Source organism: Bufo gargarizans, chromosome 1, assembly GCF_014858855.1.
Source record: "Bufo gargarizans isolate SCDJY-AF-19 chromosome 1, ASM1485885v1, whole genome shotgun sequence".
In the NCBI taxonomy this organism is placed as follows: Eukaryota; Metazoa; Chordata; class Amphibia; order Anura; family Bufonidae; genus Bufo; species Bufo gargarizans.
The window spans coordinates 263,986,470-264,273,418 of NC_058080.1; the positions used below are offsets into that span (position 1 = coordinate 263,986,470).

General features: G+C 43.8%; 2 protein-coding genes across 4 annotated transcripts; both read right to left on the reverse strand.

Moving 5' to 3' along the window:
* Positions 1–61,885: 61,885 nt before the first annotated feature.
* Positions 61,886–67,075, reverse strand: LOC122944465. Of its 3 annotated transcripts, XM_044302771.1 has the most exons (3): positions 66,492–67,075; positions 64,800–64,923; positions 61,886–63,846 (listed from the first exon to the last, which is right to left on the reverse strand). In XM_044302771.1, exon 3 carries the CDS (start codon positions 63,601–63,603, stop codon positions 62,656–62,658), a length of 948 nt encoding a protein of 315 aa, XP_044158706.1. In that variant the 5' UTR covers positions 63,604–63,846; positions 64,800–64,923; positions 66,492–67,075; the 3' UTR covers positions 61,886–62,655. The 3 variants fall into 3 exon arrangements, with proteins under 3 accessions (XP_044158706.1, XP_044158714.1, XP_044158695.1); XM_044302779.1 differs by lacking the exon at positions 64,800–64,923; XM_044302760.1 differs by having other exon boundaries at positions 61,886–64,923.
* Positions 67,076–97,874: 30,799 nt separating this feature from the next.
* MMRN1 (multimerin 1) lies at positions 97,875–241,667 on the reverse strand. Its single transcript, XM_044302791.1, is given in 9 exon segments — positions 97,875–98,804; positions 110,184–110,330; positions 111,017–112,091; positions 112,093–112,970; positions 117,140–117,316; positions 121,932–122,033; positions 124,048–124,154; positions 137,832–137,951; positions 241,025–241,667. Coding segments are annotated over 9 exon segments (3,513 nt in total). The 5' UTR covers positions 241,510–241,667; the 3' UTR covers positions 97,875–98,382.
* Positions 241,668–286,949: the final 45,282 nt, after the last annotated feature.

Consider the following 286,949-nt stretch of genomic DNA (forward strand, 5'->3'; position numbering starts at 1 on the left):
CCAGTCGAGCTTCTTGTCAATCGACTTTTATTCAAACCACAGGGTGGGGTGAAGGTATCTTGCTCTACGCGTTTCGAGGTATAAAGGACCCCTTCATCAGGAGCATAGGAGGATATGCTCCTGATGAAGGGGTCCTTTATACCCCGAAACGCGTAGAGCAAGATACCTTCACCCCACCCTGTGGTTTGAATAAAAGTCGATTGACAAGAAGCTCGACTGGACTGCTGTCATTCCGTGGGATCTTATAGGCGACCCAGGCGCAGGAGGTGTTCCGGTGGGTGTTTTGAGTTTATCCCATCCGGTACCTCCTGGGTGAAGTGAGTGAAAATTGTTTTTAATATATATAATATATCTAATATATTTTTTATAATATGACATCATAGCCACTATTTGAACCTGTGAGAATTATCTAAAAAAGCAAATCACTTTTATATATATATGTTTCTTTTTTTATATCGCTTATATAAGGGATGGTGGCGCCTTGTAAAGGGGTGAAAAACGTTTGTTTGCTCCATTTTCTGTGCTTCTACTGTCTGGGCATTGTAGAACCTCAGGAAACATGACAACATGACAGGTGCTCAGAAAGTCAAAGTGCGTAAATTCACATTTTTGCACCATAGTTTGTAAGCACAGACACACTAGTGAATACATGTAGATAAAATGGGTTGATGCTGCCATTGTCTTTAAGTCCATGGGGTATCCAACCCTCCGGTAGGCGTAAACAAAATGGATATAAGGATACTGACGATGAGGACGCCTGCACAACTTGGACACCTTGTGGAGCATTCACGACCAGACCGATGAGATGATTTAAATCGCTTTATTGGTAACCTTAGTGACAACGCGTTTCGGAATATTGATACTCCTTTTTCAAGTCAGCAATGTCCTCTATTTCTTTATTATTCCATGTGATATAGCTGGAGGTAACTAGATGGGTGGTGGGCTAAATCCAATGTCTTCAACAATCAGATAGAGGTCCTTCCAGAAAATGGCTCCACTAATAGATTCTCCTTGAAGCACTTTTAAGGTATGTTGAAGGCCAGGATGTTAAGAGAGCTCCAGCTATATCACAGGGAATAATGAAGAATTATAGGATTAGAGGACATTGGTGATTTGAGTTGCATTATATACTGGCACTATAGGGGGAGGTGGAAGAGCAGTATACACTACGTGCAGAATTATTAGGCAAATGAGTATATTGACCACATCATCCTCTTTATGCATGTTGTCTTACTCCAAGCTGTATAGGCTCGAAAGCCTACTACCAATTAAGCATATTAGTTGATGTGCATCTCTGTAATGAGAAGGGGTGTGGTCTAATGACATCAACACCCTATATCAGGTGTGCATAATTATTAGGCAACTTCCTTTCCTTTGGCAAAATGGGTCAAAAGAAGGACTTGACAGGCTCAGAAAAGTCAAAAATAGTGAGATATCTTGCAGAGGGATGCAGCACTCTTAAAATTGCAAAGTTTCTGAAGCGTGATCATCGAACAATCAAGCGTTTCATTCAAAATAGTCAACAGGGTCGCAAGAAGCATGTGGAAAAACCAAGGCGCAAAATAACTGCCCGTGAACTGAGAAAAGTCAAGCGTGCAGCTGCCAAGATGCCACTTGCCACCAGTTTGGCCATATTTCAGAGCTGCAACATCACTGGAGTGCCCAAAAGCACAAGGTGTGCAATACTCAGAGACATGGCCAAGGTAAGAAAGGCTGAAAGACGACCACCACTGAACAAGACACACAAGCTGAAACGTCAAGACTGGGCCAAGAAATATCTCAAGACTGATTTTTCTAAGGTTTTATGGACTGATGAAATGAGAGTGAGTCTTGATGGGCCAGATGGCTGGATTGGTAAAGGGCAGAGAGCTCCAGTCCGACTCAGACGCCAGCAAGGTGGAGGTGGAGTACTGGTTTGGGCTGGTATCATCAAAGATGAGCTTGTGGGGCCTTTTTGGGTTGAGGATGGATTCAAGCTCAACTCCCAGTCCTACTGCCAGTTTCTGGAAGACACCTTCTTCAAGCAGTGGTACAGGAAGAAGTCTGCAAGGTAAGAAAAACATGATTTTCATGCATGACAATGCTCCATCACACGCGTCCAAGTACTCCACAACGTGGCTGGCAAGAAAGGGTATAAAAGAACAAAATCTAATGACATGGCCTCCTTGTTTACCTGATCTTAACCCCATTGAGAACCTGTGGTCCATCATCAAATGTGAGATTTACAAGGAGGGAAAACAGTACACCTCTCTGAACAGTGTCTGGGAGGCTGTGGTTGCTGCTGCACGCAATGTTGATGGTGAACAGATCAAAACACTGACAGAATCCATGGATGGCAGGCTTTTGAGTGTCCTTGCAAAGAAAGGCGGCTATATTGGTCACTGATTTGTTTTTGTTTTGTTTTTGAATGTCAGAAATTTATATTTGTGAATGTTGAGATGTTATATTGGTTTCACTGGTAAAAATAAATAATTTAAATGGGTATATATTTGTTTTTTGTTAAGTTGCCTAATAATTATGTACAGTAATAGTCACCTGCACACACAGATATCCCCCTAAAATAGCTAAAACTAAAAACAAACTAAAAACTACTTCCAAAAATATTCAGCTTTGATATTAATGAGTTTTTTGGGTTCATTGAGAACATGGTTGTTGTTCAATAATAAAATTAATCCTCAAAAATACAACTTGCCTAATAATTCTGCACTCCCTGTATGTTAACTCTGTTGCATCTATATAAATATATATATATATATATATATATATATATTTATATATTCAGTATATATATATATATATATATATATACATATATATATATATATATATATATATATAAACTTATCCTCCGCAGCAGAGGTGACTCTTGGTCTTCCTTTCTGGGGGCGGTCCGCATGCGAGCCAGTTTCTTTGTAGCGCTTGATGGTTTTTGTGACTGTACTTGGGGACACTTTCAAAGTTTTCCCAATTTTTCAGACTGACTGACCTTCATTTCTTAAAGTAATGATGGCCACTCATTTTTCTTTACTTAGCTGCTTTTTTCTTGCCATAGTACAAATTCTAACAGTCTATTCAGTAGGACTATCAGCTGTGTATCCACCTGACTTCTCCACAATGCAACTGATGGTCCCAACCCCATTTATAAGGCAAGAAATCCCACTTATTAAACCTGACAGGGCACACCTGTGAAGTGAAAACCATTTCAGGTGACTACCTCTTGAAGCTCATCAAGAGAATGCCAAGAGTGTGCAAAGCAGTAATCAAAGCAAAAGGTGGCTACTTTGAAGAACCTAGAATATTACATATTTTCAGTTGTTTCACACTTTTTTGTTATGTATATAATTCCACATGTGTTAATTCATAGTTTTGATGCCTTCAGTGTGAATCTACAATTTTCATAGTCATGGAAATAAAGAAAACTCTTTGAGTGAGAAGGTGTGTCAGAACTTTTGGTCTGTACTGTATGTATATATATATATATATATATATATATATATATACACTGTATATAGGCACTACAGAGGCAGTATTGTATACTAGCATTACAGGGGAAACATTACAACTACAAGCTCTACAGGGAAGAGCATTATATATATAGAGTACTGGCACTACAGGGAGGGACAGAGGAGCATTATATACTAGCACTACAGAGGGGGAACATTACAACTACAAGCTCTACAGGGAAGAGCATTATATATAGAGTACTGGCACTGCAGGAGGGAGCTACACTGCAGGAAGACACTACAGGGGGAGCAATATACATACTCGCACTATATTGTAGAGCATTTTACATACTGGCACTACTGGGGGCATTATACATATTGGTATTACAGTGGACATTATAATACAGGGGGCCCTACAGGTGAGTTATAACTGTAGGGGCATTAGAACTACAGGAGGCACTGCAGGGGGCATTATAAATCCTGGAGTCACTATGGTGGCATTATCAGTACTGGGGGTACTCTGGGGGCATTGTTATTATTATTGGGCATATCATGGAGGGCATTGCTACTAATGGTGGCACTTTTAGGAAGCATTATCATTATTGCGGACACTTTATAATGAGAGCAGTCTGGGAGAACTATTACTATGTGGGGGACTATCCATTTCTGCAGTCTGTTATTTGGGGCATTGGGGAGCACAGCGGGCACAGTAGTTGGGGGAAGAAGTAGGATGACATTGTTGGGGCACCAGGAGGAGAAGACTGATCAAAAAGTAAGGAAGAATATGTCTGCGTGGCAAACTGCAGAGACAAGACATGGCCAAAATAAGTCGTCATGGCGGTCTGTACTCAGTGGATAAGATGAGGAAAAAGAGCATGAGCATCAGGAGAGGAGACTCACTGGCGGTAGGAGGTATGTGGTGCTGTGTTATCCTGTATGTTTGGTAGCACGGAATGTAAAGTCTATCCAAATATATCTTTAGCAGTGGGACTGGGGAGGGCACCATTTTAATTTAAGTCTTGTCTGCAGCAAGGCTTAATAGGAAGGCAGCAAAAATCCCATAAACTGTAATAGTATACCTTTGAAGTCTACAGTATAAGTGATTGAAAGATTGCATGTTTAAATGCCCTAGGGGGACTAAAAGTAAAAAATAGTCCACAGGACTAATAGGTTGGTTGGGGTCCTACCACTGGGACCCCCTCCTATCACAGGAATGAACACCAGGTTGGGCAAGCACACTGCTCAATCATCATTCAGGAAGTTAAAGAAAATGAAAATTTGATTTGGTCCTGAAGGGGTTAACCAGACTGCACCTTTTTTGTAATTCAATATAATTTGAAATCTTCCATTCATTGAAGTGGTCCTTGTCATGTATGTAATTGCCTTGGCAAACGATGTGGGTGTGACTGCAAGGTGTTAATATTTTCCACCCACTCAATATTACACTTTGCTACACACAAGCTGCAAATTGAGCATAAATCACACATCAACACTGTCAATGCACCTCAAAACACACTGCCACCACCTACTGAATTTAAATAGGTACCTCAACAATGCCCTGTACACAAGCAGGCACATGGTAACATAAGCAGCACTTATACATTACTCTGTAGAGAAGCCTGGATTTGTTTATGGCAACAAGGCAAACTATAAAAATGTTGGGCTTTAATGTACAAAAAGGGTACAGTACTTAATTACAAAAAGTAATTACTGTCCGTTGCAACTGGTTATCCCAACATGTTTTAATAATGTTCATGGTCACGTATTTTTATGTCCACTCAGTAGAAGGTGTGGGTCTGAAAGACAGCCTCATACATCCTGGTTCAGCCCTGGGGGATGGTGCTTCATTATTCATAATTCACCACCTCATCCAACTGGCAAATATGAAATATGAACAAAATGTGATTTCAAGCTTGTACGAAAGGGAGTACAGGCACCTGCATATTTACATAATGCATGTTTCATTATACAGATCATATAGACACTAGGGCTGTGATGGCTATCCTCCGGCACTCCAGCTGTGGTAAAACTATGACTTCCAAGATGCAAACTTGCTTGGCTGTTCTCAGAACTCCATAAAAATGAATGGAGCATGCTGAGAGTTTCACCACAGAAAGAAAATGATGAATGAGACAGGCCTGCAGACCCTTCCCCTTCCCTGCCCACTTTTTTAGACCTGATTTCAGCGGGGGAGAATTTGCTGATTCTGGTGCACCATGGCATGTGACAGAATCTGCACCAGATATACAAAAGTGTTGTATAACTGGTCATAAATTATCCCCTAAATATGAGCCATGTAGTGTCTACAGAAGATGAGATCCTTAGTAAGTGGGAACATATGCAGTAAGATATGGGGTGTTTGGACTTCCTGTGATGCCCACAATGTACTAAATGTGATTATGAAAATTATGAAAATTGTTAATGAAACTTATTAATATGTAGGTCGTAGCAGGAATGATTTACAGATCATTATATATTTACTCATATTCCTGCAGCCCCTAGACCACATGCTGGTGACGTAGTGTCTTAGTGGTTTTAGGAGCAGGGCATTTCTAATTAACAGTTCCAAAGAGCCAAGTTGACTCACCACCGGTTTCTAGACAGCATGACAGACTATTGCACACTTCTCAGAAATGTAAGGTCTCCATTATCATGTTTTTTGTATTTGTTTTTATTTTATGCACTTATATAGCACTACTAGATTCCACACTGCTTTACAGACATTAGCATCATGCTCTTCCCAATGGGGCTCACAATCTTAGTTCCCTATCAGTACGTCTTTGGAGTGTGGGAGGAAACCAGAGAAGCTGGAGGAAACCCACGCAAACAAGGGGACAACATACGAACTCCATGCAGATGTTATCCTTGGTCAGATTCAAACATAGGGCCCCAGAGCTGCAAGGCACCACTGAGCCACCATGCTGCCCGATACATAAGACTCAGTACCATATTATACAATGGGACATAATGACATACTCAAAAAATCACATAACAGATAATATATGCTTCAAGGTAGGCTGTCAATTTATCACAGTCCTCTGTATAGAAGTTTTGTCTATCTAATAAATAAAGCTGAGTGTATGTATTGTATGTCTATGCGTGTATGTATGTATGTCCGCTAAAGGAATCCACACAGTAGCATTTACAATCACAAACGTTTGCACAACCACCTCCTGTGACTCCGGGAACGTCATAGTCTATGTTTTGTGTGGAATTTTTCACCCCACGCTTTCCAATTATTTGCCAAAAAATACTCTTAGTAATCTAACCACCAAACTACTGTTGGCTGTTGTGGTAGTTAGCCTGAATATTCATCAGGTTGCATATAGCAACCAATCACAGCTCAGCTTCTATTTTGCTACAGGTCATTAATATGAGCTTTTATTGGTTGCTATAGGCAACTGTAGGGCAAAACCCCTACTTCTATGATCTGCTGGGGTCCAAATAAGATAAAAGTATGAGTATACTCGGGAGAGATAAATGACACAGGCTCAAGGTTGTATCAGAATGATCTCTCTCTCATCTTTATTGGGCGGATACAAAATATGTATACCCTTTTTCTAGAACTCAAGCCAAACACAGATATCGTCATTTTACGTAAGCATCCCATGATAATAATAATAATAATAACTTCTTTTTGATGCTTGCAAAAAAACTTATCTTAGCCTTCAGTTGTTCATCCTTGAAAAGTACCTAGTACCAGTTGTACTCACACATACTTCTGAGAACTAACAAACAATTAACTTTGTTTGTCTCAAATACACACGGCTCAGCATTTCTCAATTCTGACCTAAAATAAACCAGCAAAGTAAGATGGAACCCAGGATACAAAATGAAGGTGCAATCCCTCACAGCATCGAAGGACATTCTTAGTATAAGACAGCTTATGTGTGAGCTAATATGATTTCAATTGCGACGCGTAGCCAACGTTGTTGTAGAGTCTGATGTAACTCACATGACCTTAATTGTGTACTAATTCTATGGGGTTTTATATACTGTCATATGAAGACAATAATGCCCCGCTGTGGAGGTTTTTGTTAGGGGGGCGGGTGGGGCGTTGTGGAGGTCACTGTTAAACGGGCGGGCTGCTGTGAAGGTTAAAGTTAAGGGGGTGAGATGCTGTGGTGGTCACATTTTAAGGCGGGGCACTGTAGGGGTTAGTGTTAGTGTTAAGGGGTGGGGGGCTGTGGAGGTCACTGTTAAGGGGGTAGGGTGCTGTAGAGGACACGTTATAGGGGATACTGTGGATATCTTTTAGCGACACACACAAACATGAAATTAAATAGATGAAATATACCCGTGCAAAGCCGGGTCCTTCTGCTAGTATTCTATGGTTTTCTGTGAACTCTTTACTTTGGAAATTGGAAATGTTGAAACCACTTATCTTCTGACATCTTTTTATGTTAGGGGATGATTTTAGATAAATTTGTTGTTTCAAATAAGTGATAAAAAAACCAAAAAATGTCCAACATGACAGTACATAAAGATCAGTTCTAATTAATTACTGCAATTTTAAAGTATGCATGTGATAGCTTTAAGACCTCAATGTCCTAAATGTCTTTCCCACAAGCAGCAGAAGCTAATCAGCTTAAGCAGGTGTTTGCAATGATTACTACGGCATACATATTAGGACATCGTCAGACATCATCCACAACTCCATCCTCCGTCAGGCAAAACTCCATCAGCCCTCAGACATCAGACAAAACTCCGTCCTCCGTCACCCAAAACTCCATCAGACATCAGACAAAACTCCGTCCTCCGTCAGACAAAACTCCATCAGCCCTCAGACATCAGACAAAACTCCGTCCTCCGTCAGACAAAACTCCATCAGCCCTCAGACATCAGACAAAACTCCGTCCTCCGTCACACAAAACTCCATCAGACCTCAGACATCAGACAAAACTCCGTCCTCCGTCACCCAAAACTCCATCAGACCTCAGACATCAGACAAAACTCCGTCCTCCGTCACCCAAAACTCCATCAGACCTCAGACATCAGACAAAACTCCGTCCTCCGTCACCCAAAACTCCATCAGACCTCAGACATCAGACAAAACTCCGTCCTCCATCAGGCAAAACTCCATCAGACCTCAGACATCAGGCAAAACTCCGTCCTCCGTCACCCAAAACTCCATCAGACCTCAGACATCAGAAAAAACTCCGTCCTCCGTCACCCAAAACTCCATCAGACCTCAGACATCAGACAAAACTCCGTCCTCCGTCAGGCAAAACTCCATCAGACCTCAGACATCAGCTAAAACTCTGTCCTCCCTCAGACATCAGCCAAAACTCCGTCCTCCCTAACTCAAAATACGCCCTACTACACACACTCTTCACCTGACAGAGCTGCTAGCTGCTGGAGAAGCAAAGGACCTGTGATGACGTCATGACCATGTGACGAGTCACGTGTGTGGGAGGGGTCAGATGTGCACAGCAGCTGGTAGAGTGTACAGAACAGTAGCCATCAAATAGAGCTCTGCACTAGAGATGTGTGTGTAACCTGCATGTAGCAGAGCTGTGTACTGTGTTACAGAAATGTATGTGTAACCTGCATGTAGCAGAGCTGTGTACTGTGTTACAGAAATGTATGTGTAACCTGCAGGTAGCAGATCTGTATGTGTAACCTGCAGGTAGCAGAGCTGTGTACTGTGTAGCAGATCTGTATGTGTAACCTGCAGGTAGCAGAGCTGTGTACTGTGTTACAGAGATGTACGTGTAACCTGCAGGTAGCAGAGCTGTGTACTGTGTAGCAGATCTGTATGTGTAACCTGCATGTAGCAGAGCTGTGTACTGTGTAGCAGAGCTGTATGTGTAACCTGCATGTAGCAGAGCTGTGAACTGTGTAGCAGAGCTGTATGTGTAACCTGCATGTAGCAGAGCTGTGAACTGTGTAGCAGAGCTGTATGTGTAACCTGCATGTAGCAGAGCTGTGTACTGTGTTACAGGAATGTATGTGCAACCTGCAGGTAGCAGTGCTGTGTACAGTGTAGCAGAGCTGTACGTGTAACCTGCATGTAGCAGTGCTGTGTACTGTGTAGCAGAGCTGTATGTGTAACCTGCATGTAGCAGAGCTGTGTACTGTGTTACAGGGATGTATGTGCAACCTGCAGGTAGCAGTGCTGTGTACTGTGTAGCAGAGATGTGTACTGTGTTACAGAGATGTGTGTGTAACCTGCATGTAGCAGAGCTGTGTACTGTGTATATAGAGCAGTGTGTGTAACAGCATGTAGCAGAGCTGTGTACTGTGTTACAGAGATGTGTGTGTAACCTGCATGAAGAAGTGCTGTGTACTGTGTAGCAGAGCTGTATGTGCAACCTGCAGGTAGCAGAGCTGTGTACTGTGTTACAGAGATGTGTGTGTAACCTGGGAATTATCAAAAAGGGTAAAAAAAAAAACCATAAATATTCAGATCACCCCCCTTTTCCCAAAATTAAAATAAAAGACACATCATGGGTTTCGCAATGTGTAAAAACGCCCATTGTATAAAAATATATTCCCCATACGGCAAACAGCAAAACAGAAAAAAAAAAAGAGCCCAAATGTCCGATTCGCCATTTTTGGTCACTTCATTTGCTACAAAAATGTAAATAAAAAGTGATCAAAAAGTCTTAAACACCCCAGAATGGTATCAGTAAAAAGTTTAGATTGCCCCGCAAAAAATGAGCCCCGACCCAGCTCCGTACACATAATTACAAAAAAGTTATGGGGCTCAAAATATGGCGACAAAAAAAATCGGATATTTAAATTTTTTTATCACTATTAAAACGCAAGAAAAACTATACATATAAGGTATTGCCGGATTCGATCTGACCTGTAGAATAAAAGTAACCAGTCAGTTTTATCGCACATCGAATGTCGTAAATAAAAATCACGTAAAACTGTGGTGGAATTGCTTTTTTTTTTCCAACAGGAAGAATGGGCAGTTTTACCATCTGAGAAAATAAAGAGCCTTATCCACAACTACCACAAAAGACTTCAAGCTGTCATTGATGTTAAAGGGGGCAATACATGGTATTAAGAACTGGGGTGTGTAAACTTCTGACCAGGGTCATTTGGGGAGTTTGTGTTGTGATTATGATTTATAAAGAGTAAACACCATAAATGGCTTCAGCCGACCACTAACCATGAGCGAGAGAAAAGTGTCCGTGTTATCATTCATATTCTCTGAACAATGGTTAAAGGGGTATTCTCATCTTAATGATCACTGTTACATCTGTTAATGATTTGACAGTGATAATTTTTCTAAATACATTTTATTACCCAATTCCCATCCTTTTTTAGAAAATAAGTCCCCTCTTACCTGATGTTGTCTTTGGTCTCCCCTGGTCACGGCCACCTCTCCTGTCGATTCCAGCCAGGCCACACTTGCGCAGAAGACGGAAAATTCTCTCCCGGCTGGGCCGCGCAATGTCCTGAACGCGCATGCAGCCGCGCATGCGCCATGATGACTTCTTCCTGGCCAGTATAGTACAGAGGCGCGAATGCGCACGCCGACTCTGTACTATACAGGCCAGGAATAAGTCACCATGGCACATGCGCGGCGCTGTGCGCGTTCAGGACATTGCGCGGCCCGGCCGGGAGAGAATCTTTAGTCTTCTGCGCAAGCACGGCCCGGCCGGGAGAAAAATACAGGAAGTGAACGTCACGCTCAAGGAAGGCAAGTATGAAAAAGGCAAGATGAAAATACCCCTTTAAGAAATCATAAATTCTGCAAGGGTATGTAAACTTATCAGCACAACTGTAAGTAGCTCTGGGAAGCACAAGAGGATGTGCACCTTAAATCCCATCTTTGTAAGGCCTCTTGCACATGGCCGCTGTGTGACTGTGGTCGTATTGTGGACCACATACTGCGGTTCCGCAATACACAGGGCACCAGCCGTGTGCATCCCGCATCCGTGATGTCGACCCATTCACTTGAACGGAACAGAAACACGGATCGGATCCCCACAGAAGCACTACAGAGGGCTTCCGTGGTGTTTCTGGCCATGCCTCCGCACAGCAAAAAAGTAGAACATATTCACGGACCCATTCAAGTTGAATGGGTCTGGATCTGTCCCGGCCGCTGCACGCACGTTGCCCGTGCATTGGGGACTGCAAATTGCTGTCCCCAATGCACGGAATGGACCAACAACGTTCATGTGCAAGAGGCCTAACACTTGTGATCTGTGTGAAGCGGCATATATGCATTCATGTTGCATGTATTTATTAATTAGGGCTACCAATTCTGAGTAACTCGGAGTGACAGGAGATTTACAGAATCAGATTTTTTTTTTTGTCGTCATATTTTGAGCTCTATAACTTTTTGGGAATTATGTGTACAGAGCTGGATGGGGGCTCATTTTTTGCAGGGCAATCTAAACTTTTTACTGATACCATTCTGGGGTGTTTAAGACTTTTTGATCACTTTTTATTTACATTTTTGTAGCAAATGAAGCGACCAAAAACGGCGAATCGGACATTTGGACTCTTTTTTTTTCTTCTGTTTTGCCGTTTGCCGTATGGGGAATATATTTTTATGTCGTATTTTTACACATTGCGACACCCATGATGTGTATTTTTTTAGTTATTTTATTTTCATTTTGGGAAACGGGGGGTGATCTGAATTTTTATGTTTTATTTTACACTTTTTTATTGTTCCCAGGTTACACACACATCTCTGTTACACAGTAAAAAGCTCTGCTACATGCGGTTACACACACATCTCTGTAACACAGTACACAGCACTGCTACATGCAGGTTGCACATACATCCCTGTAACACAGTACACAGCCTGCTACATGCAGGTTACACATACAGCTCCGCTACACAGCACACAGCTCTGATACATGCAGATTACACATACAGCTCTGCTACACAGTACACAGCGCTGCTACATTCAGGTTACAAATACAGCTCTGCTACACAGTACACAGCACTGCTACATGCAGGTTACACATACAGCTCTGCTACACAGTACACAGCTCTGCTACATGCAGGTTACACATACAGCTCTGCTACACCGTACACAGCTCTGCTACATGCAGGTTACACATACAGCACTGCTACACAGTACACAGCTCTGCTACATGCAGGTTACACATACAGCTTTGCTACACAGTACACAGCTCTGCTACATGCAGGTTACACATACAGATCTGCTACACAGTACACAGCTCTGCTACCTGCAGGTTACACATACATCTCTGTAACACAGTACACAGCTCTGCTACATACAGGTTACACATACAGCTCTGCTACACAGTACACAGCTCTGCTACATGCAGGTTACACATACAGATCTGCTACACAGTACACAGCTCTGCTACCTGCAGGTTACACATACATCTCTGTAACACAGTACACAGCTCTTCTACATGCAGGTTACACATACAGCTCTGCTACACAGTACACAGCACTGCTACATGCAGGTTACACATACAGCTCTGCTACACAGTACACAGCACTGCTACATGCAGGTTACACATACAGCACTGCTACACAGTACACAGCTCTGCTACATGCAGGTTATACATACAGCTCTGCTACACAGTACACAGCTCTGCTACATGCAGGTTACACATACAGATCTGCTACACAGTACACAGCTCTGCTACCTGCAGGTTACACATACAGATCTGCTACACAGTACACAGCTCTGCTACCTGCAGGTTACACATACAGATCTGCTACACAGTACACAGCTATGCTACCTGCAGGTTACACATACAGATCTGCTACCTGCAGGTTACACATACATCTCTGTAACACAGTACACAGCTCTGCTACATGCAGGTTACACATACATCTCTGTAACACAGTACACAGCTCTGCTACATGCAGGTTACACATACATCTCTGTAACACAGTACACAGCTCTGCTACCTGCAGGTTACACATACAGATCTGCTACACAGTACACAGCTCTGCTACCTGCAGGTTACATATACAGATCTGCTACCTGCAGGTTACACATACATCTCTGTAACACAGTACACAGCTCTGCTACATTCAGGTTACACATACATCTCTGTAACACAGTACACAGCTCTGCTACATGCAGGTTACACATACATCTCTGTAACACAGTACACAGCTCTGCTACATGCAGGTTACACACACATCTCTAGTACAGAGCTCTATTTGATGGCTACTGTTCTGTACACTCTACCAGCTGCTGTGCACATCTGACCCCTCCCACACACGTGACTCGTCACATGGTCATGACGTCATCACAAGTCCTTTGCTTCTCCAGCAGCTAGCAGCTCTGTCAGGTGAAGAGTGTGTGTAGTAGGGCGTATTTTGAGTTGGGGAGGACGGAGTTTTGGCTGATGTCTGAGGGAGGACAGAGTTTTAGCTGATGTCTGAGGTCTGATGGAGTTTTGGGTGAGGGAGGACGGAGTTTTGTCTGATGTCTGAGGTCTGATGGAGTTTTGCCTGACGGAGGACGGAGTTTTGTCTGATGTCTGAGGTCTGATGGAGTTTTGGGTGACGGAGGACGGAGTTTTGTCTGATGTCTGAGGTCTGATGGAGTTTTGCCTGATGGAGGACGGAGTTTTGTCTGATGTCTGAGGTCTGATGGAGTTTTGGGTGACGGAGGACGGAGTTTTGTCTGATGTCTGAGGTCTGATGGAGTTTTGGGTGACGGAGGACGGAGTTTTGTCTGATGTCTGATGGAGTTTTGCCTGATGGAGGACGGAGTTTTGTCTGATGTCTGAGGTCTGATGGAGTTTTGCCTGATGGAGGACGGAGTTTTGTCTGATGTCTGAGGTCTGATGGAGTTTTGGGTGACGGAGGACGGAGTTTTGTCTGATGTCTGAGGTCTGATGGAGTTTTGGGTGACGGAGGACGGAGTTTTGTCTGATGTCTGAGGTCTGATGGAGTTTTGGGTGACGGAGGACGGAGTTTTGTCTGATGTCTGAGGTCTGATGGAGTTTTGCCTGATGGAGGACGGAGTTTTGTCTGATGTCTGAGGTCTGATGGAGTTTTGGGTGACGGAGGACGGAGTTTTGTCTGATGTCTGAGGGCTGATGGAGTTTTGTCTGACGGAGGACGGAGTTTTGTCTGATGTCTGATGGAGTTTTGCCTGACGGAGGACGGAGTTTTGTCTGATGTCTGAGGGCTGATGGAGTTTTGCCTGACCGAGGATGGAGTTGTGGATGATGTCTGACGATGTCCTAATATGTATGCCGTAGATTACATAACAGCGGATTATACAGTAAAGTTGTCAACAGTATAAAGCAAACTGGAAAAATGTACAAAGTGAGCTAGTAACTTTCCAAATATAGACACCCTTCATTTTGAAGAATGATTATACAAAACTGTAAAAAAAAATTAAATGGGCTCTCAAAAACTCAGTCCCATAATATGCCATCACTCTGCCACCTTAATGCCACTGTGTCTCCTGGATATGCCATTACTGCCCCCCCTGTGTCACCACTCTGCCCACTGTATGCCCGTTGTACAAAAAATACAATATGCTTTAGAAAATTCTTGTTGGTAATTTCTTTCATTTTCATGAAACATTGAAATATGAAATGCCAGCATGCCTCAAATGAATTCAGGGAGAGCAGATTCCAGATGCATACTGCATATACTGCACTAAAAAAAACAGCCTGTGGGAAAAATAGGTTTGTTAGGAGCACAAACTCAAAATGAAGGCAGCCACACCTCCGAATGCATAATGCAAAAACAAAACACAAAATTAGTCATCACATCATGTAAAATGAAGTGAACACACAGGTACGCGTCGCCATAGCTGAAAGTACAAAGCCAAACGCAATGCAGCCATACTCTGCAAACATTAAATATGAACTAAAGCTATATTCACTATATAAATAAATGTGAGGTACTTAACAAAATTATTTTGATCAAAATCATTTGTGCCCATCTACTACAATAAGCTGCTTTCTTTTAGATGGGACCCTAATGTATAATGACTCCTCTTTCTGCCAACAAGTGATACCCCCCATTATGGAAGCGTTCATTAGTACAGTAGGACCAGGAAGCAGTGAATGCAGCACTCCCTGTGTAGGCTCTGTACTCACCGCTTCCTGGTCTTCCTCTGCTGGCGCTGCACACTGTGCTGTGACCTGTGCACAGTGTGAGGCTGACGACATGCTCTGTGACCTTATGCTGTGTGACATCGGGTCACATCGCAGCACAGTAGGAAGAGTGCTGGATCTCAGGAGCACAGGCGGCATCCACAACAGGACAGCTGAGTTTATTTATTTATATTTTGTCTGACCTGAGGTCTGATTAACTTGGGGGTCTGATCTGAGGTCTGATTGGGGGTCTTATTAACATTTGGGGTCTTATTTGAGATCTGATTAACATTGGGGGTCTGATTGGGGCTCTGAGATGAGACCTGATTAATATTGGGGGTCTGATTGGGGCTATGAGGTGAGATTTGATTAACACTGGGGTTTCTGAGCTGAGACCTGATTAACATTGGGGGTCTTATTGGGGCTCTGAGCTGAGGTCTGATTAACATTGGGTGTCTAAACTTCGGACCAAATTCCGCTTCGAATGCTTTCATTGCAGTATATTGAGCAAGTGATCTAACAATTGCTTGTTAAAGTCCTCCAAAGGGACTTAAAATATGTTTTTTAAAAAGTAAAAAAAGTTTTTAAAATATAAAAAATATAAAAACTTTTATCCCCTCCTTTCTGTATAATAAAAAATAAAAATTAATACAAGAAAAACTATATACATGTGATATTGCTATAATTGTACTAGCCCAAAGAAGGTAACAGGTCAGTTTTTACTGCATAGGGAACGCCTTAAAAACAAATGGGATCATTTATCAAACTGGTGTAAAGTAGAGCTCATAGCAACCAATCAGATTCCTCATTTCATTTTCCAAAAGAGCTGTGAAAAATTAAAGGTGGAATCTGATTGGTTGCTATGGGCAACTAAGCCAGTTCTACTTTACACCAGTTTAATAAATGACCCCAAGAATCCATAAGACTATGACACAATTGCATTATTTTCCAATTCTACCGCATTTGGATTTTTTTTGTCCAGCTTCCCACTACATCCTATGAAATATTAAATAGTGCCGATAGCAAGTGCAAATTGTCCCACAAAACACAAGCCCTAATACCTCTATGTGAATAAAAAAAATAAAAAAGTTATGGATCCGGGAAAGCAGGGCATAAGAAACAAAAATAGAAAATTACCATTTCCTCAAGGGTTTAATCGGGTAAAACACAGCTATGTGTCTATAAAAAAACAGTTTAACAATACAGATTTCCTATAGGGCTCATGCATACAAACAAGTGCCGCCAGTTCAGTGCATTGCACGGGCACCATTTGTGTGGCTGCTGCAGACCCTGTGATCTGTCGAGACCGCAAAAAATAGATCATGTTCTATTTTTTTTGCAGTGCGGAGGCACAGACAGAAAACCACAAAGCATTCCGTGGGGTTCTGTGCCTCCATTCTGCACCATACCGCACCTTCCAGATTGCGGACCCATTCAAAGCCAACAGCGGTCGTGTGCATTGCATGAGGCCTTAATGAAGAATAAAGTTAAAGCTTTGGAATGCCCAAGTCATAGTCATGAACTGAATCCAATAGAAATGCTGTGGAAGGACCTGAAGTGAGAAGTTCTTGGGTGAAACTCACCAACATAACAAAGATGAAGCTGTTTGTAGTGATGGACGAACATCGGCAGGGATGATTCGCGAACGTGATTGCGCGAATGCAATCAAATGTTAGCAAACCGAAAGTTTGCGGCGGGCTCCATTCACTTTAATGGCAGGCGAACCTGAAAAACCTTTAGTTCATATTTTCAAATACTTACTAGAAGTGCACAAATCGTCTCACAACATGGACAGTGATATACCAGCGGGGGATCAATGGCAAAAATTCCCACAAAAAATATGTATTTTAATCAGGGGCTATTTTTATGCGTCTTAAAGGGAAACTCTCAAAAATGTGCCTTGCTGGAGCCTAGAAACATTTTATTTTAGGCCACGGGCGTACAGGCCCAAAAAATTTGGCATTCACCTGACAGAAAACATCAAGTGATTATGTGGCTGGAGGTATATTAGACGGTCATTGGATATAAATTTTATTGCAGGTCAGTGGACTACAGGCCCCAAAAATTATTCATTCACCGTACAGAAAAGAACAATTGATAATGTGGCTGGAGGTACATTAGGCGGTCATTGTATAACAATTTTACTGTTAGCCAGTTAGATTACAGGCCCCAAAAATTAGGCATTCACCGTACATAAAAGATCAAGTGATTATGTGGATGGAGGTATATTAGATGGTCAATGGATATCAATTTTACTGCAGGTCAGTGGACTACAGGCTCCAAAAATTATTCGTTCACTGGAAAGAAAACATCAACTGATTATGTGGCTGGAGGTATATTAGACGGTCATTGGATATCAATTTTACTGCAGGCCAGTACAAATACATGTCAAATACATATCTTTAAAAGAACTAAGAATATAAAATTGGATTAAAAGCATGGCTACCGAAATCCACCCTCTGGAATAAACCCCAAATGATAATAGGTGAAATTCGATAACACATGGTTGTCACAGATGTTGAATTCCTCCGACGCCCAAGTATTAGGCATTCGCCGTACAGAAAAGATCAAGTGATTATGTGGCTGGAGGTATATTAGAAGATCAATGAATATAGTTGTAAGGCAGCTCTCACCTATGTTTTTGCAATCACCCTCTGTGCACGGATGCGGTAAAGTCCAGGAGTTTGCAAAGAAATTATTCAGCTCAGTTCAGGTGAAGTATAGTTGACTTTATTCCAGCATCTAAAATCCGTACAACAAGTGTATATCTACGCGTTTCAGACCTCTAATATATATGGGTCCTTCCTGTCACGAGGGTGTCAAGAACCACGCCTGACTCCGTTATACCCGGGGTCAGGAAATCGCAGCGGTTGGCTGCGCGCTCTATGTAGAAAGATAGGGCTGTTTCTTTATGGTAGCTTTCTGGGTTTGCTTTGCAACCCTTTTTGGCTCACTCAGGGATCCGTAGCTCTTTCTCCTCAGCTGTTCCTTGTCCAGCACTCCCAACCTCCTTATATTCCCCTCTCCCACTTCTCTGGTTGCCAGATATAGAGCTTCCTGCCTGGACTTCTATACTGACCCATTGGAGCTGTGTTGCTGCGTTCCCTGGTTGTTGTTCCAGAACGTTACCCTCCGGATCCCTGTTGGGTCTTTGTGGTCTGCTGTTGTCGCCCACCTGGGATTATATGTTTGTCTGTATTGTCTGTCCTCTCCTTGGTGTTTTCCTCTTAGTGTCAGTGGTGCGGACTAGTGATCCCACCGCCGCGTTCACTACCTAGGGCTCATCTTAGGGAAAGCCAGGGTTTAGGCACGTGATCGGCGTACGGGTGAGGAACCCGTCTAGGGACGTCAGGGCAGTCAGGTGCCAGCCGCAAGGTGAGTCAGGGGTCACCACCTTTCCCTCTCCCTTGGGCAGGGCCTTCCCTTTTCCCTCCCTTTGCGTGACGCCGGTCATTACATTATATCTGGCCGGGCCTTCCCTGGTTGGTAGCGCACAATCCAGTGGTGGATTGGCAGGCCAGGGAGATATTGGAGTGGAGTGAGCATTGCAGAGAAAATTGCTTAAATAGCAATTGCTCAGTCGCCTCCATAGCTACCCTACCTACATTTGTTTCGGACTTTGGGGACGTTTTTTCTGAAAAAGGTTGTCAGAAGTTACCACCTCACCGTCCTTATGATTGCCCGGTTAACCTTATTCCCGGCGCAAAATTACCCAAGACCAGGTTATATAATCTTTTGGGTCCGGAGAGACAAGCTATGAAAGATTATATCTCCAAGAGCTTGGCTAAGGGACACATCAGACCCTCTTCTTCACTGGCTGCAAGGTTTTTCTTTGTTAAAAAGAAAAAAAGAAAGATGGGGGCCTGCGCCCGTGCCTAGATTTTCGCGAATTAAACTGGATAACCATCCGAGACCCATACCCTCTTCCTCTCATTCCTGACCTGTTTAATCAGATTGCGGGTGCTAGGTGGTTCTCCAAACTTGATCTTAGGGGGCCTACAATCTGATTCGTATCAAGGAGGGGGATGAGTGGAAGACAGCTTTTAACACCCCTGAGGGGCATTATGAAAATCTAGTCATGCCTTTCGGTCTGACCAATGCTCCTGCTGTCTTCCAACATTTCGTTAATGACATTTTTAGTCATCTTATCGGCAGGTTTGTGGTAATATACCTAGATGATATTTTAATTTTTTCGTCTGATCTGAAAACACATGAGGTGCATGTTAGACAAGTACTGCAGGTCCTACGGACGAATAAATTATATGCTAAAATTGAAAAGTGTGTCTTCGCCGTTCAGGAAATACAATTCCTAGGTTATTTATTATCTGCTTCAGGTTTCCGTATGGACCCTAGGAAGGTCCAGGCGATTTTAGATTGGGATCTTCCTGAGAACCTCAAAGCACTGCAACGGTTCTTGGGCTTTGCAAATTTCTATAGGAAATTCATTAAAAATTATTCAGTTATTGTAAAACCCCTTACTGACATGACTAGGAAGGGGACTGATTTTTCTAAATGGTCTGACGCCGCTAAAATTGCTTTTTCCTCTCTAAAAGAGAGGTTTACCTCGGCACCTGTACTAGTCCAACCTGATGTCTCCCAGCCTTTTATTGTTGAAGTCGATGCATCAGAGGTGGGAGTGGGGGCTGTGCTGTCTCAGGGTCCGTCTCCTGGCAAATGGCGTCCTTGTGCTTTCTTTTCTAAAAAACTGTCTGCATCAGAAAAGAACTATGATATTGGCAATAGGGAACTATTAGCTATTAAACTAGCGTTTGAAGAATGGCCTCACTTTTTAGAGGGGGCACTCCACCCCGTCACTGTGATTACAGACCACAAAAACCTTCTGTACCTCGAATCAGCTAAGCGTCTCACCCCTAGACAAGCTAGGTGGTCGCTATTTTGTACCAGGTTTAACTTTGTTATTACTTATCGTCCTGGGGCAAAAAATACCAAGGCTGATGCATTATCTCGTTGTTTCCCTGGAGGGGGTAATGTGAGTGATCCGGTACCCATTCTACAAAGAGGAGTGGTTGTCTCTGCAGTCCACTCTGCTCTGGAGGGGAAGGTGTTAGAGGCCCAGGGGGACGCCCTGGTCTCTTGCCCCTCAGAGAAATTGTTTGTACCGTTGAACCTGCGTCTCGAATTATTAAAGGAACATCATAATTCGGCACTTGCTGGGCACCCGGGTAGTAAAGCAACCTTGGAGCTATTGTCTCGTAATTTTTGGTGGCTAAGGTTGCGTCAGGATATAATGGATTTTGTGTCTTGTTCTACTTGTGCGCGCGCGAAAGTCTCTCATACACGTCCTGCAGGGTCTTTATTGCCACTTGTCATTCCCAATAGGCCATGGACACATCTGTCAATGGATTTTATCACTGACTTACCTTTGTCTGCGGGTAAAACGGTTATTTTGGTAGTAGTGGACAGGTTTAGCAAAATGGTACACTTCATTGCGTTACCCGCACTACCTAATGCTAAGACTCTTGCTCAGGTATTCATCAGTGAAATCGTGAAGCTTCACGGGGTCCCATCCGATGTTGTTTCGGATCGGGGTACCCAGTTTATTTCTAAATTTTGGAAAGCTTTTTGTTCCCGTTTGGGGGTACACTTGTCATTTTCCTCAGCTTTCCATCCTCAGTCGAATGAACAGACTGAGCGTACCAACCAAAACCTTGAAACATATCTAAGATGTTTTGTGTCTGAAAACCAAGAGTTGTGGTCATCATATTTACCGTTAGCTGAGTTTGCCATAAATAATCGTCGTCAGGAATCCACTGGCAAGTCACCATTTCTTGGTGCATATGGTTTTCATCCCCAATTCTGTACTTTCAAAGAGGGGGGGTCTTCTGGGGTTCCCGAAGAGGAACGGTTTTCGTCATCTCTTTCATTGGTATGGCAGAAGGTGCAAGCTAACTTGAAAAATATGGGAGGTAAATACAAATGCATGGCTGATAAGAGACGGTCGCCAGGTCCGGACCTAGGAGTGAATGACTATGTGTGGTTGTCTACTAGGAATATTAAATTAAAGGTTCTCTCTTGGAAACTGGGTCCTAGGTTCATTGGCCCTTACAAAATTGTAGCCATCATTAACCCCGTGGCTTTTCGCCTGGAGCTACCTCAGACTTTTAAAATCCATAACGTCTTTCATAAGTCGTTACTCAAGAAATATGTTCCACCTCTAGAACCGTCACCGCTGCCACCGCCTCCTGTTGTCGTGGATGGTAATCTAGAGTTTCAGATATCCAAAATTGTTAATTCTCGTCGGGTCCGCCGCTCTCTTCAATATCTGGTGCATTGGAGAGGTTACGGTCCCGAGGAAAGAATGTGGGTTCCTGCGTCTGAGGTAAACGCCGACAGCCTAGTTTGGGCTTTTCATGCCTCTCATCCTGAGAGACCTGGTCCTGAGTGTCCGGAGGCCCCTCGTAGAGAGGGGGGTACTGTCACAAGGGTGTCAAGAACCACGCCGGACTCCGTTATACCCGGGGTCAGGAAATCGCAGCGGTTGGCTGCGCGCTCTATGTAGAAAGATAGGGCTGTTTCTTTATGGTAGCTTTCTGGGTTTGCTTTGCAACCCTTTTTGGCTCACTCAGGGATCCGTAGCTCTTTCTCCTCAGCTGTTCCTTGTCCAGCACCCCCGACCTCCTTATATTCCCCTCTCCCACTTCTCTGGTTGCCAGATATAGAGCTTCCTGCCTGGACTTCTATACTGACCCACTGGAGCTGTGTTGCTGCGTTCCCTGGTTGTTGTTCCAGAACGTTACCCTCCGGATCCCTGTTGGGCCTTTGTGGTCTGCTGTTGTCGCCCACCTGGGATTATATGTTTGTCTGTATTGTCTGTCCTCTCCTTGGTGTTTTCCTCTTAGTGTCAGTGGTGCGGACTAGTGATCCCACCGCCGCGTTCACTACCTAGGGCTCATCTTAGGGAAAGCCAGGGTTTAGGCACGTGATCGGCGTACGGGTGAGGAACCCGTCTAGGGACGTCAGGGCAGTCAGGTGCCAGCCGCAAGGTGAGTCAGGGGTCACCACCTTTCCCTCTCCCTTGGGCAGGGCCTTCCCTTTTCCCTCCCTTTGCGTGACGCCGGTCATTACACTTCCTCATGACAAGCATGAATATGAAATGGGAGCACCTCCACATATATCCTAAAACTATCCTAAAACTAACCCCAGGTTAATAGATATCACCTTGGAGGAGGAGACATCCGGAGGCAGTCCCATACAAATTAAATGGATTAAAAAACCAACAGGCCAAACCATGAAAAAAATAGTGGAAAAATTCTAAAATTCTAACACTAAAAAAATAGTGATGAATGGAATTGAGTGTTCATAAATAATCAACATAGAAAGAAAAAACATATATATAGCATACAGTCAGTACTGCAAAATAAGATCATGGCGTTTGTTAAGTCCCTGTGGCTGGCGGGATCCCAGCTGGAAGATCCAGAAGGCTTCTCTGTTAAAGAGTTTCCTTCTGTGATCTCCCCCCCTAGGTGGCAGATGGACCCTTTCTATGCCTTTGACTTTTAAACAGGACACATCACCCGCATGTGCAATTGCAAAATGCAGGCTGGCTGCAGAGACATTACGGTCTCTGTAATGCGGCACGTCGGATATGTGTTTACGTATTCGATTCTTTAGTGGATTAACAGTGCAGCCTACATATTGCAAAGAGCACATTGTGCATGTGATAAGATAAACCACATGTCTAGTATTATAGTTAATGTAAGATTGTATTTTGTATTCTTTGTTACTTGCGGTGGACCGAAAGGTTTTCTCAGTGGTAGTATGCTCGCAACAAATGCATTTTTTGCGTCCACATTTAAAGCTACCTTTATAATGAAGCTATGTGGCTTGTGGTCTTTCCCTATCTGAGAAAAAGCTTGGGCTAATAATATTGCCCAGGGTGGGTGCTCCCCTGGCCACACATTTTATTCCATTAGACACAGTTCCTGTCCAATTATCATCAAAATTGAGGACATGAAAATATTTTTTCATAATCCGGCAAATAGCAGGGAATTCTTGGCTGAACTGTGTAATGAAATAGGTGGCTTGTTTATTTTTACCTGTATTACCAGATTGTCCGGGTTTTAGAGAGAATTCGGGGAAGACTAGGCACTGTCTATTCATGTCAGAAACCATTTTAGTAGCCCGCTCTATATTAGTGTGTAAATATTCCCTACGCAGGAGTCTATCACTAATATTGGAGGATTCCCTCTCAAAGCCCTCTTGGTCAGAACAATTGCGGCGGGCACGGATCAATTCCCCTTTGGGGATATTGCGGATGGTATGGGAGGGGTGACATTAATGGGCTAGTAATGTGGTGTTTCCAGCAAGCTGTTTCCTATAGGTGGACGTGCTGACTCTGTGGGTGGAAATATTCCCCCTCAGGCACAAATCCAAAAACTGGATTTAAGTGTCATTAGTTTGAAAAATAGATTGAAGAGTTGAAGTGCTTGATGAGCTATGGTATGGACGCCACATCACCAGACCATACCATCAGCAGGTCATCTATCCATACCAGAGTAAACGATCCAAAAAAGGAGAGGTGTCGATAAGGAGAAAGTGACCCTCCCACCATGCCATAAATATATTTGCAATAAAGGGACGCAATATCAGCTGTTATCCATGAATGTCCCTCCCTCCAATCAAAATCTGAAAAAACGTGTAACACAGATCTTGTATCTTTTAAAAAGCCAGGAATTAATAGAACTAGGGGTTGTAATAGAAAATCCACCCACTCAGAGAAACGCTCAGAATAAGAGCCTATTCCAGCAACTATGGGTCTGAGGGGTGGAGGGAATACATTTTTGTGGACTTTGGGTAGCGCATGGAAAATAGGGGCTATTGCATGTTCCACAAAAATGTATTCCTTTTCTTTGGTACTGAGACAACCAGATGATAACCCCAGCTCCAGAATGTTCCTCATTTCAGACTGAAATGCCATAAGTGGGTCACTGGATAATCGGGTGTAATCCGGGGTGTCACTAAGCATAGTGGTCACAAGACATTTGTATAATCCCATCTAAGACAACCACAGACCCACCCTTGTCTGCCTCCCTGATAATAATGTCGTCCCTCTTCCCTAGTACCCGGAGGGCAGTTCTTTCAGCTGGAGTCATATTAGATTGACCCCGTGTCCTGGTGGTGTCATATAAAAGACATAGATCCCTTTCCACCAGTTCTTGATATTTATCAAGAGCTGCCGACCGGGACTGTATGGGGTAGAAGTCCCTATTATGTGTTCTAAACTGTGGGGAAGAATTAATATGACCCCCCTCATTTTGTATGGCAGTCTGCAAAGAGTTACAATGTACCATTTCGACAAAGCTCATTGTATTGCTACACAATGTGGGTACAACATTAATATTCTCAAAATCATTGCGATGATTACATACAGGTATAGTTGGAGGAGCCGTGTTGTCAAGTCCCCGGATCAATGGCATCCGGTGTATCCTCCAGAGATTCCCCCTGGAAATGTTTCCTCAATGTAAGGTTCCGGGCAAACTTGTTAACATCCAAAATGGTGCGGTAGAGGTCGAAGTGATGTGTGGGTGAGAATGATAGTCCCTTTTGTAAGACCTTTACCTGCTGCAATGTGATAATGGATGCCGACATATTGAGGACTTGAATGTCCTCGGTTATCTCCTTTGCCTGGATGGATAGCGGTGATTTCTTCTTGTGCCGCCGGCCTGCCCTCTGTTTTTTGATTCCCTCTTATGCTAGGCCGTAGATGTAAATCGGGCTCTTTCTCCATGCTGTGAACAGGGAGATTGGTGGGCTCAGGTGAGGACTCCAGTGAATCCCGTTCAGTGGAGCTGAATGATACTTGGCTGGTTCTTTTTTGTCTTGAGCGAGATCTCCGTAAGATGGAACGTGGTGTATTCACACGAGCTTCAGCCCAGGTGTAGACTGTATTGTTGCTATAATCAAGTAAATCCCTGTTGAATTTATTTTGTTTGAACAACATGAGATCCTCTTCTACTTTCTCCAGATTGTTCTTTAGTTGGTTGTCCGCTTCAACAAAAGCCGGCATATTTGAATGAACCGATAGTGAGTCCTGTGCTTTTTTTATTTCTTCCCTCAAATTAGAGAGGGTATCTTGTTCATGTTGCACTATTAGTTCCATCAACTTTAACGAACAATCTGATAGAATGGTTTGCCATTGTATAATGAAAGAATCGGAATAAATGGTGGTTGGATTTTTCTTAATTCGCAGGATATCAATTTTACTGCAGACCCCAAACATTAGTCATTCACCGGACAGGAAACATCAAGTGATTATGTGGCTGGAGGTATATTAGATGGTCATTGGATATAAATTTTACTGCAGGCCAGTGGACTACAGGCCCCAAAAATTATTCATTCACTGTACAGAAAAGAACAAGTGATTATGTGGCTGGAGGTACATTAGGCGATGTGAGGATTTGCTCTGGTAGGAAGGGTAAGCGGAAGCAGTACAGAGGCAAAACAACATCGTAAATCCAAATGTCAGTGTTTATTTACACAAAAGGCAAAAGAAAAACAACTCATTACAGTCTTGGTGTTAATTCACACAATGAAAAATTCCAAAAAACAGACACGTCACCTTGCTAGCCGTTTTATCCCCGGCAGTCCACAGCAGGCTTTAGGGGGCCTGTTTCCCAGTGTGCAGCCCTCATACGGCTCTCAATCTTCCAGCACAGCACCATGCTTCAGATCACAAATCAGAGACTTAGCTGCTGAGCCCAGCTGCCTATTTAAAGGACAGCCAGGTGCTGCCAAAACCCGGACCGGCACTTAAACTCTGGTCCGGTACTTGATCTCACCTGGCTGGAAATCCGCCCAGCCGCACATGTTGGGAGGAAAATACCTGCCTTCCCAAACAAAACCCCTTGCTATGTCACAGCGGTCACTGTATAACATTTTACTGTTGGCCAGTTATATTACAGGCCCCCAAAATTATGCATTAAACGTACAGAAAAGCTCAAGTGATTATGTGGCTGGAGGTATATTAGACGGTCATTGTATATAAATTTTACTGTAGGCCAGTACAAATACATGTCAAATACATATGTTTAAAAAAAAACAAAAATATAAAATTGGATTAAATACATGGCTAGCGAAATCTCCCCTCTTGAATAAAATGCTAATGGTAATAGGTGAAATTCAATTAAACGTGGTTGTCATAGGTGTTGAATTCCTCTGAGATCCATGCCTCATTTATTTTTAGAAATGTGAGGTAGTCCATACTGTCATGAGCTAGACGAGTGTGCCTATCGGTCACGATCCCCCCTGCTGGGCTGAAGTCCTTTCAGACAGGACACTCGACGAGGAGCAAGCCTAGAGTTCCATGGCAAATTGTGCCAGGTCTGGCCACAGGTCAAGCCTGCACACCCAGTAGTCAAGAAGTTCCTTGCTTCTTAGAGCGTCCACATTGGCCTGTCGGTCTAGGCATTCCATTAAGCTGGATCCGGAGGGTGGCTGTCGATGGGTTGGCTGGAAAACAGCCCTCTGTGATGCTGGTAACATGTCCGCCATTTTGTGTTTGTAACGGGGGTCTAAGTACATTGCCACCCAGTAATGGTCCTTGCCCTTTATGCTTTTTATACGGGGTTCCTCTTCAAACACTGGAGCATGAAGGCCCTAATTTGCACTAAATTGGAAGCGATGAAGCGGCCTGGCTCTTGCTCATCGCCCAGGAGACTGTCATCCTCAGTCTCATCCCCCTAGCCACGGACAACACAAGGGATCCAAGAAAAGTTTAAAGCCTGCTCTTCTTGCTCCTCCTTCTCCTCCTCTCCCCAGGCACCAGCTTCCTCTGACTCCTCTTCAGACTCCTGCTGACTTGCCTCAGATGGAGTGGGCCCCCCTTGGAATTTATTCAGCATTGCAACTTCCTCATCTTCCTGCTCCTGCTCCTCGGCAGCTTGATCAATGACACAACGCAATGCACGCTGCAGAAAGAAGGCGGAAGGTACGACGTCACTGATGGTGCCCTGGCTGAGACTGACCAGTTTGCTAATCTCATCAAATGGCCGCAGGAGTCTGCATACGTCGCGCATGAGCAGCCACTGGCGTGGTGAAAAAAAAAACAAGCTCCCCAGAACCTGTCCTGCCTCAGATTTCGTACAGGTAGTCGTTAACGGCACGTTTCTGATGGAGCAGCCTATCAAGCATATACAAGGTGGAGTTCCAGCACGTCGGGCAGTCACAAATCAGACGTTTGATGGGCAAGTGGTGTTGCCGCTGAACGTCAGCAAGGCGAGCCACGGCCTTGTAAGTTCTTCTAAAATGGCCAGAGATTTTCCTGGCCTGCTGCAAGATATCCTGGCATTAGGCAACAAATCGCTGCACGACTAAGTTCAGGACGTGTGCCATGCACGGCACATGTGTCATTTTGCCCTGTTTCAGCGCCCTCAGCAGATTGGGACCGTTGTCACACACCACTTTACCAACTGTCAAATTGAGTGGGGTTAGCTACTGATCGGCCTGTGACCGCAGAGCTGAAAGGAGTGCAGGACCAGTGTGGCTCTTGGCTTCCAGGCACAGCAGCCGCAGCACAGAATGGCAACGTCTCACCTGGCACGTCGAAAAGCTCTAGGGAGCTGGGGGGTGCAGGGAAAGAGGCGGTAGCAGTGGAAAAGGAGGAGTCAGCCGAGGAGGAGAAGGAGGATGGGGTAGGAGGAGGAGAAGAAGAGGCAGGCCTGCATGCAATCCGTGGCGGTAACACCAAATCCACACGGGTGCCACGTGTTGCATGCTTGACAGCCGTCAGAAGGTTCACCCAGTTGGCAGTAAAAGTTGTGTACCTTCCCTGCCCGTGTTTGCTAGACTATGTGTCTGTGGTTAGATGTATCTTGGCACCAACACTGTGTGCCAGAGACACATTCACTTGCCGCAGAACATGGCCATATAGCTCTGGGATGCCCTTCTGGGAGAAATATTTCCTTCCCGGGACCTTCCATTGCGGTGTGCCAATGGCCACAAATTTTCAAAAGGCCTCCGAGTCCACCAGTTTATATGGCCGTAGTTGGCGGGCTAGCAGTTCCAACAAGCCTGCAGTCAGCCATTGGGCAAGAGGGTTATCCGGCATCATCAACTTTTTAAGCTTGAACATTTGGGCCACATAAGCCTGCCTTTTGCCAGATGACGGCATGGTGAAAGGTGGAGTGGAGTATAAATGGGAGGAGAGAGGATAAGGAGAAGGAGAAAAGGCAGGATGTGGAGCGCCAGGAGTGTGGCTTTGTGGGTTCGGTGTTGCTCCCACTGGGCTCGGTGATGGGAGGCCAGGTGCCTTCTTAAGTCGGTCGTCCTAGGTGAGTGTTGGGCTTACCGCGACTTATGCGTTGACAGCACAGGCTGCAGATAGCAGCACTATTGTCAGCATCTGACATGTTAAAAAAAAAAAGTGCATTTGCAGATACATTTGCAGTCTGCTTTTTGCCTCCTGTGCACTGCGAGTTCTACCTGCTTCTCCTACTTCTACCCCTATCTGCTGCTCTGTCTCTCCCTCTGAACTCCCCTCCTCTTCCTCTCTTGTGGGCACCCACGTGACATCCATCGACACGTCATCATCGTCACCTTCACCACCACTGACATTAGAGATCGCGGAGTAAGCAGCAACAGCAGGGACCTCCGTCTTTGGGCTGATCTGAGTACTGTCGTCAGACCGCTGGGTGGCGGCCGTTGCTACCTCCTCTTCCTCATCCGATGCCAAGAATGGCTAAGCATCGGTAAGGTCTGGGAATGGATGGGAAAATAATTCCTCTGACTTGAGTGGAGGTGCTATGGTGGTAGTGGTGGTGGTGGTGGTGATAGTGATGTCTTTGGGTGTGCACAGGGCCGTCTTGGGCCTCTTGAGCCCTGCTAGCCACTGCCCCGGGTGTCAGGCTGTAAGCTACACAGGGGGTGCTGCCATACTATGCCTGCCGGCACTCCAGGCAGCGTACTGTGAGAGCTGTGATTCTCTAGGACCTTAGATGACATCATCACCATGTGACCAGTAACCTAGCAATATTACTAGTCACATGGCTATGAGGTCATCAAAGGTTCTATCGGGAGTGTTGCTGTAAAGGTTTAGCTTAACTGTGGAGCTTTTTTAGTGAAGATTACATCAGAAAAAGGTGACAGGGGCTGTTATGGTAATATACTGTAAACTACTGTATAGTGGGGTGCTGTATAGTGTGGGGGGCTGTATACTGTGGGGGCCTGTATACTGTGGGGGGCTGTATACTGTATACTGTGGGTGCTGTATATTGTGGAGTGCTATACTGCTGTACTGTATAGTGTGGGGGGCCGTATAGTGTGGTGTGCTGTATCGTGTATAGTTTGGGGTGCTTATACGGTGAGGTGCTATACTGCTCTACTGCATACTGTGAGGTGTTGTATACGGTAGGGTGCTGTATACTGTGGGCTGCTATACTGCTCTACTATATACTGTGGGGTACTGTATAGTGTGGGGTGCTATACTGCATACTGTGGGTTGCTGAGGTGCACTGTAACACTAGGGTGAGCCGAGCCCCAGTCTCCTTCCTGCAGAGCGGTGCCCACTTCCAGCCTGAGCCCAGCTGCCCAGAGCACTGATCCTGAGCCGCTGGAGTCTTTAGAACTGGAAGTATTTACAGTCATTCACTGTACTCTACCAGATGTGTGGATTTTTTGTGTGTGTGTTGTGGTGGAGGGCGTGATTGCCTGCTAAGGTGTGGGAAGGCGGGATCCAGGGGGCCCAAGTAAATTTTTGCCCAGGGTCCAATCAATATTAAAGACAGCCGTGGGTGTGCACACAGCAGAGAGTAAGGACGGTGCTGATACAGAGGATGAGGAGGGTGCAGAAACGGAAGGCTGAGTGAGCCACTCAACCAACTCTGGTGTGTCCCTTGACGTAATCGCACACACCTTCTTCAAATTCCCACTTAGGCTCTGGCCTGGTGCACCAGCCCGACCCCTACCACCCCTGTGGAATGGCCTGCCTCTTCCTCTGCCTGTCATTTTCAAAATGACCCTGAGACAAAGTTCCTATAAAAGAGCAGTATTTGTGGAAGCAGGTATATAGAAACCCTTAAAGATTATTTGCTGGAAGCAGGTATATCAAACCCCGTAATAATATTTTTTGGGGGGGCAACTGGTATATCACACCAGTTGCAATTAGTTATTCCAATAGCATTTGTCCCTCTGTATAGCTGCGGTAGCGCAGCAGAACCACACACAACTGCTGCACAATACAAATGCTCTATATAGAAAGTATATTATAGGTATATCACACCCCTGCCTCAATCAGTTTTTTTGGGGGGCAACGGGTATATTACACCCGTTGCAATTAGTTGTTCCACTAGCGTTTGAACGACTGTATAGCTGCGGTATCGCAGCAGAACCACTCACATCTGCTACACAATACAAATGCAATATATAGAAAGTATATTATAGGTTTATCACACCCCTGCCTCAATCAGTTTTTTGGGGGGGCAACTGGTATATCACACCAGTTGCAATTAGTTGTTCCACTAGCGTTTGTCCCTCTGTATAGCTGCGGTAGCGCAGCAGAACCACTCACAAATGCTGCACAATACAAATGCACTATATAGAAAGTATATTATAGATATATCACACCCCTGCCTCAATCAGTTTTTTGGGGGAGCAACTGGTATATCACACTAGTTGCAATTAGTTGTTCCAATAGCGTTTGTCCCTCTGTATAGCTGCGGTAGCGAAGCAGAAACACTCACAAATGCTGCACAATACAAATGCACTATATAGAAAGTATATTATAGGCATATCACACCCCTGCCTCAATCAGTTTTTTTAAGGGGCAACTGGTATATCACAACAGTTGCAATTAGTTGTTCCAATAGCGTTTGTCCCTCTGTATAGCTGCGGTATCGCAGCAGAACCGCACACAACTGCAACACAATACTCTATATTCATCTGTATTGCCGTCCTTAGGACAGTGATACAGATGAATGGTGCAGCGGGGAAGGGAGAGGCGTCTCCCTTTCCCGTTCCTCTGATAGGCTGCGGCCTAGTGCCTGCAGCCTATCTGAGGCTAGTGCACGCAACGCGATGCCGTCTGAGCCGTACAGTGCGGTAACACAGGCCGGAAGAGGCCTGCATCGCATCGCTGAAAAAAGGATGGAGTTAAGTATAATTTTTTATCTGGCACACAGTGCATGAGAGGAGCACTATAGGGGCATCTATGGGGATACTTCTTACTGTCACATTATTGGGGGGCACTATGGGGGCATCTCTAGGGGCACTTCTTACTGGCACATTAGCGGGCATTTACCGGGGGCACTATATGGGGGTATTTGCACTTTATGGGGGCACTATGGGGAAGGGGGGAGAGGAGCACTATGGGGCATTGACTTGGGGGCATTATGTACGGGTATTTTATACTGACACACATTATGGGAGCACTATGGGAATATTAGCTTAACTTGGGGCATTAAAAGTGGGTATTTTTTTCACTGGAACACATTATAAGAGTGCATTTTTGTACTGGCACACATTAGGGGGCATTATTCTGCTGTCACATTATAAGGACAATTATTAATACTGGGGGGGGCATTGTGGTGGGCTTTCTCACTACTGAGGGACTATGGGGAACATCATTACTAGTGTGGGCACTATGGGATCATTATTACTTCTGGGGAACAGTGGGGACATGTTGAGGGCACTGAAGGAGCACTATTACTACCAAGTGTGCTCTAGCAAAGAATTATTACTATTGGTGGGATGTTAGGGAGAACTATTACTGTAGGGGCACCCTAGCACAGTATCAGCTTAGCACAGTTATTTTTGGGGGACATTATGTTTACACTATTAGTGTCAGGGGCACTATTTGCTGGGTGTAGTTATTTTAGGACACTGCGCGCCAATAGTTATTGAAGGGCACTATCTGTGTGGTACTAGAATTTTCAGGGTGTCTATCTGTTTTTGCAGTATAATATTGGGGAGCACAAAGGCACAGTATTGGGGATGGTAGGATGATTTGTCCAGAAAATTGGAGGATGATGGTAGTAAACTAAGATTTTCTTTTTTTTTTCAAACTGCAGAGACAAGAGATGGCTGAAAAATCTTCATGGCGGTCTGGTCTGAAAGTAGAAGATGAGGAAAGAGAACATCTACATCAGAGGAAACGTCACTGGATGTAAGAGGTACGTGGGGCTGTATTACCCTGTATGTTCTGTAGGGCTGGATGTAATGTTAGGAGGGAAGGGGTTAGGTTGAGAATTTGGTATGGGGGGGTGGTGCTGTTTAAATTTTCACCTCAGACAGCAGAAAGGCTAGGTGCACCCCTGGCCCAGAGGCTTCAGGAGGCCAACCATGAGTATTGAGTGTGCAGTATGTACGAGTGCTGAAACAGCTTTGTTCATTTTACAAAGAAAAGCTGGATCCTTTTCATGTAGCACTTTTGCCTTGGGTTACTGCTGACCTAATTTAAACCAATGAACTGTTGCATGGCTCTTATTGCTGAGACCACTCCATCTTTGTTATGTTTATTTGATGACATTTTATCTTCTAGGACTTAAAGGGAAGTTGTCACCACTAGGGTGGCCACTCAGACCTCAAAAGCCAGACTTTACAGCCCCGCCCCCGGCTCCACTAAACCACGCCCAATTTGTTAGGTCACACCCCTCACTCACTCACAGCCAACAGAGGTTTAAATCAAGAAACGCAGAAGAAACTTCAGGTCAGCTAGGAAGGAAGGGAGGGAGGGCTACTTTTTCCTTGCAGCTCCCTTTCAGACAGCACAGTGCTGCTTTCTGAGCGTGAGCTGTTAAAGCCTGACTGTCCGGCCTAAAACCGGACCTCTGGCCACCCTTGTCACCACATACCTTGTAATTAAACTCTGTACAAATATGCACTTCTCCTCTGACTCCAGTATATTTTGTGTCATCTTGATCTGTGGCCCCTATTAAGAGAAATAACCCCTTGGTTCAAAGAAGGCATTGCCATTGCAGCTTGTTGCACCCAGAATCTCCATTGCTTATCCCTGCCGGCGGTGTCCCCACCACTTTGACTAGTAGGGTCAGGTAGTGTAGATGTAATTGTGTCTGGCCCTGAAATCTTGCGGCCTCGTACTGTGAGTGCGCCGAATGCACTACTGTGAGATTTTAAGACCAGGTGCAATAAGGGCAGGGCTGGCAGGAAAAAGGAGCGGAGCCTCTGGGTGCAACAGCAATGCCCTAGTTGCACCATAAACTTAAAAGTGTTTTGTTTTGTTTTTTGAATAGAGGCCATGGATCAAGATGGCACAAAATATACTGGAATCAGCGGAGAAACAGACATTTATACTAGTAGAAGGTTCCGTTGAAGGTGTGTGCTAATAGACACTCTTTAAGTGTGACATATAAATAGGACCATTTTTAATGTCGAATTCTTATTGCACACGAACATGTGCGCTCCGTGGCCGTATTGCGGACCGCATTTGCGGATCAGCAATACATGGGCACCGTTTCTTGTGCATTCCGCATCACGGATGCGGACCCATTCACTTCAATGGGTCCGCAAATCCGGAGATGTGGAATGGTGTGGAACGGAAGCACGGAACGGAACCATACGGAAGCACTACGGAGTGCTTCCGTGGGGTTTTGTCCCGTACTTCCGTTCCGCAAAAAGATAGAACATGTCGTATCTTTTTGGGAACGGCCGGATCGCGGACCAATTAAAGTGAATGGAACAATTGAAAAATGAGCGGGCACTCATACACTTGGCAACCAAATTGACATATGCAGAAAATATTTATTATTAAATCCCCATAAAATTCAAGTAATAAAAATAATAAAAACAGTGTATTATAGCAATGACATACAAAAACTACAATCTCATAAACTATGGTAGATATTGATAATATATTCGATTTTGTATTGAATGATAAAATAATCGATAATAAAATGTTCGATACTATTCAATAATATATAGTCGATAAATTCACTGATATAAATCACACACCAAAAACTTCAAGTATTGTCCAGGTCTTATATATGCTGTTATTGTGAAGGGGGAGGTAATTCCTCTGTGACTCAATCCCAGATTGGGAAAATGAGTGTCACTTTAAATATTGTAGGTGTATTTCCCCTGGGAACGTAATGTATTCATAAAATGTCCACAGGAATCCTGATAATGTTGGAATAAAAAGTCTCTTATGGTATTTCCCTTTAAAGTCGAGGTAAACTTTAAATCAGTATTTGGCTTACCGTCTGGTGTCTGCGGTCTCCCTGTTGTGGAGCTTTAAATGTCTGCCGGCTTATTTAATCGCTCCTTCCAGCAAGCTGGTTCAAATTTCACGGGAGTTGTTACATTCACTTTTTAACAGAGGGTGGGGTGATTCCCTCTATATGAGCTTGCAGCACCACCCTGTAACTACTAAGGAGTGAGCCACTACTATTTTCTAAAGTGAATGGGTCCGTGATCCTCTGCGGCTGCCCCACGGTGGGTGTTTGCGCATTTCAGCCCGCAATTTGCAGGCCACAGCACGGCCACGGGGCGCACATGTCCGTGTGCAAGAGGTCTAAGGCTAGTTTGACTAGTGCTAGGGATCCAGCAGGCTGTTCTGGACAGAGACGTTCAAGCTTCCAGCAATGCCTGCCAGATGCCTGGCGTTAGTGTGAAACTAGCCTAAGCCATGTGATGTGATGTTATGTGCCTTTAAGCTGCTGTGAGAGGACAGCAAGGTAACCAGATATGAGAATGTACTGGGTACAAATGACCTGATCACAGAGGACTTGTATACAGTGTATACTCATACTTCCCAACTTCTGAAAATTGCAAAGAGCGACAACATGTGATTTTTCCATACTAGGCCACACCTCTAACACCGACCAAAGCATAATAGGCCACACCTCTAACTCTACCCACATGTACTCCATTTACAATAGTAATGCCCAAATGGTGCCCCCTTCACAGTAGTTATCACCAAATGTGTTCCCTATATAATAGCTATGGCCAGTTGTGCCCCCTTCATAGTTGCTATGCTCAGTTGTGCCCACTTCATAGTAGCTATGCCCAGATGTGCCCCCTTCATAGTAGCTATGCCCATATGTGTCTTCTTCATAGTAGCTATGCCCAGATGTGCCCAATTCATAGTAGTTACAGTATGCCCACGTGTGCCCCCTTCACAGTAGTTATACCCAGATGTACCCCCTTCATAGTAGTTATGCCCAAATGTGCTCCCTATATAGTAGCTATGCCCAGATGTACCCCCTTCATACTAGCTATGCTCAGGTGTGCCCCCTACAGAGTAGCTATGCCCAGATGTGCCCCGTTCATTGTAGTTACAGTATGTCTACATGTGACCCCTTCACAGTAGCCATGCCCAGATGTGCTCCATTTATAGTATCTATGCCCAGATGTGCTCCTTGACAGTAGTTATGCCCACATGTTCCCCCTTCACAGTAATGCCCAGATGTGCCTTCTTCATCGTAGTTATGCCCAGATGTGCCCCCTTCACAGTAGTTATCCCCAAATGTGCTCCCTATATAGTAGCTATGCCCAGATTTGCTCACTTCATAGTAGCTATGCTCAGGTGTGCCCCCTTCATAGTAGCTTTGCCCAGATGTGCCCTTTTCATAGTAGCTATGCCCAGGTGTTTTCTTCAAAGTAGCTATGCCCAGATGTGCCCGTTCATAGTAGTTACAGTATGTCCACATGTGACCCCTTCGCAGTAGCTATGTTTAGATATACCCCCTTCACAGTAGTTATGCCCAGATGTACCCCCTTCATAGTAGTTATGCCCACATGTTCCCCCTTCACAATTGCCATGCCCAGATGTGCTCCCTTTATAGTAGCTATGCCCACATGTGCTCCCTTTAAAGTAGTTATGCCCAGATATGCCCCCTTCACAGTAGTTATGCCTAGATGTGCCTTCTTTATAGTAATTATGCCCAGATGTGCCCCCTTCACAGGAGCTTTGCCCAAATATGCTCCCTTCACAGTAGTTATGCCCACATGTGCCCCCTTCATAGTAGCTATGACTAGATGTGCTTTCTATATAGTAGCTATGCCCAGATGGGCTCCCTTCATAGTAGCTATGCCCAGGTGGGCTCCCCTCATAGTAGCTAAGCCCACATGTGTCCCCTTCATTGCAGTTATGCCCACATGTGCCCCTTTCATAGTAGTAATGATCACATGTGCCCCCTTCATAGTAGCTAAAAAAAAACGTTAAATACTCACCTAGTTCCTTCGATGATCACAGCTCTCCATGCACTCCCCAGGAGCAGACAGGATACTGTCACACATTGTGCTTGCTGTGTAGGAGGAGCAGAGGCTGATTCCACCGCTCCTCCTATACAGTCCAGCAGTGAGATTTGTGACGGCCTATCGTGCTTGACGGGGAGCGCTGGCAGCTTAGTTGAATGGTAAAAGCGGGAGCAGACAGCATCCTGCTTCACCATTACGGGCAACACTCTCTGCATCCAATGGATGCAGAGACAACTAAGAGAGAGGCATAACTCAGCAATTCCAGGACTGCGGGACAGCCACTGAAATCCGGGACTGTCCTGCCGGATCTGGTGTTCTGTCAGAAAACCTTACCTCGTCTGATTCCCTTACCCCATGTGACTTCTGGAGGTGTGCCGGAGTGTGCACCTCCGTGCAAACGCAGTACCACGGCACGGCGCCTCTGCGCAAGCGCAGTACCAGGGCATGGGTAAGGTAAAATTACAGTGAGCGTTGACTCATGGACACCGTGTGTACGCCCACCCGAGCGTGCGCTTTCAGTGGTAAGGAGATCTGACGGTATTTTGTCTTGTTAAATCTCCTTACCCTAACACTGCGCACGCGGGGATTGTAAAATCTCCTTACCCTCACTACACAGTGCGCTTCAGATTCATTGAAGCGCGCTGTGTTGTGAGAGTAAGGAGATTTAACAATCCACGCGTTGGCAGTGTGAGGGTAAGTAGATTTAACAAGACAAAAGACCGTCAGATCTCCTTACCCCTAAGAGCGCACGCGTGGTTGGGAGCACGTGCGGTGTCCGTGCGCACGTCCACGAGTCAACGCTCACTGTAATTTTACCTTACCCATGCCCTGGTAGTGCACTTGCGTGGAGGCGCCGTGCCGTGGTACACCCCCGGCACACCCCTGGAAGTAACGTGGGGTAAGGGAATCTGACGAGGTAAGGTTTTCTGACAGAACACCGGGACAGTTGGGAGGTATGTATACTAAAGTCTGTTGATATCTCTACTGGGCTCCTTATCAGAGGAAATGCCTCTGGATGTTGATGGGCATTGAATATGTATATGTTGTAAAGAGCATTGTGGTTATGCTGCCACCTAGTGGTCAACAGTGTTATTGGATAATATCTTTTTATTCACACAGTACCTTTTTTATCCAGGTCATCAAGTCAAAAGGGGACCACAAGCCTGTGAATTCATTATTGACAGTGCCCTGTAGACCTTCTGTTATTAGCACATAGGCAGAGAGAAAGTGTATGCTGGGGAGACAGATCCAGCCATATTCCTGCATTTTAATCAGCTACTGTAGCAAGTGGAGTTGTAAGATACTAGTGATAAGGGTACACCACCTTCCCGCATAGATAGAGCCATAGAACAGCTAAGCACAGTAGAGAGGAAAAGTCAGAAGCCAAAGTAGCTGACTTGCACATCCTAGAGTCTAGACCAAGGATCAGCAACCTTCGACACTCCAGCTGTTGTGAAACTACAACCCCCAGCATGGTCCATTCACTTCTATGGGAGTTCTGAGAACAGCCAAGCAAGCACGCATGCTGGGAGTTGTAGTTCCACCACACCTGGAGTGCCAAAGGTTGCTGATCCCTGGTCTAGACCCTTCACTAAAGTAGCTAGTGCCTGCGCAAAAGCCAGGTCCGGACAACAAAAACCAGCCAGACTGCTGCAGTGTAAACCACAATTGTGTATGTATCAACAGGAGAAATATTTCTTCTGATGAGAGACAAGCAGAGAGATTTGGAGATAGAGTGCTATTCCCAAAAGGTGCCTTTACATGGGATGACAGAGCAGCAGATTGCCAGGAAGGAAATGTTCCTTCTTGGCAAGAGCCTGTTTGTCAGTGAAGGAAACCTTTGCATATACATACAGTAATCTCCTCCATGGTATGTGGAGGAGATATCGCTAATGGCATCACTCGTCTCCATATAGACTCTTTGTTTTCTGGCAATCTGCTGCTGGTCAACTATAATTTTTGTGAGCACACAAACGATTCAATTACCTGACGAACGAGCATTTCACTCATACATCGGTTAATCGGTGGCACATTTAGACCACCAGATGATCGCTAACGAATGTTCCTATGAACGTTCCCTAGTGATTATCTTTTGGATTCTCGGCCTGTGTAAAGGGCCCTCTAGGAAGTTGGGCGCAATGCCAGAACAAGAGAGAGAGAAGCCTGTTGCCACTTAAAGAGACAGTGTACCTATTTAACCTGCTGTCTCCAAGATTGTCCCACATGCTCATTGCCCCATGTGATACAGTTACCACTAAGCCGGTTGCGTCTTGTAGGACTCTTGTAACTGACAAACTTGTTGCCTCAAGCAGTTAAAACCATTGTGTTCCAGTTACAACTGTGTCTGCCTGATTCCCTCTTTAAAGGGAATGCGTCATCAGAAAATGATCTATTGTTTAAATCACGTATTTTTTTAATATTGTTGGTGATGTTATTTTTACTTTTCTATGTCAATATGTATATTTAAACAAAAACCTTAAAATTACTTTTTAGTCTGTACAGATCACTTTACTGCTATCTGCTTATCTGTAACTCTAATCCTGCCTGTAATGATATCACCTCTGTGTATAGATAACACAGAATCCACCATTCACAGTAGGTGATTGTACAGTATCCCAGTGCAACTAGAGGGATATGCAAATTGTTTGTAGAGTACGTTAATATGATGTTGTGCACTGTATGTCATATAATGCACTACACACTACAGACTTCCACCCTGGCCCGGGCCTTTTTCCAGATCCTCTGTGAGAAACCCTAATCAAGAGAGACTGCAAATTTGCAAAGCCACTGAGTAAGGGACAGCAGAGCGATCAGCCTCAAGCATTACAGGCGCTGTTGCTGCAATAGGGTAACAAGCCAAGGTACTCAATGCACCCACAGATTAAAGGACACTTACACGCCCTGCTGCAGTGGAGGGAATATGGGTAAAAGACACCGCGCTACGGGTACGATTTGGCCAGTCGTATTGTTAGAACCGCATGCTGTCATGTGACTTACGAACTTTGTGACAATTGCTAGCCAGTGATCCTAGAATTAGAGACTGTGGCAAGAGAGTGAGTGAATTGAGGGCCATTGCTTTAACCATCCATTGAGCTCATGCTAGGGCATCTGAGTGTAGAAGCTACTCCTTAATGTACCTCAATCTACCTTTTGCATTAAGTAAATAAAAATGTTATTTGTTCTGCAATCTCTGCCTGGTTTCTTCACACCACCCTATTATTACACCAAACCCCAGGCAGTGATGGCCTGAAGGAGCACACCATGGCACTACAACATCTCATCCAGGCCACTATCACTCCCATCCCCTGTACCGTCTCCCACAGGGGTTTGATGCAATTGCCAAAACTTATCTATTCTTTTCTTGTATAATAACCTCTGCACAGTTCCCAGAGCATGCATAGAAAACTCTACCATAGAAGTCAATAAGGTCCCCTCCAGACGGGAGCAATTTTTGTAACGTCTTCTAAGCTCAGGCAAGATGACAGCCCTCATAAAGAAATAGAATACAACCATCTGTAAATAAAAACTGGTTATAAAAAACAGACATGTGTTGCTAACTGGTTGTAACTAGCAGAAAAAAACTGTGCCACATTCATTCATTGTATGCCACTTATGAGCCAAAACGATCCTAGGCATGTTCTGGTGCCCTTACAAGTAGGTCATATAGTTCATCTGGACTCTATGGCTTGAATATAAATGGCATAAATGGGGGTCTGTTTTCGATGTTGCTGTGAAGATTCCTCCATTGTATAGGCATGGTTATAGATGCCATATTTAAACAATTAAACTAAAGTCTGAATAACCTTATGGTAACACGGAGTCCAAAATAATTAGTTTAGTTTAGTCTTGTTCAAAAAATTGAAATCTATAACGTCTATTCCACAATTGCTAGAACTTGAGAGGAAGTGGCCTTGATGACAAATAAAACACTTTGTGGCAGATTTATGAAAGTGTCTAAAAGAGAATCAACAATCACAAGACAAGCTTTCATTTCTTACAGTGCTCTTGAAAAATGAAAGCTGGTCTGTTATATCGTCATTAAAGACAATTTTAGGTACTTTCATAAATCTGCTCCTTTGGGCCTCTTTTTTTTTTTTAAACTGTCAAAAACAAAAACTGTCTTTTCTGTCCACACCAACAAATCATATTTCAGCTTTCATTCTTAAACTGCTCTTGTAAAATTGGTTGTGGGCAACCAAACAGTGTTTCTTTTAGACAGATTTGATAAATCTGCCCCTTTATTCGCATCTTCAAGATATCTTATGCAACTACCTCCTTAATTCATAAATCTAATAAGAAGTCAGCTTGCCATTAGGATCTTAGACCTCCTCAGTCTGGCAATATCCTTTTTCCAAGTTGGGGGATTAATACCAGACGCGTTTTGGGGTTTTAAAACGGTGACCCCTTTATCAGTGGTTGACATCCCCCTGTTCATGCTCCACCTTTATAGTGGGTGAAGAGTGTGTGAAGAACTGGTCTGGAATACACTACGTGCAGAATTATTAGGCAAATGAGTATTTTGACCACATCATCCTCTTTATGCATGTTGTCTTACTCCAAGCTGTAGGCTCGAAAGCCTACTACCAATTAAGCATATTAGGTGATGTGCATCTCTGTAATGAGAAGGGGTGTGGTCTAATGACATCAACACCCTATGTTGGTGTGCATAATTATTAGGCAACTTCCTTTCCTTTGGCAAAATGGGTCAAAAGAAGGACTTGACAGGCTCAGAAAAGTCAAAAATAGTGAGATATCTTGCAGAGGGATGCAGCACTCTTAAAATTGCAAAGCTTCTGAAGCGTGATCATCGAACAATCAAGCGTTTCATTCAAAATAGTCAACAGGGTCGCAAGAAGCGTGTGGAAAAACCAAGGCGCAAAATAACTGCCCATGAACATGAGAAAAATCAAGCGTGCAGCTGCCAAGATGCCACTTGCCACCAGTTTGGCCATATTTCAGAGCTGCAACATCACTGGAGTGCCCAAAAGCACAAGGTGTGCAATACTCAGAGACATGGCCAAGGTAAGAAAGGCTGAAAGACGACCACCACTGAACAAGACACACAAGCTGAAACGTCAAGACTGGGCCAAGAAATATCTCAAGACTGATTTTTCTAAGGTTTTATGGACTGATGAAATGAGAGTGAGTCTTGATGGGCCAGATGGCTGGATTGGTAAAGGGCAGAGAGCTCCAGTCCGACTCAGACGCCAGCAAGGTGGAGGTGGAGTACTGGTTTGGGCTGGTATCATCAAAGATGAGCTTGTGGGGCCTTTTTGGGTTGAGGATGGAGTCAAGCTCAACTCCCAGTCCTACTGCCAGTTTCTGGAAGACACCTTCTTCAAGCAGTGGTACAGGAAGAAGTCTGCAAGGTAAGAAAAACATGATTTTCATGCAGGACAATGCTCCATCACACGCGTCCAAGTACTCCACAATGTGGCTGGCAAGAAAGGGTATAAAAGAAGAAAATCTAATGACATGGCCTCCTTGTTCACCTGATCTGAACCCCATTGAGAACCTGTGGTCCATCATCAAATGTGAGATTTACAAGGAGGGAAAACAGTACACCTCTCTGAACAGTGTCTGGGAGGCTGTGGTTGCTGCTGCACGCAATGTTCATGGTGAACAGATCAAAACACTGACAGAATCCATGGATAAGGTTGCTGATGAGGCAGGTATCACAGGAATCTTAATGATACCCAGGGGGCGCCACAAAGTCTCCAGTGTAGACAATAAAGTTTTTTGCAGTTATATTGGATACACTATAGAATTGTTACACTTACTTCACCGGGGAGGGGGGTATAGGATGAAGCTCAAGACACCTATACCTCAACCTCCCCCGCCGAGATCGCTTCAAATGATGTGATGATGGCTTCCTGGTCCCCAAAAAGATGACACCGGGGCTCCAATGTAGTTGGGAAGTTTATTTATTCAGCTCGACGCGTTTCGGGAATATATCCCTTTCTCAAGAGCATGTACATATAATACAAAGACACAAACTTATATAGGGGGATACAAACACATGGTATAGGGTCATCCTCCTTAGGGGAGGAGAAAAGGTCAAAGAAGTGGGGTTACTTCCTGTCTACTGTTTTATTCACTGTTTGTAGTGGGAAAACCTAATCCCTTCCAAAGATTCCTGTTTATTTATTGCAAGGAGTTCCCAATATATTCATAAATAGGCATTATTTAAAAGCCTGTCCCTAAAAATCAAGAGGAAGTGATGGGACCGGAAGTCAATGTGTCCTGGGTATTTGTGAGTCGATGCGCATCGACTCACAAATACCCAAGAGACATGTCCCCATCTGCCCCAAGCTCATATTGAGCTCTACAATAGTATACAGACTGGAAACTCTTGCGTTACACAGTGGAACGCAGGACACATTGACTTCCGGTCCCATCACTTCCTCTTGATTTTTAGGGACAGGCTTTTAAATAATGCCTATTTATGAATATATTGGGAACTCCTTGCAATAAATAAACAGGAATCTTTGGAAGGGATTAGGTTTTCCCACTACAAACAGTGAATAAAACAGTAGACAGGAAGTAACCCCACTTCTTTGACCTTTTCTCCTCCCCTAAGGAGGATGACCCTATACCATGTGTTTGTATCCCCCTATATAAGTTTGTGTCTTTGTATTATATGTACATGCTCTTGAGAAAGGGATATATTCCCGAAACGCGTCGAGCTGAATAAATAAACTTCCCAACTACATTGGAGCCCCGGTGTCATCTTTTTGGGGACCAGGAAGCCATCATCACATCATTTGAAGCGATCTCGGCGGGGGAGGTTGAGGTATAGGTGTCTTGAGCTTCATCCTATACCCCCCTCCCCGGTGAAGTAAGTGTAACAATTCTATAGTGTATCCACTATAACTGCAAAAAACTTTATTGTCTACACTGGAGACTTTGTGGCGCCCCCTGGGTATCATTAAGACTCCTGTGATACCTGCCTCATCAGTAACCTTACTTATATTTCAGTCCACCAGTTGGTACTGATTCTTTTCCCCCCCTTTTTTCTTGGGGGTTCTTTGGGGAGCTGCCTATTCTTCTCCATCTTTTTTATATATATTCTACATACACATATTATATACATCCTCCTCAATATTGTGGTTACCCCTTGGCGCCTTCTTTATCTCCTTTACCCCGACTCCCTTGTTTCTGTACAATCGTGCAGAATACCCCGTCTTCAAAATCTTTTTTCTTTCCACAGAATCCATGGATGGCAGGCTTTTGAGTGTCCTTGCAAAGAAAGGTGGCTATATTGGTCACTGATTTGTTTTTGTTTTGTTTTTGAATGTCAGAAATGTATATTTGTGAATGTTAAGATGTTATATTGGTTTCACTGGTAAAAATAAATAATTGAAATGGGTATATATTTGTTTTTTGTTAAGTTGCCTAATAATTATGTACAGTAATAGTCACCTGCACACACAGATATCCCCCTAAAATAGCTAAAACTAAAAACAAACTAAAAACTACTTCAAAAAATATTCAGCTTTGATATTAATGAGTTTTTTGGGTTCATTGAGAACATGGTTGTTGTTAAATAATAAAATTAATCCTCAAAAATACAACTTGGCTAATAATTCTGCACTCCCTGTACAATCTTTTTAGAAATTAGGATCCTTAGGTGTCTGACTCATTGAATTTAATACCACTACCATATAATACCACTATTATTGACCACTTATTCTCTGCTGATTTTTACATTATTGCTGATTTTTACTATTACTGTGATACTTATTGCCAATTTTACTGTTAATCTTGTTATTTTCAATAAAAGATCCCTTTACTTATAGAAACTGCCCCACTTCTACTATATATTATATTTATCCTTATCAGACTGGGTGTTGTCTGTTAGTGGGAGCACCTCTGCTGGATCTCCACCCCACTCTAGTGCGACATTACCTCATTTTGTAATTGTCAACCAATGACATCCCAGAATGCTAGATAAGAGACAATTCTGGAGATGTTGGAGGCCATGATCGTTAATTTCTAACGATAATTTGTTTTCCCTTAGTCCTAACAGCAGCACAGATGGTGGGGGGGGGGGGGGTTAACTGCCCCCCGTGGACTGGTAGGACCGGCGGAATTTTTAATGAGCCCAAAGACCTAAACCAATAAAAGAACTCCAGCTCCCTTAAAGGGAGGGGTTCATCCCCCAGCCCACCGTGTATGTCACAAGAAAAAAAGTACTTTAGGGCGGGAAATTTGTGTGCTGCTGTTAGGACTAAGGGAAAACAAATTATCGTTAGAAATTAACGATTCCCTTACGTCCTACCAGCAGCACAGATGGGGAGATAGCAAGAAGAATCCCCTAGGGAGGGTCCTCATGCTCGGCAGAAGTAAGGACTGTCTGCCCAAAGGCCGAGAACTCAGATATCCTAGCATCGATCCTATAATGGGAGATGAAGGTAGACTCCGAGCTCCAGGAAGCTGCCTTGCAGATCAACTCTAGGGGGAGAAGATTTCTTTCCGCCACAGAGGTAGCTACGGCCCTTGTAGAATGGGCCCTCACAAACTCCGGAGGATCTAAGGCTTGGGAAATGAAGGCTTCCCTAATGGCTTCCTTAACCCAGCGACTAATGGTCGTCTTAGACGCTTTACGGCCTTTTGACTTACCGGCAAACAGGATAAAGAGATTTTCATCCATCCTGAACTCTTTGGATCTATCCACATAGATCTGAAGGCATCTAGCTATGTCCAGTGGATGTCGGACAGGAGCATCTGGGGAGGAGGCAGAGAGTAATACAGGAAGAGAGACTACCTGATTAATATTTTGAAAGGTAGAAACCTTAGGTCTAAAGTAAGGTAGAAATTTCAAAAGGACCCTATCTTGTAAAAACATGGTATAAGGGTATAACGCGGAGAAAGCTTGAAGCTCCGAAACTCTTTTGGCCGAAGTTATGGCCAGAAGAAAAACCATCTTAAGTGTTAAGAGTTTAAAACTTGCCTCCTCCAAGGGTTCAAAGGGGGGAGATGCTAGCCCCCTAAGAACAACTGACAAATCCCATTGAGGAACGGGTCTCAGTATTGTAGGCTTCAATCTTTCCGCTCCTTTAAGGAAGCGCTTGATGAGCGGGTCCCGAGAATATGGTCTGTTAAGACAGGCCGAGATGGCAAACACTTGGACCTTCAGGGTAGAAGGGGAGAGACCTCTGTCTATCCCATCCTGAAGGAACTGTAGGATCGCTGCGAGGGGCGGATCTGCAAACGCCACCTGATTGGAGCTACACCAAGAGGTGAAGATCCTCATAATCCGGGAGTAGGCCTTTCTGGTAGACTCTGCTCTGGAATGCGATAAAGTTCTCAGGACCGACTCAGAGAGCCCTTCTACTCTGGGAAGGGACTGGTCAACCTCCAGGCTGTCAGGTTGAATCTGTGCAGATCTGGGCAGAGATGAGTGTCCCACGACACCAGGGTCTGCTCCGGGGGGAGTCTCCAATATTGTCCCCGACTCATCTGAATGAGCTGGGTAAACCAGGATCTCCTGGGCCAAAACGGTATGATGGCTATTACCGAGGCCTGATCCTGACGGATTTTCATCAATGCCCTCGGAATCATGGAAAAGGGAGGGAAGATGTACGCCAGCCTGAACCTCCACGGTATTGTCAGAGCATCTATCGCCAGGGGGTTGTCCTCCCTGTAAAGGGAACAGAACCTCTGTACCTTGGCGTTGAACTTGGTTGCCATAAGATCCACCTCTGGCATCCCCCACCTGAGGACTAATTGTTTGAAGATCTCCGGATGTAATGACCATTCCATGGTCGGTAGGCCGCGACTTAGACGGTCCGCGATGGCATTGAGGGAGCCTCTGATGTGAGTGGCAGATAGATGGGATAGGTTCAGCTCTGCCCACCGAAGAATTACCCCAATCTCTAAAAGAAGGGGTACGGATCTTGTGCCTCCCTGCTTGTTTATATAAAGCACGGCAGTCATGTTGTCTGACTGGACTTTCACTGCTTTGCCCCGAATCCGAGGGGCGAAGTGAAGGAGGGCTAGCCGGATAGCACGCATCTCGCGGAGGTTTGAAGAAAGATGCCGCTCCTGAGGAGACCAGGATCCCCGAACTGGGGACCCGTCTAGATGAGCGCCCCAGCCTACAAGGGACGCGTCCGTGGTCAATATGAGCCAAGCTGGTTGGGTCATAGACTTCCCTTCTGGTAGATGGAACCACCATCTGAGGGAATTCCGGGTTTGGTTGGATAGGGAGCACAGGGAATCTAGCCCCTTGGGGCTGCCGTTCCATTTGCTTAAGACCTCCGATTGAAGAGGTCGGAGGTGCCATAAAGCCCAAGGGACTGCATCCGCAGCCGCTGACATGAGCCCCACCATCTTCATGAGGGTCCGTATGGAGACTCGTCGTGGTACATAAAGGAACCTTGCTAGGTCCTGAATCCGCATTCTTCTTTCCGGTGTCAACTGGAGGGACATCTGCAGAGAGTCGATTATGAATCCCAGATAATGGATAGAAGTCGAAGGGCTCACGTTCGACTTCGACCAGTTGGCCATCCAGCCTAGGCGGAGCAGAAAAGAAATTGCGACATGAAGATGGTGGGAAAGTAGCGGGACTGAAGGGGCTAAAAGAAGCCAGTCGTCCAGGTAAGGGACAATGGTCAGACCTTGGAGTCTCAATGCTGCCACAACCGATACTACCACCTTGGTGAAGATCAGGGGGGCAGACGAGATTCCGAAGGGAAGGGCGGCAAACTGGAAATGTTTGCACACTCCTGATATCTGGACCGCGATCCTGAGAAACTTCCGGGAGGAAGGATGGATCGGGATGTGGAGGTAAGCATCTTTGAGGTCCAGAGTAGCCATCACATCCCCAGGGTTGAGGAGGTGGCTGACTGACCTTATGGTTTCCATGCGGAACCTGGTCCTCCTTATGAAACGATTGAGAAATCTCAAATCTATAATCATCCGAAGATCTCCTGTCTTTTTGGGTACCAGGAAAACTGGAGAATAAATCCCTAGACCCTTCTCCCCTGCCGGTACCTCCTCCAGGGCTCCCTTGGAAAGGTAGTCTTGGATATAGGCTTCCAAGACCCTTTGCCTGGTTGGCAAAAAACTGCGTGTGGCAATGAATCTTCCTGGGGGGGGAGAAATAAGGTCTATTAGATAGCCGACGGCTACTATATTTTGGACCCAGGGGTCCCGGATTTCCTGGGCCCATACGTGGCTGAAGTGGAGAAGACGCCCCCCCACAGAAAGGTGGGGGAGGGGTACGGGAAAATCCAGAGGCGTAACGGCAGGGATAGCAGGGTTTATCCAAGAGCCTCTGAGAGGCCCATAGTCAGGAGGGCTTTGCCTCCCTGGTGGGTTTGCGGGAACGCCTAGAAAACTTTCTAGGCGGCCCCCCCCAATCCTTACGTCCCTGCTGTCCTGGTCGGCCTCCGCGGGCTTGTCTTCCCCTGCCTCGAAAGGGCTGTTGGGGAAGGCTCTTCCCCTTTTTGTCTGATAGACCCTCCATAATGGTGTCTAGCTCAGATCCGAATAGACGGTTCGGTTCAAAGGGGAGCCCACAGAGGTTGTATTTGGACGCGTTATCCGCGTTCCACGGTTTGAGCCACAGAGGTCTCCTGGCGGCAGACACTAAAGCCATAGTCTTGGCCGCCAACTTTAATTGGAGTTGGGCTGTGTCACAGAGAAAATCCATGGCTAGGTTGACGGACTTAAAGGCAACGAGGATATCATCCCGAGAGACACTCTGGTCAACATCCGTCTGGATCTGGTTCAGCTTGGTTCTGAGGAAGGAGGAGACCTCTGTGGCAGCAATAGAAGTCGAGGCCGAGGCTGCGGCCGCCGAGTAACCTCTTCTGAGGGTGCACTCTGCCCTCCTATCTAGGGGCTCCTGCAGGCTAGACCCATCATCTGCAGGGACCAGAGTGCGCCTGGACAACTTGGCAATCGCCATGTCCACCTTAGGAATGGAACCCCATGATTCCACTAAGGGTATAGCCATAGGAAACATTAGTTTGAACTTCCTGGTAAGGACTGGGCCTTTTTCTGGCTTTTTCCACTCCGTGCTCATCACAGAGAGAAGGGTCTCATCTGCCCTAAAGACCCGCTGGGTCCGGCAGGCGGGATCGGAAGACTCCCCTACGTCAACATCATGGTCCCCCGACCTGATGGACCTTAGAAGCTTCTGGGTCTTTTCCGGCGGAAAGAAGCCAGAAGTCGCTTCTTCCTCATCCGAGGAAGATGACCCCACGGAAAGGGGCATAGGCCTATCGGTGGGGGCGGGCACCTCCATAGGTATATGGGAGGGAACGGGTAGTCTCTCGTTAAGGAGACTTACGACCCCCTTGATGGAGTCGTCGACATAAGTCTTAGCCCACTGGTACATATCCTGCATAGAAGGCTCAGTGGCAGTGGCGGAACGACAGCTGTTACATCTGGAAAATGGGCAGCTGTCCTCAAGAGGCGTATTGCAATCATAGCAAGCCAGGTGTCTCCTCTTGGTGGCTGATTTCCGTGGCTGATCGGGCTCTGCAGGAGAGGCCATAGCTACAAGGAAACAAAAGGAGAGGAATTTTAAACATCATAAAAAAATGGAAATAAAGAAAAAACCCTCCAGATTAGCACGAACCAGAGGAGAGAGCAAAGATAGCTGTTAAAGCAAAAAAGACCGGTCTGAAGGCAATGTCTCACAAATGACAGGAGACTCTGGAGCTAGCTTGTTAAAGCAGCGCAACCAGAGACCGACTGAGGGAATCAGGGAGCTTAAATAGGATAGCTCCGCCCAGGGGAGTGGTGAAGCTCAGGGCTAAACCTCCCCCTGAAAACAGCCATACGAACACAGCCTTCCCTTGTTAAAAAGGGGAAAAGAAGGCCTAAGCCTAAGTGAGAGTGTCCCCCACATCCGGGGAAACCGGAAGTGACGTCGCGGCTAGGGCCGCGTCACTTCCGGTTATGGCGGCGCCCAGGCAAACTTTCTCAGCGGAGCGCTGCCGGCTATCGCAGGGGAGAAGACGGAGGGACGACATGTGAGCATGTGAAACCACACTGCAATGGGGCGCAAAAAATAAGCGCATCCCCCATAAGGGACTAAAGGAGACCTTCTCAGGTCACACGGTAATGTCCCAAAACACCCTGTCTAAAATAAATAAACCAGGGAGAAGACTCGCCAGTCCACCTGTCCAAAGGACAGAAAAAAACACGGTGGGCTGGGGGATGAACCCCTCCCTTTAAGGGAGCTGGAGTTCTTTTATTGGTTTAGGTCTTTGGGCTCATTAAAAATTCCGCCGGTCCTACCAGTCCACTGGGGGCAGTTAACCCCCCCCCCCCCCATCTGTGCTGCTGGTAGGACGTAAGGGAATATCACATTTAGGCCACTCAGGCTGCTCACAGTAGAATGAGCAACATGCGGCCTGGCGTTGACCTGTTGAAAAACGTCTCTTGGAACAATTTGAAAATGGTTGTACCGCTGGTTCCACAACCAAATCAATGTAATGCCAAGCTGCTAGTTTGCCTCAAATAAGGACAAGAGGGGTCCAGCTACAGTACATTATGCCACCACACACCATAATCTGGGGAGTAAGATTGATGTGATGTTCCCTTGTGAAGATCTCTTTATGGCATTGCTATCATCCGAGACAAAAGTGTTACTAATCAATGAACAGGATTGATCTCCATCTGAGACAAAAGTGTTACTCATCAATGAAGGGGATTGACCTCAATTCCAACCTCCATTAGCGGCAATTTTGTCTTGCTGTGCACCATGATAGCACAAAATGGATCACTATAAGGCATTCTTCTATTAGGTCCGTGCAGAAGTTCATCATCATTGTCATTCCAGTTCGTCATTGTTCTCACAACCACCAGGACATGCAATGTTGAACAGTGAAGACATCTCAGTCTAGGTAATCTGCGGAAGTGGTAAACCAAGGTCTCTCACTTCAAAATTTCTGTCCCTCTCAGTTTGTTTTAAGTAGCAACAACTGGCATGTCAACAAACAAGAGGCATCACACAATCATCCCACACAACTTGATCTGATTTTTGAGGTTTTATGTGGCTAAAAAAACTTTTCTCTCAATCTGGCTTTTATGCTCTTCCCACATACCACAGATTGGAGCTAGGTACTTGAAAATGTGATCATTTGCAGATCTTAATGACACCTGCTTGGTGTTGCAAATTCAGTGTTGAGGAGTGTATCATTTTATTATGTTTTACTACTTTAAAAAAACTAAAAGCCTTTGAAAAAATGTATTTCTTTGCTTTTCCATATTCTGACACCCGTAACTTTTTTCTTATTTCCATCTACAGAGCTGTATGACTAATTGTTTTATTGCTGAGCGGAGTGTAGTTTTTATTGGTACCATTTTGTTGTCACCTTTTCTTCAATTTTTGGTGGGGCTGAGGTGACCAAAAAACAGCAAATCTGCTCGTTCTAGTTTTTTTTTTCTGCTACAGCGTTCAACGGCCAAGATAAATATTTTTACATTATAATATTGCAGTTCAGATATTTTTTGATGCATAGATACCAAGTATGTTTATTTTTTTTATTCATTATTTTTGTATGTAAAATTGAAAATGGGGTGATTTGAATTTTATGTTTTTTAATGTAAAAAAAATAATTAAATTACTGTCATTTTTAGTCCCCTCTGCGGAATATACAAACTTCAGATCTCATATAATAGAGTGCAACAGTAAACTATTGTAGTCTATTGGATTTTTACTGGATTCCTCCTAAACCCTGTTGCAGGCAGAGATTAAGGCCTCTTTCACACGGGCGAGTTTTCCGCGGGGGTGCAATGCGTGAGGTGAACGCATTGCACCCGCAGTGAATGCAGACCCATTCTTTTCTATGGGACTGTGCACATAAGCAGGCCCCATAGAAGTGAAAGGGGCTGCATGAAAATCGCAAGCACCCGCAAGCAAGTGCGGATGCGGTGCGATTTTCATGCATGGTTGCTAGGAGATGATATAAATGGGGACTAGATCATTATTATTTTCTCTTATAACATGGTTATAAGGGAAAATAATTGCATTCTTAATACAGAATATTAAGTAATTTAGGGATGGATGGGTTAAAAAAATATATAAATAATTAAACTCACCTTATCCCCTTGTTCAATAGAAGAAAAGAACGTTCAGCAGCTCTCACCTGCCCCACCTTCACCTGTGAGCACGGAGGACCCGTGTCAGGCCCGGGTAAAGTATTGCAATATGGTTGAAGAAATCCAGCTCCACTTCGGTAAAGGAAAAAATGTATTTTGCTTGCGGTAAAATCACATCCAGTTACAGTTACAAAGTCGTTGTCTATGCGTTTCGGGCTACTGAAGACTATTCGCGCCCTTACTCATGACACAATACAACATTAAAAAGTGGCAGTATTTATAGAGGGACTGCACCTGTTTTCACTGATTGTGGTCACATGACTGCAGGCGCCCTCTAAAACATGCCACACCTATGAAAAAGACTTCTCATGAGAAAAAAAGAGAAAAAAAAACACACAATGAACAAAAAAAGCCTATACAAATATGTGCAACATATGCACAGTCATGTGACCACAATCAGTGAAAGCAGGTGCAGTCTCTCTATAAATACTGCCACTTTTTAATGTTGTATTGTGTCATGAGTAAGGGCGCGAATTGTCTTCAGTAGCCCGAAATGCGTAGACAACGACTTTGTAACAGTAACTGGATGTGATTTTACCGCAAGCAAAATAAATTTTTTCCTTTATCGAAGTGGAGCTGGATTTCTTCAACCTTATTGCATTATCCACTTGTTCGCGCTGCCCGGCTCATCTTCTGTCTTCTTCTTTGATGACCTGGGAGGAAAAGGACCTTTGGTGACTTCACTGCGCTCATCATCACATGGTCCACCACATGATCCATTACCATGTTGATGGATCATGTGATGGACCATGTAATGAGCGCAGTGACGTCACCAAAGGTCCTTTTCCTCCCAGGTCATCAAAGAAGAAGAGAAGCCAGGCTGCGCGAACAAGTGGATGAGTTGAGTTTAATTTATTTTTATTTTTTTAACCCCTCCATCCCTATTTTACTAAGCATTCTGTATTAAGAATGCTATTATTTTCCCTTATAACCATGTTATTAGGTAAAGTAATAAAATTTACACAACACCGATCTCAATCCCGAACTTCTGTGAAGAAGTCCGGGTTCCAGTGTGGGTACCAAACATGCAGATTTTTCTCACAAGACAAACCGACATGTCTGTTACCAGATGGTTGTGGGCCGCACAGAATGGTATCAAGGGCCACATGTTGTGCCCCCCTGCTTTATATCAATTTTTTGCATGGCCTGTTTTTCTACAGTTCAAAATAAGTAACCTATAGAAAAAAACTGAAATCTTTCAAGAATTAATTAGGTTGTCAAAGATTGCAAAAACAATCTCCTTTATTTATTCATAAACAGAGCAATAGAGGGAATGTAACTGAGCTGCAATACCAGGCATACCCCATGGATAAAAGTGGCGCTGTTTATGAGAAAAAAGCCTTTCTTATATCAGAGAAGCCCTTCACCTTCTCAGTATGCTTATATGACAAAATTGTTAAAGACTGATATTTGTGTATCTACAGTATATGGTGAAATAGAATCGTCTGACCAGTTAGCATATTTTGATAATAAATCCAAGTGTTGGACAAAGGGAATTTTGCAGTAGGTGTAAACCCAAGCACTTGATAAAATTGAGCGCTCCCATGAGCAGTGCTGATTGCCTGAATTGCATTAGGTTGCTAGATTCACAAAAGGAGAAAAATAATTTTTGAGTAAATCCATTGAAGTTTACTCCCTGGTGCTTTTAGATACAAATTGTGTATATTGTATTATTTGTGTTATGATAGGCTTGCATTCTGATCATTTAATAAATAATTTAAGCAACATTTTGCATCTGCCATTTTATACTGTATAGTAATAACCATCTTAATACAGAAATCCTGTAAATAATTCAGCTGTCCAGGGCTCTCATCACTTACAACCCCTTAGTTTCTTTATCAGCTGTTGCGAGAATGACTAAGGTTATAAATATTTAATCATTCAGTGTGTGTTACAGTAGACATACAATATATATCAAGCAGCCATGTCCTCTGCATGACCCGAAGATCCACTACAGTACTTCAAATCAAATGGATTATCAGCCTGTAATCTCAGGCAATGATTATTTACAGCTACCTTCTTATCCCATTTCTGAATAATGTAAGGAGAAGTTTGTAGTTTGTCTATCACTAGAAAGGATGTTAGGAAATATATATAATATATAGATGAGCAGATACTTATGTAAATAGATGTTGATTCCTGTTAAACTATATGGAGAGTGAAACCCTGTGTATTAATCTCATTCTGTAATCCTCATAGACTTCACTCTAGAGGGACCATGCACAACCTGCAGCCACTTGTCCATTGTACTGGAAGAGTGCCAGCAAAGATTCAATCAATTTCTCACATAGGTGAGGGTCCAAAAGGAGGGACGTTCACAGCTCAGACTACATGACCTGTGCCCCGCTGCCACTGCTTCTGCCAGGTTGGGTAGTGGCTTTGTCCAGTGACCACTGGGGGCATTTACTGGCCTCAGCAGTCCTATGCTAGAATGGCATATCACTGGTAGCAACATGCTATTGAATGCAGCGCTCACATTTTTATAACGGAAAGCCATAATGGAATCGCTATAGCTAGTGTAAACCTACCCTTAGGAGTTTTGACCCTGCCTAATCACTGAAAAAACAGGTGAGAGTCAGGGGAGGTGGATAATAATTTTATTATCACAACGGACAAGAAACTAAAGTGTTATTTGGCTGGACGTCAGTCCTTCAAGGGCCAAGGAGATGAAGGTTAGTGATGGACGAACATCGGCCAGGACGTTTCAATGGGGCGGGTCCCATTCACTTTAATGGCAGGTGAACCTTAAAAACACTCAGGTCATATTTGCAGCCACCGAAAACTTACAAGAAGTGCGCAAATAGTCCCACAACACGGATAGTGACATACCAGAGGGAGATCAATGGCAAAAATTCCCACAAAAAATATGTATTTTAATCAGGGGCCATTTTTATGCATCTTAAAGGGAAACTCTCAAAAATGTGTCCTGCTAGAGCCTAGAAAAAATGTATTTTATGCCACGGGAGTACAGGCCCGAAAAATTTAGGCATTCACCTGACAGAAAAGAACAAGTGATTATGTGACTGGAGGTACATTAGGCGGTCACTGAATAACAATTTTACTGTAGGTCAGTACAAGCCCCCAAAATTAGGCATTCACCTGACAGAAGAGAACAAGTGATTATGTGGCTGGAGGTACATAATGCGGTAATTGAATAACAATTTTACTGTAGGGCACTGGAAAAGAGGCCCCAAAAATTAGGCATTCACATGACAAAAAAGGCCTTTTATGCCGCTGTATACAGTATACATAACACAAGGACCATTCTTTGTTCTGGGTGGTTGCGGATATGTGTGGGCTGGCATGAGTAAATTCAATTACACGGGGTCATCACAAGTGTTTAATTCCTCCGAGATCCATGCCTCATTCATTTTTAGAAATGTGAGGTTGTCCACACTGTCATGAGCTAGACGAGTGTGCTTATCATTCACGATCCCCCCTTCTGCGCTGAAAGTCCTTTAGGACAGGACACTCGATGAGGGGCAAGCCAAGAGTTCCAAAGAAAATTGTTCCAGCTCTGGCCACAGGTCAAGCCTGCACACCCAGTATTTTAGGGGTTCCTCGCTTCTCAGAGCGTCCGCATCGGCCATTAACCCGATGTAGTCGGACACCTGTCTGTCTAGGCACTCCCTGAGGCTAGATCTGGAGGGCAGCTCTCGATGGGTTGGCTGCAAGATTAATCTCATATCCGAAGTGACCAACACATCTTCAAACCGCCCTCTTCTTACAGGCGCGGTAGGATTTGTACCCACACCTGTTTTGCTGTGGGTGGAAATTCCTCTACCAGCGCCCGCAACAGCAGAATGCAGCATCTCTAGCGGCAAGGCCTGGAAATGCTGCATTCTGACAGACCTCCATGATGCTGGTAACATGTCCACCATCCTGTGTTTGTACCAGGGGTCTAAGTAGGTTCCCGCCCAGTACTGGTCCTTGTCCTTTATGCTTTTTATACGGAGGTCCCTCTTCAAACACTGGAGCATGAAGGTCCCCATTTGCTCCCCCCCCCCCCCCCCCGGGGAAATCATTCAGCATTGTGATTTCCTCATCTTCCAACTCCTGCTCCTCGTCAGCTTGATCAATTACATGACGCAATGCAGAAAGAAGGTGTAAGGTACGATGTCACTGATGGTGCTCTGGCTGCGACTAACTTGTTTGGTGATCTCACCAAATGGCCACAGAGGTCTGCATGGGTTGCGCATGAGCAGCCACTGGAGCAGTGAAAAGAAACCAAGCTCCCCAGAACCTGTCCTGCTGCAGAGTTTGTACAGGTAGTCGTTAATGGCACATTGCTGCTGGAGCAGCCTATCAAGCATATAAAAGGTGGAGTTCCAGTGGATAGGGCTGTCACAAATCAGACGTCTGATGGGCAGGTGGTGTCGCCGCTGAACGTCAGCAAGGCAAGCCATGGCCGTGTAAGATCTTCTAAAATGGCCAGAGATTTTGCTGGCCTGCCGCAAGATGTCCTTGACCCCGGGATATTTGGCAATGAATCGCTGCCCGACTAAGTTCAGGATGTGTGCCATGCAAGGCACTTGTGTCATTTTTCCCTGTTTCAGCGCACTCAGCAGATTGGTACCGTTGTCACACACCACTTTACCAACTGTCAAATTGAGCAAATTGAGCTTGTGACCGCAAAGCTGAAAGCAGTGCAGGATCGGTGTGACTCTTGGCTTCCTGGCACAACAGTTGCAGCACAGCATAGCAACATCTCACATTGCACGTCGAATAGGTTCTGGGGAGCTTAAGGGGTTCAGCATAAGAGGCCGTAGCAGTGGAAAAGGAGGAGTCAGCCGAGGAGGAAACGGAGGATAGAGTAGGAGGAGGAGAAGAAGAGGCAGGCCTGCATGCAATCCGTGGTGGTAACACCAAATCCAAATGGATGCCACTGGTTACATGCTTGATGGATGTCAGAAGGTTCATCCAGTGGGCAGTAAAAGTTATGTACCTTCCCTGCCCGTGTTTGCTAGACCACGTGTAGAGATATATTCACTTGCCGCTGAACTGGACCATTTAGCTCAGGGATGCCCGTCTGGGAGAAATATTTCCTTCTGGGGACTTTCCATTGCGGTGTGCCAATGGCCACAAATTTTCTAAAGGCCTCTGAGTCCACCAGTTTATTGTCAGTAGTTGGCGGGCGGGCAGTTCCAAAAAGCAAGCGGTCCGCAGTTGGGTTATCCGGCGTCATCAACTTTTTACGCTCGAACATTTGGGCCATGGAAGCCTGCCTTCGGCCAGATGAACGCGACATTGGCACAGTGGAAGGTGGAGTGGAGGACAAATGGGAAGAGAGAGGAGAAGATGCAGGACGTGGAGTGCCGGAAGTGTGGCTTTGTGGGTTCTGACAACGTTTCTCCCACTGGGCTCGGTGTTGGGAGGCCAGGTGCCCTCTGAAGGAAGCGGTCCCTAGGTGAGTGTTGGGCTTACCGCAACTTATGCGTTGACAGCACAGGCTGCAGATGGCAACACTATTGTCAGCAGCTGTCACATAAAAAATGCCCACACTGCGGAGCAATGTGCCGGCATCCTGGGAGCGCAAAATGTGACCGTGCATGGTGGATAGCTCGCTCCAGATAGATTTGCAGTCTGCTTTTTGCCTCCTGTGCACTGCGAGTTCTGCCTGATTCTCCTCCTTCTCCTCCCTATCTGCTGATCCGTCTCTACCTCTGAAATCCCCTCCTCTTCCTTTCTTGTGGGCACCTACGTGACATCCATCGACACGTCATCGTCACCTTCACCACCACTGACATTAGAGATCTCGGAGTAGGAAGCAACAGCAGGGACCACCCTCCTTGGGCTTATCTGGGTACTGTTGTGCGACCTTTGCTACATCCTCTTCTTTATCTGATGCCAAAAATGGCTGCGCATCGGTAAGGTCTGGGAATGGATGGGAAGATAATTCCTCGAATGGAGGGGCTATGGTAGTGGTGGTGGTGGTGTTGGTGCATTTTGGGGTGCACAGAGCAGAGAGCGAGGAGGGTCCAGATACAGAGGATGAGGAGGGTGCAGAAGCGTATTTTTTTTTAACGTAATCGCATGCACCTTCTCCAACTTCCCACTTAGGCTCCGGCCTGATGCACCTGCCCGTCCCCTACCACCCCTGCAGAACAGCCTGCTTCTTCCTCTGCCTGTCATTTTCAAAATGAGCCTGTCCCAAAGTCCCTAGAGAAGACCAGTATTTGTGGAAGCAGGTATATTGCAGGCCTCAATCAGTATTTGGTTTAAGCTGGTATATCAAATCCCTTAATCAGTATTTTGTGAAAGCAGGTGTATCGCAGGCCTCAATCAATATTTGGTGGAAGCAGGTATATCAATCCCCTTAATAAGTATTTTGTGGAAAAAGGTGTATCGCAGGCCTCAATCAATATTTGGTGGAAGCAGGAATATAAAACCCCTTAATCAGTATTTTGCAGAAGCAGGTATATCGCACTATTCAAACACTAATTTGTGGAAGCAGGTATATCAAACCCTTTAATCAGTATTTTGTGGAAGCAGGTGTATTGCAGGCCTCAATCAGTATTTGGTGAAAGCAGGTATATCAAACCCCTTAATCATTATTTTGTGGAAGCAGGTGTATCGCAGGCCTCAATCAATATTTGGTGGAAGTAGGTATATCAATCCCCTTAATCAGTATTTTGTGGAAGCTGGTGTATCGCAGGCCTCAACCAATATTTGGTGGAAGCAGGAATATCAATCCTTTTAATCAGTATTTTGCGGAAGCAGGTATCTCGCAGGCCTCAATCAGTATTTGGTGCAAGCAGGTATATTAAACCCCTTAATCAGTATTTTGTGGAAGAAGGTGTATCGCAGGCCTCAATCAATATTTGGTGGAAGCAGGTATATCAAACCCCTTAATTAGTATTTTGTGGAAGCAGGTGTATCGCAGGCCTCAATCAATATTTGGTGGAAGCAGGTATATCAATCCCCTTGATCAGTATTTTGTGGAAGCAGGTATATCAATCCCCTTAATCAGTGTTTTGTGGAAGCAGGTATATCGCAGGCCTCAATCAGTATTTGGTGGAAGCTGGTATATCAAACCCCTAATCAGTGTTTTGTGGAAGCAGGTATATCGCAGGCCTCAATCAGTATTTGATGGCAGCAGGTATATAAATCCCCTTAATCAGTATTTTGTGGAAGCAGGTATATCGCAGGCCTCAGTCAGTATTTGGTGGAAGCTGGTATATCAAACCCCTTAATCAGTGTTTTGTGAAAGCAGGTATATCGCACCCCTCAATCAGTATTTTGTGGAAGCAGATATATCAAATCCCTTAATCAGCATTTTGTGGAAGCAGGTATTTAGCACCCCTCAATCTGTACTTTTTGGAAGCAGGTATATAGAACCCCTTAATTAATATTTGGTGAAAGCAGGTATATCGCACCCCTTAATCTGTATTTTGTGGAAGCAGGTATATCAAACCCCTTAATCAGTATTTTGTGGAAGCAGGTATATCGCACCCCTCAATCAGTATTTTGTAGAAACAGGTATATAGAACCTCTTAATAATATGTGGAAGCAGGTATATCACATCCCTCAATCATAATTTTGTGGAAGCAGATATATAAAAGTCCCTTAATCAGTATTTTGTGGAAACAGGTATATAAAAGCCCCTCAATCTTTATTTTGTGGAAGCAGGTACATAGAACCCCTTAATCAATATTTGGTGGAAGCAGGTATATCACACCCCTCAATCAGTATTTGTGGCAGCAGGTATATCACAAGCCTTAATCAATATTTGGTGAAAGCAGGTATATCACACCCCTCAATCAGTATTTTGTGGAAGCAGGTATATCAAACCCCTTGACCAGTATTTTGTGGAAACAGGTATATTGCACCCCTCAATCAGTTTTTTGGGCAACAGGTATATCACATCTGTTGCAATGAGTTATTCCCTCAGCGTTTGTCTCTCTATATAGCTGTGTTATCGCAGCAGAACCACATGCAACTGCTGCATAATACAAATGCACTATAGTATACTTTCTATGTTAGAAAGTATATTATAACTTAAGTATATCACACCCCTCAGTATATCACACCTATCGATAGCACACCTATACCAGTCCTTAAAAGGACTTTTGTGGCCCTATTAGCTAGCGTTTCGTTTCCCTAACAGTCTGTCCCTGCTCCACAAAGCAACCTCTACCTACACTGGAAAACACATAATGTAAAATGGCTTCCAGATCAGGTTCTGTTATAGGGTGGGGGTGTGTACATGTGCTGAAACTGTCCCACCTGATGTGTGTATCATGGGTCAAAGTTCGGCACAGTGCAAAAGAATATGGCACCGGCGAACATCGCCATATGTTCGCATGTTCGGTGAATCGCGCACAAGCAAAGTTTACCGCGAAACGACCGCCGGGCGAACCGCAAGGCCATCTCTAATGAAGGTTCACTATGAAGTGCCCTGTGCAGCTTTACATCCCCTTCACTCTGCTCTGACTGCTGTAGCATGCAACTAGAAGACTACTACAAATGTCACACAAAGCAGAGTGAAGGGGTTGTGAAGAAGATCACTGCAGAAAGCACTTCACAGTGATGCACCATTTCCAGAGAAGTTGCAAGAGTGGCAATCTGGTGAAATAATGCTTCTTTTTCTCAGTCCTGTCAATAATAAAAGCATCTTACCTTAACCCCTACCTATCTCTTACAGCAGGGACAGAGTCCCTATAAGGGCCTATTCACATGACAGTATATTTCTGTCCGCATCCGTTACTCAATTTTGCAGAATGGATATGATCCAATTCATTTCCATGGGGTCGCAAAATATGCGGACAGCACACCATTCTGTGGTTCCATTTTGTGGTCCCACAAAAAACATAGAACATGTCCTAGTCTTGTCTGTAATTGCAGACAAGAATAGGCATTTTTACATAGGAAAAAGACGATCCGATCTGAAAAATGGCGAACGCACATGGTTGCATCCATGTTTTGCGGATCCACAATTTGCGGACCACAAAAATGGATACTGTTGTGTGAATGAACCCTAAGGATGACTACAAGCAGAAGTAAGTGCGATCTTTAAGGGTAATGTTTCTGTTTATCAGTGGTGTACTTTCCATAAAGGCATACCATGGCACGCTATTAAGCCCTTGTTGATGAAGACCCTGGCACTGAACTCCTTCTCCGGACATAAAATAGGAAGATCAAGCCACCACTAGGAAGATCAATGCAAGATCATTACAGCTTCCATTGAGTTCAATGGTATCTGCTTACCGTCCTATGCACTGAACTCCCCTTACAGGGAGTGCAGAATTATTAGGCAAGTTGCATTTTTGAGGATTAATTTTATTATTGAACAACAACCATGTTCTCAATGAACCCAAAAAACTCATTAATATCAAAGCTGAATATTTTTGGAAGTAGTTTTTAGTTTGTTTTTAGTTTTAGCTATTTTAGGGGGATATCTGTGTGTGCAGGTGACTATTACTCTGCATAATTATTAGGCAACTTAACAAAAAACAAATATATACCCATTTCAATTATTTATTTTTACCAGTGAAACCAATATAACATCTCAACATTCACAAATATACATTTCTGACATTCAAAAACAAAACAAAAACAAATCAGTGACCAATATAGCCACCTTTCTTTGTAAGGACACTCAAAAGCCTGCCATCCATGGATTCTGTCAGTGTTTTGATCTGTTCACCATCAACATTGCGTGCAGCAGCAACCACAGCCTCCCAGACACTGTTCAGAGAGGTGTACTGTTTTCCCTCCTTGTAAATCTCACATTTGATGATGGACCACAGGTTCTCAATGGGGTTCAGATCAGGTGAACAAGGAGGCCATGTCATTAGATTTTCTTCTTTTATACCCTTTCTTCCCAGCCACGCTGTGGAGTACTTGGACGCGTGTGATGGAGCATTGTCCTGCATGAAAATCATGTTTTTCTTGAAGGATGCAGACTTCTTCCTGTACCACTGCTTGAAGAAGGTGTCTTCCAGAAACTGGCAGTAGGACTGGGAGTTGAGCTTGACTCCATCCTCAACCCGAAAAGGCCCCACAAGCCCAAACCAGTACTCCACCTCCACCTTGCTGGCGTCTGAGTCGGACTGGAGCTCTCTGCCCTTTACCAATCCAGCCACGGGCCCATCCATCTGGCCCATTGTATTGCCATGTTTTTGGCGATGCTAAGGCCTCACCTTTCCTCTCACTAGCTTCCCAACTAGGAAACACACAGCATACAACTTCTCTCTGTTATTAATGATTTATTATATGAATACTTAGGTCACTATACAGTTTTCTAGAGTATACAGTGAAATCGTGGATAAATCAATCATAGAGTAAGAATCAATACATTACCGGATATTGCATCATCACTCCATATCGGGGGACCAGCGATTCATCAGGAGGCAGCGCATACACATCACACGGCTCGTCAGCAGTGGAACAGTCCCAACCAAATGGGAAAGATCCTCTGCCTATATGCCCATAACTCCACCCATCATCTTGTTGCATCCTGGGGATGCTCAGTCATGAGCTTCATTATGATTGGATGGCTTGTAGCCATTTCCTCATGAACAGCACTAGTTATAGTTAAGTACTGTTTGTGCGCGCTTACTATTACGCGCATTGCAACATACTATTATATAAGAGTATCACGTTCTACGCATGCTCAGTACTCTGTTTTCAACGGGCGGTGTCCCTATGAACCAATTGTATGATTGCTGGTATGAGCTATTTTTCGTTATCAGTAGATGATTACAGCTCCCACAACATGTCTTTATGAACTGCAGTAACCTAATGTTCTTGTAGAATGGTTTCTTATGCGACGATCAGCATTACCTAAGATGTAAAAGGAATTCCTGTCTACCTATCCTTTATATAACTATGGGGGGCCCTTTTCCTATAGCCCTCCAGTCATACACACATTCGTATCAGATTTACATCACATTCGGTCCTTAATGCTGACCGTTGGTATAGGAAACCATTATCATTTTTTGTTTTTTACAACATATACCGTAGGCTACATAACAATTCCAAATAGATAGTACAATTACTACTATCATGACTACCAACAAGGGGTGAACCACCCAATCCATGGTAGTCCTGGCTGATGGGGAATACCCCATGAATATGTCCCACCAATGATGGGATGTAGCGTCCGCTATGGCGGATCCTACTTTTACTATTTTATCAGACACTACCGTAGTAAAGAGCTTGTGTCCCGTGATACTCCTGTTCAAATTCTTAATTGCCGCATGGACTTCTATCGATTTGTCCAGCAAAGCTTTCAGTCTAGTCAAATTCAGATCCCAATTAGGGACTTCTAAAGCCGTGTCTTGCCATAACACCTTGGTGCTTAGCTCATTATCTGGATTTAACATAAAAGTTTCATTTTCCCATTGAATAACCGTGATGTTGTGTATGCATCCTGCAAAAGGCACCCTCATTTTAGGGACCACCTGACGATCTGTCACTACGCATATCACCTGGGGTGCTACTTCAACCATCCATCGGTATGACGTAGGCATTATGGTCCACTCGCATTTATTTACAGTGTTCTGTAACAAGCAAGGCTCATATACAGCAGACTGTAACTTACAGATTTTACCTTCAAGAGTGTCATCACAGAAAGTTAAATCATGTGTGCTATTATTGCTATCAATTACTTGTCCATAAAATGTAGGTACCCAAAAATGTTGATTACCTTCTGGGCCCATTAACATTGGTAATACTACAAACTTGCACATTATATTACTTTTAGTCACATTGTAGTAGACCAATTTACCGGTGCAGGACGTATCATTACACCTTATTTTAGGCGCTTTGATGTCCAGCCAGTGTTTTTCCCTTACAAACGAATTAAACACGGTCCTCCAAACTTCCTCATTCCCCGTCAACAACATGGTTTGGAACAACCCTTTCTGTTGTTGCTGCTGTAGGGTTTGCAAAGAACAAATGCAGAGTCAATTGGCTTCACATGTAACACTGTCCTATTTCCTGGTTTTAGAATAGTTTCTCCATCCCCACGTCCAATTTCTGGATTCAGCCAGGCTCAGCTTGTGTCCGGGTGTATTACCGTCTGCGTAGGATGCCAACCACACGATACCAAGGAGACCAAGGGCGATGCCACAATGTCTTAGTGGATTCTGTAAGTCAAGAATACAGCATTATTCCCTTAAGTAGCATTTTTCCTGTGGGATATATTCCCACTTCTCTACTCCAGGCCTCATCACGAGTAGAGCACGGTCCTTGCCAACCGCTATTACTTCAGCAGGTGACGGAGGTCCGTTTACATCTTGAATCCAAATTTTAGCACCTACACTAATTTCATTAGTGGATCCAAATCCTTTCTGTCCCCTCATAGTTAGTTCCTTGGGGGCTGTTGTTTCTTTTATCTGTGCTATATATATTGGGATTAATAGCAATTGTGCCACCCTATCTCTTTTTGATATTATAGCATCCATTTTACCCAGATTTATGAGTACAACTTTGACTTCTCCTTGGTAGTCTTCATCAATTACCCCTCCAACCACTATTAAACTTTTTAGAGCATAACTGGATCTAGTGGCCAACTGTCCATAATGTCCTGAGGGAATTTTTACCCCGATTCCAGTAGGAATTATCTTAGTGACTCCTGGATTTACTACCGTCACCTCCAGTGAGTGCAGGTCCAACCCTGCAGATTTTGATGTTCCCCTAAAAGGGACCTGAGCTTCTTCATTAATTGTCCAATATTCAATAGATTCTATAGTTAATTTACCTATAGTAAGACTTGGCGTCAACATTCTCATTAAAGGGGTAGTGGATTCTGTTAGTGGTCTATTATTGAGCGACTGAGGGGCCGAGGAAAGATTATCTCTCCATTGCCCGTATTTACCATCTGAGGTCATTTTTTTTCAATGCTCCTTTGAGCAACCCATTCATTCGCTCAATGAGACCAGCAGCCTGTGGGTAATAGGGCATGTGATATACCCATTCAATGTTGTTTTCTAAAGCAAACTGTTTTATTTCCTTCCCTGTAAAATGAGACCCATTATCTGTTTGTATGACCTGCTTGATCATGTCTCCTGTTAGTGGAATACCTCTCTCCTGCGCCCACCTGTAAGTGGCCTTTTCTCCAAGATGTCTACTTTTTTGGTGAGCCCAAACGGCTGTACCTTCCAGCCATGACTCAGTCTCTCTATCCTCTGACTTGGATATAGTGGATATGGCCGTTGCCGCATCTGCTTGGGAATTAAACAAACGTTCAAGAGAGTTTATCGGCATATGAGCATCAACATGGAAAACAGTAGTGTTAGTTCTATCTCCTCTATTTCCTGCCAAATTTGTTTTCCCCAGATTTCCTTTCCATGTATAACCCAATCATGTTTTTTCCAGCCCATCAACCAAGTAGCCAAGCCATTAGCTACCGACCATGAGTCTGTGAAAATGTGACATTGATCTCCCTGTTCTTTTTTTTTCAGGGCAAGGAAAACAGCCATGAGTTCCGCATATTGACTACTCATGCCATCCCCTTCTGCTGTGAGTGTAGCAGACAACCGAGGGTTGTATGCCACACTCTTACCCTATTTTTTCCCTTATTTCCGGTCCTAAGGTAGTTTTTTCCTTCCTACGTAGCACCGGGAATGCCTTAGCAGATGGGGGATCCATCACTGGATCAGGACAATCAGGACCATCGGGACAATCATCCCAATCATCCGAGTCTGAATCCCAGATATCCCCATCCCATCTACTAGGGTCCCGATCCACACTAGCGGCAGCTATATGTTTATAAACTTTATTCTTGTTAATCCTACCCCTTCTTTTCTTATATTTATTCGCCGCTATGTATACAGCAGAGTTCTCTGCTATAGTCTGATAGTGGGTCAACTTGTCTTTCAACAGTTTTCCACTACATTCCAACATCAGAGCACGCCCCTCGGCTTCCAACGGAGCCTGTTCCGCGCGCCTCTGATCTTGAATTGCCTTCTGCAATCGCTGTGCACTCCACGATATGCAGATGCCAACACCCAGCTCCTTCGAGCCAGGGTAACTGCATCACCAGCTTTCGCTGGGAGTTTCTCAAGTACTTGAACTACATCCACCGGATTTGATTCTTTTAACTGTTTATCCCATGATTCCGCTAACCCGTGACCAGCTAATTCTGTTGCTATTATATTATAGGGAGCCTCGGTCCAGCCGGGGATCTCCACGGGTTCTTTCTGGGATTTGGCCTTTTTCTTAAACATACTGTTATATTTTTGGCTTTTTGCCAAAATGGGTGGGGCTGTGCTCAGAGGTGTCCCTTGTTACTTGGAACGTTTTAAGACAACCTCCGACAGATAAATTGTTTTTAGTTTCCAAGATATTTTGCTTTGAAACTGGAAAGGAGGAGCTTCCTACTCCTGTCTTAATCTAATCGGTGCATTACCGGATGATTTGTTCAGATACCAAGTTTCAAGTCAAAATATCCTTCAGGGGCAATTTTACGAGCTTATGTATCAATTGCCCCTTACTTCTGGCAACATGCCAAATTTCTACAAATTACTCCCCTGGATTCCCCTGCCCCAAACAATATGTTATAAAAGGTCAAATCCCATCCTCGTCGCCAATTAATGTATTGCCATGTTTTTGGCGATGCTAAGGCCTCACCTTTCCTCTCACTAGCTTCCCAACTAGGAAACACACAGCATACAACTTCTCTCTGTTATTAATGATTTATTATATGAATACTTAGGTCACTATACAGTTTTCTAGAGTATACAGTGAAATCGTGGATAAATCAATCATAGAGTAAGAATCAATACATTACCGGATATTGCATCATCACTCCATATCGGGGGACCAGCGATTCATCAGGAGGCAGCGCATACACATCACACGGCTCGTCAGCAGTGGAACAGTCCCAACCAAATGGGAAAGATCCTCTGCCTATATGCCCATAACTCCACCCATCATCTTGTTGCATCCTGGGGATGCTCAGTCATGAGCTTCATTATGATTGGATGGCTTGTAGCCATTTCCTCATGAACAGCACTAGTTATAGTTAAGTACTGTTTGTGCGCGCTTACTATTACGCGCATTGCAACATACTATTATATAAGAGTATCACGTTCTACGCATGCTCAGTACTCTGTTTTCAACGGGCGGTGTCCCTATGAACCAATTGTATGATTGCTGGTATGAGCTATTTTTCGTTATCAGTAGATGATTACAGCTCCCACAACATGTCTTTATGAACTGCAGTAACCTAATGTTCTTGTAGAATGGTTTCTTATGCGACGATCAGCATTACCTAAGATGTAAAAGGAATTCCTGTCTACCTATCCTTTATATAACTATGGGGGGCCCTTTTCCTATAGCCCTCCAGTCATACACACATTCGTATCAGATTTACATCACACCCATCAAGACTCACTCTCATTTCATCAGTCCATAAAACCTTAGAAAAATCAGTCTTGAGATATTTCTTGGCCCAGTCTTGACGTTTCAGCTTGTGTGTCTTGTTCAGTGGTGGTCGTCTTTCAGCCTTTCTTACCTTGGCCATGTCTCTGAGTATTGCACACCTTGTGCTTTTGGGCACTCCAGTGATGTTGCAGCTCTGAAATATGGCCAAACTGGTGGCAAGTGGCATCTTGGCAGCTGCACGCTTGACTTTTCTCAGTTCATGGGCAGTTATTTTGCGGCTTGCTTTTTCCACACGCTTCTTGCGACCCTGTTGACTATTTTGAATGAAACGCTTGATTGTTCGATGATCACGCTTCAGAAGCTTTGCAATTTTAAGAGTGCTGCATCCCTCTGCAAGATATCTCACTATTTTTGACTTTTCTGAGCCTGTCAAGTCCTTCTTTTGACCCATTTTGCCAAAGGAAAGGAAGTTGCCTAATAATTATGCACACCTGATATAGGGTGTTGATGTCATTAGACCACACCCCTTCTCATTACAGAGATGCACATCACCTAATATGCTTAATTGGTAGTAGGCTTTCAGGCCTATACAGCTTGGAGTAAGACAACATGCATAAAGAGGATGATGTGGTCAAAATACTCATTTGCCTAATAATTCTGCACTCCCTGTAGTGTTGGTTGCAGGCAGCCAGTTTTGTCTTTTACTATGTGAAGGTAAGCAGGAGACATTGAGCTACATGAGGGAGATTTATCAGTATATTTATGCCAGTTGTGTGGTGAAAACACATTAGAAAATATGGTGTTCAGTACTAAAGGGTTTGTCCCATGACAGACATTAAGGCCATATTGCTATATCAAGAACAGAGCCCCAAAAGTGAAGGAGGGTGCCCTCCATTCATTTTCTACAGGCCAGCGAAAATAGCTGAGCACTGGTTTGGTTATTTCCGTCAGGCTTATAGAAGTGAATGGGGGCGGTGGCCGATCATGGGCGGTGTGCTCCCATTCACTTCTATGGGGAGCCGGCTTGGTGGTGGCCGGACCTTGCGGGGCTCCGTTCTCAATATAGGTGCGGGTCCCAGAGGTGGGACCCGTACCTATAAGAAAATGGGGGCATATCCTAGCAATATGCCCCCATTGTATATGATGAGACAACCCCTTTAATGTCATATTAAAAAAGCACCTATTCCACTTTTTCTAACATAGTAGTCTGGGCAAGTGGACAAAATGGAGACTTTTTTATTGAAATATTCCTCCATGAATAAAAGCTACATTTCGTCAGAAATGAGGGGACCTTACAAACGTTTGCTTTTGGATCCTATGATATTTGTGTCATTGTGTCTTCTACTGGTCTGATCAGTGCTCTGCATTCCACTCCACTCCATCTCCTACTACTGCCTCTTTCCTTGGAACCTCTTGAAATTTGGGTGCTGCACTCGAACAGTTACAGTAGCAATTGCTGACAGGGAATGATATGTACTTTACATTGTTTCTCAAGGTTTCACCATATGACATTTCATATAAACATGAAAGATCTTTATCACTTCTGTTAGCCATGTAGAAATCAATGTATGAAAGAAAGACACAGGCGAGATGCACCTGCAAAGATCCAGGACCAGGTCAGACTTCATATTTAATTTGATCATGTTTTCATTACTGAAAAAGAGTAACTTTAAAGAGCACCTTTAGAATTATATAAAAATTGATGCTCTTATTTCCTAAAAAGTATATTAATGTATGTTATGATAGAGACTTTACTAAATATGTATTTCTGCAGTTTCAAGACTAGGTCTGGAGGCTCACCAAAAAGTCAGCATTGATAATTTATATAATCCAATATTTTTCATAGTCAGACCCCTGGACAGAAGGGTAAAACCACTCTATTACTGTTAGATATGTTTTTAGGTTACATTGGGAAGAACAGTCTATGGAATTTTGTGATTTTTTATTTATTTTTTACCTTAAATGGGAGCATATACTTTTTGCAGTAAATCCCGGGTCGGGTCCATGTAACAATCAATCTCCAACAGTGACTTCTGAAAGCTTGTAGATGGTGTTTCAAAAGGGAGGTACCAGAATTGATAAACAGGTGTGGTTGTATAATCCAAGATCAAGTCTGGAAGAGATCTTGGAACAAAAATATGTTACAAAAATTACTGTACAGTGGGGGTGGAACCACTGTTTCAACTAACAGATTTCACTTTGAGCTAGCCCTAAGGGTGTTATTTTGACAATCCCCTGTTTTACACCCTTTAACCCTGTACAGGGATTGGGGCTTCACAGCAAGGTAAACATTAGGCTGCTACCTCCTGGATTAATCTCTGTATGATTGAGACGCTGGTGCAGGGTCAAGGCCGGCATGAAAGGTCAGTACAGAAGTCTGGCACAGATCAAGTGAGGCAGTGGAAGGTCACAATCCAAGGAACAGGCAGAAGGTTGGTACATGGGCACAAACAGTACACTTTTACAGGATACTAGGAAGTCAGGAAACATTATGCTCAGGCACCCTTCCACAGCTGAAGGTGCCTTAAGGACCCAAAAGTAGACAGTCATAGGCTGGAGAAGATTAGGGTTTATACACTGGCCCTTTAAGAGCTGATGGAACCACAGGTGCACCCTACAGGCAGAGGAGGAGAGCCCTCACCGGCAAGCAGGCTGTAGCATGGAGGGACAGAGCAACCCCAGCAGCTCAGCCCTTCATGAAGGGGAGAGCAGGAGGCAAGTTCATTCCACTGGGGTTCAGAAACCCGGGAGTAGTGAGTCGAGTAGCTCTGACCGCCTAACAAGTCAGACAAATACAGGGCAGGGCAGGCAACAACACTGATTAACCAAGAGGTCTTACTTCTTAGGCAAAGCATGGCAGTTCTGAGAAATACAGTAAATAGAGGTTGTTAGCCTCAGGCTGAGTACTGACCAGCTGACATATTTCTATACCTGTAAGATGTCACATAGCGTACATACAGTAGAAACAGAGAAGCCAGTGGTGGTGGCAGTGAGACAAGCAGAGGGACCAGCAGGTAGGTGACTAGACAGGCACAGCAGGTTGTGCTATTTTCTCACAGTCCTAACCTTTAAAAGCATATTGACATATTCACATGGTGACAAGTTAATGTGGCTTTCTCCTTCAAATATACTTGTCTACCTGGACAACTAGAAATGTATATTCTCTTCTCTTAATGGCTATTTTTATTTTTTATTTTAAAGAAATGCTTATAAGATGGATGTTCTGCTGTGAACTCTTTAACTTTCGCTTGCCCAAGCCATGGAATGATTGTTTTTTAATGAATGTGTCTTTAGTTATTAAAAGCATTACTATTTGCAAAATTGCATTCAGAATGTTTGTGCATTAGAAGGCATTGACTCCAATGATTGCCTAATTAAGTAGAAGGAAGCTTACGAATTCATACACAGCGGGAGAGTCTGGATCAAATCAGGTAAAAAGAAGAGATTGCATTTTAAGGGCTTTATTGCTACAGAAACTGCTGAGCAGTAATTACATTGTAATTAGATGTACAACATATAGCAAATTAAACAGATATACAGTACACAACTAAACACACAAACAAGAAATTCATTGTTGAATGTCTTCTACTTTGTGAGCTTCTAGTGAAAGGAAAGACACGTATTTTATATTTAGTGTCTTAATACATTAAATACTGTAGTTAGTAAATTGGTTTATAGAAACATTAGACCAGAATTTTTCTTAAGTATGTAAGAATGATCATAAACAGGAACATAACACGTGATGCTGTGATATGAGCCTATTGGCCAAACCACCAGGTTTTGGTGTGCCTTCAGTCAAATCAGTAGAGAAGCATATGTCATCTCCATTAGTGATGAGCGAGCACCAAAGTGTTCGAGTGTTCGGTCCGAACACATTGCGATATTCTTGCGCTCGGCCGAGCACCCGAGTATAATGGAAGTCAATGGGAGGCGACCAGGCACCCCCTGCTCGGATGAAGGGAGGGTGTCTGGTTCAAAGGAAAAGGTCTGGAAGTGATGGAAACATCTCTGAAATCGATCAGGAACAGCAGGGGGACCATGTCTGGATGCATCTTGGACACCAATGTCGCTGCTGGGAACCATGTTGTCCGAGTTGTGCGCCACTGTTACAGACTGACAAAAAAACGCCCAAAACCCCGCCCCCACAAAAAAAATCATTTTTAGAGGAACAATTGTTAGGAAACATTCTTTCCTGTGGATTCAATTGTATATACAGTGTAAGTGCTGCCAAAAATTACAAGGAAAAAGAGATACAGCCTCTATATCACATAAAGCAGGGCCTCATTCACATGGTGCTATAATTGTTCAGGTAGTGGGACTCCTACACTCAAACAGCCTATGCACTAAGTAAAAGGCCTGCCAAAAATTACAAGGAACAGGCACTCCAATGCACTTTTTATTACACATAAAGGAGGGCATCATACACACCCTTAAAAAATTATTAATAATAGCCTGCTGCTGACCCTCAAAAAACATTAGAAGCAAGGGCCTGCTGGTTACCCTCTTAAACATTATGGTTGAGGGCCTGCTGGTGAGCTGACCCGGTTTCCTAAGGAAGTACGGACTCTGCCGCCAGCGCTGTGAGATGGAAAATTCTGGAGCAATCTCTCAACAAGTACCTTCTGGTATTGCACCATTTTACTCATCCTCTCCAACACAGGAAAGAGAGATGAGAAGTTTTCTTTGTAGCGGGGGTCGAGAAGGGTGAACACCCAGTAATCCGTGTTATCTAAAATGTGTATAACGCGAGGGTCGTGGGTAAGGCAGACTAACATGAATTAAGCCATGTGTGCCAGAGTACCAACAGGCAAGATGTCAACATCAGGATGACTCTCCATCTCCTCTTCCTCCTCCTCCTCCTCTTTGGCCCATCCATGCTGAACAGATGGAATTAAAGTTCCATGGGTACTAGCCTCAGTAGCAAAGGCAAGAGTCTCCATCTCCTCCTCCTCTTCACGGTCCAATTCGTGCTGAGAAGACGAACTGCTGGTGGTCTGGGTATCACCCTGTGAGATGTCCTCCCCCAGTTCCTCGTCTGCCACATTCAGAGTGTCGTCCTTAATTGTGAGCAGGGATCGTTTGAGTAGACACAGCAGCGGGATGGGTACACTGATAATAGCGTTATCGTCACTAACCATCAAAGTTTTTTAAAACCTTTACACAGGTCTGACATCAATGCCCACTCCTTGCTTGTAAATAGTGGCAGTTGACTTGAAAGGCGAAAACCATGTTGCAGCTGGTATTCCACAACTGCCCTCTGCTTCTCACAAAGCCTGGCTAACATATAAAACGTAGAGTTCCAGTGTGCGCGCACATCGCACAACAGTCGGTGAGCTGGAAGCCGCATGCGCTGCTGCATCGTTGACAAGCCGGCTGAAGCTGTGGATGACTTGCGGAAATGGGCACACACGCGGTGCACCTTCACTAGTAGCTTGGGGTATGTTTTGATAAACCGCTGAACCACAAAGTTTAAGACGTGGGCTAGGCATGGGATGTGTGTCAGGTTGCCGAGATCCAAAGCCGCCACCAAGTTACGGCCATTGTCAGACACAACCGTGCCTGGTTGTAGGTTGAGTGGAGAGAGCCCAGCTCGGTCTGGTCCCTTATACCCTGCCAAAGCTCTGCAGCGGTGTGCTGTTTGTCCCCTAAGCAGATCATCTTCAGCACAGCCTGTTGACGCTTACCCACAGCACTGTTACACTGCTTCCAGCTAGCGACTGATGGCTGCTGGAGGTGGAAATGGAGGAGCATGAGGCAGAAGAGGAGGATAAGTGGGGGTTGGAGCCAGTAACATGGCTGCTTGCGAAGACCCTGATAGATGAAGGGCCCGCAATCCTGGGCGTGGGAAGCACCTGTGCCATCCCAGGGTACGACTCACTCTCGGCCTCCACCACATTCACCCAGTGTTCAGTCAGGGAAATGTAGCGTGCCTGGCCACCAGCACTTGTCGATGTGTCCGTGGTTAAGTGGACTTTCCCAGCAACTACGTTGGTAATGGCACGGGTGATGTTCTGGCACACCATGAAAAATAGTGGCGGCTGAAGACTGCGTACCGAGGGACCGCGGCCGACATCAGGCTGCGGAAGGCCTCAGTGTCCACTAGCCTATATGGCAACATTTCAAGGGCCAGTAATTTTGAAAGTTGGCAATTAAGTGCTATAGCCTGTGGGTGGGTGGGTGGGTATTAGCGCTTGCGTTCAAATGACTGTGGTATGGACATTTGGACACTGTACTGGGACAGGTAAGTTGATGTTGTTGCTGCTGGTTCATTCGAAGGTCCAGATGCAGGGCGAGAGAGGCATCCGGGCCTGTGTCTTGGACAGGGGATTATACAACATGTAACACAGGGGAAGAGGAGGCAGTGGTGTAACCCGCAGATATAGATTATGGACCCAGGTGTTCGGCCCACTTAGTAGGGTGCTTGGATGGCATGTGGCGGATCATGCTGGTGGTGGTGAGGTTGCTAGTGTTCATTCCTCGGCTCATTTTGGTACCGCACAGGTTGCAAACTACCACTCTTTTGTCCTCTGTACTTTCCTCAAAAAAGCGCCATACTGCGGAACACCTACCCCTTGCTAAGGTTGATTTACGCATGGGGGTGTTCGGTGTAACGGTTGCTGGCCTGTTTGGTGTGGGCCGACTTCTCCCTTTTGCAACCCCACTGCCTCTTCCAGCCTGTTGCGGTGCTGCGGATCCCTCCCTTCTCTGTACTGCTGTCCTCGCTCGGCTTTTCACCTTCCCATGTTGGGTCAATGACCTCATCGTCCAACACCTCCTCTTCCACTTTCTCACTCTGATCATCCTCCTGTCTTGACCTAACCAGAACCTTAATGATTGACAACTGTGTCTCATCGTCATCCACCTCATGAACTAATGATTGACGTTCACCACCATCATCTTCTTGAGACTGTGAAGGCTCAAGAGGTTGGGAATCAGTAAGTAATAGAATGAAGAACCGCACTCAATTCAGTGGTCTTTGGTGCCAATCAAGGGCTGAGGACAGCCAGTATATATATATATATATATATATATATATATATATATAAAACGAAATTGAGGCACTCAGATTTAGGTTGTTGAAATCAAACTTTTTTTTATTATTTTTTCAGGTTTTTGCAATGGTTTCATCCAAAAAGCCCAATATTGATCCTTGGTACAAACAGTATATTTAGACCAGGCGTTTCAGTCATTTCAGACCTTCATCAGTGGTCAAATCTTTTTATCTGTTCTGGCAGGGAGGTTCGGATGTCAGGGCTTGGATGTGCGGCAGGTTGGGAATCAGGGCACAATATCTCAGTTCCCTCTTCAAGCATGCTGGCTGCGAGGGCCAAATCTAATAGTGGAGCTGAAAAGAGCTCCTGGGAATATCCGAGTGTGGGATTACTCATTTGGCAGGCCTCCCCATGGTGGGAGGGAGGATGATCAGAGCGAGGAGTTGGCTGACCAGACTCTTGGCTACAGAGACTGAACTTGGTGGAAGAGAGGGTGGTGCTTAGCCGACTTTTCAATTTCTCCAAATATATAGGCCTGAAGCACTCAGACGGTATAGAAATGCAATGCGCTGCAATAAACGGTTTCTGCCGCAGACAAGAAAACTGTGTGCAAATTAAGTGAAATTTGTATATATATTGATTTTCACTTTTCCCCAATATATGGGATTGAAGCACTCAGACGGTAAAGAAATGCAATGTGCTGTGATAAACGGTTTCTACCGCAGATAACAAAACTGTGTGCAGATTCAGTGAAATTTGTATATATACAGGGAGTGCAGAATTATTAGGCAAGTTGTATTTTTGAGGATTAATTTTATTATTGAACAACAACCATGTTCTCAATGAACCCAAAAAACTCATTAATATCAAAGCTGAATATTTTTGGAAGTAGTTTTTAGTTTGTTTTTAGTTTTAGCTATTTTAGGGGGATATCTGTGTGTGCAGGTGACTATTACTGTACATAATTATTAGGCAACTTAACAAAAAACAAATATATACCCATTTCAATTATTTATTTTTACCAGTGAAACCAATATAACATCTCAACATTCACAAATTGTCACTACCAGAGCTTTGAGACGTTCTCACAGCTCTGTGTCTCCACCCCTGTGATGATGTCACTTAGAGTTTGGAGGTGTTCTCACTGTTCTGTTTCTCCGCCCCTGTTGTGAGGTCTTTACTCCCAGCTGTCTCTCCTGATTTCCCTGCCTTTAAATCACCCCTCCTCCTATTGCAGGGCGTGGATTATATTTCTCTTTTCAGTTGTAGCTCTGCCTTGAGTATCTTCACTTCTTTAGCTACTAGTTCCCTGGACCTGTGTTCTGCTGCTGCAAGCACTCCGGATATTGCCAGCGGCCCTTGGATCCGTCTTCTCTGCGGTTGCAGCTTCATCAGCTAAGTGTGCAGACTTTGTTGTGTACCTGGTGATTTCCTGACTGGATCTGAGGTGGCCCCGGTTCCCTCCATATTCTGAGCAGGGCATCGGTGGCCGTGCCCCTTCCACTATTGTAGGGGTTACAGGGCTCATCAGTCTAAGGTACGCGGGCATGCCTCGTTCCACCATTTGGATCCGGGCATGTGCTTTAGCAGCATAGGGAGAGTGTTGAGGGTCTGACAGGGGTCACCCTTTCTCTTCCCTAGTTTGGGGTCCGGTCAGTAGCTCTTCTTACTGTGTATGCTCTGGTTACCCTTAAACAGCCGTGACATTATAATCCACCAAAACCGTCCTTGTTGACATGGATCCGCTTTCTGACCTGGTTGACCGCATGCAGGGTCTTTCTTTGGAAGTAGCGGATCTCCGTCAATCTCTGACTCAGCTACAAGCATTGGGCTCTGCTCCGGCTCATGGAGTCTGTTGCGAGCCAAAGGTCTCACTTCCGGAAACGTTCTCCGGGGGCAGTGAGAATTTTGTTCGCTTCAGAGAGGCATGTAAACTCCATTTTTGTTTGTGTCCCCACTCCTCTGGTAATGAGGAACAGAGGGTGAGGATTGTCATCTCCCTGCTCAGAGGTAATGCTCAGACTTGGGCTTTTTCGCTGCCATCAGGGGATCCTTCCCTTCGATCCGTGGAAAGTTTTTTTGTGGCCCTGGGGCAGATATATGATGACCCGGATCGTGTTGCTCTGGCAGAATCGAACTTACGTGTTCTATGCCAGAACAAACTGTCTGCGGAGCTTTATTGTTCTGAATTTCGGAGATGGGCAGCTGATTCAGGCTGGAATGATGCTGCACTCCGAAGTCAGTTCTGTCATGGTCTCTCAGAGGATTTGAAAGATGCCTTTGCTTTCCATGAGAGACCAACATCCTTAGAGTCTGCCATGTCATTGGCGGTACGCCTTGACAGGCGTCTAAGGGAAAGAAACAAGACCTCTCCGTCCAGCCATTGTCAGTCTAGGGGCAATGGTGCGGACTCATTCAGTATGCAGGGGTCTCATCCTGTCTCGCTCCCTTCTGAGGAGGAGCCCATGCAGCTAGGCCGACTTGCCCCTGATAAAAGAGGATTTAGTCCTCAGAATATGGTGTGTTTTTGTTGTGGGGGCATAGGTCATTTGGCAAATGTTTGTCCGTCTAGGAGATTCCTGACCTGTTCTAAGAGCGATAATAAGAGAAAAACCTCAAGAGGTAGATCATCAAGTTCTGCTTCATCTGCTACTTTGGACAAAGTTGATGTGGGAATTGATGCTTTTCCTTTGACCTGCAGTTCCCGTTTTCTCCTGTCTGCCAGGGTGGCGCTAGAGAGCAAAGTCATTCCTTGTGAGATTTTTGTTGATAGTGGAGCGGCCGTCAATCTTATTGACACTCAATTTGTAGCCTTGCATGGTTTTCAGGTTTGTACATTAGAAAAGGATATACCTGTTTTTGCTATTGACTCTGCCCCACTCTCGCAGAGATCTCTGAAAGGCATTGTTCACAATATCCGGCTAGCTGTAGGTGACACTCATGTGGAGGAGATATCTTGTTTTGTCCTTAACGGATTGCCTTCTCCTCTAGTTTTGGGGCTACCCTGGCTCACTAGACATAACCCCACTATTGATTGGCAAGGAAGGCAAATAAATGAGTGGAGTGACTTTTGTAGAGAGAATTGTCTCACAGCCACTCTTGCAGAGGTGTCTACTAAAACTCTGCCATCATTTCTCTCTGATTTCTCGGATGTGTTTTCCGAGAGCGGTGTTCGGGAGCTACCTCCTCACCGGGAGTTTGATTGTCCCATTAACCTCATTCCCGGCGCCAAGCTGCCAAAGGCACGCCTCTACAATCTCTCACAACCGGAAAGACTCGCAATGCGAACCTATATCTCTGAGAGTCTCGAGAAGGGGCATATTCGTCCCTCAAAGTCGCCTGTTGCCGCAGGTTTTTTTTTTGTCTCTGAGACCTTGCTTAGATTTTAGGGAGCTGAACCGTATCACGATTCGCGATCCCTATCCCCTTCCTCTAATCCCGGACCTCTTCAACCAAATTGTTGGGGCCAAGGTGTTTTCCAAATTGGATCTGAGAGGCGCGTACAACCTGGTTAGGGTCAGAGAGGGGGATGAATGGAAAACGGTCTTTAATACCCCTAATGGGCATTTTGAGAATCTCGTTATGCCTTTCGGCCTGATGAATGCTCCGGCCGTCTTTCAGCATTTTGTTAATAGTATTTTCTATCATTTAATGGGGAAATTTGTATTGGTGTATCTTGATGATATTTTGATTTTTTCCCCTGATGTTCAGACCCATCAGGATCATCTTTTTCAGGTCCTGCAGATACTGCGGGAAAATAAACTGTATGCCAAGCTAGAGAAATGTCTTTTTATGGTATCGGAGATTCAATTTCTGGGTTTTCTCCTCTCTGCTTCTGGTTTTCGCATGGATCCGGAGAAGGTCCGTGCTGTGCTGGAGTGGGAGCTTCCTGAAAATCAGAAGGCATTGATGCGCTTTCTGGGTTTTGCTAACTACTACAGAAAGTTCATTTTGAATTATTCCTCTATTGTCAAACCCCTTACTGACATGACAAAAAAGGGGACGGATTTTTCCTCTTGGTCGGAGGAGGCGCTTGCAGCCTTTTCTAAGATTAAAGAGAGTTTTGCGTCTGCTCCCATCTTGGTGCATCCCGATGTTTCCTTACCTTTTATTGTTGAGGTGGATGCTTCCGAGGTGGGTGTGGGTGCAGTTTTGTCCCAGGGCCCCTCTCCTGCCAAATGGCGACCTTGTGCCTTTTTCTCTAGAAAACTCTCCCCGGCAGAGAGAAACTATGATGTGGGAGATAGGGAGTTGTTGGCCATCAAGTTGGCTTTCGAGGAATGGCGCCATTGGTTGGAGGGGGCCAGGCACCCTATCACCGTTTTTACCGACCATAAGAATCTGGCGTATTCGGAGTCGGCCAGGCGTATGAATCCGAGACAGGCCAGATGGTCTCTGTTCTTCTCCAGATTCAATTTTGTTGTTACTTTACGCCCTGGGATCAAGAATGTGAAGGCTGATGCTCTCTCTCGCTGTTTTCCGGGAGGAGGAAACTCTGAGGACCCGGGTCCCATTTTGGCGGAGGGGGTAGTTGTTTCTGCTCTATATTCTGATTTGGAGGCCGAGGTCCAGGCTGCCCAGTCTGAGGCACCTGCCCGTTGTCCCTCCGGGAAGTTGTTCGTGCCTCCTGAGCTACGTCACAAACTCTTTAAGGAACATCATGATACGGTTCTTGCTGGTCACCCCGGGAGTAGAGCCACGGTAGATCTCATTGCTCGGAGATTTTGGTGGCCGGCTCTTCGTAAGTCTGTGGAGGGTTTTGTGGCGGCTTGTGAGACGTGCGCTCGCGCTAAGGTCCCTCGTTCACGACCTTCAGGTTCCCTTCTCCCGTTACCCATACCTTCCCGTCCTTGGACACACCTGTCCATGGACTTTATCACGGATCTTCCTCGTTCCTCGGGGAAGTCGGTGATCCTGGTGGTCGTGGACCGTTTTAGCAAGATGGCTCATTTCGTTCCTTTCCCTGGTTTACCCAATGCTAAAACGTTGGCGCAAGCTTTTGTCGATCATATTGTTAAATTGCACGGCATTCCCTCTGAGATTGTTTCCGATAGAGGCACGCAGTTTGTGTCCAGGTTCTGGAAGGCTTTCTGTTCTCGCCTGGGGGTTCGGCTGTCCTTCTCTTCTGCTTTTCACCCGCAGTCGAATGGTCAGACTGAGCGCCTCAATCAGAATCTGGAGACATATTTGCGCTGTTTTGTGGCAGAGAACCAGGAGGATTGGTGTTCATTTCTCCCTCTTGCTGAGTTTGCTTTGAACAACCGTCGTCAGGAATCTTCTGATAAGTCACCATTTTTTGGTGCATATGGGTTCCATCCGCAGTTTGGGACATTCTCGGGAGGGGCTCTTTCTGGTTTACCTGAGGAGGAGAGATTTTCCTCGTCTTTGTCTACCATTTGGCAAAAGATTCAGAGTAATCTCAGAAAGATGAGTGAGAAGTATAAGCGTGTGGCTGATAAGAGACGTGTGCCTGGTCCGGACCTGAATGTGGGTGATCTGGTGTGGTTGTCTACAAGAAATATTAAACTGAAGGTTCCCTCCTGGAAATTGGGTCCCAAGTTTATTGGGCCTTATAAAATTTTGTCAGTCATCAATCCTGTTGCCTTCCGCCTTGATCTTCCACGGGTTTGGAAGATACATAATGTATTTCACAGATCTCTCTTAAAACCATATGTCCAGCCCACGGTACCCTCCTCTTTGCCTCCTCCTCCGATTTTGGTTGATGGCAATCTGGAGTTTGAGGTTTCCAGAATTGTGGACTCTCGCATTGTCCGCGGTTCTCTTCAGTACCTCGTTCATTGGAAGGGTTATGGTCCTGAGGAGAGGATGTGGGTTCCGATGTCGGACATTAAAGCCACTCGCCTTATCAGGGCATTTCATAGGGCTCATCCTGGGAAGGTGGGTCCTGGGTGTCCGGAGTCCACCCGTAGAGGGGGGGGGTACTGTCACTACCAGAGCTTTGAGACGTTCTCACAGCTCTGTGTCTCCACCCCTGTGATGATGTCACTTAGAGTTTGGAGGTGTTCTCACTGTTCTGTTTCTCCGCCCCTGTTGTGAGGTCTTTACTCCCAGCTGTCTCTCCTGATTTCCCTGCCTTTAAATCACCCCTCCTCCTATTGCAGGGCGTGGATTATATTTCTCTTTTCAGTTGTAGCTCTGCCTTGAGTATCTTCACTTCTTTAGCTACTAGTTCCCTGGACCTGTGTTCTGCTGCTGCAAGCACTCCGGATATTGCCAGCGGCCCTTGGATCCGTCTTCTCTGCGGTTGCAGCTTCATCAGCTAAGTGTGCAGACTTTGTTGTGTACCTGGTGATTTCCTGACTGGATCTGAGGTGGCCCCGGTTCCCTCCATATTCTGAGCAGGGCATCGGTGGCCGTGCCCCTTCCACTATTGTAGGGGTTACAGGGCTCATCAGTCTAAGGTACGCGGGCATGCCTCGTTCCACCATTTGGATCCGGGCATGTGCTTTAGCAGCATAGGGAGAGTGTTGAGGGTCTGACAGGGGTCACCCTTTCTCTTCCCTAGTTTGGGGTCCGGTCAGTAGCTCTTCTTACTGTGTATGCTCTGGTTACCCTTAAACAGCCGTGACACAAATATAAATTTCTGACATTCAGAAACAAAACAAAAACAAATCAGTGACCAATATAGCCACCTTTCTTTGCAAGGACACTCAAAAGCCTGCCATCCGTGGATTTTGTCAGTGTTTTGATCTGTTCACCATCAACATTGCGTGCAGCAGCAACCACAGCCTCCCAGACACTGTTCAGAGAGGTGTACTGTTTTCCCTCCTTGTAAATCTCACATTTGATGATGGACCACAGGTTCTCAATGGGGTTCAGATCAGGTGAACAAGGAGGCCATGTCATTAGATTTTCTTCTTTTATACCCTTTCTTGCCAGCCACATTGTGGAGTACTTGGACGCGTGTGATGGAGCATTGTCCTGCATGAAAATCATGTTTTTCTTACCTTGCAGACTTCTTCCTGTACCACGGCTTGAATAAGGTGTCTTCCAGAAACTGGCAGTAGGACTGGGAGTTGAGCTTGACTCCATCCTCAACCCAAAAAGGCCCCACAAGCTCATCTTTGATGATACCAGCCCAAACCAGTACTCCACCTCCACCTTGCTGGCGTCTGAGTCGGACTGGAGCTCTCTGCCCTTTACCAATCCAGCCATCTGGCCCATCAAGACTCACTCTTATTTCATCAGTCCATAAAACCTTAGAAAAATCAGTCTTGAGATATTTCTTGGCCCAGTCTTGACGTTTCAGCTTGTGTGTCTTGTTCAGTGGTGGTCGTCTTTCAGCCTTTCTTACCTTGGCCATGTCTCTGAGTATTGCACACCTTGTGCTTTTGGGCACTCCAGTGATGTTGCAGCTCTGAAATATGGCCAAACTGGTGGCAAGTGGCATCTTGGCAGCTGCACGCTTGACTTTTCTCAGTTCATGGGCAGTTATTTTGCGCCTTGCTTTTTCCACACGCTTCTTGCGACCCTGTTGACTATTTTGAATGAAACGCTTGATTGTTCGATGATCACGCTTCAGAAGCTTTGCAATTTTAAGAGTGCTGCATCCCTCTGCAAGATATCTCACTATTTTTGACTTTTCTGAGCCTGTCAAGTCCTTCTTTTGACCCATTTTGCCAAAGGAAAGGAAGTTGCCTATAATTATGCACACCTGATATAGGGTGTTGATGTCATTAGACCACACCCCTTCTCATTACAGAGATGCACATCACCTAATATGCTTAATTGGTAGTAGGCTTTCGAGCCTATACAGCTTGGAGTAAGACAACATGCATAAAGAGGATGATGTGGTCAAAATACTCATTTGCCTAATAATTCTGCACGTAGTGTATTGATTTTCATTATATCCCAATATATGGCTCGAAGTGCACAGACGGTATAAAAAAAATAAAAAAATCAGCATTTTAAATTGCTGCCAACACACACAGTAGTCCTTAAAAGGACTTTTGGGTCTTTGAAATGTCTTGCGAAAGAGTATTTTGCGATCACATTCTACCTACAAGGTCTGTCCCTTCCTAACAGCAGCTCTCCCTGACTCGCAATGAGCCGAACCCGCGTGTCCGGGTGCTATATAGCACCCGATGACGTGTCCCGGCCAGCCAATCACTGTAATGCCAGTGGAAAACATGGCTAATGGCATTACAGTGATGGCAATACTTACCAGCATGTTTATTGGCTGCTTAGCAGGCGCCAAACATGCGGGAAGGAGGCTCGAGCATGGAGCTCGAGCACATGTGGTACTCGGCCGAGTGCTCGGATCTGCCGAGCATAGCGATGCTCGAGCCGAAACGCCGAACCGGTACTCGGCCGAACATGCTCGCTCATCACTAATCTCCATTCTTCTGAGGAGAAGGAAGGGTAAGCATTGGTATAGTCAAATATGTAGATAAGCATGAAACAGATCGATTTCTGTCATCTAAGGAGAGGGAAGGGTCATCACTGGTACTTAATAATTTTACAAAATAGTTAAAAGGTCTTTGTGTGTCATGCTAAGTGCTTCTGATGATGTCAAGTGCAAAGCATTAAGCCTGAGGCCAAATTGTCTTATTCTGGTGGCATAAGTACAGACTTTTATTGGGTGAATAACGCCATACATGTATGTAGTATCACACAATTATTCCATCAAAATTTGTATAGAAACACTGTTCTATTAGCCTTCTGGCTTGTCCAGGTGATCTGTAGCAAAATTCTGACGGACAGCAATGTTCTCTTTGGACAGCATTAACCCTCCTTCAACAAAATTTACAATTCGCACAATGCAGTCAGGCAGGTTACAATCTGCTGGCATTCTTTGAATCCAGGTTCATCCATCAGACTGCCACAGAGAGATGTATGATTTGGCAATCCCACTCATTTTAACTGGTCCAGAGTCCAGTGGCAGCATGCTTTATATCGCTCTATCCAACAAATGGCATTGAGCTTGGTCATGTAAGTGTCACGAGGGTATCGAGAACCACGCCTGACTCCGTTATACCCGGGGTCAGGAAGTCGCAGCGGTTGGCTGCACGCTCTATTTAAGATAGGGCTGTTTTCCTTATGGTAGCTTTCTGGGTTTGCTTTGCAAACCCTTTTGGCTCACTCAGGGATCCGTAGCTCCTTCTCCTCAGCTGTTCCTTGTCCAGCACTCCCAAACCTCCTTATATTCCTCTCTCACACTTCTCTGGTTGCCAGAGATAGAGCTTCCTGCCTGGACATCTATTCTGACCCACTGGAGCTGTGTTGCTGCGTTTTCTGATTGTTGCTTCAGAACGCTACCCTCCGGATCCCTGTTGGACCTTTGTGGACTGCTGTGGTCACCCACCTGGGTGTATGTGTTTGTCTGTATTTGTCTGTCCTCTCCCTGGTGTTTCCCTCTTAGTGTCAGTGGTGCGGACTAGCGATCCCACCGGCCCGTTCACTATCTAGGGCTCATTTCAGGGAAAGCCAGGGTTTAGGCACGTGATCGCCGCACGGGTGAGGAACCCGTCTAGGGACGTCAGGGCAGTCAGGTGCCAGCCGCAAGGTGAGTTAGGGGTCACCACCTTTCCCTCTCCCTTGGGCAGGGCTTTCCCTGTGTTCCTCCCTGTGCGTGACGTCGGTCATTACAGTAAGGCTTGCATGCAGCTGCTTTACCATTGAAACCCATGTTATGCAGCTCTTGCAAGGATCCACAAAGTGAACATGACAAGTGAGTTAGTCCCACAGATGCTCAATTAGGTTCAAGTCTGGGGAACTAAGGGGCCATGGTTGTACTTGGATGTCTTGATCATTCTCTTTTAACCAGTGTTTGACATTTCTAGCCATGTGACATTTCACATTGTCTTGCTGGAAGATCCCATCCACCCCAGGGAAGACAATCAGCATGTATGGGTCTATGTGATCTGCAAAAATAGATTCATACTCAAATCAGTTTTAAAGTACCTTCTATGTGGATGAGTGGGGCCAAAGAATTCCATGAAAACATACCACAGATATTTTTCCAGAAATGTTTGTAGGGTGCTTGTCCACTTGCAGTACCAGATTTGGGGTGGCAAAAACACTACACTGGGTCCCACGGACACTGCTAAAGTGTCACCATGTGTTGTTGCTCTCGGGAAAGGATGGTAAGGCATGGTGCACCCCAATAGGAAATAATTCAGGAGAGCCAGGGAAACCAGTGTGCTTCTTTACTGGAGTAACTCAAGTGCAAAACAATACAGGCAAGGCACTGAGCTTTCTTCTTCAGTCTCCTCCCTAACAGAAGACGGTTTCACTCTTTCAGAAGGCTGGTACACTAGCCAAAGACCAATGTGGCTTAGTTATCCAGCTGGCTCCCTGGTCAATCTGTGGCTCAGCATTCCCATCTCAGTGTCTTCTTCTTGTCACTCATGCAGTCTGGCAAAGTCTTTCCTACTAAACACAGGTCCCTATCTGCAGAAAACTAGGGGTTCTCACTGCTCTCCTTATATTCAGTTTGTGACTAAACTAGAATCTAGTTGGGGGGTGGAGTGGAGAAGCACAGCCTAAACAGAAACATTGTTACAATTTATGTCTATCATAGACTTGTATACAGCTTTAATACAGGTCTATTGAAATGAATATGCAGTTTTTCCAGTCCAGACACAAACAAGTCTTCAGACATAAAAAAAAATCTATGCCAGGGGGCGTGGCTAGCAGCGCATGGAGACAGACGGCTAAGTTCTGAGCTCCTGAGCCATCGGCACAAATCCAGCATAAAACAGCCCTGCAAGCTTTTACATCTGCCTGCTGTGATCACCGGAGGATTGCCCTAACACCCTGCAACAAGTGGTGGAAGTTTCAGCCATGCCGAGGGGTAAGAGACGCCACAGTCCAGCAAAACTCACCAGCTTCTTCCCTGCTGTGACTGCGCTCCAAGATGGTGATTCTCCCGCTTCAGCAGCTGCTGTCAGATCGGCACCTTCTCTCTCCTCAGCGCAGCCTGTGTCTCCTCAGAGCTCAGGGAAATCCCCATCCTCCTCCTCTGCCTCGAAATCCCCTGCACAGGTCACATACTCTCCCCAGCATGACCTTTCTGTGCAGCAGGATCCTCCAGCTCGTCAGGCACACAGTGCCTCACATAAAACAGCTAAACAGCTCACCTCTGCTGCTGTGCTTGAAATTGCAGGAGGGGAAACAGATCCTGCTCCAGTCACTGAAGCAGTGTTAAAGGGGATGAGAGTGCTCATGGCTGATTTACAAAAGTCCTTGAAACAGGACCTCAGGGACGCTATTACCCAAATTCAGCATGATATTTCAGCTTTGGGGGCTAGAACCGCACATGTGGAATCTAAAATGGCGGAATTGACCTCTGCGCACAATGAGATTGTGGACACTACTAATTCGCACGAAGAAGAAATAGCAGCGTTGAAACTTAAAATCGCAGACATGGAGGACCGCTCTCGCAGGAACAATCTGCGTTTCCGCGGAGTCCCGGAGACTGTGAAAGGCGATGATCTTGCTGCTTTCCTGAAAGACTTCTTTGTTTGCCTGTTACCTCAGGCTCCAATCGCAGATTTGCTCATCGATAGAGCACACAGGCTACCTAAGCCCAAATCCTTACCTTCCTCTGCACCGCGCGACACCATTGCGCGCATTCACTTCTTCCATGCTAAAGAACAGATCCTGAGAGCAGCAAGAATCTCCCCTGTTCTGCCGGAGAAATTTCGGGACATCTCTATTTTCGCCGATTTATCAGCGGCCACCTTGGCGAGGCGCCGAGAATTTGCCTCCAGCACTGCTTTACTGCGCAAGCATGGAATCCCTTACAGATGGGGGTTCCCCGTTAAGTTGCTTATTACCTACAGCGGCTCCATGCAAGTGGCCTCCACTCCTGCGTCTGCACTGACTCTGTGTCAAGAATGGGGCCTATCCGACCCTGAGTCCCATGGCGACCGTCATCCACATTCGCCGAACTCGCGAGTCGAGGAAGAATGGATTACCGTGGAACGCCGCAAGCGAAAAACTGTGTGAATATTGGTTGGGTGAGAAACCTCGCCCTCATCTATCATTCACTTTGTGCCTGTTTTCTCCCTCCCCTTCCTCCCACTAATTTTCCTTGCAGGGTGCTACTTCGGCTGACTAAGGCCGATCCTAGCTCGTGAATATGACCAGTATTCTTGTATACTGCCCCTATGTTGCAAATACCCTTCTTACAACAATTTGGTATATTATACCTATTTCTTTGTATCAGAGCGGTCACCACCGCCGTACACTCTCTTAGTTATGTTATTGTTTTGACTTATTTATCTGTTTTTAGCGCCACATTTACATCTTCTCAGGTATACTTCGCCTCTCCTATGATGACTCTTGTGCATATACGATGTGGGATTATCTCGCATAAAAGACTACGGCTAAACACATCCTTGACAGTTTCTCACCATGGTATTTAAGATTGTCTCACTTAATGCTAAAGGGTTAAATTCTCCCTTCAAGCGGTCTTTACTATGGAAAGAAACTAAGCACCTTCAAGCTGACATACTCTGCGTACAGGAAACACACTTACTACCTGTTGATGTTCCTAGATTAAGGCACAAAAATTTTCCCCATATATTCTCAGCTCCAGCAGTTGGGAGGAAAAAAAGGGGGGTATCCATTGCGTTCAAAGATTCGATTGCACTTCAAGTAGAAAAGGTTGAGGCGGATAAAAGTGGGAGATTTGTCATTGTGATAGGCCTTATTAACAATGTTCAATATACAATTGTCTCTTTATATGCGCCTAATCAACGCCCTTCTGCCTTTTGTACCTCTCTTCTGCGCAAAGTGTCCAAAATTCAGAAGGGACGTCTCATTGTGTTAGGGGACTTTAATACAGTGATGTGGCCTTCTATGGACTCTACTTCCTCAACTGGAGCTAGGGAACCATCAGCAATGGCTAAACTTACACAATCACATGATCTGTATGATGCCTGGCGGATCCAACACCCAACTGAGCGTGATTTCACCTTTTTTTCTGCTGCCCATAAGGTGTACACTAGGATCGACTACTTTTTGGTCAACAGGCAGTTACTGCCCTGCGTAGCCTCCTCTAATGTCTATACCATTACTTGGTCAGATCATGCGCCCATTGCAATTGAAATAACAGAACAGTACACTTCTGTACATCACTCCATATGGAGGCTTAATAATTTTATCCTGCAGAGTCCGCGTTACTCACCTCAAACCATTGAGTGTTTGCACAATTATTTTAGGGAAAACGATACTGGTGAAATCTCTGAAGGTATTCTGTGGTGTGCTATGAAAGCGACTCTTAGAGGTCATTTTATTAAGCAATCTTCCTATGATAAAAAATGCAGAACTCAGTTGTCACTCCAATTACAATCTAAGCTAGCTGAACTACACCGCTTAAATAAGTCTTCCTACTCGCCTCATAGAGCAGCAGAAATTACGTTAGTTCAATCCCGTCTGCATGAACTAAATTCTTATCAGTACGACTTGATGCTAAGGAAACTTAAGCTTCAACATTACTGGCAGGGTAATAAAGGGGGGGCATTACTTGCTAAACAATTAAAATCACGCAGTGCCAAAAACAGAATTTCTTACTTATCCTGCTCTGATGGGTCTAGGGTGTTTGATCCGCAGGGCATTGCTAATGAGTTTGCTAAGTATTATGCATCTTTGTACAACCTTTCAACTGACATGTCCACACCTCAACCTTCTTTGCCCTTTATACAAACATTTCTAGACCATCTAAATTTACCCTCATTGACAGACAGTCAAAAACTAGAGACATCCTCTGTTTTCTCTCCGGAGGAAATCTCTGTAGCAATTAAAACCCTGAAAATTGGCAAGTCACCTGGGCCGGATGGTCTCACCAATGAATTTTATAAGGCTCATAAAGACCTACTAGTTCCTTACCTAACAAGGCTATTTAATGATGCTGCATCCTCAGGCTCTCTACCTGAAGAAATGCTAAATGCATTGATAGTCACTCTGCCGAAGCCTGGGAAATCCCCAGATGTTCCCTCTAACTTTAGGCCAATATCACTTCTTAACGTGGACCTAAAAATCTACGCTAAGGTGATCGCGAACCGCTTGACAAATATTCTCCCAACGTTAATTGACGCTGATCAAGTCGGGTTTGTCAAGGACCGACAGACAGTGGATGGCACCCGCAGGTATTTGAATATTATGTCGGTGGTGGCTGAACGTCGGACGCCTTCTCTGCTTCTATCATTGGATGCCGAGAAGGCGTTCGACCGGATCCACTGGGGCTACCTTGAAGCGGTACTGGGCAAATTTGGTTTTCCACCGAGGCTACTATCCTCCATCTTAGTGTTATATTCCAAGCCCTCGGCCAGAGTATACTCCTCGGGAGCACTCTCCTCGCCCTTTGGGATCACTAATGGCACAAGACAGGGGTGCCCCCTTTCTCCCCTCCTATTTGCACTAATGATGGAACCTCTAGCTCACCAAATCAGGTTGTCCCCGAACATTAAAGGTATTACTATTGGTGAAACAGACCACAAAATAGGCCTTTTCGCGGATGATGTCATTATTTCAGTTAGAGACCCCTTAACCTCTTTAACAGCTGTCTCAGATATCATTGATCAGTTTAGTCGGGTGAGTTACTATAAAATAAATTCTCATAAATCGCTTATACTAGGAATGTGGATCTCGCTAGATACCAAAAGTGCCATCTCAGCCAAATTCCCCTTCAAATGGGCCGAAGGAAGTATTCCTTACTTAGGTATATCCCTCACATTCCCCCTAGGTAACCTCCAGTCTGTTAACTACAACGCTATCATTGCACAAATTAAACATGACATAGTGGCCTATTCGCAATACCCTCTCTCATGGTTGGGCCGCATTGCTGCGTCCAAAATGTTTCTTTTGCCAAAGATTTTGTACTTATTTAGGAACTTGCCTGTCATTGTGCCCCGCAGATATATTGCTTCGCTCCAAGCCCTTATATCACAATTTATATGGAAAAAACAGAGGGCGAGAGTAGCGGCTGATATCCTATACAAGCCTGTTAAATTGGGGGGATTGGGATGTCCATGCCTTCTTACCTATTACCAAGCTACTGTGCTCGACCAACTCAAAAGCTGGTGGATTAATGACACAGCGAAGAAATGGGTACAAATGGAAACTAGCTTAACTCGTGCACCCTCATTGCAGCACTTACTTTGGCAGGGATTACTTTCCAAAACGCCCCCTCGATCTCCATCTATCACTAGTCAAGCTGGAATGTCCTTGTGGACCAAGTGTCCCCTTATCCCGAAAATCCTTCCACTCAGGATTTTGGATGCTCCGTTGTCAGCTTTCAGTGCCTGCTTGCCGGATACTGATTTCTCACAATGGGAATCTAAAGGAATCCGTTCAGTGTCCCGAATTTTAACCAATGAGGCCCTTATATCATTCACTGACTTAAGAGAGCGGTATCAAGTCCAGTGGTCAGATTTTTATAAGTACCTTCAATTACGCCACCTCCTAGCATCCAAGAACATTACACACTCTACACACTCCTCTATGTATGCTGCATATTTCCAGAACCCCAAAATACGGAAGGGAGGTATTTCTGAGGCCTATAGGGGGTTGCAGCTCTCAGTTGCTATATCAAAATTCCCGTTCCAGATTAAATGGGAGACAGATTTAAATAAATCTTTTGTGCCAGCGCGTTGGGCCTTTGTTTTCTCCCTGAGCTCTAGAACCTCAAAGTGTGTCGACCACCTGGAGGCCTCAAGAAAACTCCTTTATAGGTGGTATTATACCCCTTATCGCCTATCCATTATATATCCAACCACCTCAAATGTTTGCTGGCGATGCCTATCAGCAGTTGGCAACTTAATGCATATCTGGTGGACCTGCCCTGCTGTCCACCGTTTCTGGTCCACAATATTGTTACTTATAAGTGCTGTAATAGGGAAGGCGCTCCCCATGTCCCCGGAACTAGCATTGCTCTCCTTTGAGCTGGAATGTTTAGAGTTAGCAGGACCTCACTATTGCTTTTCATATACTAACAGCAACGAGAGTTGCAATAGCTAAAAGGTGGAAGAGTAGGGACATCCCAACCATACCAGAAATCATTGCTAAAGTCCACTATAATTATGGCATGGAGCTACTGATTGCAAAACAGCTTTGCCGATTATCATGTGTCAGCGCCAGGTGGCGAAAATGGGCGTCTTATATATCCAAACACTATCCATCTTTGCCAGATCTACAAGTATAGAAGATACATACCTCAATTTTACTGCTTGATTTTAAATGTGGCGCAGTGTTTATTATTGTTTGTTTGTTGGTCGTTCTCTTACGGCCTTGTTTTTTTTTTGTTTTTTTCTTTAATATAAATGAAAACTTTACATCCAGTGTCTTTTATCCTGCAATGTGATGAGCAAATTATACTGTACTGTACGGTAATTTGACATTGTGGAAGATGATGTATGCTATGATTTTCTAATAAAAAATTTGTGAAATAAAAAAAAATCTATGCCAGACAGTCAGACGGTCAGTGTGTCTGTTTTTTTTCCCCCTCCAAAACTTTGCATAGGTACAAAGACATAAAGTATCTCAGTATTTATTGGCGGTGTATTAACCCTTTCCACAGTGCAGGGCAGCTATAGTGTGAAATGAACAGGATATATTACAAGAAACATCTAAATGCAGTTCAACAATATTAAACAGCAGCCACACAGATGTGAAAGCATTCGTGTGGATGCCCCGCAAAAGATGGACATGTATTATACTTCACTGCAACATTCAGACCACAGACCCATTGAAGTCAATTAGTCAGCACCATGATGTGGCGTGAGCATGGCCTATATCAGTGTTTTACATACACATGTACAATTGACTCGGCCAAGGATGTGAGTTTAGAATGGAGGAAGTGCAGCAGCTAGAAACCTCTGGCAGAAGTTTATTTTCCCTGGACCCTCGCTTCATGGTCCCAGCAGCATGGGTTTGCTGACAACTTCTTAATCATTCCTTGCTGGCATCTCCATAGCTCTGCTCATCCAGTCTACACAGACCATGGCTTATTCTTTCTAGCAGTGTGTTTCTCTGCCTATAGGGTGTGCATGTTCTTTATCTGGCTCTTAAAGGGCCAGCGTGTGCACACCCTAATGTATCCCATCCCATGGCACATCTTCCAGGGATATTTAAATCACCTTAACCTGTGGAAAGGTCCCTGAGCAATAGCGTCTAGTTAACTAGTTTCCTACAAAGGTGTGTTATTGTCTTGTTTGCCTACCTGTTTCTGGATTTGATCACTCGCAGCCTGACCTGACTTCTGCCTGTTCCTTGCTCTGACCCTTGTGCTGTCAGCTCTGACCTTTGGACTGTTTGCCAGATTGGTTGCACACTGTCTACCCTGGCCTTGGTTTGGTTCCTGACTATGGTATTAATTAGAGGTGGGACAACGAATCCGTCGAATCCACGAATCTTGTTGGATTTGCGGACTTGAATCCTGATGTAATTTAGTAAAATTCTAATCTGACGAATCCCAGCAACGCGATATGGCGATTTGGCCGACCCAACAATGTTGCGATTAATTTACCTAAGGATACACGGCCACCGCTATGCCGCACAGAGAGGTGTGTGGGTGTATCAACAGAGGGAGGAGGGGCTGGGGGCCGGCATCTGGATTAGGAATGACAGCAGGGACCGGTGCAGTCCCTGTATTCTAATGCAGCGGCCCCGCTCACTGTTATATAATCTTATCTAACCTGTAGGCATTGTTAAGATATAATAATCATTTGTAATCCAGCTGTATTACTTACAACTAAGTTCCGGAGGAGGGAGGAGGCAGGCCGGGATGGCGGGCGGGTGGCGTGTCACTCACTTGGCCATGCACCTGCGCCGCCCACTTTATGAATGAAGCAGGCAGCGCGGGCGCGTGACGTAGTGAGTGACCTGATGCCCGCCTGTCCTCCTGGCCTGCCTCCTGCCTGCCTCCTCCCTGCTACGGAACTTAGCTGTAAGTAATACAGCTGGATTACAAATGATTATTATATCTTAACAATGCCTACAGGTTAGATAAGATTATACAACAGTGAGCGGGCCCGCTGCAATAAAATACAGGGACTGTTCCGGTCCCCACTGTCATTCCTAATCCAGATGCCGGCCCCTAGCCTCTGTATTGGGGGTCATTCACACTGCACGGACACTGTTATGGGGGGGGCATCTGTGGATGGCACATAGTATAATATCCTATATATGTGTCATCCACAGATCCCCCCCATAACAGTGCCATCCAGAGATCCCCCATAATAGTGCCATCCACAGATCCCCCATAATAGTGCCATCCACAGATCCCCCATAACAATACTATCCACAGATCCCCCCCATAACAGTGCCTTCCACAGATTGGATTGTTTCTTACACCGTTCACACAATTCTTATGTACAGGATTCGTAGGATTCGAGATTTGAAAGATTCAATATATTCGAGAACCTTTTCGGATTCGGATTCGAAAAAAAATTTGATTCATCCCACCTCCAGTATTGATGATCCCTCGGTGCTCTGGACCAGTGTCTTTTGACCCCCATGGGTCATTAGTCTCTGAACTCAGACTACCAAGATGTAGCGGCCTAGCAGTTTTTCTGCAGCAGAGTCCAGATGCCTGTATAGAGGTTAAAGGATGAAGACCAGGGTTGCCATTAAAATGCCTTTAGGAGTAGCTCCAAGCCAAATCATTTCAGTGGCACAGTGGATTCACATCTCCTTCAGGAACAGCCAGGCAAGGTCAGCAACTGAGAAGCACCAAGGAATGAGATAAAAAGGTTATGGCAAGCCAAGTACCGTAATCTGGAGGTGTTACAATTTCCCATCTGCAGTGAGTTACTGTATGTAACCAAAGGTGAAGCAGTACTGGATTAGAAGAATCAGCAGAATATTCATATCATATGTTAGTTGTACTACTTCCAATGTACACCACAACAGATTTGTTTGAAAATATTGCCCTTCATTTTGACATAATATGTAGTGATTTTTCTGCTAAGATAAAAAAAAATACATTTTTGGCTTTGAAGCTGGGCCTCAATAAGTCTCTGATAGAGATTATGTCATGTGACAACAGAGTTGAAGTTGTTGGGTTTCCACAATGTAAAGAATGCTGAACAGTTGAGTATGAAGGGAAGAAGTCATGTTGCGACACAAAAATAATATTGCAGAAAGAGAAGAGAATGACAGCTCTGATCTGCCACATACTCCCATGAGATGGGGAAAGGTCAGTGCAATGAAAAAGAACCGTGAGTTATTACTGTCTTTCTATAATTTTGTCACATACAAAGATACAGTGAGGTAGTCTTTAGCTGTACAGTTACTATGAAGAAGTATATTAACCAGTTCAGTACAGACTGGGGCATAGCTATACAAGGTGCAGAGATAGCAGATACATTGTGGTCCTGGTGCCAGAGGAAACCTAAATGTTCCTCTGCTACATAGGAAGACGCCAGAATTCCAATTGACATATGATAAGGGTATTTTGCGGTAGTGCCCAGGCGATTCAAATTACACCACTGTATATGGAACATCAATTCCCCTAATTTGTATCAATGTAGCCAGAAGTATGTGAACTTACAATACCCATCTCCATATACTCTATTACAACATTCTGTGCCAATCAGGGTGTGCATAAGATGTTTTTACCTGAGGAAGGTCCTTTCTCTGGCACACCACCCCACCGTTGAAAACATTGTGCCCCGTCACAGAAGTTATGCCATTAATGCACCCCTTCACAGTAGTTATGTACACATTGTGCCCCCTCACATTAGTTAGGCCCCCATTGTGCCCCCCTCATAGTAGTAATGCCCTCACTGCACCCACTCACAGTATTGTATGCCCACATTGCATCCCTTCACAGTAGTTATGCTATCAATGGACCCCTTTACAGTAGTTATGCCCACACTGTGCCCCCTCACAGTAGTTATGCTCGCACTGTGCCCCCTCACAGTAGTTATGCCCCCACTGTGCCCCCTCACAGTATTTATGCCCATATTGTGCCCCCTTCACAGCAATTATCCCTTCATTGTGCCCCCTTCGCATCAATTATGCCCTCATTGTGCCCCCATCACTGTAGTGATGCCCTCTCTGTTCCTCTTCACAGTAGTTATGTCCTCATTTTGCCCCCCCCCCCAGTAGTTATGCCCTCAGTGTTTCCCCCCTTACAGTAGTTATGTCTTCTCTGTTTCCTTTTCAGAGTAGTTAAGCCCTCATTGTGTTCCCCCTCACAGTAGATATGCCCTCTCTGTGCCTCCTTCACAGGAGTAGTGCTCACATTGTGCCTCCTCAGAGTTAATAAAAAAAAAAACAGTAACTACTCACCTTGTCCCGTTCTGGATGATCAGATCCAGCACTCCCCTGTAGGCACAGATCGTACTGCAGCACTGTGTGGGAGGAGAGCACAAGCAGATTCCCGAGCTCCTCCTACACAGTCCGGCAGAACGATCTGTGCCTGCAGGACTGAATAGCAAAGCAGGGAGCAGATGGCTCCCTGCTTCAGCATTCAGTGTGCCCTCCTGGAGGAGGGAAGGAACGCGGGGATCTGAGCGGTCACTAAGTGAAAGGACTGTCTGCTCCTTGGCGCTTTAGCAATGAGTGCTTCCCACTGTATTGATAGAAGCACTAATTGCAGCTGGCACTTTACTGACAGCTGGCATCCATGGTGGACTGCCCCTTCCCCTCCCTTTAGAGTACCGCTGGTGCCAATGTGTGGGCAGGTAGATTCCTATGTTCAGAATCCTCATCTCTTGGCCAGATTGGAGAGCGATTCCATAACACTTTTCTTGCGCTAGAAGACCTTTCCTGGACTGTGGTGGGGCGGTGGGGCTGAAGAAAAAGTTAATACTTAGTGCCACGTTTTGCCACAGATGATCACAATAGTCACTAGAGGTCCCAGCAGGATGATCTTTGCTTTGTGGTCAGGAACCCATCTAGTAGAGATTGTCCAAGTCCCTCAAAGAATTCCCTCAATGGGAATATGTTTTGAAACAGTCCCAATAAGTACAGTATACAGTATGTCACAGAGCTGCACACTTGATATATAAATTGTATCAATAGTGTCGCATTGTACAAGCTGTGTGCTACTATTTCCACCTTGTACAGTAAGTGCCTCTTTCGGGCACATGCCCTGATGAAAAATGTGGTGCAAACTAAAAAGAACAACAGGTCAGAAATCAATTTAAAAAGTGATGGAAGCTGTTACTAAATGAGTGTCACTGTGTGGGACCCCCTCCCCCCTTTTCAACACAGTTATATTTGTATTTAAAAAAAAATGGCAGAACAGTCACCTAAATAGATTAATATTTCAGCTCAATAATGTCCTATTCTTGACCTTTTGATTGTACAAAGGATTTTTCATGCAGAACAGAACATTTCCTAATATTAATATTTCACATAAAATCATGTGAAACAAAAAAATAATAATGAAGAAAGAAAAGGAAGTGCTAGACAATAAAGAGGAGAAACTTAAGACCCATATATTTGAGACGTGAATTATTTCAAACATATTTTTTAAAATGTCCTGGGGGAGATGGGCAACAAAATGTCAAATTATTATTTTCATGCTATTTTTGTTTGACCAAAACACTCTAATAAAAAGATAAGAATAAAAAACAAAGAGGAGAATGTCACATGTTTTGGCATTTGGGCTCTGTTGAATAATGAGAGTAATTTCAAATCAATTCACATATAGCATACCCCTCCCATTTATTTGCCCAGTCTTTGTCTGAAGTGATGATTTTTAGTTTCCTTGTTATTAGAGCTGTTAATAGCACCACCTGCTGGCTGTAAAATGAATGACTATCTAAAAATCTCCCCTGTATATAATAAATCAACAATCACAGATGTTTAATTTTGTGGTAAATCCATGTAAAGTGAAATAGTGAGAATGTATATATTTACTAAAAAGTTAACATCTATGATAACAAAGTATTTCTGTAAATATTTTGCTAGGTTGAACTCGTAAGATATTGTAAAATACATGTGAAAATAACTGTAAATGCACAGATGTGCACTTAAACTTTCATATTTATATTTTAATAATTACATGTAATGCTTCTTCAGCATATATGGTAAATTTAGTCAGATGTTTACTACTAATTACTATCCATGTGGAAATGGAGGGCTGTAGAGAATTCAATATATAGCACTTACACTCTGTATTGGCTGTTTTTTCCAGAAAATGTTGCAGATGCTTCAGCTGGGAACCTGCAAGTGACCTCACACCTCTAACCTGAACATTGTGTGAATTAAAGTTTTATGATTGGGGGGCATTCACACCAACGTAAGTGATTGGCAGGTCAAGGTGCAGACTCATTGACTTCAATAGGTCTGTGGTCCGCATGTTACGGCAAAGTATAGGACATGTACTATATTTTACGGAGAGTCCGCACATAAAACCGCTTCTGTGTTCTACTGCATCAGTGTGGCCGCTCCACCAAAGATAGGACATGTCTTATACTTTGCCGCAACTTGCGGACCACAGACCTTCTAAAGTCAATGGGTCCGCATTGTGATGAAGAGCATCTGCAGTTTGGTGACCGCAAAATGGATATGGTTGTTCTCTTGAGGCCTTAAAAGCACAAAAAGAAGGTTGGGAACCCAGCCTCTGAGGTTGGTGTCTCACAGATTTTATTATTTTTTTTGTATGGAGGACTGGGATAAAGCCATAGAAGCTTACCCTAGTCTTCATGAACATAGAGATGCTACTTCCTTCTTAGAAAGCTTACCGCAATCTACTGCAGCAGTCTTCATGCCCTGGGTCACAGTATCTCAGTACCTTAGTCTGATCACACCTCTCCATGCTGAAACTGGCTACTGTGTATAAACATAGGTCCATCTCACATCACTAAAAACAAATGCCCTTACAGCAGTGATATAATACATAACATTGTTATTTGTTCTTGAAAATTGATTTTGTATAATTTTTTTATTTCAGTTCTTTTAGAAAATGCTAATGTTGCACATGCATAACAATTTTATAGCATTTTAGTATACATGACATGCATAGATGGAAAAATATTATTTGTAAATATGAATGCATATCGTCATACATATAGATACATATTTGCATTTTAGGACCAGTCCACATAATCTGGTGCAACATTTATTATTTTCACCAATATTATGTTTTGCTTTATATACTACCCTTCATTATCTATTAAGGCTCCTGTCTTATGTCCAATTTTCTAATCCCTAAAACCAGCCCTACTCACATTGTTAAATGTATTCTCCCCTAATGACAAAACTGCAAAAACCTATTAAAGTATAACGGTCATTTCAGTATATTTTAAAATTTTGTAAGGAGAGGGACGGGCAACATTTTTGTAATATACTTTATTAGGGAAAGATGTTTCTTTGTACTAGAAAACAGGGTGTATCCTTAGCAAATCTCTAATGGACCATTGCTAAAGAGACTCAGTCTTCAGTGTTCTACTGTGTGTGCTATACAGAGGCTTCAAGCTTGCCTTTTGTCACTAAACCAGTCACTGACTATGTACAAGGTGAGTCAAAAGTCCCAGTATCAACAGAAATAATACAAAATTAAAGGGAACATGAAATATCTGAATACCCCAGCAGCAAGTAATGGTTGAGGGGGCCTATCTTTTAGACTATGTCTTTGACAGGCTCGGACTGGTCCCACAGGGGTACAGGTGAATCCCCCGGTGGGCCCCTGAGCATGGTGGGCCCCTAGTTTTCCACCCCCTTCACAAGTGGCACATAACACATTAGATTTACTGCACTACATACATATATTCAATGTACAGCACCTCAACCAGCCTATGTTCATATAAAAAACTTGATAGATTATTAAATAAACTCCCCAGTTTATTAGGAAAGCTGCCAGTATCCTCTTCTCCCCAGGACCTACCTTCTGAAAGTTTCTGCAGGGACCCCCATATTAAAACATCTGGTAGCATCTTGCTGCTGTGTGAGCATGTAATATTTGAATGTATCCATACAGTGGGCCCTAGGCACCCCAGTACGACACTGTTCTTTGATATGCTCCTTGACCCCTTACCACTGGAAAAATTTGCCAGAATGTTTCAGAGAACCGGCGATAGAGCTTCACAACACAAGTGTTAACACAGCCTTACTAAGAACAATAACATGGTGGATTGCATACGTATGGTAATTCTTTATCAAGTGGATCTAAAATTTTAAAACTTTAAAAACTTAGAAATAGCTGAAGTGCCATTTTTATTTTTTATTCACCTACTGTAGCAAACCTACTGCTTTGGAGCTTCAGTTTACACACTAGCAAATCCTGTACATATTTTTGTGCCATGGAGTTCATATCTGGATGCATTCTGGTCTTAATATTTATATGAAAAACAATAAAATATATAGATGCCATAATCAGCATTATGTGCGGTACAACAGGTATCCACTAAATGTTGTAACAGGTGGGTACTGTGCTGGAATGGAGCCTGATGTTAACCTGAGCCATACTTCCTGACCATAGTTCAGTTCTAACAAAGCATCTCCGGTCACCATCCTATCACTGTACATGCTACTGTTAATATTTTCAGACTGAAATGCAATCTTGTCAATTCCATCAACTACTAAATAGCCAGAAACGCGATGACTGTATGATTCAATGGTAAACTTGAAGACATATACTCCAAGGTATGGCACAAGAAATTTTCCATTGTTAGGTACATAAGATGAGCCATAATTTACATATAAATTGTTGAATCGAATTGGTCCAGGAGATGTCATCCCATACGTGTGAGAAGCAGAAAAAGCCACCATTGGTGCATAACGGTACGATCCTTTTGAGAAATCTGTGGAAACATAGAGACATTCTGTTATTGAGACGTTCTTTCTTTTGATTCAAATAAATCAGATCAGAATATGAATTTCTGCAATAAAAGTGATGCATGTGAATATATGCTAACCTTATTATAACTAGTCAAGAAAAAGTAGAGGTATTGTCCACAGCAACCAAGTTTTCAGATCTTATTTTGTTCAGAACCCATCGGAAAAATGAATGTATGGTAGCTATGAGGCTGGTTACTGTTGGAATCTGATCCCCATGTCTACTGTCTATCCCTTATGCTGGAAAATATGCTGCTAATGGGAAAAGATCTCATTTGAAGAAGAAACTGAGACTCAGATATTTGGATTTCGCAAAAACATCTAACAGAACATAAGGAGAGAATGATTTTCACCTGGGTGAAAAGCTGGTTACATGTACAGATGGCATTTATGCCTGATATACCATTACTGTGAGTGGGAAGTTAGTAGAGGTTTTGAGGCAGTTTTTTTTAGCCATAGCCAGAAGCAGGTCCATAAAGTAGGACGTGATAAAATATGTATTTGTCTATGTTTGAATTCAAGAACTGCAACAAAAGCTGCATGTTTGAATTTAGCCAAAGACATACTTAAATAATGGAAAACTAAGTCGCAAAGCTTAACCACTTGTGGACCACCCATTGACTATATAGGTCCAGGTGGTCTGCATTTACCACTGCAAGGATGTTTATGAACATTCTTGCTAACCGTGCAGCTGCCGGCTTCCCATAGAGAAGGCAAACATTTATTTATATTTTTTTTACCATTCCTGCCTTCTCCATCACTGTGTATAGAGATCAGGCAGCGGCAATGCCTCTATGTGCTATTACTTTGTGATAGTGCTATTAAAAAAAAAAAAAGTGAAAACAAGAAAATTAAAAGAGTAGCATGGAAAAAATGGAAATGATTAAATTTGGCCCATATTAGACTATGACCTTAAATGGTTAATTCAAGGAATTTATCTACCTGGACTTGGGTGGTTGGAAATTATTTTTAATTCGTCGTGAAGGGAAAGTAATTTTCTAGGTGGTTATGTTTTGATCAAATAGCTAAAGTTGAAAAATGTTAAATTGGATTGGCCTTAATGGTGTCAGACCTATGATGAGGGTGTCACTGACAATCATGACATGGAAACTCAGTGTTACGACAGTGGGTGTGGAACCAATGTGTTGTTAACCAACAGATTTTACTTTGGGCTCAATCTCTCAATCACCCTTTAACTTGTATACAACTATTAGGATTTTGCTGCAGAGGAACCACCAGGCCACTACCTCCTAAAGTAGTCTTTGTGTGGTTAACAGCTGGCCCATGGAGGTCAGAGATACTGATGCAGGGTACCTGTGGGATCAGACAAAATTCTAGTAAGGGAAGGGCTGAACTCAGGGCAATCAGAGTATCTGCTTAACAGTAAACAGACCATGGTCAGGGCAGGTAGTGACGGTCAATATGAAGGTCAGGCATAGGTCAAGTCAGGCAGCAAAAGGTAGAAGAGGAGGGTACTTGCAGGCCGCAGCCTGCTTGGAGAGGAAGAGCAGGTCTGGCAGCCAGATCCACCTAGTAGAAGGCAGAAGGATGTGGGTACATAATGCCGGGTGAGGTAAGTGGGGCAGCAGCAGCGCACAGCAACCACTGTAACGCCCAGTATTTGCATCCTAATCCACTTTGTGCTAAAACCTATAGAAAGGCCTGGGGGCGTGAGGAAGCACCGCAAAACGTATGTCGGGGTTGTTCTGCCCCACCCACACTCCTGGTCTGTATGCTTTTTCTATGTGTAGTACCAGTTGTGCCTTATATATGTATTAATTGATCACTTCTTAGGCCCCTTTCACACGAGCAATGCGTGAGTGCTGGTTTTCACGCATCACTTTTGCGTTGCGTGAAAATCGCAGCATGTTCTATATTCTGCTCTGGCTCCATAGAAGTGAATGGGGCTCTGTGAAAATTTCACGGATGGTTGCCAAGCAATGTTGTTTGTAAACATTCAGTTTTTTTATCACACGCGTGCAAAACGCGGTAAATCACATAGCAACCACGTGATAAAAACTGAACAACATAATGTGATCACAAAAAAAATTTAATGGCTTTGTTTGCGAAATGGCGCAGTTTTCACTGAATGCATCCGCAACGCATCCGGACATAATCTGGACATAATCCGGACACGCTCGTCTGCAAGGGGCCTTAGCCTTTGTTAGGGAGCCATTTCAAATCTTCCCTGTGATTTTTAGTGGTGACTGCTCACTTCAGTGATCTTTTTTCTAAGATTATATATATTAATATGATACATATACTATACATATACTGGACTACATTTCATTATGGATTTCCATTAGTGTTGATCAAGCACCAAAGTGCTTGTGTGCTCTGGCCGAACACATCGGTATGCTCAAGTGCTTTACCGAGCATATTGAAAGTCAATGGGAGAACCCCAGGCAACCCCTGCTCAGAAGAGAAGAGGCTGTCTGGTTCACAAAAATAGGTTAGAAATTGATGGAAACCTCATCAAAATGGTTTGGAAACAGCCTTAAGAGGATGGCTGGATGCGTCTTGGACGCCTATTATCTTTGACATACAATAGACAGCCACAAAAAGGCTATATGCAAAAGCCAGGTATGTGGAAGCCAACAATCTATCCATGAGACAGATAACAGTCAGCATACCTTACAATGGCAGCCTGTGCACTATGAGACATTCCAAACCAGCTCTCATCTGACTGAGAGCCAGTAAGCCTCAAAGTTGCTTCACATCTGTTGGATGGCTTGGGTGGACCTGCGAACCTAGATCATTATCATTAGGGTGACAAAAAGTTTTCTGATTGTCTTAACATAATATTCAATAACCTTTCTATACAGTTTTGTCATGTAAAAACTCATTTGCATAAACATGGGCATATGGGAAAGACATGCAAATGAGCAGAATCTGCCTTGTTTTTCAGCTGAAAAACCATTTTCATGGAAAATTCACGATCTACACTACTCATGAACAGCGCCATCTATTGGATTCATAGTCTTGTCATAAGACTATGAAACCAATAGATGGCGCTGTTCATCTTGTTGGGGTGCTAGTATGTGGGGCACCCTGCTCAACAGAGTCCACACATGGACCTATAATAGCCTGCGCTAACACTGAGGTGTATATCGGATTGCTGCTATCATTCACACATCTAGCACTTTATCTGCGGTAATATAAGCTTGCTAGGGTGTATCTGAGGACTATTGCCCTGCTTGTAATGACTCATTAACAGCACCATCTATTGTTTTTTTTATAGTCTTATGACAAGACTATGAATCCAATAGATGACACTGTTTATGAGTAGTGTAGATCGTGAATATTCTAATCTAAAAATTTTCCATGCAAAAGGCTGAGTGCTACATGGTGTGTAGACTCTGTTCAGCAGGGTGCCCCACTTACTAGCGCCCTAACAAGATGAACATTGTCATAAGACTCATAGTCTAATAGTCTTGTCATAAGACTATGAAACCAATAGATAGGTGCTGTTCATGACTCATGAACAGCGCCATCTATTGGTTTCATAGTCTTATGACAAGACTATGAATCCAATAGATGGTGCTGTTTATGAGTAGTGAAGATCACTAATTTCCCATGCAAATGGTTTTTCAGATGAAAAACAAGCAGATTCTGCTCATTTGCATGTCTTTCCCATAAGCCCATATTTATGCAAATTAGTTTTTACATTATAAAACTGTATAGAAAGGTTATTGAATATTATGTTAGGACAATCAGAAAACCTTTTGTCATCCTAATGATATTGATCTAGGTTCGTAGATCCACCCAATCCATCCAACAGATGTGAAGCAACTTTGAGGCTTACTGGCTCTCAGTCAGATGAGAGCTGGTTTGGAATGTCTCATAGTGCACAAGGCTGCCATTGTAAGGTATGCTGACTGTTATCTGTCTCATGGATAGATTGTTGGCATCCACATACCTGGCTTTTGGCATATAGCCTTTTTGTGGTTGTCTATTGTATGTCAAAGATAATAGGAGTCCAAGACGCATCCAGCCATCCTCTTAATGCTGTTTCCAAACCATTTTGATGGGGTTTCCATCAATTTCTAACCTTTTTTTGTGAACCAGACACAGTCTCTTCTTCAGAGCAGGGGGTGCCTGGTTTGATGCTCGGGTCTCCCATTGACTTTCATTGTATTAAATTGTACTCGAGCACCCGCAGTATTCGGCTGAGCACTGCAATGTGCCGAGCATAGTGATGCTCAAGCCAAACAGCAGTTCGGCCGAGCATGCTCGCTCAACACTAATTTGCATTACATGTGTATATTAGATATTTTATATCATATTATAATGACGACATGTTTTGGTAGTGGGACATGCATTTAGACCAGGTATTTTTGAGGGGTTTCACTATCTCAGTACTTGCTTGCATTGCTATTTTACTATTTCTTGTCATTTAATCAATATATGTTGTCTATGTGTGACACAATAAAGATGTTTTTGTATTACGTGTGGTATTTTTGATTTGGGTTTACGGAAATCACTGACCAAAACACTGACATGTAAATGAGGCTTTACTTATAAATTGACAAAATTATAAAATGCACAGATTTTGACAGGCAGAGCCATCAATTAAAGCCAAAGACATACATAATGACATTTTACGTACACCACTCACTTCAAAATTGGATTGGGATCCATGGGCCCATCAGAGTAAATGACTCTGGTAGTAAACGTGCATTAGTTATTGCATTCAAGACTTGGGGGAGTCTAAATTCCCTGACACCTTTGGGAAAAGAGGTTAAAGGCTATGTACACCTTCAGAAGCAATTTTTGTTTATGATAGCATGTGACTCATGTTTGGCAAACATTATTTTTTCAATTGGCCTTTATTAAAAATATTGAGCTGTTCTGTCACAAAGGGTGAAGTACTTTTCTAGCTGTGTGACTACTACTTTCACTTTCACTTTGTGAGGTCATCTAGTAACCCTTATCTGTAAATTACCAAGAGGTCATAAACACTTATTGAAGCCACATTCTTATCAGTGAGATAAGAACTGAGCTATAATGAGTGTTTATGTGTTTATGTGTTTATGTCAGAGAGCAGAGATAAGGAGTACGACAGAAAAGACAGAAAATCCAAAGGGTTCTACTAGAGCATCTCAGCTCCGTTAAGAAAAAATGACTTCATATTTCTAAGAAAGACCAAATTAAAAAATAGATATTTTTAGCACAAAATGAGTACAATGCTATAATAAAAAAAAATAATAATAATTCCCCTGAAATTCTGTAGTGTCCAGCAAAAAGGGATGTGTACATCTTTTGTTTCAGTTGGGGAACCAGGATAAAAATCTCCTCATGTCGATAGGGAAGTGGAAGTTTAATGGGGTATTCCCATCTTAAAAAGTGATTACACATGGCTAGAATATGTAATCAATTTATGGGGCTGCAGCACTGATTTACAGTTTTTCCTGCTCCCACCTGCCTGGTGCTCCCAGGCATCCAGCTGCACAGAGAATTGTTGTCCATCACTATGACTTGAAAGGGACTGCACCACAGTTCCATACAGAGTCCGCTTATTGGAGTGTTAAGGTGGATTTAGATAGGCAGATAATCGGGCAGATTGTCCTGAATGAACGTTCCTGCATGCACTCGTTTCCAATAATCTGCCCCTCTAAGTGGGCAGCTGATCATCTAAGCAACGAGCAAAACGCTGATTCACTGAGTTAAATGGTCGTTAGTGCAAGCACATAAATTATGGTTTCTGAGCAGCAGATTGTGCCATCTACAATGCAATCTGCTGCCCAGAAACAATGCAGATGCATGAGGGTGAGCGATCACAATATAGATCCCTCGTTCTCATACTGTGGAGGTGAACAATGCATGTAAAGGCAGAACTTCACCCCCACTGAACAAGCAGCTGACTGTCAGGAAGCAACGGTTCCTTCTTGATAATCTACTGCCCATCGTCCTGTCTAAATGCACCTTTACTGTGACAGAAAATCTATGAAGGGAACACAGTACCACAACAGCACTGTGCCCCCTATATTCTCAAGATTGTGGGGTCCCAGCGATGGAATAGGCTAGCCATATGCGATCACATTTAGGATAGAAATATCTCTTTATATACCATGTACACCTTTGCGACCATTCCTTTAACCCCTTTAGGACACAGCCTTATTTCACCTTAAGGACAAAGGCCATTTTTTGCAAATCTGACCAGTGTCACTTTAAGTGGTGATAACTTTAAAACGCTTTGACTTATCCAGGCCATTCTGAGATAGTTTTTTCGTTACATATTGTACTTCATGACACTGGTAAAATGAAGTAAAAAAAAAATAATTTCTATTTATAAAAAAATACTAAATTTACCAATAATTTGTAAAAATTGCAAATTTCCAAGTTTCAATTTCTCTACTTTTATAATACATAGTAATAACTCCAAAAATAGTTATTACTTTACATTATTACTTTACATTCCCAAAAATGACCCCATTCTAGAAACTACACCCCTCAAGGTATTCAAAACTGATTTTACAAACGTCGTTAACCCTTTAGGTGTTCCACAAGAATTAATGAAAAATAGAGATCTAATTTTAAAATTTACCTTTTTCCCCCTATTTTTTACCTTTTTCTTTCACTTTATTTGAGGAAAATGCCGTTTTTGTTTATTTTTACTTGAAACTTTTAATTTTTTGGGGGGAAACTTAATTTTTTCACTTTATTTTTTCACTTTAGGACTTCAACTTTTGGGGGTCTAACTATTGGAATGCATTGTCTGTATGAGTAATACAGTGAGTATTACTCATAAAGCTTCCGGCCTGGGAGATCCAGGGAGCTGGATCTCACAGGCTCGTCACCGGAAGGCAGCGCAGATGCCTAAGGAAGGCATTGCGCTGCCTTCCATGCCATCGGGTCCCCCCTTCAGCCGCATGGGTTCCCGATGGCACGCCCGATCACCGCCACAACCACAGGTAAAAGCCGCAACCCCCCTCCTGCGCATTTAGCCAAGGTGCCTGCTCAATGATTTGAGCAGGCACCGGGCGGCGGTGATCGGAACTATACATGACGTACCGGTACGTCATGTGTCCTTAAGTGCCAGGACAACATGCCGTACCGATGCGTCATGTGTCCTGAAGAGGTTAAATCACACCAATGCATCTACAACGAAAAAGGCAACTTCATTTATTTTCATTAAAATGTTTTACTATTTTACAGTATTTATATAGCTGCTAAGCAGATTTAGGTTTCTCTACAAACCTTGTGTAGTCTGACCCTAGGTTCATGCTCAATTCCATTCTTTTGTTATTCCCTCCATAGAAACAGGAGGACATACGAAATGCAGTATGACTGTAAAATCAGACTACACAGGGTATATTTGTTGTCTGTCACCATGGAGGAAAACAGGTCTGCATAGGCACATACAGGCAGAAAAACAGTAAAAAAAAAAATTAATTACTAATGGGAGTCAGGAAATTCACTGTTAAACCAGGCACAATGCCTTGTACAGCTAGCTTAGCTAAATGCAAAACTTTTCGTTTTGTGATCCGTTGCTTAATTCTGGAGGAAACATACTTTTAATACATATGCAAATGAACAGTTGAGTGCAACCTACGTGGGTCCAAGTCACTCTGTGTACCCTTGCTCTTCTGCCTTCCCCTGCCAGCCCATACTTCTCTTTTTTTTTTTTTTTTCTACTGATAAGGCCAGGTTCCTACATAGTCATCTTGCATGGCCCTGTCAAACATGAAGGACAAGGAGGGGCTGGCAGAGGAAGTAGGAGCAAGGGTGCACTTAATTGCTAATTTGCATATGTATTAAAATAACTTTTTCTTCATAATGAATCAATGGATCATTAAGTAAAATGTATTTAATACATTCAGCTGAGCTAACTCTGCAAGGCACAGCACTGGTTTATAAGTTAATTTCCTGGTGACAGATTCCATTAAGGCCTCTTTCACAGCGTGTCCGGATAAGGTCCAGATGCGTTGCGGAAAACCCGCGCGAGTAGGTACCCAATTGCAGTTAGTTTTGACTGCGATTGCGTTCCGTTGTCCAGTTTTTATCGCGCGGGTGGAATGTGTTTTACACGCGCGTGATAAAAGACTGAATGTGATACCCAGACGCGAACTTCTTCACAGAAGTTCGAGTTTGGGTTAGGTGTTGTGTAGATTGTATTATTTTCCCTTATAACATGGTTATAAGGGAAAATAATAGTATTCTGAATACAGAATGCATAGTACAATAGCGCTGGAGGGGTTATAAAAAATAAAAAATAATTTAACTCACCTTAAGCCACTTGTTCACACAGCCAGCATCTCTTATGTCTTCTTCTTTGAGGAATAGGACCTTTGATGACGTCACTACGCTCATTACATGGTCCGTCACATGATCATCACCATGGTAAAAGATCATGTGATGGACCATGTGATGAGCGCAGTGACGTCATCAAAGGTCCTATTCCTCAAAGAAGAAGACAGAAGAGATGCTGGCTGTGTGAACAAGTGGATTAAGGTGAGTTAAATTATTTTTTATTTTATTTTTACCCCTCCAGTGCTATTGTACTATGCATTCTGTATTCAGAATGCTATTATTTTCCCTTATAACCATTTTATAAGGGAAAATCATAAAGATCGGGTCCCCATCCCGATTGTCTCCTAGCAACCGTGCGTGAAAATTGCACCGCACCCGCACTTGCTTGCGGATGCTTGCGATTTTCACGTAGCCCCATTCACTTCTATGGGGCCTGCGCTGCATAAAAAACGCACAATATAGAACATGCTGTGATTTTCACATAACGCAAAAGTGATGCGTAAAAATCACCGCTCATGTGAACAGCCCCATAGAAATTAATGGGTCCGGATTCAGTGCGGGTGCAATGCGTTCACCTCACGCATTGCACCTGCGCGGAAATCTTACCCGTGTGAGTAAGATTAAGACTATTTATAAATTTGTCTTATTTTTTAGTTTAGAAACATTAGCAAAAAATTGTTGTGGAGGTTTACATGGCCTTTACATTCCTGTTTCTATTAGGCAAAAATGTGTTTAAAGGGGTTGTCTCACTTTAGTAAATGGCATTTATCATGTAGTGGAAGTTGATACAAGACACTTACTATGTATTGTGATTGCAAATATTGCTTCCTTTGCAGGCTATTTAATTTTTTTCCATCAAATTGTACACTTCTCATTTCAGTGGTTACGACCGCCCTGACCACTAGCAGCGGTGGCCAGCACTTTTTCCTATAGTGTGCAAGCACGGCCACCACTGTTGGATTGTAGGGTGGTCGTAATTATGGAAACGAGCAGTGCATAATGGTATGGGAAAATGATTCAACCCAGCAAAGGAGGTACTATGATAATCACAATACATTTGTAAGTGCCTTGTATTAACTTTCGCTGCATGAAAAATTCTATTTGCTGAAGTGAGACAACTCCTTTAAGGCTAGTTTCACACTAGCGGCAGCCTTTTCCAGCAGGCTGTTCCAGCGGGAAGAAACAACCTGCCGAATCCGTGCTGCCGCTAGTGCACGCATGCTGCTGGAGGTCTGCTCTGGCCTCATTGACTATAATGGGGGTGGGCCAGAGTTCCGGCAGCAGCACGGCAAACATGACGAGAGGCGGCCGGAATAAAACTACGACATGTCGGAGAAAGCTGCCAGTAGTGTGAAAGTAGCCTAACTCCCTGATGTCTGAGGGTGTAGTTGAGGTTGAATTCAACATTTGTTGTGAGGAGGGGTTATTCACAGCTGGTGTCAAATTTGATGGTGCTAAGTTTAAATTCTGTGATGTCTAGGAGAAGAAATGAAAGTGGGTTAACTACACTGGTCAATGGTAAGGAGTTCAGTGAGGGAACAGACCCTGTACTCTAGTGCCATTAGGGAGAATTAACTCTATGGTTGACAAAGTAAAGAAGTTCTATTAGGAAGGAGGTTGATTTAGTTCTCTGAACAATGGTGTGAAGGTTTAAATTTTCATTATGTCCAGTGTGGAGGCATTGGTGTTAAAGTCTCTAGTGTTCAATAGTCATGCATGGGATTCAGCCGTTTACCTTCGGTTCTCCAGATCTGGTTGTTAAAATTACAGCCAGATCGGAGAACCATGTTACCAGCTGAGTACTGACCCGGCACTCTGGTGGCGGCAGCTGGAGATGAGCGCTTCCATTGTGGAGGCACTCATCTCCCTACATTCATCTGTATCGCCGTCCTCAGGACAGCAATACAGATGAACACTGCAGCAGGGCAAGGGAGAGGCGCCTATCAAAGGCCGGTGCAGGCGCCGAGATGACATAATCATGTCCACCTGAGCCAGGCTTCATAGTGTGCAGGACACATGCTGGAAGAGGCCTGCATCGCATTGCTGCCAGTGTGGAGGTGAGTATAAGTGTGTGTTTTTTTTTTGCCACAGTGGCGCACTATGGGGGCATTTATACTGGCACATCTGGGGGCATTTACTAGGGGAATTTTTAGTGGAACATCTGGGGGCCTCTACTGGGTGCATTTATACTGACACATCATGGGGACATCTACTGGGGGCATTTACAATGGCAAATCATGGGGGCACCTACTGGGGCATTTATACTGGCACTTTATGGGGAAGCTATGGGGGCATTTATACTGGCACATCATGGGGGACACTATGGGGGCATTTATACTGGCACATCATGGGGGCACTATGGTGGCAGTTATACTGCCACCTAATGTGGGATTATAGGGGCATCTACTGGGGACATTTACGGAGGCACATTATGGAGGCATACCTCCCAACCATCCCAGATCTAGCATAACTACTGTGTGGGGGGCACAATGGAGACTAGGCAGATATACATTATGTGGAGTTAGAGGTGTGGGCCAGCGCTTTAAAAAGCTTGTTGTGATGAGCTTTGCACGCCTCTGATAGTTTAGCTCTTTGGACTTGTTGAAAATTGGGTGATATGTGTGTGTATCGTATATATGGTGTATTTATGTATGTGTACCATTTATATGTATGTGTGTTGGATATGTATTGTGTATGTATATATAAACATGTGTCGTGACATCGTATGCCTGCTATTGAGTAGGGAACCTGTTAAAAATTTGAATCCCACCCCTGTCAACAGTGAGGGAGTGTATACATTCCCTGTTCTGTGTCTAGTCTGGCAAGAAGTGTCAACTGTTTGCTAGCTGTTGACAGTGGAGTGAGAAGAAATCTACTTTACTGTCAGTTGGTGGTCCTCCAATCCATCAACTGCTGATTTTCCTATATAAGAAACAACTTGAGGAAATCCTTTTTGTTCAATAACCAAATACTGAACGGTCTCTAATGAACTTGTGCCTCTAATTCATCTATGCTTTCTGTGCTCATCTTTCTTATTCATAGCATGTACAGTATGGACAAACAGGGTTAGAAATAGATAAATTAATACTTGCCTAAAGACTGAGTATTGTCATCCGACATCTTCAGACTGCAATTCACTCCACCAAAAGGATGACGACAGGCGCATGTAAAGCCTTTTAGGTCATTAATGCAGGTTCCACCGTTTAAACAAGGTCCACTGTTGCAACTTAAATATGCATCTATTAAGAGAAATAGCAAGATGAAATGTCTTGGAGTGTAATTGAATAGCGTCCTACAATTTTGCTTTTTTTTAACAAAAAATATAATATTCAAAACATCTTAAAAATTTTGATGACTGATCTCAAATAGAATTCTCAATGCTAAATAGATAATATGGTTAAGATATGGAAAGTAATGCCAGAATCAGGTCTTATGCACATTTAAGACATGTCCTCCCTCCTGCATTCAATGTGTGCTGCATGGTGCTCTGTGAAGTCTCTCATATGGCAGTTATTTGTATAGGGGTTATTTACAGAAGCATTGCTTCTACGGTAGAGCAGCTCTAAAATATGGCACCCAACGAGCATCCCCCATTTTTTATGTATCTCCTATTCTAAAGTATCCAGAGTTAGACCCCTGTGACCTATAGAAATGGTCAAGGAACACTGTGGCAACTTCTAATATTTTCTTCCCTCAGGCCAGTTTTATAGGAAGTCAGTTAGGCTACCAATATGTTGTTGGAGTGTGAGAAGCAACACTGATACCTAGAGGAAATCTACACATTTGAGGGAACATTCAAACTCCATTTAAATATTGTCCTTGGTGACATCTGAACCCATGACCCTATTGCCACGAAGCAATATCACTAAACCACTGAGTCACTGTTCTATATATGAGCTTTCAAGCACATGCTTTCATTATGTACCTTGATCTGCTATATCAGTGTTTCTTTGACTTCGTCCAATGGCAGATGCAGTTGGATTGATCATGCTTTTTTTAGGTGGAACTGTCTTCTTTGCAGGAGCCTTCATTTGTTTTTGAAGTTTAGCAATGTTATTTCTCACGTCAGATAGTGAACTATCAACGTAGTAAGTCAGATTTGACAAGACTGTTTCCATTTTTATTTCTACTAAGGAACGAATTAGCTCCTCAAAACCTTTCTGTAAATGTGTAATATTTGGCTGGGCAGCTTTAATTAATTGGGGCGTACTGTTATTGAATTTCTTAACAGTGATGAAAATGCTTTGACACAAGGCTTTTGCCTCATTGGCTGTTTTATTTAGTTGTGGTATACTTGATGACATTCGTACTGTTTTAAATTCAAGGGCCTTAACTCTTGTGTTTACATCTTGTTGGAAGTTGCCTTTTGAGATCACCTCATCCTTTTTATTCTTTGGTGAAGTTGTAGGGTTAGTGATGAGTATATTTACTTGGGACTCTATACTTTGTACCCGTGTTTGGCAGCTGTTTGCCTTAGTTTCTGAAAGTTGCAGTTTTTCTTCCATGTGGGTCATGTTTAATTGATTTTGCTCTAATCTGATTTGCATGGCATTTATCTTTTGAGAAAGCTCAACATAAGTCAACAAGTTGATGTTATTTTCATTTGACACCTTGGTATAATGTACATCTTGTTGACTTGATCCTGATTCTTTGACCAGGCTCTGCAAGGTATTGTTCAACTGTGGAATGGCCAACATTATATTTTCCAGTTTCTCATTTGTTGCATTATAGTAAAGTTCAGCTACATTTTCCATGTCAGATATGGTTGATGTCATAACAAAATTATCATGGATAGAATCAACAGCATTATTTATTACATCCATAGTGCTGTTAAGGCCATCTTCAACTTCCATGAGGCACTCACTTAGACGCCTTTCAAAAATCTGCTCTCGAGCTTCTGCCTTGCTGTGAAGTTCTTCCTGACCTTTAGCAAGTTCTTGCATTCTAGAGCCTAGGTCCTTGAGGAATTCTGTTATATTCTTAATCTGGTTGTTGACTTCACCTAATATCAGTCTTATGTTCATATTCAGTTGTCATACTAAATGGTGCCCCTCGTTCTATTAATGGTTGCAGTATGTCCATGTCATAACACAAATCGTTTATTTGCTCATTCATTTTATCAATCTTGTCATCCAGAGGAAGGACCACATCAGATACAGTTTTGTTTAAGACATGCATAGTCTCTTCAGCTCCCTTTAACTGCTTCTGGAAATCATTCTTGCAAGTTGAAAATCTGTCTTCACAGGCTTTCTCAATCGATTGCCTCTGAAGATCCAACATTATTGTAAGATTATTGATTTTGCCATCTTGTGAATTAATATCATCAAATAGTGAAAGCATCATTACATTCTGCTTTTTCAATCTTTCTTGCAAAATAATAAGATATTCAGTTATATTATCATTCATAGGATTACTTTCTACTGAGACTGTTGGCTCCTTTGTATGTTCCTCAGTTAACATTTGACTATGAATTTCTCTTATTTTGCTTAGAGTGCTATTCAATGACTCAAAATAGTCCCTGTTTCGTGATTTCTCATGTTCTAATTCCTTTTCTAGTGCCAAATGCTTTGCCTCCATTTCTTTAAAAGACGTTGTGCAAACAAAAGCTGTATTTTTTAAAGTCTTAATTCGATTCTTGAGTTCTACCACATCGTCCATCGTTGCCTTGCTCTCTTCTTCTTGTACACACTTCTCATGGGTAGAGATTATTGTATCATTCAATGTTTTCACAAATTCCTTGGTCCTTTCAACGTCTAAAGATATTTCAGACATACTTTTATACAGTTGAGCTACTGTTTCCTTCATGTCTTCCTGCAGCACTGTCAGCTGATCCTTAACTATTTCTTTGATTAGGTCAGTAAAACTTTTCGATTTCAAATCTAAAATAAAGGAAGATAAAGGAAAATAATTAAAGAGGACCTCTCACCATGAAATTCAGTGCAATCGTAGAGAGCATACTATAGAGAAGGAGCTGCTAAGCAGATTGATTTATAGCTTTATGGAAAAAGATTCAGCAAAACTTGTCATTCATTTAAATCTCATTTCTCTCTAAATTCAGTTGCCCAAGTGGGAGGACTTATCAGATAGATAGTTATGTATACACATTAATACAGAATTAGCTGCCAATCAATGAAAAGACCGCCCATTTGGCTACTGAACTAAGAAACTGCAGATATTTCATGTATCCATTACAAATTTTGCTGCATCTTTCCCCATAAAACCGTATTACACTCTGCTCAGCTTCTCCTACTCTATAACACACTGCCTGCAGATCGCACTGCGTATTATGGTAACAGTTTTTCTTTAATGTACCTACTTTAATTTTGATTTGAGTATGCATTAGTCTATTTAACTCAGTGGAAATTGACTCTAGTTCATACAAAACATCACAAATTTTGCATTTATAGTACAAAAATGACTTGTAAATCTGTAGGTAATTGTTGCTGTTCAAATGTATGTATATGGGCAGTATGCTCACAAAAAGCACACTGAGCATATTAACTGAGGTTCTCCAACACACGATCAACAGTGCAGAAAGAGATTGTTGCTTCTTCATAAAAAAATGAACATTTGCGTCTAGCATAAGCAGAATACAATGACAATCACTAGGTTTCCTTTAATGTAATTTGGAGAATAATATCAGGGGCTGTGTTCTATTAGTAGAATTTCTGTCCAAGTTCCCACAATAGAGAATTACTGATTAGAGAACCTGTCACTGTAAAATGCAGCGCATTCTCGGGGCAGCATGTTATAAAACAGGATGAGCTGACGAGATTCAGTAGAACTTTTGAATTCTACATTTAAAACTCCCCTGTGCCCCCAGTGACTTACAGCTCTCTCTGCAAAAGCTCTATCAATCACTGATAAGACAGCCTCCATGTACAACTGAACAAAAAAAAAAAATTACGTTTTGCTAAATCTTTTTTCACAAAACTATATATATCAATCTGTTCAGCTCCTCCTGCTCTATAACAAAAAGGTTCTCTAATTTAATTATGCTAATTAACAAATACCTTATTAAAGCTCTCTAAATTGTTAGAGGGGAGTTCATCATTCATGAGTCTCTCTCTCTCTCTAAAGTACTCAATGGGCATATATGGGTATCATTCAATGTTTCTTTTTTCCTCGCGGGTGCAATGCGTTTTGATTCGTTTTTCACGCTCGTGATAAAAAACTGAAGGTTTACAAACAACATCTCCTAGCAACCATCAGTGAAAAACGCATTGCATCTGCACTTACTTCCGGATACAATGAGTTTTTCACTGAAACCCTATTCACTTCTATGGCCTCTTTCACACGGGCGTCCCGAATTTGCTCCGGATGCATCGCGCGTGCATTGTGGGAACCCCGCGCGAGTGCACACGCAATTTCAGTCAGTTTTGACTGTCATTGCGTTGTTCAGTTTTTATCGCGCTGGTGCAATGCGTCTTGCACGCGCATGATAAAAAACTGAATGTGGTACCCAGACCCGAACCCAGACTTCTTCACTGAAGTTTGGGATCGGTGTTCTGTAGATTTTATTATTTTCCCTTATAACATGGTTATAAGGGAAAATAATAGAATTCTTATTACAGAATTAGTTACTAAAATGTGGCTTGAGGGGTTAAAAAATAAATAAATAATAACTCACCTCATCCTCTTGTTCGCACAGCCGGCATCATCTTCTTTCTTCTTCTTTCAGGACCTGCAAAACGACCTTTTGATTACGTCATCACGCTTACCACGTTGTGAGCACGGTGACGTCAGTGCAGGTCCTGCTGAATGAAGACAGAAGATCCTTCTATCTTCATTCAGCAGGACCTGTGCTGAAGTCACCACGCTCACCACGTGGTAAGCGCGATTACGTAATCAAAGGTCCTTTTGCAGGTCCTGAAAGAAGAAGAAAGAAGACGATGCCGGCTGCGCGAACAACAGGATGAGGTGAGTTAATTATTTTTTTTTTTAACCCCTCAAGCCACATTTTAGTAACCATTCTGTAATAAGAATTCTATTATTTTCCCTTATAACCACGTTATAAGGGAAAATAATACAGTGATTAGACTTTAATGGGGTTGCTCATCCCTATCATCTCCTAGCAACCATGTGTGAAAATTGGTTCAAATCTCCCCCCTTTCCCCAAAATCAAAATAAATTACCAATAAAAAGTATACACATAATGAGCATCGCCACATGCAAAAATGCCTGTACTATTAAAATATAGCAATATTAATCCCATACGGCGAATGGCGTAACGCAGGAATGTCTAACCTACGGCCCTCCAGCTGTTGCAAAACTGCAAGTTCCATTATGCCTGGACAGCCTACAGCTTTCAGGGCATGCTGGAAGTTGCCCTTTTGCAACAGCTGAAGGACTGCAGGTTGGGCATCCTTAGTGTAATGGAAAAAAAAATTAAAATGGGCAATTTTTTACCCCCAAAAATGAAATAAAAACTGATTAAAAAGTCACACACACTTCAAACGGTATCATTAAAAGAGTTAAGATTGACCCCAAAAATGAGCCCTGACTCATAAATAACTACAAAAAAGTTATAGGGGTCAGAAATGTTGATGAAAAAAAAACTTTTTTTCATGGTTTTTTTTTTTCTGTATTAAAGCGTAAGAAAATGTGTGGTATCATTGTAATTAAACTGACATGGAGAATAAAGGCAAAAGGAAAATTTAACTGAATAGTGATTGCCATATAAAATAAAAAATGTAAAAATAAAAAAAAATGCAGAATTGCGTCTTTTTTTCCCCAATTTCACCCCATTTAGAATTTTTTATTCACCACTTCCATCTACTTTGTATGCAACCATAAATGGTGCCATTAGAAAGTATATCTTTTCCTGCAAAAAATAAGCCATCATATGGCTACGTGAACAGAAAAATAAAAAAGTTATCACTCTGGGAAGGCGGGGAATGAAAAACGAAAATGCAAATAATAAAATTGCAAGGTCCTCAAAGGGTTAAGTCATGGTTAATATAAAAAAAAATTATATATTAAATCACACAACATATAGTATATGACAAACTAGATCCACACTTCTCCCCATTCATTGCCCTACTTATTCTGCTAGATTCTATCCAGGCTGGCAGCTCAGGGGGCACGTTCTTTCTGCTTTAGATTTTCCCTGTAACCGCCACAGGTTCTAACAGAAGTTATGGCTGGTGGCAGTTGAAGACTAAAACTGAGAAGTGAAGAAAAGAACAAACAGGAGGTGGCGCTGTACAGATACATTTTATTGACTAGCTCAGTGGCACCCAGGATCCCCGCCAATCAGCTGTTTTGAAAAGGCAGCGGTGCTCCTGTGAGCGTCGCTTCCTCCCCCCAGCTTACCAAGCACAGCACCGTACATTGTATAGCATCTGTGCTTGGTATTGCAGCTCAGCCCCATTCACTTGCGATCAATGAATGTGACATCACTGGCCTAGGAAAAGAAGAGAGAAGGCCGTGGCGCTCAGAGGAACAACTGATCATTGGGGGGTCCCGGTGTTGGATCTTCACCAATCAGATACTGATGACCTATCTAGTATGACACTGCAGTAGATACAAATCAGAAGCAGGTCTAGATATTTAGGTGCCCAAGGCAGAAGTTTCAGGATGCACAAACACACACTTGTTGCTTATTCTATCAAGCAATTCCCTCTAGAAGGAGGATCTTATTACTTATATTGGCTGCTTGTCACGTAGCAAGTCTATTTCTTTTTGACTAATGCTGTTCCCACACCAATGAGCACTTTAATGCAGGTAAAGCATACATTGGCTCCCTGGCCACCATTACTTACAGCATTATCTGCACTTTGACACAGTGTCTGACTAGCTAAGAACTTTGAAGGCTGATTTAAATTTTTTTTAATTTATTTTTTTATTCATAATTTGTGCCCCCTCCTCAGTGAGGCCCTAGGTGGCCACTTCGTTTCTATTGTGCTGGCCGAGTAAACTGCAGGAGAAATTTCATTTTTAAAATCAACAATCCTGAATTTGAGATAAACATTGTTTCAACGTTTTTCCATCATAGAAAAAATACTAAAACATATGATTTACCTGAAGTGGTTTGATGCACATTTACCTTTAAGGACTGATGGCAGATTTTTCTCCTTATCTGCTTCGTTGATTTTCTCTTCCAGAGAATACAGTGTTCTGTGCACATTGCTCAAGCTTGATGAGATATTTTCAGCATTCCTTTGGAGAAGAATTAGCTTCATTTCTTGGTTGTAAATCTGTTCAGTCAGTTTTTGCTGCAGTGCTTCATAACATGTTGTAGAACAATAAAACAAAAGCTATTAGTTTAATATGATGGATCTAAAAACCCTAGCAGAATCAATTGGCATCAATTCTCTGGCTTTATCTTTATCTCTTTAGAGGGACTTTTTCTATATTGTTTGTGCAAAAATAAGTGACTGATGATGGGCTCCGACAAGACACTTTCACTTAAATTATTGCTAACTACTATAAAAAAAATCATAGTAAGCAAAGGCACAAAAGCTAGCTGGGCCTAATTTGTCAAAACAGTCTCTCAGAAAAAAATTCTGATTTTCAAGGCCATGCGTCCCACAGATGGAGCTCCAATAGCTGATATGGGGAACTTAGAAAGAGGGAGCCAAGCTCAAGTTGGCTTTGAACCTGAGGCCTGATTCAGAATCTGTCACCACATCACTCGTGATGAAGCCTTCTTACATGCCAGATGCACGCTGGCCAGAAGATTCTAATGATCTTTGTTCTATATCCATCTGAGGCCACCATTGTGGAGAAAACGGGTGTTTTTTTTAATACTAATGGTACCTTGCTGCACCCGAGGCTCCTCTCATTTTCATTGCTAGCCGCGCCCCTACTGCTTTGACTGACAGTGCTAGGCAGTGAAGACGTACTCGCTCCTGGCCCTGAAGTCTTGCAGGAGCATGTTCAACACACTTGCTGTACAGGGATGGAGCTCTATTTGCTCCAGTAAATAATGACCATGGCATCCAGGTGGTTAAGTAGAATAAGGGGGTTGCCTCTGAGTGAACGTGGACGATGGTATCTTAAAAAAGGGTCAAAGGGCTACCATGGCTATAATGTTCAGTTTATTACTGACAGTCAATAATGCCTTGGAATACTCAGGTTACCAATGCTTTTTATTAAAGATGAGAAGTCCCCTAGCCGGACTAAAGAAAATGAATTAAAACATTTTGATAAAATCAATGAAAAAACAAAAAAGTTATGGACCTTTGACTGTGGAAGTGTGAAAAAGAATTGAATTCTTGTTGCCAAATAAGGCCCATTCTTTAAAGGGAGTCTGTCATCACAGTTTCACCTTTTTAACCCTTCCCATAGCTTTCTAGCAGCATTACAGTTGATAAAAACTTTACCTTTATAAGCAATCGTGGACTTATAAACTGGCTAAAATCATCTTGGTAGGATATGCAAATGAGGGCTCGCAAGTGCCCAGGGGCGGTGTCAACCTCGTAGGTGCCCAGGCAGCTCTGCCTTATCGTTGCTTCCCACCGCCCAGTCTTTCCCTCTGCCCGCCCATCCTTTCCCTCTGCCTGCCCATCTTCTTACTTCTTCTCTCGCCGAGATCCCGCTCCTGCGCGCTGAGTCCGTCGGCCGGCGCATGCGCATGCGCACTAACTAGCTGCCTGGGCACCTATGAGGTTGACGCCGCCCCTGGGCACTTGCGAGCCCTCATTTGCATATCCTACTAAGATGATTTTTGCCAGTTTTATAAGTCCACGATTGCTTATAAAGGTAACGTTTTTATCAACTGTAATGCTGCTAGAAAGCTATGGGAAGGGTTAAAAAGGTGAAACTGTGATGACAGACTCCCTTTAAGGTGTTAAATCCGCTGCCCTCTAATGATAATGTGATGACTGTTGGATCTGTCATCTCATTATACAGCAAAGCAGACAAGCGAGCCACATGAAACAGAAAGAATCAGTCTATTTTGTTTGTTCTAGTGACTATTGTAAAAATTTGAATATTTCAAGATACAGATTGTCCTATTAAAAAACACCAAGAAAAACAACAAAAATTTAGAAAAATATGGTTATAATAAACACTTGGAATTTTCTGATGATACATTCCTTTAATAGTCCTTCAATGAAGGTTAAATCATTTACTTTGTAAGTAGACAAATTAAAGCTTTGATTAATCTTGTTTTTAGCTCTTTATATATTTGAAAATGTCTTTTCGTTTGTTTGTTTTTTCCATTAATGGACAGGTCAAAATAAGAAATATCTTAATTATATCTTAATTGTAATATATCTTACAAGAGAAAGAATCTGCTTCCTTCTACACTTATCGGGCTCATCACCTGTTCCCCCTCCTCTTCACTAACTCTCAATTCATTGCACCGATCATTCTTTAGTGAAGGGCTGCCTGCTCACTGAAGAATCAGATTACGTAGAATTCTATGGAGAGGGGGGTGAAGGAGGAGAAGAGATGGACTGCTGGAGACACACAAACACAGAAACTGCTGCTTGCTAGTAAGTGATTTACTGTCTTAACCAACTTCCAGATAACTGGTTAGTTCTATTGGGTAATATCCTTCATTACTGATGCTTCTTCTGAGGGTGTGCTATATGAAGTTAGAGAGTAGATTTTTCAGTTTTTCCATGTTCTGTATATGGAAAGACTTGATCCCAGCTAGCCTCCAACCATTTGCTCAGAAATGTCATAAAATGGCTAGAAATGTTGTTATTCCCCATGTACACCTCTTAGGGCAGCATATTCTGGAAAATTACCTGAAATGACAGTTACATTTTGTTCTATAATAATGGATACCATGACTATTTATCTTTCCGCTTATTAGGTCTTCATTGTAGTGTATTTTGGGCTGAACAAATTTTTGACCATTATGATTTATATGATTTATAATTAGAGATGACCGAATTTTTAAAAAATGAGATTCGCCGGTTCGCCAAATTTTTGGGGAAAAATTTGGTTTGATACAATTTTTTTTGTGGCAAATTACATTAATAAACAGCTATTTCCTGGCTGAAGAGAGCCTTTATAGTGGTGTAGAACACTATGCCTTTCAGTAACACACATGGGGAGTCTGCTGTGGTAGTGAAATAATACTGTGAGTCAGTATGACATGCAGATGACAGGCATCACACTTAGAATCACTGCACACTTTACTTACTTGGGCAGTCATGGGGCCAAAACTGGTCACATAACTCAAGTATGAACTCAGCCCTACAGGTCGTCTGATTCCACACAGATGTATACAGAACCTGTTCTATTAAACGCTTATACAAGTAGAGCCCCCCCAACGGAGTGGAGAGGGTGTCAGCAGTAAGTTTGTGTTGACGTCACTGATTAATTTGCCCTTCCTCTGATCCATCAGAACAATTACCCACAAAAACGGATCCTGTCTGTGGAGAATACACCTTCACTCGGTCAGCATTTGCTCAATAATCCATCAGTATTGCTAATTAGTGATGAGCGGCAGGGGCAATATTAGTATTCGCATTATTTCACAAATATTTTGTAGAATATTTGTCAAATATTCACAAATTCGAATATTCGCTATATTCTCCATTCTTTTTTTTTTACTCGAAAATCAGCAAGGTAATGATCGCATAATATGCGAATATTACGCGATCAATACAGGCGTGGGTCAAGAACGAATATAGCACTATAGAATATAGTGCTATATATTCATTTTTAGAATATTCGTCATAAATCCTCTCTACTTCTTGCTTGTGGGCCAATGAGTCATTGGCCCAAAAGCAATTTAAGCAGGGAGGAATCATGACTTCAGATGCAAAAAATGACGAATATTCTAAAAAAACAAATATATAGCACTATTTTGAATATAGTGCTATATATTTGTTTTTTAGACTATTCGTCATTTCTTTCCATCTGAAGTCATGTTTCCTCCCTGCTTAAGTTGCTTTTGGGCCAATGACTGAGGCGGCATTGGTGGGTGGAAATCCTGGCTGATCCATGCTTGATTCATCTTGACAATTAAAGGTTATCGCCTCTTTTAGACTGAACAACGCACATCTACCTGGGACTTCTGAGCAGACTACTTATGTAGCTGGTTCCTACACTGCCCTGAAAATTGTAAGCTTAGGTAAGTCCAAGAGAGGTGGTATATTAGTGTTAGGGACCCATCTGCGGAAGCCACCTTGACGCCTGGTATATGGGCCCTGATACACGTTTGATCAAATATGTGCGCTAAGAGCTTCCATTGACTCATTTATAGTAGGTATGATACCACTTTTATTTAGAATGATCCCCATTTCTTAGCTCTATTGTTTTTATGTATAATGGTGTGCAGTCATTTTCTTTTTTATCAATCATGTTTGCTTGATATCAAGATGGCCATGACAGCCTCTTCGCGAGCAAATGGATGAGGTGAGTATTATTTTTTTTACACAAATTAACCCCTGAAAGGCTTCAATTTTAATGTCAGATGCTGCAATCAGTGATGAACGTGGCATCTGAAGGGTTCAATGAATGGGGGGGGGGGGGGGGCAGTGCCATCGGCGTTCCCCGTCATTGTGCCTGCTACAGGGTTAGCACTCCAGCTCTTGACTCAAATTTCTTAACTTATCATGTTATCTTGAGACAAAAGCCATTGAAAAGCAATTGAAGGTGTTTGCTTAGATTAGATAACACAACTTAGAAATCTCAGAAAACAGGTGTTAACCCTACTCCATCCGTACATACAATGGAATGTGATTCGTGACAAATCAAATTTCTTTGTGAAATTCGACAAAGCAGCCAAATCGAATTTAAGATATCTTTGCTAATCACTAATGATCGGGCTTCAATACTGTTAGGCCAGAAAATCCCTATAGCCAACTCTGTTACACTTTTATTAAAATATATATTATATCTCCATAGCATATAAACATCATTAAAAGGTTTACCTGGGTCATACGCTGAAGTTCTCTTATCTTCAGGATCTACCTCATTAATGGCAAGGCTGCTTTCTGCCTGGTTCCGATGTACCTGTTTTTGAAGCTGTGGAGCTAAAACCAAAGTAGTAAGGTTGCACTTATATTGCTGTTTATTTCTGTGATGGTATTCTATACCAAGAAACGCTAATTACTTAAATCATTATAAGCTTGAGCCAAAGGCCCCCATACCCCCTGCATCTACCATGTGTCGTTTAGAATATTGGCATCTTCTTAGTTTACAGAGGAGCCTTTGGGCTTAACAGAGTACAATGTATGGCAATTCTAAATGTCAGTGGAGTATAGAACAGTCTCATGAGTGTAGACAACATAGGGATATTATGTGGGAAAAGCATTTAACAATACTACTGTACAACTTAGTATAGCATATAGCAATAATCTATGTGTGTACTGTATAGCAGTATTACTTGTGTGTATGTTATATAGCAGTATTTTGTGTGTGTGTGTACTGCCAAAATAATCTTGCACATAGCATCCTAAAGCTTTATGGGCCCTTTACACGGGACAACAATTGAAACAATGATCGCTAATAGCGTTGGGCGAGCATGCTCGGCCGAACACAAGTTCGGCTTGAGTATTGCTTTGTTCAGACGAATATCGCGTGTTCTCGAGTCAGTGTATTTAAATCTAATTTAGCATTTATTTCTGAAAAGTTTCTGGCAGGATTTAAACTCACAACCTTCTACATTATAGCCAAGAATGTTAACCACTACACTATAGAGCTACATAGCCATGTACTAAAAGAAAAAACAATATAAGACTTCTGCTGTATAGGAATACTTACTACTAGTGAGTATTCCTATATAGCAGAAGTCTCATATTTATTTTTTATTTTTTTACATAACTGGCCATGCAGCTCTATAGTGTAGTAGCTAACATTCTTGGCTATCATGCAGAAGATTGAGAGTTTAAATCCCTTCAGAAATTGAGGCTAAGTTTAATTTTAACCTATGTATACGTTTTTAGCCATAATATATTTACATATATTATTATATGTTTAGACTATATAATATATTATAATATATGTAAATATATTATAGCTAAAACATCAGTAGTAGTTTCCCACATATTATGCATTCATATAAATCAGAAGTATGATTATATATATATATATATATATATTTTAAAATTATATAAATATAATTTTACCTCTATTTCTGTAAAGTTTCTGACGGGATTCAAACTCACAACCTTCTACATAACAGCCAAGAATGTTAACCACTACACTATAGAGCTGCATAGGCAGTTACCTAAAACAAATAATAATAATAATATGAAATGTCTGCTGTATAGGAATACTCACTAGTAGTAAGTATTCCTATATAGCAGAATTCTCATATTTTTTTCTACTTGAGCACTTTGGTGCTCGACCAATACTAATCGCTAACCGACGTTACTTGTAACGATGATCTTGCCATGTAAATGCACCACAGCCTACCCAATGAACGAGCAAAACACTTCTTCATTGGGTAATTGTATCTTATGTGCAGCACAGTAGGCAGATTGTGCTGTGTAAACACAATCTGATGCCGAGAAACAAATGAGACAATATGGGAAAAGCAATGGCATTAGCGATCGCTCCTCCCCATACTGTGGTGGAGCTGGAGGAGATCGGGGCATGTAAATGCAGCGGTCTCCTCTGCTAGCAATCAGCAGATTGTCGCAAAGGAACGCTTACTTCCCGACAATCTGCTAGATTGTCCTCCCGTGTAAAGGGACCCTAAGGCTCTTCCCATTTACATATAATGCATATTTGGGCATCAAGTATTTGTGCATACAGTATCAACTATCTATCTATCTATCTATCTATCTATCTAGTATGTTCTGCACAACTTTGAAGGTTGCTGTCCCTGCCATTGCAGAGTTTACAATTTGGTAGAATAGAGACATCTGGTGGTTATGCAAGTGCATGCAGTATGCATTAAAATTGATTTACTACTTTTAATGTTATTATTACTCCTCGACGCTCAGATCTTCTGATTTTCAATCTTCTGAACAAATTTTTGTTCCTAGATTTATACAATATATATTAGCATAGGTAAAAGCATAACATAAAGTTAGTCCAAACCTGTTACTTTGCACTGGTCTCCACTATACCCTGGGCAGCATTTCCACTCCAATGATGTCAGTATTTTATGTTTCAGTCTATACACAGGCTGCAAAATCACTCGACTCCTGAATGAATATAAAAAAATACTGAATCTGGGAGACAAAAGTATTCTTAAAGGGAATCTGTTATTAACTTTATGCTGACCTCACTGAGGGCAGCATAAAATGGTGACAGAAATGCTGATTTCAGCGGTGTGTCAATCATGAGCTAAAAGTAAGTGGTTGCTGAGAACCAGCATCATAATCATTGCAGCCCAGGCCTTGAAAAGAGTCAAATCTACCTGAGAAGAGTCATGGTTATTCATAATCTCCTGCACTCTCACCCATCGTATGAAGATACCCCAATGTATCCCATTTTTTGCTAGGGGACGAATATATTTCTAATCGTTCATAATCGTTCATTTTAAGCATACTTTTTAAGTACAATATTTAAAAATACAGTGCCTTATGATATTGGGAGTCAGTAGGGTGGCAATATGCAAATCTTTGGCACACTTTGGCATATATAGTACTGTACAAATGTTTAGGCAGGAGTGGAAAAAATGCCGCAATCTAGGAATTCTTCCAAAAATATAAGTGTTAATAATTTATAGGAATGAGCAAACTTTACAGGTTCGGCGTTCAGGCAGTGGAGGAATCAGGTTAGGAATCCCATAATGAATCTGTCTGGTTTCCGTTATGCAGGACAAAAAACAAAGTCACTCATAATAGAAACCAAACGGATCCATTATGCTTGGCTGGCTTTCGTTTTTCATTCTGTTATAGAATTCCGTTATATTCCATTATAACGGAATCCATAACAGGATTCCTCCACTGCCCATAAGCCGTACCAAAACCAGTAAAGTTTGGGTTCGCTCATCCCTAATACTTTATTTTTATCAATTAACAAAATGCAAAATGATTGAACAAGATACATCAAGTCAATATTTGGTGTGACCATACTTTGCATTCAAAACACCATAAATTCTTGCTACACTTGTATGCAGTTTTTGAAGGAACTCAGCATGGAGGTTGTATTAAACATCTTGAAGGACTAAGCACAGATCTTCTGTAGGCTTTCTCAAATCCTTCTGTTTCTTCATATAATTCCAGAAAGACTCAATGATATTCAGATCAGGGCTCTTTACATTGAAGACAGTTCTTAATGGCGTTGGCTGTATATTAGGAGTTGCTGTCCTGCTGCAGAATAAATTGGGAGCCAATCAGATGCCTACTTAATAATTTTGGCTATTGGATAAGTATCTGCCTAGATTTCTCAGCATTGAGGGAACCATTAATCCTAACCGCATTGATGACCATAAATGCAATGGTCTGCCAAGAAACACACATCATGATTACTTCCCTTCAACATCAGAACATGTTCAGGAGTTTCATGGGCTCAGAAATGTAAGAAACAACTGGGACCCAGGTTTACCCATCTACCATTGGAGAAGCCTGGCCAGAAAGTCACATCTTCAACGTGAAAACAAGGCCAAATGACTCAACTATGCATAAAAACATAGAAACTGGGGTTCAGAAAAATGAAATATTTAGCTGCAACATAAGTCAATTTGTTTGTCGAAGGGCTGGAAAGCGGTGCAATAATTAGTGTCTACAGGCAACACTGAACCATGGTGGAGGTTCTTTAGAAGTTTAGGGCTGCATTTCAACAAACAGTGTTGGCAATTTGGTCAGGGTTATTGGTGTTCTCAATGTTGAGAAATACACACAGATGATTATCCATCATGTAATACCATCAGGGAGGGGTTTATTGGCTTCAAATTTATTCTGCAGAAGGACAATGAACTCAAACAAACATCAAATGTCATTAAAGGGTTTCTGTCACTCCACTTTTTTTTTTTTGTCTCCTTAATGAAGGACGCTCGCTCTGCCGCTCCATCCTCAGTGCGCCTGCGCCGGGTATACATGTGATGTCATCAGCACAGGCGCACTGAGTATGGAGCGGCCGAGCGAGCGTCCTCCACTCAGTGCGCCTGCGCCAACTGAAGACCGGCACGAGATTTAAAACGCAGACAGGGCCAGTCAGAGAACGAGCGTGTCCTCTGGCCCTGTCAATCAACATGAGGAGGGGGCGTCATTATGAATGGAGGATGCCGCTGCTAGCAGCAGGTAGCCGCCCTACCTGCTGCTAGAGAGGTAATTTGCATATTATAAAAGTCAGTTTTTTTATATAACTACTGAACCAAACGGAGTAATAGCCCTATATATTAAGAAATCGCAGCATAAGGATTTTAAGGAGACAAAAAAAATAAAAATTTGTTTAGTGGAGTGACAGAAGCCCTTTAAGAACTATGTTCAGCGTAAAGAAGAACAAGGAGTCATGGAAGTAATGATATGGAACCCAGAGCCCTGATCTCTACATCACCAAGTCTGTCTGGGATTCCATGGAGAGACAGAAGGATTTGAGCATGCCTACATCCACAGAATATCTCTGGTTAGTTCTCCAAGATGTTTGGAACACCTTTCCTGCCGAATTCCTTCAAAAGCTGTGTGCAAGTGTACCTAGAAGAATTTATGCTTTTTTGAAGGTAAAGGGTGGTCACACCAAATATTGATTTGATTTAGATTTCTCTTTTTTCATTCACTTTGCATTTTGTTAATTGATAAAACTAAACAATTCAATTTTTGAATACATTCTTACTTTGTGGCATTTTTTCAACAGCTGTCTAAAACTTTTGCACAGTTTTGTATAAGCATACATTCTTGTCAATTTTTTTGTGTGACTTAGTTATAAAATATGTCCATTTATTTGAGACATTTCTGACAAACGTTTGGTAACTTTAGACCTATACAAAACCTGCAGCCTAGGCAATATGGTGTACAAAAAGCCAGAGATCTCATTTACACAGCTGGATTAGGAAACGGCAAAAACTATTGTAGCTTAATGCGTGAAAGTTAAACATTGTAAACCTGTCTTCTCCAGTTCTTAAGTTAATGTCAAAAGACTCAGGGGGAATTTTTTTATTGCATTTTAATTCATAACTAACTGTGAGTTATTTGTAAGCAAATTGATTCAAATCTAATTGAATTCAACAAAATTTTTGACTGTTTTGGTCCAATAAAACCCAAATCGAATTTTGGCATATCGCTCATGTGTATTTGTTCATGACTTTAATATATGCTGTAAACCAGAGAAATAGCTATCAGGGATCTGATGTGTTCATTATTCTGACTCTCTGCCACTGTGTTTTTAGGAAACTTGTTATCAGAGTCCCTAGGGGGATGTTTTTTAAACCCTGCACTCCTGAATTCTGGCTTTAAAAAGTTAGCAAAATATGACTTTTGCGACTTTTTGGGATTATTCAAGCAACATTTAGTGACATTTTGCATTCTTTAGGGCTGTTTCACACGAGCGGATGCCGTGCGTGGCATCCGCTCCGTGAAAGAGTGCCAAGACCCGATGCAGACTGCAGAGGCACGGAGCAGTAACATGACTGATAATGCTCCGTGCCTCTCTGTGATCTCTTTACTACGAAATCACAGCGAGATAAAGTTGTCACTGTGATTTCGTAGTAAAGAGATCACAGAGAGGCACGGAGCATTATCAGTCATGTTACTGCTCCGTGCCTCTGCAGTCTGCATCGGGTCTTGGCACTCTTTCACGAAGCGGATGTCACGCAAGGCATCCGCTCGTGTGAAACAGCCCTTAGACTGTATTAGACTGGCAGATAGTCTGCCAGATCATTGCTAAAAAGCATTCGTATTAACACTCGTTAGTGATGATCTGGCAGTATAATACTGCCGCCGATTACTCGTTTGCTTGTTCATTGATTAATCCAAATTTTTAGGCTGAGTTCAGACGGGCGAGATTTCCGCGCGGGTGCAATGCGTGACGTGAACGCTTAGCACCCGCACTGAATCCTGACCCATTCATTTCAATGGGTCTGTGTACATGAGCGTTGTTTTTCACACATCAGTTCTGCGTTGCATGAAAATCGCAGCATGTTCTATATTCAGCGTTTTTCGCGCCGCCCTGGCCCCATAGAAGTGAATGGGGCTGCGTGAAAAATGCATTGCATCCGCAAGCAAGTGCGGGTGTGATGCGTTTTTCACTGATGGTTGCTAAGAGATGTTGTTTGTAAACATTCAGTTTTTTTCTCACACACGTGAAAAACGCATCAAAACGCATTGCACCCACGCGGAAAAAACTGAACAACTGAACGCAACCGCAGACAAAACTGACTGAACTTGCTTGCAAAATAGTGCGAGTTTCACTGAACGCATCCAGACCTAATCCGTCACGCCTGTGTGAACTCAGCCTTAAACTGGTTAAAAAATGATCTTTTCCCAGTGTCAGATAGTGCTGTCTAATCACAATCTGCTACCAGCAAACAACTAGTCAGTATGGGGATGCGCAATGGCATTAGAGATCCCTTGTCCCTATACTGTGAAGGAGACCACTCTACTAACAAGCAGGTGGTTGTCAGGAAGGAATGCTTCCCTCCCAGCAATCACCTGCTGTATCACTGTATGTAATACAGCATTTACACTGCTTGGTAAAATGGGATTAGTAGCTATTTTAATGAGCCTCACTCCAGATTAATCAATGACACCTTTTTAAAAAGTTGCAAAATAAGTCACAAAAAGGGATGAGTGAACTCGAACTGTATAGTTCGGGTTCGTACCGAATTTTGGGGTGTCCGTGACACGGACCCGAACCCGGACATTTTCGTAAATGTCCGGGTTCGGTGTTCGTCGCTTTCTTGGCGCTTTTGTGACGCTTTCTTGGCGCTTTTTGAAAGGCTGCAAAGCAGCCAATCAACAAGCGTCATACTACTTGCCCCAAGAGGCCATCACAGCCATGCCTACTATTGGCATGGCAGTGATTGGCCAGAGCACCATGTGACCCAGCCTCTATTTAAGCTGGAGTCACATAGCGCCGCCCGTCACTCTGCTCTGATTAGCGTAGGGAGAGGTTGCGGCTGCGACAGTAGGGCGAGATTAGGCAGATTAACTCCTCCAAAGGACTTGATTAATCGATCGATCTGCAGCTGTGGATCATTGAGCTGCTGAAATTCAAATGCTCACTGTTTTTAGGCTGCCCAGACCGTTTTTCAGTCACTTTTTTCTGGGGTGATCGGCGGCCATTTTGTGTCTTGTGCGGTGCTGCGACCAAGTGCATCCAAGCTGCGACCAAGTGCATTTAACCCTCAATGGTGTGGTTGTTTTTTGGCTAAAGCCTACATCAGGGTGAAGCTGTCACACCAAGTGCATTTAACCAGCAATAGTCTGTTTATTTTTTGGCCATATACTACATCAGGGGCAAGCTGCGCCCCTCACCAAGTGCATTTAACCCTCAATGGTGTGGTTGTTTTTTGGCTAAAGCCTACATCAGGGTGAAGCTGTCACACCAAGTGCATTTAACCAGCAATAGTCTGTTTATTTTTTGGCCATATACTACATCAGGGGCAAGCTGCGCCTGTCACCAAGTGCATTTAACCCTCAATGGTGTGGTTGTTTTTTGGCTAAAGCCTACATCAGGGTGAAGCTGTCACACCAAGTGCATTTAACCAGCAATAGTCTGTTAATTTTTTGGCCATATACTAAATCAGGGGCAAGCTGCGCCCGTCACCAAGTGCATTTAACCAGCAATAGTCTGTTCATTTTTTGGCCATATACTACATCAGGGGCAAGCTGCGCCTGTCACCAAGTGCATTTAACCCTCAATGGTGTGGTTGTTTTTTGGCTAAAGCCTACATCAGGGTGAAGCTGTCACACCAAGTGAATTTAACCAGCAATAGTCTGTTAAATTTTTGGCCATATACTACATCAGGGGCAAGCTGCGCCCGTCACCAAGTGCATTTAACCCTCAGTAGTGTGGTTGGTCAAGCTGTCACACCAAGTGCATTTAACCAGCTATAGTCTGTTCATTTTTTGGCCATATACTACATCAGGGGCAAGCTGTGCCCGTCACCAAGTGCATTTAACCCTCAGTAGTGTGGTTGGTCAAGCTGTCACACCAAGTGCATTTAACCAGCAATAGTCTGTTCATTTTTTGGCCATATACTACATCAGGGGCAAGCTGCGCCTGTCACCAAGTGCATTTAACCCTCAATGGTGTGGTTGTTTTTTGGCTAAAGCCTACATCAGGGTGAAGCTGTCACACCAAGTGCATTTAACCAGCAATAGTCTGTTTATTTTTTGGCCATATACTACATCAGGGGCAAGCTGCGCCCGTCACCAAGTGCATTTAACCCTCAGTAGTGTGGTTGGTCAAGCTGTCACACCAAGTGCATTTAACCAGCAATAGTGTGGTTATTTTTTGGCCATATCCCAGTCTAATTCTGTCAGTAAATCCATACCGGTCACCCAGCGCCTAAATACTAGGCCTCAAATTTATATCCCGCTAAATCTGTCGTTACCGCTGTACTGTTGTGGCTGGGCAAGTTATTTAGTGTCCGTCAAAGCACATTTTTTGTTCAGTGTTGAAATACAATTCCCAATTTAGCAATTTCATAATTTAGTGGTTTCTGCTATATCAGAGCCATTTGAAATCTATCCCTAAAAGGGTATATAATATTCAAGGTGCACATAGGGTCATTCAGAATAACTTCACACACACGCTACTGTGCATTTCCAAGTCTAATTCTGTCACTAAATCCATACCGGTCACCCAGCTCCTAAATACTAGGCCTCAAATTTATATCCCGCCAAATCTGTCGTTACCGCTCTCCTGTTGTGGATGGGCAAGTTATTTAGTGTCCGTCAAAGCACATTTTTTGTTCTGGGTTGAAATACAATTCCCAATTTAGCAATTTCATAATTTAGTGGTTCCTGCTATATCAGAGCTATTTGAAATCTATCCCTAAAAGGGTATATAATATTCAAGGTGCACATAGGGTCATTCAGAATAACTTCACACACACGCTACTGTGCATTTCCAAGTCTAATTCTGTCACTAAATCCATACCGGTCACCCAGCGCCTAAATACTAGGCCTCAAATTTATATCCCGCCAAATCTGTCGTTACCGCTGTCCTGTTGTGGATGGGCAAGTTATTTAGTGTCCGTCAAAGCATATTTTTTGTTCTGGGATGAAATACAATTCCCAATTTAGCAATTTCATAATTTAGTGGTTCCTGCTATATCAGAGCTATTTGAAATCTATCCCTAAAAGGGTATATAATATTCAAGGTGCACATAGGGTCATTCAGAATAACTTCACACACACGCTACTGTGCATTTCCAAGTCTAATTCTGTCACTAAATCCATACCGGTCACCCAGCGCCTAAATACTAGGCCTCAAATTTATATCCCGCTGAATTTGAATACAATACATTGGGCCAAATAATATTTTTGTTGTTGTGGTGAACCATAACAATGAGGAAAACATCTAGTAAGGGACGCGGACATGGTCGTGGTGGTGTTAGTGGACCCTCTGGTGCTGGGAGAGGACGTGGCCGTTCTGCCACATCCACACGTCCTAGTGTACCAACTACCTCAGGTCCCAGTAGCCGCCAGAATTTACAGCGATATATGGTGGGGCCCAATGCCGTTCTAAGGATGGTAAGGCTTGAGCAGGTACAGGCATTAGTCAATTGGGTGGCCGACAGTGGATCCAGCACGTTCACATTATCTCCCACCCAGTCTTCAGCAGAAAGCGCACAGATGGCGCCTGAAAACCAACCCCAACAGTCTGTCACATCACCCCCATGCATACCAGGGAAACTGTCTCAGCCTCAAGTTATGCAGCAGTCTCTTATGCTGTTTGAAGACTCCGCTGGCAGGGTTTCCCAAGGGCATCCACCTAGCCCTTCCCCAGCGGTGAAAGACATAGAATGCACTGACGCACAACCACTTATGTTTCCTGATGATGAGGACATGGGAATACCATCTCAGCATGTCTCTGATGATGACGAAACACAGGTGCCAACTGCTGCGTCTTTCTGCAGTGTGCAGACTGAACAGGAGGTCAGGGATCAAGACAGGGTGGAAGACGATGCAGGGGACGATGAGGTCCTAGACCCCACATGGAATGAAGGTCGTGCCACTGACTTTCACAGTTCGGAGGAAGAGGCAGTGGTGAGACCGAGCCAACAGCGTAGCAAAAGAGGGAGCAGTGGGCAAAAGCAGAACACCCGCCGCCAAGAGACTCCGCCTGCTACTGACCGCCGCCATCTGGGACCGAGCACCCCAAAGGCAGCTTCAAGGAGTTCCCTGGCATGGCACTTCTTCAAACAATGTGCTGACGACAAGACCCGAGTGGTTTGCACGCTGTGCCATCAGAGCCTGAAGCGAGGCATTATTGTTCTGAACCTGAGCACAACCTGCATGACCAGGCACCTGCATGCAAAGCATGAACTGCAGTGGAGTAAACACCTTAAAACCAAGGAAGTCACTCAGGCTCCCCCTGCTACCTCTTCTGCTGCTGCCGCCTCGGCCTCTTCCTCTGCCTCTGGAGGAACGTTGGCACCTGCCGCCCAGCAAACAGGGGATGTACCACGAACACCACCACCACCTCCGTCACCAAGCGTCTCAACCATGTCACACGGCAGCGTTCAGCTCTCCATCTCACAAACATTTGAGAGAAAGCGTAAATTCCCACCTAGCCACCCTCGAACCCTGGCCCTGAATGCCAGCATTTCTAAACTACTGGCCTATGAAATGCTGTCATTTAGGCTGGTGGACACAGACAGCTTCAAACAGCTCATGTCGCTTGCTGTCCCACAGTATGTTGTTCCCAGCCGCCACTACTTCTCCAAGAGAGCCGTGCGTTCCCTGCACAACCAAGTATCCGATAAAATCAAGTGTGCACTGCGCAACGCCTATCTGTAGCAAGGTCCACCTAACCACAGATACGTGGACCAGTAAGCACGGCCAGGGACGCTATATCTCCCTAACTGCACACTGGGTAAATGTAGTGGCAGCTGGGCCCCAGGCGGAGAGCTGTTTGGCGCACGTCCTTCCGCCGCCAAGGATCACAGGGCAACATTCTTTGCCTCCTGTTGCCACCTCCTCCTTCTCGGCTTCCTCCTCCTCTTCTTCCACCTGCTCATCCAGTCAGCCACACACCTTCACCACCAACTTCAGCACAGCCCGGGGTAAACGTCAGCAGGCCATTCTGAAACTCATATGTTTGGGGGACAGGCCCCACACCGCACAGGAGTTGTGGCGGGGTATAGAACAACAGACCGACGAGTGGTTGCTGCCGGTGAGCCTCAAGCCCGGCCTGGTGGTGTGTGATAATGGGCGAAATCTCGTTGCAGCTCTGGGACTAGCCAATTTGACGCACATCCCTTGCTTGGCGCATGTGCTGAATTTGGTGGTGCAGAAGTTCATTCACCCCGACATGTCAGAGCTGCTGCATAAAGTGCGGGCCGTCTGTTCGCGCTTCCGGCGTTCACATCCTGCTGCTGCTCGCCTGTCTGCGCTATAGCGTAACTTCGGCCTTCCCGCTCACCGCCTCATATGCGACGTGCCCACCAGGTGGAACTCCACCTTGCACATGCTGGACACACTGTGCGAGCAGCAGCAGGCCATAGTGGAGTTTCAGCTGCAGCACGCACGGGTCAGTCGCACTACAGAACAGCACCACTTCACCACCAATGACTGGGCCTCCATGTGAGACCTGTGTGCCCTGTTGCGCTGTTTCGAGTACTCCACCAACATGGCCAGTGGCGATGACGCCGTTATCAGCGTTACAATACCACTTCTATGTCTCCTTGAGAAAACACTTAGGGCAATGATGGAAGAGGAGGTGGCCCAGGAGGAGGAGGAGGAGGAAGTGGGTCATTTTTAGCACTTTCAGGCCAGTCTCTTCGAAGTGACTCAGAGGGAGGTTTTTAGCAACAGCAGAGGCCAGGTACAAATGTGGCCAGACAGGGCCCACTACTGGAGGATGAGGAGGATGAGGATGAGGAGGAGGTGGAGGAGGATGAGGATGAAGCATGGTCACAGCGGGGTGGCACCCAACGCAGCTCGGGTCCATCACTGGTGCGTGGCTGGGGGGAAAGGCAGGACAATGACGATATGCCTCCCACAAAGGACAGCTTGTCCTTACCCCTGGGCAGCCTGGCACACATGAGCGACTACATGCTGCAGTGCCTGCGCAACGACAGCAGAGTTGCCCACATTTTAACCTGTGCGGACTACTGGGTTGCCACCCTGCTGGATCCACGCTACAAAGACAATGTGCCCACCTTACTTCCTGCACTGGAGCGTGATAGGAAGATGCGCGAGTACAAGCGCACGTTGGTAGACGCGCTACTGAGAGCATTCCCAAATGTCACAGGGGAACAAGTGGAAGCCCAAGGCCAAGGCAGAGGAGGAGCAAGAGGTCGCCAAGGCAGCTGTGTCACGGCCATCTCCTCTGAGGGCAGTGTTAGCATGGCAGAGATGTGGAAAACTTTTGTCAACACGCCACAGCTAACTGCACCACCACCTGATACGCAACGTGTTAGCAGGAGGCAACATTTCACTAACATGGTGGAACAGTACGTGTGCACACCCCTCCACGTACTGACTGATGGTTCGGCCCCATTCAACTTCTGGGTCTCTAAATTGTCCACGTGGCCAAAGCTAGCCTTTTATGCCTTGTAGGTGCTGGCCTGCCGGCGGCCAGCGTTTAGTCTGAACGTGCATTCAGCACGGCAGGGGGCATCATTACAGACAAACGCAGCCGCCTGTCTACAGCCAATGTGGACAAGCTGACATTCATAAAAATGAACCAGGCATGGATCCCACAGGACCTGTCCGTCCCTTGTCCAGATTAGACATTAACTACCTCCCTTTAACCATATATTATTGGACTCCAGGGCACTTCCTCATTCAATCCTATTTTTATTTTCATTTTACCATTATATTGCGAGGCTACCCAAAGTTGAATGAACCTCTCCTCTGTCTGGGTGCCGGGGCCTAAATAAATGCCAATGGACTGTTCCAATGTTGGGTGACGTGAAGCCTCATTCTCTGCTATGACATGCAGACTAATTTTCTGCTGACGTGAAGCCAGATTGTCTGTTACGGGACCTCTCTCCTCTGCCTGTGTGCTGGGCCTAAATATATGCCAATGGACTGTTGCAGTGGAAGCCTCATTCTCTGCTATAACATGCAGACTAATTCTCTACTGACATGAAGCCAGATTGTCTGTTACGGGACCTCTCTCCTCTGCCTGGGTGCTGGGCCTAAATTTATGAAAATGGACTGTTGCAGTGGTGGGTGACGTGAAGCCTGATTCTCTGCTATGACATGAAGACTGATTCTCTTCTGACATGAAGCCAGATTGTCTGTTACGGGACCTCTCTCCTCTGCCTGGGTGCCGGGGCCTAAATATCTGAGAATGGACTGTTCCAGTGGTGGGTGACGGGAAGCCAGATTCTCTGCTATGGGACCTCTCTCCAATTGATTTTGGTTAATTTTTATTTATTAAATTTTTATTTTAATTCATTTCCCTATCCACATTTGTTTGCAGGGGATTTACCTACATGTTGCTGCCTTTTGCAGCCCTCTAGCCCTTTCCTGGGCTGTTTTACAGCCGTTTTAGTGCCGAAAAGTTCGGGTCCCCATTGACTTCAATGGGGTTCGGGTTTGGGACGAAGTTCGGATCGGGTTCGGATCCCGAACCCGAACATTTCCGGGAAGTTCGGCCGAACTTCTCGAACCCGAACATCCAGGTGTTCGCTCAACTCTAGTCACAAACTCACTCTAGTAGGGAGGATGCATAGGAAAAATTGAGTATTTTTTCTAGACAAATCTTAACTTTGGTGTCTAGGCACCAAAGTTAGTCTACTTTCACACTCGCATTTTGGCTTTCCATTTGTGAGATCCATTCAGGGCTCTCACAAGCGGTCCAAAATGGATCAGTTTGCATTCTAATGCATTCTGAATGGAAAAGGATCTGCTTGCAGCGTTTTGGTATCCGTCTGATGAAACTGAGCCAAACGGATCCGTCCTGGCACACAATGTAAGTCAAAGGGGATGGATCCATTTTCACTGACACAATCTGGCACAATAGAAAACGGATCCGTCCTGCATTGACTTTGGTTATGTTACAGATAATACAAATGGATCCGTTCTGAGAGGATGCAGACGGTCATATATTATGAGCGGATCCATCCATGACGGATCCGTACAAAACGCAAGTGTGAAAGTAGCCTTACCTTCTGACGAAGCCGTAGGGCGAAACGCGCGTCGAGGTTGTGCGCTCAGGGTCCTCACGTCCACTTACCACTATGTCTTCAGGTACGTTCTACACTGATATCTCCCTGTCTTAACTTCTGCCAGTGACTTTGCACGTATCCATAGTGAGTCTCCATGCATTTAAGGTAACTACCTGTTTACATTGCGTTCTCCATCTGAGAACTTCACTTTCATGGTCTGCTGTTTTAATGCCATGTGTGGATACGTTGTGCCTTCCCCTGCTATCAACAGGGCTAGCAGCATTACTTGGTTGTAGATATTGGGTGGAACCTTTATATTGGGCCATTCTGGTCACCTTTATATGCACATTAGCACTTTATTTTGGTACCTGTTAACGTGTCATTATTCATAGACACTTTGGTCTATTGTGGCGTCTGTGACCCTGTGCTTCTCCGTACTCTTGTAATTCTGTAGTAGCTCCATCCTTTGTATTTTATTAATAAATTTACATTTTTTATACCATTCTCCACTTGTTAGTTTTGGTTTGACTTCAAATTTTACCCTAATGATAAATCCCTACATGTCTCCGAATATACAGTGCTGCCTATAATTATTCATACCCCTGGCAAATTTTGACTTAAAGTTACTTTTATTCAACCAGCAAGTAATTTTTTGACGCAAAATGACATAGGTGTCTCCCAAAAGATAATAAGATGATGTACAAGAGGCATTATTGTGGGGGGAAAAAATTCAGCTTTTATTTACATTTGAGCAAAAATTATTCCTACCCTTCTCATTAATCAATAGAAAAGCCTTTATTGGCTATTACAGCAATCAAACGCTTCCTATAATTGCAGACCAGCTTTTTGCATGTCTCCACAGGTATTTTTGCCCATTCATCTTTAGCAATGAGCTCCAAATCTTTCAGGTTGGAGGGTCTTCTTGCCATCACCCTGATCTTTAGCTCCCTCCACAGATTCTCAATTGGATTCAAGTCTGGACTCTGGCTGGGCCACTCCAAAACGTTAATGTTGGTGTCTGCTAACCATTTCTTCACCACTTTTGCTGCGTGTTTTGGGTCATTGTTATGCTGAAATGTCCTCTGGTGCCCAAGGCCAAGTTTCTCTGCAGACTGCCTAATGTTGTCGTTGAGAATCCTCATGTATTGCTCTTTTTTCATGGTGCTGTTTACTGTGGTTAGGTTCCCTGGTCCATTGGCTGAAAAACACCCCTAAAGCATTAGGTTCCCACCACCATGTTTGACAGTGGGGATGGTGTTCTTTGGGTTGAAGGCTTCTCCTTTTTTACGCCAACTGGACACTTTTTGCTCAAATGTAAATAATGTAAATAATTTTTTCACAATAATGCCTCTTGTACATCATCTTATTATCTTTTGGGAGACACCTATGTCAAAAATTACTTGCTGGTTGAATAAAAGTAACTTTAAGTCAAAATTTGCCAGGGGTATGAATAATTATGGGCAGCATTGTATAACTAATAAAGTTACCTACTTTACTTGCCCAGAGTGATTATACATACTAGATTTGAACCTGACTGTATTTGGTTTATGTCTAACTTATATACGTCATATAATACAAAGTCAATGTACATAATATAATGGTACTAAACAGATACTAAACAGAGCTTTAGATAGAGAGCACATACCTCACAGGACAGGCTCCCGTATTCCAGGCGCATGGATTTGCTCCAGCAGATACATATGTTTCCATGTTTTCCATTACAACAGTGGGTGAGAGTCTTGTATGCACATAGGCGCACCAGTTTCTGTAAGAAAATGAACAGAAATAAATATATGACAGTGAAAGAATCTATATACATATGTAGAGTAACTACAGGTAACTAACTTTTGCAAAGACGTTTTTTTTTTTGCCCCAAATGTTTTCTTTACTGAAACAGTGCCTCTTTGGAGATGCCCCTTTTACTTCCTTTTCTTTTTACATTTATTTTTATTGAATTTCAAAAAGAAACCTAGAACTTTAAAACATCAAACAGAGATGCATTGTATATCCATAGCATTAAGGAGAGGAAATGAATTACCTGTACTTCACTGATACACATTACTTACATAAGCATGGGAAAATCAAGCTAGTGTGTAACAAACCACACACAACCCGTGTAAAGTATTGTCTGATAAACTTCATCCAAAATCAAATTGAACAATAGAAATAAGGGAGGGGGAAAGGAAGGTGGGAAAAGAAAGGGGGGGGAGGGCAGATAAAAAGAAATTTAGAAAAGATGTTAGTATTATTTCTTGGCCTTGTTGCCTTACATCTGAGGTAAGAGGGGCAAAGAAAAGAATAAATAGATAAATAATAAGTGTAAAAGGGACAGGTTGACAGAGATTGTGTCTGAAAATAACAGCATTTGCGATTTGAGTTGTGATCAAGTTAGTGTTTGGAGTCGGGGGAACAGTTCTAAGCAGTAACATTAGGTTATTTCAAAGTAACAAATCAGGGAATATTCCTGGTGGGATCTGAGCTCCCAGTGTGATAGTTCCTGTAATCTAGCCATGTGCTCCCCTTTATCCACTGACAAATGGAAGGTGAAACTGAAGACTTCCAGTGATAAGGAATGAGCACGCGCGCTGCTGCTATAAGAATTGTAATCAGTTGCAGGAATACTATCAGGGAACAAAAAAGCAGTGCAATGGCTGAGGTGATAGGCACATTTGTTTCACAAATGGAGTTAACTTACATTCTTCCACAACTACTTAATATTTGAGCTCATCCACCAAATAGGTATACAGGTACCTGCTTGATCATTACATCTCCAGGAGATGTCTGATACTAAAGCATACATTAATTTCATTCTAGATGGCATCAGATGACATCTGGTGAGGACTTTGTAAGTATTTTCCTATATTGTAATGCATCTTCAAGTAATTTTTTGGGCTAAAAGGACAGTTTTTATGCCCATCTCTCTCCTTTGTAATATACAATGAAGTAGGACAGTCAAGGACAGTCAAGAGGTAAAAACTGCTTTTAATATTGTCCTCCTAGGTGTCTTCTTGAACTATTTGAAGGGACCTGGGATGTTCTAGTGGTGAAAGGACTGTCTTACTGGAAGTACATAAGTGATTATATGGTAGAGTACCCGGATTTGAAAGATCAAGTACTCTTTAATTTAATCTGGGGAGGGGAACGAAATGTATGGCTAAGGGGGTTAGCTGGGACTTTGATATTGATGACCTGTCCTGTTTGAAACACCAGAAACCAGGAGGCTATGATGCCCGCTGTACTTGTGACCGGGCGCCATCCTTAAAGTGCCATCTTCTTCTGTACATGTACAAAGGAGGTCGCCAAGGGGTTAATATATGCAGCAGCAAATGTAAACATGTGTCCTAACATCTTACAGTTTTTTGCATAAGAACCAAGCATTTCATGTGTTCGACAGCACGCAACGTATACCCTTGTGATATATATCAGCTTTGCACATTTTGATATATTATTTGCTTTTCTGTGAAAACCTCTGCTTGTGTTTTAGGTGCAATATTAGTTTTGATACATTCTTTTTTTTACTTGCTGTCACGCAGCCTGCATTTCTCTATGAAAAGATGTTCCTAAACATCCATGCAGAGATGGCAGCTGCACCTTAATCGTGCAGCTGAAAGAGGGGGAGTCAATTGTCTGTGATAGCTGGGCTCCACAAATAGAAGCAGAGGTGTTCATTTGTTTTGTTTTTTACTTGGCTTTTGTTCTGATATGTATTGTCAACTGTGAGAACTTATATAGACAGGGGTGTGTCTTTCCAAATAATGTTGAATCAACTGAATTTACCACAGGTTGATTCCAAACAAGGTGTAGAAACATCTCAAAGATGAAAGATAAATGGAAGGATCACAAGATAAATGTCAAGGGTCATAAGAAAAGGTCTGAATATTTATGTCCATTCAAAATATCACTTTTTTTGTGATATTGAGCTGGTATTTATTGCAGATTGATGCGTGAAATGGTTTGAAGACCTTCTCAATACATTATACAGTTGCAAGAAAAAGTATGTGAACCCTTTGGAATGATATGGATTTCTGCACAAATTGGTCATAAAATGTGATCTGCTCATCATCTAAGTCACAACAATAAACAATCACAGTCTGCTTAAACTAATAACACACAAAGAATTAAATGTTACCATGTTTTTATTGAACACACCATGTAAACATTCACGGTGCAGGTGGAAAAAGTATGTGGACCCCTAGACTAATGACATCTCCAAGAGCTAATTGGAGTGAGGTGTCAGCCAACTGGAGTCCAATCAATGAAATGAGATTGGAGGTGTTGGTTACAGCTGCTCTATAAAAAACACACACCAGTTCTGGGTTTGCTTTTCACAAGAAGCATTGCCTGATGTGAATGATGCCTTGCACAAAAGAGCTCTCAGAAGACCTACGATTAAGAATTGTTGACTTGCATGAAGCTGGAAAGGGTTATAAAAGTATATCCAAAAGCCTTGCTGTTCATCAGTCCACGGTAAGACAAATTGTCTATAAATGGAGAAAGTTCAGCACTGCTGCTACTCTTCCTAGGAGTGGCCGTCCTGTAAAGATGACTGCAAGAGCACAGCGCAGACTGCTCAATGAGGTGAAGAAGAATCCTAGAGTGTCAGCTAAAGACTTTCAAAAGTCTCTGGAATATGCTAACATCCCTGTTAGCGAATCCACAATACGTAAAACACTAAACAAGAATGGATTTCATGGGTGGATACCACAGAGGAAGCCACTGCTGTCCAAAAAAAACATTGCTGCACGTTTACAGTTTGCACAATAGCACCTGGATGTTCCACAGCAGTACTGGCAAAATATTCTTTGGACAGATGAAACCAAAGTTGAGTTGTTTGGAAGAAACACACAACACTATGTGTGGAGAAAAAGAGGCACAGCACACCAACCTCAAAACCTCATCCCAACTGTGAAGTATGGTGGTGGGGGTATCATCATGGTTTGGGGCTGCTTTGCTGCGTCAGGGCCTGGGCGGAATGCTATCATCAAAGGAAAAATGAATTCCCAAGATTATCAAGACATTTTGCAGGAGAACTTAAGGCCATCTGTCCACCAGCTGAAGCTCAACAGGACAACGACCCAAAGCATAGAAGCAAATCAACAACAGAATGGCTTAAACAGTAGAAAATCCGCCTTCTGGAGTGGCCCAGTCAGAGTCCTGACCTCAACCCGATTGAGATGCTGTGGCATGACCTCAAGAAAGCGATTAACACCAGGCATCCCAAGAATATTGCTGAACTGAAGCAGTTCTGTAGAGAGGAATGGTCAAGAATTACTCCTGACTGTTGTGCACGTCTGATCTGCAACTACAGGAAACATTTGGTTGAAGTTATTGCTGCCCAAGGAGGTTCAACCGGTTATTAAATCCAAGGGTTCACATACTTTTTCCACCTGCACTGTGAATGTTTACATGGTGTGTTCAATAAAAACATGGTAACATTTAATTATTTGTGTGTTATTAGTTTAAGCAGACTGTGATTGTCTATTGTTGTGACTTAGATGAAGATCCGATTACATTTTATGACCAATTTGTGCAGAAATCCATATAATTCCAAAGGGTTCACATACTTTTTCTTGCAACTGTATATAACTGTGGGTAAGCACATTGTTAATAGTGTTAAAAAACAGAATGTTTAAAAACTCACTGTGCCGTTACATTTGTTATATTTTTTAAAATATCAGAAAAGAACACTGGCTTGTTAGGAATAGGCGTCCAAATGACTGATGATGAGGCAGATCGTAAATACCAACAGTCAGCAATGGCAGATCTATTCATCAGCCTTAGCGTGTGTGAAAATCCTCACCGATCCATAACTCATTAAGTTTGACAAAAGTAATGTTTTGTACACTGGCGGAGGACAACTTTGATGCCATGGGAAGTAGAAGAAGACAGTACAGAGAGTGCCAGGCACTGCTCTAATCTGCCTGTCTAGAGGTCCATTGGGCCAGGGAACACAGAATGTGCTGATTTGGGGCAGCACCTGAAAAAACTGCCCCAAATCATTTTGTCCATCCGGTTTGGCCTGTTATCCTGAAAGTTGATCCAGAAGAAGGCAAAAAAAAAAAATGTGAGGTAGAAGCCAATTTTCCTCACTTTAGGGGAAAAATTCCTTCCTGATTCCAATCAGGCAATCAGAATAACTCCCTGGATCAACGAATCATATCTAGTAACTATCATCTTGATGATACTGAAATGCCTGCTGTTTGGTATTGTGGTATTGGTATCCAGGAGACAACAAGAGTTCTTTGACTCAACGGAGGGCAGAGAGGAGCATCCCAATTTGGCATCCCTTTCAGCAACAGGAAAACATACCCCATTTTTGCTTTGATAGCGAGGGTCTAAAATAATGACTATCCAGTAATCATCAGATTGATGCTAACAATTAGAGATGAGCAAAAATATGAAAACTTTGATTTGGCTGCTTCGCCGAATTTTACAAAGAAGTTTGCTTTGTGATTAATTACTTTGTCAAGAAGCGCATTTCTTTGGAAGTAGCGGGCACAATGATTGGGAACGGTGATTGCATCGCCCCCCCCCCCCCCCCCTCCATCATTGAGTCCCTCCGACAGTGGCGACTCTAGGAACAATATATGGGGGGGCACAAAGATACCACAGTCAAAAATGGGCGGGCAAAAAGTATATATAAATAAGATTACAAAATACGAGAGAATTGCGGTATGCAGGGATACCTTTATAATAAAGCAATTTACTTACAAAAGAAGCTATTCAGTCGTCTGCTGTGCCGTCCTCTGCTTGCTTCCACAGATTCTTTCCCCTTCTTTCTGTCTCTTGTCAGTGCGCAGGCGTACTGTTATGGTGGATCTGTGGAAGACACACTGTTATGGGGGCATCTGTGGATGACACTTATTATGCCTCTCATTAGCCCTCATTATGCCTCTCATCACTCCCATATCAGCACCCATGCCTCTCATTAGCCCCCATATCAGCCCTTATGCCTCATTAGCCCCCATTATAAGCCCTTATGCCTCATTAGACCCCATTATTCCTCTTATTAGCCCCCATTATGCCTCTTATCACCCACATGCCTCTCATTAGCTCTCATATCAGCCCTTATGCCTCATTAGCCTCCATTATAAGCCCTTATGCCTCATTAGACCCCATTATTTTTCTTATTAGCCCCCATTATGCCTCTTATCACCCCCATATCAGCCCCTTTGCCTCTTAAGCCCCCATATCAGCCATTATGCCTCATTATCCCACATTAAGCCTCTTATTAGTCCCCATGTGCCTAATTAGCTCCCATATGCCTAATTAGCCCCCATTATGCCTCTTATTAGCGCCTATATGCCTCTTATTAGCCGCCATATGCCTCTTTAGCCCCCATATGCCTCTAATTAGCCCCATATGCCTCCAATTAGCCCCATATGCCTCTCATGATTAGCCCCCATATGCCTCTCATGATTAGCCCCTCTTATGCCCCCAGCAGCCACATTTTTTATAAAATAAAAAAACACTTACCTCTCCTGCACGCCGCCTGCAATTTTCTCTCTCCTCAGTCGACTGTGCTCTGAACTGGCACGCACAGCGTGAGGACACAGAGCGCCCTCACGCTGTGCGCAGCCTTGCACAGCTGACAGCTGAGGACCAGGAAGTGGTAAGTATAGAGCGTATACTGCTTCCTGGTCCTTCGGTACTAATGAGCGCTTCCATAATGGAAGCGCTCATTAATATTCATCGGCCTGCTTTGGGGGGAATCAGCGGGGGGGCACCTGGGGGGACAAAGAATAACATAGGGGGGCAATTGCCCCCCCCCCCTCGCCCACCTGTAGCGACACCACGGAGCACGTTGAAATTCAGATCAAGTAAACTTCGGATACTTTGATTCACTTAATAATACTAAAAATATACCTGTCAGTATGTAAGCAATACAAGTAAGCAAACAGCTTGCCATGCTTGCCAGTGTGCCAGAGGACCCAGTTGTTTTCTGGCTCCTCCCACACTGAAATGATTGGTTGTCATGGCCAGTGTAGTCATGTAACGAGGGTCCGGCGACGTGTGCTTCCTCCGCATCGCCGCCGGCGCCCTGCCCAAGAAGAGGGTCAAGAATGCAGCCTGTGTCCTCGTCTCCATGGCAGCAGGCAAGCAGGAAAGGAGCTGAGCGCCGATAATGATGATCGGTGCTCAGCTGTGTTGGGCTGTTTACTGTGAGTCATGTGACGCTGGCCACATCATGTGACTCACCAGACAGTGCTATTTAAACAGGCAGCCTGCTGGTCATAGGTTGTCTGTGATTGGTCTTATTTCATTCACCAGCATATTGTCTGTTAGTGTTGTGTTTTGACCTTGGCTCCGTATTTTGACCTCGCTCTTGCTACCTCCTGCATTTGACCTGACCTCTTGGCTTTGACCCGGTGTGAGTTTGACTTTATCTTGCTTTTCTCTTTTGTATTGTTCCGCCTGGCTCCTGACCTCGGCTCGTATTGACTTTGATATTTGATTAACCCCTCAGTGCCTGCCTGTCACTTTGTTTGTTGTTTTCTCCTTTATTGTATTCTTACCTTTAAGGCCCTGCACGTTCTCAGATTTGGGACCGCCGTCAAGTTGGGACCGTTGCCTAGGGCGGACCGTGCAAATACGCAGGGACAGAGGTGAGGGTTGAGCTCAGGGTGGCACACACTCCTCCCGTACGTGACACGTCATCATCATCAATAGCCTCATCTTCCTGCAAAAGCAACTCCTCCTTGTCCTGCTCCTCCTCCAGTGGTAGCTCCTCATTCTGCGCCTTCACTTCCTCCTTCATGGGACTTTGTCCATGTGGCTCACCAAAATCTACAGGGCAACCAGGAACATGTGGAAGATATTCTTTTTCTGCCATCTCTTGTTGCATCAACATTAAGGTCTGCATAAGCATCTGCTGTAAGATAAATATCAGGGGGATGGCATTTTTGATGCCACAGTTGTCTTACTTACAAATTTGGAAGCCTGTGTATGTGACACTCATCTCTGATGAGTTGCCACTGCCTGACCCCAAAACAACACATGGTCCCTGCTGAGGTGTTCTAGTGCATGATTAAATAATTAGCCAGTTTTAGCAAGTTGCAACATCAAGGATCAAGCAGTGCAATTGCAATCCATTCCGTCACTATAAGTCCAGGAGGGAGTCTGAAGAGAAATGTGACTCCATCTTGTCTTCTCTAAATATGTAAAGAATTGTTATAACATCTCACCCACGCACTGTTTCACCTTCCCCCGCTGTGAGTTAGGTTCACTTATCTGTCTCAGGACAGATTCTGGGAATCCCCTAGAACTAGAACAAACGTTCTTGTCTTATTCAGGGTCATTCGGCACAACTGTGTACATTCTTATATGTGACTGATCAAAACCTATTATTTCTACTTACTGCACGTCCACATACCATAAAAGGATGTTCCGGTAGTATCTGTATGAGCACCAATGTTTATCTTTTCTGATTGGTTTAGCGCTGTTGTTATGCAAACTTTTCTACTACCTATATAAGGCCAAGTGATAGCATAATAAAGTTAGCGTGTTTCTCAGTGATACTTGTATGTGTCTGCTATTGCCAACTGAGAAACATCTCTCCTGTCCTGACGTCAGTGTCTCAAACCAAGGTTGTCGTAGAGGTCCAGAAAGGTCCAAATCCTTTCAGAGTCCTTGCCACATAAGAATAGCTGAAATGCAAGAAAAATCTCCAGTACCTTTTGCAAGAGTGAGTGGAAGCCATGCTCTGCCATGCTTTTTTGGGGGACGGGAAGATGTCCATTGAAGAGTATTAGTGATGAGCGTCATAGGCAATATTTGCTTTTGCGATATTTCGCGAATTTATGCCCTAATATTCACCATAAATTTGCAAATTCTTTTCTTGATTCCGAAAGTCGGCAATGTAATTTGCACATATTACATGCACAATACAGGAGTTGCTCACTTTTGCTATATTTGTCAAGCTGCTGGAAGTTTCCTAAGACTGGAGAAAATGGTTGGCAACAACTTTCATGACTGTGAGGAAGATCTCCTGATAGAGTGCTCCAATATGAGCATATGTTTGGCGCAATACATGCAACTTCACATTTTATCAGGTCTGAGTAGATATTACTGATTGGTGCACTAAGTATTGTTGTGAAATCACAGCACTATGTCTGTAGCATGTATGTATGAACAGCAGAAAAATATCTCTTTCGCTTCAGAAAAACAGACAGCAAATTACTTTTTTTTTTCCAAAGTTGAAAGACAAAGACATCACAGCACAGTAATTCATATCACACTACCTAACACTGTGCACTGGAACCTATCAGCTACACTATATCACTATCTAACCTACACTGACTATCTCCCACTAACTATCTATATTATATACAGTATATGAGTTAACTATCGTAATTAATTAAATAAGGATCCAGATGAGTCTGCAAAGCACAGAGCAGAGTAATGACACTGCTCTTTCTCTCAGAACTGCAAAAAACAGCATAAAATTGCTGCTGGGGAGTTTACTATATAGTAAGGGGGTAGGCATTAGGCAACTTTCCTATTGGTTGCTAGGGATGTTGCTAAGCTATAACAAAGATATTGCAGCCTTCCCATTGGCTCACAAGCAAGAAGCAGTAGTACGATGAAATAAAAAAAAATAGAATATTTGTGATTATAAATATATAGCACTATATTCTAGATTTTTGGCAAATTCTCAAAGTGCCGATATTCGCGATAAAAATTTGCGATTAGAATATTTGTGCTCAGCACTAATGAGTATATGGAAGACGAGTATAGGCACCTGGTGTGGGAAGCAGACTGACACAAACATGGAGGTGTCAATAGGACTAAGCCTCATTGCTGTGGTGCTGCGTTGCTACTACCATTAAAAACCTTGACCTGGTGGGCCATGAAAGACGTGTACTGTCCTTGCATATTACAGCTGCTCCAGGTGTCCATGGTGGTGTGAAACTTGCTAGAGAATAACAACTGCAAGTAATGGCCAACATTCTCCGCCACATGACAGCACATTGCAAGAATGACTTTTTAGAGAAATAATAATAATGGTGGCTAGGTATCTTCCAGCAAATGTGAGCACACACCACCTGTTACCTAAAGGCAGCAGAATCCTCTAAGTGGTATGGCAGTGACTGCTCCATTCCTTTATGGATGTCTCACAATGGAGCAGAGGAGGAATCTGAGCAGGAGAAGAATCAACTAATCATGATGGCAAAGACACTATATTGCTTGGGGATGTGGCCTGGCTGCCACAAAGAAGATTGGTAGAGTACAGACTTGTTCCAATTTGGAAGGCTGGCCAGTTCTATTTTCCCACAGGATAAGGATCTGGAGATGCCACCCATGTGTGTCAATAGCAACCTGGCACCAATGTTTGTGTTTGAATGCCCATGGTTTATTTTAATCCTGTGGATCTTGTACACAGCAGTGGTTTTGTGTGGCGGCCTTGTGGAGAAAAACTACCATATGGGAAATACTCACAGAGAGCTAGGTGTAGCTGGGTTTGGTTTAGATCTGGCATGATTTGATCCTGTGCCCACAGTACCAGCAGCATCACTAGTTCCCGTGCTGAACATAATAGAAGCAGATCTATCCTTGACATTCTTTCTGGAGATTTTGGCCGTACATCGTCTCTGTCATGGCCACCACCCTCCTCCTCAGATGTCACCTTTCCCCTACTGCTCAGCACTCCGATCTGGCTCCCAAGTACTGTCCAACAGACAATCATAATCAGAGTCCTCACCCTCCCCACCACTTTTATCTGACAATGTTGTGTCCTTGTGGGCATCTTGGCTCCCCTCCCAATTCCCTGCTCTGTATTTGCACCAAGTGCTGCCATCACCAGGGCTACAATTGCCCCACCACCACCACAATGGCTACAAGAGCCACACTACTACCACCACCACCACTATCGACATAGCTATACATGGTGTCCCCCACCTCTCCCTGAACCTTTTCTTGTTGGCAAACTCTGAATGTTTTCACAAACTCAACAGGGAGACTCTCTTGATTTTCTTACATAGTACGTGGGGTTTTAGGAAAAAAGGAGGCACCCACTAGGAAGAGGTGAAGGCAGAGATAATGCAAGCAAAAGGATTTTCTGTGGCTGCAAGAATGAGGAGCAGGAGGAATGTTGGGACACCTGGCTCCAAGACAGGATGTCAGACTCAAAGGTGAACTCGACATCTTCCTGCTGTGACTGATAGGAGGAGTGACCTATCCAGTTCACAATGTCATCCTATTTGTCCTAAATAATAATATGCCACCTATTGAAAACCGGGAGGAACTGTTGCCTACTACTACTGGCCAGATGGCTGGTGCTGCTACTGCTCTTTGCACTACTATAGCCACCCGCATTATAACTCTCAGACGATTAGGCCTGGGCCTTTCATTTTCCACTCTTCCGTTTACCAGACATTTTATTATGAGGCCTATAAATGAAAGGTTACAGGTTTAGTATGCAGATTATTAAATGGTAACAGCAAAGTTACAAATCTTTTTTTCTGTAATTTACAGACAGACAAAATTAAACTTCTCTCTCCTTCAACAAACATACTGCACACTGATATTGACAATTTACCATGGTAATAAAATGTGTGGAATGAAAGGTATATAAATGCTGTTAATGCAGCACAATGCATTCACTAATAACGCACTGTATCTTGATGCAATAGAATATGTGGCATGAAACAGTTATATATGGTTATTGCAGAACAAAACATTCAGTAATAATGCACATTGTGGTTTTTAGAACAAGAAGAGGCAATTGCTAACCATTTTAAGCACAATGTATTGCTATTGATGCTGAAGGTGATGGCAATTAGATTATAAAACATTTATCAAGTGTAGAAACTTGTCTGGCAGTCTCTTCTTTCAGTCTATTTTTTATTTTTTAGGGCAGTGGTTCAATTCCAGTGGTTTGTTCTAGTTTAAGTTTCCTGTGCTCTGTTTGTTCCCAGCTCACTGCTCTGATTGTTTGTTTCCAGTTCATATTAGCAATCTGTTCCTTGTCTTATTGCTGGAGTTCAGGTCTGCTTCATTTGGTTTTTGTTGTCTCCGAGTTATAGTACCTTCCTGTTTTTCGAATTAGAGTCAGTATTACAGATTATGGTTTCTATTAGGGATATTTTTATGGACAGTGAGGTTCAGTGGTGTTGGTATTTCAGCTTTTAGGGTCAGATTTGGGGAGAAATTCATGGAAATCTAGAGTTACAGTAGAATCAGTTATGATCTAGTTTTTTAAATCATGTACCATATTTTCCATATCATTCCCAACATCCATTGTTTCATTATCTAACTGACTTCACCATCATCTGTTTGTTCTATCATCTGACTACCATCACTATTCTGTTCTAGTTGTTACCTTGTTACCTGCTATCTTTGTGATAAGTGTGTCTTATTGTTTATTCGATTGTGCGATTGTTCCATAATTTGTCCTTTTTTGCCCTAGGTATAAATGATTACCAGAAGCATTGCTTGTACCCGTGAAAGGGGTTGCTATAAATGAAGTTCATTTCTGCCATCTTGTGTTCAGCCAGGATTGTTAAGGCCACCTATCAGGCATCTCTTGCTAGGTCTAGTCGTACTACGAACAGCCTTATCAGTAATTCCCCTAGTCTCAAGGATCTTCCTTCTCAAGCCTGTATTACCAAGGCTGATAGAGCAAGCAATAGTTGAGAGGGAGGCGTTCCCTCCTGGCAATTGCTAGCTAGCGGAGGAGACCACTGCTATTAGAAGTAGAAATCAGGGTTAGGTTATAAAAAAATATCCAAATCTTTGATGATCCCCAGGAGCACCATCAAATCTATCATAACCAAATGGAAAGAACATGGCACACCAGCAAACCTGCCAAACGGGCCGTTCACCAAAACTCACAGACCAGGCATTGAGGGCATTAATCAGAGAGGCAGCACAGAGACCTAAGGTAACCCTGGAGTAGCTGCAGAGTTTTACAGCAGAGACTGGAGAATCTGTAGATAGGACGACAATAAGCAGTACGCTCCATAGAGTTGGGCTTTATGGCAGAGTGGCCAGAAGAAAGCCATTACTTTCAGCTAAAAGCAAAAAGGCACGTTGTGAGTTTACGAAAAGGCATGTGGGAGACTCTCAAAATGTATGGAGTAATGTGCTCTGGTCTGATGAAACTAAAATTGAACTTTTCGGCCATCAAAGAAAACGCTATGTCTGGGCAAATCCAACACATCACATCACCCAAAGAACACCATAAAAGTGAAACATGGTGTCGGCAGCATCATGCTGTGGGGATGTTTGTCAGCAGCCGTGACTGGGAAACTGGTCAAAGTTGAGAGAAAGATGGATGGTGCTAAATACAGGGATATTCTTGAGTAAAACCTGTACCACTCTGTGTGTAATTTGAGGCTAGGACAGAGGTTCACCTTCCAGCATGACAATTACCCCAAACACACTGCTAAAGCAACACTTGAGTGGTTTAAGGGGAAACATGTAAATGTGTTGAAATGGCCTAGTCAAAGCCCAGATCTCAATCCAATAGAAAATATGTTGTCAGACTTTAAGATTGTTGTTCACAAGCGCAAACCATCAAACTTGAAGGAGCTGGAACAGTTTTGCAAGGAGGAATGGGCAAAAATCCCAGTGGTAAGATGTGGAAAGCTCATACAGACTTATCCAAAGCGACTTGGAGCTGTGATTGCCGCAAAAGGTGGCTCTACTAAGTATTGATTTTAGGGGGGGGTGAATAGTTATGCACATTGACTTTTTCTGTTATTTTTTCCTATTTGTTGTTTGCGTCACAATAGAAACAAAACAAAAAAACAAACAAAAAAAGACATCTTCAAAGTTGTGGGCATGTTCTGTAACTTAAATGATGTAAACCCTCAAACAATCCATGTTGATTCCAGGTTGCGAGGCACCAAAATACGAAAAAAGTCGGGGGGGGGGGGGGGTTGAATACTTTTGCAAGACACTGTACGTAGTAGCTATCAAAGCCAATTTTTTTTAGAAAACCCTGTTGCAAATCTGCTTTTAAGCCAAAGAATACATGCATTTAAATTAAAAAAGCCCTAAAATCTTTGCATAAATTTAAAGTTTTCCTTTTCAATAAAATAATAGTTTTGATCAAAATTCATACTCCTATGTTTTGTATATTATGTAAATTAGATTTTAAATAGAGCGATTATGGGCAGATTAATGACAAAGACCTAAAAATATGCAGTATATAAAATGCAATATGTTTTAAAGCTACAAAGTATTCAGAAAGGGAGGAATAGGTGAAAATGAGAAAACAATATAATCTTTCTATGACACCTAGAAAATGAAATGGAAAACAATTTAGCCTCAAAGAAATCTAACTTTGAAAGTAATTTTCTTCATTTGAGTGATTTCTAATAGGGGGATACCCCAAGGCTTCGTAAAATTAATTCCATTAAAATTGTTAAATTATTCAGGAGGGCATCATCAAATCTCTTGGTATAATGATTTCACTCTAATTTGGTATACTGTCTTATCTCTTGGTAGACAATATCATTACATTCATTATTAACAAATCATGTTACTGGCACATTTGAGATCAATGGGAATACAGGCAGTTCTTTGTCTTCAGAGCACCTGCCACATAAAACTAAATTAATACCTTGCTGTTGAAAGCTACAGATATTTTTATCAGAAGTTAACAGACAATACTATTTTATCTTTTTATGGCCCAAATGAAAGTTTACATTAACTTCAAAATGACTTAACGTACATTTATTTGGCCAATAACTGACCAACATTATAACCACTGCAGTTCCCCACTTAAGCAAGCACTTGAAGCTGTAGCAGTTTAAAGTTAGTTCAATGGCAACCATTATCACCATTGGGTGCAGGAGATGGGTCCCAGACCAGTCAATAATGTAAGGAGACTCCTCTCTCCAGGATATAGTTGCAAAAAACAAATGTGATTTATTGAGGTAGTGCCCAGTACAATATGAACTGGAGGTGAAAGTAGGAAATTATCAAAAAGGGTGGAGGTAAGCAATCCCTTTCTCTATTCTTTTGCAAACCAACTGAAAAATACATATGGAAAATTGTGCTCCTTATGTAACACATTTTCCAAAACTGATGATACCAGAGTTTAACATGTAACATAGTATATAAGGACGAAGAAATACATTTGTCCATCCAGTTCGGCCTGTTATCATGCAAGTTGATCCAGAAGAAGGCAAAAAAAATATTATTTCCCCAAGATGAAAAAAATTCCTTCCCGACTTCATTCAGATAACTCCCTGGATCAACCCCTCTCTAGTAGCTATAGCCTGTAATATTATTACACTCCCGAAATACATCCAGGTCCCTCTTGAACTCTTTTAATTCATTCACCATCACCACCTTCTTCAGGCAGAGAGTTCCATAGTCTCACTGCTCTTACCATAAAGAATCCTCTTCTATGTTTGTGTACAAACCTTCTTTCCTCCAGACGCAGAGGATGTCCCCTCGTCACAGTCCTGGGGATAAATAGATGATGGGAGAGATCTCTGTACTGACCCCTGATATATTTATACATAGTTATTAGATCCCCCTCAGTCATCTTCTAAAGGGAATAACCCTAATGTTGATAATCTTTCAGGGTACTGTAGTTGCCCCATTCCAGTTATTACTTTAGTTGCCCTCCTCTGAACCCTCTCCAGCTCTGCTATGTCTGCCTTGTTCACAGGAGCCCAGAACTGTACACAGTACTCCATGTGTGGTCTGACCTGTGATTTGTAAAGTGGTAGGACTATGTTCTCAAAAAAGTTTGAAAAAAACGTAGCACTCCAATCTTCACTCCAATAGTATATTTATTAGCACCGAACAGAAGCAACGTTTTGACTCAAAAGTCTTTTTTCAAGCTACATGTGTTAATACAATTGAACAATACATACACACCCCTCTGAATAAGGAATGGTTGGGGGGTTGTCCCAAAAGAAGGTCAACTCCTCCCCTTTCACGATACCACTATTACATCAAACCTCAGTGGCACAATTACATAATATACTTTTCACATAAAACCAAATCTGTGCATATAGTCTTAAACACTTACATCAGAGCTGAGTAGGAGGTCAAACAAATGAATCAAGCAGGAAGAACAGCATCCCCAGCATGTTACTGCGTATGTGTGGCTCACGTATACTAATTTGCGGCTGACGTGATCAACCTGTTGTAGAGGCTGTTGTCAAGACGCTGTAGCCAATGTCACACACCTGACCTATAACTTGTTCCTGGTGCGTCCTGGTATCTAGACAACCTTCGGTATTGGTTTATCCTCAATTTGCAGGCTTGTGTAGTCTCACCCACATACAACTGTCCACACAGGCACTGTAACATGTAGATGACAAAATCAGAGGAAGAGGTGTAAAAGCCCCTGATCTTGTATTGCTTACCGGTACGGGGATGCCTTTTCTTATCCCCATACCGGTAAGCAATACAAGATCAGGGGTTTTTACACCTGTTCCTCTGATTTTGTCATCTACATGTTACAGTGCCTGTGTGGACAGTTGTATGTGGGTGAGACTACACAAGCCTGCAAAACAGCCTGTAGTTCCGGTCATGTGATCAACAGGTTGATCACGTGACTGAATGTAGTTTCGGCCTCAGCCGCTAATTAGTATAAGTGAGGCACGCATGCACAGTAACATGCTAGGGATGCTGTTCTTCCCGCTTGATTCATTTGTTTGACCTCCTGCTATGCTCTGATGTAAGTGTTTAAGAATATATGCACAGATTTGGTTTTATGTGAAAAGTATATTATGTAATTGTGTCACTGGAGTTTGATGTAATGGTGGTATCGTGAAAGGGGAGGAGTTGACCTTCTCTCGGGACAACCCCCCAACCAATCCTTATTCAGAGGGGTGTATATGTATTGTTCACTTGTATTTTCACATGAAACTTGAAAAAGACTTTTGTGTCAAAACGTTGCTTCAGTTCAGTGCTAATAAATATACAATTGGAGTAAAGATTGGAGTGCTACGTTTTTTTCAAACTTTTTTGGTAATTGAGGGGTCCCTTGGGCCGAGGCCTGACACCGCGAGTCCAAATGATGGCTTATCATTTGTCAGTAAGTGGTGCTGTCCTTTCTCTATGCTTTCTATAGGACTATGTTCTCATCACGGGCATCTATGCCCCTTGTGATGCAACCCATTATCTTATTGGCCTTGGCAGCAGCTGTCTGACACTGGTTTTTACAGCTTAGTTTGCTGTTCACTAAAATTCCTAGGTCCTTTTCCATGTCAGTGTTACCAAGTGTTTTATCATTTAGTATGTATTGGTGACTTGCATTATTTCTACCCATGTGCATAACCTTACATTTGTCAGTGTTAAACCTCATCTTCCACTTCTCTCCCCAAGCCTCCAATCTATCCTGATCCATCTGTAGCAGTATACTGTGCTCTTCTGTGTCATATATTTTACACAGTTTAGTGTAATCTGCAAAAATTTTACTATGCAAGCCTTCTACAAGATCATTCATACATATATATTAAAGAGGATAGGGCCCAGTACTGACCCCTGAGGTACCCCACTAGTGACCTAATCTGAGTGTGTACCACTAATAACCACCCTCTGTTTTCTATCACTCAGCCAGTTACTACATGCAGACGTTTTCTCCCAGTCCGAGCATTCTCATTTTATATACTAAGCTTTTATGTGGTACAGTGTCAAATGCTTTGGAGAAGTCCAGATATATGACATCCATTGATTCGCCGCTGTCAAGTCAACTTACGGTACCTCATTATAGAAACTGATTCAATTAGTTTGACATGACAGATCCCTCATGAAGCCATGCTGTTATTTGCTTATTTTCATTGAGGTGCTCCAAGATAGCATCTCTTAGAAAACCTTCAAACAGTTTACCCATGACGGATGTTAAACTTACCGGCCTATAGTTTCCGGGCTCTGTTTTTGGACCCTTTTTGAATATTGACACCACATTTGCTATGTGCCTATCCTGTGGAACATTCCCTGTCAGTATAGAGTCCTTAAATATCAGAAATAAGGGTCTGGCTATGACATTACTTAATTCTTTTAGGATACGATGGTGTATGCCATTTTGTCCTGACGATTTGTCTATTTTAACGCCGCTGTACTTCTTTCTGGGTCAGACAGGACACTTTTAATTGGGAATTTACTTTTACATTCTGCATTTCATCTGAGAGTTTATTTTCTTCAGTGAATACAGTGGAGAAAAAATTGACATCTTCAGATTTATACTTTTACATTTATAGAATTGAAGAACATTTTAGGGTTAGTTTTGCTCTCTTTGGCAATTAATCTCTCGGTCTCTAGTTTGACTGCTTTTATTAGTTTTTTGCATATTCTATTTTTTCCTTATAGTTTTTCAGGGCTTTCTTACTACCCTCCTCTTTTAGTGATTTAAATGTTTTCTTTTTGTCATTTATTGCTTTCTTTACAGCTCTATTTATCCACATTTTATTTTTCTTCTTGTGCCTTAACCTTTTATTCCCATAAGGTATGTACCTCTCACAATGAGATTTTAGGATGCTTTTAAAACATCCCATTTTGTGACTGTATTTTTATTTTTGAGGACTTTGTCTCAGTTAGTTAGGCCTTTTTTGAAGTTTAGCATTTTTGTTCCTCCCTGAAGAAACACTCTTTTGAATGATAATTGGAAGGTTATTACTTTATGGCAGGCATCCTCAAACTGCGGCCCTCCAGCTGTTGGAAAATTACAACTCCCAGCATGCCCGAACAGCCTACAGGTATCAGCCTACAGCAGGGCATTGTGGAAGTTGTAGTTTTACAACAGCTGGAGGGCCGCAGTTTGAGGATGCCTGCTTTATGGTCACTATTTCCCAGGTGTCCTCCAACCTGCACATCTGTTGTTCTGTCAGTTCTATTGGTTAAATCTAGTATGGCCGTCCCTCTAGTCGGGTCCTGAACCAGTTGGGAAAGGTAATTGTCTTTGATTATTGCCAAGAACCTGTTTCCTTTATGAGATGTACAGGTTTAAGTTTCCCAGTCTATATCTGGGTAGTTGACGTCCCCATAATAACAACCTCATTATGATTTTCCACCTCGTCTATCTAATTTCTGTGGACTCTGGTATATAAGGTGGTCTATAATAAACTCCTATTAGTAATTTATTATTGTTTTTGCCTCCATGTATTTCTACCCACAGTGACTCCACATGTTCATGTCCCTCACTTACATCTTCTTGAACTATGGGCTTTAGACAGGACTTTACATAAAGGCAGACCCCTCCCCCTCTCCGATTTTGGCAATCATTTCTAAACAGTCTGTAACCCTGTACATTAACTGTTCAGTCATAACTATCATCAAGTTATGTCTCAGTTATTCCCACTATGTCATAGTCCTCCTCACACATCACAAATTCTAGTTCCCCTGTTTTATTGGTCAGGCTTCTGTCATTAGTATACATACATTTAAGAGGTTTATGTATATGTTTTACCCTACACCTTTCCTACTGAACTGTTCTAGTCCCTCCTAGACTGATTTCAACCATCTTATGATTAATATTAGGGTATATTACATACTGTAAACTTTACATCCATGTAGAAGTAGGATTTTTTTTATTTTTTTATTATGGCCATAACTAGAGATGAGCGAATTTTTCAAAAATTCGATTCGCCGGTTCCCCGAATTTGTTTTGAAAATGAATCTGAATATATTTGCGTTGAATTTCATTAAAAAAACTGCTATTTCAGGGCTGCAGTGAGCCTTTATAATGATGTAGAACACTATGTCTTGCAGTAAAACGCATAGGGAGTCTACTTTGTTAGTGAAATAATACCGTGAGTCCGTATGACATGTAGATGACAGAAGTCGCTCTTAGAATCACTCCACACTGCACTTTTTTGGGCAGTCATGCGGCCAAAACTGACCAAATAACTCAGGTATGAACCCAGCCTTACAGGTCAGCGCCAAGAAGAAGCGCACTCTTTTTACACAGTCGTCAGCTGATTCCACATAGATGTCAACAGAACCTGTTCTATTAAACGCTTATACAAGTAGAGCCCCCCGACAGAGTGGAGAGCATGTCAGCAGTAAGTTTGTGCTGAAGTTACTGATTATTTTGCCCTTCCTTTGATCCGTCAGAAGAATAACCTACAAAAAATATCCTGTCTATTGAGCATCCACTTTCACTTGGTCAGCATTTGGTCAGTAATTCATTGGTATTGCTAATGCCCCAAAAAACAGGATTGGATCCAAAACAGAGATGACATGTGAACTGAATATTTTCATGTCTTCTGTGTTTTGTACCCACTCCTGCTTTTGGCTACCAAAGCATAAGCCAATTCTGATGGGACCATACAGGCCTTAGAGCTGCTACACAGAGAGTTTCCGTTGTGTGTCTCATTTTACCTTCCTTCTGACAGATCTGCTGTTCCTTAAATCCGGGAGTCTGGACAAGTGGAGGATTCACAGAAGAAGGTGAACTTGATGAACAAGATACCTACCTGTAAGTAGGCCTGTAGGCCATTCCCTATTGACTGTGCCGCAAAGGAGTCCACTGTTTGTCCCAGAATGGACTGTTGCTAGTTCCCCAAAGGCACAGTGGCAGTTTTTGTTAAGCCACTGTACAGCCTACTACATATTTAAAAACGAAAAAAAAAAAAAAAATGGACTCCTTGCCGGCCTATTGCCTGTCCCAGTTGTGCCTGGTTTGCACAAAGTTTTCCCTTCCTATCCCCTCTTCAGGTTGATGAGGGTTATGCAACAGGACTATTATAATGTTTAAGTCTTTTTACCCAGAAAGACATTCTTATGTGATTGTTTATGTGCAATTCCTATTTTTGCAATTTCACAGACTTTTTGCACTTTTCTTATTATGCTGCACTTAAAAAGTTTTATATTCTAAAGACTTACTTGGACTTTGCCATGGACTTTATATTATGTTTGTGAGATCAATGCCCATTTGTGTCACCGGCAATATCAGAAGAAAACGCTGTCCAACATCCCATTTTGCATTGTGAACCACATCATTTATTGTGTTTTTATAAAGTGTATTTCTATAATGGGAATTTTCATACTGTTTTCATTTTTTTATATTAGTATCTGCCTGCATGCTCTCCCCCTTATATGTCTTTCAGGAGACTTCGTCATATCAAGAATGTTCCAAGGGCGACACATGTTAAACTAGGGGGTGTGCAGAGCCCCACTAGTAAACATGGGCACTGCAAAGTTATCATATTGTGTTTTGTCTCATAATTCATATTATGTCCTGCTGTATTTCACTTTATGTAAGATCCCTGTTAGAAGGCTGTTAGGTGCAGTACATACATTTCACCACTAGATGGGGATAGCACCAAATTATATATACCTCAGTTCAGGCCTAGTTAGTGAGTTGAGAAGAAGCTAGTAGAGAGGAGAAGAGACAAGTAGTAGCTGGAGTGAGGAGCAGGACAGAGCCCCCCCCCCCCTTTCAGCTCCCCCTCTGAGGCCCACGGTCCAGAGGAGCCAAGTGATCTTTTCCCAAGTTTTAGGTCAAGAAGCAAGACTAAGGTGAGACCTCCTTCTGCAGTCTATCCCTCCGGGAAGACAAGGGAAAAATTGTGGTTTCACTACAGAAAAGACAAAGGAAGATAGCAGCCATCTTATTAGGCTTATGGGCTCCTTTGAATTCGATGTAGGACAATCTAGCTACAGGAAGCCTCACCAGTATATAGAAGACAGAAAGGCCAATCTGTTATGTCACTTAAATGGAAGGCAGGATCAGAAACCACCATTACTGGGATTAAAATAAGGCAAGGAGCTAGATACAAGCCAGTTGGATTTTCAACGTTACTGAACTTTAATCTGAAGTTTTTATCCACAAAAAACCTGTTACCTGGGATTAAAATGTATTACCTCTGCATACAAGAGAGACTGTGTTATCTGTGAATGTCATTGCTACTGAGAACCAGCAAAACAGTAAAAGTTATGAGTTGGATTCAACTGCTGTCTTACTCCTTAATTCAACTACTACTCTCACAATTGTTGTACCACAACGGTACTGGCGTCGCGAGTAACGGGACCTAGACATAAGCACATAAAGCCAAGAAACTACCAAGGGCACCTCAGCCACCATCTACCCTGTGTCCCTCATATCAGAGAGTGCCCCAGAGAATTCTTGTGCTGTTCTCCCTTTCACTGCACTGCTGGCCCAGGGAGGCATCTGCTAACCGTGAGTACCCGATAAACTGTTGTACCCTTCGGCCCGCCGTGAACCTCACGTGTTCTCCCCTGCGGACCAGCACATTGCATACACACCATGTGTATGTGTAGTGCCCTGGAGCAAGGGGTACTTTGACATTTGGATATTTGTGCACATTTTTCTATTTCCCCTATGCAAAGTTATAAACTTCTTACTTTATTTCACTTGAAAAAGGTTAACTTGCACTATTAAATACTGTGTAACTGAAATTTATATGTTGTGATATATATCCTGTTAATTATCACTGCATTTGCAAGGCTCTGTGAAAAGAGTTAATGAATACTGAGAGACTGTTTGGACTTTGAACGAGAAGCTGGTAATTTTCCACAGCATCCAAAGAATTCAACCGGTAGCGGACCTACGTCATATGTCCATCACTTAAGGACCAGCGGCGTACAGGTAGGGCACTGTGAACGGGCGGGTGCAGGAGACGCGCCTGTCCGATCCGCAGCAGGGGTCCGGCAGTCACTGATAGCCGCCCCTGCTTCATGCACCAGCATCGGTGATTTCACCCTTGATGTGCCGTTGTCAGCACTAACCGTGGCCCGTGCGATGTCCGTGTGGGGATCGGAGCTTCGATCGGGTCCTGTACTGCTGTGACGGGGACCTGATGGCAGGAAAGGCAGCCCGATGCTGCCTTCCAGGAGAGCCTGTGAGATCCAATACAGAAGTATTGTGATGCATTGTAAAGGGGATCAGACCCCCAAAAGTTGAAGTCCCAGAGTTGGATAAAAAATAATGTGCCAAAAAAAGTTAAAAATATAGTTTTACAAAAAATAATTCCCCCCAAATAAAAGTAAAAATAAATTGTAGAAAATAGGGAAAAAAAGAAAAGAAGACATATTAGGTATCGCTGCGTCCGTAGCGACCGCCTCTATAAAAATATCACATGAACTAAACCTTCAGGTGAACACTGTAAAAAAAAAAAAAATAAAAAAAAAAAATTGCAATCAGTCATCTAATACAAAAAAATTATCCCCTACATAAGACAGTAGCCCAAAAAATTTAAATAAAAACAGCTGCTTTCAGAATGTGGAGACAGAAATTTATTTATTTTTTTTCCATAAAATGCTTTATTATGTAAAACTGAAACAAACAACCAAAATGTAGTATTGTCAAAAAACAACCAAAAATGTAGTATTGTCGTGTCCGTAACAGGCTGCTCTATAAAAATAGCACATGATCTAACCTGTCAGATGAACGTTGCAAATAGCAAAAAATAAAAACGGTGCCAAAACAGCTATTTTTCTGTTACTTTGACAAAAAGTGTAATATAGAGCAACCAAAAATCATATGTACCCTAAAATAGTACCAACAAAACTGCCACCCTATCCCGTAGTTTCCAAAATGAGGTCACTTTTTTGGAGTTTCTACTCTAGGGGTGCATCAGTGGGGCTTTAAAATGGGACATGGCGTAAAAAAAAAAAAACAGTCCAGCAAACTCTGCCTTCCAAAAAACACATGGCGTTCCTTTCCTTCTGCACCCTGCCGTGTGCCCGTACAACAGTATATAACCACATATGGGGTCTTTCTGTAAAGGGCAATCAGGGCAATAAATAAAGAGTTTGTTTGGCTGTTGACCCTTGCTTTGTTACTGGGAAAAAAGGATTAAAATGGAAACTCTGCCAAAAAAGTGAAATGTCATCTCCATTTTCCATTAATTCTTGTGGAACACCTAAAGGGTAAACAAAGTTTGTAAAATCAGTTTTGAATACCTTGAGGGGTGTAGTTTCTAAAATGGGGTCATTTTTGAGTGTTTTTTTTATTATGTAAGCTTCACAAAGTGACTTCAGACCTGAACTGGTCCTTAAAAAGTGGGTCTTGGAAATTTTCTGAAAAATATTAAGATTTACTTCTAAACTTTTAAGCCTTCTAACGTCCCCAAAAAATAAAATGGCATTCACAAAATGATCCAAACATGAAGTAAACATATAGGGAATGTAAAGTAATAACAATTTTTGGAGGCATTACTATCTATTATAAAAGTAGAGAAATTTAAATTTGGAAATTTGCTATTTGGTATTTTTTTTATAAATAAAAAAGAAATATTTTGAGTCTAATTTTCCACTGTCATGAAGTACAGTATGTGACGAGAAAACAATCTCAGAATGGCTTGGATAAGTAAAAGCGTTTTAAGGTTATTACCACATAAAGTGACGTCTGTAAGATTTGCAAATAATAGCCTGGTCCTTAAGGGGTTTTGTCTGGAAACTTGTTTTTGTCTGGACATTCTTCTGTGTCATTGCCATTGAGTATCATTGAAGCTCGAATGTAAGTCTATGAGAGACGGAAAGTATCTTTTTGTGCTGAGCTTCTCCACTCCACCCCTCCCATTAGAAGGTTATAGTCTAGCTAAAATGTAATATAAGGAGAGCAGTAAGAACGTCTAGTGAGCTGCAGTTAGGGACCAGTGCTTGGAGAGGAAGACTCATGCCAGCCTACATGAGTGACCAGAAGAAGGCCCTGAGATGGGGATGTAGAGCCACAGACCATGGGTCACTAGCACTGTGACCAAAGAGCCACCCGACTATTGAGCTACAGACCGTGGGCCTCCAGCCTTTAGCCATGGTACTAGCCTTCTGAGAGAGGGAGGGATAGCTAGCTTAGGCCTTTTCTCAGCATCAAACCCTTTTTCTGCCAGGGAAGAGACTGGAGTAGCCAGCCCTACACCTCGCTTCTTATTTTTTTGTACCTGTATCCCTCCAGTAAAGAAACACCCTGGTTGACTGCAGACTTTTACTCTCTGGAATTATTTCCCATTGGGGTGCACCACACCTTACCATCCCTTCTGGAGAGAATCAACACATGGTGACACCTCAACGGTGTCCAGGGTACCCAGCGTAGCGTTGGGGCCACCTCAAACTGGATCTGGATCTGCATCCATTCCGCAATTTTGAGGAACGGGTGCAGACCAATTCATTTCAATGGGGCCACAAAAGATGCGGACAGCACACTGTGCTGTCTGCATCTGCTGTTCCATTCCACAGCCCCGCAAAAAATATGGAGCATTCTCTATATTGCGGAACGCACACGGCCAGTATTCGTGTTTTGCGGATCCGTAATTTGTGGACTCCAAAACACTTAAATCTACCCCATTGTTTTTATCTTATTGGAATATTTATAACTTTCTTATATTTGCATAAAGTCTAACAACTTTTTAACATTTGTAGTTTAAAGTTAGAACTAAAGTAGACACATTGGCCCTGATAAATCAAGAAAAACAAAATCAAATCATCCCCCTTTCCCCAGTTTAAAAATAAAAGTAAACTATATAAAAAAAATAATATAGGCATCTCCGTGTCCCAGTACACATCTGCTATTAGAATTTAATGTATTTATCCCATATGATGAACACTGTAACGTAAAAAAAAGATCTAAATGGTAGATATGCCATATTTTATTCACTTCATCTCACCCCCCCAAAAAATGACTAGAAGGTAAACAAAAAGTCATGCACACTATAAAAAAAATATAAGATTTCCTTGCAAAAATTTTGCCCTTGCAGAGCTCCATAGACATAACCATAAAAAGGTTATGTGGGTCAGAATATGGCGATGCAAAGAGAAAATTACTGCTAAGTTTTTATTTTGTTCAATATTAAAACACAAAATAAACTATAAAAATGTGGTATCACAGTAATCATACTAACCTAGAGAATAGATCAGTTTTACTGCTTTTGGAACTCTGTAAAAAGAAACCTATAAAACTGTGGCAGAATTTCATTTTTAACCTAAATTCCATGACCCATATTCTATGACCAGACTTATTAAATGATAGACTAGGTCTTAAAGGTAATTGCATTATAAAGCCTTCCATTGTATAACAATTTCAAATTTGATGCATTCCTAGGCAGGTCTGTCTTGTTCATCATTATCGACACCACTTTTTGGAATAGGGAAATGGCTTAATTCTATGCCAGCAAGGTAGCTGGTATAGATTGTAGTCTGTCGCACAGCCTGCTGGAGAAAGTGCCAAACATTTGTGAAGGACTGTGACTCTACATAACTTTGACCCTTCCTCCAGCAGCACAGAGAGCACAGTGCAGAGAGGCGTGTAAAATGCCAGCCTTAATAAATGAGCCCCGTTGTATTCTAAATGGTTGTGTATGGAGCGCAAACAGTTAACTCTGGCAGTGTTCTGTCCTCCTTATGTGTGAGCAAGGCATAAGTTGACAGGCAGCTAAACTCCCTCAGAACAATTTATTCACACAGTGTAAATCAAACTTGAACTTTTGTTATAAGGATATGGAAAAACTAAGAAAAAAAAGGAATGTACCTACTAAAGTGAATGAGCATAAGACAATATATCATATAAATGTGCTTGAAGACACATCATACAATGCTGAGCTAACATTTTGAATGTACCAGTGATGCCATATTAGAGAAGGGTGAGAAGGATGATATTAGATGCTGCTGTCCTTGAACTGATATTGTGAAAGATGGCTGCTATGAGCAGAGCTTATTATCTGAGCAGGGTCAGAGGCAAGAGGTACGGTGGTTTGCCTAGGAAAATTCTAATATTAAATTCTAACTAGCTAGAAACTAGTTTCAGAATAACTATATGAAACCAAAGCAACATGAATACTGCAGAATAGATTTACCATCCAGATAACTGCTGGAAGCAACATTCGGGAGGCAAGATGGGCAGTCTTAGCCTATTTTTCAGGGTGATGGGCTTGTCCCACCCCTTGGCTAGTATGAGCCTTAGTTGAGCAGAGCTGGAGTCAAGACCTACATCAGTGAGCTCTTGCCAAGTGGACCCAAAGAGAAGCCTTATCGAGGAAACAAAACTCCTGAAACTTTCACTTTTTCCCTGACGAAGCCGTTGGCGAAAAGCGTTGGTTAAGTGGGGGACCTCCATGAAGATATTGGGCACTTAGGATTATCTAACATTCACTACTTTGTGATATCGGGCTTTATGTGTGGCCTATTGTGAGGTCGCTATATACCTCAGGCATCTGTATGTCTAGGCAGATTACACTTGGATTTGATGCCACTGCAATATATATATATTTTTTTTCTGGTATGTTTACATAAAGTTGCCCTGGTCTGCATGTGAGTTAGTCCCCTACTAGTTTGGTTGTTTTTACCATTTTCCTCTCTTACAACCATGTGGATTCCTCTGATTTTAATGCGATCATGTTTAAATTGGATATAATAAAAGAAATTTTGATGTGGGCTATCACACTTGCATTGTAGGTTTAGAGTATATATATATATATATATATATATATATATATATATAGACAATAAAAGTCCGCAGCACTCCTTGCTGGGAGATTGGAGTTGTGTCTCTCTCATCAAGGAGTGCTGCGGACTTTTATTGTCTATTCACCATCCTGAATCGAGGGATTACCGTGGGCACCCTACATCCTAATACTTTAAGGGAGTGCTGCCAGACCTTTTTTATGGATATATATATGCACACTGTGTGTATATATATATATATATATATATATATATATATTGTGGGGATTCGCTCTGGTAGACAGAGTATGCGGATGCAGTACAGAGGCAAAACGTCACTTTGCAGTCTTGGTGATGGCTCACACACAATGGAAAGTCAACATAGCAAAAATCGCCTTGTTGGCAGTTCTACCTCCAGCAGTCCATAGCAGGCTTTCAGGGGGCCTGTTTCCCCTAAACATGGGTCTCAGCCTTCCAGCACGGCACAAGCCTCAGATCCCAGCACACACACCTTGCTGCTGAGCCCAGCTGTCTATTAAGGACAGCTAGGTGCTTCCAAAACCCGGACCGGCACTTAAAATCCAGTCCGGTGTTTGACCCCACCTGGCTGCAAATCAGCCCAGCAGCACATGCTGGGAGGAAAATACCTGTTTTCCCAGATCATACCTGTATATACAGTTGCAAGAAAAAGTATGTGAACCCTTTGGAATGATATGGATTTCTGCACAAATTAGTCATAAAATGTGATCTGATCTTCATCTAAGTCACAACAATAGACAATCACAGTCTGCTTGAACTAATAACACAAAAATAATTAAATGTTACCATGTTTTTATTGAACACACCATGTAAAATTCACATTGCAGGTGGAAAAAGTATGTGAACCCTTGGATTTAATGACTGGTTGAACCTCCTTTGGCAGCAATTACTTCAACCAAATGTTTCCTGTAGTTGCACAACAGTCAGGAGTAATTCTTGACCATTCTTGCTTAGTGTTTTACGTATCGTAGATTCGCTAACAGGGATGTTAGCTGACACTCTAGGATTCTTCTTCACCTCATTGAGCGGTCTGCGCTGTGCTCTTGCAGTCATCTTTACAGGACGGCCACTCCTAGGGAGAGAAGCAGCAGTGCTGAACTTTCTCCATTTATAGACAATTTGTCTTACCGTGGACTGATGAACAGCAAGTCTTTTGGAGATACTTTTATAACCCTTTCCAGCTTTATGCAACTCAACAATTCTTAATCGTAGGTCTTCTGAGAGCTCTTTTGTGTGAGGCATCATTCATATCAGGCAATGCTTTGTGTGAAAAGCAAACCCAGAACTGGTGTGTGTTTTTTATAGGACAGCTCCCAATGAAGGGACGTGCCTGTCCCGAAACGCGTTGAACAGGATTTATATACACATGCAAATAAAGACCTTTGAAGAGAAGCACCCGTCTGTTTTGCTGCCTTCATCCGTTAAAACTCTAGAAGCGATCCAGTACTCGGTTTACAGGTGTTTTATGCTTATCCTGGTAAACCGCCCCCCTCGTGAAGTGAGTAACTGAACCCACAATACCACATTATTTTAAATATATTATTTTAATATATGTATAATGGTATCCTTTTATACAGATTTTTAACCCATTGATTTACATACTGTACCATACTATACAGTGCACGATGCTGCAGAACACGGTCTCTTAGGCACTTGAGACAGTTTGCAGTAATCCTAACCATGTAGAAAATGTTTTAGACTTTTATATGTGTACAATCTTTTGTGCAGGTTTTTACATGCGTTTTTATGTGTGTATATATATATATATATATATATATATATATGTGCTTTTATCTCACAGTTCAAAACTTCTATACACACCCCTACATCCTAAAACTTGCTCCTTATACCAATGCAAAGCCCAAATATCAACCAGTAACGATCAACCACTATTGGCGCCCAAAAGGGTATATTTCAAATAGGCGAGACCTGGAGGGTATTTCTACCTACCAGTCCCCCTAATTTGGCTCACTACTATATCCTCTACAGGCAGACACTTTGTCGACCTGACTATACCCGGAGCAGCCTCTAGTATTTAACACCCAACCTTCTCTCCACTCCACTCCTATAAACCCGAGGCGCCTCAAGTCTTTCAGATCTAGTGGAACCCTTTCCAACAGATCGGTCTGACCCTCACACTTTCTTTCTCTCTCTCTTATACCTTAAATAGGACAGGGCAGCTGTAACCAACACCTCCAATCTCATCTCATTGATTGGACTCAAGTTGGGGGTTCACATACTTTTTCCACCTGCACTGTGAATGTTTACATGGTATGTTTAATAAAAACATGGTCTTTTATTGAATATACCGGCCCGACGTCACGTGGTAATGGGCCGGAAGACGCTAACTAGTTTCTCCTTAGCAGACGGCTCTCCCGCCGTCGAAGCGTCCCTGTAACCAGGTAACAGTCTTCACGTGACTTGACCCCGCTCACGTGATGCGGATCCTAAACATTCAATGGGACCCCATCATCAGTGCGCGCGATCATGGGCCGTTTCGATGTGCTTTTTGATGCGCTCCTAATTGTATGCACTTCAAGGTCGGCCCCCTTATGGGCGCAGTCATGTGAGATCTTTATCAAATAGATTGCTACCAGTGCGATTTTTTGCCTTATACTGTACAAATACAATTGGGGTGCGCACATCGGCAGCTCACTTTTAGGACCTGCTGATATGCACATTATATTCACCCCTATCTATCTAGGCAACACCCAAAACCCCTCCCCTCTGACTTTGTGACCTCCTTAAGGCGGTACTTCTGTATGTATAAATGTGTGTAGCTTTGTGCTGTTACACTTGTGCAGCTTTTTTGTACCTAATGAAGGGGAGTAATTCCCCGAAACGCGTTGTATCGCTGCAATAAAAGATTCCTTCTTGACCCTGGTGACTGGTTGACGGTAATTCGCGCCATGGGACGTGTTTTGTTTCCTTGTCTATTGTTGTGACTTAGATGAAGATCAGATCACATTTTATGACCAATTTGTGCAGAAATCTATATCATTTCAAAGGGTTCACATACTTTTTCTTTCAACTGTATATATAAGTGTGTATATATATATATATATATATATATATATAGCAATGTACTGATGCAAAAAATACAAGGTATAATAAGGTATATTAGTGCAGTGTGTACAGATATATGTGGTCAGTTATATATTGAGGTAATAATGCTTGCAATTGTCTGCAGTACTATATATATATATATATATATATATATATATATATATATATTGTAGAGCTGTCAGCTTCAACGACCAGTGTTGAAGAAAGGCACGGACACAACAAAGTCACTTCAATACAGTTTATTAATAGTCTGAGCCAACTTTCAGTGCAGTACAGCCGGATCGTAGCCGGGTCAGGTAGTCAGTCCATAACACACAAATAGAGCAATACAGGCTCAGGTCTCCTTCAGATCCATTCTCAGGCCAGTGTTGCTTCATACACACCTTGCGCTCTGTGATCTGTAGCCTCCCACTCATACAGACTCACCCTGCTTCATGCTGCTGACTTTTAAACACAACCGCGGACATGGGCCACGTGTGAAACCTAGAGTGCATCATGAGGAATAAGCACCCACCCAGCTCTTTGCTTACTCCCAGTAAAAGCCAGGCCCGGATTAGCTGAAACAAGAGCGTCCACTATCTATCCTAGTGGATGCACAAGCTAATAGCTTTTACTCCACCAAGGCCGGGCACCTTGGTGACACGTCTCAGGTGGAGCACAGCAAAGCATGATATGCATCCCCTCTAATAGGTTTCCTGCACCTTTCTCAGAGACACATACCTTCTTTCTTATATGAGTACCTCCCTATTAGCCACTTCTGTAAGCCTATATATATTATGTTCATGTAACTTCTGACCACTTCACATATGCTTTTTTGCATCTTTTGCATTGTTTTTTTTTTTTTTTTATGGATTTGATTAGCATTTTCTTTGTAGGAGTTATATTTCTATTTAGGTACATAGCTATAGTATGTTTACTTAGTTTATTTGCTTTATATTAATAACTGGAAAATTGCATTTCTAGTATATGCGACACCGAGGAACAGGAATAAACTGCATGCATGTGATAGTATTATCACTAGATGGCAGCGTTTTACCACAGAAACAGAAATGCAATGCATTGTACATGTCACATGGCTCAGAACAACTAAATTCAGCGATGTAAATCCCATTTCAATTTAATCAGCAAATTATTGGGCAATAAGTTTGTGATTGCATGGTATAGGCTATAACAATTACATCTACTTTATAACGAGATACTCCCCTTTATATAGGACTTGTATGCTCTGATGATGTTTTTTTGCGAATACTTGAATTCCCTATGAATTGACAAAACTGGAGAATCTTTTTATAGAACTCTGTGTTTTGCCAATGCTCTGTAATTTCTTCTGAACATGTATGAAAAATCCCCTTGCAATAGGATGTGGACATATACAGTTTAATAGTGTTTTAAAACATATTGATTGATTGATGTGTTTAATCACCGATCCTTGTTTTTCCACTGGCTAATAGTCAGTAGACATACAACGGAAGGAGATGCCCTGTAAAAAAATATTTATTCTAACAGTGCACATGGTAAATGGATGACACACAGAAGGCAAAATAATGGATATTTTTGAAAAGTAAAAACAGGCACTCACCAGCTATATAGTAAGTTCAAAATCAAAATACATTTATTTAAAACATGTTTAAAAAATATATGGTTTAAAACAAGCCCGTTCTTGAAGAAATATCCTCCTGGGAATTGAGAAATTTCCAGTCCTTTGCAAAAATCTGGCTCGACTGGAGAATATTCAGGAGTTTAGACATCTGATCACTCTTGAAGGTGCATTCACACCAACTTCCCACATTTTGCCTTTAATGGAATGCTTCCCTTTCTTTCTTATTATGATTATCTGAAACATCCAACCCGCCTCTAACCATTTTCTGCCCTTTGCTTGCATCATATACTAGGAAATCATTTTTCCATGGATTTAGTCCTGCTTTCTACTGTGACGTCTTTGTTACTTGTTGATTCTGCCTGGAGGTTGCATCATCCATATAATTCTTATATGCTGATTTACTCAATAAAGAAAAAAAAAAAAAAAAAAAAATATGCAAACTCAGCCCAAGTTTACACAAAAAAAAACAAGCCTGTTCGATTAGGCAAATTGAAGCAATTTAGAATGACCCCCTAAAAAATAATAAGTACAACTATATTCTATGGTATACTTCTGATACAGTTACGGATTGAAACAATTCACTTAAAAGACCCGGGGCCCAAGCATCTAAGTCAACCAACCGACCCCTAAGCCCTCTATAGCTATACAGCAGCACGTACCTCTCACATCCAGTTCCTCCCAGGTGACGTCTCCTCTGATGTAGATCTTCTCTGTCAACATCTTCTCAATTCCGTCTGGACAACTTCTCTCAGCTGCTCCTCGTCTCTACAGAGTGTGACACACAGACATCTTAGCTTCCTATTTTCTGTACCCCAAATACTATTCTGAAGAAAAATGAGAGCCCCCATAGTAATAGTGCTCCTCATAGTCCCACCAATAGAAATTCCCTTCTAGAATGCCCTAATTAGTAATACTGCCTCGTACAGTGCCCCCAACTGTAATAATGCTCCCCAAGAGTGCCCCCATTAGTTGAAGAGCCCTCCAGTATTAATAATGCCCTTACAGAGCCCCTAGTAAAAATTAGGCCTCCCTGTTGTTCCCCCAGTGGTAATAACACGATCTACTGACCCCTCAGTAGTAATAAGACCCCCACAGTGCTCTTAGTAGAAATAATGCGGATCTATAAGTCCCTCCTATAGAGCCCCCAGTAGTAATAGGAACGCCTAATGTCTCCTGGATTTAAAATGTCCCCACAGTGCCCCCAGTATTTATAATACCCCTACTGTTATAATGCTCACCCTGAAGTGCCCCAGTATTTATATTGCCCCTTACTGTTATAATGCTCGCCCTAAAGCCCTCCCAGTATTTATAATGCCCCCTGTAGTTATATTCCTCTGTTTACTGTCCTCAAAAATTATAATTCCTCAGCCCCTTGAGCATACAGTCCCATGTAAATAACATTATTTCCATTCTCCGCCATAGAATGCCATGTAAATACCATCACACCATCTCTCCAGCCCCCTCAAATATACAGTTCCATGTAAATAACATGCCTTTCTATCTACAACCCCCTTTAAAATACAGTCCCATGTAAATAAGATCACACATCTCTCCAGTCCCCCTCAATATACAGTCCCATGTAAATAACATAACCTCCTTCCCAGCTGCCTTCAACATACAGTCCCATGTAAATATCACCCCCTCAATATTTAGTCCCATGTAAATAACATCACTTCCTCCCCCAATCACTTTTAACATTCAATCCCATGTGAATAAAATTAACCCCCCCAGTCACCTCCAACATGCAGTCCATGTAAATCACATTACCCCTCAACATTCAGTCCCATGTAAATAATATCACTCCCTCCCACAGCTGCCTTCAACATATAGTCCCATGTAAATAACATCACTTCCTCCCCCAATCACTTTCAACATTGAATCCCATGTAAATAAAATTAACCCCCCCAGCCACTTCCAACATGCATTCCATGTAAATAACATCACTCCCTCAACTTTCAGTCCCATGTAAATAACATCACTCCACCCCACTGTCCCATGTAAATAACTTCCCTCCCTTCAGCCCTAACATACAGTCCCAGTTAAATAACTACAACTCCTAACATTGCTCTGCCTCTCAAACTGAGTAATCTACCCCTTCACTTACCTCTCCTCATGTAGCAGACCTCACCACAGCTTCTTCCCAGGACTTATCTTCACTGCTGAGCCATTCTCTCCTGCACTGGTCACATGACGGTGACATCATTGCAGGTCCTTTTCAGCTACTGCATTTAGCACTGATCACATGTAATGTCATCACAGGTCCTTCAGCTCTTGCAGGGCATTAGATTCAATTGTATTGCCATCCCGAGGATGGCGATACAGTTGTATCTAGCAGGCAGGCAGTACATTCGGGCCTGGGACAAGACATCAGGGGCCCAGGCCCTGAATGTTTTAACCTAGCAACGCCCCTGCACCACAGAAAGTGAATCGCACTGTGACAACTTGTAGAATGTTCCAATGGTTTATGTAGCTCCAGTAAGGAATAAGTATATTTAGGGTGACATATTTTGGAGGCTGGAGCACATCCAAACCACAAAATTTTTCCAAAGCAAGATCACCTTTTTGTTTATTTTTGTTTTGTTTTGCCACTTTTGTACATTAACTATAAAACTACTCCAAGTAGCTATTATGGAAATGTAAATAAAGACTATGGGGGTCATAACCTGAAATACACCTATATTAGGCCTAGTTGCACCGCAATCTGCAACATTTTCCTGCTCACGCCCGGTCTAAAAAGTGGGCATCGAGTGGGCAGGTAAGGGGACGGGCTGACAGGCCTCTCTCATTCACCATTTTCTATGCCTGTTTCACATGGTCTGAATGTAAGCCAACTAGGAAGCTGGCCTACAAATGGAAGCGTTGCAGTGATCCACCGCTAGTGCAGGGACTTTATTAAGACTGGCGTCTTAAACGTCAGTCTTAATAAATGACCCCCTACAATTTTATTAATTTTATGCTATGGCAATATACATTGACATTGGTGAGAGATCCCTACAGTATATTATTAAAAATTCTCTGCTATAGGCAAAATGGCAAATGTAAGGTCAACTGATTTCTAAAATGGGTTTTAAAGAAATTTAACATCTTCGCCAAGAAAATGCAGGATTTAGTGCAGTCTGTTTTTCACTTCATTGTGAGGTTGACTTGATTTATTTATTTATTTTCATTTTAGTACAAGGCCGCAATGCATTAAAATGTGAAAAAAAGTTAAATGGTCTGATCTGAAGACTTTTCGAATGCATTTTATACAGTATACAATTTTTCGGAAAATGACTCAATGTTGCCTGTTATGCTGATGTTCCGTGCCTACTCACGGGCCCACTTACTTTCTTTCTCCTGCACTTGCGGACCAGACGCTCCAGTGTTCCTCTGCTCCTTGTTTCTTCTCCCTAATAGGCTGCTCCTTTCTCCTTGCCGGCAAATCTCATCTGCTCTGCCTGGCTCTTAAAGGGCCAACACTTTTGGATACTCAAGATATCTTTCCCTATAGTAGGGTGGCTGAGCAATCGGTTTCCTAGCTTGCTAGTGTCCTGCAAAGGTGTGCTGTTTCTGTTGTCTGTGCCGACTTTCTATCTGTTTAGAGGATTCTGACCCTCCGTTGCCTGACCTGTGTCTGATCTCTGTATTGACCCTTTAGTTCCTGCCTCGACCTAGACCTCTCCATAACTACAGTTTTGCATGATGCCTCAGTGCTCTATGAGATTGTGTAACAGCTGTTCCTGTATAATTCTGGTGCATAATTTAACTTTAGGATTGTCATTTAGCATTTCAGCCAAAGGAGGCCGCTAGTCCTCTGTTACAGCTAAGTTATTGCTGGATTTAAATATGCAAAGGAGAGGATGACTCATGCTGCTGCTGCTGTAGGAAGAACCAGGAAGTGAGAGAGCTGACATTGTGGAAGGACTGGTTGTGTGAGACTAAATCCGGTTTCATCCTGGTGTCCAAGTGTCCTGGAGTGATCGAGGACACAGTGGAGGGGGACTAGTCGTTGTCCCTCACCTAGATCCTGCTGTTAGTAACAGGGATTGTTCCAGGAGGACTGTTTACAACATTTGAACAGAAGTTTAACTACCAAGCAAGGCTGCATGAGTACTAAGGGCCTGGTGATCATCTTGGTTAAAAGACATCCTCTGACACAGAACGGACGCAGGTCAGTAAATCCGTTTACTCATCACATTATATTAGTGGCGCCTGAAACATCAGAGAATAAGTTTAGACCTGCAATTAGTTATTCAGTGCACCTTCATATTGTTGTGTTTATATTACTGTTTTAGTAAAAATTCTGTTTTTGCACAAAGCTGTGTGTTGTTGCTTTCCTTGTCTGACTTCGCTGTATCCTGGGGGTCCCTCCCACAACTTGGCATAGTCGGCAGGATACAGCGACTGTTATGGACGGGAATGCAGTGGGAGACCATTCCCCGGTGCCAATGGCACCTGATCAGGACCCAACTCAGGGTGCACCAGTGCAAGGCTAGCTTGCGCCCAATGCCATGCCCACCCCAGTAGGATACATCCCCGTAGAGGCGCTGCTGCGTCACCTGCCAAAGTATGACGTTAAAAACATGACGTTGCAGGACTGGACTGCGGAGGGGTGCGGAGCGCAGTAAGAATGTGTAACCTGACCCATGAGCTGCAGGCAGAGGTTGCGTTGGGAGCTCTAGAGGGTGACATTAGACGGACAGTGATGGTAAGGCCCGAATCCGAGAGGGACATCCTAGAGAAAATATTCTCCCTGCTGGAGGGAGCCCAAGGGGTCGTGCTAAAGTAGTGCAGCTGTGGAGCCACTTCTTCAACCGACCACAGCAAGAGGTTGAGACCCTGATGCAGTACTCCAAAGCCCTACAGGAGACGCTCAATGAAATACAGCGGCGGGACCCAGAGGCCATGGGAGCCTTCCGGGAGGTGGACCGGATACTACTCCACCTAGGATAACTCAGGTGTGGGGGCGCGTCAAGAGAGGGCCCCTCTGTTGCGCTTGTTGACAGTACGGCCATATGGCCAGAGAGTTCTCAGAACAGATGAAGTTCGAGCCAAAGTTAAACTGACTGCTACAGTAGCTGGGCTTACTGCTGCGGTATATCATAAGTTAAGCCCTATGCGTGAGGAAGATGACCTGTATGCCAGAAGCCCCATTATGGAAGCTGAGTTGTAAGGCCATAAGGTAGGCTGCCTAGTTGATTCAGGGTCAGAGTGTCCCTGGAGTTCTTTGAAAGGCACTTCTGGCATGTGATAGAGCCCGAAGATGGGAGCGCAATCAGGCTGACAGCTGCCGATAACAGACAGATGGATGTCCGAGAGATAATCTGGATGCGGGTTCGACTGTTTGGGAAAGATGTCGGCAAGAAGGGGGTCGTGCTGGTGGACCATCCATCCAAAGGAATGGACGTAACCATAGGTATGAATGTACTGAGAGACCTAGACCATCAACTCTATGCCAAATAAGGGACAAAGTATTGGCAACGGGCTACCACACACTGGCCAACCCAGAAGGTTTTACAACAGATGGTGAGGAGCTGTAGTCCGGTCGGCCTATTGGAGATGTGAAGGTGCCGCGGAGGACCCCAGTGAAGATCCCACCTCGACAAGAATTAATATTGATGCTGCTGGTAGGGGCAGGACGATGACTGAATGAATTGGAGGTCCTGATCAAACCTGCTTATCAAGAGGAAATGCAGACTTGCCCTCTGGTAGCCCGGGCCCTCACCAATGTGAAGGATGGGTGTGTGCCTGTACGCTGCCTCAATGTTGAAGACTGTGAGTTGACCATTCCTGGAAACACCTTGCTGGATACATGCCAAATTCTATGTGTCTGAAGAGGATGTCTCTCAACGATGGAGTTTCACGCTACAGCCTGATAGGAGATCAGCCTGTACCTATGTTGTAGAGGTTCATCAAAGGTAGACCCCGACAGCGGAGTGGAATGGCCGAGTGATCATGGCCTGGATGGGGGTGGACTGCAAGACTCTGACTCTCGGACAACAGAAGTTGCTGGAAGACACCCTCTGGGAATATCAAGAGGCATTCTCGCAACATGATGAGGACTTCGGGTGTGCTTCCGCCATTTAACACAAAATCCCTACTGGCGATGCAACACCGATCAGGGAACCTTACCGGCAAATCCCAGCTAAAATGTACCAGGAGGTAAATATATGGTAGCCAACATGTTGGAAAACCGTAATACAAGAGAACCAAAGTACTTGGGCTGCTCCAGTAGTCTTGGTGCGGAAGAAAAATGGGAGTCTCAGTTTCTGTGTGGATTATCGGAAGCTGAATGCTCAGACGATCCGGAATGCTTAGATTGAGAAGTTGTTGTCAGCCCTGAGCTATGCCCTGGGATCTCAACTTCAAGTCAGTATTGATATACCTGGACGACATAGTGGTGTTTGGGGCCTCCTTTGACGATCACCTCCAGAAGCTACGACAGGTCCTAGGACAGCTACGAGACTATGGGCTCAAGATCAAGCCCAAGAAGTGCCAACTGTGGCAACAAATCGAGGACAGTGGCAACAAAACGAGTATTTGTGATATGTGGTCACCCAGGAGGGGGTAAAGCCTACTCTTAGCAAGGTGGAGGCCATCCAAAAGTGGCCCCAGCCGCGTACACTGCAAGAGGTTCAGGCATTCGTGGTACTGGCTGGTTACTACTGGGGGTTCATACCCAAATTTGCTCATTTGGTGGGCCTGTTAAACTAATTATTAAGGGGCACTGCTGTGGGCCCAAAGAATTGCCCTATCGAGTGGGGATCACGACAACAAGAGGCCTTTGAAGCAGTGAAAGAGGCGCTGACCAGTGCCCCGATTCTAGCTTATGCACGGTTCGACACCCCATTCCTGTTGTACACTGACGGAAGTCTACATGTTCTGGGGCCGTGTTATCCCAAGTCCCAGATGGAGGCGAGAGAGTTCTTGCCTATGGCAGCCGGTCTCTGAGTGAATCAGAATGCAACCCTGACAACTACAGCTTCTTTAAATTGGAACTACTGGTGTGGGCCATGACCAAAAGGTTTGCGGAGTACCTGACAGGTGCAGAGGAGACCGTCATGACGGTCAACAACCCATTAGCAGATCTGGAGAATGCCAAACTCGGTGCGCTTGAGCAGAGGTGGTTGGCTCGCCTTTCTAAGTATCAATACTGCATCAAGTTTCGGTCAGGTAGGGAGAACAGCAACACTGACGCACTGTCCTGAGTCCCAGTAAGGTTGTTGGCTCAGAGAGCCGATGAGGAGCTGGAGGACACTAAAAACTCCTGACCTTGGTCGATTACCCATGTTCCAAGACATGACACATTCAAGTGGGGTGGGGTCCGAGATGTCCCTGGTGCAGGGAAAGACATTAGCTGATTAAGAGAGAGTCCAGAATGGCTGCCCGGACTTGTGGAAAGTGAAAGAATGGGTTTGGAGTAAGATATTGCCTTGGCCAGATGAGAGAGTCCGTCTAACCCCAGAGGGCCAAAAATTGTTGAGGCAGTGGGAGAAACTGACCACTAACCAGGGCCTCCTGTGTGGACCATATACTTATAGCCGGAGCTGCAGTACCGACAACACATTGTCATTTCCATGTCATTGGGACCTGAGGCAGCCAGGGAAGCCCATGAAAAGAGAGCCCATTTCGGGAGCAACAAAACATTCAAGTGGCTCCAAAGGTTGGTGTACTGTCCAGATCTGGCTGACATGGTTGCCGTGGCATGTCCTAAGTGTCGACCCTGCGGGCTGAGTAACAGTACTGAACAGCATGCTCCTACCAAGGCCATCCAGACTTCAGCGCCGCTAAAACTTCTCATGATTTATTATTTGCAGATTGGATACTCTACCTCAGGACACTCGTACTGTCTAGTCATGACAGATCACTTCACAAAGTATGCAGTGGCTGTACCTACCAGGGACCAGACAGCAGAGACAGCCGCTGAAGCGGTCTGCAAACACTTTATACAGGTGTTTGGGTGTCCATGGAGAATGCATTCAGACCAGGGGGCGTGTTTTCAGGGTACTCTAATGAATGAACTATATCAGCTGTATGGGATCGAACATTCTCGTACTACCCCGTATCACCCCCAAGGAAATGGGGCATGCAAACCTTGCTCCAGATGCTGCAGACTCTGGTATAGCCAAAAGGCTTGGTGGCCCGAATACCTAACTGAACTGATGTGGACCTATAACAACAGGGTACACAGTACCACCGGATACTCTCCACATATGCTCATGTTTGGAAGAGTCGAACGGGAGATTGAAGATCTCCATATGCCCAACCCGATGAAGTAACCACCGAGAAGTAACACCGCATGGGTGCAAGAGCACCGCCACCGGCTGAGAGCGGTCCAAAAAGTTGTGAGGGAGCGCCTGGGACAGGTGGTACACCATAACCCAAATCCAGTGCAGAAAGATGGGTATGCACCAGATGATCGGGTGATGGTCAAAGCCAAACGGCCATCTGGGAAGTTGGATGGGTGGTGGGAGGCGGTTCCATACATGGTGAAAAGGAGGATAGACCCTGCCATTTAAAAAAATGCCCCAAGAGGAAGCGTGAGCGAAACGATCGTCGGGCGGCTACTCCAGACCAGGGTCAGTAATAAACATACTTTGCTGGATTTATGCATGTTTAATTGTTTTCTCTCCCCCTGCAGTTAACATGGTGTGGGGTGACACTCAGGTTCACATAGCCCTACCGGCTATTGTGTCTTGCTGATAATTGCCCTGTGTGTACTTTGCCAATAACCCCAGCCTATAGAAACTGTTATAACTGCGGGTTTTGGGGGGTACTAGTCCCTTATTCTCTCTGTTTTTATACATATGTTTATCAACACTATCGTCTTTCCATGATTACTGCTTTCGTGTACATGTTTTTATGATATACTGCTGATGGATATCTAATAAAGAAATTATTGTTTATGATAACTTCTTGTGTGGTAGCTTTTTTAAGCATTTATAGGTGATATATAGACCCTGCCATTCCGGTCTATGTCGTAGAGCCAGTAGGGACTGGGGGACCCTCAAGGAATTTGCACCGTAATTTGTTGAGAAGTTGTAATTTTGACGAGCCAGTGTGCGCGGAGGAGATGCCTCCTCACACTCAGAATACAGAGGAAAGCCCCTCAGAGGAAGAGGAGGAGTGGTGGGTTGTCTCTGCCCAGGTACCCACAGAGGCCCCGGATGAGGCAGGTTTGAAACCCAGAGAGAGTGCTGAACAAGTAGTAGCTCCTTCCCTAACAGATATGCCTGATGTCCCCAGTACTTCTGAGCCCCTCACTCTGAGAATGTCAGCGAGGCGTGTGCCTCCATAGCGCTATGCACAGCAGGTGTTTGTATGGGGAAAGTTGACGGGGACGACAACTTCTAGTGGGTTGGCATGTGAGATTGTGGAACAGCTGATCGGGGACATAGTGGAGGTGGACTAGTCATTGTCCCTCACCTAGGTCCTGCTCTTAGGAACATGGATTGTTCCAGGAGGACTGTTTAAAAAACATTTGAACAGAAGTTTAACTACCAAGCAAGACCGCATGAGTACTAAGGGCCTGGTGATAATCTTGTTTAAAAGACATCCTCTGACACAGAACGGATGCAAGTAGTAAATCCGTTTACTCATCACATTATATTAGTGGCGCATGAAACATAGGAGAATAAGTCTAGACCCGCAATTAGTTATTTAGTTAGATAGGACTTGCATGTTGGCAGTCATTGCAGAGTTGTATTGTGGCAAAGCTGCGTGTTGTCGCTTTACTAGTCTGTGACTTCGCTGTATCCTGGTGTCCCTCCCCGGTTCACGGTCTTATAGCTCTGTACTGGTGTCTCTGACCCCTGTGGATTGACTATTAATCACACGGAGACTACTCTAGGAGGTATATATATATATATATATATATATATATAAACAGTACAGACCAAAAGTAGTAGTGACTGGGTGAGTCACATAAAACAGGACACCAATTCCGTGACAACAGTAAAGGAGAGCCGCTATAAATATATATATATATATATATATATATACAGTACAGACCAAAAGTTTGGACACACCTTCTCAGTCAAAGAGTTTTCTTTATTTTCATGACTATGAAAATTGTAGATTCACACTGAAGTCATCAAAACTATGAATTAACACATGTGGAATTATATACATAACAAAAAAGTGTGAAACAACTGAAAATATGTCATATTCTAGGTTCTTCAAAGTAGCCACCTTTTGCTTTTATTACTGCTTTGCATAAGATCTCAAATGCAATTGTTAAAAAATACACATAAAATGCAATTTCCAGAAAATTGGTAGAAAATAAATTACTAGAAAAAAATATATAATAATTGCAGATAATGTAAAAATGAGGTCATATTTTGTTAGAAATTTCTTGCAATAGATATACCATATTTTTCGCCCTATAAGACGCACCGGCCCATAAGACGCACCTAGGTTTTTGGGGAGGAAAATAAGAAAAAAAATTTTTTTAACCAAAAGGTGTGCTGTGTGTTTGGTGGGTTTGGAACTAATGGTGGTCTGTGGATGGCACTATTACTGGGGATCTGTGGATGACTGACACTGTTATGGGGGATCTGTGGATGACGGACACTGTTATGGGGGGATCTGTGGATGACTGACACTGTTATGGGGGATCTGTGGATGACGGACACTGTTATGGGGGGATCTGTGGATGACGGACTCTGTTATGGGGGGATCTGTGGATGACGGACACTTATGGGGGGATCTGTGGATGACGGACACTGTTATGGCGGGATCTGTGGATGACGGACACTGTTATGGGGGGATCTGTGGATGACGGACACTGTTATGGGGGGATCTGTGGATGATGGACACTGTTATGGGGGGATCTGTGGATGACGGACACTGTTATGGGGGGATCTGTGGATGACGGACACTTTTATGGGAGGATCTGTGGATGACGGACACTGTTATGGGGGGATCTGTGGATGACGGACACTGTTATGGGGGGATCTGTGGATGACGGACACTGTTATAGGGGGGATCTGTGGATGACGGACACTGTTATAGGGGGATCTGTGGATGACGGACACTGTTATAGGGGGGATCTGTGGATGACGGACACTGTTATGGGGGATCTGTGGATGACGGACACTGTTATGGGGGGATCTGTGGATGACGGACACTGTAATGGGGGGATCTGTGGATAACTGACACTGTTATGGGGGGGGATCTGTGGCTTGCACTGTTACAGGGGGGGGGGGGGGGTCTGTGGCTGACACTGTTACAGGGGGGATCTGTGGATGGCACTGTTAAAGGGGAATCCGTGGATGGCACTGTTATATATGTGCCATCCACAGACGCCCCAGCCCATAACAGTGCCATGCACAGACCCCCCCAGCCCATAACAGTGCCATTCACAGATCCCCCCCCCCCCCCCCCTGTAACAGTGCAATCCACAGATCGCAATCTGAAAAAGTGTGTCTTATGGGGCGAAAAATACGGTATTTGATTCCAAATGTTGATGTTGCCGTTTTCAAAGTTAATATTTCAGCCTGTGTAATGGGGTAACTTGGGCTTTGTTCGCATTCAAGTGCATATACAGAAACAAGAAGGTATACAAGTCCTTATGCCTTTCAGTATATACACTATATAAATGTATATATCACTTTGTTAGTTTTGGATGGTTCATCCACATGTATATCACCCTGATTTATGTATATATTGTCTTGGTTTAGATGGTTAATCCACGGAGGTAAGTGAATGGTTAATAGTTAAAAAATTATTAGTACATCCACACAGGTAAGTATATGATTGGCGTTTTTAAATGATGAATAGTGATGATCGAGCACCAAAGTGCTCGGGTGCTCTGGCCAAACACATTGGGATGCTCGGGTGCTCTACCAAGCACCCGAGTATAATGGAAGTCAATGGGAGAACCCGAGCATTAAACCAGGCACCCCCTGCTCTGAAGAGGGGAGGGTGCCTGGTTTATAGGAAAAGGTCAGAAATTGATGGAAACACCACCTAAATGGTTCAGGAACAGCATAGGGAGGATGTCTGGATGCATATTGGACTACCAGGTTGCTGTTGGGAACCATGTTTTCTAATTAATACGACACTTTTACAGACTGACAATAATACTAACAAAACCGGGGGAAAAAAAATCTATTTTACAGGAAAAATTGTTCAGAATTTTTTTTCCTGTATATTTAATTGGATATAAAATGCAAGTGCTGCCAAAAATTACAAGGAAGAGGTACTCCGATACAACCTGTATATCAGATAATGGAGGGCCTCATTCCCATTGTGGTACAATAGTTCAGGTAGTGGGACTCCAACACTCATAAAGCCTTTGCACTAATGAAAGGGCTGCCAAAAATTACAAGGAATTGGCACTCTAAAACACCCTTTGTTCCACATAAAGGGGAGCATCATACACACCCTTGAAAAGTTATGATTGATGGCCTGCTGGTGACCCTCAAAAACATTTGGAGCAAGGGGCTGCTGATCTGACCATCTAAAATATTAGGGGCAAGGGCCTTCTGCCACATTGGTCACTCTAGATAACCTCTGGGCGGTTGCACGTCCCCGTGATGGCGACGATCCATTTGGATGTCTGCCCTATCAACTTTCGATGTTCTTTTCTGCGCCTACCATGGTGATCACAGGTAACAGGGAATCAGGGTTCAATGCCAGAGAGGGAGCCTGAGAAAGGGCTACCACATCCAAGGGAGGTCAATGACTGAAATCTCATTGGCTGTTGTTGCCTTGCCCCTTCTTTTTCCTAATTGGGAGCCACCCAGAGAGGGTGGGTCAAGTTATAAAAGCACAAACATCCAAGGAAGGCAGCAGGCGCGCAGCAATTACCCACTCCCGACTCAGGGAGGTAGTGACGATAAATAACAATACAGCACTCCTAAGTGGCCCTGTTATTGGAATGAGTACATTTTCCGTTTACGAGAATCTATTGGAGGGCAAGTCTGGTACCAGCAGCCAACTTGCTCCCAGCCTCCACAACGTTTACCCAGTGTGCCATCATGGTAAGGATTGTGTTGACCAGACTCTTGGCTACTGAGACTGGACTTGTAGGTGAGGGCCTGCAGGTGAGCTGACCCTGTAAGATTGTGCAAGATTGTAGGTGATGGCCTGCAGGTGAGCTGACCCTGTAAAACATTATATGCGAGGGTCTGCAGGTGATCTGACCCTGTAAAACATCATATGCGAGGGCCTGCAATTGAGCTGGCCCTGTAAAACATTATATGCGAGGGCCTGCAGGTGAGCTGACACTGTAAAACATTATATGCGAGGGCCTGCAGGTGAGCTGACCCTGTAAAACATTATATGCGAAGACCTGCAGTTAAGCTGACCCTATAAAACATTATATGTGAGGGCCTGCAGTTAAGCTGACCCTGTAAAACATTATATGTGAGGGCCTGCAGGTGAGCTGACCCTGTGAAAAATTATATGCAATAAGCATGTTGATATGATAGAAGAGAAGGAGGAGGATGAGAGAAGGAAGATTTAACCATATACCCTTTTTGTGGTGGAAGGGGTGCATCTGAATACAGTGTATTGAGTACATTAAACATCACATTTAAAGTGCCTTTGTTCATCAGCTTTCCTCTGGTGGAGTCGAGAAGTCAGGTGCAACCCAGGCCTTGTTCATTTTTATCTGAGTCAACCTGTCAGCATTTTCAGTTGACAGGCAGGTACGATTATCTGTTATAATGCCACCAGCGGCACTAAATACCCGCTCAGACAAAATGCTGGTGGCAGGACAGGCCAGCACCTCCAAGGCGTAGAGCGCCAGTTCGTGCCACGTGTCCAGCTTGGACACCCAGTAGTTGTAAGGTACTGAGGGATCATTGAGGACGTTGACATGGTCTGCTACGTACTCCTTCAACATCTTCCAAAACTTTTCCCTCCTTGTGAAACTAGACAGCGCATCAGGGTGAGGGTGCTGGCAGAGTGTCATGAAACTGTCCCAGGCTTTGAAGATTGTTGCCCTGCCTCTGTTGGAACTGCTGTGTGTTCCCCTTGTCTCCCCTCCTCGGTTGCCCAAGAAAGTACAGACTCTGCCGCCAGCGTTGTCAGATGGAAATATTTGGAGCAATTTTTCAACAAGAACCTTCTGGTATTGCACCGTTTTGTTCGTCCTCTCTACATGAGGAATGAGAGATGAGAAGCTTGTTGCAGAGCAAGCATTAAAGGGGTTGTCCGGGTTCAGAGCTGAACCCGGACATACCCTTATTTTCACCCCGGCAGCCCTCCTGAGCCTGGCATCGGAGCATCTCATGCTCCGATGCGCTCCTGTGCCCTGCGCTAGATCGCGCAGGGCACAGGCTCTTGTGTTTACAATAACACACTGCCGGGCGGTAACTTCCGCCCAGCAGTGTGTTCGGTGACGTCACCGGCTCTGAGGGGCGGGCTTTAGCTCTGCCCTAGCCGTTTTACTGGCTAGGGCAGAGCCAAATCCCGCCCATCAGTGCCGGTGACGTCACCGGGGTTCCTGTCAGCCCCATAGAGAGCCCCGGTACGTCACCGGAACTCAGAAAAATGCCTTTGCCCTGCGCGATTTAGCGCAGGGCAAAGGAGAGCATCGGAGCATGAACTGCTCCGATGCTTATGTCAGGGGGGCTGCCGGGGGGGAAATGGAGGGCTGTCCAGGTTCAGCTCTGAACCTGGACAACCCCTTTAAACCAAGGACACATCTAGTAAAGTGCCATTTCTGCAGCAGGTAGTCAGTGTGAGCTTAAGTTCACAGAAAGGTGGAGGAACAGAGCAGACTGCATTCCCAGTAGGTTACATTTATATCTTAAATGACTGTCAGCAGCAAATCACAGCCTCCTTACAGCTTTGTTACCATGGAAACAGAATTAACTATCATGTTGTAGTGTAACAATAAAAATTCACATGCCAACACTGACCTACAGTACATCCTCAATACACACAGTGCAATAATAATTACAACCTATTGTTGCAAATATTAATATAAAATCACTTAGTATGATGGATATCATATTTGGCTTAATGTTTTATGATGGATTGTTTGGCCTTACTGCAGTAAGTGCTTTCATGCTATTGTATTGCTTGTTATACTCATATGTACATTCCCTACAGATCAGTATCTTAGAATTCATTGCTGCCCAAAAGAATTTTCCACATAAAATGTAATTATTATTTATTTGTTTTAAATGTCATCAATACTAATAGCAGAGTGCTTACCCCCCATTAGCCCGCCCCTCAGGATGGTGGTTGATAGACTGCTGTGAAGGCACTTATACACAGCCAATCACTGTCCTAAGAGCAATGGAGAGGAGGGGGTAGCAAAGTGCTCATGAACACAGCCGGACTCAGTATGAGGGGCAGAGTGGGAACCTAAAGTTGCCCTGTAAAAAGATACCTAAAAGTGGTACCATATTGTAGGAGGTTCTAAATTGACCGGGCAACAAAAGTTGGGGGGGTCAGCAATACCATAGCACAAAATATCATATACCACAGTGCTGCTCAATATATTGCCCCAAAAGCTGTCCCTCTGAGTTGTCCATCAATGGAGGCCATTTTTTTCTCCACCTCTTCCAGTTTTCTCTGATTAAATTATGGACCAGGGTGGTTAGTAGGTGACATGCAGGACATAGTTGAAATCAGGACGGCATGTCACTGGCCAGGTATATGCAGGGCCGTCTTTAATATTGATTGGACCCTGGGCAAAAATTTACTTGGGCCCCCTGGATCCCGCCTTCCCACACCTTAGCAGGCAATCACGCCCTCCACCACAACACACACAAAAAATCCACACATCTGGTAGAGTCCAGTGAATGACTGTAAATAATTCCAGTTCTGAAGACTCCAGCGGCTCAGGATCAGTGCTCTGGGCTCAGGTTGGAAGTGGGCACCGCTCTGCAGGAAGGAGACCAGGGCTTGGCTCACCCTAGTGTTACAGTGCACCCCACAGTGTGCAGTATAGCACCCTATAGTATACAGCACCACACTGTATGCAGTATAGCACCCCACACTATACAGTACCCCACAGTATATAGTTGAGCAGTATAGCAGCCCACAGTATACAGCACCCCACAGTATACAACACCTCACAGTATACAACACCTCACTGTATACAGCACCCCAAACTATACACGATACAGCCCCCCGCACTATACAGTACAGCAGTATAGCACTCCACACTATACCGCACCCACAGTATACAGACCCCCACAGTATACAGTACAGCAGTATAGCACTCCACAATATACAGCCCCCCACACACTATACAGGCCCCCCACACTATACAGGCCCCCCTCACACTATATAGTCCCCCCCCCCACACGATACAAGCCCCCCCACAGTATACAGCCCCCCACAGTATACAGGCCCCCACACAGTATACAGGCCTCCCACACTATACAGGCCCCCCCCCCCCACAGTATACAGGCCCCCCACAGTATACAGCCCCCCCCCACAGTATACAGGCCCCCCCTACAGTATACAGGCCCCCACACAGTATACAGGCCCACCACACAGTATACAGCCCACCACACAGTATAAGGCCCCCCGCAGTATACAGTCCCCCACACAGTATACAGACCACCACACAGTATACAGGCCCCCACACAGTATACAGGCCCCCACACAGTATACACCCCCCCACACAGTATACAGCCCACCACACAGTATACAGCCCACCACACAGTATACAGCCCCCACAGTATATAGGCCCCCCACAGTATACAGCCCCACACAGTATACAGCCCACCACACAGTATACAGTCCAACACAATATACAGCCCCCACAATATACAGCCCCCCACAGTATACAGGCCCCCACACAGTATACAGCACCCCACTATACAGTAGTTTACAGTATATTAACATAACAGCCCCTGTCACCTTTTTCTGATGTAATCTTCACACAAAAAAGCTCCACAGTTAAAGGGTTTCTACCACTTAGGCGTCACATATTTGGCTGTCAGACACTAGCGATCCGCTAGTGTCTGCTCTGGCCAACCATCCTAATATAATTGCTTTTGGGACGGTGGTTTGGCTAAAAAAACTACTTTTATTAATATGCTAATGAGCCTCTAGGTGCTATGGGGGCGTCATTAGCACCTAGAGGCTCCGTCTACCTTCAGAAACTGCCGCCGCCGAGGGCGTCCCTCCAGCCCGCCCATCTCCTCCTGAATGCGATCCTCGTATGTATTCTGCGCATGCGCAGTAAATGTCTGACAGCTTCCCTGCTCAGACATCTCCACTGCGCCTGTTCCTCGGAGCACTATGGCGTCATCGCGCAGGCGCAGTGGAGATGTCTGAGCAAGGAAGCGGTCAGACATTCACTGCGCATGCGCAGAATACATACGAGGATCGCATTCAGGAGGAGATGGGCGGGCTGGAGGGACGCGCTCGGCGGCGGCAGTTTCTGAAGGTAGACGGAGCCTCTAGGTGCTAATGACGCCCCCATAGCACCTAGAGGCTCATTAGCATATTAATAAAAGTAGTTTTTTTAGCCAAACCACCGTCCCAAAAGCAATTATATTAGGATGGTTGGCCAGAGCAGACACTAGCGGATCGCTAGTGTCTGACAGCCAAATATGTGACGCCTAAGTGGTAGAAACCCTTTAAGCTAAACCTCTACAGCAACACTCCTGGTAAAACCTTTGATGACGTCATAGCCATGTGACCAGTAATATTGCTAGGTTACTGGTCACATGGTGATAATGTCATCTAAGGTCCTAGAGAATCACAGCTCTCACAGTACGCTGCCTGGAGTGCCGGCAGGCATGGCATGGCAGCACCCGCTGTGTAGCTTACAGCCTGACACCCGGGGCAGTGGCTAGCAGGGCTCAAGAGACTTGGGCCCCCCAGGAGGTTAACTTCTGCAACACTCCTGCTAGGACCTGTGATGACCTCATAGCCATGTGACCAGTAATTGCTAGGTTACTGGTCACATGGTGATGATGTCATCTAAGGTCCAAGATCACAACTTTAACACAGTACGATGCCTGTGTAGCTGACAGCTTGACACCCGGGGCAGTAGCTAGCAGGGCTCAAGAGGCAGCTGCCTTGGACCCCCCAGGAGCAACTGGGCCTGGGGCAGCTGCCCCTTTTGCCCCTTGGTAAAGACGTCCCTGGGTATATGAGTACCTGATTCTCATAGAGTTAATTACCACTGATAGCTTATTATGTACCCAACCAGCAGCAGAGACGAGGGCTTGAGCGGCCCCCTGGGCATCGGCCCACTAGGAAAATTCCCTGTAAGGTCTATGGTCAGTCTGCCCCGACGGAGGAGATCTATCAAGACCAGCTATTTCTGCGCTGGTCATGATATCCCCTTCACTGCCAGAGGAACATGCCTAATTTATGATGAGTGGATTGTTCTTAATTTGCGCCAGGTGTACTTTTTCTTTGTTCATATTTTGGGAAGTCAGTCAGGGACATGAGCTATTGTTTAATGTGTATTTCCTGTAGCTGTCTAACTTCCACAGCAACTTGAATCAATTATGTGGTGCCTTTTGGCCTGACTATTAGACTACTTTTACACTAGCGTTTGGGGCTCCGCTTGTGAGTTCCGTTTGAAGGCTCTCAAAAGCGGCCCCGAACGCATCCATACTGCCCTAATGCATTCTGAGTGGATGCGGATCCGCTCAGAATGCATCAGTCTGGCACCATTTGTCCTCCGCTCCGCTCAGCAGGCGGACACCCGAACGCTGCTTGCAGCGTTTGGATTTCCGCCTGGCCGTGCGGAGGCAAACGGATCCGTCCAGAATTACAATGTAAGTCAATGGGGACGGATCCGTTTGAAGTTGACACAATATGGCTCAATTTTCAAACGGATCCGTCCCCCATTGACTTTCAATGTAAAGTCTGGACGGATCCGTCTGAGCAACCTTCACACTTAGAATTTTTTCTAAACTATAATGCAGACGGATCCGTTCTGAACGGATCCCATCGTCTGCATTATATGAGCGGAAGAAGAAAGAAGGCCAGCAGCACTCCAAAAATATCAAAAAAAAGCATGTGGTTTATTCACCCAGAGTCAGCAGCGTCTGTGCAGACACCAGACGGATCCGCTCTGAACGCAAGTGTGAAAGTAGCCTAACAAGCCAGCAGATGTATGGGAAAGGACCTGCTTATTACATCACCTGTGTATTGAATTAGCCCCCCTGTTGTGTATTAGGAGCCGTTCAGCATGTCTGGCTAAAGTGGAAAAGCTGAGTCATCAGAATGACATTATACAGTCGGAATGAACTGACAACCAATGATGGAACAGCCACGATTATCTCCCACCAATCCTATGGGGCCAATTCACTGAAATGGCGGCTGATGGAAATAAAAGTTCGGCTTCCCCTGTCATATGCGGCTATTCTACAGGATGTCAGCCTAGGGACTATAGTTCCAGCTGGTGGACTTCAGAACTGCTTTTCTGCCCAAACTCGAGGCTACGGGTTCGGTTGGAGAGTCCAGGTTGGAACGATCGGGTCACCTGGCAACATGCCTCACTGTGCACGGCTGACTCCCTAAGCTTGCCTCTACCTCCTCTCAGTGGGTGCCCGCTTTGGGGTGCTACTGGCTGGAGTAGTTGGTCCTGGGTCCCCCCGAAGTCATGGAGGTTTACTCCCTGGTGAGTCAGAGGAAGGGTGTTTCGCTGTCACGTGCCATCCTGTGTACTTGCTGGGACTGTACTGTATGCTGCTAACTGTTGGTTATCCAATAAGGTCTTCCCAGAGCATTGTACCCTCACCTTGTGTTGTCTGAGCAGTGTTCCACCCACGGAAAGGAGCACGGGCGTTCGGTGGTATGAGCCCTGCCTCTGCGCGGTCTTTATAAAGATAGCCAGGCCAGAGAACGAGAGCACCAACTGACCCTTGTGTCTCACATAGTACAATATATACTATAACTAACGTGAGTATTGCAGTAAACTGAAACATTTGGAAATGTTAAAAAAAACTGTAAGCTCAAAATCTGTGAAATAGTGAAAGTAAAGGAAGTTCACTCCCTGTCATGAGGGTCACATTTAGAAAGAACAAATCACCTTCAAAATTCTAGCTTCCTTTATTTGTTTTATGCAGGAAAATCCAGTAAGCAGCAATCATCACATTGAGCAATTTTCCATTTCTGAGGGTATTTTTTGCCTTACTGATGTACATACAACAGCTTATTAATAACCATGAGTACAAGCTACTATTACATCCTCATTGGAGCTCATCATGAATAAGTTCTATCTGTACTTCTGGTGTTCACTGCTGACATCTGAGCTGCCATCTGTTTAGCATGGTGAAATAGAGGCAAATTGTACAGTAGTATGTGAGAGAAAAAAATATGTGGCCTTCACAGAGAGAAGTATGTATTAAACATACTGCTTCTATTAATATCAGGATATTTCATTGATCGACTTACAGAAGCTGAAATAAATCAATGAAAAAAGCCCCGATTTTCTTATGGCTTGTTACATTTGCATTTCACCAACTTGGACATTGAATCATTTATATGTTTGTCTACTGACATTGATTTGTGTCACAGTTTGCTTAGATGTTGTTTTAGATTTTCAGAAACCAGCAGAGCTGACTGCTGTCCAATTTGGTGACTGACTTGAAGGATTACAAAGATAGAGTATGAGCAGTTTTATAAGTGCCACATTACAACTTTGTACAATTTGAAGGGTGGAGGAGCTGTAATATCTGTTCATGATGCTTAAAGGGGTTGTCTCACTTCAGCAAATTGCAGCTAAATGCCTGAACACTGGAAATGTTCCCATGACCCTCAATGGTGGACCACTATGTCCTCCTAATAGAGTACCCAACTGCCTTGATATGTAACGCTTTAGATAAATTTCACTCCATCTCTTTAACCTTCCTTTCTATCACTTTGTGTCTTAAGAAAATCTACCTGTCCCTCCTCCTCCTCTCCCTGCTGCTGAACTCCTTTTCGCACTGCAGTGAGCCCTTGAGGAGCCAGAGCAGAGGATGTAGTGGCTCTGACTATAGGATTTGTCACAGTGGTTTCCCTCAGGCCGATGCTCCCTTAGGGCCGTGCAGTGAGAAGTGGGAGCACCCTTTTTTCTCTTGGGGCACTACCTGTTGGAGCTCCTGCCTGATGGTAGTTTGGGGTTCCCTTGATGATATGTGCTCATATGGGTGCAAGGCAGTGCTGAGCATGCAATGGCCAGCATGTGGTGATGTAGGTGTCAGTAAACCAGGCCAGCTTCAAACAAAACAAACATCTCTCTATACTGTAGTGCAAAATGGGAGTTGTAGTACATCCAACAACAAGGAAACAGTCCCATGTGTACATAATGCAACTCTTTTCACAGATAGCAATGCATGGCTGTTGACAATGCTGGAATTATGGCCCTCTTGGTACATTATCTTGCTATAGTGCCTATCAGTATAATCTCTGGATTTCTGGATTGTGAATGTATTCTGGCAATAATGCCTGCTATTCACCCTGTGAAGTGTAGGTTCAAATGACTACGATTGGCCAAATGTGTCCAAAAGTGTAGGGTGTCTTAACTTATTATCCTTCCACGGCAGCAACATCTGGAATATCTGTACGCAGATTAACTTGCTGGCTGGCTCCTAGCCTGGCCATGCAGATTCTCTACTTTTCTTCCACTTTTTCTCCTTTTTTCTCTCTTGTAGATCTTGTAGCAAGTCACAGAGATCTGCGAGTCTCTGCTCTCTCTCCATTGCCATCTCCCTCAGTCTGACTAGAACACAGTAGCCCACACCCTAAGCTTCAAAGAGGGCTGGGCCTGGATTATTAACCCTTGCTACACTTACACCATTCACAGCTATGCTGGCTACAATACATAACACATAATAAGATTACACAGAAATGTTACATACAAAACAGACAATTTGCAGATGCCCCCTGTAATGGGATATTGCACAACTTTTTCCCTTTCTTTAGTCCATCTGTCTTATTTGGAATGCATTATTATGTCATATGAAATTTATATTATCCATCAATACTTTTCACGTGTTTTTGTCTTTTCTGCCATCTCTATTAGTGTCTTCATTTTATTTCTTATTTTCTCAGATTTGTACAATATGCTATCACTAGAGATGAGCGAATCGAAGCTGATGAAGTGGGATTCATTACGAATTTCAGGAAAAATTTGATTTGCACAGAATGTGAATTTCCTCGCGCTTCGTGGTAACGAATCACATTTTTCCTAAAATGGCTGCTGCACATGTAAGGATATGGGGCAAAGAACTCTGGAAAGACAGGATCACCAACAATGCCCTGTAAATAGTGCAGCCAACTTAGATTCTGCCATTTACCAGTGTTCTTAGTGTAGGGAGAGACGTCTGCAGGCGCTAGGGACATTGACAGAAAAAAAATGTCATTGTGTTAAAAAAAAACTTTTTACAAGTGCAGGGAAAGATTATTCAAGGTGTCGGGAAAGAATAGGGAGGAATCAATCCACAGCATTTATGTTGAACAGGGTTCAGTAGGGGAGGACAGCCTGGATAATAGGAACAATCCTATTACTCTTTGCTGCACTGACTGGGGACCCAAATTGCCATTATGCAGCTCTGTAATTCCAGCAAACCGTCCATGTTATTGGGGAGCAAGTGCTGTTTGATACAGCCATTAACAGGGTTTATTACAAGGAAATATTTTTACGTTTTATTTGCCCTTGTGGGGTACAGTTATATTTTCTAATGCATTTTTTTGGTTGTATTAGTGGGAAAATAGCGCTTATTAGCCTTTGTGTGGTGAAGTGCGAAAACTACAGCCTTTTTTGTTGTGTTTTAATGGCAAAAGTAAAATATATTTGCCGCTCAGCGGTGCAGTTATCTGTTGAAAAGCCTTTTGTGTAAAAATAGAAAAAAATTAGAACCTAAATGCCGTTCAGCGGTGCAGTGAGATATTTTACAGCCCAGTTTTCCGTGTATTACTGGTGAAATACAAATATATTCGCCTTTGATCGTTGCACTTATTTGTTGAAAAGCCTTTTGTGTAAAAATAGAAAAAATTTGGGCCTATTTGTCGTTTTGCGGTGTAGTGATATATTCTAAAGCACTGTTTGCTGTGTATTAGTGGTGAAATAAAAAAATATTTCATCTAACATTTGGTTATTTGATCTAACAGTATGTCAGGCAGAGAAGTGCCAGGCCCTGCACAGGGGAGTGGCATAGGCCTAAATGTTTCTGGCACAGGCAGAGGTCACAGCAGAGTAAGGGGCTGTGGCAGCAGGGGTCACTTTGAGAGGCCTGAGCTCCCAGTGTCAGCTATCGGTCGTGTTGTTACCAGAAACCCATCGTTTCTTTAATGGTTGACTCGATCTTCGACTTCGTCGCAACTTACATCAGACACCCCCTGCCAAGAATCAGTGGGTTTGTCAGACACAACCCTTAGTTGGCATGGCCCGGGAGCAGGCCCTGGGCCCTCGCCTGTCCTCAACCTGCCTCTGTTCTTTTCTGTTCCCTCACCGCGAGAAGTATTATATGCTGTAGGCCCTGCTCCCCTTTTAGCGAGGAAGGGCTACTAGTAGAGTTGGGCGCGAATATTCAAATCGCTAATTTTAATCGCGAATATCGCCACTTTGAGAATTCGCAAAGATTTAGAATATAGTGCTATATATTAGCAGCCATTTTCTGTAGTTTTATGCAGTTCTGAGAGAGACAGCAGTGACATTACTGTGCTCTGTGCTTTACTGTTTAATTACATTAGATAGTTAGTTAGCTTATATATATATATATATATATATATATATATATATATAATACAGATAGTTAGTGGGAGATAGTCAGTGTAGGTTATATCCAGATATAGTGTAGCTGATAGGTTCTGCTGTCCATACATACATGCTACAGACATAGTGCTGTGATGTCACAAGTTCACAACAATACTTAGTGCACCAATCAGTAATATGTAGTCAGACCTGCTAAAATGTGAAGTTGCACGCAGTATCGGACTGGGGTACCTAGGGACCACCAGTAAAATTTATTTTGGGGGCCCACCGTATGGATACATTCAAATATAATAAATAATCTAACAAGTTTTTTATATGAACATAAGCTGGTTGAGGTGCTGTACATTGAATATATGTATGTAGTGTATGTATGTAGTGTACTAAATCTAATGTGTTATGTGCCACTTGTGCAGGGGGTGGGAGACTAGGGGCCCACCTTGCTCAGGGGCCTGCCGGGGGATTCCCCTGTACCCCTGTGGACCAGTCCGAGCCTGGTTGCACGTATTGCGCAAAAATATGCGATTCATTAATGGCCGATTTGCGCAATAGCAAATATATTGGAGCACTCTATCTGCATATAAAGCCATTGTGATGTTCTTCCTTGCCAACCATTTTCTCCATTCTCAGGAAACTTCTAGCAGCTTGAAAAATGTAGCAACAGTGACCCACGCCTGTATTGCGCACGCAGTACGCGCATATTACATTGCTGATTTTCGCAATCAAGAAAATCGCAAATTCTCAAATTCACAAATATATGACGAATATTCGCCCAAATATTTGCGAAATATCACGAATTTGAATATTTCCCCTGCCGCTCATCACTAGCTACTAGAGGACATTCAGCAGCTACTGCCCAGCCAAGATGTGGAGATGACATCCGCTGCTTCCTCCGCTAGGCGGGCAAGTGGTGATGAGGAGAGTGGCGTGGGAGCTGGTGTTGAGAGCGGTCAGGCTCCTGACCCAGAGACGGTTGAGGAGGACATCAGTGATGTGCAGACACTACTTGATGATCGCACTTGGGAGCTGGGTGACGAAGGGGCTTCATCATCTTCGGGAGAAGAGGGAGGAAGCTTGATCGCGAGCCAGCGGTGGAGCCAGCTAGTCGCTAGCATGTCCGGGAGTTATCAGGGTGGAAGGAGCCAAACACGCCCGGGATAGGCCACCCGCTTCAAGGCAGCAGTCAGTCAGTGCATAGTGTTGGGGGTAAAATCACCTACTCGGCGGTGTGGCAGTTTTTATTTAAGCCGCCGGAGGAGGTAAACGTGAGCGTATGTAGAATCTGAGGGCAGAGGGTAAAGCATGGCCAGGGTGCCACAACATATGCAGCGTCACCATAAAGTGGCCTGGGAGAACTGTGGCTCCAATGTGGTGGTCCAGCCTGCCGCAGCAACCACTGCATCACCCACTGCCATGCACCCGGTTTCTGGTAGTCAAGGCTCCACCACCTCAGCCGAAAGGGAGCTGTCTGTCCTTCCCATCTGCCGATCATGATGCTCCTGCTCCTCCTCCTCCTCGTCACGCGTTCTGTCAGCAATCGATTGCCAAGAGACAACAGTACGCATGCACTCATCCAATGGTGCAGAAGCTGATTGTGCTCCTGTCCAAGTTGCTAGTGCTGCAGTCCCTCCCTTTCCAAGTGGTGGACTCTGCACTTTTCAGAGAACTGATTGCTTGTGCCAAGCTGAGGTGGAGAGTCCCAAGCTGTCATTTATTTGCCAAAAAGGCAGAAACAGCCCTGCACACACATGTAGAACAGAAGGTGGGCCAGTCCTTGAGCCTGGCAGTGTCTGCCAAAGTGCATGGCAGCACCGACGTGTGGAGCTGTAACTACGGTCAGGGACAATACATGTCCTTTAAAGCCCACTGGGTGAATGTGGTTCCTGCACAGCCACACCAGCAACTTGGACAGGTGACACCGCTTCCGCCTCCACATCGCCAGGCCGTTGGTCCGGAGACAATGACCGCCTCTGCCTCCTCATCCTCCACCGTGTCCTCAGTCTCCACTGCAGGGACAGTGCACAGTGCCCCTCCAGCATACCACATGTGCAGGGCACGGCAGTGTCATGCTGTTTTGCACCTCATTTGCCTAGATGGACAGAGTCACACAGGGGAGGAACTTCTCCATGTCCTTCAGCAAGAAATCAAATCCTAGCTTTCTCTGCGACAACTGAAAATCAGACCCATGGTGACCAACAACGGGAAGAACATTGTGTTGGCGCTGCATCAAGGAGGGCTGAGCCATGCGCCCTGCATGGCACACGTGTTTAATCTGGTTGTCAAGAGGTTCCTGAAGTCTTCCACCCATCTGCAAGACATCTTAAAAATGGCCAGGAAACTTTGCATGCATTTCAGCAACTCGTACCCCGCAAAGCACACCCTCCTTGAGCTGCAGCGGCAGAACGGCATACCCCAACATAGGCATATATATGCGACGTTTCCACCCATTGGATTTCCACCCTCCATGTGTTGGACAGACTGTAAAAAAAAAGAAAGGCCATCAACAATTTCCTGATGATCCAAGCGGAGAGGTGTACTCCCCTGTGTAACTTTGATGTCAGCCAGTGGCAGCTCATGCGTGACACCTGCCGATTGCTCAGGTCCTTTTAAGAGGTCACGTTATTTGTCAGTCAACAGGACTTCAGAATGAACAATGTCATTCCACTGCTTCATGTCGTGGAACAGATGATGGTAAATATGGATGGTCAGAGGACTAGAGACGTGGTGCCACATGAGCCCTGTGGGGGCTAAACTGGAGGAGGAGGAGGACATTGGAGCACAAGCAATGTCTAGCGAAATTGGTGGTTTTGCTACACAGCTGACAGGAGAGGAGGAGCAGGAGCAGCCAGAGAAGCTACAGGGCGATGAGGAAGATGAGGCAGAGGACACAGACACGCTGTGGCAGTATGCAGTGGAGATGTAGGCAGGGAGTTCCTCCGAGTTACTTGCGCAAATGGCCCACTGCATGCTCACTTGCTTGGGTAGTGACAGCCGAATTGTTACCATTCTGCAGAGGGAGCACTTCTGGCTCTCCACCTTGTTGGACCCTCGCTACCGGTCCAAAATGGGGGCCTTTTTTACACCCGCTGAGAGGGAGGACAAACTGAACTACTATAGAGACATCCTCTGTAGTCAGTTGGCCCCTGCCTATCTGCGCCATCGTCCATCCTCTCGCAGGTGTGACTGGGGGGGGGGCCTTCTGCGCTAACTTTCCACTGCCATGGCTGCTGGGGAGGGATGGGGTAGCAAGAGCAGTACCAGCCCCATCAGCAGCAGCCTGAGTCTAAAATCACTGATGAACAGCTTTCTTCACCCGCATACTGAAGAAACTACTCACCAGCAGCTAGACGTAGAGCAGAACCTGAACCAGCAGGTGGTGGCATACTTGGAGTGCACCCTGCCAGCCGACCTTGAAGATCCACTGGACTACTGGGCAGCCAAACTGAATTTGTGGCCGCAACTGGCCGAGTTTGCCCTGGAAAAGCTGTCCTGCCCCGCCAGTAGTGTGGCATCAGAGCGGGTGTTTAGTGCGGCGGGGGCCATAGTTACCCCAAGAACTCGCCTGTCCACCAAAAATGTGGAGAGACTGACCTTGGTCAAGATGAATCAGGTGTGGATCAGCCAGGATTTCCACCCACCGGATGCATCCATGGTGACACACCAACACTTTGACAAAGAGACTGGTTTCTTCTGGCTACCTGCCTCAGCTACTATTCTGATGCTGCCACCTGCCTGATGCTACACATCTGATGACAAGTGCTCCTTCTTTCACCCACCATCTTCAGCGGGTACTGGTATTGCCACCCACCTCCACACTATGTCACCTTGCCACTCTGTGGCCTCCTGATGCTGCCGCCACCTCCATACTCTGTCATTGTGCCACTCTGTGGCCTCCTGATGCTTATTACAAGTAGGTTACACAAAACATAGACATATACATAAATGGTAATTAGATGTACTATGTTAAATAGACCCGGAAAAAGTAAGTAAAAACCCACTCAGTGTACATAGATACACCAAACATCGAGAATAAACTGAGATTAAACGGGTATATCATCAAAAATAAATCCTTTATTTAATAAATAACATATATAGACGAGAACGTGAGACAACAGATAAAAAATGGCTACATCTGAGGAGGCATATCAGCACCGGAGAAACATGAAGGGCAGGAATGGAGTACAAGAACGGAGGCAAAAAAAGAGAGTAAAATGCCTCCCTAAATTCTGCGTGTACTTCTGTAACCACGATTACATAGTGTATGGGGGAAAAAAAAAAAATACTAAGGTGCAAGTGCAAATGATAAAACACCACATCAATGAATGGTTACAGACTACACCGCAACATATGGATGTGTAATAGTTCCATTAAATATATGGGAACATACAACAGCCAAAAAGAAGTTAAAGTGCAAATGCATAAAGAGTCACCACATCAATGGTCAAATATCACAATAGAAAATTAAAATGTGGTAATAACTTAGAACTCCATATACATAAAGATATGGCTCAGGTACACGGCAACATCCACCTATAGATAACCCATGTGGGTATAGCTAAGTACCGGAGCCAGTAAACACATCCCCAAAGATCCACAAGAGCATTGCATATCTACATACCCATAGTATGGGGATATACACCTCAGGAGAGCCACGTAACCCCGACGCGCGTTTCGGCGGATGCCTTCCTCTGGGGGTGAGGCTCTTCTTGTGAATGCGCTTCTTATAAAGTGCCTCACACACCTGTGTCACATATCTTAATTAATCCAAGAACACCCAATTGAAAGCAGGGATAAGGAAGGAGGGAAGTTAGGGGCAGGCAAAGTGATGGCACCTCCACACTCTGTCATTGTGCCACTCTGCGGCCTCCTGATGCTGCCGCCACCTACAGACTCTGTGGTCCCCCTTTATCCTGCTTTCACCTCACCACTATGTCATAGGGCCACACTGTGGACTTCTCATGCTGTTCCCACCCTCCCTACTTCATGACTGGGCCACTATTTAGCCTTTTTGGCTTGGCTGACATCATCATTTATTTAGCCCTTACTCTAATCAGTCAGAAGGAAGGTAAAATGAGATGCACAACGGATCCTCTCTGTGTAGCAGCTGTAAGTCCTGTATGGTCCCATCAGAATTGCCTTGTGATTTGGTAGCCAAAAGCAGGAGTGGGTACAAAATACAAAAGACATGCCAATATTCTGTTCACATGTCATCTCTGTTTTGGGTCCACTCCTGTTTTTTTGGCATTAGCAATACTGATCGATTACTGACCAAATGCTGACCGAGTGAAGGCATATGCTCCACAGACAGGATTCGTTTTTTTGTGGGTTATTGTTCTGACGAATCATAGGAAGGGCAAAATAATCAGTGACTTCCACACAAACTTACTGCTGACCACTCTGTCGGGGGTCTCTACTTGTATAAGTGTTTAAAAGAACAGGTTCTGTAGACATATATGTGGAATCAGCTGATGACTGTGTAAAAGAAGTGTGCTTCTTCTTGGCGCTAACATCGACCTGTAAAGCTGAGATCCTACTTGAGTTATTTGGTCAGTTTTGGCCCTGTGACTGCCCGAATAAGTGCAGTGTGCAACGATTCTAAGAGGGACGCCTGTCATCTGCATGTCATACTGACTTAGGCCTCATGCACACGACCGTTGTGTGCATCCGCGTCCGTTCTGTCATTTTTCATAGTTTAGCGGAGGTCCCATTCATTTCTATGGAGCTGTGAAAAAAATTGATAGTCCTCCGTTTTTTCTCCGTGTCCGTGATCCGTGATTCCAGTCCGTCAAATAAATATAACCTGTCCTATTCTTGTCAGTGGAAAATGGAGGACAGACCCATTCAAGTCAATGGGTCCGTCAAAAAAAACGGATGCACAACTGGTATGTCATCCATGTCCGCGTCCGCGTCCGTTTTTTTCTACAAGACCTTGGTGCAATAAAACTACACTTTTCATTAACCTTCCTTTTTTTCCCCCTGTCAGACAAAAAAAAAAAGGAAGACACAAGGAAACACAACTGAAGCAAAATCGGACACGGACCACTGAAGCAAAATCACTGACAGTGAAAAAACACTGTCGTGTGCATGAGGCCTTATAGTATTAGTTCACTACCAAAGCAGACTCACTATGCCCGTTACTGCAAGGCACAGTGTTCTACATAAACAAAAAAATCACAGAAAAAACTAAGATAAAAACATCCTGCACGGTATGATATATAAATGTGCAGATGTCCCTGGCCACATTATTGAGAAAATCACAGAAATAAGGTAATAATTAGTGTTGATCACGAATATTTTAATTGCGAATTTTAATCCTGAATATTGGCACTTCGAGAATTCGCTAATATTTAAAATATCGCAAAATATATTCGTAATCGCAAATATTTGTTGTTTTTTTTTTGAATACCAGTTCATGTGAATTTTCGCAATGAAGAAAATAATGCCTGGAGATCATGAATTTGTGAATTCTCGAATATATGGAGAATATTTGCCCAAATATTAGCAAAATATTGCGAATTTGAATATTGCCCCTGCCGCTCATCACTAGTAATAATGCACTTAAAGTAGATGCAAGCATTATATATTGACAAAGTCCTCAATTTTATATGATAAAATCTGAGACACTTAGTCAATATATTTTGATCAAAACACATCTAAGCCCGCCTACCGAACGCCAAGGTGGTCTCAGGTCAGGTGGGTCCTACGCTAAACCTACCTAAGCCATTGGGCTTCTATGTTCAGGAGCGCAGACACCGCACATATGGTGTGCTGCTTCTAGTCACCTCCATGTGCATCAAGCAACCAATGGGAGGAGGAGCAAGCACACCTATATGTACCACCTAATTAAGGCGGTCTATGAGATAGAAAGGGCAAAAGTGCAAAGGAATGCTACGCCTAAGATAAAATAGGAGCGTATTCTTGGGAGTAGCATTCCTTTGAACCTTTGCCCTTCATATGTCATAGACCGTGTGTTTTGATCAAAATATATTGGCTAAGTGTCTCAGATATTATCATATCAGAGTGAGGACTTTGTCCATATATAATGCTTGCATCTACTTTATTAAGTGCATTATTACCTTATTTCTGTGATTTTCTTCAATAATATGGCCAGGGACATCCGCACATTTATATATCTGTCATGGTCTTACCTTCTTACTGTTCTCCTTCGTTTGACATGTGCTGGCGGCCATCTTGGTTTCTGGGTTTCTTGTAGCCTCCCACCCTGCGGCTTCTCCTTCCCACTGGGAGTAGCTGGATGCCTAGCTCATATATATAGGAGGTCTGTGGCTTCAGTTCCTTGCTTGATCCTCCTGTGTTCACATGCTTCTAAGACTGCTGCTGCTTCTGGTTCCTGATCCTGGCCTCGTCTGACTACCCCGTTGGTTCCTGATCCTGTCTTCGTCTGACTACCCTGCTGGTTCCTGATCCAGGCTTCGTCTGACTACCCTTCTGGTTCCTGACCTCTGTCTACGCAAGACCCTGCTTCGGTTTAGCCATCCGTTTGGACTTTTGCTTACAGCGTGACTTTCAATAAAGCCTTCTTATTTCCACTTATCTCTTGTTGTACGTCTGGTTCATGGTTCCATGACATTAGGACCAAGCCATGAATTTTGACGGTACAGGGCCATCCTCGCTACCTACGCTGGTTGCCAGACTTGATCAGCAGGATCACCTGTTGGGTCGGTTCGCTGTGGCGTTGCAAACCCTGCTTGAACGCATGGCTCATTTCGCTTCCGTTGCCGATGGGTCGGTTGTCGCTCCTGGGCCCGCTCCTACTGCCGCTCCGGTTGTTGCGCCAGAGTCTACCCCGACACCTGTTGCTGCGCCTGTGGTGTCTCGGGGTATGACCGGTTCTGCCCCCCTTCCACAGCGCTTTGGGGGAGAGCCAACTCAGTGCCGAGGTTTCCTTAACCAGGTGGGCATTTATTTCGAGTTGCTGCCACATGCCTTTCCTACTGAGAGATCAAAGGTGGGCTTCTTGATCTCGCTGCTCTCGGACAAGGCCTTGGCCTGGTCCAGCCCTTTATGGGAGAACAACAATCCGGTGGTTGCCGAGTTTTCCAGTTTTGTTGCTTCTCTTCGGAAGGTATTCGATGTGCCGGCTCGTGCTGCCTCTGCTGCGAAGCTCCTTATGTCCATCAGACAGGGTTCACGATCCGTAGCTGAATACGCCATTGAGTTTCGTACCCTGGCAGCAGAGGTGGGCTGGAATAATGAGGCTCTGGTCGCTGCTTTCTCTCATGGTCTCTCGGATGCCTTGAAGGATGAGGTTGCAGCTAAGGACCTACCAGTGGAGCTCGAGTCTCTTATTTCTTTCCTGATTTTGATTGACACCAGACTCAGGGAGAGACCTTCCTTTAAGGAGAGCCTGCGGAGGTCTTCTAACAGATTGGCGCCTACGTTTGCTGTCCCACCCGTGCCTCCCTCTCCTCCCACGCCTCCTGGGGATGACTCGTCTGGGGGTGAACCCATGCAGCTGGGGTTTGCTCGCCTGTCCGAGGGGGAGAGGGTACTCCGGAGACGCGAGGGCCGATGCATGTACTGTGGTCTCGGTGGGCATTTTCGGTTGGCATGTCCGAACCGTCCGGGAAACGCTCGCACCTGAGATCCTGTCGGGGGCAGATCTTGGGTGGAGTCTCCTCGTCCCCGGTTTCCCGTGTTGACAAACCACTGATCACTGTTGTCCTCTCCTGGGTCGGGGGCTCGGTGACGACCCAGGCGTTGGTGGACTCTGGTGCTGGTGGTTTGTTCATTGATAGTGTGTTCGCTGCCGCCAATTCCATTCCTCTGCAGCCTCGAGGTTCCCCACTGGCTCTTGAGGCGATAGACGGCAGACCCCTTCTGCCGCCACACGTGACTCATGAGACCCTTCCAGTGGGGATAGCCATTGGTGCCGTTCACAGAGAGTCGGTCTGTCTCCAGGTGATTTCGTCTCCACACTACTCGGTGGTCTTGGGGTACCCCTGGCTTCAGAAGCATAATCCGACTTTCGATTGGAGATCGGCCGAGATCCTCTCGTGGTCACCGCAGTGTGGGGCTAGTTGCATCCATGGGCCTGTCAAGTTGCTGTGTACTTCCTCGGACTCTCTGTTGCCTCCTGAATACGAAGAGTACCGGGATGTATTCGATAAGGTGCGCGCGGTTGCCCTACCTCCGCACCGCCCATACGATTGTGCCATAGAGTTACAATCTGGTGCCGTTCCTCCTCGTGGCAAAGTCTATCCACTGTTGGTAGTGGAGAATGAGGCCATGGAGGAGTACGTGAGGGAGGCGCTTTCACGCGGACACATTCGCAAATCCTCGTCCCCGACAGGGGCTGGATTTTTCTTTGTGAAAAAGAAGGGCGGTGAGTTGAGGCCTTGCATCGATTACAGGGGTCTCAATCGCATCACGATCAAGAACGCTTACCCGATACCCTTGATTTCCGAGCTGTTCGATCGCCTCAAAGGGGCCACGGTCTTTACCAAACTCGACCTGAGGGCGGCATATAACCTGGTAAGGATCAAGGCGGGCGATGAGTGGAAGACCGCGTTAAACACCAGGACCGGTCATTATGAATCCTTGGTTATGCCCTTTGGGTTGTGCAATGCGCCCGCAGTCTTCCAGGAATTCATCAACGATGTTTTCCGTGACCTGTTGCAGCAGTGTGTGGTGGTCTATTTGGATGACATCTTGGTATATTCTGAATCCATGGAGGCCCACATTATGGATGTCAGACGAGTGTTGCAACGGTTACGAGAGAACAGGCTGTTCGGTAAGCTTGAGAAATGCGAATTTCACCGATCCCAGGTAACCTTCTTAGGTTACATCATTTCCGCTGAGGGGTTCTCCATGGATCCTGAGAAGGTTTCGGCTGTCTTACAGTGGCCCCAGCCCAGTGGTCTCCGTGCCCTGCAGCGCTTTTTGGGCTTCGCCAATTATTATCGGAAGTTCATCAGGGACTTTTCTATGCTAGCCAAGCCTCTCACGGATCTGACCAGGAAGGGCAGTAATTTCCAGGTCTGGCCGCTCGAGGCCATCCAAGCTTTTGAGGCTCTAAGTCCGCCTTTGTGTCGGCTCCGATTCTGTCGCATCCCAACCCTGGGTTGCCCTTTGTCCTCGAGGTGGACGCGTCTGAGACGGGAGTAGGCGCCCTTCTGTCTCAGCGTAGAACACCCACCCTTGTGGGTTTTACTCCCGGAAACTGTCTTCCGCGGAGTGCAACTATCAGATTGGTGACAGGGAGTTATTGGCCATCGTGCAGGCCCTTAAAGAATGGAGGCACTTGCTCGAGGGTTCGGTGGTTCCGGTTCTCATCCTGACGGACCACAAGAATCAGACCTACCTTTCTGAGGCCGAGATTGACACCACGTCAGGCCAGATGGGCTCTGTTCTTGTCACGTTTTAATTACGTGGTCTCCTACCTACCTGGTTCCAAGAACATCAGAGCGGATGCCTTATCACGGCAGTACTCCGAGCTGTCCGGGGAGGAGTCGATTCCGACTTCGGTCATACCTCCGAATCAGATCCTGGCCGCCATTCGCACCAGCCTGACCTCTCCCCTGGGTGAGCAGATTTTGGCGGCTCAATCTGGTGCTCCCTCTGGGAGACCCAACGGCAGGTGTTTTGTGCCTGAGGAGTTGCGCACTCGGTTGTTGCGAACCTACCATAACTCCAAGGCCGCGGGGCATCCTGGAAAGAATCAGCTGTCCTGGGCTGTTTCACGTCTGTTCTGGTGGCCTTCTCTACGTTCCGACATCGCCGCATATGTAGCGGCATGCTCCGTTTGTGCCCAGAGTAAGTCCCCTCGGCACCTTCCGTTGGGCCTTTTGCAACCCATAGCCACCGGGGAGCGCCCATGGTCACACCTGGGGATGGATTTCATTGTGGACCTCCCTGCATCCCGAGGCCATACGGTCATTCTCATGATTGTGGATCGGTTTTCCAAAATGTGCCACTGTGTTCCTCTCAAGAAGTTACCCTCTGCACAAGAGTTGGCCACGATTTTCGCCAGGGAGGTCTTTCGGTTGCACGGTTTGCCCAAGGAGATTGTGTCGGATCGGGGGAGTCAGTTTGTGTCCAGGTTCTGGCGCGCCTTTTGCTCCCAGTTGGGGATTCATCTCTCTTTCTCCTCGGCCTACCACCCTCAGTCCAATGGGGCCGCAGAACGATCCAATCAGGCCTTGGAGCAATTCCTTCGTTGCTATGTCTCCGATCACCAAGACAATTGGGTTGACCTCCTGCCTTGGGCTGAGTTTGCCAGGAACACAGCGGTGAACTCTTCCTCTGGGACGTCTCCCTTCATGGCCAATTATGGGCTCCAACCTGCCGTGTTACCAGAGGTATTCTCTCCCCAGGATATTCCGGCTGTGGAGGATCACCTTTCCGTCCTACGTGCTTCTTGGGTACAGATCCAGAGGTCCCTTGAGGTCTCTGCGCAGCGCCAGAGACTCCAGGCTGATCGCAGACGAGCGCCCGCTCCTTCCTACCAGGTCGGAGACCATATATGGTTGTCCACCCGCAACCTCAACCTTCGAGTGCCCACTCCCAAGCTGGCGCCTCGCTTTGTTGGTCCCTTCCGAGTGCTTCGCAGGGTAAACCCGGTAGCCTATGCCCTTGCGCTTCCTCCTGGCATGCGGATCTCCAACGTGTTTCATGTCTCCCTGTTGAAGCCATTGGTGTGTAATCGTTTCACTTCCTCGGTTCCTCGGCCCTGTCCGGTCCAAGTGGGCAATCGTGAGGAATATGAGGTGAGCAATATCCTGGACTCACGCCTGGTCCGCGGTCGGTTGCAGTTTTTGGTCCATTGGCGTGGTTATGGTCCAGAGGAGCGTTCCTGGGTTCCCTCCGCAGATGTCCATGCTCCTGCTTTGCTCCGAGCCTTCCACGCACGCTTCCCTCAGAAACCGTTCCTTACTCCGCGGAGGAGGGGCCCTTGAGGGGGAGGTACTGTCATGGTCTTACCTTCTTACTGTTCTCCTTCGTTTGACATGTGCTGGCGGCCATCTTGGTTTCTGGGTTTCTTGTAGCCTCCCACCCTGCGGCTTCTCCTTCCCACTGGGAGGAGCTGGATGCCTAGCTCATATATATAGGAGGTCTGTGGCTTCAGTTCCTTGCTTGGTCCTCCTGTGTTCACATGCTTCTAAGACTGCTGCTGCTTCTGGTTCCTGATCCTGGCCTCGTCTGACTACCCCGTTGGTTCCTGATCCTGGCTTCGTCTGACTACCCTGCTGGTTCCTGATCCAGGCTTCGTCTGACTACCCTTCTGGTTCCTGACCTCTGTCTACGCAAGACCCTGCTTCGGTTTAGCCATCCGTTTGGACTTTTGCTTACAGCTTGACTTTCAATAAAGCCTTCTTATTTCCACTTATCTCTTGTTGTACGTCTGGTTCATGGTTCCATGACAATATCATACCGTGCAGGATGTTTTTATCTTAGTTTTTTCTGTGATTTTTTTTGTCTATGTAGTATTTGCTTGAGGGAGTGGCACCTTCAAGTGTGAATGCGCACCTATTTTATCTTGGGAGTAGCATTCCTCTGCACTTTTGCCCTTTCTATCCAATAGAGCGCCTTGATTAGGTGGTACATATAGGTGTGCTTGCTCCTCCTCCCATTGGTTGCTTGATGCACATGGAGGTTACTAGGAGCAGCACACCATATGTGCGGCGTCTGGTCTCCTGAACATAGAAGCCCAATGGCTTAGGTAGGTTTAGCGTAGGACCCGCCTGACCGGAGACCACCTTGGCGCTTGGTAAGCAGGCACAGATAAGTTTTGATCAAAATATATTAGCTAAGTGTCTCAGATTTTATCATATCAGAATGAGGACTTTGTCCATATATAGTGCTTGCATCTACTTTATTAAGTGCATTATTACCTTATTACAGTGTTCTACACCACTATAAAGGCTCTCTGCAGCCAGGAAATAGCCGTTTTTTAACTTAATTCGCCGGGAATAAATTCGGATCAAAGTAAATTTTTGCAAAAAAAATTGGGTGAATCGGCGAATCGAATTTTTGAAAAATTCACTCAGCTCAAGCTATCACATAAGAATTGTATTTTTTAGATTTGCTGAATTGTTTAATAAAACATGATTTAACATAAATCTAAATGTGCTACATATGCCATGCATTTTTGTATTTGTTCTCTTTTGACAATCCCTTTTCTGTTCAAAGGTTCTCCCAAAATAAGTTGATCATAGAACATTCCATTGCTAGGACAGTTGGGCAACAGAGCATGTGTTCTGCATTGGGAGAGGCGAGAAAGTTAGTGCTAGATGCCTCAGGCTGCAGCTTATATCCCTTGAGAACTAAAGGATCATGCATATAAAGTTAAACATGCCTAATAATTTTTTTTCTCAACATCTCTTTTGCAGATTACGTTCTAATGGGAGCATGGGTACATGGACGCCTTATGGCTTGTTCAGTAACCAGCTTGAAAACCTGAATGTTCTTTGGAATGGCATAAAGCTTCTGTGTCTACGTTAATCTCCATTGTCTGTCGTTAGTCATTAACCTGTATACATGTCACAGTGCCTTTCTGCTGATATTGTTCTTTATAAGATTGTTAAGGTTTACTCTTTTGTCATTCATGACAACTTTATCAGATCACATAACTTGAGCAGTGAGATAAAAAATTGTTCCCAGTGACCAAAACTCCCAGAGACAAAGACAATATTATTATCACCTGCTCTAGGATGGAGGTAATTCATATCTAACATTTCTTCAACCAAGTTACTCCCAAAAGAATTCTCCTTAATTCAACTAAACTTCCAAAAAGGCAACATTGTATTCCTACTTGAAATAGAAAAGTGGATTTAATATAGTTGGATTACTGTAATAAAGCTGATATACCAGTATATCTTTTATATTAATTCCTTAGTGAACAGACTTTGAATACTGAGCCATAGATAACTGGGTGAAATGAATCCCCTCAAGACCACTTTTATACAATAAACACACTTTTGAAACATTATTCTTGCTGATTCAAGCTGAACACAAACATAACCCCTTCTTCACTCATCGTGTAGGGTGCGAATATTCGAATCGCAAATTTTAATTGCGAATATCAGCACTTTGAGAATTCGCAAATATTTAGAATATAGCACTATATATTCATAATCTCGAATATGATTTTTTTTTTAAACAGTACACATGATCCCTCCCTGCTTCTTGCTTGAGGGCCAATGAGAAGGCTGCAGTGTCTTTGTCAGAGCTTAGCAACATCCCTAGCAACCAATAGGAAAGTTGCCTTCCCCTTACTATATAAGAACCTCCCCAGCAGCCATTTTGTACTGTTTCATGCAGTTGTAAAAGAGAGAGAGGAGTGTGATTTCTGTGCTTCACTGAATTGCTGTGTCATATTACATTTGATACCTCATATATATATATATATATATATATATATATAAAATCTAGATAGTTAGTGGGAGATAGTGTAGGTTAGTGAGTGAATAGTGTAGCTGATAGGTTCCAGGGCAGGGTGTAGTGTAGGTTAGATAGAGATATAGTATTGTGTATCCTTTTGCTGTCTGTTTAGTCTCCATTCATACGTCCGTAGAATGGGTCTGCATCTGTTCCGCAATTATCCGGAATTTGTGCGGACCCATTCATTCTCTATGGGGCCGGAAGAGATGCGGAGAGCACACTATGTGCTCTCCACATCCGCATTTCCGGAGCACGGCCCCGATCTTGAGTTCTGCAAGAAAATAGAGCATGTCCTATTCTTGTCCGCTATTGAGGACAAGAATAGGTATTTCTATGGGGGTGCTGGCCGGGTGTATTGCTGATCCACAATTTGCGCATCCACAATGCACTATGGACGTCTGAATGGAGCCTTAGTGTGTAAAAAAAAAAAAAGTTGTTGGCTGCGTTTTAGTGTTACTGTTTTAGGGTTTTGTGTGCTAGGGAGGGATTATTGTCAGTGTATTTTGTCCGTGAAAAAAAAAAAAAAAAAGTTTTAGTGTTACTGTTTTAGGGTTTCGTGTGCTAGGGAGGGATTATTGTCAGCGTCTTTTGTCTGTGAAAAAAAATACTTTTCCTGTCTGTTTTTGTGTCACTGTCTTAGGGTTTCATGTCTATTTTATTTTTTCCCTATTGTCCCTAACCCAATAAAGTTAGCCCAAACTCCCTCATTATTTTCTTTCTAGATTTTTTTAATTTTTATTATTATTGTGGGCAAATTATTAGTGGATGTGGGCGTGCCGGCAGCCGTGGTAAAGGAATTGGGTGCAGTGCTGGACCACTGCCAGCATGGGGCTGCTCCTCTACCCACAGAGAGGGGGGGGGGGGGGGCGCAGGTCACAGGGGTGTCTGCCTCATCCGTGATTTTTTGGGGTGTGGCAGCCGCCCAATTTCATCTCAGGACGCTGAGGTAGTTGTGTCATTTGTATAATGTAGAGAGAATCTGGGTCGCACATCCTCATTCCTATACTTCTAATATGACAACTGTATGAAATTTGCAGCATTTCGTTTGATAAAACATGGCTATACAGCACTAGTATCAATCATTTGCTGTGCACTATTAAGAGGCATTGGTATACAGTTTGATCAAAGAGCATAGGCCCACTTACCGCGACATGGTTGCCTCTTTTTAAGTGGGGACCTACTCTAACCATAGCGCGGCGCCGTGCGGCGACCACCGCGCCTCCACACCGCTCCAGCAGGCAATGGGATCTGGCAGCCACAATGCGGCCCCACTGTGCGGCAAAGCCACCTAGGCCTCGGATCCCATCACTCCACCAGCACAGCACAGAAGCAGCGACGGCCACCGTCCAGCGCCGCATGTGAACTGATGCAAAGGGATCACCTGTTCACAGCTTCTCAGGAACTCCAACTGAGATGTGGTAGGAATTATTTGACCCTTTGCAGACTACTGCTAAATTAAAAGCACCTGTGCCAAATGGGGAGGAGTGCTGACTCAGAATAGGAAAAAAGTGGATACAACATATAAATTCGTATAATGTAGAGAGAATCTGGGTCGCACATCCTCAGTCATTTGTGACACAAGCCAATGGCACGGAATCCTCTGCCTCGGCTCTGAGCAGCAGCAGCTCTCCGCATCCTGCAGGACCAGCCCCCAGCCCCCAAGACTCATCCCTGATGCTGTTTGACAGCAACAGCGAGAGGGACATCTTGGGGGAGGTAATACAGGAGAGTGAGGTAGAGCTTGGTCCGGATGCTTAGGACCTTTTGGAAGGGATGTCGGAGGAGGAGGGAGTACCGCCCGTCAGTACCCCAGTAATATCCCTTCCAACTGGTGCAGGTGTTTTCAGCCACAGAACCCCCACACTAGTCAGACCCAGGCGTCAGCAAGAGGACAGCAGAGCCAGGTCAGTGGCTCCACGTCTGCTGTTCCCCTCAGTCAACCACTGGTAAACCTTGGGTCTGACATTATACGGGATGAAGAGGAGGGTGACCTAGAATGGGTGCCACCTCCCTTGTCAGGTGACAGCAATACTGATGAGGAAGGCAGGCACCCAAGGCAAACGGTGCGCCAGGTCACCAAGGAGCCCAGTGGCAGGGGCTCCACTGGTAATGGCAGTAGGAGGAGGCGGCAGCAGCAGGTGCCAGCTCCACCTGTGTGCACCTAGCCCGAACAGGCGCAAGTCAGCACTACCCCATCTGACAGGAGGTCGGTGCATAAGTCGCCTGTTTGGGCTTACTTCACCCTGGCAGCAGACGATCAGACAATTTCCATCTGTCAGCTGTGCCATGCCAGGGTGAGGAGAGGGAGGTCTATTGCTAGGCTGGGTACCACTGCCCTTATCCAAAGCCCGGGCGCATTCGCGTCATCCGAAATACGAGGTACGTTCATGGTTGGATAATCGCGTCAGTGTCATCACAAAGCCTCGCTATAAGTTAATGATCGCAAGCACCCAGTACTCCTGCACAATCCGCCATTTTGGAAAAGGTAAAGCCAGGTCAGGCGCATAAGCAACCGCGTCATGACCTATGCCAACCATTGACCAATGTACTGTGCATGCATGCCACAAACAAATCGTTACTTTTATGGTCCTCTGTGTCTAAATATAAGCGCCGTCAGGCACCACCAGTTGACACATATAATGGGGACATCACATGGGCAAGACCGCGGTAGCAGCTTGCACCCGATTTTCAAACTTTGAGGTTGGTGCTGCCATTTATTACATTTTGTATACCATCAGCCCTGTGGCTAAGCACAACTATTGCTACACCTTTTTTTAGTTTTAAATTTAATTTTTTTTTTTTTTTTTATCATGTCGAGCACCGATGTGTGTTCATCCAGTGGAGTCACCTATTCACAGAAAGAGACGGACCGGATTATACATGGGATACAGGGAGATGCTACCTTCCTCAATATACAAACATTGAAAGAATTAAAAAGGAAACATGAATCATTACCAAGGAGATCTATTGCATTACGTCTACACATGACCACGTTGGGGGAGTATTTCAAGGAACGCAGGATACCAAGAGGTATGCGGTCAAATCTGCTTCCCAATTTATTTTTGGGTGATGAGCATTTTTGCAAAAGGTTCGAGATCCTCTCCAATCAATATGCATTTGATTTTATTCTGATGAACATTGAATATCTACAGCGGGAATTGTGCACTTTGTCATGTGAGACCACTGACATTGTGCATAAATTACAAACACAGATGTCTAGTGAGGACTTTATTACCTATACCAATACTCTCAATAAACATTTGGTGAAATTTAAAACTCAATTGGAGGAGGGAAAACGCACCAAGTGGAATAGGGAAACTCAGGACTATAAAAGAGGTTCGGTTTATACATGGCACAGTGATCAGACGACACAACATTACAGGGACAATAAGAGAAAAAGACGACACAGCCCAACTTCTCCGTCTGAGGCAGATTTTTAGGAGACAGAACACAGAAACTACCCAGAGAAAGCACAGAACCAGACGCGGTGTTCGTCGCCACAGACAAAATCGACAAACCACGAACCCCGAAAACCCGGTGTACCTCCAACAAAGCTGCAAACAAGAAGAAATGATCGTTGTGAATCTTTCCTCGAAGGAGCTCACCACAGTACAAGTGAGTGTCTTAAACAAGGGTTTTTCCTTTTGCCCGACTACACATGTGGACTGGTTGGGACTCGAATATGATTTGTTTTCTTTTTTTCGTACTGTTAAGTTGAAAGCCTGGTTCAAGGACAAATCATGCATGGCTATTGACAAAACCAGCAAATTATTATTGAATAGTCTTGATTTACCCGTCAAGAGCGGCTTCACTCCTGACATGAGTGAGCCCGCTATTGATGCCTTTATCAAGGGTATACGGTTGGACATTGACAAATTGAAAGCCAATTATGATGACTCTGTTTTTCAGCATCCCAATCTCACCAGTGAGGAGGCTGAGGCCCTGAAGCAACTCAGAAGCGACACCACCCTTGTCTTCAAACCTGCGTACAAGCGTGGTGCCGTTGTGGTTATGGATTCTGGAAAATATATATCAGAGGTACTGCGACAATTGAGTGACACTGATGTTTATGGGGTCTTGGATAATGATCTGAAATTTCGGCTAGGCGCTGTCATCAGACAATGCTTGACTGATGCATATGCATATGGGGTTATAGATGATGAGCTCAGGAATTATCTTACTGTAGCTCACCCTATAACCCAGTATTATATATATTGCCCAAGATCCACAAGACATTGGTCGACCCGCCTGGGCGACCAATAGTGTCTGGTTCTGACTCTATCTTCAGCCGCCCAGCTACCTTTTTAGACAGGTTGCTGCAGGGTTTTGCCAGTGGTGGCACTTCTTATATCCGTGATACCAATGATTTTCTGGTTAGGTTGAATCAGGTACACATCCCTGACTCCCAAGAGGTGATTCTGGCCTCCTTTGATGTAGTGTCTCTGCACACTTCTATTGAACATCAGAGAGGGATTGAAGCTGTCAGAAAAATGTTGTCTGCCTCTTCGTTGTCAGACATGGCTGCAGATTTTGTTCTTGGGTTACTTTCTATTCTGTTGGAGTACAATTACTTCTTGTTCCAAGACACTTTTTATATTCAAAAGCGTGGTGTGGCCATGGGGTCCAACATGGCCCCCACTTTCGCTAATATCTACATGCGTGTATTTGAGGAGGACGTCATCTATCTATCTAGCCACTTCCGGCATGTACTGAGGTGGTGGAGATACATAGATGACTTAACAGTGTGAATACAGCCCTACAGTTTACCCTGCCTTCCACCAGCGAATTGCAATTTTTAGACACCAAGGTATTGTATTCAAATGGTACTTTCTGTACACAATTATGCGTTAAACCTACTGATAAAAACACAACCCTTCTGTACAGCAGCTGTCATCCTAAAAGAATAATACATTCTCTTCCGTACTGGCAAATGGTGCGAGCTAAGAGAATCGTCTCTGATGATCTGGAATCCAGACATACATTAGATGACATGATACACAGGTTTAAAAAACGTGGCTATCCCAATAAATTATTGGAAGAACACCGCAACACAGTGATAGGGATGGACAGGCAGAAAATCCTGTCCGGCCCATCGACTAAAAGTGGGATATCCAGGATCCCATTTGTGTCTACGTACACTAAGGCCAGTGTTAGCATTAGTCATATTATCAGACGACACTGGCCCGTTCTTGCCGGCTCTATCAGGGGTGCTCCTGAATTTGATTCTCCACCATTGTTCTCTTATAGAAAGTCCAAGAGTCTAAGGGACCAACTGGTGTGGGCTGATGTGGGGACAAAAAAAGTCCTCAGACAATCTACATTGACGCGTCCCGGACACGGATATTTTCCGTGTCTTGGGTGCGTCAATTGCAGATACATGTGTAAAGTCTCCTCTTTTGTCCATCCATCTACGGGGGCTATTTTTCCCATCCGCTTTCACCTGACATGTATTTCTGATCATGTGGTATATGTACTGTCCTGTCCCTACAATATTTTATATGTTGGGGAAACATCTACAGACTTTAAGTCTAGACTGAACAATCACCACTTAAGCATCAGACAAAAAAGATTGGATCTTCCAGTCTCCAAACACTTTACGGATCTCAAACACAAGAAAAGGGATCTTAAGTGTTGGATTTTGTACCCATGGCCTCAATGTTGATCTCAATTTAGGACAGGTGTTTGGTCGATAGCTTGCCCTGACCCATTTTTGGTTCACTCTATGCTCAATCCTGTGATAGGTAGTAATGTAATTTTTATTCTGTTATTTACAGAAATATACAGATATTAATTTTCTCTTTCTTTTACTCACACAGTTACATCATGGACGATGGCTGTGTGTTGCATGACTCATGAACATGGACCAGCACAGTCATTCTAGCTGCAATCCCCGAACGCCACTACATGTCTATCATCAGTGTCAACAACACATCACCTATAGTGCTATATAATTTCAGTCTCCTGAGTATGAATGGTTTGAGGAGATCCCTCAGTGTTACGAGGTCTATGGGATGGATAACATATGGGGAAGCTGCTACCGCGGTCTTGCCCATGTGATGTCCCCTTTATATGTGTCAACCAGTGGTGCCTGACGGCGCTTAGATTTAGACACAGTGGACCAGAAAAGTAACTATTTGTTTGTGGCATGCATGCGTAGTACATTGGTCAATGGTTGGCACAGGTCATGACGCGGTTGCTTATGCGCCTGACCTGGCTTTTCCAAGATGGGGGATTGTGCAGGAGTACTGGGCGCTTGCGATCATTAACTTATCGTGAGGCTTTGTGATGACACTGACGTCATCTTTCGGATGACGCGAATGCGCCCGGGCTTTGGCGCATGCGCACCTGACCGCACGTGTGTTGGTCTGCCGGATGAAGCATTCATCGGGCGCATGGGCATCCTGAGATTCTTAGACGCTGAGTTTGGCAATGGAGTCATATTGTGTACTTGTAAGTTGTTTGATTGTATGCATGTATCCATGTCCACAGTCATGTGACCTGACCACTCCCCATGATGAATGTGTGGTACTAGCTCCTCATTTTAACCAGTTTTACCTGAGTTATTGCACAAGTGCACTTTATATACTTGAAATTTTGCATTTATTCGGATAATGTATTATGATATGCAATCGTATCATGGTTCTATTTGATGACCAAGCACTATGTTCACTAGATGTACAAAAGTATACACATGTATTGCACTTTATTTTTTTTAACTACCACTTGTATAGGCATTGGTTAATGCTAAATATGTTTGATGATGTCATTTCCTCACATTATAAGTATGTTCAGTTTGTATTGTTACATTGCTTGAGAAAGGCTTCATGTTGGAGCCGAAACGTCGCGACACCACTGGGTGAATAAACAGCTTTCTTTTTTCACTTTAGTGGAGTGCTGCTCTATTTTTCATTCGTATTATCCTGGGATGCTATTCCTACTGGAGCTTGCACCAGATTTTCAAACTTTGAGGTTGGTGCTGCCATTTATTACATTTTATATATATATATATATATATATATATATATATATCTTTATATAGATACACTGCCTGTCCCCCCCAAAAATCACCTGGATTTTTAACTAAGCAAATAGGTATAAGCCTCCTATTGGATAATTACTGCATGGGTGATTATCTTTCAGCTGGCAACAAGTTATTTAATCCCAACTGGTGCAATGAGTTGCTTCTCATTTCTTAAACAACCATGTCGAAAGAAACGTCTTGTGGTTGTGGAAAAGATGTTAGTCTGTTTGAAAAGGGTCAAATCATTGGCATGCATCAAGCATAGAAAACATCTAAGGAGATTGCAGAAACTAAAAAAATTGGGTTAAGAACTGTCCAACACATTAGTAAAAACTGGAAGGATAGTGGGGACCCATCGTATTCGAGAAAGAAATGTGGCCGGAAAAAAATCCTGAATGATCGTGATTGGGGATCACTTAAACGTTTGGTGAAATAAAATCAAAGAAAAACAACAGTAGAACTCAGGGCTATGTTTAATAGTGAAAGTAAGCGCATTTCCACACGCACAATGCGAAGGGAACTCAAGGGATTGGGACTGAACACCTAAGTAGCCATAAGAAAACCACTAATCAGTGAGGCAAACCAGAAAAAAGTAAGGGAGCATAAAGATTGGACTCTGGAGCAATGGAAGAAGGTCATGTAGTCTGATGAGTCCAGATTTACCCTGTTCCAGAGTGATGGGCACATAAGCGTAAAAAGAGAGGCAGATGAACACTGTGAACACTGTGGTAATGCAACCATTACCACAGTCAGAATGAGAGATCCACTGATAAACCCCGCCAGTCCGGCTGCCCTCTGGCTTGGAGGAATCAGCACACGGCGTGGCAGGCTGCGTTACCCCAGTGTTCTTCCACAGACTCAATGTGCCCGATATAGAAACTGAGAGCAGACTGATGCGGGCAGCGTGTGGAGCTAATGTTGTACTAATTTATTGTGGGCTTTACAAACTTAAAATATATTTGAAAAAACTTGTCAATATAGCATTTTGTATGCATGGGAGCACATTCCTGCTCTAGACAAAAAACCAGCTGCTGTCAGAGGTGTATACATTTATTTTTGGTGTTGCCTCGGTCTGTTGGGGGCCCATTCTTGGTAACACATTCCTGCTGCAAACAAAGAACCTGCTGCTGTCTGTTCCTGCTGAGTCAGGCCGAGATATGTGTACGCCTTAGATTCGACCATTACCATGTACCTGCTGCTGCTGTCTGTCTGTCCTGATCATGTTGAGTTTATGTTTAGGCCTTATACTCCACCAGTACCTTTCCCTGCTGCTGCTGTCTGTCCTGATCTTGATGATATGGAGATAAAATATATATATATATATATATATATAGATATATATATATATATATATATATATATATATATATATATCCATCCGCATATTAATTTATTTATTTTTTTGGTTTGTTTCACATTCTTTTTAATACTTTTTAATTTTATTTTATTTTTTTATATATTTTTATATATCTATATATATATATATTTATTTTTTAATTCTAATTCTAATTTCTTTAATCTTTCTTAATAATTATTATTTATTATATTGTAACTATACTCATATAACCACCACCCACGATCTAACTTCCCAGGAATATTCCAATATTCCACATGTGAATACCTACTTATTACACCCTTTCCATTATAATATCTTATAATATTCTTTGGTACAGCAACCATGTCATTTGTCCTTTTATACATATCTGGACTTTTATCTATACATTTTTGGCCTCCTATTTAACATAAGGACTCCATGTGAGCTCATCCCCAAATGCCTATAGTCCCCATGGACTCTCCATTCTCCATTCACGTTCGGGTCTCCCTTCCTGACTTTATCTGATGCATCTGCGCTCCAGCCTGAAACGCACAGACGTCTGTTTCTCCCTGTTCTGCCGAGCGCCCCACCCCTTGGTGCGCTCTATACGGTATTTTCAAACGGCCCCAACTCCGGCCGGCACCTTTGCTTTGACTCCTCCTGTTCATGCGTTCCATCAGTGGAACGCATAGCGCACATATGCCCGTGACTCCGCCTTTTCACCAGGGTGTTTGCGTTCCACAGTGGAACGCATCGGGAGCGATCAAAGCCTGAGTATCTCAGGTTATAAGAACCCTGTTAGGCGCCTTATAATTCCCTTCTTAACATATTCAAATATGCATTAAAATATAGACCTAAGCAGTATACATAATCGGATCATGTATTTTGGATGACTGGGGGGATGAGAGGACCGGAGGTGACGCTCCGCCCACTTCCGGTCCACGCCAAAACTCTTGGTATGGTAAATTGTTTTTTGATTGATATCTAATTAAGATACCTATATATATTCCTGGCAACATGCACTTTATGTTATGTGTTTTTAACCCATACTGCTCTTGAGAAAGGGGAAGATACCCCGAAACGCTTTGAGCTTTTATTCATTTGTGCAATAAAAAAAACTCTCTATTTGGAACCCTGACTACCATCATTTGGGACGTGGAGGAAAGTTTACACCACCTGACAAGCGATCTCGGCGGGGGAGGAGCAGGTATAGGTGTATTTTGCTTATCCTATATCTCCCTCCCTGGTGAAGTAAGTCACCTTCCGTTTCCTTCTCATATAATTCTTTTAACATTATTTATTATTATCCATATTATTTATTATCTTTTAAATACCCGCACAGTGATACATGTGTCGCCATATATCGATACTGTGAATTAGAATCAATATAACAAAATATAAAGAGACACAGTGATATATTGGCTTACCATATACTGAGACTGTGAAATAGAACCACTGACTATATATACACAGTGATATATATGCCTTTGCAATATATCGATACTGTGAAGCAGAAGCACAAATCCAACTAGCAAAGTAGTAACCTTCCATAGACTTACTACACCGCCCTTATCTGTTTTCTCTTCACCTTGGCGCCCCTGTGCTATGCCCACTATCCTCCCCGGTTCACTATCCTTGGGCAAGCCCCCCAGCACTTTATTTTTATTTTTTATTTTATCTCCATATTATCTTGCAGTGCACTGACGTACACTGCTTTAGGGTGCTGCCTCGGTGAATACCCACCAAACCACCTACATCCCACCCCTAACATTCCGTCACTTCTAAATTGTCCTCCTGGCGCTCCAGAGAATATTTTTCCTCCTTCCCTTTTTACTGCATATAACCTCCCTCCTTTTTTTCTCTTCTTCTTCTGATCTTGATGAGTTACAGTGGGATGCGAAAGTTTGGGCAACCTTGTTAATCGTCATGATTTTCATGTATAAATCGTTGGTTGGTAAAAAAAAAAATTCAGTTAAATATATCATATAGGAGACACACAGTGATATTTGAGAAGTGAAATTAAGTTTATTGGATTTACAGAAAGTGTGCTATAATTGTTTAAACAAAATTAGGCAGGTGCATAAATTTGGGCACTGTTGTCATTTTATTGATTCCAAAACCTTTTGAACTAATTATTAGAACTCAAATTGGCTTGGTAAGCTCACTGACCCCTGACCTACATACACAGGTGAATCCAATTATGAGAGAGTATTTAAGGGGTCAATTGTAAGTTTCCCTCCTCTTTTAATTTTCTCTGAAGAGTAGCAACATGGGGGTCTCAAAACAACTCTCAGATGACCTGAAGACAAAGATTGTTCACCATCATGGTTTAGGGGAAGGATACAGAAAGCTGTCTCAGATATTTCAGCTGTCTGTTTCCACAGTTAGGAACATATTGAGGAAATGGAAGACCACAGGCTCAGTTCAAGTTAAGGCTCAAAGTGGCAGACCAAGAAAAATCTCGGATAGACAGAAGCGACGAATGGTGAGAACAGTCAGAGTCAACCCACAGACCATCACCAAAGACCTACAACATCATCTTACTGCAGATGGAGTCACTGTGCATCGTTCAACCATTCAGCGCACTTTACACAAGGAGATGCTGTATGCGAGAGTGATGCAGAAGAAGCCTTTTCTCCGCCCACAGCACAAAAAGTGCCGCTTGAGGTGGGCTAAAGCACATTTGGACAAGCCAGCTTCATTTTGGAATAAGGTGCTGTGGACTGATGAAACTAAAATTTAGTTATTTGGCCATAACAAGGGGCGTTGTGCATGGAGGAAAAAGAACACGGCATTCCAAGAAAAACACCTGCTACCTACAGTAAAATATGGTGGTGGTTCCATCATGCTGTGGGGCTGTGTGGCCAGTGCAGGGACTGGGAATCTTGTCAAAGTTGAGGGACGCATAGATTCCACTCAGTATCAGCAGATCCTGGAGACCAATGTCCAGGAATCAGTGACAAAGCTGAAGCTGCGCCGGGGCTAGATCTTTCAACAAGACAACGACCCTAAACACTGCTCAAAATCCACTAAGGCATTTATGCAGAGGAACAAGTACAACGTTCTGGGATGGCCATCTCAGTCCCCAGACCTGAATATAATTGAAAATCTGTGGTGTGACTTAAAGAGAGCTGTCCATGCTTGGAAGCCATCAAACCTGAATGAACTAAAGATGTTTTGTAAAGAGGAATGGTCCAAAATCCCTTCAACCAGAATCCAGACACTCATTGGAACCTACAGGAAGCGTTTAGAGGCTGTAATTTCCGCAAAAGGAGGATCTACTAAATATTGATTTAATTTATTTTGTGTGGTGCCCAAATTTATGCACCTGCCTAATTTTGTTTAAACAATAATAGCACACTTTCTGTAAATCCAAATCTCAAATATCACTGTGTGTGTCTTCTATATGATATATTTAACTGACATTTTTTATCGTAACAACCAATGATTTATACAGGAAAATCATGACGATTAACAAGGTTGCCCAAACTTTCGCATCCCACTGTATGTGTCCGTCTTATACTACAGTGTTACAATTTCCCTGTTGCTATCTGTTCTGTTCCTGCTGAGTTAGGCCCAGCTATGTGTATGGCTTATACTACAGTGTTACCATTTACCAGCTGCTGTCGGTTCTTTTCCTGCTGAGTTAGGCCCAGCTATGTATATGCCTTATACTACAGCATTTCCATTTACCAGCTGCTGCTGTCTGTCCTGATATTGATGAGTTAGGCCCAGCTGTGTGTATGCCTTATACTACAGCATTACCATTTACCTGATGCTGTCTGTCCTGATATTGCTGAGTTAGGCCCAGCTATGTATATGTGTTATACTATAGCAATACAATTTCCCTGCTGTTGTCTGTTCTGTTTCTGCTGAGTTAGGCCCAGCTATGTGTATGACTTATACTACAGTGTTACCATTTACCTGCTGCTGCTGTCTGTCCTGATCTTGCTGAGGACAACCAGCATAGACCACTTATTTGCCCTTGGACTTTATCAACTATCGAGTATTAGAATTATCTTAAACAGGTGTGCATGCTTCATTTTTGTGCAAGTGCTCTGTTCATCATATATTATCTATATATATATATATATATATATATATATATAATATATAAAGCTGAGTGCATGTGTGTGTGTATGTCCACTAAAGGAATCTGCACCGTTGCATTTACAATCACGAAATTTGTCACACAGGTACATCAGGTGTTCGGGATGGTTTTAGAACAGGTCTCAGCTCTCTAGGACGTACAGTTCCTGAGATATTCCCCCAAAATACATTAGCCAATAGAAGCTTGATCACATGACCCTTATCAGCCAATAGAAGCTCTCAGATCCTTCAGACTCCTCATACAGTTTTACTTCAGGTTTCTATAACAATCAAGCCATTTATATTCACTGCTATAGATGAGCGTTAAAGGAAATCTGTCAAAAGGATGATCACTATTGAAGTAAAGCCATGGCCTAATAGCACTTAGTACCTTATTTCAAGATATGCCTTTGTTCCAGCAATAGATGTTTTTATTCTATTAAATTCCAGTTTACTTGAAATGCAAATGAGCCAGTAAGGTGCCCAGAGGGGCGTCACTCTTGCAGGAAGGAGCCCAGACACGCCCCCTGCCACAATGTGTCCATCTTCAAAAGACTTAAAACCCCGCCCCCAGGTCCCACTAAGCCACGTCCCTGATCCGACAGGGATTGAATTTATTGTTGTCTAGTCATTGGTCATGTATGTACTCTCGATTTTGATTTTTTGTATGGAAAACAACATGTGCTATATGCTAAACTGTGTTTCCTTTTTTTGTAGGACAACATTTTCGACTGTATGTCATGAATGGTCACGTATGGTGAAGACTGGAGGAACTGTGCAGGCGATCCATTTAGATGTTATTTAGTAGTTAATTATGTTGGGACACCACTTTAATTTCTAGAGACAGCCCCTGTCCGTGTTTTGGTGCCACTCCAGCCCCAAACGGGGCTCGGGTGACACTGCCCACTGACGGATGGTTCTGTCATATTCAAATTTAATATATAGTACTATGTGCTCCGATGCAGTGTATCCGTGACTCCCCCACTGACAGGAGAAGTGGGCTTACATTTTTGTGGACCCTACTCCCAATGTGGTGTGTTTCTGTCACAGAGCGGATATGCTGTCAGGTCTGGACAGTGGGGTGCTTGCGGATTGATGACCGTGCCACCGCTCTGACACAGACATTCCATTTGGAGACCGGCGCTCACCCGTCGGTCTTCTGTATGTGGATCAGCCTTGTCTGCTTCTAACTGCGGTGCTTTGGACACTATACATGTGTCTGATAGTTCTGTACGGGGCGCTTGCCGGCCTGTACTGGCATGAGCATGCGCCCTAGTGCGATGTTTAACAGCAGCGATCTTTGATGTGGTCCCCATATTTCCTGTAATCAATATGTGTCTCACGATAATAGATGGAGCGGCGCATGCGCCGACTGTTTTTCTGGACGCCAACAGTTCCCACCAGGTCTCTTTGGTTCAACGTGATCCATTCAAAGGTTTTTAATGTTTTAATTGATTCATCATTGTGATACACTGTGTACACTTTACCACACTTAATTGGCAATCATGTATATTCTGTGATTTTGCACTGTATCGATCATGTTATGTAATTTATATGATCATGTTCACAGCTATGTGGGATTGAACTATGGTGATGGATGAATTATATTTTCTACATTGCCATATCTTTTATACACTTACACTCCATTGTTGTACATCAATTTGGAATCTTGCTAATTACTTGCACTAATGTATGCTGATTTGCACATGTTATTCAGCTGGACAAAGGCTCCAAAGAGAGAGCTGAAACGTTGCTGCTAGATGGGTGAATAAACCGTCCACTTTTTTTCATCACAATTTGGAGTGCTGCCTTTTTTCTCTTCCTTTTACACTTGGGATTTTGGTCTCACGTCCTCAGGAGGATTTGCACCCGTGCTTATTGTGTGCTGCTTTTTTTTATATTTTTTCTTTCTGCATATATATATATATATATATCCTGTATACTGCTGTGTATGTGTGTGGGTGTATATATATATATATATATATATATATATCCAGCATTATACAGGATGGGATACACATTATATACTCCTGTCCTGTATACTGCTGGATACTCTGTGGGAAGATTGGATATCTTAGGCGCCAAATAGGCGTCACATGACCACTTGGCACTAGATCCCTGTGCAGACCAGTCCGCAACTCAAGAGATAGCACTGATATGAGCATCTATAGAAATAAAAAAATAAAAATAAAATTTATGTACCCTGCAGATGGATGGTGTTCACACCATGCGTTTTCTAAAAAAAACAGCAAGCTGGATAAAATGCATTCAAGTGCAGCACTCGTCTCTCTATCCCGATGAAATGATGAATTTAATATAGCCAAGTGGTTTTATTGTGATTTTAAAATGCACTTGCACTTTTTTATAATATGAGATTGTTCTTGTATACTTTGATTGGAAGCTGCACTTTATTGGCACAAGCACTTTATATACAAAGACGCATGAGAATATATACTAAGATCACAATACAAGAAGATCCGTTGAAAGATTGGAATGGAGCGAATTTTTTTACTTAGATTTTGTATCAGCTGTCACGAATTGTAATTACTTGATTAATTGATGTTGTACACATTTATTGACGCCCGACTTCAATAGGGAGTTGGTGGTACAGACAGATGCCTCCGAAGTAGGCCTCAGTGCTGTACTCTCTCAGGAAGTCAACAGGGAGGAGCATCCCATTGTCTTTTTAAGCTGCAAGCTCACCCCAGCCGAAACCAGGTATAGTATAGTGGAGAGAAAGTACCTGGCTATCAAGTGGATACTCGAGTCTCTCCGCTACTATTTGTTGGTAAGAAAGTTACGCCTCGTGACTGACCACTCCCCTCTCAAGTGGATGAGCCAGGCCAAAGAGAGAAATGCCCGAGTCACCAGGTGGTTCCTGACCTTACAAAACTTTAAGTTATACGTGGAACACAGGGCAGGCCGGTTGCAGGGAAACGAGGATGCCCTGTCCCGGGTATACTGTATAGCAGGTGTTCACCCCCTCAGGGTTGAACAAAGTGGGGGTTTGTAAGAAGGTACCTGGAATCATCGTGGATGGAAGGTATGTGTCACAGAGGTTCCTGGCCTCAATGAAGTAAGAGCCAGTATTTTATGTGTTAGCAGCAGCTATTGCTAACTGACACCTTAAGATTTAGCATGGCTGCCATAGCTGATCCAGGACGACTTTTACTGGGAGTAGTCAAAGTGCTGAGTGGGTGACTACTCCCCATGTTCCAGGCCGGGTTTTGCCAGGCATAAAAACCAGCCAGCAATGCCAGGTATGTGGACTTACCTCCCTCTGACAGTAGTGCTCAGGAGCCTGTGTGCTGTGAACTGAGGGCTGTGCTGGGATTTAAGGTTTGAGCCGGGCTGGAGGACTCAGGCCCCTCTAAAGACGAACAGGCCACCTACAGACTTGATGAGGCAGAACTGCTAACAGGGTGTGAATTAATACCCAGGGGAAAAGGTGACCTTTATTGTTTATGGACTTTCCTTGTGTATGCACAAACACCAAGCCACCTGCATTTTGTGATACACCTTATCTGCATTTTGTTATACACCAATGTGTGAATAAACACCGCTGTTTGATTCAAGAACTGTGTACTTTGCCTCTATACTGCATCTGCTAGTCCCAACTACCAGAGCAAATCCCCACACTATGTATAAATATATCAGGGGTCAGTACAGAGATCTCTCCTATCATCTATTTTTCCCCAGGTCTGTGACTGTGACAAGGGGACATCCTCTGCGTCTGGACGAAAGAAGATTTGTACACAAACATAGAAGAGGATTCTTTACGGTAAGAGCAGTGAGACTATGGAACTCTCTGCCTGAGGAGGTGGTTATGGTGAGTTCACTCTCTGCCTGAGGAGGTGGTGATGGTGAGTTCACTAAAAAAGTTCAAGAGGGGCCTGGATATATTTCTGGAGTGTAATAATATTACAGGCTATAGCTACTAGAGATGGGTCGTTGATCCAGGGAGTTATTCAACTTGCAGGATGACAGGCCGAACTGGATGGACAAATGTCTTTTTTCGGCCTTATGTACTATGTTACTATGTTACTATTCTGATTGCCTGATTGGAGTCGGGAAGGAATTTTTTTCCCCTTAAGTGGGGAAAATTGTCTTCTACCTCACAGTTTATTTTTATTTTTTTGCCTTCCTCGGTATTAACTTGCAGGATAACAGGCGGAATCCATCTTCATCATTCAGTAGGTCCTGAAAATGGATTCTTCTTATGAATACTCACGGTACACTTTACCTGCTGCATTCATTATTTCTAATAAAGTATATTACACAATCATATCAATGATATTTTATAAAAAAGTGAAATGTCAGTTACACTATAAATACCGTCAAACATACAAAAACTATAAAAATAAAATAAAAATGATATTGTGATAATCATACTGACCCCCCAGAATAAGATTTTGTTATTTCTACTGCAAAACTCAAAAAACAATGTTGGAATTAAGTTCCACTTCCATTATACCCAAAAATATATTTTTTAAGTCGGGCAATACATTATACAGAACATTAAACTGTGTCAATATAAAATACAATTCATCCTTCAAAAATAAGAAAAGTTAATGGCTCTTGGAAGATGGGGAGGAAAAAAATGAAAATGTTGTTGTCACAATAAGCTTGGTGCTGAAAGGGGGGATCTAGATTATTTTCACACAATTGTTTTTTTTTATTTCAATTGATTTAGATATAAAAAGTGATTCCAAAGGTGACTTCATAATTCCCTCGTTAAAAACTATTCGCATAACGTCCAAAATTGGCATCACATTTGAAAGGTAGCCAACACACAATTGAAAGAAGTGACCAGTGAAAACCGGTTACATACATTCAGTATGAGGACTGCAGTAAGTATGGACAATAATGATCCATGTTTGTTGTGGCTGATGCACATTATCTCACTTCAGTCCAGTGAGACCTGTGGGTATGCTTCATATTATCCCCAAGGACTAGACCTTACTGAACAAGCCAGATGCAAAGTCTTTTATTAGTATTATTTCTCAGCAGTGGAGTAGTTCATGTGGTGTGCCCTATATTCAATATTTTAGGTATTGACATCTTGATGCAATGCACTTACTTTGTTTTTTATGTCAATCAAATTAGTTGTACATATGCAACGTAGTGAATTGTGTGCACAGTATGTGAAAAAAAGCTTCATTATAAGGCCTTTTTCAGACTATAGGAACAATTTTATAATCAGACTAGACTTTGCTTTATTCTATTTAGCAAACTAAAGGGGGTGATTTATCATTTGAGGTTTTTTTATGTCGGTTTTAAGTCTGGATTTGCTTTGTGTGCCTGCACCAAATTTATGAAGTGGTGCACCGTAATAATATATCTGGCTTGGGTGCGATATGGTTTACACTAGTGATGAGCGAGCACCACAGTGCTCAGGTGTTCGATCCGAACACATCGCGATATTCGTGCACTTAGCCGAAAACCCAAGTATAATGGAAGTCAATAGGAGACAACCAGGCACCCCTGCTCGGATGTGGGGAGGGTGCCTGGACCATAAGAAAAGGTCTGAAAGTTATGGAAACACCTCTGAAATCGATCAGGAACAGCAGGGGGACCATGTCTGAATGCATCCTGGACACCAATGTCGCTGCTGGGAACCATGTGGTCCAAGTTGTACGCCACTTTTACTGACAAAAAATGCCAAAAACTAGATTCAATTGTATATACAGTGTAAGTGCTGCCAAAAATTACAAGGAAGAAGCCTGTATTTCACCTAAATGCCGCCAGCATTGTCAGATGTAAATGTTTGGAGCAATTTCTCAACAAGAACCTTTTGGTATTGCACCATTTTACTTGCCCTCTTCACTGCAGGAATGAGAGATGAGAAGTTCTCTTTGTAGTGGGGGTCGAAAAGAGTGAACACCCAGTAATCCGTGTTGTCTAAAATGTGTATAATGCGAAGGTCGCGGGAAAGGCAGCCTAACATGAAGTCAGCCATGTGTGCCAGAGTACCAACAGACAAGATGTCTATGTCGACGTCAGCATGACTCTCTATCACCTCATCCTCCTCCTCATCCCCTTGTGCCCATCCACGTCGAACCAGTGGAAAGTTCCGTCGGTAGTACCCTCTGTAGCAGAGGCAACATTCTCCAGCTCCTCCTCCTCCATCTCCTCATGGTCTAATTCGCGCTGAGAAGACGAAATGTGAGTGGTCTGGCTATCGCCCACACTAAAGTCCTCCCCCTTTTCCACGTCTGCCACATTCTGCCAAAGTTTCTTAACACCTCAGAGAGGTCTGCCATCAATGCCCACTCCTCGCTTGTGAATACAGGAAGTTGATTCGAAAGGCGACGACCATGTTGCACCTGGTATTCCACAACTGTCCTCTGCTGCTCACAAAGCCTGGACAACATGTAGAACGTAGAGTTCCAGCACATGCTCACGTTGCGCAACAGTCAGTGAACTGGAAGCCCCCAGCGCTGCTGTAGTGTTGACAGAGCGGCTGAAGCTGTGGACGACTTGCGGAAATGGGCACCCACGCGGTGGACCTTTACTAGTAGCTCTGTCAAATTTGGGTATGTTTTAATAAAGCGCTGAACCACTAAGTTTAATACGTGCGCTAGGCATAGCACGTGCATCAGGTTGCTGAGCTCCAAAGCCACCACCAAGTTATGGCCATTGTATAACACAACCATGCCTGGTTGTAGGTTGAGTGGTGAAAGCCACAGCTCGGTCTGGTCCCTTATACCCTGCCACAGCTCTGCAGCAATGTGCTGTTTGTTCCCTAGGCAGATCAGCTTCAGCACAGCCTGTTGACGTTTCCCCACAGCAGTGCTACACTGCTTCCAGCTACCGACTGATGACTGACTGCTGGAGGTAGAAGTAGTGGAGGTAGCGTCGGAAGAGGAGGAGGAGGAGAAGTGGGGGTTGGAGCCAGTAACATAGCTGCTGGCAAAGACCCTGATGGACGTAGGGCCTGCAATTCTGGGCATGGGTAGCACCTGTGCCAACCCAGGGTATGACTTACTCCCGGCCTCCACAACATTCACCCAGTGTGCGGTCAGGGAAATATAGCATCCCTGGCCACCAGCACTTGTCCATGGTGAAGTGGACCTTCCCAGTAACTGCATTGGTCAGGGCACGGGTGATGTTCTGAGACACATATTGGTGTAAGGCTGGCACAGCACACCGTGAAAAATAGAGTCGGCTGGGGGTACCGAGGGGTTGGTGGGTGGCTGGGTATTTTCGCTTGTGTTCAAATGCCTGGGGTAAGGACAATTGGATGCTGTGGTGGGACAGTGAAGTGGATATATTTGCTGATGGTACGTGCGAAGGCCCAGGTGCAGGGCAAGGGGCATCCGGACCTGCACCTTTGAGAGGGGATTAGTCAGCAGTGCGTAACACAGGGGAAGAGGAGGCGGTGGGGTGGCCGGCAGACGCAGATTGTGGACCCAGGTGTTCAGCACACTGATTAGGGTGCTTGGATGCCATGTGGCAGATCATGCTGGTGGTGGTGTGGTTGCTGGTGTTCGCACCCCGGCTTATTTTGGTACGACACAGGTTGCAAATTGCCACTCTTTTGTCGTCTGCACTTTCCGCACAAAAGCGCCATACTGCGGAACACCTACCCCTTGGCAAGGAAGACTTACACATGTGGATGCTTGGTGTAACGGTTGCAGGCCTGTTTGGTGTGGGCCGACTTCTCCCTTTTGCCACCCCACTGCCTCTTACAGCTTGTTGTGGTGCTGCAGATCCCTCCCCGTCTGTACTGCTTTCCTCGCTCGGCTTTTCACCTTCCCCAGTTGGGTCAGTGACCTCATCGTCCACCACCTCCTCTTCCACTTCCTCATCCCCATCCTCCTGACTTGACCTAAGCACAACCTCAGTGATTGACAACTGTGTCAATCGTGAACAAATAATTGACGTTTACCACCCTCATTTTCTTGACCCTGTGATAGGTCAAGAGGTTGTGAATCAGGGCACAAGATCTGTGCCTCTTCAAGTGTGCTTAGCAAGAGGGCCAAATCTAGTGAAGGTGATAAAAATAGGTTCTGGGAATGTCCGAGTGTGTTATCAACGGTTTGTCCGACTCCTGACTCTACATGGTGGGAGGAAGGAGGATGAGGATTCTGTGGACCAGACTCTTTGCTAATGAGATTTTTATTTATTTTTCCTCATTTTTTATAAATTTGGGAAGACCCCAAAACATTAGGAAATATAAAAAAGAAAACAAAGAGAAAGTGTGCTGAAGTATAACAATGGCTGGGTTCAACCGGTGTACTTGTCTATTCTGCACAAGGTATGAACAAGTCCTGTGGGATCCATGCCTGGTTCATTTTAATGCACGTGAGCTTGTCCACATTGGCTGTGGACAGGCGGCTGCAGTTGTCTGTGATCACCCCCCTTGCCGTGCTGAACACACGTTTGGACAATACACTGGCCGCAGGGCAGGCCAGCACCTCTAAGGCGTAAGAAGCAAGCTAAGGCCATGTGCCCAATTTGAAGACCCAGAAGTTGAAGGGGGCAGACCCATCAGTCAGTACGTGTAGCCGTGTGCACACGTACTGTTCCACCATGTTGCTGAAATGCTGCCTTCTGCTAAGACGCTCCATATCAGCTGGTGGTGCTGGTTGTTTTGGCATGCTGACAAAGCTTTTCCACATTTCAACCATGCTAACCCTCCCTTCTGAGGTGCTGGCGGTGACCCAGCAGCATTGGCGACTTCTTCCTCCTCCTCTGCCTTCGCCTTGTGCTTCTGCTGAGCCCCCGGTGTCAAGTGGGAGTGCCATCAGAAGCGTGTCTACCAGCGTGCGCTTGTACTCACGCATCTTACGATCACGCTCCAGTGACGGAATTAAGGACGGCACGTTGTCCTTGTATTGGGGTTCCAGCAGGGTGGCCACCCAGTAATCAGCACTGGTTAGAATATGGGGAACTCGGCGGTCTCTGCGCAGGCACTGCAGCATGTAGTCGCTCATGTGTGCCAGGCTGCCCAGAGGCAACAACAAGCTGTTCTCTGTTGGAGGTGTATTGTCTGTGTCCTCTGTATCCCCCCAGCCACGCTCCAGTGATGCCCATGAGCTTATTTGGGTGCGACCCTGCTGTGAACACGGTTCCTCCTCATCACCATCCTCCAGAACTGTGTTGTGGCTGGACAATTGTATATCTGGCCTCTGTTGGTGCAGGAATCCACCCTCCGAGCCACTTGTGAATGACTGGCTTGATAACCATGGAAATGATTCTTTTTCTTCCTCCTCTTCCTCCTGTGCCACATCCTCTTCCATCATCGCCCAAAGCGTTTTTTCAAGAAGACATAGAAGTGGGATAGTAACGATGAGGACTGCGTCATTGCACTGGCCATGTTGGTGGAGTACTCAAAACAGCGCAACACGGCACACACGTCCCTCATGGAGGCCCACTCATTGGTGGTGAAGTGGTGCTGTTCCGCAGAGTGACTCACCCGTGTGTGCTGCAGCTGAAACTCCACTATAGCCTGCTGCTGCTCGCACAGTCTGGCCAGCATGTGCAAGGTGGAGTTCCACCTTGTGGGCACGTTGCATATGAGGCAGTGAGCGGGAAGGCCAAAGTTACTCTGCAGCGCAGACAGATGAGCAGCAGGGTGAGAAGGCTGAAAGCGTGCACAGATGGACTGCACTTTCTGCAGCATCTCTGACATATCAGGGTAATTTTTCAGGAACCTCTGCACCACCAAATTCAGCACATGCCTCAGTCAAGGGATGTGCGTCAAATTGGCTAAGCCCAGAGCTGCTGCGAGATTTCACCCGTTATCGCACACCACCAGGCCAGGCTTGAGGCTCAGCGGCAGCAACCACTCATCGGTCTGTTTTTCCATGCCCATTCACAGCTTTTCCCCCCCCAAACAGATGAGATCCAAAACAGCCTGCTGTCGTTTCCCCTTGGCTGTGCTGAACTTGGTGGTGAAGGTGTTATGCTCACCAGATGAGGAGGAGGTAGAGGAGGAAGTGGAGTAGGAGGAGGAGGCAACAAGAGTCAAGAAGAAATGTTCTGCAATCCTCGGTGGTGGAAGTACATGCGGCAAACTGCTATCCGCCTCAGGCCCAGCTGCCATTGCATTTACCCAGTGTGCTGTTAGGGAGATATAACATCCCTGCCGTGCTTACTGGTCCACATATCGGTAGTTATGTGGACCCTGCTAAAGATGGCGTTGCGCAGTGCACACCTAATTTTGTCCGCCACTTGGTTGTGAAGGGTGGGGATGACTCGCCTGGAAGAGTAGTGGAAGCTGGAAATCACGTACTGTGGGACAGCCACTGCCATACGTTTTTTTAAAGTCTCCATCTCCACCAGATGGAATGACAGCATTTTAAAGGCCAGGAATTTTGAAATGCTGGCATTCTGGGCCAAGGATAGCGGGTGGGAAGGGGAGTTATTTATCTCCAGTGTTTGGGAGATGGACACCTGAACGCTTCCAGGGGACATTGTGGAGATGCTTGGTGACTGATGTAGTGGCGTTGCTGCCACATCCTCTGTTTGCGGGGTGGCAGGTGCCACTGTCACTCCATAGAGGGAGGAAGAGGCCAAGACTAGCAGAAGAGGGACCAGAAGGAGCCTGAGATCTTTAGTGGTTTTTTAGGTTTTACTCCACTGCAGTTAATGCTTTGCATTTAGATGCCTGGTCATGCAGGTTGTGCTCAGGTTTAGAACATTTATGCTTCGCTTCAGGCTCTGATTGCACAGCGTGCAAACCACTTGCGTTTTGTCATCAGCACATTGTCTGAAGAACTGCCACATCAGGGAACTCCTTGGAGCTGGCATTGGTGTGCTCAGTCCCTGGGTGCTGTGGGTAGTAGCAGGCGTACTGTCTAGGGGACAGCCACTCTGCTTTTGCACACTGCTCCCTCTTTTGCTGTGCGGCTGGTGCTGTGTGGCCATTAACTCTTCCTCCAAACTGCACACGTCACTCATATGACCTTGATTCCATGTGGGGTCTAGGACCTCATCATCCTCCAGATCATCTTCCACACACTCTTCACCCCTGCCTTCCTTGCCGGTCTGCACACTGCAGAAAGCCACAGCAGTTGGCACCTGTGTTTCGTCATCATCAGAGATGTGCTGCGGTGGTCCTGCTATGTCCACATCCTGAAACATAAGTGGTTGGGCATCAGTGCACTTAATCTCTTCCACTTCTGGAGCAGGGCTATGTGGATGGCTCACGGAAACCCTGCCAGCAGAGTCATCAAAAAGCATAAGAGACTGCTGCATGACTTGGGGCTCAGACTGCTTGGCTGATTTGCAGGGGGGTGAGGTGAAAGACAGATGCCCATTGGCTGCAGGTGCCAATTCCGATCTTTTAGCAGGGGACACTGGAGACAATGTGAAGGAATTAGAGGCACTGTTAGCCACCCAATCTACTACTGCCTCTACTTGTACTGGCCTCACCATTCGTACACCTTTTTTTGGGGCCTACAAAATAACGCTGAACGTTCTGTCACCTATGTGCAACTGATGAAGGTGTTTCATTTGGGCGTGTAGCGGGCAGAGATCGACCATGTCAGCTCCCTTCTCCACCAACCCCAGCACCACGACCAGGGCCACGTCCCTCATTTGATGCTCTCCTCATTCTTAGAGGTCACCAACTGAACTAACAGACAGATTAACTATATTATTTTCCCTGTCACGTATGCAGTGCAGGTGTATTTCACACAATAAATGGGTATATGACGTGCACTGAGCTAACAGACAGATTAACTATATCAATTTCCCCGTCACGTATGCAGTGCAGGTGTACTTCACGCAATAAATGGGTATATGATGTGCACTTAACTAAAAGACGGATTAAGTATATTATTTTCACTGTCATGTATGCAGTGCAGGTGTACTTCACACAATAAATGGGTATATGACGTGCCCTGAACTAACAGACGGATTAACTATATTATTTTCCCTGTCATGTATGCAGTGCAGGTGTACTTCACACAATAAATGGGTATATGACGTGCACCTAACTAACAGACGGATTAACTATTATATTTGTGTGTCAGGGGTACAAAGTACAATGTTGCATTGCACCCACAAAAAAAAAATCGCTGTATGTCATCCACAGAATTAACAGCCAGATTTATGATTATCTTTCTGTGTCAGGGGTGCAAAGATGGTGTATTGTACACACAAAAAAAATCTCACTAACACTGTCCCTCGCTTCAGCTGCCTGCTTTCTGTCCCTTCACTGATGGGCGGTGCTACACGTGATCCAGATTATATAGAGGCTGGGTCACATGATGCACCGGCCAATCACAGCCATGCCATTAGTAGGCATGACTGTGATGGCTTCTAAGGGCACATAGCTTAAAAGCTTGTTGATTGGCTGCCCTGCAGCCTTTCAAGAAGCTTTATTATATGCCCGAACACCGAACTCGAACCCAAGCTTTTCGGGCAAAGTTCGGGTTCGGGTTGGCCAATAATCATAAAGTTTGGTGCGGACCCGAACTTTACAGTTCGGGTTCACTCAACACTAGCCAGGAGTTATCTTTTCAATGGACCAGTTTCCAACCTCTTGTGTGCCTTTGCATTATTAAATTTACCTCCCCCTGGTTAAGCCCAACCCCTCACCATTTGTTAAGCCCAACTCTCAACCATTATTTAAACCCAACTCATCTCCATTTGTTAAGCCCAACCATTACCATTTGTTAAGCCCACCTTTTATCAGACATGGAAGAGATCAGCTGGTAATTAACATATTGGCATATAATTTTTGCAAGACAGTTTGTTTAAGGGATAATCAGAAGTCCTCCAAGTAGACAAACAGTGTGGACAAATTTATCTCCTGTCTACTTTTATCATTCATTTCTAGGTGTAGTGTTCCTTTAAAAGGATTGTTTTACCTCACCATCTCTAAAAACAAACCCTATTCTCAAAACAGCTTCCTGTTGATCAGCTTCATGGTCAATATTGGTTCACTGCAAGTTATTCTGGACAAGCAAGCACCATTTTACGCAATTTGCCCAAATCAAATTGCCAAGACTTTGGCTTTGCTGGGAAGTAGAATATTTGAAAATTCGTAGTGAATTTGTTTAGAATCAATTTGCTTCTCTCAAATCATAGCACACAGCAACAAGTTTGATAACCCACACAATTCCCCCCCCCCCCCCCCCCCACTCTCTTATCTCAACTCAGTAGCAAGTAGATCTGGAGACCTTCAAAGTTTCAGCCATAGATTTTCACCTCTCTACTGTTGCCTATCCCTTATGTAACACCTGAGTATGGCAGAGAGGAAGCACTCCACTTTGGAAAATGATCTAATCAGAACCTTTAAAGTTTGAAATAAAACCCCAAGAGAAAATGTCATGGAAAGATAATTTTCCAAAAGCTGTTGAACACAAAATATATACATTCTGCTGTTACCTTGTGGAGAAATCACATTCATCTACTGAACACTGAGTGCCCCATCAAGGTAAAACAGTAAACAAAGCAGCACTTGTAGTTAAGATGAAGTCATAGATATGATGCAATTGTAATAGGGAATATAATGTTTTTTAAAAACTGATATGAAATGACAGTCTTCATGTGATATCTTTCAGTAGCTAGCTAAAGGAAAATAAAGTGATGACAAATAGAAAGCTTTTAAGACTACTGCTGTCTCTACATCATATATAGTACTAAGGTTTATGAAAGCTTTCTGGAGTGAAAGTAATATGCCCATATCGTTCTGTAAATGCTAAGGGTATTCTGCACATGAAAACTTCATCACACTTCTAAAAATAGTATTTCTAATGTATCGTATTTCTGCATCCCTGTGTTCTGACCCCAACATGATTTTTAAAGATCAAGTTTATAAACGGTAAAATTTTTTGCCAATGACGTTTCTATGTCAACTCTTTGCTCTACATTCCATACATTTGCCTGTTTCTCTGAAATAAGGTTTAGCAATACTAACTAGAGATGCGTGAAGCTTTGAAAAACTCGATTAGGCAGCTTCGCCAAAGTTCGACAAGAAATGTGATTCCTGCCAAATGAATTTGTCACGAATTGTGATAAATCAGGTATACCCTGGCCAATCTGCCTTATCTCAGTGTGGAGGCTTAGAACTTAAACTGCAAGGAGACTGCAGGGAGAGCGTACAAGACTGCTGAACTACAGACTCTGCTTCAATTTATCGCTGTGTACATAATTGTGCAGTGCACCAATATTCAAGTAGTGGCCCCATGACAGATAGGGAGTTTGGCAGCAGCATGGGCAGTAACAGTGGCAATACTGTTCCTGTGACAGAGTGGGGAGGTTGGCAGCAGTGGCAGTAGAAGTTACAGTAGTGGCCCATGACAGAGTAGTGAGGGTGGAAGCAGCAGCAGTGGCAGTGACAGTAGTTGCCCATGACACAGTGGAGAGGGTGACAGCAGCAGCAGTGGCAGTAACAGAGACAAAAGTGGCCCCATAGCAGAGTGGGGAGGGGAGGAAGCAGCAGTGGCACCAACAGTGACAATAGTGGCCCCATGACAGTAAGGAAGTTGGAAGCAGTAGCAGTGACAGTAGTGGCCCCATGACATAGTAGGAAGGGTGGTCGAAACAGTGAAAGTAGCAATGACAGTAGTGGCCCAATGACATAGTAGGAATTACAGTGGGATGCAAAAGTTTGGGCAACCATGTTAATCTTCATGATTTTCCTGTATAAATCGTTGGTTGTTACGATAAAAAATGTCAGTTAAATATATCATATAGGAGACACACAGTGATATTTCAGAAGTGAAATTAAGTTTATTGGATTTACAGAAAGTGTGCTATAATTGTTTAAACACAATTAGGCAGGTGCATAAATTTGGGCACCACAAAAAAGAAATGAAATCAATATTTAGTAGATCCTCCTTTTGCAGAAATTACACCCTCTAAACGCTTCCTGTAGGTTCCAATGAGAGTGTGGATTCTAGTTGAAGGTATTTTGGACCATTTCTCTTTACAAAACATCTTTAGTTCATTCAGGTTTGATGGCTTCCGAGCATAGGACAGCTCTCTTTAAGTCACACCACAGATTTTCAATTATATTCAGGTCTGGGGACTGAGATGGCCATTCCAGAACGTTGTACTTGTTCCTCTGCATAAATGCCTTAGTGGATTTTGAGCAGTGTTTAGGGTTGTTGTCTTGTTGAAAGATCCAGCCCCGGCGCAGCTTCAGCTTTGTCACTGATTCCTGGACATTGGTCTCCAGAATCTGCTGATACTGAGTGGAATCCATGCGTCCCTCAACTTTGACAAGATTCCCAGTCCCTGCACTGGCCACACAGCCCCACAGCATGATGGAACCACCATCATATTTTACTGTAGGTAGCAGGTGTTTTTCTTGGAACGCTGTGTTCTTTTTCCTCCATGCATAATGCCCTTTTTTATGGCCAAATAACTCAACTTTAGTTTCATCAGTCCACAGCACCTTATTCTAAAATGAAGCTGGCTTGTCCAAATGTGCTTTAGCCCACCTCAAGCGGCACTTTTTGTGCTGTGGGCGGAGAAAAGGCTTCCTCTGCATCACTCTCGCATACAGCATCTCCTTGTGTAAAGTGCTCCGAATGGTTGAACGATGCACAGTGACTCCATCTGCAGCAAGATGATGCTGTAGGTCTTTGGTGCTGGTCTGTGGGTTGACTCTGACTGTTCTCACCATTCGTCGCTTCTGTCTGTCCGAGATTTTTCTTGGTCTGCCACTTCAAGCCTTAACTTGAACTGAGCCTGTGGTCTTCCATTTCCTCAATATGTTCCTAACTGTGGAAACAGACAGCTGTAATCTCTGAGACAGCTTTCTGTATCTTTCCCCTAAACCATGATGGTGAACATGGATGGATTCACCTGTGTATGTAGGTTAGGGGTCACTGAGCTTACCAAGCCAATTTGAGTTCCAATAATTAGTTCTAAAGGTTTTGGAATCAATAAAATGACAACAGTGCCCAAATTTATGCACCTGCCTAATTTTGTTTAAACAATTATAGCACACTTTCTGTAAATCCAATAAACCTAATTTCACTTCTCAAATATCACTGTGTGTGTCTCCTATATGATATATTTAACTGACATTTTTTATCGTAACCACCAACGATTTATACAGGAAAATCATGACGATTAACAAGGTTGCCCAAACTTTTGCATCCCACTGTATGTAATTTTTCCCTGAGTTCTGCTAACTGACAAAGTGTCCTCCTCAAATGGCCTGAGATGCCACTGACTAACCTGTAAGTTACCCCGGGGAGTAGACCAGTTCATCTGCAGCATTACAGAATTGTTGACTGCCTTGCTCTGCTCGTACAGGGGGTCTAACATATGGAACATGGAGTTCCAATGGGTGGAAATGTCACATATCAGGCGAAATTGGGCAAGAGCATTTTGCCTTTGCAGCTCAAGAACGTGTTTTGCACAGTTTCTTGGACATTTTTAACAGCTCTTGCAGTTCAGTGGAAGACTTGAGGAACCAGGAACCAGGTGACAATGAGATAGAAGACATGCAGCATGCAGGACACATGGATCAGCCCTCCCTGATGCAATGCAGACATAATCTTCTTTCCTATCTCCAGTTGGCAAGGAGACAGCCAGTGTTTGATCTCTTTATTGATGATGCCAAGCAGTTCCTCCCCAGTTTGCCAAGGCTGATCAGTAGCAGAACCACGTTACAATGCTTAGCTTTTCAAACGTGATATGCTGGAGGGCCACTGTGAACTATTGTATGTCTAGAGGGTGGGTGAGGATAAGGTGGAGGATGAGGAGGCAGGGGTGGACATTGGCACAGAAATCCCAGCATTATAATGCGGAGGAGACATTGCCATCACCTAGCCAAGTTGCTGGTGTGCCTGGGCCGAACCACATTTAACCAGGGGCTGTGAATGACATAGGGTACTTTCACACTTGCTTTGTTGGATTATGGCAGGCAGTTCCGTTGCCGAAACTGCCTGACAGATCCATAAATCTGTATGTAAGCGGATAGCATTTGTTTCTGTATCTGGATGCGGATCTGTCTCTCCGGTGTCATCTGGAAAAACGGATCTGGTATTTATTTTTTTCACATTTTTAAAGATATGCGCATGTGCAGACTGGGAAACTGGATCCAGATTTCCAGAACACTTTGTACCGGATCCGGCATTAATACATTTCAATGAAAATTAATGCCGGATCCGGCATTCAGGCAAGTGCTCAAGAATTTTGGCCGGAGAAAATACTGCAGCATGCTGCAGTATTTTTTCTTGCCAAATACCGTAAGAGTGACTGAACTGAAGACATGCTGATGCATACTGAACGGAATGCTTTCCATTCAGAATGCATTAGGATAAAACTGAAGCGTTTTTTTTTTTTTCTGGTGTTGAGCCCCTGTGATGGAACTCAATACCAGAAAACTTTAAGGCAAGTGTGAAAGTACCCATACATTGTCCTTGACCATAGTTACAAATGTTAGTGCTGACGTGAACTCTACCACACACTGAGAAGCTGAAGGATTGGCCCAACTACTGCTCAACCTACGTGTGCACAGCTGTTACAGCTTGTTTGGAAAACTTTTCTCTGAAATGTGCCGAGTCAACAAGGGAGTGACTGTAGTACTAACAATTTGGCTAGGTGCACTTCCAGCTTCTGCTCTGTTGTATGAGTACACGCATCCTTTTGCAATCACCTCGGTGATCGATTGCTTTCGAAACAAGAGATGAGGAGGAGCATCAGGAGCAATAGACAACATTGAAGTCAATGGGAAGGAATGACAACTTTCTTTTACTGATGTTGACGAACCCCGATTGCTTGACAGGGACTGTGGGCCAGTGGGAAATGCAGCGGTTGCATCAGGCTGTAACACTAAATGAGTGGCACATTTTTCCCACACCACTTTAGGGTGACGTTCTATGTGTTGGCGCAGGGCTGTTGTGCCAATATTAGCAACCTGGCCACACCTCATCCTCTGCATGCACATCCTGCATACCGCTACACTAACGTCACCCAATGACTTTGTAAAAAATCCCCACACTGCCAAGTATTGCATTTTTCCTTCACCACTGAGTGATGCCTGTCTACTACTGCTTTTATGAACCCATGCCTCAAAGGTAGTCTCCTCTCACATTTGGCTCCAGATCTCTCACTGCTTCTACCCTGCTGTCTCACAGGCACCCTCGCCCCCTGATGATGATTATCCCCCCTCTTCAGCCGCCTCCCACATGCCATCGGCTACATCATCGTGTACAAATGTTTAGTCATCACTTGTGTCACCCTCACCTGTTTCTTGCGCACATCCCTATACGATTATGATGATACCACATATGTATAGTTTTTTTTCTTGTAATTTAATGTTTGGGTGCTTATTTTTTTCAGGACAATCTGTATTTTTTTTTATACTACTTTGGGGTGTGTATGACTTTTTGATAACCTTCTAATCAATTTTTTAGGAGGTAAAGTGATGAAAAAGGGAGGTGATTTGGATTTTGGATTTTATATATATTTTTTTTAAACTTTTAAAACTTTTTTTTTTTACTTTTCTTCAGTCCCCAAGTGGACCACATCATGCAATCATACAGAAATATCTATATTACAATTCAGTGCTGCCACCTGCTGGCCTGAATTGTAATATACAAGTAATGAACCTGAAAGCCTAGTATAGACTCTTGACAATACTTTCAAACAATGCCTTCCCAAATCCCATTTGACCACAGCATCTGAGAGGTTAAATGTCTGTGATAGGCATTACTGCCAATCGCAGACATTAGCCATAGGTGTCTGCTGTATGAAACATCAGGAACCTGGTAGCTACAGTATGGAGTTTGCGCTGTACATGTTAAGCGGTTAATAGATTGGGCACTTTACGCCAATACCTGTTATGTTTATTTATTTTTTATATTTATTTATTGTTATATGTAAAATTGGGAAAGGGGGTGATTTGATGTTTTAATATGTTATTTTCATCTTCTGATTGGTTGTCCATTATACCACAATTGAATACTATTGCTGTCTATGGGATTCTAAGACACGGCCTACTGAACACATGCCTCACACATGACTTTACTGGCAGTCAACTATGACAGGCCTGGGAACCTTCAGAATGCCCCTGGCCATCATAGTAACCACTTGGAGCCCCACAGTTTCTCCATGGGAGCTCTGATCAGGAGGCAGAAGGAACCCCACAGATGCAGCAGTCACACATCTAAGGGGTTTAAATGACTAGGGTTGCCGTCATTGCCAATCTCTGCGTACCACGCCATGTATAGAGAAAGATTAGCTTGTGAGCTCCCTCCAAACAACCCATTAAACATAATTATGTGCATGCATGGCATTATGTGTTAAACTGTTAACATCCTTGACCCAGCCTCTTTTGGTTGCTAGGAGATGGACCTGAGTTTGATCCAAGTCAGTATAGAGGATAGGGCTGAGAAAAAAAGAAGACCTAGAAAGGGCCAAAGTCTGGACTATCATCTCTAGGCTAGTTTCATACTAGCACTTGTATATCCAGCAGGCTGTTCCATATCTCTCTGCATTCTGGCATCACCAGAAGCTGCAGCATTGCCGTCTGGCCCCATTAACTATAATGGGGATGGCAGAGATCCAACCCTGTAGCTTCCAGCAATGCCGGAATGTAGAGAAATCTGGCAGGCTGTTCCTTGCCAGAACAACCTGATGGATATACAAGCCCTAGTGTGAAAGTAGCCTAAGACAGCTACAACTCAGAAAGCAGCTCTATTCAAAGTGCTCCAGAGAGATAAAAAGAGAAGTAAGACTAGAAGGTCCAGAGTCTGCAAGTCCATGCACTGGAGTCAGTCAGCAAGGTACTGTGCATGTTTGAGGCTGATAGAAACGTTTCCGCTGTGAGAAGAAATATTACCAGCACAACCTTCCAAATTTTGAGACAGTTTGGCTAGACATATCTTAATTCTGTACCCTTCAGTCCAGGAATTACAGAACATCTACCAAGAACCTATTTTACATTCTGCAGATAGAGAGAGAGAGAGACTTTAGAAACTGAGAAGAAGTACCACAACCCCCATCATTGCTGATAACCATACATTGCTATTGAGGAAGAATTGCACAGTGAATTGCTTGGAACTGTACCTTAATACTGTTGGGTGTATAACTACTCCTATTCTGCACTTTAGTAAAGAGATACTGAATTATTTACTACAACAGGCCTGGTCACTGATTCTATTACAGTACACCATCCATTGTACCAGCTTCCTCAATCCTGCCTTGCAACATGCCAAGACTCTTAACACCAAGGACACCCCAACTACCACCAGGCTGGAGCCCCACCACCAGGGTGTGCCCCGGAGGAAGAAAGGGTGTACCCTCCTGTCACTGCATGGCCCTAGGAGGGTATCAGTGTGAGGATTTCCACTGTGATCCATGTGTACACTCATTCTTGCCAGAGCCACTACCTCTCCCATCCTCCACTCATTCCTCAAGGGCTGTCACCGTCCACTAAATAGGAGATAGATCAGTGCGGGCCTATACTTAGTTACCCTGTTCTTCCATGCTGCTCAACATTGGTAAAGAGTAGTGATGGGTGGCATGGGCAATATTCGAATTTGCAATATTTCGCAAATATTTTGTAGAATATTCATCATATATTCGGGAATTCGCTATTATTTTCTTGATTGCGAAAATCGGCAATGTAATATTTGCGTAATGAGCGCGCACTTTTGCTACATTTTCAATTTTTATTTAAAGTAAGCCAGCTGTGCGTGGAGTATAGAAGGGCCTAGGGTTCCTAGGGAAATGAAAAAATGTATAATGCCATATGTACTAATGTAATAAATTAGTTATCATGTGCACCATTTTCGCCACTTTGTAAATTCACTCACCCTGAAACAGTGTTGATTAAACTCTCCCATTGTGTCACAATTTTCATTTTTTCATATAAAATCCAGTTCAATAATTTTGAATTGAAATATGACTTTTCCTATGAAGTAACAGGACACGGGCTTGTCTTGGAAATTAATAACTAAGCATGTCTACCACTCTGCAAGCTGCAATTTAACAACAAGGCACCATGGTATTTCCAGAGGAAAACTAGGAGAACAGCTAGAGTCTAATAACTGTAACAAAACACAATTACTGTCAAATGAACCACCTACTCTTATTTACAATTGCTCCTTAGCAAAAGACGCCAAACTGAGATATTCCATTTACAGATGTGAGGAGAAACAACACTAAATGTGAGATCACTGAATACATGTGACATTACTATTATTCACAATAATAATGTCATGTACTTTACGCTACAAAGTAGTTACAGTTACTACACGCAGTGAATAATATGTGCTTATCCTGTTGCTTAATTCTGTTATTTTCTATTAAGGCTAACATTTTGGAGTAAAAAACATGTTGAGTAGTCCGCTATGACATATTTTTGTTTCATTTATATCTAAATCTTACAGCATAAAATTATCAAATTGTAATTTTTACAAATGTTTATGTGTCAAATATAGTGAAAAGTATCTTACTTTCCTCGTGTTGTTTCAAAGTTCGGCTTCTGACTGTTCTTATTGATGTAATTCAGTCTGGAAGAAGGATCGGGTCTTTTTTGGATCTCCTCGACTTGTATAGTAGCCTTTCCTGCTGTCCCAATCTGCTCATCACTGGGTTTCTTAGTTTCTACTTTTGCAGTTGCAGAAACTTTTATTGGCATCCTTATAGTCTTTTCGAATATTTTGTATTCTTTTCTCTTGATATTGGGTAACAAAGAGGGAGTTGTAGTTTTATACTGTGCAGTGGTGAATTCATCTTCAAGCAAAGTAGTAGGCTCAGTTACACTCCTTTGGGTGGTATCCCTGGGCATTTTACCATCAATTTCAGAGAGAAGCTTCTTGACATTGGTATCCACTGGTTCTGTCCATGGGTGCTCAGTAACATCTAATGAATCTCCTCTTGTACTTCCACCATCAATGTGCAGAAGAAGACCAACGGTCAGTAACAAAATTGACATCATCTTCAAGTTAATATGAATATCTTAAGCTAGTTCAGTTGGATTATGCCTCTGTATTCATGACATGACTCTGTTTTTGCTCTGACCAAACTCTAGGTTTTGCATAAAAAGGAAACAGGTTGTAACTTGTCAGTCATGAGCTGAGGAAACATGGCTTCCTGTTACTGTAAAACTCTATGTACTGCTCACCCATCCGTATGGCGCACCAGATAAAGGCTTAGGATGGGAAATATTACAATGACAAGAGAAAGTGGAACATGATTGGATCATACTTGACAATTTGTCAAAGTAATAACATGTTAACACAATTGTTAGGAAACAAAGCGTAATTTCCACCCTCGAATGCCATTCTGGAAGTTTTTATAATTGAAATAGGTTCAACTGTCTGTGCTGGTAAATGTCTTAATGCATCTTTACAGTGGAGCTTTGTTTTTCTGAAACAGCAACTTCCACTAAAGGGCCCATGAGATCTTATTGCATACTGTTATGAGTAGAACTAAATAATACAGTATGCAGTAAGATCCCATGCTCCCTCTAGTGGCAGCTACAGGCAGCCAAAAAGTTTTTTTTTTTTTTAGAAACATGGCTATGCAGTTAAATGGGTTGTCTTACTTATTTTAAAAGCCCCACAAAGCTTCTATATGTTTTAAAATAACATAGATCCTGTACTCACCCCTTACCTCCCTCCTACTTCAGTCCTCTCTTCCACTCTGCGGAAACACAGACTGAGGTGAGGACCAGGTGGACAGCATTGGAGAAAATTTAGAATTAAGTGGTGCGTATGCAATATTTTATCATTTTCACACTTTAGTGGTTTTGGGGAGCTTTTTAAATAATAACCTCTTTAAGACCTCTGTATCAAAAGCTCTGGCCACTTCATAGATACATTAAGAAATTAATCAACATACAACTTTGGACCCAAAATGACATAAAAATAAAAGGTGGTGTTTCACTAAGGCCACAATTACACAATAAAACTCTGTGTACCCATGGCAACCCATAGGCACACAATTTCGAAGGTAAGACTTCGGCTTTACCTGCAAAATCATTTAGTCATTGTCAGCTGCGAGTGAGTGGAGTTTTGTCCACATGCAGGTGCCAAAGCTCTAAGTAGTGCCCGAGTGGAGACAGACACCGTGAACTGTCAGTTCACTGCTACCACCCTCAGAGCCACAACTACCACTCGCATCCTCCATGCAGTCCCCTGCGACTCACTGCAGAATGACAGCCAATATATCAAATATGGACAGCACAGTGGCTCAGTGGCTACTACTATTACTTTGCAGCTCTGAGGTCCTAGATTTGAATCCAACAAAGGGCAACATCTGCAAGTAATTTCTATGATCTCCCTGTGTTTGCGTGATTTTTAATTGGGTACTCCCTATTCCAAAAACATACCGATAGCTTAATTAGTTTCCTATGAAATTGACCCTTGTGTGCATATATTGAGATGGAGAAATTACACCATATGACCAAAAGACACCTCACCTATTTATTGAGCTTAGATATTTAAGCCACACCCATTGAAAACAGATACATGATTTATAATCGGGACAGCATGATGGCTCATTGGTTTTTAGCCCAGCGGTCCATGCCGGCACTGCTGCCCCTTCCCGCTGGCCTGGCCGCCGGGCTCTCTCTCTTCCTCCTGCTGCCATGTGCCGCGCTGGCAAGCGCAGGCAGCAGGTAGCTTAACTGTTGTATCTGTGCTCCATGCCAGAGTTTACTTCCTGCTGGAGACCTTTACTGTTGTTAGGGCTTGTATCGGTGTGTCTCTCCTCCCTTGTAAGGCAGCACATATACGCCGCCTGTCTCACCAGCCTATGGCTGGATTGCAGGAAGTATTTAAAGGCACTTTCTACCACAGGAAGATGCCTGAGCAACTCATGGTCACTAGCTTGTCTAGTTCCAAGTGTGAAGGTGTTTTTCAAGTTCTGCTTTGCTGTCTACCGGACCCTGCTTTTGGAATTATTGGATTTTGCCTGTTTGCTGCCTGCCTCTGACCTCAGACTTCGTTCATTGACCTTGATTGTTTGCTGCTTGCCTCTGACCTCGGACTTTGTTAACAGACCTTGCTTGGTCACTGCCTGCCCTAACCCCAGACTTCCTGACCAAGTACTTCCCCTCGGTGCTTGCACCAATATCTCTGACCCCCTGGTCAGCTGCCAATGACTTGGGACTGCTCTTGAGTGGCACCTGGCAGCTACCCTAACGGGCCAAGCCTATCCTCACCATCAGAGGCTCTAGTGAAGGTAGTTGCTTAGTCACGCCCTTCCAGAGTATAGTCAGTCAGTGGTGCAGTGGGTCCACACCCGCTTGCATAACAGTTTGCTCAGGCCATGGATCCTGCTGATCAGAACCCACCAATCCTCGCCGAACTGTGACGGGAGTCGGCTCAGGAGAGAGAATGTCAGGTTAAGATTCTGTCCTATCTGCGCAATGTGAATATGTGCCTTAATGACCTGTCGCCCACGAACCCTGCACCTGCAGCTCTTGCTGCAGCGGTTAAATGGAACCTGTCATGTGGATATTTGATTATAATCTAACTAATTATATACAATCATTAACTACTAAAAAGTATCTTAGATGTATTCACTTACTGGTGTGACAGATGGTTACCTCATAATATACACACAAAGATGCCACATGCCGCATGCAATAGCCATTCCCCTGACCACCTGCTTCTGATTAATATGAAAAAAAACTGTCATTCAGCAGCAGGTGGGCGGGGAGAGTCAGGAGCTCATGAATATTCAGGACTCATCATTATCAGCTGGAGCTTTTCAATATAAGATGTTGGCAGATTGACTGGGTCAATTAAAGAAAGTGAACCAGCATTTTGCTAAGAGAATCAGTCACTTGTTTATGTTGCCCTTAGTTAGGACACCATAAAACTGGTGACAGGTTCCCTTTAATCTGGCACCAGCTCCGTCCACACTCTACTTGCCGCGTTCTAGTCCTAGTCTGTCAGCTCCGCCACGCTTTGATGGAGACCCTAAACAGTGCAGGGGATTCATTAATCAGAGCCAAAGTTGCCTTTTTAACCACCTCCGGACCGCCTAACGCAGATCTGCGGTCCGGAGGTGGCAGCCCTGCACTCAGCGACGCATATACGCGTCATCTCGCGAGACGCGAGATTTCCTGTGAACGCGCGCACACAGGCGCGCGCGCTCACAGGAACGGAAGGTAAGCGAGTGGATCTCCAGCCTGCCAGCGGCGATCGCTCGCTGGCAGGCTGGAGATGTGATTTTTTTAACCCCTAACAGGTATATTAGACGCTGTTTTGATAACAGCGTCTAATATACCTGCTACCTGGTCCTCTGGTGGTCCCTTTTGTTTGGATCGACCACCAGAGGACACAGGTAGCTGTGTAAAGTACCACAAAACACTACACTACACCCCCCCTGTCACTTATTAACCCCTTATGAACCCCTGATCACTTCATATACACTCCCTGATCACCCCCCCGTCATTGATCACCCTCCTGTCATTGATCACCCCCCTTTAAGGCTCCATTCAGACGTCCGTATGATTTTTACGGATCCGCGCATCCATGGATCGGATCCGCAAAACACATACGGACGTCTGAATGGAGCCTTACAGGTGGGTGATCAATGACAAGGGGGTGATCACGCATATAGACTTCCTGATCACTTCCCTGTCATTGATCACCCCCCTGTCATTGATCACCCCCCTGTAAGGCTCCATTCAGACGTCCGTATGATTTTTACAGATCCACGGATACATGGATCGGATCCGCCAGACACATACAGACGTCTGAATGAAGCCTTACAGGGGGGTGATCAATGACAAGGAGGTGATCATGCATATAGACTTCCTGATCACTTCCCTGTCATTGATCACCCCCTGTCATTGATCACCCCCCTGTAAGGCTCCATTCAGACATCCGTATGATTTTTACGGATCCACGGATACATGGATCGTATCCGCAAAACACATACGGACGTCTGAATGGAGCCTTACAGGGGGGTGATCAATGACAGAGGGGTGATCACCCATATAGACTCCCTGATCACCCCAGTCATTGATCACCCCCCTGTAAGGCTCCATTCAGACGTCCGTATGATTTTTACGGATCCACGGATACATGGATAGGATCCGCAAAACACATACGGACGTCTGAATGGAGCCTTACAGGGGGGTGATCACCCATATAGATTCCCTGATCACCCCCCTGTCATTGATCACCCCCCTGTCATTGATCATCCCCCTGTCAGGCTCCATTCAGACGTCCGTATGTGTTTTGCGGATCCGATCCATTCAGACATTTTTGTGGCCCAAGTTAGCGGATTATTATTTTTTTTCTTACAAAGTCTCATATTCCACTAACTTGTGTCAAAAAATAAAATCTCACATGAACTCACCATACCCCTCACGGAATCCAAATGCGTTAAATATTTTAGACATTTATATTCCAGACTTCTCACGCTTTAGGGCCCCTAAAATGCCAGGGCAGTACAAACACCCCACAAATGACCCCATTTTGGAAAGAAGACACCCCAAGGTATTTGCTGAGGGGCATATTGAGTCCATGAAAGATTTTAATTTTTGTCCCAAGTTAGCGGAAAGGAAGACTTTGTGAGAAAAAAAAAAAAAAACAATTTCCGCTAACTTATGGCCAAAATTTTTTTTTCTATGAACTCGCCAGGCCCCTCATTGAATACCTTGGGGTGTCTTCTTTCCAAAATGGGGTCACATGTGGGGTATTTATACTGCCCTGGCTTTTTAGGGGCCCTAAAGCGTGAGAAGAAGTCTGGGATCCAAATGTCTAAAAATGCCCTCCTAAAAGGAATTTGGGCACCTTTGCGCATCTAGGCTGCAAAAAAGTGTCACACATCTGGTATCGCCGTACTCAGGAGAAGTTGGGGAATGTGTTTTGGGGTGTCATTTTACATATACCCATGCTGGGTGAGATAAATATCTTGGTCAAATGCCAACTTTGTATTAAAAAAAATGGGAAAAGTTGTCTTTTGCCAAGATATTTCTCTCACCCAGCATGGGTATATGTAAAATGACACCCCAAAACACATTCCCCAACTTCTCCTGAGTACGGCGATACCACATGTGTGACACTTTTTTGCAGCCTAGGTAGGCAATGGGGCACACATTCCAAAGTGCACCTTTTGGATTTCACCGGTAATTTTTTACAGATTTTGATTGCAAACTTCTTCTCACACATATGGGCCCCTAGAATGCCAGGGCAGTATAACTACCCCACAAGTGACCCCATTTTGGAAAGAAGACACCCCAAGGTATTCAATGAGGGGCATAGTGAGTTCATGGAAGTTTTTATTTTTTGTCACAAGTTAGTGAAATATGAGACTTTGTAAGAAAAAAGAAAATCATCATTTTCCGCTAACTTGTGACAAAAAAAAAAAAATTCTAGGAACTTGCCATGCCCCTCACGAAATACCTTGGGGTGTCTTCTTTCCAAAATGGGGTCACTTGTGGGGTAGTTATACTGCCCTGGCATTCTAGGGGCCCTAATGTGTGGCAAGTAGTTTGCAATCAAAATGTGTAAAAAATGACCGGTGAAATCCGAAAGGTGCTCTCTGGAATGTGTGCCCCTTTGCCCACCTTGGCTGCAAAAAAGTGTCACACATGTGGTATCTCCGTACTCAGGAGAAGTTGGGGAATGTGTTTTGGGGTGTCATTTTACATATACCCATGCTGGGTGAGATTAATATCTTGGCAAAAGACAACTTTTCCCATTTTTTTATGCAAAGTTGGCATTTGACCAATATATTTCTCTCACCCAGCATGGGTATATGTAAAATGACACCCCAAAACACATTCCCCAACTTCTCCTGAGTACGGCAATACCAGATGTGTGACACTTTTTTTCAGCCTAGGTGGGCAAAGGGGCACACATTCCAAAGTGCACCTTTCGGATTTCACCGGTCATTTTTTACAGATTTTGATTGCAAACTTCTTCTCACACATCTGGGCCCCTAGAATGCCAGGGCAGTATAACTACCCCACAAGTGACCCCATTTTGGAAAGAAGACACCCCAAGATATTTTGTGATGGGCATAGTGAGTTCATGGAAGTTTATATTTTTTGTCATAAGTTAGTGGAATATGAGACTTTGTAAGAAAAAATAAATAAAAAATCATAATTTTCCGCTAACTTGTGACAAAAAATAAAAAGTTCCATGAACTCACTATGCCCATCAGTGAATATCTTAGGGTGTCTACTTTCCGAAATGGGGTCATTTGTGGGGTGTTTGTACTGTCTGGGCATTGTAGAACCTCAGGAAACATGACAGGTGCTCAGAAAGTCAGAGCTGCTTCAAAAAGCGGAAATTCACATTTTTGTACCATAGTTTGTAAATGCTATAACTTTTACCCAAACCATTTTTTTTTTTTTACCCAAACATTTTTTTTTATCAACGACATGTAGAACAATAAATTTAGTGAAAAATGTATATAAGGATGTCGTTTTTTTTGCAAAATTTTACAACTGAAAGTGAAAAATGTCATTTTTTTGCAAAAAAATTGTTAAATTTCGATTAATAACAAAAAAGTAAAAATGTCAGCAGCAATGAAATACCACCAAATGAAAGCTCTATTAGTGAGAAGAAAAGGAGGTAAAATTCATTTGGGTGGTAAGTTGCATGACGAGCAATAAACTGTGAAAATAGTGTAGTGCAGAAGTGTAAAAAGTGGCCTGGTCATTAAGGGGGTTTTAGCTAGTGGGGTTAAAGTGGTTAATGTTGCAGGAGAAGCCCTGGCCTGGATCAACCCACTCTGGGAGAGAAGTGACCCAGTCTTTATGAATCTACAGGCCTTCCAAGAGGCTTTCCGTAGGGTGTTTGAAGAGCTAGGACGCCCCACCTCAGCCGTGTCTTCTATACTGCGGCTGCGCCAAGGAAGTCAGTCCGTGGGCCAGTACGCAGTCCAGTTCCGGAACTGTGCCTCTGAATTGGGCTGGAATAATGAGGCTTTAGTGGCTGAATTTTGGGATGGCCTTTCTGGGAAAATTAAGGATGAACTGGCCAGTCGGGATGTTCCATCTACCCTGGGTGACCTTATTTCCCTGGCCACCCGGTATGTGACACAGTGAGCGGTTTGGTCTGGGAAAACAGGTATTTTCCTCCCAGCATGTGCTGCTGGTCGGATTTACAGCCAGGTGAGGTCAAATACTGGACCAGATTTTAAGTGCCGGTCTGGGTTTTGGCTGCACCTGGCTGTCCTTAAATAGGCAGCTGGGCTCAGAAGCAAGGTCTCTGTGTTGGGATTTGGGAGCCTAGTGTCTGGATGAAGGCTTGCTACCTGTTTGGCTTGAAAACAGATTGGTGCTGCTATGGTCAAGGAGTCTTTGAGACAGAATTGCCGCATGGTGTGAATTACCACCAACACCGCAAGGTGACTTTTTGCTTGTTTATGACTGCTTGTTTTGGCACTTGCCTAAAGTAAAACACTGAACTGTTCCAAAGAACTTGTTGTTGCCTCTATACTGCGTCCACTAATCCTGTCTACAGAGCGAAATATATGAAATGCCCGGTGTAGTATGACCCTAATGAAGAGGGAACTGCCCAGTGATTATATATATATATATATATATATATATATGTGTATATATATATATATATATATATATATATATACTGTATATATCTAATATATAAAGCCGAGTGTATGTATGTGTGTTTGTATGTATGTATGTCCGCTAACTGAATCCGCACCATCCCATTTACAATCACAACATTTTGCACAGCCGCCTCCTGTGACTCAGGGGAACGTCACAGATTATGTTTTGAGTTTTCACCCCACGCTTTCCAATTATTTACAAAAAAATACGCTTAGTTACCTAACCGCCAAACTACAGGAGCCATTATCTGTTGGCTGTTGTGGCAGTAAGCCTGTATATTTATCAAGTTGCATATAGCAACCAATCAATTTTGCTACAGGTCATTAATATGAGCTCTGACATTCTTCAGACAGCTTATGTGTGAGTTAATAGCCAACTTTGTTGTAGAGGCTGATTAAACTCACATGACCTTAAGTGTATACAAATTCTGTGGGGTTTTATATACTGTCAATTAAAGACAATAATGCCCCACTGTGGAGGTTTTTTTTAGGGGGCGGGAGGGATGCTGTGGGGGTCACTGTTAAAGAAGTGGGCTGCTGTTGTAGTGTCCCACTAGATAAATGTGGGCACTAAACAAGGGTCAATTGGGCCACGTTGTTCTCCAACTCCTGAGGAACAGTGGCATTGTATTTTTACAATGTATAGTGCAATGTTTTTATGTGTATTTTCCCTATATTTTGGGTGTCAGGCCTGTTAGGGTGTAGTTCCTCCTCCTAGACAGTAGAGGGAGCTAGGGAACCCCTAGTATAAATAGTCAGGTCCTGTTCAGGGAAGTTAGTGTGTGTGTGTGCAGAGTTGAGAGATCAGACGGTGTCTTTAGCCAGAGTGGAGCTGAAGGCCAACTACTGCCATGCAGCTAGACAGCCCAGGCTTCTAGTTGCCACCAGGAGAAGAAGTTGCCTCCTGAGAAACCTGAAGTTCCCATAACCAGAGCAGAGCCAAAGTGTTTCCAGCCAACCTGAGGGCTGAAGGGCAGAAGGATTTTACCTAAAGCAAGGATATATATACCTGAGAAAGTTTCCCCTACCAAGGATAAAGCCAGCATTAGGGCATACGGGCCTTGTGATAAAGACAGACAGGATTCTGAGGAAAAGTGCAACCTGATCTGTAAGTGTTTAACCCTCTGAGTATCTTGCAAGAACATTGTACCTGCCATTTGTATAAGCCTGCTAGTGACTGCTGCTCACTTGTGGAACTTTTGCTAAAAGACTGTGAATAGTTAACTGTTTCCAGTAATAGGAAGTTTTGGTTCCCCACAACAACGTGTTCCTTAATTATTCCTATTATAAATAGGTGTGCCACTGTTACCGGCACTAGCGTCACAAATTTAAAGGGATCTTGCCACCGGCACATTAAACACCTGCAACATCCAGGGCACCTCATCTACCATCAGGCCTGGTCCCTATAAACAGAGAGTGCCCCAGAGGTCCCCTGTGCCAGCCTCTCCATCACTGCTGTACGTCTGCCCAGAGTATAAAAAAGACTGTGAGTACTACAACCACCCTTGGTTAGTAACTACCCCTGTGACCTCACCATGCAGGGCGGCGTTCTGCACTGTGAAGGTCAAAGTTAAGGGGGTGGGCTGCTGTGGAGGTCACATTTTAAGTAGGTGGTGCACTGTGGGGGTTAGTTTCAAGGGGTGGGGCCTGTGGAGGTCACTTGTAAGGGGATGGGGTGCTGTAGAGGTCACGTTATGGGGGGATACTGTCCATATCTTTTAACAACACACACAAACAATAAATTAATTAGATTAAATATACCCGTAAAAAGCCGTAAGAATACATATATATAATGGGGTTTTGCCCTGTTAGATAGGGTAAGCGGGCGCAGTACAAAGGCAAAATACAAGTTCTTAACTCAAAATGTCAGTGTTTATTCACACTTGAGGCAATTGCACAAAACAGCACGTAACTTTGCAGTCTTGGTGTTATTTCACACACAATGTAAACTTCATATAACACAAGTCATCTTGCTTGCAGTTCTGCCACCAGTAGTCCACAGTAGTGTTGATCACGAATATTCAAATTGCGAATTTTAATCGTGAATATCAGCACTTCGAGAATTCGCAAATATTTAGAATATCCCTAAATATATTCTCAATTGCGAATATTCTTTTTTTTTTTAAAATACCAGTTCATGCGAATTTAATGCGAATTTTAGCAATCAAGAAAATAATGCCTGGAGATTACGAATTTGCGAATATATGGCGAATATTTGCCCAAATATTCGCGAAATATTGTGAATTCGAATATTGCCCCTGCCGCTCATCACTAGTCCACAGCAGGCTTTAGAGGGCCTGTTTCCCCCTGCATGTGGCTCTAAGCCCTTCAGCACGGCATAAAGCCTCAGATCCCAAAAACAGAGACATCTCTGCTGAGCCCAGCTGCCTATTTAACCCCTTAAGGGCGCAGGGCGTACCGGTACGCCCTATTTCCCGAGTTCTTAAGGACTCAGGGTGTACCGGTACGTCCTAACTTTAAATAGGCATTCCGGCGCCGCGGGGGTTAATCGCAACGGGATGCCGGCTGAAATCATTCATTCACAACACCAGGGGGGGGTCATGTGATACCCCCCCCCCCCCCGTATCGGCGATCAATTCATACCTGTGGTTTGCTGCGATTTCTGCAGTTTCTGATCCCTGCGGTCCCTGACCGCGGGGATCAGAAACTTTTAAAATGCCCAAAATGCCGATTTGCACCCCCCCCTGCACCCCTGCACCCCTGCATGATTTATGTGGGCGGGTAGTGCAGGGGGGGTGTCGCAGGCGGTGCGGGTGTTGCGGGAGGCGGACGGTGCGGCAGGAGGGATCGCGATCCCCCGCCCGCCTCCCCTTGAAAATTCGTTGACTTCTAGTGGTTATACCAGGGTGTCAGCACATTGCTGACACCCTGGTATAAATGGCTGACATCTATGCAGATGTCAGCCGTTTAACCCTTTCCATACCGCGGTCCGTACGGACCGCGGTATGGAAAAGGTTAACTGTCATCGGTCAGGGAGCTCCCTCCCTCTCCCATCGGGGGGCTGCTGTGCCTTTGCAGCCCCCCGATGGAGAGGAAGAGAGCCCCCCGACAGCCCCCCTCAGCCCCGTGCGAAGTTGTGGCAGGCGGGGAAGGTTCCCATGGCAACAGGACGCCTTCTCAGGCGTCCTGCTGTCCATGGTGCTGAACAGATCTATGCTAAAAGCATAGATCTGTTCAGTGTAAGTAAAATACAGTACAGAACCTTATATAGTGTTATGTACTGTATTATACAGACATCAGACCCACTGGATCTTTAAGAACAAAGTGGGTCTGGGTCAAAAAAAATGTAAAAAAAAGTGAAAAAGTGAAGAAAAAAAAAAACATTTATCACTGAATAAAAATTAAAAAAATAGAATACACTACACATATTAGGTATCGCCGCATCCGTAACGACCTGATCTATAAAACGGTCATGTTACTTTCCCTGCATGGTGAACGCCATAAAAATAAGAAAATGAAAACTATGAGAAAATTGAAATTTTACCCACCTTACTTCCCATAAAAGGTAATAAAAGTGATCAAAAAAGTCGCATGTACGCCAAAATAGTACCAATCAAACCATCATCTCATCCTGCAAAAATCATACCCTACCCAAGATAATCGCCAAAAAACTGAAAAAACTATGGCTCTTAGACTATGGAAACACTAAAACATGATTTTTTTTGGTTTCAAAAATTAAATCATTGTGTTAAACTTACATAAATAAAAATAAAGTATGCATATTAGGTATCATCGCGTCCGTATCGACCCGCTCTATAAAAATATCACATGACCTAACCCCTCAGATGACCACTGTAAAAAAATAAAAATAAAAACGATGTAAAAAAAGCCATTTTTTGTCATCTTACGTCACAAAAAGTGTAATAGCAAGCGATCAAAAAGTCATATGCACCCCAAAATAGTGCCAATCAAACCGTCATCTCATCCCGCAAAAAATGAGACCCTACTTAAGATAATTGCCCAAAAACTGAAAAGACTATTGAGACACTAAAACATTTTTGGGGTTTTAAAAATGAAGTCATTGTATAAAAATTACATAAATAAAAAAAATTGTATACATATTAGGTATCACCGCATCCGTGACAACCTGCTCTATAAAATTACCACATGATCTAACCTGCCAGATGAATGTTGTAAATAACAAAAAAAAAAAGGGCCAAATAAGCTATTTCTTGCTATCTTGCCACACTAAAAGTGTAATATAGAGCAACCGAAAATCATATGCACCCTAAACTAGTACCAAAAAAACTGGCACCCTATCCCGTAGTTTCTAAAATGGGGTCACTTTTTGGGAGTTTCTACTCTAGGGGTGCATCAGGGGGGCTTCAAATGGGACATGGTGTAAAAAAAAAACAGTCCAGCAAAATCTGCCTTCCAAAAACCGTATGGCATTCCTTTCCTTTTGCGCCCTGCCGTGTGCCCGTACAGCGGTTTACGACCACATATGGGGTGTTTCTGTAAACTACAGAATTAGGGCCATAAATAATGAGTTTTGTTTGGCTGTTAACCCTTGCTTTGTAACTGGAAAAAAATATTAAAATGGAAAATCTGCCAAAAAAGTGAAATTTTTAAATTGTATCTCTATTTTCCATTAAATCTTGTGCAACACCTAAAGGGTTAACAAAGTTTGTAAAATCAGTTTTGAATACGTTGAGGGGTGTAGTTTCTTAGATGGGGTCAATTTTATGGAGTTTCTACTCTAGGGGTGCATCAGGGGGCTTCAAATGGGACATGGTGTCAAAAAACCAGTCCAGCAAAATCTGGCTTCCAAAAACCATACGGCGCACCTTTCACTCTACGCCCCGCTGTGTGGCCGTACAGTAGTTTACGGCCACATATGGGGTGTTTCTGTAAACGGCAATAAAGTCAGGGCAATAAAGATACAGTCTTGTTTGGCTGTTAACCCTTGCTTGTCAGTGGAGAAAATGGGTTAAAATGGAAAATTAGGCAAAAAAATGAAATTCTCAAATTTCATCCCCATTTGCTAATAACTCTTGTGCAACACCTAAAGGGTTAACAAAGTTTATAAAATCAGTTTTGAATACCTTGAGGGGTGTAGTTTATAGAATGGGGTCATTTTGGGGCGGTTTCTATTATGTAAGCCTCGCAAAGTGACTTCAGACCTGTAGTGGTCCCTAAAAATTGGGTTTTTGCAAATTTCTGAAAAATTTCAAGATTTGCTTCTAAACTTCTAAGCCTTGTAACATCCCCAAAAAATTAAATATCATTCCCAAAATAATTCAAACATGAAGTAGACATATGGGGAATGTAAAGTCATCACAATTTTTGGGGGTATTACTATGTATTACAGAAGTAGAGAAACTGAAACTTTGAAATTTGCAAATAGAAAAAAAAAGGAAAATTAGGTATTTTTCATGCAAAAAAATTAATTTTTGGGACTTCATTTTACCAGTGTCATGAAGTACAATATGTGACGAAAAAACAATCTCAGAATGGCCTGAATAAGTCAAAGTGTTTTAAAGTTATGAGCACTTAAAGTGACACTGGTCAGATTTGCAAAAAATGGCCAAGTCCTTAAGGTGAAATAGGGCTGAGTCCTTAAGGGGTTAAAGCTATTGTCCGGGTTCAGCTCTGAACCCGGACAACCCCTTTAAGTACAGCCAGGTGCTGCCAAAACACAGACCTGCACTAAAACTCCAGTCCGGTATTTGACCTCACCTGGCCGCACATGCTGAGAGGAAAATACCTGCCTTGCCAGACACAACTCCTCACTGTGTCATAATATATATTTAGATATATAGGCCCAATTACATGCACCTGCTGGGTGAACGAGCATTAACCCCTGCACAACAAGCAGTATTTAGTTGAGTATATTTAACCCCCTATACCAACAAGCATTAACCCCTTACTGTTAACCCTTTCATTGTCCTGAGGAACCCCTGGCTTTAACCGTTTACATTCCAACTGCCACCAATGCATTATATTGGATTAACCGTTTCCTAGTACTGAGGGTAATCCATGCCTGCATTCCATGTTTTAACCCTTTACATTCCCACTGCCACCAATGCATTATATTGGATTACCCCTTTACTGAGTAATATATTCCTACATTAACCCTTTATTCCATACCCTGCCTCGTATCCATTTCCTGCCTAAAATCTACTGTTAACCCTTTGTTTCTCTTATATAGGGACAGTCAGTGCTAGGTGGTGGAGGGGCTGCTATTGTATGTATTTGTGTTAAATAATTTGGGTGGTTATATGGATATTTAGCGGGATTGTGGGTTTTTCGTAGTGCTGTTATTATATTGTTAGTAGTTGTAGTGATTGTGTGTGTAATATATATATATACAGTACAGACCAAAAGTTTGGACACACCTTCTCATTCAAAGAGTTTTCTTTATTTTCATGACTATGAAAATTGTAGATTCACACTGAAGGCATCAAAACTATGAATTGACACAAGTGGAATTATATACATAACAAAAAAGTGTGAAACAACTTAAAATATGTCATATTCTAGGTTCTTCAAAGTAGCCACCTTTTGCTTTGATTACTGCTTTGCACACTCTTGGCATTCTCTTGTTGAGCTTCAAGAGGTAGTCACCTGAAATGGTTTTCACTTCATAGGTGTGCCCTGTCAGGTGTAATAAGTGGGATTTCTTGCCTTATAAATGGGGTTGGGACCATCAGTTGCGTTGTGGAGAAGTCAGGTGGATACACAGCTGATAGTCCTACTGAATAGACTGTTAGAATTTGTATTATGGCAAGAAAAAAGCAGCTAAGTAAAGAAAAACGAGTGGCCATCATTACTTTAAGAAATTAAGGTCAGTCAGTCCGAAAAATTGGGAAAACTTTGAAAGTGTCCCCAAGTGCAGTCACAAAAACCATCAAGCGCTACAAAGAAACTGGCTCACATGCGGACTGCCCCAGGAAAGGAAGACCAAGAGTCACCTCTGCTGCGGAGGATAAGTTCATCCGAGTTACCAGCCTCAGAAATCGCAGGTTAACAGCAGCTCAGATTAGAGACTAGGTCAATGCCACACAGAGTTCTAGCAGCAGACACATCTCTAGAACAACTGTTAAGAGGAGACTGTGTGAATCAGGCCTTCATGGTAGAATATCTGCTAGGAAACCACTGCTAAGGACAGGCAACAAGCAGAAGAGATTTGTTTGGGCTAAAGAACACAAGGAATGGACATTAGACCAGTGGAAATATGTGCTTTGGTCTGATGAGTCCAAATTTGAGATCTTTGGTTCCAACCACCGTGTCTTTGTGCGACGCAGAAAAGGTGAACGGATGGACTCTACATGCCTGGTTCCCACCGTGAAGCATGGAGAAGGAGGTGTGATGGTGTGGGGGTGCTTTGCTGGTGACACTGTTGGGGATTTATTCAAAATTGAAGGCATACTGAACCAGCATGTCTACCACAGCATCTTGCAGCGGCATGCTATTTCATCCGGTTTGCGTTTAGTTGGACCATCATTTATTTTTCAACAGGACAATGACCCCAAACACACCTTCAGGCTGTGTTAGGGCTATTTGACCATGAAGGAGAGTGATGGGGTGCTGCGCCAGGTGACCTGGCCTCCACAGTCACCGGACCTGAACCCAATCGAGATGGTTTGGGGTGAGCTGGACCGCAGAGTGAAGGCAAAAGGGCCAACAAGTGCTAAGCATCTCTGGGAACTCCTTCAAGACTGTTGGAAGACCATTTTAGGTGACTACCTCTTGAAGCTCATCAAGAGAATACCAAGAGTGTGCAAAGCAGTAATCAAAGCAAAATGTGGCTACTTTGAAGAACCTAGAATATGACATATTTTCAGTTGTTTCACACTTTTTTGTTATGTATATAATTCCACATGTGTTAACCTATTAAGGAGATACATATTGTGGTTTTCTGTTATGCACCTGAGACGTGCTACCCCGCCTTGGTGGAGTGGAAGCCAGAAGCTAGAGTGTCCACTAAGATAGATAGTGGACACTGTTGTTACCTAGTATAGGTGGTAACAGCTAATCCGGGCCTGGCTTTTACTGGGAGTAAGCAAAAAGCTGGGTGGGTGCTTACTCCCCACGATCCACTCCGCGGTTTATACGTGGCTCATGTCCACGATTGTGTTTTAAAAGTGAGCAGCAGGAAGCAGGGTGTGTCTGTGGATTGAGAGGCTGCATATCACACACTGCAAGGTGCGTGTGAAGCAAACACTAGCCTGTAGACTGATTACCTGACCCGGCTGCGATCAGGCTGTAACTAAACTTTATGTTGGCTGGAACAAGCAATAAACAGTGTTGTAGAGACTTTTTTGTGTCCCTGGCTTTCTTAATAACTGGTCATAGGAGCCCACGGCATTACAATATGTATAGTATTCTTGTGGATAAATACAGCACAGTGTATAGAGTCTTAGTCTCAGTTGTAGGCGTAGTCCAAGTACGCACACACCTCAGGATACGTAAGAGATTACACAAGTATGTACAAATATAACCCAGACACCAGTTAGTAGCAACAGTCGGTGTGAGAAAATGCCTGTTCTGACAAAAACCTTCTCCGAAATCTATCAGATCTTCCTCTCTAGTGATAGTCATTATTACTGAAGCGTGTAAGGCTGTGTTTAGATAACATTTTTGTCCTAAGATTAACATGTACACAAAATTTATACATTAAAAAGCTGCCTCTGATGGATGTCATACTGTGCTATCTATCACTATAGGGTAGTAAAAAAAAAATATTTAAATATTAAACTGAAAAATGGAAAAAACGTGATGTGAACAGTCCCTAGTGGTTATCGCTAAAGAAGGTTTTACACTAAAGATCCAGTATGGACAGGAGGACAGTGTACAGTTACATGGAGATTTTACTAATGTGTGTGTTTAGTGCAACTAATCTGATGCTGTGAACGGGATGCTGGTAACTTTCTGGGACATGACATCAGTAAAACGTTCTAATTTGGCACAGATGGGATTAGATGCAAGTGATTCTTTTCTGGAAAATAAGACCCCCATGAGTGACAATCAGAGAGCATGCATGCTCTGACTGATAGGGGGACTGATTACATGCACAGAAGTCCATGATAGGTTTCACCCACATCTGTCCTTGAGCATCTGTCCGATGCTGATTTTGTTGAAAATATAGGGCAAAATAGCGCAGCATGCTGCACCTTCTTGTCGGGTAAAATGTGTTTTCTAATATAAATCAGATAGTCAGTTGTTGTTCATTTTATAGTCAGTGCAGTCCCTCAAGCGTCTTTCAGTTTAGAGTCAGTGCAACCTCTTATTATTTTAAATGTTCTCCTTCTATAATGGACAGTTTTGTTATTATTGTAATTCATTTTGTGCCATTAAATTATTTTAAATTGCAAAAAAAATTATACTTCTGCTTTTATGTTCTTAAAAAAAATTCATACAATGTACTGATATATATATAGAAGATGTATCTGTAGATACCAGTACGTTGAACATGGGAATACATTATACATGTATATATACTTTAGACTTTTAGTCAGAGAAAATACTCCTATTAATAACAGTGGAATCTGTAGCCTACCAGTTAAAGCATTTGCCTCCAGTACAGAATGCCCTGGGTTTAAGATCTGCCAGTCAGGGGCGTAACTAGAACTGACTGGGCCCCACAGCAAATATTTGTAAGGGCCCCTCCAGCGCGCTTCCTTTGGCACAGTGTAGCGGTATACTGTATATTGTGTGGCACAGTGTAGTGGTATACTGCATATTGTATGGCACAGTGTAGAGGTATACTGTATATTGTGTGGCACAGTGTAGCGGTATACTGTATATTGTGTGGCACAGTGTAGAGGTGTACTGTATATTGTGTGGCACAGTGTAGAGGTATACTGTATATTGTGTGGCACAGTGTAGCGGTATACTGTATATTGTGGGGCACAGTGTAGAGGTATACTGTATATTGTGGGGCACAGTGTAGAGGTATACTGTATATTGTGTGGCACAGTGTAGAGGTATACTGTATATTGTGGGGCACAGTGTAGCGGTATACTGTATATTGTGTGGCACAGTGTATCCTATATGTGTATAACATAAACATATTTCATATAAAAACTTACAGTTACTTGGCCCTTGGGAATCTCGGATGCCACTTCCACACTTTGGCCGGGGGCTCGGCGGAGCTGATGTTGTGTTTTATCCTAATGAGAAAGATTTCATAATAAGGATTTGGAGAAGGGGCAGATGGATAACAGAGCAGGGAGAGGCTGGTGCTGCTACTAGGGGTAATACCATGGGGGAGTAATAAAGCCCACCATAATGCCCCCCCCCCCCAGTAGAAATAATTCTCCTTATAATGTGACAGTGCAAAAAATACCCCCTTGTAATGCCCCCAGTTGAGCTAATGTCCCCATAGTGCCCCCATAATGTGCCAGTATAAAATACCCCTATATAGTGCCCCCAGTAAATGCATAGTGCTCCTCTCCACTCTCCCTCCTAGTGCCCCCCATAATGTACCAGTATAAAATGCCCCATATATAGTGCCCCAGTAGATGCCCCTCAGTGTCCGGCCTCTGATAGGCTGCCGGCCTAGTGTCCCCCATAATGCCCCCCAATAATGTGCCAGTAAGTGTCCCCATAGATGCCCCCCCATCATGTGCCAGTATCAAGTGCCTCTCCCCCCATGTGCCAGTATCATAGTGCCAAACCCACCCATGTGCCAGTATCAAGTGCCAAACCCCCCCACACATACTAGTATCAAGTGCCTCTCTCCCCCCATGTGCCAGTATCATAGTGCCAAATCCGCCCATGTCCCAGTATCAAGTGCCAACCCCCCCCACATGCCAATATCAAGTGCCTCTCCCCCCCCCATGTCCCAGTATATCATAGTGCCATCTCCCCCCCCCCCAACAAAGTGGCAGGATCAAGTGCCTCTCTCCCCCCATGTGCCAGTATCAGGTGCCAACCCCTCCCCCCCATGTGCCAGTATCAGGTGCCAACCCCCCCCCCCCCCCATGTGCCAGTATCAAGTGCCTCCCGCTCCCCCCATGGCAGTAACAGTCAGGTATAAAAAATAAATAAAAAAACACTTATACATGTCAGCCTCTTCCTGTGTCCCGCCCTGTATGTCCATATATGGAGTCAGTGTTTGTATTTCAGAAAATATTCTGCTGGGAATCGAACCCAGGACCTTCTGTAACCACAAGACCATAAGTACAGCCTTGCTGCTGACTGAAAAAATATGATACTTCTACTGTTATAGCTGGCTAAGTGTACATCTATACACATGACAGCTGCCCTAACACACCCAGCACTGCTATATCTCTATATGACAGCTGTCCCAGCACACTCAGCTTTGCTATATCTCTATTTATGACAGCTGCCCCAGCAAACCCAGCCCTGCAACAGCTATGCACTTGACAGCTGCCCAAACACACCCAGCACTGCTGTATCTCTATATGACAGCTGTCCCAGCACACTCAGCTTTGCTATATCTCTATTTATGACAGCTGCCCCAGCAAACCCAGCCCTGCTACATCTATACACATGACAGCTGCCCAAACACAACCAGCAATGCTATAGCTCTATATGACAGCTGTCCCAGCACACTCAGCTCTGCTATATCTCTATATATGACAGCTGCCCCAGAAAACCCAGCTCTGCTACATCTATGCACATGACAGCTGCCCAAACACACCCAGCACTGCTATATCTCTATATGACAGCTGTCCCAGCACACTCAGCTCTGTTATATCTCTATATATTACAGCTGCCCCAGCAAACCCAGCTCTGCTACATCTATACACGTGACAGCTGCCCAAACACACCCAGCACTGCTATATCTCTATATGACTGCTGTCCCAGCACACTCAGCTCTGCTATATCTCTATATATGATAGCTGCCCCAGCACACCCAGCTCTGCTACATCTATATATCTCTAAGTATTGCTATACAGTAGATAGATATATAGAGATATAGTAGAGCTGAGTGCGCTGGGGCAGCTGTCATGTGTAACGATGTAGCAGGGCTGGCTGTGTTTGGGCAGCTGTCATGTGTATAGATGCAGTAGAGCTGGGTTTGCTGGGGCAGCTGTCATATATAGAGATATAGTAGAGGTGAGTGTGCTGGTGCAGCTGTCATGTGTATAGATGTAGCAGAGCTGGGTGTGTTTGGGCAGCTGTCATGTGTATAGATGTAGTAGAGCTGGGTGTGCTGGGGCAGCTATCATATATAGAGATATAGCAGAGCTGAGTGTGCTGGGGCAGCTATCATATATAGAGATATAGCAGAGCTGAGTGTGCTGGGGCAGCTGTCATATAGAGATATAGCAGTGCTGGGTGTGTTGGGGGCAGCTGTCATGTGTATAGATGACACTTAACCAGCTATAACAGTAGAAGTCTCATAGTTTTTCAATCAGTTGCAATGCAGCCTTTATGGCTGTGTGGGTTAATGGTTTGCCACTGATATATTGGAGGTTGTGGGTTCGAATCCCAGACACATCAGGAGACTTCAGGAGACAGTAAGATTAGATCACATTACAGAGGGGGCCTGGTCAGCTGCTGATGTGAAGGGGCCCTGAACACGATATTTAACTAACTTGAAAATAAACTGTCACACAGTTACGCCACTGTGTGTAAAAAATAATAATCAACAGAAGGCGGCCCGGTGTGGCGTAGGGCCACTGCTATGGTTGCTATGGTTGCTATGGCGATCCCTACGCCACTGCTGCCATTGATGGTTTTGTGACTATTGCAATTTATATTGTTCTATTAAGTTTTTGCAATTACAAAAAAATATATAAACTTATACTTTTATTTTTTATCATTTAAAGAACAAAAAAACAAAACACCCATACAATATACTGGTATATATAGAGAGATGTATCTGTAAATACCAGTACATTGTGCATGGGAATACATTATACATGGGAAAAAATACTTTGAAGTTTTTAGACGGAGAAAATCCTCCCATTAATAATAGTGGGCTCTGTAGCCTACTGGTTAGAGCAGAAGGGTTCAAGACTGGGCACTGACAATTGAAAAGTAGAAACAGAATAAAAGTTCCGGGGTATCTTCAAGCATTGTGGATACCCCCTCATCATGCTAACTCCATACACTGCAGCCAGAGAGCAGGGACTCCTAACACATATCCATATATGTAGTCAGCCAGAGGGCAGAGCAGGGACTCCTAAAGCAGCATTGGCATTCCAGTGTGTTGGAGACTTAATCCCTCTCTCCTCCACTTCCTGTTGAGTGTGAATGTGTGTGATGTCATGCATGTGTGCCTAGCTGCTGCAGATGGAGAGGAGGGAAACTAGCGCATGTGCAGTCTGTCCCCAGTGTAAATGAATGGAGGCTGCAGATGGATGGAATCCTCTATGAGTGCCCATGTTCCGAGTGGACCTGCGTGTAAACATGAATTATTCATAAATAAACAGTTGAACATCAGTGCTGATATTTTTTTCATATTTATTGAAAATAAACAGTTACTGTTGTATAAGATAGCAATAGACAGCTAATTCAATTGTATATCTGTCATTCACATTCAATAACAATACCTCAAAAGTTACAAAGCTGCTGATGGTGCAGTATAGCTAGAAGTCACTTTAAAAGTGGCATCCTTCAGGCTTAAGAAAGTTACTTTCGCTCTATTCGATGTTAAATCTGGAACATCACGTCCGCAATGCAAAAGGTAAATATCAAGATGACCATGGTGCAATCATGTTATATATAAAATCAGCAATGAGGTTAGGTTGTCTAGAGAACGGCACCTCCCGCCCCTCTCACATGGATCTCCCCCAAGCTACTGCACTATATGCATTTACCAAATCCTCTGTACACTTTCCAGGCTTCCCAATTATTAATGAACTTGTGATGTGCCCTCCTCTCCCAGGAAGATAACTCCTAAAAGTCTATATATTTGGTCAACCTTTTGTTTTCATTGTTCAATGGAAGGTAGTCCAGTGTAAAGCCAGAATTTAGGTATAAGAAAGTGGGCTTCCACTACCAGCTGTCTGAAGAGGGGGGTTAGAGTAGCACCATCAGTGCTTTTATATAGACCCAATAAAGCGCTAAGAGGGGAGACTGGAACCTTGGTGCCTCAGATCTTATTGCAAATCTCATACTGTATATGCTCATCCACCAATCCTTGAAAGAGGGACGCACGTGTCAGAGGATGAGCTTGAGTACATACATGTTTTATCTGGGGTTTTATACCATCGGGTAAGGATTTTATATCCATTTTCCTGGACTCTAACACATCTCAATGTCGTATGAGCGGATAACATAATATCTCTGAGCTCAGTGGATGAGAATTCTAGAGAGAGGTCCGACCCCAGATTCGTAAATATGCTGGGGTGGGTCTAGAGGTCGAAGAGTTGAGTCTCTTATATAACTGAGATATCATCCTGATAGGGGATATTTAGAATCCCCCATTCCCTCAAACCAGACCAATGGATGGGTCAGGCCACCCCTAGTAAAATGCTGGGCCAGATAGTTGAGCAGGAAGGAGAATGGGAGTACAGGTGTGGAGTTCAGAAGTATGAGATGACTCCATTCCCCTATGTCTAGTAATCGACCATCCTCTTTATAGAAGGACACAAGGCTGGCTGTAGAACCTCAGAATGTCTGGGGTACCCCTCCTCTGAGGGCCTCTGGGGCCAGGTGGAAAATGTTGGAGATCTGTATCAGTGGGGATGGTTGCTTTGACTATAGGGGTCGCATTGACAGGAAGGGCATGTTGTATCTTAGTCCCCAAAAGTAGAGAATGGAAGGGCGTGCCGGCTAAGGAACTCTTCATGGTAACCCACGACTTATGTGGAGGAGCTTTAAATAGACCAGTGGAGCAGCTTTAAATAGAGAGTCATGCTTTCTTACCCTGCGAGATGAACTTCCTAAAGTCTCTTCTCAATCGCTTGTAGAATGCCTTAGGGCAGGGGCGTTGCTAGGGTCTGAAAACATCCAGGGCACAAGCCCATTGCATCACGCCCCTGTGAAGCCACGCCACCACCCCATGAAGCCACGCTCCCATGGGCCTTCACAGTAGTTATTAACCCCTTCTGCTGAAAGGGGTTAATAACTACTGTGAAGGACCTAGCCGTCTAGGCAACCCCACAGATCATCCACTCAGTAATCCGTATCCTGCAGTGACTGAACTTTAAATCAGCGCACATCTCATTACTATCTTGACTTAAACACTCAGCTCCAGTAACAGGCAGTGCGGGCGGCGCTCACTTACTGATGTCACTCACCTGCGCCTGCTCCGCCTAGTGGGAGTAGCAGGTGCGTGACGTCAGTGAGCGAGCCCCGCCAGCACTGCATGTTTCCGGAGCTAAGTGTGTAAGATAGTAATGAGATCATAAGCGCTGTTTTAAAGTTCAGTTACTGCAGGATACGGATTAGGATGGCGGGGCTGCGCAGCGCGGAAGAGTCAGAGCGGCCGACCCTACCAGCCAGGGGCATAGCTAGAACTGACTGGGCACCACAGCAAAATTTTGTATGGGGACCCCCCTCCATGACTATCCTGGCATCCTATATGTGCATATGTAAGGGAGAGTTCACATCACATTTTTGCCATCCGTTTAATGTTTACGTTGGAAAATGGGATACAAAAGCGCAGCACACTACGCTTTTGTATCCTGCAAAGTCTGTTAAAAAAAAACTTATACATTAATGTTTAATTTTTTTTGATGGTGTCAGTCTGAGTCACCTGTTAACATATACATTTTAAGTATACATTACCAGGGGTCAGCAACCTTCGGCACTCCAGCTTTTGCAAAACCACAATTCCAAGCATGTTCCATTAATTTCTATGGGAGTTATGAGAAGAGCAGAGCAATAATGCATGCTGGGAGTTGTAGTTTCACAACAGCTGGAGTGCCGGAGGTTGCCAACCCCTGCATTAGACGAATGGCAAAACGTGATGTGAAACCGGCCTTAGAGTGCCATGATAGTGGCAAGTGGCAAGCACTAGAGACAGAGAAGGGAGGTTGCAATGTACAGGGCACAGTACAGTATAGGGGGTACAGTACAGGGCAAGGGGGGGACGCACAGTGCAGCATAGGGGGTACAATGCAGCATAGGGGGCACACTAAAGGGCAGGGGGGACAGTACAGCATATCAGGCGCAATACAGGGCAGGGGGCACACAGTGCAGCATAGGGGGCACAGTGCATTATAGGGGGTACAGTACAGGGCAGGAGGCACACACAGTGCAGCATAGGGCAGGGGCCAGAATACAGCATGGGGTGCACAGTACAGGGCAGGGGGCAAAATACAGCATATGGGGTACAGGGCAGGGGGTATACACAGTACAGCATGGGGGGTACAGTACAGGGCAGGAGGCGCACACACAGTGCAGCATAGGGCAGGGGACAGAATACAGCATGGGGTGCACAGTACAGGGCAGGGGGCAAAATACAGCATATGGGGTACAGTACAGGGCAGGGGGTAGACACAGTACAGCATGGGGGGTACAGTACAGGGCAGGAGGCACACAAAGTGCAGCATAGGGGGTACAGTACAGGGCAGGGGGCAGAATACAGCCAAAACATGCACCTAGAAATGCTCCATTCACATGTCCTACCTCAGGAGTTGATAGTTCCTAGTGGGCAGAAGGACCTTTCATGATGTCAGGAGCACATGATCAGTCACATGAGTGGGCGGAGTCAGGCTCCGGGCTGTGCAGGAGATTGTGTGGAAATGACTGCCAGCATAACAATCGGGGCACTGGTCAAAACATCCGGGGCTCAAGCCCCGAATGTTTTGACCTAACGACGCCCCTGCCTTAGGGACAGGTATAGGGAGTAAGTCAAGCGTGGCAGTATCAGTGATAAAAAAGTTTTTTTTTCCGAACAATGACAGCATGGGGACATCCAATCTAGTTAGGCTAGAGCTAATATAATGTAGTAAAGGTGAATAATTAAAAGAGAATAATTGAGAAGGGTCTGAAATAATCTTTAATCCTAGATATGTGAGGTATGGGGCGGACCAGTCAAAGGGAGATGAGCTGGCCAGTTGTTGTTTTCTGGATTGGCTTATTCCTGATGAAATAATCAAAGACTTCTTCATATTTACTTTAAAGTATGAAAAGAGGCTATAGGTTTCCAGGTGTTTGTACATTTTACTAAGGGAGGTTTCTGGGTTTGTCGTCATGACTAAAAGATCATCTGCAAAAGCTGCTATCTTGTGTTCCTGATCCCCCAGGGAGAAACCCCTTATCTGTGGATCTGTGCGTAATGTGTGCAATAGAGCTTCTAAAGTTAACACAAGCAGCAGTGGGGATAGGGGACACTCCTGTCGGGTCCCATTTGTGATACCAAATGGGAGAGACAGGTCCCCGTTCACCTTGATCAGGGCTAAAGCGTTAGTGTGCATTGAGAAAGTTTTTTCAATAAAAGGCTCTGGTGAGCCAAATTTATGAAGCACCTTGCGCATAAAGACCCATCTAACACGGTCAAATGCCTTCTCAGCATCTGTGCTGATAAGGACTAATGGGGCCTTTTTTGTTTTGGAGTTGTAAAGGATGTTTAGTACCCTGGCTGTTTTGTCTCTTCCCTCTCTGCTTTTTACGAAGCCCACTTGATCTTCATAAAAGTGTGGGTAGAAATTCCGCAAGTCTAGTGGCCAACATTTTAGCAATCAGCTTTAGATCAATATTAAGAAGTGAGGTGGGGCGGTAACTCGGACACTGCATGAGATCTTTGCCCTCTTTGGGTTTAAGGGAGACATGGGCCCGAGTCATTTCCGCTGAGAGAGCTTGGTTACATACCGGTAGAAGGTAGGGAAGAAGTATGGTACTGAAGGAGGAATAGTAGGAGATTGGTAGGCCGTCTGGGCCCAGGATTTTCCAGTCCGGAGACATACGGACGGCCTGTAAAACTTGGATGCTTTATCTTCTTGGGCGAAGAACTTAAATTGGGAATGAAAGAAGTATTTGGCAAAGGAATTGTTGAGTATACTCTTAAGTTCGGATCTTAAGGAAGTAAGTTCCTCAAGTTTAGTTTGGTATAGGGATTGTTTATGTGACGCTTCCAAATGGCTAATTTTAAGACATAGGGTGTCTATTTGTCTGTTGCGGCTTCTCTTAGCATGGGCACCAATGCCAATAAATTGGCCTCTGGTGAAGGCTTTATGTGCCTCCCACAGTATTTGTGGGTGAGTGTCAGGTAGGGAATGAAGTGTAAAATAGCCCTCCAATGCCTTGTATAATCTTTTTTTATGTTGGGAGTGTCTAGTAGGGATACATTGAGTCTCCATGTGAAAGGTTTGCGAGAGGTATCACCAGGAGTGATTGTGACATAAATAGAGGAGTGATCAGACAACACAATGGAGCTGATGCTAGCCTCGGAACACATCTAAAGATGTTCTTGTGAAATAAATAAGTAGTCAAAGCGCTGGTAGGTGCCATGTACTAATGAGTAGTATGTATAGTCAGATATGGAATGATTAAAAACGACCCAGACGTCTATAAGGTTCATAATACTAGTTTTTTTCCGGAGAGAACCCAGGGGCTATATATGTGAGTAGATTTGCGGGAAGATGAATCCAGCAAGGATGGCAAAAGGTGGCAGCAACACATTGGCAGGTACAAGTTACAGTTTAATGTATCTGAGCTGGAATGGATTATTACAGCTTAGCTCCCCCTGTGTGGAGAAGTGGGATGGTCCCACATCCTGCAGCATGGGTGGAGAGGGAAGTTAGAGAGTAGTATGCCAGCCACCCCTGTTGGTGAAGGCTGTGTGATAGCATTCAGGAGGACCCCCTGCATAGTGAAGACAGCAAGGACCTAGTCTTGGCTGAGACTTGGCCATATACCCAGCTAGAGCACCTGCAGCTCTGCTGGATGAGGAAATCAGAAACTACTGACCAACTCCAGAGTTCCTGGAAGAAAGCATCCCCTGAGAATCTGTCTGTGGGATAAATCCAGTGCCTAGAGGAAGACAATTCCTCCTCAGCTAGTCTGTCCCCACACAGCAGAATGTACCATATAGGTGCAGAAGCTAATTCTGCCATAGTTACAGAGCTACCAAGCAGACGTTTTATCCTGCAAGCTCCACATTTAAAGCAGAAGTGCTCATTCCTGCCAATCATTGCCAAAATCTGCTGGGACCAAGAGACCAAAGCTGTATACTGCTTGGGTGCAAGTTATTTCAAGTAAAGCAACATCTGAACTTCATCTAAAGATCTGCACATCAATTATTCTGCAAAGTTCCTCTATTACTCCTACTATCACTACACTGAAATTTATTGCAAGGGAGCCAGGAGTTCAGCCGCACCCAGGTAGGAGACAACGTGACACAACTACCACAAAACTATAGAGACATTATAGGCCATTACACCACTCTGGCATTCCTAATCTGGGACGTGCGTTATAACACCTTGGAAGGGCCCTGGGATAGTACCCTGCGCACACTGCAATTGGTGTCACGACAAATACAGGATATATTATCCACCTGACCCTGCCACTGCATTAAAGTGGAATAAACAAACCCATTCCTGGTCACTGCACACCTCTTCAATTATAGTAAGTGGGGAGTTTCCTATGTCCCTGGGAATTGGTCACTGCAGGCCAGAGCCTCTCCAAGAGGCCAGGGGACCAATCCGGAATCTCAATCAAGCAGTTTAGGGTCCTTCTATGGTCAGATGTTTTGGAGTTAATGTTGATGATTTTTTTCTTGATTCTTTGAGATTTTGGAGTTCCTTGGATCTCAAATGGTATCACTTTGGGCACCTCTGGTGAAAGGAGAAGGTCTTGGGCGCATTCTTGGTTGTCAATGTCGAATGGTGGGATTTGTAAGTGCTCAAATAAACCTTTATGGGCTTGATTTACCTTTGGGTGTGGCTTCCTCCCCAACGCTGTCTTCTCCTGAGAGTTCTGCTGCGAGCTCGCTGGTTTTGGGGATGCCAGCTGCCGCCATCTTGGTTTGGCGCTCCCCATCAGTGCTGATAGATTAATAATGTTTATTACTAGCTGCATGCATGTGCTGTTACCAGCACATATGCAGCTATTAATATAAACTGGGCAACCCATTTAGGAGAGTTGTGCATAAATAAATGCCCAAACCTCAATGAAATGAAGGGACATTGTAAACAAGAGTGGGTAAAAATCCAGAAGAGAGACTGATAACTGATATAAAAAACAATTACTTCAAGCTGTAACTGCTATTGGTTTTTCTGCAAGCTATTGTTTAACACACTTAGCTTTTCACACAATGCCTTTCTATTTTGTCTTAATTTTACCTAGTCGCAAAATTACTGCTGTTGATAATGCCGCTTTTGTAACTTTGTAAGTTATGATGATGTCAAAATGGGAACCTGAGTGGTTATGAACGACAATTCTCAGAGGTAATTACATGTAAAACCAAATATGTGGTATATGCAATAATATGTACTTGCAGCCTATATTATATAGGGAAAACTATAAGATCTATGGAGGTCACATTTGGTGAGCATGTGCGCTTCTTACAGACTAAGTTGAGATACCAAAATGTTTCATAATGGTGATGCTAGGGAACTCTTATGCAAAGAGGCTAAATTGATTATACAGACTAGGGCATTAGGGCCGCTTTTTAATGATAGAAACAATATGAGTATATTTTTTATTAAGAAAAGGTTTTTAAATATCAATGATTCCGTATGTTTTGGAGTTTTTAGGTTTCTTGTATGTATGTATAGTTTTTCATTTGGTGGACTTTTATACAATATGTAATGCCATGTGTAACCAATTTGTGTGATTTTATGACATGGATATAAGGGACGGTATACATGTGTATACATGAGTCAGAAGAAGTGCAAGGTAGCACGAAACACACATCGCTGTAATCTTGTTTACATTTTTATACCTGATGCAGCAAAAAAAATTAAAATGTAATTATATGTTGAGTGCCATGCTTTATAGTCTTTTGGATGACAATGTAGAGAAAAACTGCCAGACGGGAGATACTCTCACACTCTGCAAAGAGCTAGCAGCAGCAGAGCTTGGCTTATGGCTGTCAGGTCTTGAGCCTGCGCCTACAATATCAGAGGCATCATCAGTTGCTGAATGACCATAATAGGACCAGATCTGGCCCTGGCAATTTTTGGGGGGAGGTTCAGGTTGTATGTTGGCTCTCTGATGTTACCTCCTTCTCAGCACCCTGATCTGGATCCCAGGTCCTGTTCAACATACAACCATTGTCATCCTCTCCCTCCATGACACTTTTATCAGACTATAAAAGGTCATTGTGGGCTCCTTGGTCCCCCTCCCGATTCCCTGCTCTGTAATAGCTCTGTGTGCCATTATTGCTACCAATGCCCTTAACTCCACCATCTACAAGTGCCACTACTACCACAACCCTAAACACAGCTATTTGCAGGTGCCCCCTGCCTCCCTCTGAGCCTCCTCCTCATGGTAGTCCAAACACAGTTCTCACACAAGTCATCAACTGGGAGACTCTGTTGAGTATCTTCCATGGCGCATGGTCGGGGTTTTGTTTACTCTTCTTAGGAAAGACGAAGGTGTCACATTAGGAGACAAAGGAGACAAAGAAAATGCAACTCAAAGTCATCACTGAGTTTCCAAGGAGGAGGAACAGGCGAAATGCTGTGAAAACATTTCTTCAAGGCACAGTATCCGACTCAGAGGCGACATACACATCATCATGCTGTGACTGAGAGGAGGACCAGTCCACAATCTCATCCCCTTTGTCCTTAAAATAATGTGGCGCCTATCAGAATCTAGGTAGAACTGTGGCCTACTACTACTACTCTCAGCATCCTGAGCTTCTGGTGTTTGCAACATAGTCCTTGATCCCAGTGGGTCATCTGCCAACTATATTGGGACTATTCCATGAGGTATGGAACAACAAATCCCAGCAGCTGTGTCTTTGAAAATAGGTTACTTTATTTCATTTCAAGTTCCAGAAAGTGTCCTATAACCAGGACACATTTCGGCATACAAGCCTTTCTCAACAGGTACCAGTTGAGAAAGGCTTGTACCCCGAAACGCGTCCTGGTTATAGGACACTTTCCGGAACTTGAAATGAAATAAAGAAACCTATTTGCAAAGACGCAACTGCTGGGATTTGTTGTTCCATTGTATGTTGTAGGTTGCTCCTCTCCTGTGCAGCGTGCAATTTGGAGCGAGTTTCCTCTTTGATCATTCCAAGAGGTAGTCGTCTATTTACTTCCCTTCAACAAAGTCTAGATCCCTGTACAATGGTTAAAGCGTGAATACCAGAGGAATAACGGAATAATGATTTTAGGGTTAACCTAAAGCCAAACCGGTTAGTTGCCACAGTTGGTCCACATTCACTGATCTGTAACAAATAATGCAACACATTTAATAATATGGATATAATAATGACACTGTTGATGTAAAATGTTTTTGCTACAACTACCTGTTATTTTGCAATAATTTGCAACACGTTAAATAACACGAGTATAATGATGATGTTATTGCCGTAAAATGCTTTTTCTATAACTGAACTTTACTTTGCAATAGTATGCATAATTACCTGGATATAATAATGGCATTATTGCTGCAAACTGCTTTTGCTTTAACTTCTTGTTATCTTACAGAAATAAGAAACACTTAATAAAATGGATATAATGTACTGTACTAAAATGTTTTTTAGAAGAATTGCTCAGTGTTTGAAGCAGAATGCTGTTAGGTTGTTGGCAATAAGTCTATGAGAACTGTAGAATTATTATTATTTTTTTAATCTGTCTCTTCATGTACATTAAAAAATGTATTTATTTTTCTTGCAGGGGTTTTTCTAAAGCAGAACTAGCTGCAAGCGGCAGCTATATTTAAAATACAACTAGGTGACCCGTCCTTCACTCCCTTAAAGCTTTCCCTAAAGCCTTCCCTAAAATTTGCCCAATTATATCCAGTCATGCCCTGCTCAGGTTATGTGCGGAGGTCTGCCAGGTTAGCAGCATGTATGTAGTTTTTTGTTTTTGTTTCGGAGTTGAGCTGTATCCGCCTCCCTTCAGGTGCACTGGGTGGAGTCGTTTATATGAGTTTAAATTACGCCCCTTCCCAGTGTCCTGTGCGGGTTATAGCTTCTATCTTGCTCAGTGGAAGGAAGGAAGTATTTGCTGTTTCTGCTCTGGGACAAGATAAGTTGGTTTTGTTTTCTTGTGTGTTTTCTGTCTAGGCCGTTAGAGAGACGCCTGCCTCCTCCAGGTCTGAGGAGGCAAGCTGTCTCTTTCCCCCTGTCACCATCTATTTTTAGGGAATCTTCAGCCTTAGGCACGGGAGCACGTTTATTCCCACCTCTAGGGTCTGAACGTGGGCACAGAAGTCTAGGGAGAGCTGGTAAAGATTTGTAAGGAGGTGACCTATAGCCCCAGAACTTCAATACAACTAGGAATGAAATCATAAAATCTCCTAGACCTTACAAGAGAAATTGTAGTTGAAGGTATTTATTGTACAGACTATGCACCTATGCATAGTCCCTTATTCTACAGCATATGGGCTATATATAGCTTGTGTGTTAAAAATGTTATTCAGGCTTTCCAGCTGATGGCTTACCATACCTTATTTCTGATGTTTTTGCTGTTGGACCAAGCTCCTGATACACTTTTTGCAATTTGCAGTCACTTAATCAAACTTCAATCCTGGGAAGTTTACAACTGTATAAATAGAAAGCACATACAAACCGGATTCCAAAAAAGTTGGGACACTATACAAATCGTGAATAAAAACTGAATGCAATGATGTGGAGGTGCCAACTTCTAATATTTTATTCAGAATAGAACATAAATAACGGAACAAAAGTTTAAACTGAGAAAATGTACCATTTTAAGGGGAAAATATGTTAAATCAGAATTTCATGGTGTCAACAAATCCCCAAAAAGTTGGGACAAGGCCATTTTCACCACTGTGTGGCATCTCCCCTTTTTCTTACAACACTCAACAGACGTCTGGGGACCGAGGAGACCAGTTTCTCAAGTTTAGAAATAGGAATGCTCTCCCATTCTTGTCTAATACAGGCCTCTAACTGTTCGATCGTCTTGGGCCTTCTTTGTTGCACCTTCCTCTTTATGATGCGCCAAATGTTCTCTATAGGTGAAAGATCTGGACTGCAGACTGGCCATTTCAGTACCCGGATCCTTCTCCTACGCAGCCACGATGTTGTGATTGATGCAGAATGTGGTCTGGCATTATCTTGTTGAAAAATGCAGGGTCTTCCCTGAAAGAGATGACGTCTGGATGGGAGCATATGTTGTTCTAGAACCTGAATATATTTTTCTGCATTGATGGTGTCTTACCAGACATGCAAGCTGCCCAGGCCACACGCACTCATGCAACCCCATACCATCAGAGATGCAGGCTTCTGAACTGAGCGTTGATAACAACTTGGGTTGTCCTTGTCCTCTTTGGTCCGGATGACATGGCGTCCCAGATTTCCAAAAAGAACTTTGAATCGTGACTCGTCTGACCACAGAACAGTCTTCCATTTTGCCACACTCCATTTTAAATGATCCCTGGCCCAGTGAAAACGCCTGAGCTTGTGGATCTTGCTTAGAAATGGCTTCTTTGCACTGTAGAGTTTAAGCTGGCAACGGCGGATGGCACGGTGGATTGTGTTCACTGACAATGGTTTCTGGAAGTATTCCTGAGCCCATTCTGTGATTTCCTTTACAGTAGTATTCCTGTTTGTGGTGCAGTGTCGTTTAAGGGCCCGGAGATCATGGGCATCCAGTATGGTTTTACAGCCTTGACCCTTATGCACAGAGATTGTTCCAGATTCTCTGAATCTTCGGAATATGTTATGCACAGTTGATGATGATAGAGGCAAAGTCTTTGCAATTTTTCGCTGGGTAACACCTTTCTGATATTGCTCCACTATCTTTCTGCGCAACATTGTGGGAATTGGTGATCCTCTACCCATCTTGGCTTCTGAGAGACACTGCCACTCTGAGAAGCTCTTTTTATACCCAATCATGTTGCCAATTGACCTAATTAGTGTTAATTGGTCTTCCAGCTCTTCGTTATGCTCAAATTTTCTTTTTCCAGCCTCTTATTGCTACTTGTCCCAACTTTTTGGGGATTTGTTGACACCGTGAAAATTTGAATCAACGTATTTTTCCTTTAAAATGATACATTTACTCAGATTAAACGTTTGATCTGTCATCTACGTTCTATTACAAATAAAATATTGACATTTGCCATCTCCACATCATTGCATTCAGTTTTTATTCACAATTTGTTTAGTGTTCCAACTTTTTTGGAATCCGGTTTGTAAATACAATGACATTTTGGTGACATGTGGGCATTCCGAATAGGGACAATAATAACATGAAAATATTGGAGAAGTTAGGTTTAACTAACCTAGCTGAACTTTGTTTAAACTAGAGGAGAATAGAATGCTGTACAGAGGCACGGTTCATAGTACAAACAGTGCTACACCTCTGTGATTTATAGAGAGTTACCCAAATAGCAGTAAATAAAGACTAACAAACCAAAGAAAACCAAAGAATATATCAGTTTGTTTTTAACTGCTTAGCAGTAGTGTTTGGGAGTATGACATCATAAGGTCATTAAACATACTTCCTGAACACTCATCTGTATTGTTGAGTATAAATTATGATTACGTTTTTTGACAACTATCAAAAACGCAAACCACTTGAAACATCCAAAAATAACATTGAGTGAAATGTAAGAATTTCAATGTTTTACATCTTCCTATAGGGTTATTCCAGAGCAAAACATTTTTTCCCATGGCATGCACAAGCTATAGAAAAATAACACAAGTTATGTTCACCTCAGTGGTCTCCCACTGCTTCTGGTGTGCCTGTTGCAAATTACTTCTAGCTCCTGTCTCGACATAGGAAGAAATAGCTGTGAATGCAGCTCATCCAATCATTGACTGCCGAGATCCCCACCACATCCAGTGATTGGGAGCTGGGATTGCAGCCCAACCATGTGCAGACCATAGCACTGTCAGCACTGTCAAAATGGCAGATCGTATAATGTGTCACATATACCCCCCAGTTTTCTAATGTATGGTACGTGATTAAAAATGTAAACTACGACACATGAAGAAATACAGGTTTGTAGAGACAGTATATACTATATATAAACTATATATTAGTATTATTATTAATTAATTAAAAAGTATGAGATTTTTAACGAAGGCTATTTGCTCAATATTCCTTTTAGATGCATTAGAGTGAAAAAAAAAAAGGTTAAAATGGTGTACATCGCCTTTAAGCTGGACAAACTGCAATAGCATTGGTGTATCTCTATCTCACATCTTTTGCTGACAATTCAATTTAGTTCACTATAGATATAAGTTGTGCTGTGTTATTCTTACATACTTTTTCTATCAAAAATGAAGAAATAATTTAGAAACCAAGAAATAAATTAACATCTCTACAGGTTTGGAAATAAGTGTACCAGACATTGTTCTAGCTTGCTACGTTAGCAGCTTGCTCATGGCATCTATTGCTTTGACAGGCGTAATCTGGACTTTCAGCAAATTGATGTTGCATAAGGAAATAAAATGTCATACGTGTCATGATGTCTGTATAGAAAAGGCAGGAAATGTAGTATCCCTCTACACTTGTTGAAAATACAGAGCTGTACGTTAAGTAGTATTATGAAAGTGTATTAAACGTCATCAGCTGTAAATGGCAAGAAATTGCAAATATTATTCTAAATATACCAGTTGCTATTTGCCAGTTTGAAATACAATGTTATAAGTTGTGGAGATAACCTCTCTCTAAATACAGTATAATACAAAAATATTTGGGAGGTCAACACAATTCTAACATTTTTGGCTCTATACACCACCACAATGGATTTGAAATAAAACAGACTGCAGACTGTCAGTATTAATTTGAGGGTATTTACATCCAAGTCAGGTGAACGGTGTAGGAATTACAACAGTTTGCATACAGTACAGACCAAAAGTTTAGACACACCTTCTCATTCAAAGAGTTTTCTTTATTTTCATGACTATGAAAATTGTAGATTCACACTGAAGGCATAAAAACTATGAATTAACACATGTGGAATTATATACATAACAAAAAAGTGTGAAACAACTGAAAATATGTCATATTCTAGGTTCTTCAAAGTAGCCACCTTTTGCTTTGATTACTGCTTTGCACACTCTTGGCATTCTCTTGATGAGCTTCAAGAGGTAGTCACCTGAAATGGTCTTCCAACAGTCTTGAAGGAGTTCCCAAGGATGCTTAGCAATTGTTGGCCCTTTTGCCTTCACTCTGCGGTCCAGCTCACCCCAAACCATCTCGATTGGGTTCAGGTCCGGTGACTGTGGAGGCCAGGTCATCTGGCGCAGCACCCCATCACTCTCCTTCATGGTCAAATAGCCCTTACACAGCCTGGATGTGTGTTTGGGGTCATTGTCCTGTTGAAAAATAAATGATGGTCCAACTAAACGCAAACCGGATGGAATAGCATGCCGCTGCAAGATGCTGTGGTAGCCATGCTGGTTCAGTATGCCTTCAATTTTGAATAAATCCCCAACAGTGTCACCAGCAAAGCACCCCCACACGATCACACCTCCTCCTCCATGCTTCACGGTGGGAACCAGGCATGTAGAATCCATCCATTCACTTTTTCTGCGTCGCACAAAGACACAGTGGTTGGAACCAAAGATCTCAAATTTGGACTCATCAGACCAAAGCACAGATTTCCACTGGTCTAATGTCCATTCCTTGTGTTCTTTAGCCCAAACAAGTCTCTTCTGCTTGTTGCCTGTCCTTAGCAGTGGTTTCCTAGCAGATATTCTACCATGAAGGCCTGATTCACACAGTCTCCTCCTAACAGTTGTTCTAGAGATGTGTCTGCTGCTAGAACTCTGTGTGGCATTGACCTGGTCTCTAATCTGAGCTGCTGTTAACCTGCGATTTCTGAGGCTAGTGACTCGGATGAACCTATCCTCCGCAGCAGAGGTGACTCTTAGTCTTCCTTTCCTGGGGCGGTCCGCATGTGAGCCAGTTTCTTTGTAGCGCTTGATGGTGTTTGTGACTGCACTTGGGGACACTTTCAAAGTTTTCCCAATTTTTCAGACTGACTGACCTTAATTTCTTAAAGTAATGATGGGCACTCGTTTTTCTTTACTTAGCTGTTTTTTTCTTGCCATAATACAAATTCTAACAGTCTATTCAGTAGGACTATCAGCTGTGTATCCACCTGACTTCTCCACAACGCAACTTATGGTCCCAACCCCATTTATAAGGCAAGAAATCCCACTTATTAAACCTGCCAGGGCACACCTGTGAAGTGAAAACCATTTCAGGTGACTACCTCTTGAAGCTCATCAAGAAAATGCCAAGAGTGTGCAAAGCAGTAATCAAAGCAAAAGGTGGCTACTTTGAAGAACCTAGAATATGACTTATTTTAAGTTTTTTCACACTTTTTTGTTATGTATGTAATTCCACATGTGTTAATTCTTAGTTTTGATGCCTTCAGTGTGAATCTAAAATTTTCATAGTCATGAAAATAAAGAAAACTCTTTGAATAAGAAGGTGTGTCCAAACTTTTGGTCTGTACTGTATGTGCCTCCCACTTGTTAAGGGACCAAAAGTAATGGGGCAATTGGCTTCTCAGCTGTTCCATTGCCAGGTGTGTGTTATTCCCTCATTATCCCAATTACAATGAGCAGATTAAAAGTCCAGAGTTAATTTCAAGTGTGCTATTTTCATTTGGAATCTGTTGCTGTCAACTCTCAAGATGAGATCCAAAGAGCTGTCACTATCAGTAAAGCAAGCCATCATTAGGCTGAAAAACAAAACAAACCCATCAGAGAGATAGCAAAAACATTAGGCGTGGCTAAAAGAACTGTTTAGAACATTCTTAAAAAGAAGGAACGCATCGATGAGCTCAGCAACACCAAAAGACCTGGAATACCACAGAAAACAACTGTGGTGGATGACTGAAGAATTCTTTCCCTGGTAAAGAAAACACCCTTCACAACAGTTGGCCAGATCAAAAACACTCTTCAGGAGGTAGGTGTATGTGTGTCAAAGTCAACAATCAAGAGAAGACTTCACCAGAGTGAATACAGAGGGTTCACCACAAGATGTAAACCATTGGTGAGCCTCAAAAACTGTTTACCAAACGACATCTAAAAAAGCCTTCACAGTTTTGGAACAACATCCTATGGACAGATGAGACCAAGATCAACTTGTACCAGAGTGATGGAAAGAGAAGAGTATAGAGAAGGAATGGAACTGCTCATGATCCTAAGCATACCACCTCATCAGTGAAGCATGGTGGTGGTAGTGTCATGGCGTGTGCATGTATGGCTGCCAATGGAACTGGTTCTCTTGTATTTATTGTTGATGTGACTGCTGACAAAAGCAGCAGGATAAATTCTGAAGTGTTATTATCTGCTCATATTCAGCCAAATGCTTCAGAACTCGTTGGACTGTGCTTCACAGTGCAGATGGACAATGACCAAAAGCATACTGCAAAAGCAACCAAAGAGTTTTTTAAGGGAAATAAGTGGAATGTTATGCAATGGCCAAGTCAATCACCTGACCTGAATCCGATTGAGCATGCATTTCACTTGCTGAAGACAAAACTAAAGGGAAAATGCCCCAAGGAAAAGCAGGAACTGAAGACAGTTGCAGTAGAGGCCTGGCAGAGCATCACCAGGGATGAAACCCAGCGTTTGGTGACGTCTATGCGTTCCAGACTTCAGGCTGTAATTGACTGCAAAGGATTTGCAACCAAGTATTAAAAAGTAAAAGTTTGATTTATGATTATTATTCTGTCCCATTACTTTTGGTTCCTTAACAAGTGGGAGGCACAAATGTAAACTGTTGTAATTCCTACACCGTTTCATTTCAAAACCATTATCTTGATGTATAGAGCAAAAAATGTTAGAATTGTGTCAGTGTCCCAATATTTATGGACCTGGCTGTATGTAGGGATGAGCAAACTTGATGTGTTCAAGTTTAGGTTTGGCATTTGGGTTTGGGTTCTGTTCCTATTCCGTTATGGATTTTGTTATGCTGCCCATAGACATCTATCATAATGGAATGCAAAACGGAATGCCTCTTAAAGGCTTCCGTGGTGCATTCCCTCATAGTATTCAGTTATATTCAGTGATAACATAATCCATAATGGAATTGCCACAGATCCTGAACCCGAACTTGAAAACTTCAAGTTCTTTCATCCCTAATGTTAAGGCATTGTGCACGTGCAGAAAGACCTTTTGATCATATTACCATATTGAAAACTCCTTAAAGAAGAGAGCAGGGCCAGTGTAAGCAGAAATATAGGGAGCTGGCCAGAGAAAACTGGAGTCTGACACATGTGGTGAGGCAGATTGTCTACTGATAATGTCCTGCAGAGTATTCCAGAGCAGTGGCTTTATGAGGATGATGGGTGATAAAGTGAATATACAGAGGTGGTACCAGCCACAGTTTGGAGCAGCAATGCACGAGGAGTGCCAGCCTTACACTAGATATCTCAGCAGTAACAAAACGCCTTGTGGGCCCAGAATCAGATCACAGGTACAGATGAGAATGTTACAGAAACAATCAGGAACTAGAACAAGGGCATTCAATATACAAAACTGTTAGGCTAGGGCTTCACAGCGATATGTGTTGTGTGAGAATAAGTCACATGACAAAAAGGGTACAAGTAAATTGCGACATGTGTCACATTACATTTATGTCGCTCATCATTTTTTGTAATGATAGTCAATGGTGTCACTCTGCGACTGCGATGCGACATTAGCACAAAAATCAAACTTGGATGGATTTTTTGCAATTGTCACGTCTCAGTCGCAGCATGTCGACACCGTTGACTATCATTAGAAAAATTGTTGCGCATCTTTTCTACAACAAGAAGTCACACGACAAATGTCGAATTGTAGCCCTAGCCTTAATCACATGACTCCTGTGAAGCAAACATGGTTAACAAAATGGATAGTGATAAGAGTGAATAAAATTCCAGTCCTGGACCAATGTTTGATTGATATGGAGTTACTCAGTCCTTAAAGGGAATCTATCATTTTTTTGCATTGATTAACTGTACACACTGATAAATATTTTTATTTTTATTTATTTTCTGATGTTAGCTTTTTTATACTAGTTTGCTTACATAAACTAAGTAAGGAACCGAAGTGCAACATGTGAACTTCAAAAATCCCAGCACATCACTGTTAGTTTAAAGGGGTTGTGCAAGCCATAGATATTGATGACCTATCCTTAGTACAGGTCTGATCAGCAGGGGTCCGACACACAGCATTCCAACAATTGTCTGTTTGAAGAGGAAGAGGTGCTCTATGCGAGCACTACTTCCTGTTCATTATACTGCCCATTATCTCAGAAGTGTAGTGTAATTACAAGTATTTAAGTGAATGGAGCGAGTAGAAACATAGAATGTGTCAGCAGATAAGAACCTTTTGGCCCATCTAGTCTGCCAAATATACTAAATACTATGGATAGCCCCTGGCCCTATCTTATATGAAGGATGGTCTTATGCCTATCTCATGCATGCTTAAACTCCTCCACTGTATTTGTAGTACTTGTAGTTACACTACACCACTGCTACAGTGGAGACTATGTGTAGTGTAATGAAGAGGAATCAGCAGGGGTGTCGGGTGTCGGACCACCACCGATCAAGATTGACCACAGTTTCTCAATGGTATTGAGATCTGTAGAATTTCCTGGCCATGGACCCATAATGTCAATGTTTTGTTTATCAAACCACTTAGGCTACTTTCACACTAGCGTTTTTGCTGGATCCGGCTGGGTTTAGCAAAAACGCTTCCGTTACTGATATTACAACCATCTGCATCCATTATGTACGGATCCAGTTGTATTATCTTTAACATGGTAAGGACGGATCTGTCATAAACACCATTGAAAGTCAATGGGGGACGGATCCATTTTCTATTGTGTCAGAGAAAACGGATCTATCCCCATTGACTTGCATTGTGGGTCATGCTGGATCCGTTTTGCTCCGCATCCCATGATAGAAATAAAATTATATAGTTCGGGTTCCAGGTCGGTGTTTGGGCATTTAATAAAGCTTTTGAAAGGCTGCAAGGAAGCCAATCAACAGGCTTTTAAGCTATGGGCACTTAGAAGCCATGGATGGTGCATCTATACAAGCTGGATCACGTGTAGCACTGCACATCAGTAGGGATGAGCGAACCTGAGCTGTATAGTTCGGGTTCGTACCGAATTTTGGGGTGTCCGTGACACGGACCCGAACCCGGACATTTTCGTAAAAGTCCGGGTTCGTGTTCGGTGTTCGTCGCTTTCTTGGCGCTTTTTGAAAGGCTGCAAAGCAGCCAATCAACAAGCGTCATACTACTTGCCCCAAGAGGCCGTCACAGCCATGCCTACTATTGGCATGGCTGTGATTGGCCAGAGCACCATGTGACCAGCCTCTATTTAAGCTGGAGTCACGTAGCGCCGCACGTCACTCTGCTCTGATCAGCATAGGGAGAGGTTGCAGCTGCGACGTTAGGGCGAGATTAGGCAGTGATTAACTCCTCCAAAAGACTTCATTCAGAGATCGATCTGCAGCTGTGGATGATTGAACTGCTGCTATTGAATTGCTCACTGTTTTTAGGCTGCCCAGAGCGTTTTTCAGTCACTTTTTTCTGGGGTGATCGGCGGCCATTTTGTGTCTTGTGGTGCGCCAGCACAAGCTGCCACCAAGTGCATTTAACCCTCAATGGTGTGGTTGTTTTTTGGCTAAATCCTACATCAGGGTCAAGCTGTCACACCAAGTGCATTTAACCAGCAATAGTGTGGTTATTTTTTGGCCATATACTACATCAGGGGCAAGCTGAGCATGTCACCAAGTGCATTTAACCCTCAATGGTGTGGTTGTTTTTTGGCTAAATCCTACATCAGGGTCAAGCTGTCACACCAAGTGCATTTAACCATCAATAGTCTGGTTATTTTTTGGCCATATACTACATCAGGGGCAAGCTGTCACCAAGTGCATTTAACCCTCAATGGTGTGGTTGTTTTTTGGCTAAATCCTACATCAGGGTCAAGCTGTCACACCAAGTGCATTTAACCATCAATAGTCTGGTTATTTTTTGGCCATATACTACATCAGGGGCAAGCTGTCACCAAGTGCATTTAACCCTCAATAGTGTGGTTGGTCAAGCTGTCACACCAAGTGCATTTAACCATCAATAGTGTGGTTATTTTTTGGCCATATCCCAGTCTAATTCTGTCAGTAAACGTATACCTGTCACCCAGCGCCTAAATAATAGGCCTCAAATTTATATCCAGCTAAATCTGTCGTTACTGCTGTGGCTGGTCAAGTTATTTAGTGTCCGTCAAAGCACAGTTTTTTTCTGGGTTGAAATACAATTCCCAATTTAGCAATTTCCTAATTTAGTGGTTTCTGCTGTTTCAGGCCTACTTTAAATTTATCCCTAAAAGGGTATATTAGATTCAAGGTGCAGATAGGGTCATTCTGAATAACTTCACACACACGCTACTGTGCATATCCGAGTCTAATTCTGTCAGTAAACCCATACCTGTCACCCAGCGCCTAAATACTAGGCCTCAAATTTATATCCAGCTGAATCTGTCGTTACTGCTGTGGCTGGTCAAGTTATTTAGTGTCCGTCAAAGCACAGTTTTTGTTCTGGGTTGAAATACAATTCCCAATTTAGCAATTTCCTAATTTAGTGGTTTCTGCTGTTTCAGAGCTATTTTAAATCTATCCCTAAAAGGGTATATCAGATTCAAGGTGCACATAGGGTCATTCTGAATAACTTCACACACACGCTTCTGTGCATTTTCAAGACTAATTCTGTCAGTAAACCTATACCTGTCACCCAGCGCCTAAATACTAGGCCTCAAATTTATATCCAGCTAAATCTGTCGTTACTGCTGTGGCTGATCAAGTTATTTAGAGTCCATCAAAGCACATTTTTTGTTCTGGGTTGAAATACAATTCCCAATTTAGCAATTTCCTAATTTAGTGGTTTCTGCTGTATCAGAGCTATTTTAAATCTATCCCTAAAAGGGTATATCAGATTCAAGGTGCACATAGGGTCATTCTGAATAACTTCACACACACGCTACTGTGCATTTCCAAGTCTAATTCTGTCAGTAAACCTATACCTGTCACCCAGCGCCTAAATAATAGGCCTCAAATTTATAGTCAGCTAAATCTGTGGTTACTGCTGTGCCTGTATTAGTGTAATACGGTACCTAAATAGATAGCCAGATAGTGTTAGTTGTCTTTAAAAAAAGGCCTGAATTTGAATTCAATACATTGGGTCAAATAATATTTTTGTTGTTGTGGTGAACGATAACAATGAGGAAAACATCTAGTAAAGGACGCGGACATGGTCGTGGTGGTGTTAGTGGACCCTCTGGTGCTGGGAGAGGACGTGGCCGTTCTGCCACAGCCACACGTCCTAGTGTGCCAACTACCTCAAGTCCCAGTAGCCGCCATAATTTACAGCGATATTTGGTGGGGCCCAATGCCGTTCTAAGGATGGTAAGGCCTGAGCAGGTACAGGCATTAGTCAATTGGGTGGCCGACAGTGGATCCAGCACGTTCACATTATCTCCCACCCAGTCTTCTGCAGAAAGCGCACAGATGGCGCCTGAAAACCAAGCCCATCAGTCTGTCACATCACCCCCATGCATACCAGGGAAACTGTCTGAGCCTCAAGTTATGCAGCAGTCTCTTATGCTGTTTGAAGACTCCGCTGGCAGGGTTTCCCAAGGGCATCCACCCAGCCCTTCCCCAGCGGTGGAAGACATAGAATGCACTAACGCACAACCACTTATGTTTCCTGATGATGAGGACATGGGAATACCACCTCAGCATGTCTCTGATGATGACGAAACACAGGTGCCAACTGCTGCGTCTTTCTGCAGTGTGCAGACTGAACAGGAGGTCAGGGATCAAGACTGGGTGGAAGACGATGCAGGGGACGATGAGGTCCTAGACCCCACATGGAATGAAGGTCGTGCCACTGACTTTCACAGTTCGGAGGAAGAGGCAGTGGTGAGACCGAGCCAACAGCATAGCAAAAGAGGGAGCAGTGGGCAAAAGCAGAAAACACACCGCCAAGAGACTCTGCCTGCTACTGACCGCCGTCATCTGGGACCGAGCACCCCAAAGGCAGCTTCAAGGAGTTCCCTGGCATGGCACTTCTTCAAACAATGTGCTGACGACAAGATCTGAGTGGTTTGCACGCTGTGCCATCAGAGCCTGAAGCGAGGCATTAACGTTCTGAACCTTAGCACAACCTGCATGACCAGGCACCTGCATGCAAAGCATGAACTGCAGTGGAGTAAACACCTTAAAAACAAGGAAGTCACTCAGGCTCCCCCTGCTACCTCTTCTGCTGCTGCCGCCTCGGCCTCTTCTGCTGCTGCCGCCTCGGCCTCTTCTGCTGCTGCCGCCTCGGCCTCTTCTGCTGCTGCCGCCTCGGCCTCTTCCTCCGCCTCTGGAGGAACGTTGGCACCTGCCGCCCAGCAAACAGGGGATGTACCACCAACACCACCACCTCTGTCACCAAGCATCTCAACTATTCACACGGCAGCGTTCAGCTCTCCATCTCACAAACATTTGAGAGAAAGCGTAAATTCCCACCTAGCCACCCTCGATCCCTGGCCCTGAATGCCAGCATTTCTAAACTACTGGCCTATGAAATGCTGTCATTTAGGCTGGTGGACACAGACAGATTCAAACAGCTCATGTCGCTTGCTGTCCCACAGTATGTTGTTCCTACCTGGCACTACTTCTCCAAGAGAGCCGTGCCTTCCCTGCACAACCAAGTATCCGATAAAATCAAGTGTGCACTGCGCAACGCCATCTGTGGCAAGGTCCACCTAACCACAGATACGTGGACCAGTAAGCACGGCCAGGGACGCTATATCTCCCTAACTGCACACTGGGTAAATGTAGTGGCAGCTGGGCCCCAGGCGGAGAGCTGTTTGGCGCACGTCCTTCCGCCGCCAAGGATCGCAGGGCAACATTCTTTGCCTCCTGTTGCTACCTCCTCCTTCTCGGCTTCCTCCTCCTCTTCTTCCACCTGCTCATCCAGTCAGCCACACACCTTCACCACCAACTTCAGCACAGCCCAGGGTAAACGTCAGCAGGCCATTCTGACACTCATATGTTTGGGGGACAGGCCCCACACCGCACAGGAGTTGTGGCGGGGTATAGAACAACAGACCGACGAGTGGTTGCTGCCGGTGAGCCTCAAGCCCGGCCTGGTGGTGTGCAATAATGGGCGAAATCTCGTTGCAGCTCTGGGACTAGCCGTTTGACGCACATCCCTTGCTTGGCGCATGTGCTGAATTTGGTGGTGCAGAAGTTCATTCACAACTACCCCGACATGTCAGAGCTGCTGCATAAAGTGCGGGCCGTCTGTTCGCGCTTCCGGCGTTCACATCCTTCCCGCTCACCGCCTCATATGCGACGTGCCCACCAGGTGGAACTCCACCTTGCACATGCTGGACAGACTGTGCGAGCAGCAGCAGGCCATAGTGGTGTTTCAGCTGCAGCACGCATGGGTCAGTCGCACTACGGAAATGCACCACTTCACCACCAATGACTGGGCCTCCATACGAGACCTGTGTGCCCTGTTGCGCTGTTTCGAGTACTCCACCAACATGGCCAGTGGCGATGACGCCGTTATCAGCGTTACAATACCACTTCTATGTCTCCTTGAGAAAACACTTAGGGCGATGATGGAAGAGGAGGTGGCCCAGGAGGAGGAGGAGGAAGAGGGGTCATTTTTAGCAGTTTCAGGCCAGTCTCTTCGAAGTGACTCAGAGGGAGGTTTTTTGCAACAGCAGAAGCCAGGTACAAATGTGGCCTGCCAGGGCCCACTACTGGAGGACGAGGAGGACGAGGATGAGGAGGAGGTGGAGGAGGATGAGGATGAAGCATGGTCACAGCGGGGTGGCACCCAACGCAGCTCGGGCCCATCACTGGTGCGTGGCTGGGGGGAAAGGCAGGACGATGACAATACACCTCCCACACGGACAGCTTGTCCTTACCTCTGGGCAGCCTGGCACACATGAGCGACTACATGCTGCAGTGCCTGCGCAACGACAGCAGAGTTGCCCACATTTTAACGTGTGCGGACTACTGGGTTGCCGCCCTGCTGGATCCACGCTACAAAGACAATGTGCCCACCTTACTTCCTTCACTGGAGCGTGATAGGAAGATGCGCGAGTACAAGTGCACGTTGGTAGACGCGCTACTGAGAGCATTCGCAAATGTCACAGGGGAACAAGTGGAAGCCCAAGGCCAAGGCAGAGGAGGAGCAAGAGGTCGCCAAGGCAGCTGTGTCACGGCCAGCTCCTCTGAGGGCAGGGTTAGCATGGCAGAGATGTGGAAAAGTTTTGTCAACACCACAGCTAACTGCACCACCACCTGATACGCAACGTGTTAGCAGGAGGCAACATTTCACTAACATGGTGGAACAGTACGTGTGCACACCCTCCACGTACTGACTGATGGTTCGGCCCCATGCAACTTCTGGGTCTCTAAATTGTCCACGTGGCCAGAGCTAGCCTTTTATGCCTTGGAGGTGCTGGCCTGCCCGGCGGCCAACGTTTTGTCTGAACGTGTATTCAGCACGGCAGGAGGCGCCATTACAGACAAACGCAGCCGCCTGTCTACAGCCAATGTGGACAAGCTGACGTTCATAAAAATGAACCAGGCATGGATCCCACAGGACCTGTCCATCCCTTGTGCAGATTAGACATTAACTACCTCCCCTTAACCATATATTATTGTACTCCAGGGCACTTCCTCATTCAATCCTCTTTTTATTTTCATTTTACCATTATATTGCAGGGCAACCCAAAGTTAAATGAACCTCTCCTCTGTCTGGGTGCCAGGGCCTAAATATATGACAATGGACTGTTCCAATGTTGGGTGACGTGAAGCCTGATTCTCTGCTATGAC

Coding starts and splice junctions, on each gene's coding strand:
- LOC122944465 (XM_044302779.1), bottom strand. CDS start 63,603: ATGTTGTTGACGGGGAATGAGGAAGTTTGGAGGACCGTGTTTAATTCG.